Raw genomic sequence first — 288358 nt, forward strand, 5'->3', positions numbered from 1 at the left:
TTGTCTCCAATAATCCTAAAATGACCAGACAAAGTTTGGTGTCATGCACTCTATTAGGTGATCATGGATGCATGAACCACCTACTTCCCCCAGCTAAATGATTTGTCTAACCTAAGAATTTGGGTTTTATCTTCATGTCTTCCATGATCCTTCCCTGAAACAGGGTTGAGATGCAGATGTACCTAAAAAAGTTAGATTAAACAATCATACACCAAGATTATGATAAGACAAGGTTTGGTGTTTTGCATTTTTATTATGGACAAGGGTGCTTGTGTATGTGTAACACTATACATCAATAGCTAAATGACTCATATAAACCTATCATTATCTATATATATATATATTTATATATATACATATATATATACATATATATATACATATATATATACATATATATATATACATATATATATATACATGTATATATATATATATACATGTATATATATATGTATGTATATGTATATATATATATATATGTATATGTATATATATATATATGTATATATATATATATGTATATATGTATGTATATATATATATATATATATGTATATATATATATATGTATATGTATATATATATGTATATATATATATATGTATATGTATATATATATGTATATATATATATACATATATATATGTATATGTATATATATATATGTATATGTATATATATATATATATGTATATATATATGTATGTATATATATGTATATATGTATACATACATACATATATACATACATATATATATATATACATACATACATATATATATATACATACATACCTACATACATACATATATACATATATATATATACATACATATATATATATATACATACATATATATACATATATATATGTATATATATACATATATATACATATATATATATATATATTTATATATATATGTATGTATGTATGTATGTATGTATGTATGTATAATATATTTGAACAAATGTATGCACATATTTCTTATGTTTTAGTGGCACGGACTTGGTCTTATATGCTCAACATACTTTTTAGGATTTTGGAGCATCAAAATGACTTTGTTAGAAAATAAAATGTGAGAATTGAAGGGAAAAGAAAGGTGTGAAAAACCCACTTGGTCATTTTCTATTATAGCATGTGAATTGATCCTTGATAGATTGCCTATATGCTATTTTGTGTATAATTGAAGTAGTTTATAACGCCAAGTACAGAAGGGAATTTAGATTCCTTCTTCTGTGGATGTGGGCAATGTGGAGTAATCCTCTCTACTCCTGAAAAGCAAGAATACACCCAAAAATTTGTGTTAGAATACGTTCTTTGCAACAAAAAAAAAAGAAACAAAAGGGAAATTAAATATACAATTCAGCAGGGACAGGCAAAATTGAAACATGATGATGTAAGAGGATAAAGAAAAAGCATGTCATGGAGATCATTACATGGGATTTTATGCTTCAGTTGCATTTATTTTAGACATTCACATCACTAGCTAATCGTTGAAAAGATTGGAAAGAAAAGAGACTTGATTCCACCAGTGGAAGACACTCCCAGATAGAACAGCCAACTGAGATGTTACTTGTCATTAAATAATGATCTTAGATTATATTAATTTTGTTCTGATAAGGATAAGGATAGAACAGCCAAATGATGCTTTTGCCATTTTTGCAAGCTGGTTTCTTTTAATTTCTTTTCTAAGACTTGATGCTTAGTTATTAAATCCTCAACTTGTTGAAACCCATCTTGATGTATTTCCATCCTGATAAAGTTAACCAAGAGACTAAATGTTACCTTTCATTAAGAGAAGTTCTTAGCAGGTTAATAAAGAAAAGACTAAACATAGGTAGCAAAGAAAGAAAATTTTGTTGCATATAAAAGGAAAAGTTAGCTGGGTATTGATCATTTCTTCTGGCAGGAGGCCACCAAAAAAAAAAGAAATTCATGACCTTATTTGACTCCATATAAATATTCCAATTTACTCCACACAAATAATCAACTGGTAATAAGAAAGAGTGTCCAAATCTTTTGGGTACTTTGTTTGCGTGGGAGGCAATGATAGCGTGGTTGTCTTAAGTGTGGTTGCATAATAGTGAGGTGCTGTAGGTTGTGTCCTCTTCTATATTGGAATAAGTGATAGAACCCTGCTATGTATTCTAATTCTACTTGCAAAATATGGCAAGATAGATCTCTGGAACATTATGAAAAAAAATTAAAAGAAAAAAATGGATCCACTTGATCGTGGATAAGCTTTTCGTCCTTTCACAGATCACATCAAAGATGGTATTAGAAAATGCATTGAAAATGGCGTGAACATGATTTTTTTATAAGAGCCTTAGCTACACAAATTTTCTGTAAGTAAATGACTTACTTTGATTAATATGGTAGAAAGGTCACTGCTCTTTGTTTTATTCTTTTCATCCTAGTTTATTTGATAAGTTTTTTAAGTAACTATATTTCTCAAAACCTCAATGATAATATTTAGATTTCGCGTCTTCGAATTAATATCATGTGGATTTTATTAAAAATAAAATGCAATACCCTTGATGTCATAAACACATTTGGTTGACTTTATAAGCCTTTTTTTTATAATGATCTTTTGCTTTGAGTTAGTGATGTTGTTTATGAAAATATTAAAAATATTAAATATTTCACACCATCATGCCTGCGATTATTGCTTTTCTTGTGGGGCTATATTACTCTCCAAATAATTTAAGATGGATTAGGATAAAAAAATGTTAGAAATCAATGAAGCCAACTTGTGTTTCTAAATCGTTATAATAGAAACACAATAAAAACTGATGCGGAAACAAAATAGCGTACCTCCAGCCATTGTCGTCAAGAATTTCTGCAGAGGTTTCTTCTTGAACTTTGGTACTTCTCGGCTCAGAACTCTCGCTTTAGATGGTGTAGGAAAGCCTTTCGCTTCAAAAAGATGATTGAGCCCAGGGACTAAAATCCTCATATATATAGATGTTCTCCCATCAAGAACATTTATTATCACCAAATCATAACGTTCAAGAATTAATTCAGATTTATAACGTTTGGACCATAATGAAGAACTTTAATGATATTAAATATTTAATTTAATAATAACGGTTTCATGTTTAAAGAATAAAAAACTGAAATCATTTAAACCATAATTAATGAAGAAATTCATGATAATGAATTATGAATCTTAATGATAACAGTTATATTATTATTAAATTAAATATTTAATAATAACGATTACATTCTCCCACTTGGTCCATACGTTTATCTTAATAATTTGAATTAATCTTTCTCGAACAATTTTCTTAAGAAATAAATACACGAATCATAGCGATAAGTCCTCTAAAAGCGAGTATTATCATCCATGTATCACGATGTATTTAGTTTCTTAATCTTAATATGGTAATATTACTTAATGAATAAACCTAATGTTTATTCTTGGTCCAGTAACAATATATTTTCTCAAAATAATGTGCACATGAATGAGAAAATTGCATAATATATAAGAGTTTCAATATCATTACAAAGTGGAACCAAGTCCCATTTTCTCTACATGATCCTTGAATTTCAGAGATGGCATGCCTTTAGTCAAAGGATCAGCAATCATTAATTCAAGGCTAATATGCTCAATGACCACTTTCTTTTCCTTAACACGTTCTCTTATGGATAGATACTTAATGTCGATATGTTTACTTCGACTTCCAATTTTATTGTTTTTAGCCATAAAGACAGTAGCTGAATTGTCATAGAAAATTCTTAATGGCTTAGAAATAGAATCTATGATTCTAAGCCCAGAAATAAAACTCTTAAGCCATACACCATGTGAAGTAGCCTCAAAACAGGAGACAAACTCAGCTTCCATGATAGAAGTAGCAGTCAAGGTTTGCTTAGCGCTTCTCCAAGAAATAGCTCCATCGGCCATCATAAAAATATATCCTAATGTTGATTTACGAGAATCAACACAACCGGCAAAGTCTGAATTTGAGTAACCAATCACATCCAGATTGTCTGTATATCTATATATAAGCATGTAATCTTTGGTTCCTTGTAGATACCTCATCACTTTCTTTGCAGCTCTTCAGTGGTCCATACCTGGATTACTCTGATATCGACCTAGCATCCCCACAATAAATGTAATATCAGGTCTTGTACAGACCTGAGCATACATAAGGCTTCCTACGATAGAAGCATATGGGATGTTTTTCATTGATTCCCTTTCAAAGTTGTTCTTTGGGCATTGGTTCAAATTAAACCTATCACCTTTCACAATGGGAGCAACACTTGGTGAACAATCCTTCATCCGAAATCTTTCTAAAAGTTTATCAATATAGGTTTCTTGTGATAGACCTAAAATGCCTCGAGGTCTATCTCTATGGATCTTAATGCCAATGACATAAGATGCTTCACCCATATCCTTCATGTCAAAATTTTTAGAAAGGAATTGTTTCACCTCATGCAGCAAACCCTTATCGTTGGTTGCAAGCAAAATATCATCTACGTATAAAACAAGGAAACATAGTTTACTCCTACTAACCTTTTGGTATATGCATTGATCCATGAGATTTTCAACAAATCCGAATGAAGAAATCACTTCATGAAATTTAAAATACCATTGGCGGGAGGCTTGTTTTAAGCTGTATATAGACTTCCTAAACTTGCAAACCAAGTGTTCACCAACACTGTTGGGAAATCATGGGGGGCGACATCATATGCGCAGCGGAAGAACAAGAAAACAAAAATCCCCGATTCCCAAAAAGATGTTCGTCGTCGTGCGAAGATTGGTGCGCAAAATCCGCAAAACACAAAACTGCGTATAGAGATTGTGTTACCTAGGGAGATCGTATATCCCTGTTTCCTTGCAGATCCTCAGGAGAGGGTGAAGGAGGTCAAGCGTCCTCCTCTCTAGCGGTGATCCACACAGCAGGGTTGCGACGACGCTCCTCAAAACTCCAGGCCTACTCTGAGGTGGAGAGGGAGAGGAGAATAGGAAGGGCAAGCAAAGACTCTAGCCTATGAGGCTGTGAATCCCTCCTATTTATAGAGATCCCGTGTCAAAACCCTAATGGGTCCTTTCCCTAGTGGGTATTGGATCTGCATCCAATAAGACAAGGGCTCCGTCGGATATCTCATATCCGAACCTCTACTCATCGCAATGCCTACCATATGTGTGTGACCCTCTAGGCCCAATATCGAGCTGGCCGTGAGTCATACCTGTCAGAACTCCTTCTAACTAAGTGAATTATTATCTCTGTAATAATTCACTCGACTCATCGACTACGGAAGTACTAGGCCACTACGCCGTAGTCCCTAGACGATACAGGGGAATCCAATCCATTGGACCTGTCTGTCCTCAGTTACCATGTACCTATAGTCCCTCATCCATCTAATATCCCAGAGACCATATATCGAGCATGGTGCTGTCAGACCCATACGGTTTCTACTTGAGTCTCGCTCTAATCGGATTCTCCCGGAGAACTCTTTCTCTCTCAACCCGAATGACCCTGGCCAGGGATTTGTCTGAGCAAGAACACATGGGATATTCCTCTCATGATACCGAGAGTGGATGATCCTCTATCGACACTCAATAGCCCTCGTAAGGTCGACTACCACTCCCAATGACCAGCTGTACTAGATCTGGGAACAGCCAAACCTATAAGTCTGGTATCAAAGAGTGGAGCACTCATACAGGACATCCTTGGTGTCTCAAGTCTAAGAACCAGATACACCACTAGGACTACGGAATCGTTGTCTGACAATAAGGCATCATCAACCATCCAGCATTCCGTAAGCGGATCAATCAGTGAACTCATTCTCCAATGAGCACCTGTACTGTATCCCTAGTGTCCCTACACGAGCAGCTATGAGACCAGCTGCATCCATCATATGGACGGGTATACAGCACACCAGTCTATCCGGTTATCACGATGTCCCTCTCGAGTAACCTATGACCGGGATTATTTAGGATATGTGTTTAAAGGTGAATCGATCTCATTATCGTGATCTCATCACGATCCGATTCCCATTGCACAAATCCAAGGACATCACAATACATATGCATTTATGCAATAGTTATAAAGTGATATACGCCAAAAATATAATAAGCAAAAAGATTCTGTATCAAGTCACACGTGCCATCACTCACGTGATTGGCTTGCTGGGCACTTATGACTAGCAATCTCCCACTTGACCTAAAGCCAATCACCTATGTGTCTGATCCCCATCAGACCCCTGTGACGCTCAAAGACAATCTGAGACAATGGCTTTGTTAGTGGATCTGCAATGTTATCTTCGGATGGAACTCTTTCCACTGCTACATCTCCTCGGGTCACGATCTCTCTGATAAGGTGGAACCTCCTCAGAACATGCTTAGATTTCTGATGAGACCTAGGTTCCTTCGCTTGAGCAATTGCCCCGTTGTTGTCGCAATATAGGGAAATCGGCTCCTCACTATCCGGCACGACTCCCAAATCTGTGATGAACTTCTTCAACCAGACTCCCTCCTTTGCTGCATCTGATGCAGCAATGTACTCCGCCTTGTGGTCGAGTCAGCAGTGGTATCTTGCTTGGAACTCTTCCAGCACACTGCTCCTCCATTCAAGGTGTACACATACCCTGAATTCGACTTGCTATCATCGACATCAGACTGAAAACTTGAGTCAGTGAAGCCTTCAACCTTAAGGCTATTACCTCCATATACTAGCAAAAGATCCTTAGTCCTTCTCAAGTACATAAGGATACACTTTACTACTTTCCAGTGCTCCTAGCCTGGATCCGCCTGATACATGCTCGTGACACTTAGAGCATACGCTATATCAGGCCTAGTACATAGCATGACATACACGATAGACCCTATTGCTAAGGCATAAGGTATCATATCCATGTTCGCCCTTTCTTCTGGAGTCTTTGGGGACATACTCGTAGAAAGCGATATCCCATGTCTCATCGGTATGAGACCTCTTTTGGAATTTTCCATGCCAAACCTTTTGACAATAGTTTCTATGTACCTGGACTGGGACAAGCCAAGCATCCTTTTGGATCTATCTCTATAGATTCTAATCCCCAAGATATAAGATGCTTCTCCTAAGTCCTTCATGGAGAAGTGTCTAGATAACCAAGCCTTTATTGTGGATAACATTCCTATGTCATTCCCAATGATGAGGATGTCATCCACATATAACACCAAAAAGCTAATAGCGCTCCCACTTACCTTTCTGTATACACAAGGCTCATCTTCGTTCTTAACGAAGTCATAAGATCTGATTGCCTCATCAAATCTTATGTTCCAACTTCGGGAAGCTTGCTTTAGTCCATAAATGGATCTAAGCAACCTACACACCTTATCTGGGCAGTTCTTGGACACGAATCCCTCAGGTTGCATCATATACACCTCCTCCTCCAAGTTCCCGTTGAGGAATGCGGTTTTCACATCCATCTGCCAGATCTCATAATCATAGTGTGCTGCAATAGCCAATAGAATTCTGATGGATTTTAGCATTGCTACGGGTGAGAAAGTTTCGTCGTAGTCAACACCTTGCCTTTGACGATACCCCTTAGCCACTAGCCTTGCTTTATAGGTCTCTACCTTTCCATCTACTCCGATCTTTTTCTTAAAGATCCACTTGCAACCGATGGGTACAATACCTTCGGGTGCATCAACTAGGTTCCAAACCTTATTGGAGTACATAGAATCCATCTCAGAATTCATGGCTTCTTTCCACTTCCCGGAGTCTATACTCATAATAGCCTCCTCGTAGGTCTGAGGATCAATATCCTCTACATCCTCTGCTCTAATATGTCCCACATATCTCTCAGGAGGATGGGATACTCTATCAGACCTGCGTAAAGTTGAAACTTGTGTATTAGATACCTGAACAGACTCGGGCTGTAGAGTGGTGCTTGAGCTTGGTTCTCCAACCTCGCTCAATTCTATCATTCTCCCACTGTCTCCGTCAAGAATGTGTTCCTTCTCAAGGAACACTGCTCTCTTAGCTACAAAGACCTTTTGGTCCTCGAGATGATAGAAGTAATACCCACAAGTTTCCTTGGGGTATCCCACAAATTTACATCGCCCTGTCCTTGATTCTAACTTATCGGGGTTGTGTCTTTTAACATGGGCAGAGCAGCCCCAAATCTTAACTACTTTAAGATCAGGCTTCTTCCCTTTCCATATCTCATATGGTGTAGACACTACCGACTTAGTTGGAACTCTGTTCAGAAGGTAAGCTGCGGTTTCTAAGGCATATCCCCAGAATGAGATGGGTAGGTCAGTGAAACTCATCATGGACCGTACCATATCTAATAACGTACGATTTCTCCTTTCAGAGACACCATTGAGCTGAGGTGTGTAAGGAGGTGTCCATTGGGATAATATTCCATGGTCCTTGAGGAACTGAGTAAACTCTGTACTTAAGTACTCACCTCCTCGATCTGATCGAAGAGTTTTGATACTCTTTCCAGTCTGGTTCTCCACCTCATTCTTATACTCTCTGAATTTCTCAAAGGCCTCGGACTTGTACTTCATTAAGTACACATATCCATACCTTGAGAAATCATCAGTAAATGTAATGAAGTAGGAGTAACCTCCAATGGCATGAGTTGACATGGGTCCACATACATCACTATGTATGAGTTCCAACAACTCAGTGGCTCTCTCTCCAGTTTCACTAAATGGAGAGTTGGTCAGTTTTCCACGAATGCAAGGCTCACAAGTTGCATATGACACATAGTCGAATGGATCTAGATATCCATCATTTAGCAACTTTTGAATCCTTCTTTCATGGATGTGACCTAGCCTACAATGCCACAGGTATGCACTGTTCAACTCATCTCGTTTCCTTTTGGACATATTTATATTCATGATATGTGGAGTGGTGTCTAACATAAATAAACCATTATGCAATGTTCCTTTCGTGATGATCTTATCATCTAATAATATCGAACAACCATTGTTCTCAAAAACAAATTTATATCCACTAACTGTTAAACATGAAATGGAGATAATGTTTTTGATAATAGAAGGAACAAAATAACATGCATCTAATGCAATAAAAGCTCCACTAGGCAGATGTAGGGCGACCTCGCCAACAGCTAATACAGCAACTTTTGCTCCATTACCCATCTTGAGGTCCATCTCGCCTCTCTCTAGTCTCTTAGGCCTTGCCAGAACCTGCAACGAATTGCATATATGATAAGCACTACCGGTATCTAATACCCATGTGTTATCATAAGAGTCTGACAAATGGAGACCGATCATGAATGTACCTGAAGCTTCATCAAGCTTTTGTTTCGCCCTTTCTGCAAGGTACTCTTTGCAGTTTCTCTTCCAGTGCCCATCTTTACCACAGTGGAAGCACTGGCCTTTGTCCTTTGTTGGGTCTTTCTTAGCAACCTTTGCTTTACCTTGTTTGCCCTTGCCCTTTCCCTTCTTAAGGGACCTTTCTGCTTTCCTTTTCTTTCTGGTCTCACCAGTGTAGAGAACTGGCTTCTCTTTCTTAATAGTACTCTCTGCCTCCCTCAACATATTGAGGAGCTCTGGGAGAGTCACCTCAAGCTTGTTCATATTAAAGTTCATTATGAACTGTGAAAAGGAATCTGGTAGGGACTGAAGCACAATGTCCACACACAAGTTATCCTCTAGGACCATTCCTAGACCTGTGAGTTTCTCTATCCACTCAATCATCTTTAGGACATGGTTCTGAACCGGTGTCCCCTCAGTCATCCTAGCGCGGAAAAGGCTCTTGGATATCTCATATCGTTGAGTCCTTCCCTGTTCCTCAAACAATTTACGGACATGTAGGAGAATGGATCTGGCATCCATCTTTTCATGTTGTCTCTGTAACTCTGGAGTCATAGAGCCCAACATATAGCACTGAGCAAGAGTGGAGTCATCAATGTACTTCACGTAGCGAGCGATCTCATCCTCGCTTGCCCCTTCTTCGGGCGTAGGCATCACTGTATCAAGGACGTACACGATTTTCTCCGCTGTGAGAACAATTCTCAAGTTACGGAGCCAGTCCATATAATTTGGACCAGTGAGGCGGTTGACATCAAGTATGCCACGTAAGGGATTTGAAAGCGACATTTTCTGAAAATAAAGATGTAGCAAAAATGAATAACATGCAGATTTTGCAAGAAATAAACAATCAAGATATGGACTTCTATCTTAATATGCTCCCACTATTTTACTAACGAGTCACGCGACACCCTCAGCACGTGAAACGGAAGTCTCCGGCAGACTTCTAGTGGGGATCAGGATCCAATCAGCGTCTTAGTGTAACCTCGAGGGACTCGACCAATCACACTAAGCCTAAAAGGTAGACAACTCTTGCCGATCACAACTCCTTGTGATTCCCGTCCTGTTCGGCCTCCGAATCACCATGGCCTCGAGGGACTCGACCAACCATGATGCTCGGTTAAGTCAACACCTTCGTTACAAGATGAGTCTGATTTAATGATATACCCTCGAGGGACTCGACCAAGCATATCATGCCCTCAGGTCACCGGTGACATCTCTATGTCGTAAGCAAGATAGCGAATCGCGATATAGGTGAGTCTCGAGGGACTCGACCAACTCAACCTACACCGGGATTCGGTTCCTACTCATAACGATGGAAGGCCACGTGGGTCAATCTAATTGCCTCACGTTTACCGACTTAATATTATCGAGAGATGTTTCTATGATTTGGTCTCCTATTATGACATGTCACACATGTATATATTTAATATATATCTACATCGCATGCAAATATATATACATATCTAGTATGTGTATAAGCAATCACACCAGATGATCATGGACCACAACCTAATATGATTAGGCCCGAGCCAGTAGGCCTAATCACTCACATCAAGATCTATGTGTGCAACGGTGCATCTCCATGCCTTGTGATCGTCCATCTCGTCCTCGTTGGTTCCGTCGATATCTTGATGCATCTTCATGCATCACGATCGTCCGTCTCGTGGTTCCCGCTATGGCTTCCACGCTCCCGCTGCGCCTCCTCATGTGATTACAACTTAATCATAGGCACGCAGGCCCGACAATAAACGAGAAATATAATGGAGGTTCGCAGACCTCAATAATAATAATCACAAGTACACACATCACACGGTCCATGATCATCCGTCCACTCATCATACATCACATGTATAAATAATCGTCATTATGTAGGACTACTAGATAATAAAAATAATAATCAACTAAACCTTTTAATTAATTAATATTTTCTGAAATCAGGGATATATAGGGAATTTCTCAATTCCTAAGGGTATTTTCGTAATTTGGACAAAAGACAGAAACTGGAATTTCTCAAATTCCGAGGGGCAAAACTGTCTTTTGCGCAGAAAACCCTAATACCCTTTCCCCTTTTCGCTGCTGCGCCGTCGCCGCCGCCACCCTGCTGGCGGCGGCCTGTGCGGCGAGGGCGAGGGCACTGCCCTCGCCTGCAGGTGGCACGCCCGCTGGGGTCGCTGCCGCTGCAGGTGGGCGCCCCCGCGGGCGCCGCCGCCTTCGCGGGCGGTTCTGCCCGCGAGTCAGCGCCCGCAGGTGGTGCTGTCTCGCTGGCGGCCGCCCCTGCGGGGTTTTTGCCCGTGGGAGCAGTGGCCACAGGCGCCGCTGCCCTGCGGTGCCTCAGCCCGCGCTGCTGCCCCGCGGCGCCTCTGCCCGCGGGCTCAGTGGCCGCAGGCGCTTCTACCGAGCGGGCTCCCAGCCCCGCCGGCCGCAAGCCTGCTGCAAGCAGATCGCCGGCCGGCTACTGCAGGCACAGCGCTTGCGCATGCGCCGGCGCTGTGCTGCCTGGCTGCGGCTGGCTGCAGGCATGCAGATCGAGGGCAGCAACTGTTGCTGCCCTTCCTTGCTTTTGCGTCAACGATTTTGACGTCAATATTCTTCCTAAACACAACACACGCAGTTCAAAAACCAATCATTCGCACGAACAACCTGGCTCTGATACCACTGTTGGGAAATCATGGGGGGCGACATCATATGCGCAGCGGAAGAACAAGAAAACAAAAATCCCCGATTCCCAAAAAGATGTTCGTCGTCGTGCGAAGATTGGTGCGCAAAATCCGCAAAACACAAAACTGCGTATAGAGATTGTGTTACCTAGGGAGATCGTATATCCCTGTTTCCTTGCAGATCCTCAAGAGAGGGTGAAGGAGGTCAAGCGTCCTCCTCTCTAGCGGTGATCCACACAGCAGGGTTGCGACGACGCTCCTCAAAACTCCAGGCCTACTCTGAGGTGGAGAGGGAGAGGAGAATAGGAAGGGCAAGCAAAGACTCTAGCCTTTGAGGCTGTGAATCCCTCCTATTTATAGAGATCCCGTGTCAAAACCCTAATGGGTCCTTTCCCTAGTGGGTATTGGATCTGCATCCAATAAGACAAGGGCTCCGTCGGATATCTCATATCCGAACCTCTACTCATCGCAATGCCTACCATATGTGTGTGACCCTCTAGGCCCAATATCGAGCTGGCCGTGAGTCATACCTGTCAGAACTCCTTCTAACTAAGTGAATTATTATCTCTGTAATAATTCACTCGACTCATCGACTACGGAAGTACTAGGCCACTACGCCGTAGTCCCCAGACGATACAGGGGAATCCAATCCATTGGACCTGTCTGTCCTCAGTTACCATGTACCTATAGTCCCTCATCCATCTAATATCCCAGAGACCGTATATCGAGCATGGTGCTGTCAGACCCATACGGTTTCTACTTGAGTCTCGCTCTAATCGGATTCTCCCGGAGAACTCTTTCTCTCTCAACCCGAATGACCCTGGCCAGGGATTTGTCTGAGCAAGAACACATGGGATATTCCTCTCATGATACCGAGAGTGGATGATCCTCTATCGACACTCAATAGCCCTCGTAAGGTCGACTACCACTCCCAATGACCAGCTGTACTAGATCTGGGAACAGCCAAACCTATAAGTCTGGTATCAAAGAGTGGAGCACTCATACAGGACATCCTTGGTGTCTCAAGTCTAAGAACCAGATACACCACTAGGACTACGGAATCGTTGTCTGACAATAAGGCATCATCAACCATCCAGCATTCCGTAAGCGGATCAATCAGTGAACTCATTCTCCAATGAGCACCTGTACTGTATCCCTAGTGTCCCTACACGAGCAGCTATGAGACCAGCTGCATCCATCATATGGACGGGTATACAGCACACCAGTCTATCCGGTTATCACGATGTCCCTCTCGAGTAACCTATGACCGGGATTATTTAGGATATGTGTTTAAAGGTGAATCGATCTCATTATCGTGATCTCATCACGATCCGATTCCCATTGCACAAATCCAAGGACATCACAATACATATGCATTTATGCAATAGTTATAAAGTGATATACGCCAAAAATATAATAAGCAAAAAGATTCTGTATCAAGTCACACGTGCCATCACTCACGTGATTGGCTTGCTGGGCACTTATGACTAGCAAACACTAGAGGAGAAACCTTCAGGTTGTTTCATATAAACCTCTTCCTCTAGATCTCCATTTAGAAATGTCGTTTTCACATCCATTTGTTACAATTCAAGGTCAAAATGAGCAACTAATGCCAAAATTATACGTAGAGAATCTTTCTTAGATACGGGAGAAAACATCTCCGTATAATTGATTCCCTCTTTTTGAGTAAATCCCTTTGCAACAAGTCTTGCCTTGTATCTCTCAATGTTGCCTAACGAATCTTTCTTTGTTTTAAAGACCCATTTGCAACCAATAGCCTTTGCTTCATTAGGCAACTCTACAAGATCCCAAACTCCATTGCTCATCATGGAATTCATCTCTTCTTTCATGGCATCATGCCACAAATTTGACTCTTTGCAACTCATGGCTTATGAAAATGTTTCAAGATCATTTTTGGCTCCAATATTATAATCAGATTCTTATAGATATACAACATAATCACTAGGAATTACTGATCTTTTATTTCTAGTAGATCTTCTTAATGTTGTACCAATGGTTCCTTGAGGAACTTATGGTTCAACTAGTTGTTCAGGAGCTTGTTGTAATTCCTGAACTGCTTGATCTATTATAATACTATCAACAACTTGTGGAATTTCAATGATTGGTTGTTCAGCACTAGTTTGTACTTGAGGGGTGCTATGAACTATAACCAATCTATCATTTGATGTGGAAGGTTGAGATTCTATATGATCATGTACGGAAACTATGTTCCTGAAATGATCGCTCCCACTTATCACATCATCCTCAAGAAATTTAGCGTTTCTTGATTCCACAATCCTAGTTGTGTGAGATAGACAATAGAACCTGTAACCTTTGGACTTTTCGGCATATCCAATGAAATACCCACTAACAGTCCTCGGGTCCAGTTTCTTCTCTTGTGGATTATATATCCTGACTTCAAACGGACATCCCTAAATGCGCATATGTCGCAAACTCGGTTTCCAACCTTTCCATAATTCAAATGGTGTCTTTTGGACAGCCTTGGTTGGAACTCGGTTTAATATATACACAACCGTCTTTAGTGCTTCAGTCCACAAGAACTTAGGAAGATTGGAGTTGCTAAGCATACTCCGCACCATGTCTAACAATGTTCGGTTTCTTCTTTCTACAACACCATTCTGGTCTGGAGAACCAGGCATAGTGTATTGGGCAATAATCCCATGTTCTTGAAGAAACTTAGCAAAAGGACCACGTGCTTGTCCATTTTCAGTATATCTACCATAATATTCTCCATCCCTATCTGATCGCATAATTTTAATTTGCTTACCACATTGGTTCTCAACTTCAGCCTTAAAGACTTTGAAGACATCCAATGCTTCATTTTTATTATAAAGCAAATATATATACATATATCGTGAGTAATCATCTATAAAGGAGATGAAATATTTCTGACCATGTATGTCCATGTCTGGACAACATATATCAGTATGAATTATCTCTAATAAGTCTGAACTCCTATTAGCACCCTTTTTGGACTTATTGGTCTGCTTTCCCTTAATACAGTCCACACAAGTCTTAAAATTAGTAAAATCAAGAGTACTAAGTACCTCATCTTTAACTAATCTTTTAATTCTCTCTATGGAGATATGTCCTAATCTCCGATGCCATAATATAGAGGAGTCCTCATTAATATTACACCTCTTAATGCCAGCGTGAACATGCATTGAACTTTGAGTATTATCATTTTGTAATAAAATACGGTAAAGACCATCAGACAAAATACCATTCCCAACACAATCAGATTTATGTAATAAACGAAATGATGTGTCTTTAAAATTAAAGGAATACCCAAATGGTACGAGTCTAGAAACAGAAATTAAGTTTCGTGAGAAACTTGGTACATAAAAGGTTCTTTCTAATTTTAAAACAAAACCACTACTTAAAGTTAAAATGCATGTTCCAATTGCTTCCACATGTGAGCCCATCTTATTTCCTGATAAGATGCTTTGCTCACTTCCCACTGGCTTCCTTAGGTTTTGCATACCCTGCAAAGAGTTTGCAATATGGATTGTTGATCCAGAGTCAATCCACTAGGTGTTAATATTAACATTAACCATATTAGATTCATAACATACATATGAGGTTGGTTTACCTTTCTTTTCAAGACATTATTGGAATTTCGTATATTCCTTCTTCATGTGTCCCTTTCTTTTACAAAAGAAACACCTTGCTTCTTTCTTGATATCAGCTTAGGGTGGTATTTTACCTTTTCCCTACTGATGAGCTTTCTGATTGGCTTGATGTTTGTCAATTTTGATTTTCCCTCGAGTGGTTACTACTAATGCACTCTCACCCAATTCCATCATTAGCCTCTCTTCTTCTTGAATACACATGGTCATTAATTCATTGATTAACCATTTGTCCTTATGTGTATTGTATGAAATTTTAAAAGAGCTATATTGAGGTGGAAGGGTGTTCAGAATATAGTGCACCAAGAAGGATTCTGACATATTAACCTCAAGTTTCTTAAGTTGAGCCGTAATATTTCGCATTTGCATTATGTGCTCACGCACACCCTTTATGTTGGTGAGTCTAAGAGATGAAAATTTCATAATAATGGTACTTGCTAGTGCCTTATCCGAAGTGACGAATTGTTCATCAATAGCTTTTAGCAAGTCTCGGACATTTTCATGCTGGTCAACAGAACCACGTATGCCAGCAGTCATCTTAGTTTTGATAAACATCACGCTGAGCCGATTGGATTGCTCCCATCGCTCATATAACGTGATCTCAGTTGGAGTACTGGTATTAGTGACTATAGGTGGTTCATCTTTCCTGATAGCATAATCAATATCCATCCACCCTAAATGGAGGAGAACCCTCTCCTTCCATATCTTATAGTTATCACCATTAAGTTCAGGAATATCACATCGAATATCAGAGAAATTAACAGTTTGAGAAACTGCATAAAATCAAACATGCTTATGTCAAAATTTGAAGCTTAATAGACTAAATTACATGTTTTACCAATGTGAAACATGCCAAAAATATGAATCTCATGACATAAAAATTGCTTGTGGGCTAAATTCTTAATTCAAATAGATTCATATGGTCTTTATGATAAAACTATCAAATTATATTCTAATTCATAATCCCTATGGGTAAATTATGAAAATAATCTGATATTTTATCATGATTAATTATATTAAATATAATAAAAGATTCTGTGGGATAATAATTATTATACGAAATATAATCAATCACAATATGATGTCTAATTACTTATGTGATCCTTATTTTAACTTTATATATAATTTTAATTAATTAAGGATGTTGTGGCTAATTCTTAATTAATTAAGATTATATGGATCACCAGACATTTTAAACATAAAAAATTTGCTCATAAGTATAATTTAATATAACTAAATATGCATACATAATATGAGCATTTTATCAACTAAAATGTTAAAAATGATATTTCCTTATGATTTTCAATAAAATATATCAAGAAGTTTCCAAGAAGAAACCAAAATCAAATCATTTTCATGGCATAAAAAATGAAAACTCTTTCGTATCAAGGTAGAGGTCAAAAGGCTCTGATACCAAATATTAGAAATCAATGAAGCCAACTTGTGTTTCTAAATCGTTATAATAGAAACACAATAAAAACTGATGCGAAAACAAAATAGCGTACCTCCAGCCATTGTCGCCAAGAATTTCTACAGAGGTTTCTTCTTGAACTTTGGTACTTCTCGGCTCAGAACTCTCGCTTTAGATGGTGTAGGAAAGCCTTTCGCTTCAAAGAGATAATTGAGCCCAAGGACCAAAATCCTCATATATATAGATGTTCTCCAATCAAGAACATTTATTATCACCAAATCATAACGTTCAAGAATTAATTCAGATTTGTAACGTTTGGATCATAACGAAGAACTTTAATGATATTGAATATTTAATTTAATAATAACGGTTTCATGTTTAAAGAATAAAAAACTGAAATCATTTAAACCATAATTAATGAAGAAATTCATGATAATGAATTATGAATCTTAATGATAACAGTTATATTATTATTAAATTAGATATTTAATAATAACTATTACAAAAAATTGATAAAGATATAAAATCTAAATATTTTAGATGAATGTCTAATTCTTTCTCGTATGATTTTCTCATACATAATTTTAATTATACAGATATGAGATACAGATCATTAGATTATAATGAAGCAACGATTGAACCTAAAAGATGTTATGCTATAACAGAAACATCAAATCAATCCACTTCAAATAGAATGTTTAATCATGATAAATGGACTTGAGATGGATATGTAATTCTTTCTTGCATAGTTTTCTCATATATAATTATAATTATATAGGCTTAAGATATACAGATCATACGATTACAATGGAGTAATCATTAGAACCAATAATTGTTATGCTATAAGAGAGGCATGAAATCAATCCTTCAAATAGAATATTCGATCATAAGAAATAGACTTAAAATAGATGCCTAATTCTTTCTCATACATAACTCTAATTATACAGAGTTGAGATATACAGATTGTAGGATTGTAATCTAGTAATTATTAGAACCAATAGTTGTTATGCTACAAGAGAAGCGTGAAGTCAATCCACTCTAAATGGAATGTTTGACCATGATAATTCGACATGAGATCGATGTCTAATTCTTTCGCATATGATTCTCTAGTACATAACTCTAATTATATAGGCTTGAGATTGATATTTATTTTTTTCTCGTATGATTCTCTCGTAAGTAGCTCTAATTATATAGAATTGAACCAATAGCTGATATGCTATAGGAGAAGCATGAAGTTAATCCACTTCATAAATTGAAGCATACAAAACAAAAAAAAATGTTTTAACTTTCGAACTCGTCGTGATATATTTAGTCAGAGATAATCATTAAATTGAAACAAGAATTGATTTCAAGATGATTAGAATGATTGTTATTTAATCATGAAGATGTATGTCAATGACAGTTACGATTCAACCATTTATGCTGACGTCGAGAGGTTGCTGCAATCATCCGAGGCCGAGCGAGGTTCGTATCGAGTTGGATGATCATTCGATAACATATGGGACTAACCAGATAGGATAACGTGTCAACAACTCGTCCATCCGTCCAAACCCACTTTCGAACCCACAAATTTAAATCAATTGATTTGTTTCTGTTTTCAGAGATGTTTTCTATTAATAAAACCCTCACAGATGTTGCAACTCCCTCCTGCTTTCCGAACCAAACATCTCACCGCCCAGCGCGACACCCCAACTTAAGAAAAAGGATGTCGTCTCCTCTCCCCCGTGGCGGTCAACTTTAACTCCAGTTACGCAAAGTGACCGCCCCACGTGCACTTATCATTGAGATGGGTAGACCTCATCACAGCCGTCGAAACCCTGATGACAACGATCGTCATTTGTTGAGGGCAAATCCGTCCGAGGGAGCCTTGTACTGGGGCCCTTCGCCGCTGATTTGACCTTCGAGACGATAATAGCGGGTTAAATTAGATAGCCCCAAAAGCCTTAAATCGGTGGGACGCGAGGGCAAAATGGTCAATATGGAAGGGGGGGAACAGAGAGTTGCGAGAAGGCATGCCTCAGCGGATTAAATATGGAAGCTGACGCTTGTCATGGTAAGGGATATATTACCACTGCTTCCTTCCTCTTTAAGAGATCCTTGGCTTTCCTCTCCGAAACAACCCATTCCCTTCGATCGAGTACCGACCGCTCCAAAATCTCTCTTGGATCGAATTTGGCGAGGTAAGAACACAGATGCGATCTCGTAATCTCGATTATTTCTTTTCCTGTTCGTCTTCATCTCGATCTCGGAACCATTTGGCGATGGTATCGGGCTTTTTTTGACTGATTCGATCGCTTTCGTAGCAGGCGATTTGGAGTGGTTGGAGATCGAGGTGGTTTGTGAGATTTGTGATGGCGATTTCGAACGCGGAGCGGGAAACCGCCGCCGCTAAGGAGGGAGGAGGGGAGAGGAAGCGGAAGCGCGGGGCGGAGAAGCCGCTGGCCAAGTGGAGGACGCAGGGCGAGCAGAAGACCTATTCCTCCAAGCTCGTCGAGGCCCTCCGCCGCGTCCGCCGGTCCTCCCCGGCGGCGTCGACGGATCACTCGCGCAGCCGCGCCGTCCGGGCGGCAGCGGACCGGGCTCTGGCGCTGGCGGCACGAGGTCAGACGCGCTGGAGCCGCGCGATCCTCTCCGGCCGGACGCTCAAGCTCAGGGTTCGGGCGCTGGCGCGGGCTGGCGGGCCGAAGTCCCTCGGCGGCGTCGCCACCGTCTTCGCCTCCCGTCCGGCGGAAAAGACGAAGCCGCAGGCGCTGGAGCAGAAGGCGAGGGTTCTGGGCCGGCTGGTTCCCGGCTGCCGGAAGCTGCCTTTGGCGACGATCCTGGAGGAGGCGTCGGACTACATCGCCGCGCTCGAGATGCAGGTGCGGGCCATGAGCACCATTGCCAACATCCTCTCCGCCGCAGGTTCGCAGCTGATGTGAGGTGGACATGATCGTCGGAGATCGTCGTCTTCTTTTTCCTACTCGTTTTTTTTTTTTTCTTTTTATTGCTTAGAATTGGCAATGTAATTTATTGTACATTTTTTTCGCCTACTCCTCGTTATTTCTGGTCTGGTTTTCCATGCGCTGTGAGAACCTTTGATTCGCTGTCGCTGGTTGCTCGATGGCGTTATGGTAAATAGATGAGGTCCTCCCTCTTTTCTACGCTCTTCGGAATGTGCTCCATGAGTCTATTATCATTTCCCACACATGCCATCCACAAGCACCTTTTCATTTCATCAGACTCGGTGAGACCCATTCCCTGTACAAATGAGGATAATGAAAAATATCCATTTGCAGATGGAAAGAGAAGACCCGCAGGGTGATACTTAGGAGAAAGGAGAGTCTTCTCTTGTCTCCATCGTTTTAAGTTGTGTGTAGTTGCTGGTCTTCGGAGTTCTCTCTTTCATGCTTTGATTTGAGTGACATGAGGACATGTTGTAGTTGATAGATTTATTATTAAAATGTATGTTTTTTCTTTTTTTTGCAAGAATCTCTTTACTACAATAAAGGGAAAAGAACATTGGATGGTTGGAAAAAAAAAAGAAAATTCGATATAGCGGAGATGAGAATATTAAAATAGATATATTATAGAAATATTTTATTAACAAAATATACTCTTGTTTAATTACACAATGAAAGTAGAAGATACTGTTTTGTTTTTAGAAATAATAGAAAATTTTCTGAACATTTAGTATTACTATAGATCCTGTTTTTCCTAAAAAAATTCAGATAATCAGAACATGATGATTTTTTTTTTGTTTTTTGGGTGAAGTCTAAAGAAACAAAAAAAAAAAAAGTGTGAATACCAGAGATAACATTAAGTGTGTCAACTGCATGGCACATGAGAGTAAAGTTAAGATCAGAACAAAGTGATCCAAAGTGTTATCATGGCTTCCTGGGGCACACGGTGTCCTTTCTCTGACTGTGGCTGCTGCCCGTGTTCAGGGCGTGAATCCATGAGGTGAACGTTGGAACAAGTTTTGCTGGCATAATTATAACAGACTTCACAAACCTTCAGGGAAGTGACGAGAATATGAGCTGTCACTTTAATGTTGTGGATGCGCTCCCCCAAGAAGAGAGGAGAGAGAGAGAGAGAGAGAGGAAAGATGGAGAAGAGAGAAGGGACAATGGAAAGTCGCAGGTGATCTGATGGTTGTGTCAGACTACAGCCCTCTTCGCAGTACCACGACCCACCCTACGTACCAGTGGATGTGATGCCACCATCGTTGATCTCCTTGGTGGGCTCTCTCACCCATACGTCGTTGATCTCCTTGGTGGGCTCCCTCCCACCCAAATAAGTATGACCTCCATCAATGTGGCCAATAATAAAAAAGCATGGTGTGATGGAATAGAACAGAAGTTGGGGGCCCTTTGTGTAGGGTTCTTTAGTACACATTTGGGATTCTTTTGCTCTGATTGCCAACAAGCTGACCCTGTGGGGGTGGGGACCATTGGAGCAGTGCTGGCCTGGCCCGACCATCGCCCATTTAAAGTGTGACTTCTTTTGGACACTCGTGTCTCTGATGTGGCAGCCTAGTTTCTAGCTCATTCTCAGTGAAGGTGGGTGCTCCTCTTTTGGAATATTGCTTCTGAAAGCAAAGCTGATCGACTAAAATGGTGACAGCCTCACATGGATGCATTGCCAGCTATTTGTTTGTAGTAGTAGCATATACCGTCTGTTCTACCCCTACTCTCCTTTCATTCTCTGGTAGCAACGCCTTGGTTAATTGGATGCTTCAAAGTGGCAACTGATGCATGCAAGAATGACCGATAAGCATGTTGCAAGTCATCATGACATGGTTCCTATTCTTGGCACCATTACTTTGTAAGAGCTGCTGCACCTTCGGTTCACATGGAAAGTTTGGCTCGTTCACTGGATACTCCTCTTTGCTAGATAAGATTCAGAGTGTCTGCAAATTGTGAACCTCATCATCCTTTCGCTACCCCTACAAATCTGTAACATCACAAAAATCACTCCTCTTACACCTTCAGAAATCACAGAGATAATTCTTTTATAATCGTTTAAATTTACTATTATTTATTTTTTAATCGGTAATCTTTTTTTATCTTTTAATCCTGTGCCATTGCAAAATTCTTCTTTTCTTTGCAGAATAAAATTCTTCTCTTCTGCTCTCTGTGTAGGAATTTGATTCAAATGGAATTGGCATGGGGCCTCATGAGCGAAGCAATAGGCTCCCCAGATGCCTACTCAGGCGTCACCAGCGGCACCTCAATGCATCCTTGTGTCATTTTTTATATGTGCATCCTCATTATTAACCACTTAACTAAATTGTGATTGATTTGATTTGATAGACGTGCGCACCTTTTGCTGATTGACTTACCTGAGATGAGGCGTCTTAAGAAATTTGGACTGCCTTCTACTAGTGATGTTTAGAGATGATAATCTTCGTAGGGAACATTTCTATACCACCTGATGGTTGCCAGTTATCTCATAATCAACATGACATCTCAGAATCGACGTGGTGTATATGGATAGTATGACCTCAAAACAACGTAGCAGACTCATAGCGACATAGTGGACTTGAGAACGATGCGCAATCGTGCTTGAGATCGTACAAAGCAGCCTCATGTGGTGCGGAATTGGAACAGTTGGTTCGTACTGTCCAGGGCAAACAAATCGATCGCTTGGAGTGTCGACAGTCATTAACAACCTACATGCGACCTACTCTCAGGGAAAGATATAAAGGCTGCCCTCTTGACCAACGCTAAGGGGACAAATCTTGAACACTCAACGTTACCACAAAAAAGTGACTTAAGCTTTAGAGGAATCGAGCTAGAAATATGTAGGAAAATCTAGGGGTGACATCAAATGCGTAGCGAAAGAACATAAAACAAAATTCGCATATTTCCCAAAAAGGTGTTCGTCGTCGTGTAAAAATTGATACACAAAATCCGAAAAATCAAAAACTATGTATATGAAATATTGTGTTTTACTTAGGGAGATCGTATATCCATGAATCCCTGTAAATCTATATGAGAGGATGAAGGAGGTCAAGCGTCCTCCTTTCTAGCGGTGATCCACACAATATGACAACGACGACACTCGTTAAATCACCACCCAAATCTTCACACCTGCTATCTGAGGAGGAGAAGGAGAGAGGAGAATATGAGGTGGAAACCAATAAACCTCTAGCCTATGGGTGTTTGGTTCCCTTATATTTATAGAGGCCCCCTATCAACTTAACCTTGATGAATCCTGCCCTATTGGGTATTGGGACTCTATCCAATTACCAAAATCTTTTAGATTAGTGTATCACTATCCAATAATATCTCATTAGCTCTTATTGAATCTCATCCAAATGATTCAATAATTCAGGAGCTTATTGGATATCCAATAAGATATAGACTCCAACGAATATCTCATATCCAAGCCTCTAGGCCCAATATCGAGCTAGTCGTGAGTCATTCCTGTCAGAACTCCTTTTGGCTCAATGAATTATTATCTTCATAATAATTCACTTGATTCATCGATTGCAAACGTAATAGGCCACAACCCCTAGACGATACAGGGGAATCCAATCCATTAGACCTTTTTGTCCTTAGTTATCGTGTACTTATAGTTCATTATCGATCTAATTTTCTTAGAGACCGTATACCGGATATGGTACTATCAAACCTATATAGTGTTTACTCGAGTCTCGCTCTAATTGGATTCTTCCGGAGAACTCTTTCTCTCTCAATCTGAATGACCCTGGCTAGGGATTTGTCTGAGCAAGATCAAATGAGATATTCCTCTCATGACACCGAGAGTGGATGATCCTCTATCGACACTCAGTAGTCTTTGTAAGGTTGGCTACCACTCCCGATAACCAACTGTGCTAGATCTAGAACTTCCTAGTCTATAAGTCCGGTATCAAAGAATGGAGTACTTATACATAACATATTTGGTATCTCAAGTCTAAGGACTAAGTATACTATCGGGATAACGGAATCATTATTTGATAATGAGGTATCATTAACCATCCAATATTTCATGAGTGGATCAATCAGTGAACTCATTCTCCAATGAGCACTTGCAGTATAGCCCTAGTGTCCCCACACAAGTAGCTATGAGATCAGCTGCCTCCATCATATGGACAGATATACAGCACACCAGTCTGTCCGGTTATCTCGATGTTTCTCTTGAGTAACATATGACTAGGATTATTTAGAGTTTATGTTTAAAGGTGAATCGGTCTCACTATTGTGATCTGATCACGATCCGATTCCCATTGCACAAATCCATAAACATCATTATATGTATATATATACATGTATATATATATATATGTATATATATATAAATATATATATATGTATACATGTATACATGTATATATGTATACATGTATACATGTATATATGTATACATATATACATATATACATATATACATATATATATATATACATATATATATATATATACATATATATATATATATACATATATATATATGTAACAATAGAATGAGTTTCATCCGAAGATAACATTGCAGATCCATTGACAAAGCCATTGTCTCATATTATTTTTTAGCATCACATGGATCTAAATATATATATGTGACATGATACGCATTCTTTTTACTTATTATATTTTAGTATTTTATTACTTTATATTGTTTATATATATATGTATACATATATATTATATATAAATATATATATGTATATATATATATATATGTATGTATACATATGTATATATATATAAATACATATGTATACATATGTATATATATATAAATACATATGTATACATATATATATATATATACATATATATATATATATATATATACATATATTTATATATATAATATATGTATACATATATATAAAAGTAATATAAAGTAATAAAATGCTAAAATATAATAAGTAAAAAGAATGCGTATCATGTCACACGTACCATCACTCACGTGATTGGCTTATAGGGTACCTATGACTAGCAATCTTCCATTTGACCTAAAGCCAATCACCTATGTGTCTGATCCCTATTAGATCCCTGTGATGCTAAAAAATAATATGAGACAATGGCTTTGTCAATGGATCTGCAATGTTATTTTCGGATGAAACTCATTCTATTGCTACATCTTCTTGGGCTACAATCTCTTTATTAAGTTAGAACCTCCTCAAAATACTTATGATGAGATCTGAGTTCCCTCGTTTGAGCAATCGCCCCGTTATTATCGCAATATAAAGGAATCAGCTCCTCGTTGCCCAGCACGACTCCTAGATTCGTGATGAACTTCTTCATACAGTCTTCTTCCTTTATTGCCTCTACTGCAACAATGTACTTTGCTTCTATGGTCGAGTCGGCAGTAGTATTTTGCTTGGAACTCTTTCAACATACAGCTCATTCATTCAGGGCGAACACATACCCCAAATTAAACTTGCTATCATTGACATCAGACTAGAAACTTGACTCCGTGTAGCCTTCAACTCTAAGGCTACTACTTTCATATACTAGTAAAAGATCCTTAGTCCTTCTCAAGTACTTAAGGATACACTTTACTGCTCTCTAGTGCTCCAAGCTTGGATTCGCCTAATACCTAACACTTAGAGCATGCACTATATCAGGCCTGGTATATACCATGACATACATGACAAACTCTATCGTTGAGGCATAGGGTTGTTAGGATCGAGAGCACTAAGAGGGGGGGGGGGGGGTGAATTAGTGCAGCGGAAATCTTTCAGCGATTAAAAATGAAAGCTGCGCTCGTTCGATAAAAACTATTTTGATGCAAAAGCCGATTCTAAGATTACTTATAATTAAGTGCAGTTTACGTCTAAACACAGTTTGCGTCTAAGCGTAGTTTACGCAGTTTGCGTCTAAATGCGGTTTGCGTCTAAATGTAGTTTGCGTCTAAATGCAGATTGCGTCTAAGCGCAGTTTGCATCTAAGCGCAGTTTGCGTCTAAGCTCAGATTGCGTCTAAGCGCAGTTTGCGTCTAAGCGCAGTTTGCGTCTAAGCGCATATTACGTCTAAGCGCAGTTTACGTCTAAGTTCAGATTCGGAAAGATCTGAACTTAGACACTCGTTCGTAAAAGCGCAGAAGGCAGTTTGCAGTTATAAATGGAATCAAAACGTAAACGTAAACTGCAAAGAAACTCGTTCGTAAAAGCGCAGAAGACAGTTTGCAGTTATAAATAGAATCAAAACGTAAATGTAAACTGCAATGTAAAGATCGTACGAAAACACCGATTTACGTCTGAATGCAGATTCGGAATGATCAGAACTTAGAAACTTGTTCGTAAAAGCACAGAGAGCAGTAGCTATGTAGGAGGTCTGCAGTAATGATAAAGTGCTCAAAATAAAAGCAAACCAGAGATTTAGAGTGGTTCGGTCAGTCTTGACCTACTCCACTTTTGGCTTCCTCCACCGACGAGGTCACCGATGTCAACTAGAGGCCTTCCTTCAATAGGCGAAGGCCAACCACCCTCTTACAGATTCACTCCTTTTGATGGGCTTAGGAGACAACCCTTATAGAAGTTTTCTCTCCTCTCTTTACAACTCAAACTTGAAGAATAGAAAGAGGAGAACTAGCAGTTTTGAGCTCTAAGAAACACAGAAAGATAGCAAGATTTCGAGTGTATGTTCTGTGCTTTTAGTGCTGAATGGGTGGGGTATTTATAGGCCCCAACCCAGTTCAAATTTGGAGCTCAAAACGATCAAATCCCGGAATTCCGGGATCAGGCGGTTGCACCTCCTGACTGGGGCGGTTGCACCGCCTGGCAGAGCTCAAAGACTGAGCCTCTGGGCGGTGCCACCTCTGTTAGGGGCGGTTGCACCTCTCTGCCAGAGCTCGAAGACCGAGCTCAGGTGGTTGCACCGCCTGACTGGAGAGGTTGCACCGCCTGGCAGAGCTCGAAACTTGAGCTCTGGCGGTGCTACCTCTTGACAGAGGAGGTTGCACCGCCCAGCCTCGCTCGGAGACTAAGCCCTGGGCGGTTGCACCTCTTGGCTGGGGTGGTTGCACCTCCCAGTCTCGCTGGGAGACATAGCCTGGGCGGTGCTACCTCCCTGCCTGGACGGTTGCACCTCCCACAGCCTGGGTCCGAATGGGTTGAACCATTCGACCCAATTTGAGTTCTTTAGGGGCCCAATTGCCCCAGGATTAAGCTAATGGGATCACCTCCCATTTCTAACTTAATCAAAGTGCTAACTACGATTATTTCCTAAGACATATTCTGCAGCTTGCTTCGGTGCGTCACTCGCTTCTTCCGGCGAGTTTCCGGTGAACTTCCGTCGATCATCCGATGAACCCTCGGTGATGCTCCTGCGGACTTCTGGCAAACTCCTGGACTGCGACGATCCACTTGGCAAGTTCCGACGAGCTCCTTTGGCAAGCTTCTGGACTTCTCAGATTTGTTCCCGTAGAACCTCCGACGACTGTCCGAACTTCCGTCGAGCTCTCGAACTCCCAACGTGATCATTGTCATGACTCCGGCGCAACTCCTGCTGCATGTCTTACTTTCATCGTAGTTAATCCTACACATGTAAACAAAACTTCGATCGAGACAATTAATCCTAAGCAATTAACCAAGTTGTCCGGCATGTCATTGGTCCCTCGACGCTTCGTCCGATTCTTCGGCGTATCGTCCTTTCCTGCGGCCTATTGCCCAATCGGCCAGTTGGCTCCGCAACTCTGATATCCTTGGCACAATACCCGCTCTTCTTGGCCCGATGCCCGAGTCCACGACCCGAAGCCTTCTGTCGATACGTCGACCGATCCACCGGCCCTACGTCCAATCTTCTGACATGTTCCTCCGGCACAACATGATTTTCCTACTTTAATTGTCTCATCCAGATCGAAGCATCCTGCATCACTCAAAACGTAGATTAAGTCATAAACATATATCAAGTAGTTTCATCATCAAAATACGAGATTCAACAAGGGTATCTTATCCATGTTCGCCCTTTCTTCAGGAGTCTTTGAGGATATACTCATAGAAAGCAATATCTTATGTCTCATCGGTATAAGACATCTCTTGAAATTTTCTACACCAAACCTTTTGACAATAGTGTCTATATACTTGGACTGGGATAAGCCAAGCATCCTCTTGGATCTATCTCCATAGATCCGAATCTCTAAGATATATGATGCTTTCCCTAAGTCCTTCATGGAGAAGTGTCTAGATAACCAAGCTTTTACTATAGATAACATTTCTACATCATTCCCAATTATTATGATGTCATCCACATATAACACCAAGAAGTTGATAGCGCTCCCACTTACCTTCCTGAACATACAAGGCTCATCTTCGTTCTTAACGAAGTCATAAGATTTGATCGCCTTATCAAATCTTATGTTTCAACTTCAAGAAACTTACTTCAGTCCATAAATAGGCCTAAGCAACTTACACACTTTATCTGGACTATCCATGGACATGAATCCCTCAAGTTGTATCATATACACCACCTTCTTGAGGTTTCCATTGAGGAACATAGTTTTCACGTTCATCTTCTAGATCTCATAATCATAGTATACTGCAATAGCCAATAGAATTCGAATGGATTTTAGTATGACTATGGGTGAGAAGGTTTCATCATAGTTAACACCTTTGCCTTTGACAATACTCCTTAGCCACTAACCTTGCTTTATAGGTCTCTACCTTTCCATCTACTCTAATCTTTTTCTTGAAGACCCACTTGCAACCAATAGGTAAAATACCCTCGTGTGTATCAAATAGGTTCCAAATCTTATTGGAGTACATGGAATCCATCTAAGAATTCATGACTTCTTGTCACTTCCTGGAGTCTATAATCGTAATAGCTTCATCGTAGGTCTAAGGATCAATATCCTCAACATCATCTCCTCTAATATATCCCACGTATCTCTTAGGAGGATGGGATACTCTGTTGGACCTACATAATGTTGGAACTTGTGTGGTAGGTACCTGAAAAGACTCAGGCTGTGGAGTAGTGCTTGAGCTAGATTCTTCAACCTCACCGTAATAATTGTCTAGATTGAAGTAGGTTTTAAGCGTAATTAGGTTGGAATTGGACCAACTCAATTAGGGACTAGTTGGGCCTAAGTTTAGGTTGTGTTAGACTAAGTGAAAGGTCCAAACAGTGACCTAATAGGTGGAATCATCGGTGACACAGTCTCCAAGACTATGTCAGGCGGTGGTACCACCCAAACTCAATATATGAGATTGTCAGGCGGTGGTACCACCCAAACACAATCTCCTAGACGATGGTACCGCCAAACTGTGTGGTGGTACCGCCCAGCACATGCGGTGATACCACTGGTACCCTAAAAATCAGGGATGTAACACTTTTAGACTTCATGTTTGAATCCACTTGAAGCCTATAAATACCCCTCTCATCCCTGGTTAACACACATAAGAATTGAGAGCAAAAAAGGAAGAAAACATTGTTGTAATCTTGTGTGAACTCCTCTCAAACTCTAAGAATTTTGAAAGAGGAGGTTGTGGGGGTATAAAGGTTCTCTCCTGAGCCAATCAAAAGGAGAATAGAGTTGTAAGAAGGAGGTTAGTCTTTGCCTATTGAAGGAAGACCATTAGTGGATGTTGATGGCCTAGACGGAAGAGGAATCGGGAGTGGATGTAGGTCACGACGACCGAACCACTATAAAACTCGGTTTGCATTTCTATTTGTGTAATTTACCTTTACTGCAAACTGAATCCTTACTTACACTATGCTTCTCTACTCATTCTTGAAAAAACGTAATAGTTTTCATCAAAATCGAATTTTAACTTATGAAGATTTTCGACTCAACATAATTTTACCATTGCACTAATTCACCCCCCTCTTAGTGCCAACTTGATCCTAATAGTTGGTGTCAAAGCTACGTTTTTTCTTGTTTGGTTTAACAACCAAGAGAAATGACTCTTTTCAGATTTCAAGAGGGACTTTCTATCATTCGTATTCCTATATTTAATGGGACAGACTACACATATTGAAAAACTCGAATGAGAGTTTTCTTGCTTTCTTTGGATTTGAATTTATGGAATATTGTTGAAAGTGGATTTTAAAAGTTTTCTATTCCAATGAATGAATGGAATGATTTGGAGAAGAAAACTTTTCTTTGAATGCTCTATTTTGTGCTTTAAGCAAAAATAAGTTTAATCATTTTTTTTATATGAAACTGCACATGAGATTTGACACACACTAGAAGTAACTCATGAAGGCATGAATAGAGTAAAAGAGTCTAGAATAAATCTTTTGACACATGATTTTGAATTATTTCGAATATAACCAAGTGAAATTATTGTTGATATGTACACTTATTTTACGGATGTCGTCATTAGTTTAAAAGTACTTCATAAATTTTTTTCTAATCATGAACTTATAAACAAGATTCTAAAATCTCTTTCTAAAAATTAGGATCCGAAAGTAACCACAATACAAGAAGTAAAGGATTTGAACTATTTATTACTTGATGAACTTATTGGATCTTTAATGACATATGAAATGACTTATGTGGCATATGACGTACTTGAGAACAACTTTTCAAAGAATAAGAAGGATTTGACACTTAGAACTCAGAAAGACCACTCGAGCAAAAGCTCAAGTGATGATGACATAGAACTCCTCACAAGTAAATTCATAAAATTTATAAAACATAAAACTAAAAATAAAAATAAACTTAAAAAGAAAAAGTTTTCAAAGAACAAAAAAGTACTCAATGTGACTTGGGACGAAACGAGTGCATTCGAAGACGAGGAGCAAACCGATGAAGATGAAGTGGCAAACTTCACTTTTGTGACTCTCGACAATGAGGTAAACAACTCAAACGAAACTCCTTTACTTTATTTTGAAATTACTTGATGCATTTCATAAGTCATTTTTAAATTACTTTAGAAAAATTATATATAAATTATAAAAAAAATAAAAAAATTGAGACCATGCTTATCTTTCTAGTGATTTTGAAAATGATCATGAAAATTGTATGTTTTATGATTAAAGGAACAAAATATTAGATCTAATGCTTGTACATCTAATAAGATTAATCTTATGTATATTTCTAAGAAGCAATAATATGTATCTTAATGATTTCCGTATTGCTTTTCGATTTTGTTTAAAAATATTTTATGTTTAATAAAATCATACTTGATGATTTAACAATGCATAATGATTTGAAATCTTATTTTTTGGAATTATGTGTTACACTTTTGATCTTATATCTTTCATCTTTCATGACATGATTTCTTTGTATTTATGATTTGTATATCTCATGATACGATTGAATTATTGATGCAAAGAAGGAAAATATATTACTACAACAAACAAAATAATTTTGATTAAAAACGCTTTATCAAATTATTCTTGATGAAATAATGTGATGATGATTTAAAATCATGCTTAATAAGTTTATATTTCGAAATTATGTATGACAATCTTTGTGATGAACTTTGCTTTTAAACGATGATACATATTTTTGTTTGACATAAAAGACAAAGGCATGCTTATATGAAATCAAATCACTTAAATTGAAACAAAAAAGAGAGCATACATGTTTCTTGAAAAAATCTCTATCGTATCGAGTTATCATCTTAAAGATCCTTGGTGATGAATCTATTTATATTTTGAATCTCTTGAACTATTAAAGTGATTTTGATTAGAATGAGTTTTATCAAATCATGATTTTGATGATTGAAGATTTTATATGCATGAATTGAGATCTTGTTCTCCTACTATTCTTTTTGTTATTCACTAAAAAGGAAACTTATTTTAGTAAACCATGATATGCTACTTGACATCTTGATAATTTATCACTTGAGTTTTGTTATGTATTATTCTCCTCTTCTTCTTTCTTATTTACAATGACTAAAGGGAGAAAGGAAACCACTAGTATTTCAAGAGATCGATAAATATCTTTATTTTATTTTGAATCTCTTGAAAGTGACTTTGTTAATTTAACAAATTGAATGAGTTGAAAATACTGATGAATGTTTTGAAAATAAATGTTTGTTTCATGTTTGATAATTTTATGCATGATGAGTTGAAATGATGATGGTAAAAAAAATATTTATTCAAATGCATGAATTGATAATTTTTTTGTCAAATGAATCATGATTTTTTTTTTTTGTGAATTCTTGGAATTACAACATGAGATTTTTTTTGAATCAAAATCATTTACTATGATTCTTCTTTTTGCTATTTGGTTTACAACTTGTATTTATGAAGTATATCTCATCACTAAATTTTTCTTGATATCTTTCATGTGATGATTTGAAAAATGATGCAATGGGAAAAGTTTTGCACTATTGTAACCATCTCTTCTTTTTTACAAAGATAAAGGGGAAGAAAATATGCTAGGAAGCAAAAGTGCTATCTTGCACATCTCAAGAGAGGCAATACTCATGATGCATAAACATCTAAAAAATTTGCTAGCTTGAATATTGGAAAATGATGTAAAACTTGCCAAAGTTGCTAGCTTGCATGAAGTAAAATTTTGCTAGCTTGTGCATTGCAAAGGAAGCAAAAAATTACACTTCTCAGAAGAGAAAGAAAATTACTAGCTTGCATGATGATAAAACTTGAGATTATGTTACAATAATTTGAAATTATATCTCAAAAAATTGGTTAGATGCACTTCTCCTTTTTGTTGATGACAAAGGGAGAGAAGATATGATGATATAAGAATTATACATGGTAGGATGTAATATACTTTGATATTTGGATACTATGATGATTTGAATGATGCATGCAATGTAATTATTGAATCTCGGATTTTGATGATGAAACCAATTGATAATGTTTATCTTATCTAAGTTTTGAGTGATGCAGGAAGCTTCGATCAGGGAGAGACAATTAAAAGCAGGAAGAATCATGTTGGGCCGAAATGGAATATGTCATAAGATTAGACGTCGAGTCAGAGAATCGATCGACGTATTGGCAGAAGGCTTCAAGCAATGAGTTCAGGCATTGGGCCAAGAAGAGCAGAAATTGCGCTAAGAAAATCGAAGTTGTAGAGGTCAATTGACCGATTGGGCAATAGGCTGTAAGAGAGGATGATGCGCCAAAGAATCGGATGAAGCATCGATGAACCAATGACATGCCTGACAACATGATTCGAGCTTTATAATAATTGTCTAGATAGAAGTAGGTTTTATTTGTTTAGGATTAACTACGATAGTGATCAAGGCATATAGCAAAATGAAGTCCTGGAGTCAAGAATGAGACTTCGTTGGGAGTTCAAGAGTTCGTTAGAAGTTCTATCAAAATTGACCGAGAAGTCCAGGAGCTTGCCGAAGAAGCTCATCAGAACTCGCCAAGAAGATCATCGTGAAGTCTTGGAGCTTACCGGGAGTCCACTGGAACATTATCGAGAGATTATCAGAATTTCGCCGGAAGATTGCTAGAAGAAACTGAGACTAACCAGACTAGATTTGCTTAGTATATGCCTTAAATTTAGTAGTTAGCACATCATTGAGATTGGAATTTGGCCAACCCAATTAGGAGCCAGTTGGGCGCATGTATGGACTGTGTTGGACTAAGTGAAAGACATAAAAAGTGACCTAACAGGTGGCACCATCGTGGCATAGTCTCCGAGACTGTGTCAGGCGGTGGTATCGTCGGTCTGGACAATGGTACCACCCAGACTCAGTCTCCAAGATTGTCAGGTGATGGTACCGCCAGTCTAGGGGGTGATACCGCCTAGACACAATCTCCCAAGCGATGGTATCGCCAGATGGGGCAGTGGTACCACCTAGTATCAATGTTGTAGGCGATGGTACCGCCCAACATAGGCAGTGGTACTGCCATGACTTGGGAAACCCGAGATGAGATCTTTTTAGGCTCTAAGTTTGAATCCACTTGAGGCTTATAAATACCCCTTTCATCCCTGATTAACATACACAATAATTAAGAGTGAAAAAGGAAGAAAGCGATGTTGTAATCTTGTGTGAACTCCTCTCAAACTCTAAGTGTTAGAGAAACTTAAGAGATGAGGTTGTGAGGGTTGGAAAGGTTCTCTTCTAAACCTATCAAAAGGAGAATTGAGTTGTAAGGATAGTTGATCTTCGTTCATTAAAGAAAGATCATTAGTGGATGTCAGTAGCCTCGACAGAAGAGGAATCGACGGAGTGGATATAGGTCATGATGATCGAACCACTATAAAACTCGGTTTGCATTTTGTTTTGAGCAATTTACCTTTACTACAAACTGCTTTACCTTATAACTTCGTTCACTATGCTCCCATACTCTTTCAAGTTAATATCTTTACGAAATGATTTTTGTCGGAATCAAATTTTTATCGTACGAAGATTTTCAAACCGACATACATTTTTCGCTACACTAATTCACCCTCTTTTAGTATTGACTCATTCCTAATAGTTGGTATCAGAGCCACATTATTTCTCATTTGGTTTAACACTCAAGAGAAATGACTCTTTTCGGCTTTCAAGAGGGCTTTTCTATCGTTCATCCTCCCTTGTTTAATGGGACGAACTACACTTATTGGAAAACTCAAATAAGAGTTTTCTTACTTTCAATGGATTGGAATTTATGGAATATCGTCAAAAGCGATTTTCAAAGGTCTTCTCTTCCAATGAACGATTGGAATAATTTGGAGAAGAAGACTTTTTCTTTAAATGATAGAGCTATGAATGCTCTATTTTGTGCCTTAGATAAAAATGAATTCAATCGGGTTTCTACTTACGAAACGACTTTTGATATTTGGCACACTCTTGAAATCACATACAAAGGCACAAGTAGGGTTATAGATTCTAAAGTTAATATTTTGATGTATGATTTTGAGTTATTTCAAATGGAACCAAGTGAGACTATTGGAGACATGTACACCCGTTTTACAGATGTCGTCAATAGTCTAAAAGCACTTGGCAAATGTTTTTTGAATTTTGAACTCGTTAATAAAATATTTAGATCCTTTCCAAAGATTTGGGACCCTAAAGTAACGATCATTCAAGAGGCCAAGGATTTGAATAATTTTCCTTTTGAAGAACTTATCTGGTCATTAATGACCTATGAGATGGCTTACAATGCTCATGAAGAGCTTGAGAATAACCTTCCAAAGAACAGAAAGGATTTGACACTTAGAACAAATGAAGACCACTCGAGCGAAAGCTTAAGTGATGATGAACTTGAACTTCTCACTATAAAACTTAAAAAGTTCATTAAATAAGAATTAAAGAATAAAAATAAACTTAAAAATAAGTTATCAAAGAAGAAGAGAGCACTCAAAGTGACTTGGAATGAAACGAGTGCATCTGAAGACGAAGAGCAAACTAACAAGGGCAAGGTGGCGAACTATGCTTTGACGGCTTTCGTCAACAAGGTAAGCGACTCAATAGAATATCCTTTTCCTTACCATGAAATTACTTAGTGCCTTTCATTATTGGTTATATATATATATATATATATATATATATATATATATATATATATATATATATATATATATATATATATCATGATGATTGCATTTTTTGTAATAATACTTGCACATTAATTCCTTGTATGTAAAAAGAAACAATTATGTGTATCTTGATGATTTTGTATTGCTTTTTGGTTTTAAACATGATGGATGATTTTTTTTATGAAAAACTTGGGCATACGTATATGAAATCAATCACATAAAATAAAATACATAAAAAGAAAAATGCTTTCCTAGAACAAACAAGATAATTTTGATTAAAAATAAGTCATGTTTAATTAAATCATGCTTGATGACTTAATGACAAAATGATGTAAGACGTAATGAAAATGTTAAAAATTTTGTATCATACTTGATGATTTTATTGTCTTGATGTAAAACTTCCGTCGAACTCTCGAACTCCCAATGTAATCATTGTCTTGACTCTGGCGTAACTCCTGCTGCATGTCTCACTTTCATCGTAGTTAATCCTGCACACTTATCTCTGTTGAATCTCGTATTTTGATGATGAAACTAATTGATATATGTTTATGATTTAATCTACGTTTTGAGTGACGCAGGATGTTTTGATCAGGATGAGACAATTAAAGCAGGAAAATCATGTTGTGCCGGAGGAACATGTCAGAAGATTGGACGTCGGGCCGGTGGATCGGTCGACGTATCGACAGAAGGCTTCGGGCCGTGGACTCGGGCATCGGGCCAAGAAGAGCGGGTATTGTGCCAAGGATATCGGAGTTGCGGAGCCAACTGGCCGATTGGGCAATAGGCCGTAGGAAAGGACGATGCGTCGAAGAATCGGACGAAGCGTCGAGGGACCAATGACATGCCGGACAACTTGGTTAATCGCTTAGGATTAATTGTCTCGATCGAAGTTTTGTTTTGAGTGTGTAGGATTAACTACGATGAAAGTTAGAAAAGCAGCAGGAGTTGCGCCGGAGTCAAGTTCATGATCATTTTGGGAGTTCGAGAGTTCGACGGAAGTTCGGACGGTCGTCAGAGGTTCTGCGAGAACAGATCCGAGAAGTCCAGAAGCTTGCCAAGCGAAGCTCGTCGGAACTCGCCAAGTGGATCGTCGCAAAGTCCAGGAGTTTGCCGGAAGTCCGCAGGAGCATCACCGAGGGTTCATCGGATGATCGACGGAAGTTCGCCGGAAACTTGCCGGAAGAAGCGATTGACGCACCGAAGCAAAGCTGCAGAAATTGTCTTAGATCTAATCGTAGTTAGCACATTGATTAAGTTGGAAAATGGGAGGTGATCCCATTAGCTTAATCTTGGGGCAATTGGGCCCCTGAAAGACTGAAATTGGGCCGAATGGAGCTAACCATTCGGACCCTGATTGCACTAGGAGGTGCAACCGCCTAGGCCAGGAGGTGGCACCGCCTGGGCTAAGCCTCCCAGCGAGACTGGGCGGTGCAACCTCCCCAGCCAGGAGGTGGCACCGCTTGAGCTCAGTCTTCGAGCAAGATTGGGCGGTGCAACCTCCCTGATAGAGAGGTGGCACCGCCTGAGCTCGGTCTTCGAGCTCAGGCAGAGAGGTGCAACCTCCCCAGCCAGGAGGTGGCACCGCCTGAGCTCAGTCTTCGAGCAAGACTAGGCGGTGCAACCTCCCTGACAGAAGGTGGAACCGCCTAAGCTCGGTCTTCGAGCTCTGGCAGAGAGGTGCAACCGCCTCAGTCAAGAGGTGGCACCGCCTGGGCTCAGTCTTCGAGCTCTGTCAGGCGGTGCAACCTCTCCAGTCAGGAGGTACAACCGCCTGATCCCGGAATTCCGGGATTTGATCGTTTTGAGCTCCAAATTTGAACTGGGTTGGGGCCTATAAATACCCCACCCATTCAGCACTAAAAGCACAGAACACACACTCGAAATCTTGCTATCTTTCTGTGTTTCTTAGAGCTCAAAACTGCTAGTTCTCCTCTTTCTATTCTTCAAGTTTGAGTTGTAAAGAGAGGAGAGAAAACTTCTGTAAGGGTTGTCTCCTAAGCCCGTCAAAAGGAGTGAATCTGTAAGAGGGTAGTTGGCCTTCGCCTATTGAAGAAAGGCCTCTAGTTGACGTCGATGACCTCATCGGTGGAGGAAGCCAAAAGTGGAGTAGGTCAAGACTGACCGAACCACTCTAAATCTCTGGTTTGCATTTATTTTAACCACTTTATCATTACTGCAAACCTCCTACATAGCTACTGCTCTCTGCGCCTTTACGAACAAGTTTCTAAGTTCTGTTCTTTTCAAATCTGCATTCAGACGTAAATCGGTGTTTTCGTACGATCTCTACATTGCGGTTTACACTTATGTTTTGATTCTATTTATAACTGTAAACTGTCTTCTGCGCTTTTACGAACGAGTTTCTTTGCAGTTTACGTTTACGTCTTGATTCTGTTTATAACTGTAAACTGATTTCTGCGAACAAGTTTCTTTGCAGTTTACGTTTACGTCTTGATTCTGTTTAGACGTAAAACTGTGTTTTAGACGTAAACTACTTTTAAACGTAAAATTATGTTTAGACGTAAAACTACGTTTAGACGCAAACTGCGTTTAGACGTAAAACTACGTTTAGACGAAAACTGCGTTTAGACGCAAACTGCGTTTAGACGTAAAACTACGTTTAGAAGTAAAACTGTGTTTAGACGTAAAATTACGTTTAGACGCAAACTGCACTGCGCTCAGACGCAATCTGATCTTAGACATAAACTGCGCTTAGACGCAAACTGCGCTTAAACGCAATCTGCGCTTAGACGCAAACTGCGCTTAGACGCAAACTGCGCTTAGACGCAATATGAGTTTAGACGTAAACTGCGTTTAGACGCAAACTGCAAACTGCATAAATTGCACTTAGACGCAAACTGTGTTTAGACATAAACTGCACTAAATCATAAGTAGTCTTAGAATTGGCTTTTGCATCAAAATAGTTTTTATCGAACGAACGCAGCTTTAGTTTTTAATCGCTGAAAGATTTCCGCTGCACTAATTCACACCCCCCCTCTTAGTGCTCTCGATCCTAACAATTGGTATCAGAGCGGGGTATTTCTCATTTCGGATTTACACCCGAGAGAAATGGCTCTTCAAGAGGGCTTTTCGGTCTTTCGTCCACCGTTCTTTAACGGATTGGACTATACTTATTGGAAAACTCGAATGAGAGTTTTCTTGATTTCTCTAAATCTGGATTTATGGAATATCATTGAAAACAGTTTTCAACTTCCCTCTAAACCGACGAACGAATGGTCGGATTTAGAGAAGAAGTATTTTTCTTTAAATGCAAAGGCTATGAATGCCTTATTTTACGCTTTGGACAAAAATGAGTTCAATCGGGTTTCTTTGTGCGAAACGGCTTTCGATATTTGGTGCACTCTTGAAATCACGCACGAGGGAACTAGTAGAGTCAAAGACTCGAAAGTTAATATTTTACTGCATGATTTCGAGCTTTTTCATATGAAACCAAGCGAAACCGTTGTTGACATGTACACCCGTTTTACGGATGTCGTCAATGGTTTAAAATCACTTGGTAAAAGCTTTTCGGATTTTGAACTCGTTAACAAAGTTTTGCGCTCACTTTCTAAAACTTGGGATTCAAAAGTAACTGCAATATAAGAAGCTAAAAACCTAAACAACTTACCACTTGAAGAATTAATTGGTTCATTGATGACTTATGAAATGGTGCACAATGCACATGATGAACATGTTGAACACAATCACCTTCCAAAGAACAGGAAGGATTTGGAACTCTGGACAAATGAATGCCACTTGAGCGATGACTCAAGTGATGAGGACAATGATGAACAAAACAACCTTCCAAAGAACAGGAAGGATTTGGGACATAGAACATTTGAAGACCACTCGAGCATAAGCTCAAGTGATGGTGAACTTAAACTACAAATGAAACAAAAATTAAAAAGCAAAAAGAATCAAACTACTTGCTTTAAACGCAAGAAGAAGAACAAAAATTGGGATGAATCGAGCTCCTCCGAAGAAGAGAAAGTCAACAAAAGCAAGGCGGCAAACTACGCCTTAACAGCCTACAATGATGAGATAATCGAAATCCCCCTAATTTATTTTGAAATTACTTGATGCTTTCATGATGTATTTTTCTCTTTTAGTTTAGAATTAATTTTCTTAAAAATTACATGTTAAAAAAAAAAATTATTATGATCATACTAAGTAATTTTGAAAATGATAATATTGCATATTTTATGATAAACAAATAAAATGATCTTGATTGAAAATATGAAATCATGGTTAAAAAGTAATAATGTGTATTACGTTGATTTCCATTGTTATTTCTCGATTTTGATTAAAGATCATGTTTGATTTGAAGAAATGCATAATGATGAAATTAAATATTTTGATTAACAATTTTATGCATGATATTTTAAGCCGATGATAAGCATGTGTTATTCTCATGAGTATATTTGAAAAACTATGGCAAAAATGTGCTCGAATGCATGAACGTGTTAAGATTATTTTTCGGACATTCTTGATTCAATGTTCAAAACACTTAATTGCCATGATGATTTTATACTATAACATGTTGGAAATTATATGTTTTGGATACATAAATTTTTATGATCATGAGCATGTTTTATCTTCATAATTGAACTTGAAAATCTATAGCAAAATCTTATCCGAATGCATGAAAGTACTAATTTCATTTTCGGATTCACATAACAATTGGTATCCTAACAATCGGATTTTCTCATACACTTATGAAAAATATTTTTCTAAAATGGATTTGATGAAATGATTCCTGCTTATAAATTCTATCTTGAAATATGAATGATAGTGTCTTTGCTTGCAAAGATTTGTGTCACATACATATCTCCTATGATTCATGTGCAGAAAAAGAATTTATAAATCATAATATAATGAGATTTCTTATGCAAAAATAAAGTGCTTTTATGATTCTTTGCTAAAGAGAATAATTATTAAAATCTTGATCTTGATAATTATAACATGAAACTCTTTATAAATCAAGATCGTTCATTATGCTCCCTACATTTATCAAAAAGGAGTTCTTCAAATGAAATGCAACTTGTCTTTTGATTTCATGATATTTTATGAATTTCAAAATTAATTTTAATGACTTGATTATGAGTTTCAAGTTGACGATTTGATTTGAATAAGTTATGTCTAAATCATAATCATGATCTTGCAAAATTGAAATCACAAATAATATCTTTTGGTATTCATGAATTGATACTCACAATATGAAAGTATTGGTATTCATGACTTGATTTTGATTGAAACATTACATGCTTAAATTAATCATTCTTCTATGTTTCAAAAATTCTTTAAATGCCTTATGTGATGACTGAAAATTAATTTGCTTTATGATGAATCACGAATCATGACTTGATCTATGATATTGAAATATTTTAATCATGATTCTTGGTTATATAATTCATTTGCCCTATTAAAAGGATTTGTTGAATGGATCATGTCCTTCTTGAACTTTCTTGATATCATGACAAGATTTAGTAATATGGCCTGTATAATAATTAAAAATTTTTGGCCATTGATTTCTCCCTTCTTTTCGACAAAAACAAAGGGGAGAAAGCTTTTGCTAGTTAGAACATGCAAAGAAAAGCAAGTGCAATCTTGCACATGAAGCAAGTGTTGAATTGCCATGATTGAACCTAAGAATCTTGCTATGCTTTTGTGCTTATATGTTGTGATGAAATGCTACGATTTGTTGCTAAAATGATGCATGCAATACTTATGCTTTCAACGTAATGTATTGCATATGATATGAACCTTGATTAAAATTGCCTTGATTTGAATTCAAGGTTTATCTCAATTATGGAATTTTGAAATAAAAATGATTACTCACCTTTGTCATGATTTAGAAATTGACAGAAAGGGTTTTCCCTTCTTTTTGACAATGACTAAGGAGGAGATAACTTGCATGCACAATTCAAGAAGAAAGCAAATTTTCACTTCTCAAAAGAGAAGAAATTGCTATCTTGAACATCTTAAGAAACAAAAAGAACAAAGGTGCTATCTTGCCTATCTCAAGAAGCAAAACATGCTAACTTGCACATCTAGCAAAGTGAACAAAATTTTCATATTTCAAGAAACAAGAGTTGCCTTCTTGAACATCTCTAAATTGCTAGCTTGCATGATGTAGAACTTGCTATATTTTCCAGCAAAACTACATGATGATAAAACTTGATATTATGTTTTTCATGCAATAAGTTGAACCAATATCACAAACACTTGATTGTGGTACTTCTCCTTTTTGTTGATGACAAAGGGGGAGAAGTATTTGATGACATGACATGCATAAGTTTATGCATAAGATCATGATAACGTGTTGCAAGTATTCATGATGAATATTGCAATGACTTGAATTCAGTTTGAATTCAAGGTTCTATCAATATGGCATATTGATAGGGGGAGTTTGTTTAAACTCTGGGAGTTAAGGTTAACTCCGTTTATGATGACATGTTGCTTAGATTTTTGAATCTAAGAGTTTCTATCAATATGGCATATTGATAGGGGGAGTTTGTTTAAACTCCGGGAGTTAGGTTTAACTCCGTCATCAAGTGGTTGTCATCATCAAAAAGGGGGAGATTGTTGAATCTCGTATTTTGATGATGAAACTACTAGATATATGTTTATGATTTAATCTGCGTTTTGAGTGACGCAGGATGCTTTGATCAGGATGAGACAATTAAAGCAGGAAAATCATGTTGTGCCGTAGGAACATGTCAGAAGATTGGACGTCGGGCCGGTGGATCGGTCGACGTATCGACAGAAGGCTTCGGGCCGTGGACTCGGGCATCGGGCCAAGAAGAGCGGGTATTGTGCTAAGGATATCGGAGTTGCGGAGCCAACTGGCCGATTGGGCAATAGGCCGCAGGAAAGGACGATGCGCCGAAGAATCGGACGAAGCGTCGAGGGGCCAATGACATGCCGGACAACTTGGTTAATCGCTTAGGATTAATTGTCTCGATCGAAGTTTTGTTTTGAGTGTGCAGGATTAACTACGATGAAAGTTAGACAAGCAGCAGGAGTTGCGCCGGAGTCAAGTTCATGATCACGTTGGGAGTTCGAGAGTTCGACGGAAGTTCGGACGGTCGTCGGAGGTTCTGCGAGAACAAATCCGAGAAGTCCAGAAGCTTGCCAAGCGAAGCTCGTCGGAACTCGCCAAGTGGATCGTCGCAAAGTCCAGGAGTTTGCCGGAAGTCCGCAGGAGCATCACCGAGGGTTCATCGGATGATCGACGGAAGTTCGCCGGAAACTTGCCGGAATAAGCGATTGACGCACCGAAGCAAAGCTGCAGAAATTGTCTTAGATCTAATCATAGTTAGCACATCGATTAAGTTGGAAAATGGGAGGTGATCCCATTAGCTTAATCTTGGGGCAATTGGGCCCCTGAAAGATTGAAATTGGGCCGAATGGAGCTAACCATTCGGACCCTGATTGCACCAGGAGGTGCAACCGCCTAGGCCAGGAGGTGGCACCGCCTGGGCTAAGCCTCCCAGCGAGACTGGGTGGTGCAACCTCCCCAGCCAGGAGGTGGCACCGCCTGAGCTCAGTCTTCGAGCAAGACTGGGCGGTGCAACCTCCCTGATAGAGAGGTGGCACTGCCTGAGCTCGGTCTTCGAGCTCAGGCAGAGAGGTGCAACCTCCCCAGCCAGGAGGTGGCACCGCCTGAGCTCAGTCTTCGAGCAAGACTAGGCGGTGCAACCTCCCTGACAGAAGGTGGCACCGCCTGAGCTCGGTCTTCGAGCTCTGGCAGAGAGGTGCAACCGCCTCAGTCAAGAGGTGGCACCGCCTGGGCTCAGTCTTCGAGCTCTGTCAGGCGGTGCAACCTCTCCAGTCAGGAGGTACAACCGCCTGATCCTGGAATTCCGGGATTTGATCATTTTGAGCTCCAAATTTGAACTGGGTTGGGGCCTATAAATACCCCACCCATTCAGCACTAAAAGCACAGAACACACACTCGAAATCTTGCTATCTTTCTGTGTTTCTTAGAGCTCAAAACTGCTAGTTCTCCTCTTTCTATTCTTCAAGTTTGAGTTGTAAAGAGAGGAGAGAAAACTTCTGTAAGGGTTGTCTCCTAAGCCCGTCAAAAGGAGTGAATCTGTAAGAGGGTAGTTGGCCTTCGCCTATTGAAGGAAGGCCTCTAGTTGACGTCGATGACCTCATCGGTGGAGGAAGCCAAAAGTGGAGTAGGTCAAGACTGACCGAACCACTCTAAATCTCTGGTTTGCATTTATTTTGACCACTTTATCATTACTGCAAACCTCCTACATAGCTACTGCTCTCTATGCCTTTACGAACAAGTTTCTAAGTTCTGTTCTTTTCAAATCTGCATTCAGACGTAAATCGGTGTTTTCGTACGATCTCTACATTGCGGTTTACACTTACGTTTTGATTCTATTTATAACTGTAAACTGTCTTCTGCGCTTTTACGAACGAGTTTCTTTGCAGTTTACGTTTACGTCTTGATTCTGTTTATAACTGCAAACTGATTTCTGCGAACAAGTTTCTTTGCAGTTTACGTTTACGTCTTGATTCTGTTTAGACGTAAAACTGTGTTTTAGACGTAAACTACTTTTAAACGTAAAATTACGTTTAGACGTAAAACTACGTTTAGACGCAAACTGCATTTAGACGTAAAACTACGTTTAGACGAAAACTGCGTTTAGACGCAAACTGCGTTTAGACGTAAAACTACGTTTAGAAGTAAAACTGTGTTTAGACGTAAAACTGCGTTTAGACGCAAACTGCATTGCACTCAGACGCAATCTGATCTTAGACATAAACTGTGCTTAGACGCAAACTGCGCTTAAACGCAATCTGCGCTTAGACGCAAACTGCGCTTAGACGCAAACTGCGCTTAGACGCAATCTGAGTTTAGACGTAAACTGCGTTTAGACGCAAACTGCAAACTGCATAAATTGCACTTAGACGCAAACTGTGTTTAGACATAAACTGCACTTATTCATAAGTAGTCTTAGAATTGGCTTTTGCATCAAAATAGTTTTTATCGAACGAACGCAGCTTTAGTTTTTAATCGCTGAAAGATTTCCGCTGCACTAATTCACCCCCCCCCCCTCTTAGTGCTCTCGATCCTAACAATTGGTATCAGAGCGGGGTATTTCTCATTTCGGATTTACACCCGAGAGAAATGGCTCTTCAAGAGGGCTTTTCGGTCTTTCGTCCACCGTTCTTTAACGGATTGGACTATACTTATTGGAAAACTCGAATGAGAGTTTTCTTGATTTCTCTAAATCTGGATTTATGGAATATCGTTGAAAACAATTTTCAACTTCCCTCTAAACCGACGAACGAATGGTTGGATTTAGAGAAGAAGTATTTTTCTTTAAACGCAAAGGCTATGATTGCCTTATTTTGCGCTTTGGATAAAAATGAGTTCAATCGGGTTTCTTTGTGCGAAACGGCTTTCGATATTTGGTGCACTCTTGAAATCATGCACGAGGGAACTAGTAGAGTCAAAGACTCGAAAGTTAATATTTTACTGCATGATTTCGAGCTTTTTCATATGAAACCAAGCGAAACCGTTGTTGACATGTACACCCGTTTTACGGATGTCGTCAATGGTTTAAAATCACTTGGTAAAAGCTTTTCGGATTTTGAACTCGTTAACAAAGTTTTGCGCTCACTTTCTAAAACTTGGGATTCAAAAGTAACTGCAATACAAGAAGCTAAAAACCTAAACAACTTACCACTTGAAGAATTAATTGGTTCATTGATGACTTATGAAATAGTGCACAATGCACATGATGAACATGTTGAACACAATCACCTTCCAAAGAACAGGAAGGATTTGGAACTCTGGACAAATGAATGCCACTTGAGCGATGACTCAAGTGATGAGGACAATGATGAACAAAACAACCTTCCAAAGAACAGGAAGGATTTGGGACATAGAACATTTGAAGACCACTCGAGCATAAGCTCAAGTGATGGTGAACTTAAACTACAAATGAAACAAAAAATAAAAAGCAAAAAGAATCAAACTACTTGCTTTAAACGCAAGAAGAAGAACAAAAATTGGGATGAATCGAGCTCCTCCGAAAAAGAGAAAGTCAACAAAAGCAAGGCGGCAAACTACGCCTTAACAGCCTACAATGATGAGGTAATTGAGATCCCCCTAATTTATTTTGAAATTACTTGATGCTTTCATGATGTATTTTTCTCTTTTAGTTTAGAATTAATTTTCTTAAAAATTACATGTTAAAAAAAAAAATTATTATGATCATACTAAGTAATTTCGAAAATGATAATATTGCATATTTAATGATAAACAAATAAAATGATCTTGATTGAAAATATGAAATCATGGTTAAAAAGTAATAATGTGTATTACGTTGATTTCCATTGTTATTTCTCGATTTTGATTAAAGATCATGTTTGATTTGAAGAAATGCATAACGATGAAATTAAATATTTTGATTAACAATTTTATGCATGATATTTTAAGCCGATGATAAGCATGTATTATTCTCATGAGTATATTTGAAAAACTATGGCAAAAATGTGCTCGAATGCATGAACGTGTTAAGATTATTTTTCAGACATTCTTGATTCAATGTTCAAAACACTTAATTGCCATGATGATTTTACACTATAACATGTTGGAAATTATATGTTTTGGATACATAAATTTTTATGATCATGAGCATGTTTTATCTTCATAATTGAACTTGAAAATCTATAGCAAAATCTTATCCGAATGCATGAAAGTACTAATTTCATTTTCGGATTCACTTAACAATTGGTATCCTAACAATCGGATTTTCTCATACACATATGAAAAATATTTTTCTAAAATGGATTTGATGAAATGATTCCTGCTTATAAATTCTATCTTGAAATATGAATGATAGTGTCTTTGCTTGCAAAGATTTGTGTCACATACATATCTCCTATGATTCATGTGCAGAAAAAGAATTTATAAATCATAATACAATGTGATTTCTTATGCAAAAATAAAGTGCTTTTATGATTCTTTGCTAAAGAGAATAATTATTAAAATCTTGATCTTGATAATTATAACATGAAACTCTTTATAAATCAAGATCGTTCATTATGCTCCCTACATTTATCAAAAAGGAGTTCTTCAAATGAAATGCAACTTGTCTTTTGATTTCATGATATTTTATGAATTTCAAAATTAATTTTAATGACTTGATTATGAGTTTCAAGTTGACGATTTGATTTGAATAAGTTATGTCTAAATCATAATCATGATCTTGCAAAATTGAAATCACAAATAATATCTTTTGGTATTCATGAATTGATACTCACAATATGAAAGTATTGGTATTCATGACTTGATTTTGATTGAAACATTACATGCTTAAATTAATCATTCTTCTATGTTTCAAAAATTCTTTAAATGCCTTATGTGATGACTGAAAATTAATTTGCTTTATGATGAATCACGAATCATGACTTGATCTATGATATTGAAATATTTTAATCATGATTCTTAGTTATATAATTCCTTTGCCCTATTAAAAGGATTTGTTGAATTGATCATGTCCTTCTTGAACTTTCTTGATATCATGACAAGATTTAGTAATATGGCCTGTATAATAATGAAAAATTTTTGGCCATTGATTTCTCCCTTCTTTTCGACAAAAACAAAGGGGAGAAAGCTTTTGCTAGTTAGAACATGCAAAGAAAAGCAAGTGCAATCTTGCACATGAAGCAAGTGTTGAATTGCCATGATTGAACCTAAGAATCTTGCTATGCTTTTGTGCTTATATGTTGTGATGAAATGCTACGATTTGTTGCTAAAATGATGCATGCAATACTTATGCTTTCTACGTAATGTATTGCATATGATATGAACCTTGATTAAAATTGCCTTGATTTGAATTCAAGGTTTATCTCAATTATGGAATTTTGAAATAAAAATGATTACTCACCTTTGTCATGATTTAGAAATTGACAGAAAGGGTTTTCCCTTCTTTTTGACAATGACTAAGGAGGAGATAACTTGCATGCACAATTCAAGAAGAAAGCAAATTTTCACTTCTCAAAAGAGAAGAAATTGCTATCTTGAACATCTTAAGAAACAAAAAGAACAAAGGTGCTATCTTGCCTATCTCAAGAAGCAAAACATGCTAACTTGCGCATCTAGCAAAGTGGACAAAATTTTCATATTTCAAGAAGCAAGAGTTGCCTTCTTGAACATCTCTAAATTGCTAGCTTGCATGATGTAGAACTTGCTATATTTTCCAGCAAAACTGCATGATGATAAAACTTGATATTATGTTTTTCATGCAATAAGTTGAACCAATATCACAAACACTTGATTGTGGTACTTCTCCTTTTTGTTGATGACAAAGGGGGAGAAGTATTTGATGACATGACATGCATAAGTTTATACATAAGATCATGATAATGTGTTGCAAGTATTCATGATGAATATTGCAATGACTTGAATTCAGTTTGAATTCAAGGTTCTATCAATATGGCATATTGATAGGGGGAGTTTGTTTAAACTCTAGGAGTTAAGGTTAACTCCGTTTATGATGACATGTTGCTTAGATTTTTGAATCTAAGAGTTTCTATCAATATGGCATATTGATAGGGGGAGTTTGTTTAAACTCCGGGAGTTAGGTTTAACTCCGTCATCAAGTGGTTGTCATCATCAAAAAGGGGGAGATTGTTGAATCTCGTATTTTGATGATGAAACTACTTGATATATGTTTATGATTTAATCTGCGTTTTGAGTGACGCAGGATGCTTTGATCAGGATGAGACAATTAAAGTAGGAAAATCATGTTGTGCCGGAGGAACATGTCAGAAGATTGGACGTCGGGCCGGTGGATCGGTCGACGTATCGACAGAAGGCTTCGGGCCATGGACTCGGGCATCGGGCCAAGAAGAGCGGGTATTGTGCCAAGGATATCGGAGTTGCGGAGCCAACTGGCCGATTGGGCAATAGGCCGCAGGAAAGGACGATGCGCCGAAGAATCGGACGAAGCGTCGAGGGACCAATGACATGCCGGACAACTTGGTTAATCGCTTAGGATTAATTGTCTCGATCGAAGTTTTGTTTTGAGTGTGCAGGATTAACTACGATGAAAGTTAGACAAGCAGCAGTAGTTGCGCCGGAGTCAAGTTCATGATCACGTTGGGAGTTCGAGAGTTCGACGGAAGTTCGGACGGTCGTCGGAGGTTCTGCGAGAATAGATCCGAGAAGTCCAGAAGCTTGCCAAGCGAAGCTTGTCAGAACTCGCCAAGTGGATCGTCGCAAAGTCCAGGAGTTTGCCGGAAGTCCGCAGGAGCATCACCGAGGGTTCATCGGATGATCGACGGAAGTTCGCCGGAAACTCGCCGGAAGAAGCGATTGACGCACCGAAGCAAAGTTGCAGAAATTGTCTTAGATCTAATCGTAGTTAGCACGTTGATTAAGTTGGAAAATGGGAGGTGATCCCATTAGCTTAATCTTGGGGCAATTGGGCCCCTGAAAGACTGAAATTGGGCCGAATGGAGCTAACCATTCGGACCCTGATTGCACCAGGAGGTGCAACCGTCTAGGCCAGGAGGTGGCACCGCCTGGGCTAAGCCTCCCAGCGAGACTGGTCGGTGCAACCTCCCCAGCCAGGAGGTGGCACCGCCTGAGCTCAGTCTTCGAGCAAGACTGGGCGGTGCAACCTCCCTAACAGAGAGGTGGCACCGCCTGAGCTCGGTCTTCGAGCTCTGGCAGAGAGGTGCAACCGCCTCAGTCAAGAGGTGGCACCGCCTGGGCTCAGTCTTCGAGCTCTGCCAGGCGGTGCAACCTCTCCAGTCAGGAGGTACAACTGCCTGATCCCGGAATTCCGGGATTTGATCGTTTTGAGCTCCAAATTTGAACTGAGTTGGGGCCTATAAATACCCCACCCATTCAGCACTAAAAGCACAGAACACACACCCGAAATCTTGCTATCTTTCTGTGTTTCTTAGAGCTCAAAACTGCTAGTTCTCCTCTTTCTATTCTTCAAGTTTGAGTTGTAAAGAGAGGAGAGAAAACTTCTGTAAGGGTTGTCTCCTAAGCCCGTCAAAAGGAGTGAATCTGTAAGAGGGTAGTTGGCCTTCACCTATTGAAGGAAGGCCTCTAGTTGACGTCGGTGACCTCGTCGGTGGAGGAAGCCAAAAGTGGAGTAGGTCATGACTGACCGAACCACTCTAAATCTCTGGTTTGCGTTTATTTTGACCACTTTATCATTACTGCAAACCTCCTACATAGCTACTGCTCTCTGCGCCTTTACGAACAAGTTTCTAAGTTCTGTTCTTTTCAAATCTGCATTCAGACGTAAATCGGTGTTTTCGTACGATCTCTACATTGCGGTTTACACTTACGTTTTGATTCTATTTATAACTGTAAACTGTCTTCTGTGCTTTTACGAACGAGTTTCTTTGCAGTTTACGTTTACGTCTTGATTCTGTTTATAACTGCAAACTGATTTCTGCGAACAAGTTTCTTTGCAGTTTACGTTTACGTCTTGATTCTGTTTAGACGTAAAATTGTGTTTTAGACGTAAACCACTTTTAAACGTAAAACTACGTTTAGACGTAAAACTACGTTTAGATGCAAACTGCGTTTAGACGTAAAACTACGTTTAGACGTCAAACTACGTTTAGACGCAAACTGCGTTTAGACGTAAAACTACGTTTAGACGTAAAACTGTGTTTAGACGTAAAACTGCGTTTAGACGCAAACTGCACTGCGCTCAGACGCAATTTGATCTTAGACGTAAACTGCGCTTAGACGCAAACTGCGCTTAAACACAATCTGCGCTTAGACGCAAACTGCGCTTAGACGCAAACTGCGCTTAGACGCAATCTGAGTTTAGACGTAAACTGCGTTTAGACGCAAACTGCAAACTGCATAAATTGCACTTAGACACAAACTGTGTTTAGACATAAATTGCACTTAATCATAAGTAATCTTAGAATTAGCTTTTGCATCAAAATAGTTTTTATCGAACGAACGCAACTTTAGTTTTTAATCGCTGAAAGATTTCCGCTGCACTAATTCACCCCCCCCCCTCTTAGTGCTCTCGATCCTAACAGTATTACATCATGCTTAGAACATTCAAGCTATCATGTTTTAGATATGCAAGTTTTACAGCATACAAGATAGCACTTTTGGTAATGTTCAAGATAGCAAGTTCTAGCAATATTATAACATTTTAGAACATGCAAGCTAGCAGTTTTGAGATGTTCAAGAAAGCAACTCTTGCTTCTTGAAATATGCAAGTTGCAAGCAAGCAAATTTTTGCTTCCTTTGCAATGTTTGAGCTAGCAATTTTGCTTCCATTGCAAAGTGCAAGTTAGCATGTTTTGCATCTTGAGATAGACAAGATTGCATTTTTGGTATGCAAATTTATAGTATACAAGCTATCAACTTTTGCACATAAAAAGTTAGCAAAATTTTACATTTTTTTTGAGGTGTGCAAGATGGACTATTTTGCCTCTTTTTGAAATGTGTAACTTGGCAACCATTGCTTCTCTTGAGATTTGCAAGATAGGACTTCTCGCTTCCTTTTTGAGATTAGCAAGCTAGCAAGTTTGCCTCTTTTCGAATTGTGCAAGCTAGCGAATTTACTATCTAGCAAGTTTTGCTCCCCCTTTGTTATTGTCAAATAGAAGGGAATAACAATACAATCATGTAATTCATTTCTCTTTACTATAATCTTCAAATCATGTTAAGGGTAAATAATAAAGATGAAAAATGAATGTCAAAAGACATATATCATTTTTGACAAATTTCTTCTTTTGTAGATAGAAAGCATGATAGGAAACAATCTTAATTCAAAAAGAAAACTCAAGTTATAAATTATCAAGATGTCATGTGGCATATCATACATGATACTCAAACATTAAAATTTTTTAAGCATTTATCAACACGTTGATCATGATACCAATCATTCATCATTTAAAGCATTTATGATACACATCATATGCAATAAATACATTATGTACATCATTATCATAAGTATTACATACATCATTTTAACTTTATGAATATTTCATCATTGCATGCATCATGCCAAAAACATTTCAAGCCAAGCAAGCCATAAATACAAAGAAATCATATCTTAAAGGAATTCAATATGAAAATTCAGCAAGAATCACATGATACAATCGCAAAGCATGATATCATTGTGTGATATATAATGAAATGATAATTTTTCATATCAATGAAAGATATCAATCGTGAAACATGAAATGCTAATAGTCTCAAAATTTTCAATTTGTGATACATGTGATACATTGCGATACACTAAAAAATTTAATGCGATGCTTCTAAGGATATCAACCTATTTTCGATACAAAGCATGGCTAGAGCAATTATATTGTTAGGCAAGATCTTTCTTCTCTTTTTGAGAAGTGCAAGCTTGCAAGTTTTACTTAGCATGCTAGGAAGTTTACTTTCATTTTCAATGCACAAGCTAGCAAAACCTACTCCCCCTTTATCAAAGTAAAAAAGAAAGGGAGAACTCAATGGCTAAATATTTCAACCGTTCGACAAGCCAAATATATAAAGAATTCATGAAAGATATCAATAAGGATCAATTCATGAATACCAAAGATATGATTCACGATTCATTAAAATTGTTCTTAAGAAGTTCATGATTCGGTTGAAACAAAGTTTCATTCAAGTTAATTCATTAACTCAAAAAAAATCATAATCAAATTATCATTTTTGAGATTCATAACATGAATAACGTTATTACCATTTCATCAAAATCAATTTCGAGATTCACACAATATCATGAAATCATTAATCTCGCTAAGATGGGAAAAACATTTTCTTTTTAAGTGATTCTTTAACACATCATCAAAATCTCATTCATAATTCAAGTGATTTACAAGATATCATAAATGAATTTATCACTTGTATTTCATCAAAAATCGAGAACTTTAGAGATAGAAAAAGATTGAAGCATGATTCATATTTAAAATGTATCTAATGTCGTAAATATGAATCAAGCATTTGTCAAATTTGAAATCATCCTCAAAATTACATTCAATAAATTTATATATGACAAGCATAGATTTATTGAAAAATCAATAACATAGAGGATTGTATTTCATTTTTATAAATTTCTATTCATGTGTTTTGCTTCTTATAAGCATGCCTTTGCTTTAAAAAGAAATTTCAACATTCAAGATAGAAAGGCAAATTTTGTCATAAAGATTTATTAAGTTGAATCGCATTAAGCATGTGGCATTTTCCAAAAGATTTGATTCAAGATATTCACATAATTCATGAAATGAGTTCATTAATTTCAATAGGATAGAGAATCCATTTTCATGTCATGCAATTGATTTCATATGAGCATATTTAAAATTTTCATGTAAAAACTATGCATCATGTTGAGAGCAAAATCATCGTTATGTTTGCTTCTATCTATTAATCACATTTGGTGGGTAAGCATTATCATAAAACAAGCCATTATCATGATGTTTAATTTGTAGCAAACAATACATCTTGTTTTGAAACTAAAATCAACATGAATTTATCACGATCATACATATATATTTATTTTTTGTTTGTGTTTCATTTTGGATTGAGTAAAAGAAAATGTTTATGAAAGTGTTGAGCATCATGTTTAGAACCGAAAGTATCATCACCAACAAGGCATCATTCCAAAACAAAGGGTATCATCATTTTAAATTCTCATGCATAATATCAAAATACACAATCATAGATTAATCCTATTAAACATAATCATGCAAATTAATTTGTATGTCAAAACCATACATCAAAATCCAATACGAAAATCATAAATCAAATTAAGCAATCATCATTCATAATTTTTAATTTTTCAAAAATACTAGAAAGAAAAGCATAAAAAAAAATCCTACTAACTAAGTTAAGCACTCATGTAATTTCAAAATAATTCAAGAGAGTTGAGTTACTTACCTTGTAGTCGAAGCTCATCAATGCCCAATTCGCCGTTTCACCTTTGGAAGTTTTTGATTCATCCTTGGTTGCCTTCCTCTTCTTTGGCCTCTTCCTCCGTTCAAGTTCATTGTTTGTTTTAGATTTTTGTTTAATGAACTTATTAAGAGTTAATGTTCGAAGTTCAAGTTCATCATTGTCCTCATCACTTGAGTCATCGCTCGAGTGGTATTTATTTGTCCGGAGTTCCAAATCCTTCCTGTTCTTTGGAAGGTGGTCCAAGTGTTCATTGTGTTCATCATGTGCATTGCGCACCATTTCATATGTCATCAATGAGCCGATAAGTTCTTCAAGTGGAAAAATATTTAAATCTTTTGTTTCTTGTATTGCCATTACTTTTGATTCCCAAGCTTTAGAAAGTGATCGTAAAACTTTACTAACAAGTTCAAAATTCGAGAAACATTTGCCAAGAGCTTGTAAACCATTGACGACATCCGTAAAACGGGTGTACATGTCAACAATGGTTTCGCTCGGCTTCATTTGAAAAAGCTCGAAATCATGCATTAAAATGTTAACTTTCGAGTCTTTGACTCTACTAGTTCCCTCGTGCGTGATTTCAAGTGTTCACCAAATATCAAAAGCCGTTTCGCAAATAGAAATCCGATTGAATTCATTTTTGTCCAAAGCGCAAAATAAGGCATTCATAGCCTTTGCGTTTAAAGAAAAATACTTCTCCAAATCCGACCATTCGGTCATCGGTTTAGAGGGAAGTTGAAAACCATTTTCAACGATATTCCATAAATCCAAATTCATAGAAATCAAGAAAACTCTCATTTGAGTTTTCCAATAAGTGTAGTCCAATCCGTTAAATAACGGTGGACGAAAAACCGATAAGCCCTCTTGAAAGCCATAAAGAGCAATTTCTCTCGGGTATAAATCCGAAATGAGAAATACCGGGCTCTGATACCAATTGTTAGGATCGGAGCGGCACTAAGAGGGGGGGGGTGAATAAGTGCAGCGGTGAAGTGCGATAAACTTTTGACGATTTAAATACTTTTCGGAAACTTCGTACGATAAAAGCAACGTTTTCGTTTAAAACTATTTCGATTTCGTTTTAACTTGAAGAGATAAGTGAGTCGGAGACAAAGCAGTATAGCGTTAAAGTGCAAATGGTTTGCAGTAATATAAATGACAATAAGTAATTGCAAACCAGAGATTACGCCGATTTTATAGTGGTTCGGTCAAATGACCTACATCCACTTGCGAGGCCCCTCTTCGATGAGGCTCCCACCTTCCACTAGCAAGTCTCTTGAAATGGAAGGGTAAATACCCCTCTTACAACTCTTTACAAGCGGTTCACACTCTTACAGATTTTCGAGAAGGAATGAGGTGAACACTAGCAAATTGAAAACAAGACCTTCTAAGACTTTTCTAAGACCTTTCTCTCAGTCAATTGCTGCTCAAAAAGTTGTAATCTCAGCTGAGATTTGAGGGGTATTTATAGGCCTAAGAAGATTCAAATTTGGGCTCCAAATTTGAATTCTCGTGGAGTTCCCGATGCTGGCGGTGCCACCGCTTGTCAGTGTCAATCGCTGACAGTGCTGGGCGGTGCCACCGCCCAGCCCAAGCGGTGCTACCGCCCAGCTCTCGGGCACTGGGCGTTGCCACCGCCCAGCTCAGGCAGTGCTACTGCCCAGTGTTGAATCTCGGATTTTGATGATGAAACTAATTGATTGTGTTTAAATGTTTGACTACATTTTGAGTGATACAGGTCTACTCGATCAGGATTAGACAATTAACGCAGGAGGAATTGACGTTGCGTCGGAGGAGATCGCGTCAGGATATTGGATGGCAGAAGGCTTCGGGCGTCGGGCATCGGGCCAAGGAGAGCGAAATTGTGCCAAGGATATCGGGGTTGCGGAGGTCAACCGCCGATTGGGCAACAAGCTGCAAGAGAGGACGATGCACCGAAGAATCGGATGAAGCGCCAACCAATGACGTGCCGGGCAACAGAATGTCAATTTGCGTTATAATAATTGTCTAGATCGGAGTAGAGTGTTTGCTTGTGTGTGCAGGATTAACTACGATAACCAAAAAACACAAAGCGAGAATACCGGAGTCAAGTTCGATGGACGTTTAAGAGTCCGAAGAATCGTCGGAGATGCTGCCAAAACCAACCGAGAAGAAATCGGGAACCTGTCAGAATTTTCGGAAGTTCGCCGAAGAGATCGTCGGAGGTTCACGGAGATCACCAAGAAGGCTCAGCTACACATTAAAGTCATCACAAGTTCGGGAGCTTGCTAGAAGCCCGTCAGCAGAAAGTTCATCGGAAAGCTCGCCAGAACAAGACTCGACGTTCGCGGTTGAAAATTTGCTTAGGATGTGTTTTGGTTATGTAGTCCACTTGTAATTAGGATTAGGATTAAGAGATAATCCTATATCCTGGTTAGGGGCCAACTGGGCCCAAAGTCAGAGTTGGTTTAGGCTAAAAATTAAGCTAAACCAGCGAACTAAAGAGCCAAGATTGAAGCCCAACTAGTGGCTGAAAACACTGTAGGCGGTGGCACCGCCCAGCACCCGAGCCCTAGGCGGTGGCACCGCTTGGCTGGGCGGTGGCACCTCCAACAGCGGGAACCCAAAGAGAATTCAAATTTTGAAGCCCAAATTTGAATCCTCTTGAGGCCTATAAATACCCCTCAAATCTCAGCTGAGAGAACAACTTTTTGAGCAGCAAGTGTTTGAGAGAAAAGCCTTAGAAAAGTGTTAGCTTGTCTTGTTTTCAATTTGCTAGTGTTCACCTCCTTCTTTCTTGTTGAAAATCTGTAAGAGAGTGAACCGCTTGTAAAAGTTGTAAGAGGGGTATTCACCCTTCACTTTAAAGAGATTTGCTAGTGGAAGGTGGAAGCCTCATCGAAGAGGGGCCTCGCAAGTGGATGTAGGTCACTTGACCGAACCACTTTAAAAACGGCGTAATCTCTGGTTTGCATTTCTTATTGTCATTTACATTACTGCAAATCTTCTTACTTGCTTTGTTTCATCATTACCTTTGCTGCGCAACTTTAAGAATATGCTTTCAAGTTAAGCTTTTCAAGTTCCGTTCTTATCGTACGAAAAATTTGTCGAAATCAACGTTTTAATCCGCTGCACTAATTCACCCCCCCCTCTTAGTGCCACTCCGATCCTAACAATTGGTATCAGAGCCACGGTTTTCTACTTTGGTTTAACACCCAAATAGAAATGACTCCTTATGGCTTTCAAGAGGGTCACTCTCTCATTCGTCCTCCCTTTTTCAATGGGACGGACTACACTTGTTGGAAAACTCGAATGAGAGTTTTCTTACTTTCTTTGGATTTGAATTTATGGGACATAGTCGAAAATGGATTTGAAATGTCTTCTCTCCCAATGAACCATTGGAATAATTTGGAGAAGTAGATGTTTTCTTTAAATGCAAAGGCTATGAATGCCTTATATTGTGCACTTGACAAAAGTGAATTTAATCGCGTTTCGATGTGTGACTCGGCTTTTGATATTTGGAGAACTCTAGAGGTCACTCATGAAGGCACTAGCCGAGTGAAAGAGTCCAAAATCAATATTCTTGTGCATTCTTACGAACTTTTCCGGATGAAACCAAGTGAGTCCATCGGAGACATGTACACCCGGTTCACGGATGTCATCAATGGACTCAAAGCTCTTGGTAAAAGTTTTTCTAATTTTGAACTAGTCACTAAAATCTTAAGATCCCTTCCAAAAAGTTGGGATCCAAAAGTTACGGCCATTCAAGAGGCCAAGGACCTTAAAACATTCCCTCTCGAAGAACTTATTGGGTCTCTAATGACCTACGAAATGAACAATGTGACAAAAAAGAAACTCGAGAACAACCTTCCAAATGATAGGAAGGATTTGGGACATAGAACACATGAAGACCACTCGAGCATAAGCTCAAGTGATGGTGAACTTAAACTACTAATGAAACAAAAATTAAAAAGCAAAAAGAATGGAACTACTTGCTTTGAACGCAAGAAGAACAAAAGTTGGGATGAATTGAGCTCTTCCGAAGACGAGGAGAAAATCAAGAAAGGCGAGGTGGCAAACTATGCCTCACCCTCTTTCAACAATGAGGTAATCAAAATCCCACTAATTTATTTCGATATTACATAATACTTTCTTGAGTTATTTTTAATTTAGTTTAGGATTAATTTTCTTGAAAATTGCATGTGTTATGTTAATGCAGTAAAATGTTAAATATAAATCTAATGCTTATACACCTAGTAAGATTAATTTTATATATGTGCTTGAGAAGCCAGAATTTGTATTTTGACGATTTCCATATTGATTTTCAATGACGATGCATGACTTTTGAATGGAAGGCTTGATGATTTTTTTATGAACCTTATATTTGGTTTTCAAACATGATGTATAGTTTTGACATAAGAACAAAAATTTGAAGCATGCTAATATAAAGTCAATCATATAAAGTAAAACTAAAGAAATTTTAAATATCTATAAGAATCATTCAAAATTATGTTCAATAAGACCTTACTTGATGTTGTAATGAAACCATTGAAAGTTTTGATGCTATGATTTGATGATTTTATGCATGAGATTGTAAAGTTATACATGATGATTTTTATGATTTATTGGTCTTGATGGTTTTTATGATAAAATTCATTTTTCGATCCTAAATGTTGATGCACATTTTTATCTAGCATAAATGACATGAATTTAAATAACTAAAAAGAGAAAAGCATTGTTCTTGAAAATTATTTTTCTCTATCTTGTTGATTTATATGAATCCCTTGAAAATGATTTTGGTTTGATGATTTGAATTAGAAATGAGTTATATCAAAATCATGATATTGATTTGACAAAATTGAATGAGTTGAAAACAAATAATGATTTTTCTCTTGAATACAACTTGTAATATTTTTACATATATATTTTCATCTTGATTTCTCGATATTCGATACATGAAATTTTTCCATGAATCAAAATTCTTTCATGATGTGATTCTTCTTGGTATTCACTAAAAATGATACATTCAAATTAACCTACTCTACTTGACATCTTGATAATTTATGACTTGAATATCATGTATAATATGCTCATAATGATGATTGAGTTATGTATGAAAAATGGAAGATATAGTTTTGAAATTTTGCATGTTCGAATTTGAAAATATTTGATATGCATGAAAATATTAAACATTTTGAAACCATGTTTTAGTGTTATGCTTAATGATCATGCTTAATAAATTTCGAAATTATGGATGATGAATCTTTTACGATTTATGGATCATTGATTTTTACCATAATGAAAGTACCTTATTGATTTTTGTTGTAATAAATCTTACTCTTTCGGTTTTAAACATGATAAATGTTTTTATTTGGTATAAATGAAACAAAATCATATGTTTTGAAATAATCGAAAAGAGGATAACATTCTTGAAAATTATTTTGCTCAATCTTATTGATTTTGATGAATCCATTTGTATCATTTTTGTGAATCTCATGGATTTTGATAATGATTTTGATGATTTAAATTTGAATAATTTTTTATTGAAATCATGATCTTGATCTCTTGAAATTCATAACATGAAATCCTTTATGAATCAACATTTTCTTTTCTATTTAAAAGAAGATTTGTCGAAATGTTTCATAATCTTTTAGTATTCATAATCTTGACAATTATGTATTGAAACTTTATGTAAACCAAGAATGTTCATCATGATTCTCTCTTTGAATATTTAAAGAGGAGAATTTTCTAGATGGTTCATGATTTTGATGATTGAATATTTGATATGCATGAATTGAGACCTTGCTCTCCTACCACTCTTTTTGCTATTCACCAAAAGGAAGACTAATTCTAATAAACCATGATATGCTATATGAATTTTATTGTATTCATGAAGTAAGATCTCATCACTAATTTTTGTTTATATTCCTTCATGTGATGATATGAATGTATGAAACACTTATGATATGATTTGTTATACAATTCCATGTATTCGTGAAATATTAATCTCATCACCCAATTAATTCCTCTTGATACTCCTAATGTGATGAAGTGAAATTATGCATGAAATACAAATGGGGATAAGTTTTTTGGTAGTATATAATTTGACAAATTGATACCATCATGATATGAAACATTGATGATTTGCAATGATATATGCAATACTTGTGCTTTCTAATTATGATGTGATGTATTACATATGATGTAAATCATGATTTAAAATACTATGAGTTGTCGCTAAAATTATGTATTATAAATATTGATTTAATGTTTTGTATCATGAATACTCTAAATGATGAATATTTGGTATCATGATCAAAATGTTGACAAATAGTTAAAAATTTTAGTATCATGTATGATATCCTTATAATGTTGATCGATTTATTCAATATCATGCATGAATGAATATAAGGTTTTTGAAAATGTGCATATTCTAATTTGAAAATATGATGATGCACAATTAAGATTGATACTTACCTTTGTCATAATTGATGTAATGGGTCTTCCCTTCTTTTTGACAATGACAAAGGGGGAGATAGCTTGCTTGCACAAGTCAAGAAGATGCAAACACTTGATTGCTTGCTTGCCTATCTTAAGAAGCAAAGATTGCTAACTTGCTTATTTCAAGAAGCAAAAGTTGTCTTCTTGAACATCATTATCTTGCCCATCTCAAGAAGCAAGACTTGCAACCTGCACATTGCAATAGGAAGTAAGAATCGATAGCTTACACACTTCAACAAGAAAGCTATCTTGTATTTGCTTTTGAAATTTTTACTAGCTTGTATGTTACAAAACTTGCTCACTTTTTCAAATACTTTGCTAGCTTGCACTTTGTAAAGGAAGCAAAAACAACACTTCTCAAAAGAGAAGAAAAACTTACTGTCTTGAACATCTTTAATATGCTAGCTAGCATGATGTACAATTTGCTATTTTGAATATTACAAAGAAATACTATCATGCACATTGCAAAGAAAAGCAAAGTGCAATCATGCACAAGAAGCAAGTGTTGAATTGCCATGATTGAACTTAAGAATCTTGCTATACTTTTGTGCTTATATGTTGTGATGAAAATCTCGCTTTATGTTGCAAAAACTTGCATATCTTTTAAAATAGCTAGAGCTACTTCTCCTTTTTGTTGATGACATAGGGGGAGAAGTATATTGATGACTTCATGCATTGAATTAAATATTTTATATTTGCATGATAGTTTAAATGTTTTTCATAACATGTGATGAATGTTACGTGGATTTGGGATAATCCAAGTGTTCTATCAATGGCATATTGATAGGGGGAGTTTAGTTAAACTCCGGGGAGTTAAGGTTAACTCCGTTAGTCATCAATTAGTTATCATCATCAAAAAGGGGGAGATTGTTGAATCTCAGATTTTGATGATGAAACTAATTGATTGTGTTTAAATGTTTGACTACATTTTGAGTGATACAGGTCTACTCGATCAGGATTAGACAATTAACGCAGGAGGAATTGACGTTGCATCGGAGGAGATCATGTCAGGATATTGGATGGCAGAAGGCTTCGGGCGTCGGGCATCGGGCCAAGGAGAGCGAAATTGCGCCAAGGATATCGGGGTTGCGGAGGTCAACCGCCGATTGGGCAACAAGCCGCAAGAGAGGACGATGCACCGAAGAATCGGATGAAGCGCCAACCAATGACGTGCCGGGCAACAGAATGTCAATTTGCGTTATAATAATTGTCTAGATCGGAGTAGAGTGTTTGCTTGTGTGTGCAGGATTAACTACGATAACCAGAAAACACAAAGCGAGAATACCGGAGTCAAGTTCGATGGACGTTTAAGAGTCCGAAGAATCGTCGGAGATGCTGCCAAAACCAACCGAGAAGAAATCGGGAACCTGTCGGAATTTTCGGAAGTTCGCCGAAGAGATCGTCGGAGGTTCACGGAGATCACCGAGAAGGCTCGGCTACTCATTAAAGTCATCACAAGTTCGGGAGCTTGCTAGAAGCCCGTCAGCAGAAAGTTCATCGGAAAGCTCGCCAGAACAAGACTCGACGTTCGCGGTTGAAAATTTGCTTAGGATGTGTTTTGGTTATGTAGTCCACTTGTAATTAGGATTAGGATTAAAAAATAATCCTATATCCTGGTTAGGGGCCAACTGGGCCCAAAGTCAGAGTTGGTTTAGGCTAAAAATTAAGCTAAACCAGCGAACTAGAGAGCCAAGATTAAAGCCCAACTAGTGGCTAAAAACACTGTAGTCGGGCTGAAAACACTGTAGGCGGTGGCACCGCCCAGCACCCGAGCCCTGGGCGGTGGCACTGCTTGGCTGGGCGGTGGCACCTCCAACAGCGGGAACCCAAAGAGAATTCAAATTTTGAAGCCCAAATTTGAATCCTCTTGAGGCCTATAAATACCCCTCAAATCTCAGCTGAGAGAACAACTTTTTGAGCAGCAAGTGTTTGAGAGAAAAGCCTTAGAAAAGTGTTAGCTTGTCTTGTTTTCAATTTGCTAGTGTTCACCTCCTTCTTTCTTGTTGAAAATCTGTAAGAGAGTGAACCGCTTGTAAAAGTTGTAAGAGGGGTATTCACCCTTCACTTTCAAGAGATTTGCTAGTGGAAGGTGGAAGCTTCATCGAAGAGGGGCCTCGCAAGTGGATGTAGGTCACTTGACCGAACCACTTTAAAAACAGCGTAATCTCTGGTTTGCATTTCTTATTGTCATTTACATTACTACAAATTTTCTTACTTGCTTTGTTTCATCATTACCTTTGCTGCGCAACTTTAAGAATACGCTTTCAAGTTAAGCTTTTCAAGTTCCGTTCTTATCGTACGAAAAATTTGTCGAAATCAACGTTTTAATCCGCTGCACTAATTCACCCCCCCCCCTCTTAGTGCCACTCCGATCCTAACACCCAGCTCTCGGGCACTAGGCGGTGCCACCGCCTACAGTGTTTTCAGCCCACTAGTTGGGCTTCAATCTTGCCCCAAACTAGTCCGAACTTGGGCCCAATTGGCCCCTACTTGGGTTATAGGATTAATACCTAATCCTAACCCTAATTAACATGCTAACTATGAATTTAAAGACATTTTCTAAGCTATTACAAAGTCCGTAAGTCAAGACTTCTTCCGGCGAGCTTCTGGCGAACTTCCGACAGTCTTCCGATAAACTCTCGGAAACCATTCTGCGGACTCCCGGCAAGCTCCTAGACTTCACGATTTGATCTTGGCGAGTTCCAACGAGCTTCTTTGGTAAGCTCCAATCTTTCTCGGTGAGCTCCGCGAACTTCCAACGAACCTTCCGGTGAGCTTCCGAAAAACCCTTCGGCAAGCTCCCTACTCATTCTCGGCTAGTTCCGGCAGCATTCCCGACGAACCTTCGGACTTCCGTCGAACTCTCGAACTCCCAATGAATCCTTCGCGCTTGACTCCGCACTTTGTTTCACTTTATGTCTTTCTCATTATCATAGTTATTCCTGCACACACAAACTAAAACTCTACTCCGATCTAGACAATTATTACAACGCGAATCGACATTCCGTTGCCCGGCACGTCATTGGTTTGCGCTTCGTCCGATTCTTCAGTGCATCATCCTCTCTTGCGGATTGTTGCCCAATCGGCGGTTGACCTCCGCAACCCCGATATCCTTGGCGCAATTCCGCTCTCCTTGGCCCGATGCCCGACGTCCGAAGCCTTCTGCCGTCCAATATCCTGACGTGATCTCCTCCGGCGCAACGTCAATTCCTCCTGTGTTAATTGTCTAATCCTGATCAAGTAGACCTGCATCACTCAAAATGCAATTTAAATCATAAACACATATCAAGTAGTTTCATCATCAAAATACGAGATTCAACAATCTCCCCCTTTTTGATGATGACAACCACTTGATGACGGAGTTAACCTTAACTCTCGGAGTTTAAACAAACTCCCCCTATCAATATGCCATATTGATAGAACCTTGAATTCAAACTAAATTCAAGTCATTGCAATATTCATCATGAATACTTGCAACACATCATCATGAACATATGCATAAACTTATGCATATCATGTCATCAACATACTTCTCCCCCTTTGTCATCAACAAAAAGGAGAAGTACAATTATCAAGTGTTTGTTATATGGGTTCAACTCATTGCATGAAAAACATAATATCAAGTTTTATCATCATGCAGTTTTGATGCTAGAAAACTTTAGCTAGTATTACATCATGCTTAGAACATTCAAGCTATCAAGTTTTAGATATGCAAGTTTTACAACATACAAGATAGCACTTTTGGTAATGTTCAAGATAGCAAGTTCTAGCAATATTATAACATTTTAGAACATGCAAGCTAGCAGTTTTGAGATGTTCAAGAAAGCAACTCTTGCTTCTTGAAATATGCAAGTTGCAAGCAAGCAAATTTTTGCTTCCTTTGCAATGTTTGAGCTAGCAATTTTGCTTCCTTTGCAAAGTGCAAGTTAGCATGTTTTGCATCTTGAGATAGACAAGATTGCATTTTTGGTATGCAAATTTATAGTATACAAGCTATCAACTTTTGCACATAAAAAGTTAGCAAAATTTTACATTTTTTTTTAGGTGTGCAAGATGGACTATTTTGCCTCTTTTTGAAATGTGTAACTTGGCAACCATTGCTTCTCTTGAGATTTGCAAGATAGGACTTCTCGCTTCCTTTTTGAGATTAGCAAGCTAACAAGTTTGCCTCTTTTCGAATTGTGCAAGCTAGCAAATTTACTATCTAGCAAGTTTTGCTCCCCCTTTGTTATTGTCAAATAGAAGGGAATAACAATACAATCATGTAATTCATTTCTCTTTACTATAATCTTCAAATCATGATAAGGGTAAATAATAAAGATGAAAAATGAATGTCAAAAGACATATATCGTTTTTGACAAATTTCTTCTTTTGTAGATAGAAAGCATGATAGGAAACAATCTTAATTCAAAAAGAAAACTCAAGTTATAAATTATCAATATGTCATGTGGCATATCATACATGATACTCAAACATTAAAATTTTTTAAGCATTTATCAACACGTTGATCATGATACCAATCATTCATCATTTAAAGCATTTATGATACACATCATATGCAATAAATACATCATGTACATCATTATCATAAGTATTACATACATCATTTTAACTTTATGAATATTTCATCATTGCATGCATCATGCCAAAAACATTTCAAGCCAAGCAAGCCATAAATACAAAGAAATCATATCTTAAAGGAATTCAATATGAAAATTCAGCAAGAATCACATGATACAATCGCAAAGCATGATATCATTGTGTGATATATAATGAAATGATAATTTTTCATATCAATGAAAGATATCAATCGTGAAACATGAAATGATAATAGTCTCAAAATTTTCAATTTGCGATACATGTGATACATTGCGATACACTAAAAAATTTAATGCGATGCTTCTAAGGATATCAACCTATTTTCGATACAAAGCATGGCTAGAGCAATTATATTGTTAGGCAAGATCTTTCTTCTCTTTTTGAGAAGTGCAAGCTTGCAAGTTTTACTTAGCATGCTAGGAAGTTTACTTTCATTTTCAATGCACAAGCTAGCAAAACCTACTTCCCCTTTATCAAAGTAAAAAAGAAAGGGAGGACTCAATGGCTAAATATTTCAACCGTTCGACAAGCCAAATATATAAAGAATTCATGAAAGATATCAATAATGATCAATTCATGAATACCAAAGATATGATTCACGATTCATTAAAATTGTTCTTAAGAAGTTCATGATTCGGTTGAAACAAAGTTTCATTCAAGTTAATTCATTACCTCAAAAAAATCATAATCAAATTATCATTTTTGAGATTCATAACATGAATAACGTTATTACCATTTCATCAAAATCAATTTCGAGATTCACACATTATCATGAAATCATTAATCTCGCTAAGATGGGAAAAACATTTTCTTTTTAAGTGATTCTTTAACACATCATCAAAATCTCATTCATAATTATAATTCAAGTGATTTACAAGATATCATAAATGAATTTATCACTTGTATTTCATCAAAAATCGAGAACTTTAGAGATAGAAAATGATTGAAGCATTTAACAAGATTGAGGCATGATTCATATTTTAAATGTATCTAATGTCGTAAATACGAATCAAGCATTTGTCAAATTTGAAATCATCCTCAAAATTACATTCAATAAATTTATATATGACAAGCATAAATTTATTGAAAAATCAATAATATAGAGGATTGTATTTCATTTTTATAAATTTCTATTCATGTGTTTTGCTTCTTATAAGCATGCCTTTGCTTTAAAAAGAAATGTCAACATTCAAGATAGAAAGGCAAATTTTGTCATAAAGATTTATTAAGTTTAATCGCATTAAGCATGTGGCATTTTCCAAAAGATTTGATTCAAGATATTCACATAATTCATGAAATGAGTTCATTAATTTCAATAGGATAGAGAATCCATTTTCATGTCATGCAATTGATTTCATATGAGCATATTTAAAATTTTCATGTAAAAACTATGCATCATGTTGAGAGCAAAATCATCGTTATGTTTGCTTCTATCTATTAATCACATTTGGTGTGTAAGCATTATCATAAAACATGCCATTATCATGATGTTTAATTTGTAGCAAACAATGCATCTTGTTTTGAAACTAAAATCAACATGAGTTTATCACGATCATACATATATATTTATTTTTTGTTTGTCTTTCATTTTGGATTGAGTAAAAGAAAATGTTTATGAAAGTGTTGAGCATCATGTTTAGAACCGAAAGTATCATCACCATCAAGGCATCATTCCAAAACATAGGGTATCATCATTTTAAATTCTCATGCATAATATCAAAATACACAATCATAGATTAATCCTATTAAACATAATCATGCAAATTAATTTTTATGTCAAAACCATACATCAAAATCCAATACGAAAATCATAAACATTCAAATTAAGCAATCATCATTCATAATTTTTAATTTTTCAAAAATACTAGAAAGAAAAGCATAAAAAAAAAATCCTACTAACTAAGTTAAGCACTCATGTAATTTCAAAATAATTCAAGAAAGTTGAGTTACTTACCTTGTAGTCGAAGCTCGTCAAAGCCCAATTCGTCGTTTCACCTTTAGAAGTTTTTGATTCATCCTTGGTTGCCTTCCTCTTCTTTGGCCTCTTCCTCCATTCAAGTTTATTGTTTGTTTTAGATTTTTGTTTAATGAACTTATTAAGAGTTAATGTTCGAAGTTCAAGTTCATCATTGTCCTCATCACTTGAGTCATCGCTCGAGTGGTATTTATTTGTCCGGAGTTCCAAATCCTTCCTGTTCTTTGGAAGGTGGTCCAAGTGTTCATTGTGTTCATCATGTGCATTGCGCACAATTTCATATGTCATCAATGAGCCGATAAGTTCTTCAAGTGGAAAAATATTTAAATCTTTTGTTTCTTATATTGCCATTACTTTTGATTCCCAAGCTTTAGAAAGTGATCGTAAAACTTTACTAATAAGTTCAAAATTCGAGAAACATTTGCCAAGAGCTTGTAAACCATTGACGACATCCGTAAAACGGGTGTACATGTCAATAATGGTTTCGCTCGGCTTCATTTGAAAAAGCTCGAAATCATGCATTAAAATGTTAACTTTCTTGTCTTTGACTCTACTAGTTCCCTCGTGCGTGATTTCAAGTGGTCGCCAAATATCAAAAGCCGTTTCGCACATAGAAATCCGATTGAATTCATTTTTGTCCAAAGCGCAAAATAAGGCATTCATAGCCTTTGCGTTTAAAGAAAAATACTTCTTCTCCAAATCCGACCATTCGTTCATCGGTTTAGAGGGAAGTTGAAAACCATTTTCAACGATATTCCATAAAATCAAATTCATAGAAATTAAGAAAACTCTCATTTGAGTTTTCCAATAAGTGTAGTCCAATCCGTTAAATAACGATGGACGAAAAACCGATAAGCCCTCGTGAAAGCCATAAAGAGCCATTTCTCTCGGGTATAAATCCGAAATGAGAAATACCGGGCTCTGATACCAATTGTTAGGATTGGAGCGGCACTAAGAGGGGGGGGTGAATTAGTGCAGTGGTGAAGTGTGATAAACTTTTGACGATTTAAATACTTTTCGGAAACTTCGTACGATAAAAGCAACGTTTTCGTTTAAAACCGTTTCGATTTCGTTTTAACTTGAGGAGATAAGTGAGACGGAGACAAAGCAGTATAGCATTAAAGTGCAAATGGTTTGCAGTAATATAAATGACAATAAGTAAATGCAAACCAGAGATTACGCCGATTTTATAGTGGTTCGGTCAAATGGCCTACATCCACTTATGAGGCCCCTCTTCGATGAGGCTCCCACCTTCCACTAGCAAGTCTCTTAAAATGGAAGGGTAAATACCTCTCTTACAACTCTTTACAAGCGGTTCACACTCTTACAGATTTTCGAGAAGGAATGATGTGAACACTAGCAAATTGAAACAAGACCTTCTAAGACTTTTCTAAGACCTTTTTCTCAGTCAATTGCTGCTCAAAAAGTTGTAATCTCAGCTGAGATTTGAGGGGTATTTATAGGCCTCAAGAGGATTCAAATTTGGGCTCCAAATTTGAATTCATGTGGAGTTCCCGATGCTGGCGGTGCCACCGCCTGTCAATGGCGGTGCCACCGCTTGTCAGTGTCAATCGCTGACAGTGCTGGGCGGTGCCACCGCCCAGCCCAAGCGGTGCTACCGCCCAGCTCTCGGGCACTAGGCAGTGCCACCGCCCAGCTCAGGCGGTGCTACCGCCCAGCTCTCGGGCACTGGGTGGTGCCACCACCCAACCCAGGCGGTGCCACCGCCTATAGTGTTTTCAGCCCACTAGTTGGGCTTCAATCTTGCCCCAAACTAGTCCGAACTTGGGCCCAATTGGCCCCTACTTGGGTTATAGGATTAACACCTAATCCTAACCCTAATTAACGTGCTAACTATGAATTTAAAGACATTTTCTAAGCTATTACAAAGTCCGTAAGTCAAGACTTCTTTCGGCGAGCTTCTTGCGAACTTCCGACAGTCTTCCGATAAACTCTCGGAAACCATTCTGCGGACTCCCGGCAAGCTCCTAGACTTCACGATTTGATCTTGGCGAGTTCCAACGAGCTTCTTCGGTAAGCTCCGATCTTTCTCGGTGAGCTCCGCGAACTTCCAACGAACCTTCCGGCGAGCTTCCGAAAAACCCTTCAGCAAGCTCCCTACTCATTCTCGGCTAGTTCCGGCAGCATTCCCGACGAACCTTCAGACTTCCGTCGAACTCTCGAACTCCCAATGAATCTTTCGCGCTTGACTCCGCACTTTGTTTTGCTTTATGTCTTTCTCATTATCATAGTTATTCCTGCACACACAAACTAAAACTCTACTCCGATCTAGACAATTATTACAACGCGAATCGACATTCCGTTGCCCGGCACGTCATTGGTTTGCGCTTCGTCCGATTCTTCAGTGCATCGTCCTCTCTTGCGGCTTGTTGCCCAATCGGCGGTTGACCTCTGTAACCCCGATATCCTTGGCGCAATTCCGCTCTCCTTGGCCCGATGCCCGACGTCCGAAGCTTTCTGCCGTCCAATATCCTGACATGATCTCCTCCGGCGCAACGTCAATTCCTCCTGTGTTAATTGTCTAATCCTGATCGAGTAGACCTGCATCACTCAAAATGCAATTTAAATCATAAACACATATCAAGTGGTTTCATCATCAAAATACGAGATTCAACAGTATCGACAGATGGCTTTGGGACATGGTATCTGGCATCGGGCTAAGAAGATCGAAAATTGTGCTAATGAAATCGGACTTGTAGAGGTCAACTAGCCGATTTAGCAATAAGCCGCAAGAGATGACGATGCGCTAAAGAATCAGACGAAGCGTCGATAAACCAATGACATGCCGGACAACATTTGATTCAAGCTTTGTAATAATTGTCTAGATTAAAGTAGGTTTTAAGCATAATTGGGTTGGAATTGGGCCAACTCAATTAAGGGGCCAGTTGGGTCCAAGTTTAGGCTATGTTGGGCTAAGTGAAAGGCTCAAACAGTGACCCAACAAGTGGAATCATCAATGACACAATCTTCGAGACTATGTCAAACGATGGTACCACCAGTCTAGGTGGTGGAACCGCCCAGACTCAGTCTTTGAGACTATCAGGTGGTGGTTCCGTCAAACTAGGTAGTGGTACCGCCCAATGTCAGTGCTGCAAGCGATGGTACCACCTAGCATAGGCGGTGGTACCACTAGTACCCCGAAAATCAGGGATGAGATACTTTTAGGCTCCAAGTTTGAATCCACTTAAGGCCTATAAATACCCCTCTCATCCCTAGTTAACATATACAATAATTGAGAGCAAAAAAGGAAGAAAACACCATTATAATCTTATGTGAACTCCTCTCAAACTCTAACTGTTAGTGAAGCCTAAAAGAGAAGGTTATGGGGGTGTAAAGGTTCTCTCTTGAGCTTATCAAAAGGAGAATAGAGTTGTATGAAGGAGGTTGGTCTTCACCTATTGAAGAAAGACCGTTAGTGGATACCTGTGGCCTCAATGGAAGAGGAATCGAGAGTGGATATAGGTCACGACGATCGAACCATTATAAAACTCAGTTTGTATTTCTATTTATGCAATTTACCTTTGCTACAAACTGAATCCTTACTTAAACTATGCTTCTCTACTCATTCTTGAAAAAACGAAATGGTTTTCGTCAAAATCGAATTTTATCGTACGAAGATTTTTGACTTAACGTAATTTTATGCCGCACTAATTCAACCCCCCCGCTCTTAGTGCTGACTCGATCCTAACATATCACGCTCCCGCTATCTCCACAAAGAATGTGTTCCTTCTCGAGGAACACCACTCTCTTGGCTACAAAGATCTTTTGGTCCTCGGGATGATAGAAATAATACCCACAAGTTTCCGTGGGGTATCCCATAAACTTGCACCATTCTGTCCTAGATTCCAACTTATCGGGGTTGTGTCTTTTAACATGGGTAAGGCAACCCCAAATCTTAACAACCTTAAGATCAGACTTCTTTCCTTTCCATATCTCATATAGTGTACACACTACTGACTTAGTTAAAATTTTATTCAAAAGGTAAGATGTGGTCTCTAGGGCGTATCCCTAGAATGAGATGGGTAGGTCAGCGAAGCTCATCATGGACCACACCATGTCTAACAGTGTACGATTCCTCATTTCAAATACACCATTGAGCTGAGGTGTATAAGGAGGTGTCCATTGTGATAGAATCTCATGGTTCTTAAGGAACTAGGTGAACTCTGTACTCAAGTACTCACTTCCTCAATCTAATCGAAGAGTCTTGATACTCTTTCCAATTTGGTTCTCCACTTCATTCTTATACTCTCTGAATTTCTCAAAGTCCTTAAACTTATACTTCATCAAGTACATATGTCCATACCTTAAGAAATCATTAATAAAAGTAATAAAGTAGGAGTAACCACATATGACAGGAGTTGACATGGGTCCACATACATCACTATGTATGAGTTCTAGTAGCTCAGTGGCTCTTTCTCTAGTTCTACTAAAAGGAGAGTTGATCAATTTTCCACGAAGGCAAGGCTTGCAAGTTGCATATAACTCATAGTCGAATGGATCCAGATATTCATCCTTTAGAAATTTTTGAATCCTTCCCTCATGGATGTGACGTAGCCTACAATGCCACAAGTATATACCATTCACCTCATCTCATTTCCTCTTTAACACATTTATATTTATGATATGTGGAGTAGTGTCTAGCATAAATAAACCATTATGTAATGTTTCTCTTATTATGATCCCATTATCTAATAATATTGAATAACCATTGTTCTCAAAAACTAATTTATATCCACTAACTATCAAACATGAAATAAAAATAATATTTTTGATAATAGAAGGAACAAAATAATATGCATCTAATACAATAATACCTCCACCAAGTAGATGTAGGGTGACCTCGCTAACAACTACTATAGCAACTTTTGCTCCATTACCCATCTTGAGGTTCATTTCGCCTCTCGCCAATCTACGAAGTCTTGCTAGAACCTATGTCCACTCCTGATTGCTCCTCCATTGAGGCCATCGGCGTCCACTAACAGTTTTCTTTCAATGGGTAAAAATCAACTATCCTCTTACAACCCTTTTCTCCTTTTTAAAATTTTAGGAGATACCATTTCAACCACTCAACCCTCCTTTAAACAGAAATTACACTCTTAGAGGAGGGGAACTCTCAAGATTACCAATTTATGTTCTCATTTTATGTGTTCACTAAGCAGAGATGAATGAGTTTTTATAAGCCCCAAATGGATTCAAATTTGGAGCCAAAATGATCTCATCCCAAGTTTTCGAGATATTAGTGGTACCACCGCCAAATATACTAACAACTAATGGTACCATCGCTTGTTAGTCTAACACTCGGTGGTACCACCGCCTAATCTGACACTAACAATGAGTCGTACCACTGCCTAGTCTAGCGGTACTACTGCCTAAACAACCTAGGAGGCCGAGTCCCAAGCAGTTCCACCACCAACCCTAGTGCTGCCACCACTTGGGCCTGTTGAGGGTTACTTCATGGGCATCACTTGGCCCAAAATAGCCCCAACTTAGGCTCAACGGGTCCCTAATTAAGTTGACATTATTTCATCCTAATATCGACTCAGTTAGACCTAAACTAACTCGATCTAGATAAATTATTACAAAACATGAATCATATATTGTCCGGCATGTCATTAGTTCTCTCAGCGCTTCGTCCAATCCTTTAGCGCATCGTCCTCTCCTTCGGCATATTGCCCAATCAACATGTTGACTCCCGCAACTTTCAATCTCCTTGGCACAATGCCCGATCCTTTAGCCCGATGCCTGAACTCATGGCACGAAGTCCTTCTGCCGGCATGTCGACCGATCCTCCGGTCTGACATCCAATCTCCTGACATATTCAATTCCGACCCAACATCCAATTTCTCCTACTTTAATCAATTTGCCTCTCTTTGATCAAAGCTAGTCCTGCATCACTCAAAATACAGATTAGACCACAAACTCATCAATTGATTTCATCATCAAAAATCAAGATTCAATAATGTCCCCCTATTGATGATGACAATCAATTGATGATGAAGTTTAAACTAAACTCCCCCTATCAATATGTCATATTGATAGAAACTTTGAATTCAGAAAATCAAGACTATTTCATCATTGCATGCATCATGAATATTGGAAGAACCAATTAATCACATCATTGCATGTATTTTAAAATCATGAGTATTTCATAACATATTCAAAGTACACCATGCATGATTATCATCATAACTTCTCCCTCTTTGTCATCAACAAAAAGGAGAAGAGTGCAACTAGTAATTTTTCGAAGTATGCAAGCTAGTATGGTAGCTTGTTTTGAATATACAAGCTGTTAGGGTCTGAGCGGCACTAAGAGAGGGGGTGAATTAGTGCAGCGGATTAAAACTTCGGTTTTGAAAAAATCTTTCGTACGATAAAAAACAAACTCGGAAGTGCTTAACTTGAAAGCGCATTTATAAAGGTGTGCAGCAAAAGTAATGAGGAAGTAAAGCACGTATGAAGGTTTGCAGTAAGGTAAATAGTAATAAGTAAATGCAAACCAGAGAACACACCAATTTAAAGTGGTTCAGTCAAAATGACCTTCATCCCCTTGCGAAGCCTTCTTCGAAGAGGCTCCTAACTTCCACTAGCAAATCACTTTAAAGGGAAAGGACAAATACCCCTCTTACAACCTTTTACAAGTGGTTCACACTCTTACAAATTTTCAAAGAGAAAGAGGGAGGTGAACACTCAAGCTATTGAAAACAAAAACTTACTAAAGGCTTTGCTAAGACTTTTATCTCAATCTCTTGCTTCTCAAAAGTTGTTCTCTCAGTTGAGAATTGAGGGGTATTTATAGGCCTCAAGAGGATTCAAATTTGGGCTCCAAAATTTGAATTCTCTTTGGTTCCCGATGCTGGCGGTGCCATCGCCTATCAGTGTCTGACACTGACAGAGTACTGGCGGTGCCACCGCTTGGTTCTAGGGTTCTAGGCGGTGCCACCGCCTACACTATTTCAGCTCACTGGTTGGGCTCCAAACTTGGCCCAAACCAGTCCGAACTCAGGCCCAATTGGCCCCTACTTGAGTTATAGGATTAACACCTAATCTTAACCCTAATTAATGTGCTAATTATGAATTTAAAGACATTTTCTAAGCTATTACAAAGTCTGCAAGTCAAGACTTTTTCCGGCAAACTTCCGGCGGTCTTCCGACGAACTCTCGGAAACCATTCTACGAACTCTCGGCAAGCTCCTAGACTTCACGATTTGATCTTGGCGAGTTCCAATGAGCTTCTTCGGCAAGCTCCGATCTTTCTCGGCGAGCTCTGTGAACTTCCAACGAACCTTCCGGCGAGCTTACGAAAAACCCTTCGGCAAGCTCCCTACTCATTCTCGGCTAGTTCCGGCAGCATTCCCGACGAACCTTCGGACTTTTGTCGAACTCTCGAACTCACAACAAATCCTTCGCGCTTGACTCCGACACTTTGTTTCGCTTTATGTCTTCGTCATTATCATAGTTAATCCTGCACACACAAACCAAAACTCTACTCCGATCTAGACAATTATTACAAAGCGAATTGACAGTCTGTTGCCCGGCACGTCATTGATTGGTGCTTCATCCGATTTTACGGTGCATCGTCCTCTCTTGCGGCTTGTTGCCCAATCGGCGGTTGACCTCCGCAACCCCGATATCCTTGGCGCAATTCCGCTCTTGGCCTGATGCTCGACGTTCAAAGCCTTCTACCATCCAATATCCTAACGTGATCTCCTCCGGCGCAACGTCAATTCCTCCTGCGTTAACTGTCTAATCCTGATCGAGTAGACCTGCATCACTCAAAATGTAGTTAAACATCTAAACACAATCAATTAGTTTCATCATCAAAATCCGAGATTCAACACAAGCTAGCAAGTTTTTCACAAATGAAAGTTAGCAAAATTATTGCTTCTTTTGAGATGTGCAAGATAGCATATTTTTGCATCTTTTTGAAATGTGCAAACTAGCAAATTTTGCTTCTCTTTTGAGATTAGCAAGCTAGAAAGTTTTTTTTTCTTTCTTTGCATTCTAGGAATTTTTGCAAGTTTACAAGTTTTTGTTTCTTCTTGAATTGTGCAAGCTAGCAAATCTTTCTCCCCCTTTGTCAATGTCAAAAAGAAGGGAAGAATACAATGTTGTAATTCTTTTCCCTTTATATCAATTTTTAAATCATGATAAAAAGATAAATTTACATCAATATTTTAATCATAAAAAATGAAAGATCAAGTCAAGAATACCAAAAGACCATGTATCATTTTTGATAAATCTCTTCTTTTGTAAATATAAGGAATGATAGGAAATGATCTTGATTCAAAAAGAAAACTCAAGTCATAAAAATTGAGAAATCAAAATCAAAATCCAAAAAATGTATAAGAAGAGTTTATGTATTTGGAAGATTTAACATTCAAGCTAGTACTTTTGTTTGCCTAAATTTAACATTCAAGCTAGTACTTTTGGTTCTCTTGAGATGCTAGCAATTTTCTTTCTCCCTTTGTCGTTATAAGAAAGAAGAAGAGGGGAATAATATGCTAGAGGGAGAGCCCGACATTGCAAGAGTGTCCACCAGCAAGCAACCTCAGCGAATGCCCTATCGAGGAGGCACTTGCTTCCCACTTCGCTTTCTACCTTGGAGTTCAACTACTTGTTCTCCCATAGATGGACGAGAATGCCTCAACTCAAACCCTAGGGTACTACTAGTGCTTATTCAATGACCCCAGACTCTCACCTCTCGGGGCCGACATGGGATAGCTGGTGGTGACCATCGAAGCATTCCTTAGCCTCATCCATCAGATGCAAGCACTAGCAAGAATGATGCAGACCATTACGCCCCTCATCCCCCAACTAGCCCAACAAGCGACTCCTCTTGCACAACCATCGCTTATGGCTTAGCCCACCTTCATCCCTGTAGTGCACGATGCCACTCTAGTCGGCCAGTCACCTCTAGCTCTTAAATAATCCCGGTCATAAATTACTGGAGAGGGATATCGAGATAACCAAACAGATTGGTGTACTATATACCCATCCATATGATGGAGGCGACTAGTCTCATAGCTGCTCGTATGAGGACACTAGGGATATATTGCAAGTACTTATTGGAGTATGAGTTCATTGATTGATCCGCTCACGGAATGCTGAATGGTTGATGATACCTCATTATCAGGCAACGATTTCATCATCCCAGTAGTATATCTGATTCTTAGACTTCAGACACCAAGAATGTCCTGTATGAGTACTCCACTCTTTGATACTAGACTTATAGGTCTGAAAGTTTCAGATCTAGTATAACCGGTTATTGGGAGTAACAGCCAACCTTATAATCACCGATAATTTCTCCCTTAATATAAATTAATTACTATAAATGATGTATTTCTTTATTATTAACTTCTATTTTTGTATACTATAGTTAAGGAAATGATTAAATTTGGTTTCCTTAATCATGTGGATAAGTTAGGAATTCTACTAATTAATTAAATTATTAATCGATTTATTTCATAATGTGTGATTTGATTTTTAGGAAGTAAATATTTTACATTCCATTTTCGTTTGTGAACTATAAGAAATGAATATTATATTTCTCTCTTTGTGTGTGAAAGGAAAATAAAAATAAATAAAAAATAAGAATTAAATTATTACTTACCTTCTGAGGAGATCTCATCTTCTCTTATATAAAGGAGACTACTCCTCCCTCATTCCTCACCGAGTCTAACAATGGGAAGATTGAGGAGAGGACTTCCCGAAAAGATGATATCGAGGAAAGGATAGCCGAGAAGAGGTATGATCCTTTCTTTTTAATTATCTTTGATTTATGTTTTGAAATCTTGATGTTGAGATTGTTATAATTTTATAATGCATAATGATATTTTAATTTCGAAATTTCATGATTAGTAAATAATAATAATTGATTTGTGATGTTAGAATGATTATTTGATTTATATTGATCTCTTAAGCTTAAGTGAATTTTAATACTGATTTATTTATTGAAATTCTTATTTTTGAATTAGCATAATAGTTCTAATTTATTTAATTAGATATATCTATGTTTTAAGAATTATGTGTGAAATTCTATAATATAATTAGTTTTAAATTTAAGATCATGAATTTAATTTTTTAATTAATGGATTTAAGTTATGCTTTAATTTTTAAATATTAAAATTTAATTTGATAAGAAGAGTCTAATTGGGGTTTGACTTGAGTTAGGTTGATCTGTCAGATCGGATCGACTCAGCCCATGTTGTCATGTACGACCTAGCTCATGTAGCCAAGTACAACCGAGCCCGTGTGACTAGGCATAACCCAGCCCATGTGGCAAGGTACGACTCAATCACATGGCCAGGCATGAGCCAGCTTATGCGGCTAGGTACAACCCAATCCATGTTGTCAGATACAACCCCAACTCATGTGTCTAGGTACGACTAACTTGCGAGCCAAACATGACCTAGTTTAGTGATAAGGCTCAACCCAACTTATAAGTGAGGCTTAGCCTAGTCCATGAAGTTAAGCTTGCCTAACTATACGATTGGCATTGGACACATCGTTGCTCATCTATCTAGCCTGTTGTACCTCAACTCAACCTATTACTTGGAATAAGCATGTGCAGTGCATGTGACCCATCCAAGACTTAAGTGGGCTGGTTCGGTCTGGGCTAGCACTATACGACATAGTCTAATTTCTTTTCCCTTTATTAGTTTGAGCTCGTTAATTGACTAAATCATATAGGTTTGATCGGTTAAAGTCCTTTTAGGGTGATTACAAACTAACTTTACTAGTTCAAACCTACTTCACTTAATCAAGATTAATCAAATCTAAATTAGACCAGTCTAGGGTGATTCCAGATTGGTTCTATAAGGATTTGAGATTGATTTTGTTAGGTCATAATCAAATTGAGTTTGGTTTAAGTCAATTAAGATATTTCAATTAGAGTTTTGGTTGATTGAGGACTATTGAGAGATTGATGTTTTATGCCTTTATGATTTAATGAATTTAAAGGTTTTATCTGAAGATGTCATTTGAAAATGATTATTGGTTTTCTATTTTCTTATGTTTATGATATTGATATGATTAGTATCATATAGTAGATGTGACTAGACTAGTAATTCATATTGGGAGTGCAACCTGTGAACGGAGCTACGGGTCCATCATAGTGTAAAGCCACCAATGAACATAGTTTAGCATATTTACATCAAGTATGATTTCTCATAATATTTAATCATATTGATTTCTTATATCCCTACCAAGGGCAAGTATAGTGATTCCCTTCGGGGATTAGCAAGCCATCAGACGTGATGGTTAGACGGTTCCTCCATCCGCTATTGGGAGGAATCCATCCCGTGGAATATACCTCTCCATCCGTTGTTGGGAGAGTGCACCATCGGGTGATGTATGCTTTTGTTATTATGTATGTGTTGCAAGTGGCTGATACATAATTTTGTTTATTATGTAAGAAATTATCATCATTTTTATGATGCATAAGTTTTATAATGAATCGATATATTATTATTTCTTATTTAATTATTGATATTTAATTTTATTTCATGAATATTAAAGATTATTTTGAGGTTCCTACTAGCATGTGTAGTCTCTGATATATTTTTATCTTATATTTATTTTCATAATAATCTACTACTTTGTAATAGATCTGAAGCAAAAGACTTATGACCCTACTCAGAAGATATGGTCATTTTTCTAATTAATAGAATATTTACTATTGTAAAGACAAGGATTTGAATTCAAGGAAAAATAAAGAAAAAAAGGGAGTTTATTATATAAATTATGAATAATAAATTACTAATTTATTATTCTTTTTATAATTTCGGAATGTGACAAACCTTATAAGGGCTATTGAGTATCGATACAAGATCATCCACTCTCGGTGTCATGAGAGGAATATCTCATATGTTCTTGCTCAGACAAATCCCTGGCCACGGTCATTCAGATTGAGAGAGAAAGTGTTCTCCGGGAGAATCCGATTAAAGCGAGACTCGAGTAGAAATTGTATGAGTTTGATAGTACCATGCCTAGTATACAGTCTCTGGGATATTAGATGGATGATGGACTATAGGTATATAGTAACTGAGGATAGATGGGTTCAATAGATTGGATTCTCCTGTATTGTTTGGGGACTACGACGTAGTGGCATAGTAAGTCCATAGTCGATGAGTCGAGTGAATTATTATGAAGATAATAATTTGCTGAGCCAGAAGGAGTTCTAACAGGTATGACTCAACCATCTCAATATTGGGCTTAGAGGGTTACATACATATGGTAGGTGTTGCGATGAGTAGAGGTTCAAATATGAGATATCCGTTGGAGCCCCTATCTTATTGGATATCCAATAAGCCCTAAATTATTGGATCCTATAGATAAGATCCAATAAAAGCTAATAAGAGATTATTAGGTAGAGACCCACTAATCTAAGAGGCTTGGGTAGTTGAATGGAGATCCAATGCCCAATAGGGTAGGATCCATTTGGGTTAAGTTGATAGGAGACCTCTATAAATAGGAGAGAATCAAAGGACCATACATAGGCTAGGCCTTTTTTTATTGTCAACTCCTATTCTCCTCTCCTCTTTTCCTCATCAACGAGTAGCCCTTATTTGGGGTGTGTGGAGATTTAGGTAGCGATATGAGGAGTATTTTTGCAGCCCTTGCCATGTGGATCACCACTAAAGAGGAGAACAGTTGACCTCCTTCATCCTCTCCCATATATTTGTAGGATTTCAGGGATATATGATCTCCCTAAGTAACATAACCATCTCACATGTGGTTTTTAGTTTTGTGGGCTTTTACGCATCAATTTTCGAACGACGATGAAACCTTTTTGTGAAAATCTAGGATTTTTATTTCTATTCTTCCGCTATGTATATGATGTTGCCCCTAGATTTCTTTACAGATCCTCTGACCGAGGAATAACCAGGAGACTCGAGACAAACAATAGAACGTAGTGCCCCTACATCCTAACATGCCACCCTGACCTTTCCAAAAGTGGACAACTTACCATTCGACTTGGTAGACAACTAGTTGCGGGCCCAATTATGACTGGTAAATCAATGCTTAGACAAAGTCCAAATAGAATTCCACAAGTCCAAGGAGGAGCACAGGGAAAGCACTCCGATAAGGTTCCCCTTTATCCAGGAAATTCAAGACAAGCCCATCCCACTCAACTTCCGCCTCTTGACACTAGAGGCCTATGACGGTAGCTTCGATCTAGTGTAGCACATCACCGCCTTCCAGGTTCAGATGGCCCTGTATGACACATCCGATGCCCTTATGTGTCAAATGTTTCCAATCACCCTTTAAGGCCCATCTCGGGTGTGGTATAGCTAGCTAAAGCCATCCTTAGTCTCCTCTTTCAGCCAATTCATCAAGGAGCTCCAGTTCTTGGCCTATGTACGACCCAAGCCATCCATGGCAATGCTCCTTGGGTTAAGGCAGAAGAAGGACGAGTCCCTTGTTGAATCTCATATTTTGATGATGAAACCAATTGATACTATTTATGATTTGATATGTGTTTTGAGTGATGCAGGAAGCTTTGATCAGGAAGAGACAATTAAAAGCAGAAAGAATCATATTGAGCCAGAGTGGAACATGTCAGAAGATTGAACATCGAGCCGGAGGATCGGTCGACGTCAAGAAGAGCTTCGAGCCATAGGTTCGGGCAACGGGCCAAGAAGAGCATAAATTACGCCAAGGAAATTGGAGTTGCAGAGGTCAAGTAGCCAATTGGGCAATAGGTCGCAAGAGAGGATGATGCGTCGAAGAATCAAACAAAGCATCGATAAACCAATGACATATCAAATAACATTTAATTCAAGCTTTGTAATAATTGTAACAAGAATCAAAATATACAAATGAACTTAAAAAGAAGAAGCTGCCAAAGAAGAAGAAAGTCTTCAAGGCAGCTTGGGATGAATTAAACTCATGTAAAGACGAGAAGCAAACCAATAAAGACAAGGTGGCGAATTACGCCTTAATGACTTTCGACGACGAGGTAACCAAAACCCCTTTACTTTATTTTGAAATTTCTTGATGCATTTCATGAGTCATTTTTGAATTAGTTTAGAAAAGTTATATATAAATTATTAATATATATATATATATTTGAGACCATGCTTATCTTTCTAGTGATTTTGAAAATGATCATGAAAATTGTATGTTTTATGATAAAGGAATAAAATGTTCGATCTAATGCTTATACATCTAATAAGATTAATCTTATGTATGTTTTTAAGAAGCAATAAAGTGTATCTTAATCATTACTGTATTACTTTTTGATTTTTTTTAAAAAGGTTTTTTGCTTAATGAAATCATACTTGATGATTTAATGATGCATAATGATTTGAAATCTTATGTTTGGAATTATGTTTTATACTTTTGATCATATATCTTTCATGATATGATTCCTTTGTATTTATGATTTGTATATCTCATAATATGATTGAATCATTGATGCAAAGAAGGAAAATGCATTACTACAACAAACAAAATGATTTTGATTAAAAACACTTTATGGAATCATGCTTGATGAAATAATGTAATGATGATTTGAAATTATGCTTAATGAGTTTATATTTCGAAATTATGCATGATGGTCTTTGTGATTATGAACTTTACTTTTAAACGATGATATATATTTTTGTTTAGCATAAAAGATAAATGTATTGAATCTCGAATTTTGATAATGAAGTCAATTGTAATTTGTTTGATCTAATATGTATGTTGAGAAAAGCGTGCAGGATTAACTACGATGGCAGTAACACTCGAAGCAGTTGTTGTGCCGGAGTCAAGATCGAGATCACGTTAGGAGTTCGAGAGTTCGTCGAAAGTTCAGACGTTCATCGGAAGTTCTGCGGGAACCAACCGAGAAGTCCAGAAGCTAGCCATAGAAGCTCGTCAGAACTCGCCAAGAAGATTGTCACAAAGTCCAGGAGCTTCGTTCGTCAGAAGTTCTGCGGGAACCAACACAAAAGTCTAGAAGCTTTCCACAAAAGCTCGTTAGAACTCGCCAAGAAGATCGTCGCAAAGTCTAGGAGCTTGCCGGGAGTCCGCTAGAGCATTGCCGAGAGTTCGTCGGTTGTTCGCCAGAAGTATGCCAGAAGTGCGATTAACGTACCGGAACATAAATTACAGTAATCATGTCTTAGTTGTCATAGTTAGAGTGTAAATTAAGTTAGGATTGGGAGGTAATCCCACTAACTTAATTAGGGGCCAATTGGGCCCTAAGATGGGCTGGATTGGGCTGGATTAAAGGCCCAACCAGGACTTAGAATTTTTGGCCAACAGTGGCACCGCTTGGGAGACTCGGTCTCCCATGAATTCTGGGCGATGGTACCGCCCTTGTCAGGTAGTGGCACCACTAGCAGTTATTGCTACCAGCGGTGGTACCACCCCTGTAAGGCGGTGGTACCACCCCTGTAAGGCGGTGGTACCGCTAGAGCTCGGTCTCCAAGCTCTATCAAGCGGTGGTACCGTCCAGTGTCAGATGTCAGGCAGTAGTACCACCTAGTAATGGCGGTGGTACCGCTAGGACTCCGGAAATTCGGGATGAGACACTTCTTGGCTCCATTTTTGAAAGCCATTGGGGTCTATAAATACCCCACCCTTTTCTGCATGAAAGGGCACCGAAATCTTGATATATTCTTTAGTCTTTGAAGTGTTAAAGAGTTGTAAAAGTACTAGAGTTCTCCTCCTCCCTCTCTAAGTATTGAGATCATTCAAGAGAGGAGTGAAACTTGTAAGGGTTGTCTCCTAAACCTAGCAAAAGGAGAAAAGCTGTAAAAGGTGGTTGGCCTTCGCCTATTGAAGGAAGGCCTCTAGTGGACGCCGGTGACCTCATCGGAGGAGAAAGCCGAAAGTGGATATAGGTCACGTTGATTGAACTACTCTAAAACTCGGTTTGCATTTACTTTGAGTAACTTTATTTTATAGCAAACTACCTCTCCTCCTTACTATGCTTTAATTACGTCTACATACGCTTTCATGTAAACATCTTCCAAGATCAGCTTTAATCATACGAAGACTTTACGAAACCGACGCTTTTCATTTATGTAATTTATATTGTTGCAAATCACCTTAGTCTTCTCTTGCACTTTCACGAAAGGTTTCGAGTTTAAATTTCTTCCGAAACGGATTGAATTGAAACCATTCTCGTTGGAATCGGTTTCAATCGAAATAAGTTTTTTGAAATAGTAAAAGTTTTCTACTGCACTAATTCAGCCCTACCTCTTAGTGCACTCTTGATCCTAACAAAAGGCATGCTTATATGAAATCAAATAATTTAAATTGAAACAAAAAAGGGAGAATGCATGTTTCTTGAAAAAAATCTCTATCTTATCGAGTTTTCATCTTATAGATCCTTAGTGATGAATCTATTTATATTTTGAATCTCTTGAACTATTAAAGTGATTTAGATAATTTTGATTTGAATGAGTTTGTTCCAAATCATGATTTTGATTATTGAAGATTTTATATGCATGAATTGAGATCTTGTTCTCCTACGATTCTTTTTACTATTCACTAAAAAGGAAACTTATTCTAGTAAACCATGATATGCTACTTGACATCTTGATAATTTATGACTTGAGTTTTGTTATGTATTACTCCCCTCTTCCTCTTTCTTATTTACAATGACAAAGGGGAGAAAGAAAATCACTAGCATTTCAAGAGATCGATAAATCTCTTCATTTCATTTTGATTATCTTGAAAGGGACTTTTTTGATTTGACAAATTGAATGAGTTGAAAATAATGATGAATGTTTTGAAAATAAATGTTTGTATCATGTTTGATGATTTTACATTTTGAAATTATGTATGATAAGTTGAAATGATGTTGGTTTAAAAATATTTATTCAAATGCATAAATCGACAATCTTTTTGTCAAATGAATCATGAGTTTTCTTGTGAATTCTTGGAATTATAACTTGAGTCTTCTTTTTGAATCAAGATTATTTCCTATTATGCTTTCTATTTACAAAAAAAGAAACTTGTCAAAAATGATATATGGTCTTTTGACATTCATGACTTGATTTTTCATCTTTGTTGTTTACCTTTGTCATGATTTGGAAATTGATATAAAGGGAAAAAAATTGTAACGTTGTATTCTTTCCTTCTTTTTGACAGTGACAAAGGGGGAGAAAAACTTGCTAGGAAGCAAAAGTACTATCTTGCACATCTCAAGAGAGGCAATACTCATGATGCATAAACATCTCAAAAATTTGCTAGCTTGTATATTGGAAAATGATGTAAAACTTGCCAAAGTTGCTAGCTTGTATGAAGTAAAATTTTGCTAGCTTGCGCTTTGTAAAGGAAGCAAAAATTTACACTTCTCAAAAGAGAGGAAAGAAAATTACTAGCTTGCATTATAATAAAACTTGAGATTATGTTGTAATGATTTGAAATTTTATCTCATTAAATTGGCTAGATGCACTTCTCCTTTTTGTTGATGATAAAGGGGGAGAAGATATGATGATATGAGAATCATATATGGTAGGATGTAATATACTTTGATATTTTGATACCATGATGATTTCAATGATGCATGTAATGTAATGATATGCATATAATGTGTTACAAATATTTATGATGAAATATTACTTTGACTTGAATTCAAGGTTCTATCAATATGACATATTGATAGGGAGAGTTAAGGTTAACTCCATCATCAATTGGTTCTCATCATAAAAAATGGGGAGATTGTTGAATCTCAGATTTTGATGATGAAACCAATTGATACTATTTATGATTTGATCTGTGTTTTGAGTGATGCAGGAAGCTTCGATCAGGGAGAGAATTAAAATCAGGAAGAATCATGTTGGGCCGGAGTGGAACATGTTAGAAGATTGGACGTCGAGTCGGAGGATCGGTCAACATATCGACAGAAGGCTTCGGGCCATGGGTTCAGACATCGAGCCAAGAAGAGCGAAAATTACGCCAAGGAAATTAGAGTTACAAAGGTCAACTAGCCGATTAGGCAATATGCCGCAAAAGGGGACAATGTGCCATAGAATCGGACGAAGCGTCGATGAACCAATGACACTCCAGACAACATTTAATTCAAGCTTTGTAATAATTGTCTAGATCGAAATAGGTTTTAGGCGTAATTGGGTTAGAATTGGGCCAACTCAATTAAGGGCCGGTTGGGCCTAAGTTTGGGCTATATTGGGCCAAGTGAAAGGCCCAAACATTGACCCAACAGATGGAACCATCGGTGGCACAATCTTCAAAATTATGTCAGGCGGTGGTACTGCCAGTCTCGGTGGTACCACTGCCTAGATTCAGTCTTCGAGATTGTCAAGTGGTGGTACCACCTAGACACAATCTCCTAGGCAGTGGTACCACCCAGTGTCAGTGCTGCAGGTAGTGGTACCGCTCAGCACAGGTGGTGGTACTGCCAGTACCCCAAAAATCAGGGATGAGACACTTTTAGACTCTAAGTTTGAATCCATTTGGGGCCTATAAATACCCCCTCATCCTTGGTTAAAAAACACAAGAATTGAAAGCAAAAAAGGAAGAAAATGCTATTGTAATCTTGTGAGAACTCCTCTCAAACTCTAAGTGTTAGTAAAGTTTAAGAGAGGAGGTAGCGGGGGTGTAAAGGTTCTCTCTTGAGCTTGTTAAAAGGAGAATAGAGTTGTAAGAAGGTGGTTGGTCTTCGTCTATTAAAGAAAGACCACTAGTGGATGCTGATGGCCTCAACAAAAGAGGAATCGAGAGTGGATGTAGGTCACGATAACTAAACCACTATAAAAATCTTGTTTGCATTTATTTCTTGCTATTTACCTTTATTGCAAACTGAATTCTTACTTTCACTACGCTTCCACATGCTTTCATTTTAAGAGTTTTCGGATATCGATTTTTATCACATAAAGATTTTCGACCAAATATAATTTTATCAAATGTACTAATTCAATCCCCCCCCCCCCCCCCCTCTTAGTGCCGACTTGATCCTAACATCCCTCTTCCCCTTCATCACACACTTCTCCACAGAAATCCGAGGGGTGCTTGATGCTAACCCCTCATTAGTTATCCAAGCATTCATGATGGGCCTACAACCCACAAGGTTCTTTTGGTCTCTAGTCGTGTCACGCCCCCTCAAATAATATCAATGATTTTATAATTTTTAATCACAAATCCATCCAGGATCCAAACACACATTTGAGGACACTGAAAAACATTCTATCAAATTCACATCTATAAAACCTGTACAGTTTATAATCATATATCACATCACTCGATAATTTACATTTATGACAACCCAAGCCAACTTGACAAACATGAACAACATTTATAAATCCACAAGCTAAATAAATATAAATTATATAATCAGAACTCCAACTATTCACCACAAGTTCATATCATCATAAATTAGACTTAACATTCCGAAATTATAAATAAGAGAGATCTTCTAACACTTTTACAAGATATATCCATTTCGATTCATCGACAACATTTCATTAGATACAAAATATGCTTATACAATAATAACATAATAACCAATAAGACTTGCCCATAATTCTGAATAGCTCTCCACTGCCTCAGCCCAATTCAAACATCTCAAAGAGTGACAAGCTGACCTGAAAGATTTTATATAACGGATTGAGCAAAAACCAGCTCAACAAGTGACAAAGCATATTTAGAACAAAAGGAATGATTTCAAACAAGGTATGATAATGCAAGGCAAAATACTAGAATTATCAAGATACCATATCATTAGATACAAAATCATATGTGTCATGTCATTCAAAACCTATTTGGTTCATAACAAATGGAGCATAGAGTAATTGGAGCATATCAATAGCGTATGAAACGTTTCGGAGCATATCAACAACATAAGGAACATTTCGAAGCATAACAATAGCAAATAAAACATTTCGGAGCATATCAAAGGCGTATGAAATGTTTCGGAGCTTATCAATAACAAATGAGACATTTCGAAACATATCAATGGCATATGGACCATTTCGAAGCATATCAAAGAACGAATACAAAATAGAAGCTCAAACGTCGAATTGACATTGCATTCATTTCATTCTTATCCAAAGCATGTATAGAAACAAATAACCAAAGCTCTGGATATCATATCAAACATACAGAAGGTGAAGTGGGACCATAACATAATATGGTACATCCATTTCTGAATGACCACCAAACATAAGTCTCCTACGTCTAGGAGCTCCATCCACACACGTTTGAGTGAAGTCATAGGGGCCGGCAGAGCATCTCAGGCTCTATGCATAACTCCCTTCACCATTTCTGGCAAATGTTCATAATATCCCACAAACACTAGAGTATAAAAGGATAGTATGAACAATGAATAGCACATATCAGAAGCACATGCGGAACAATAAAACGTACATGTGCCTTTATGAGTCAATACGAAGTAAGCAATAATCTTTCACAATTGTATTCAGATTTGAAAGGAAATGAAAGCAAGAGCATTCAAGGATTCCAAGCAATCACATATAACTCAATTCAAATAAGAAGGTTAGATGAATTCAATGTCCAAAGGAATGAAACTGGAATAGGCACATATCAAAATCAAATGCGGAACAATGGGATATACATGTGTCTATATGAGTCAATACGATATAGCATAAACGTTACACAATAGTTTTCAAGAATGCAAATAATTTTAAGGACAAGAGCATACAAGAATTCAAAGTAGTAATATAAAGTTCAATTGAATAAGAAAGCTAAAGGATATCAATTTTCAAAGGAATGAAACCAAAATATGAGAAATCGACCAAAGCTCGATTTCTGGCAGAATACATGAGGCACATTGAACAAATGAATCAAACTATCAATCGTGCTCCAATATACTCAAGAAAGCTATTGTGGAAAGATATTTCAATCTAGTTTTTGATGAAATAAGCTTCATATGAATTGAACTGTCCAATAGAGAGAGTTACAAATAATTTGGTAAACATGGGTCGCAGAACAAAATCTCTGTTTGGCAGAATTCATAAGGTTAGATTCAACAGATAACTGGGCAAGCAAACTTACTCCGAATTCCTAAAATAAGCTATCAAAAGAAATGTTTATGAGTCTTTATTCTAATCAAATAAGTTTTGTCTAAATCAGAGATCAATACATGAAGTTATAACCATAACAAGGTAGAAAGGTCAGAATCTCAGAAGTTATACAGATTTGAATCGTTACGTCTAAACAGGAGATATATCAAATGCAAGGCTAGACCAATTTAAAGTTCCTCATATTCAAAGCAAAAGTAGAGATAAAATTACAGTCAGGAAAGATCAGGACACTTGCAATAGGAAAGAATTGAAAGCTTGCAATAGGAAGGATCGGAACACTTGCAAGAGAAAAGATTAGAAAGCTTGCCATAGAAAGGATCAGAACACTTGCAATAGAAAATATAACACTTGCAGGAGAAAAGATCGAATCAATTGCATAATTATAGGAGAAACGATCGGGAAACTTGCAATAGAAAGGATCGAAACGCTTGCAAGAGAAAAGATTAGAAAGCTTGCAATAGAAAGGATCAGAACACTTGCAAGAGAAAATATTAGAAAGCTTACCATAGGAAGGATCGGAACACTTGCAAAAGGAAATGCAATAGGAAAGATAAGAACACTTGCACAAGGAAGATCATAATACTTGCAATAAGAAAAATTAGAACAATTACAGGAGAACGATCGGGAAACTTGCAATAGAAAGGATCGAAACATTTGCAATAGAAAGGATCGAAACATTTGCAAGAGAAAAGATTAGAAAGCTTTCAATAGGAAGGATCAGAACACTTGTAATAGAAAATATTAGAAAGCTTGCAATAGAACGGATCGGAACACTTGCATGAGGAAGATCATAATACTTGCAATAAGAAAAATTAGAACAATTTCAGGAGAAACGATCGGGAAACTTGCCTTTCAAAGATTTTGATCCGAAGATCCAAAGAAGGTGTCAGCCTAAATCATTCTACTTTTCTTCTGTGTCCTCTCCCTGTTTTGTTTTGTGCACTTGTTTTCTTTCTTTCTTCGCAACTACACCACGTGCCGAATATCGAGGCACAGTCACCTGCTCTCTCTTACTCTCATTCCTTCTTTTTCTTTCCCAAACGCAGCTGCCACAACCACCGCCACTGCTGCTGCCACAATCGCAGGCCCTTCCACCTCATTGCCTTCTTCCTCGCCATCTTTCGCAGACACAGCTGTTGCATACGCAGTCGCTGCCGCTGCTGTAATATCCCCCATTTTTGAAAATTTAGTAAATGCTTATTTGTAAATATGTGGATTATTGGACATGTGTCATTAGCTAACCTAATGGTGCCACCTAAGTTTGCTCTAAGGATGACATCTAGCACTTTTCATGCATGCTTGCCACCTTGAAACTTTGCAACTCTTGTGTCAACCAAAAGTAATTAAATAAGAGATTAAAGGAGAAACTAAATGTAACCTTCAGATGCTGCATCCAACGTGAGTCTAAGAAGAGAAGAGAAGGGAAGAAGAAGAAGAAGAGGAATTGAAGAAAAGATTTGATTGAGGTTTTGCATCAACTCCCCCCCATTTGGGAATCAAATTTGTTTAAGGCAAGTGTCCTAACCTCTTCCTACAGAATTCCTAATCTCTGTTTTCCTTTTAATTCTTCATAATTCAAAAGATTTCAGCTTAGTACCAAACCGTTCTTTCCTTTTGATATAAAGCCATGAATCTGAAAATTTTTCGGTAATCTGACTTCTATACATTGTTTTGGATCTAACTTTTAGCACTAAACTCTGATTTAGGCAAAACCTAATCCATTTGAAAGTAGACTCAAATATCTATATTTTGACACTAAGATTGAATGATTTGGAGTTTAAATGCCTACTAAGACTTCTGTTTCAATTAACCCTACAGATTCTACAAAATAGGGACTAAAATATCGGACCTTCTGTTACTAAATTGCTCATAACTCTCTAGCGAAAATTCTGAATTATACAAAGCTTGCTTATTTTGAAACTAGATTCGCATATATTTCTTTTGACATATAATTTAGTAATTTTGAAGTACGTTTGCCTTCTGAAACATCTGTTTAAATTGACTCTATCAATTCTGCAAAACAGAGATGATCAATTCTGACCTTCCTTTACTCTATTTGTTGTAACTTCCTGTTAAGAACTCAAAAAATTATAAATCTGAGTTCATCCGAAAATAGATTGATACAGATTTCCAATGACATCTATTTTTAGTGATTTGGAGCATGCTTGGTCACTCAAACAATTCAGGAAATGTATCATTCAAATTCTATCAGAATTGAAAACTTTGTTGGGTTTTGCCTATTTAATTTTCATCCTATTGGAAATATGATTTCTGCTAAATTCTTCTTCAATTGAGCTTTATATTAGTCCTTTGATGTTCTTGTATTGTTCATCCTGAAATTATTGTATAACTGAAATTTATTATGTAATCTTTGTTTGCATTTCCTTTTTTGATAAAGGCACATGCATATCTTCGTTGTTTCGCATGCGCTTCTGATATGTGTTAATGTTATTATTCATACTACCCTTTTGTACTCTAGTGTCTTATGGGATATTGTGAACCTTTGCCAGAAATGATAAAGGGAGTTATGCTTAGAGCCCGCGATTGCTCTGTCGGCCCCATTGACTTCACTCAGACGTGGGTGGGTGGAGCTCCTAGACGTGGGAGACTTATGCTTGGTGGTCATCCAGAAATGGATGAATCACATTATGTATGTGGTCCTACAGCGCCCTCTATGTTTATTGATATGATATCCAAAGCTTTGTTTATGAGTTCATATTATGCTTTGGATAAAAATGGAATGCATGCTACATCAAAAATGACATACAGCTTGTGTTTATTATTCGGTTCACTTATTATACTTTGAAGTGTTTCGTTTGTCATTATTATGCCCCCAAACACTCTTATGCCTTTGATGTGCGCCTAAATGCTTCATGTGCCATTTGATACATGCCTAAATACTTCTTTTGCCAATGAAATGCTCCAATTTCCTTTCTCCTATTGTTATGTCTAATACCTATTTTTGAACGAGGTAAACCTTTGTGATTTTATATCAAATGAGATGACTTCAAATGAACACTTGTATTTCTACTTTTGTAACTTGATACTAAGCCTGCTTGAACTTCTCCTATCGCCATGGATATGTTAGATGCTTGCTGAGCTCTTTATGCTCACCCCGTTGCTATATAAATTTTTTCAGGGTAGCTTGTCACGCACTGAAAAGCTAGAATTGGGTTAAAGCAGTGAAAGGCTAGAAGATTTTTGAGCTAATTTTGTTGGATGAGGGTTTTTGTTGTATAGTATACTTTCTTCTGATATAATGTTAAGGAATCTATTGATACTTATGTGTTGTAAAAGTTTAAAGGACCGCTCATATGTATGGAATAATAAGTTTAAGTTGTATAAGGATAAGAACTCATGGTAAATAATTATCTTTTTGTGATTGTATATACTTCTACGACTATGGATTTGTGTTGTGGTTGATGTTTAGCTGAGTTGCCTTTAGATTTTGTGAATCTTTGAGTGAAGTGAATTATGATTTATTTAATGTACAGGTTTATGAATTGTGAATGTTGATTTTGAATGATTCTTAGTATCCTCAAATTGTTAGATTAGATCCTGGATTGAATTGATGATGAAATTATAATATTATTGATTTTAGACAGGGTCACACCTCCTGAATGTGATAATTCGGGTGGGGCGTGACATAGTTGGTATCAGAGCATGGTTTGAGGATTTCTAAGAATTTTGATATGCTAGATGTGTAATAAATTTTGAGGTTTAGTGATTTCTATTTAGAGACTGATCAAAAGTCTTCTTTTGTTATTTTTAGGAAGCAAGGATGACGAGGTCATCTGGTTCTCCTATTGCATCTACTTCTGATCAATTGAGTGGAATTATGAAAACTCTAGAGGCGATGACACAAGTATTGCAACAACAAGTCCGACAAGGAAGAAATGATGAAGGTGGGAATTCAAACCAGACTGGGTTGGGAATTGAACAGTTTAAGAAGCTTAGTCCTCCCAGTTTTGGTGGTGAGCCTGATCCAATGGTAGCAGAACAATGGATGATGCGGATGGAGAAAATATTTGATGTTTTAAATTGCCCAGATGATAAGAAGGTTTCTCTTGCTACTTTTATGCTAGAAGGAGAGGCTGAGCACTAGTGGCGAACCATGAAGAGGATTTCTGAAGCTCGACAGGAGCCAATCACTTGGAAGGTATTTACAGAAAAGTTCAATGATAAATATTTTCCAGATTGTATCAGAGAGCAGAAAGAATTGGAATTCCTGAATCTCATCCAGGGAAATTTGACAGTAGCCAAATATGAGTCTAAATTCACCGAGCTCTCTAGATTTGCCACACATATGATTGATGATGAATATAGGAAAGCAAGAAGATTTGAAAGAGGATTAAGGCCAGCAATAAGAAGCCGGATATCAGTTTTAAAACTCCAAGTATACACTGATGTAGTAGAAAGAGCTTTCATACTTGAAAAAGACTTGGAGGAGATCCAAGAAATCAGGGACAAGAATAGCAAGGATAACTTTGTTGGTAAAAGTAAGAGAGGAAATGAAGCAGAAAGAAGTAACGAGAAGGTAAACGTACCTAGATTTGAGAAAGGAACTCCATCACAAAGAACTCTATCGTGTACAAAATGTGGACGTAATCATGAAATAAGTGAGTGTTTTCGGGTGACTAGAGCCTGTTTTGCTTGTGGAAAGTTAGATCATAAAGTCAGAGACTGCCCACTAAACAAGAAGAAAGAGCTACTACTCCCTAAGCCGACAGCCCATGCTAGAGTATATGCTATCACAGAACAAGATTCCAAAGCCTCTAAATCAGTGGTTGAAGGTATTCTACATGTTTCTAATAGAAATGCAAAAGTTTTGTTTAATCCTGGCTCCAACTTATCTTTTGTTTCACAATATTTTGCTTGTCACTTGGGTATTCAACCTAAACCACCGGATTATTTGCTACACGTAACTACTGCTGTTGGGGATTCCTTGACTACAAATCTGGTTTATCCATCTTGTTTGATTTCTATTGGAGAACATGAACTCCTTGCCGATTTGATACTCCTAGAAATCCAAGGTTTTGATATTATACTTGGCATGGATTGGCTATCTTCCTATCATGCTAGTATTGATTGCTATACAAAAATAATTACTTTCTGCATACCAGATCAGCCTATATTTTACTTTGAGGGTATTAGGCATGATTTGTCTCCTTGCTTGATATCAACACTTCAAGCTTATCGTCTTATGCAGAAGGGTTGTTTTTGTTATATTGTATGTGTAAAGGAGCATTCAAATCAAGAAACTCACCTAAATGAAATTACAGTGGTCAAAGAGTTCCCTGATGTATTTCCAAATGAATTGCCTGGTTTACCTCCAGATAGAGAGGGAGAATTTGCTATTGATTTGGTCTCTGGGACAGCCCCAATATCTAAGCCTCCCTACAGAATGGCACCACTCGAGCTCGAGGAATTGAAGAAGCAAATACAAGAGTTGTTAGATAAGGGTTTCATTCGACCCAGCGTCTCACCGTGGGGTGCTCCAGTGCTATTAGTTAAGAAGAAGGATGGGACGTTGAGGCTTTGTATTGATTATAGACAATTGAATCAAGTGACCATAAAAAATAAGTATCCCCTACCCAGGATTGATGACTTGTTTGATCAATTGCAGGGTGCACAAGTATTCTCCAAGATTGATCTAAGATCAGGTTACTATCAGTTGAAGGTCAAGAAGGAGGATATTCCAAAAACAGCCTTTAGGACTCGATATGGTCACTATGAATTTTTAGTTATGCCTTTTGGCTTGACTAATGCTCCTGCAGCTTTTATGGAACTGATGAATAGAATATTTCAGCCACTCTTAGATGATTGTGTAATTGTATTCATTGATGACATATTAGTATATTCAAGAAGTAATCAAGAGCATGATAAACACTTGAGAGATATATTATCTATACTAAGAGAAAAGAAGCTGTATGCAAAGTTCAGCAAATGTGAATTTTGGTTGAAGGAAATTGCTTTCTTAGGCCACGTGATTTCAGGAAGGGGCATATCTGTTGATCCAAAGAAGGTGGAAGCAGTAGTTAATTGGGAAGTGCCAACAAATGTAACAGAAATTAGAAGTTTCTTGGGCATGGCAGGTTATTACAGGAGATTTGTGAAGGGATTTTCTCAAATTGCTCATCCCCTTACCAAACTAACTCAAAAGAATGCAAAATTTGAATGGAGTAGTGATTGTGAGCAAAGTTTCCAAGAATTAAAAAGAAGATTAACTAGTGCCCCTATTCTCACTATTCCAAGTGGTAATGAAGGATTTGTAGTTTATACTGATGCTTCAAGAAAGAGCCTTGGATGTGTTTTGATGCAAGAAGGGAAAGTAATTGCTTATGCTTCAAGGCAGCTAAAGAATTATGAATTGAATTATCCGACTCATGATTTGGAATTGGCAGCAATCATCTTTGCTCTAAAGATTTGGAGACATTACTTGTATGGGCGGACATTTGATATATTTACTGATCACAAGAGTTTAAAGTATATTTTTACACAAAAGGAGTTAAATATGAGGCAACTAAGATGGATAGAACTTCTGAAGGATTATGATTGTACCATCTGTTATCACCCAGGTAAAGCAAATGTTGTAGCTGATGCACTTAGTAGAAAATCTACAAGTTTTATGGCTAGTCTGGTTGTGAAGCAATGGAAGTTATTAGAAAGAAATTATGATTCAAATGTAATAAGGAAAGGGCAAGACTCAATAATGTTGATGGCCTCTATCCAGGTGCAAACTAATCTCATTCAACAAATTAAAGAAGGACAACTACGAGATCCACATTTAATATACTTGAGGAATGAAGTTGAAAAGGGATTGAAGTTGAATTTTCAAATTTCAGATGATGGCCTATTGAGATTTGGGGATAGAATATGTATTCCAAATGACTCAGATATCAAGAACCAAATCTTGAACGAAGGCCACAATTCAAAGTACACTATGCATCCTGGTAGCACAAAAATGTACAGAGATCTACAAAGTCATTATTGGTGGAAAGGCATGAAGAAGAAGATTGCAATATATGTTTCAAGGTGTTTGACTTGTCAGCAAATCAAAGCAGAACACCAGAGACCTGGAGGTTTGTTACAGCCCTTAGATATTCCTGAATGGAAATGGGAATGCATTACTATGGACTTTGTTTTAGGACTACCCAGAACCTCTAGAAAGCACGATGCTATTTGGGTCATTGTTGATAGGTTAACCAAATCTGCACATTTCTTACCAATCAATATGACTTATTCTCTTGGTAAGCTTGCAGAGTTGTATGTTGATGAAATAGTAAGACTTCATGGTGTCTCGAAGGAGATTATCTCAGATAGAGACTCCAGATTTCTTTCTAGATTGCGGAGGAGATTACAAGATTCTATGGGCACCAAAGTAAAGTTTAGCACTGCCTATCACCCTCAGACCGATGGTCAATCTGAAAGAACAATTCAAGTACTTGAGGATTTGCTTAGAGCCTATGTTATGGATTGGAGAGGTGAATGGGACAAAGATATTTCTCTTATTGAGTTCACTTATAATAATAGTTACCATTCAAAAATTCAGATGGCTCCTTATGAGGCATTATATGGGCGAAAATGCAGAACGCCTATATGTTGGGAGGAAGTTGGTGATAGAAAGTTGTTAGCACCAGATAAAGTACAAGAGACTACTAAAAAGATTCAGGTTATCATAAAAAGGCTAAAGGCTGCTCAGAGTCGGCAAAAGAGCTATGCTGATAACAGAAGACGAGATATCGAGTTCCAAGTAGGAGATTTTGTATTCCTAAAGGTCTCCCCTTCCAAAGGCGTTGCAAGATTTGGAAAGAAAGGAAAGTTAAACCCAAGGTTCATTGGACCTTTTGAGATCCTTGAAAGAATTGGCTCTGTCGCTTATAAGATTGCCTTACCACCATCGATGTGTCATATTCATGATATATTTCATGTGTCAATGCTTAGAAAGTATATACTTGATCCCTCTCATGTCATTGAGTATGAGCCGATTGTGATTGAGAAAGACTTATTTTACAAGGAAGAGCCCATTCAGATTATTGATAAAAAAAGAGAAGATCTTAAGAAATAGAATCATTACTCTGGTTAAAGTAATTTGGAAGCATCATTCTACAAATGAGACAACTTGGGAGCTAGAGGAAGAAATGAAGAAAGTTTATCCTCATCTTTTCGCTGAATGAGGTATAATGAATTTAGAGGACTAAATTTTCTTTTAAGGAGGGGAGAGTGTAATATCCCCCATTTTTGAAAATTTAGTAAATGCTTATTTGTAAATATGAGGATTATTTAATAATTTTTTTATATTAAATAATATTATAATAGAAGTTTGATATGATTTATGAAAGTTTTAGATTTAAGTTAAAAAAAAAAAAAATTAGTGGACATGTGTCATTAGCTAACCTAATGGTGCCACCTAAGTTTGCTCTAAGGATGACATCTAGCACTTTTCATGCATGCTTGCCACCTTGAAACTTTGCAACTCTTGTGTTAACCAAAAGTAATTAAATAAGAGATTAAAGGAGAAACTAAATGTAACCTTCAGATGCTGCATCCAACGTGAGTCTAAGAAGAGAAGAGAAGGGAAGAAGAAGAAGAAGAGGAATTGAAGAAGAAGATTTGATTGAGGTTTTGCATTAACTCCCCCCCATTTGGGAATCAAATTTGTTTAAGGCAAGTGTCCTAACCTCTTCCTACAAAATTCCTAATCTCTGTTTTCCTTTTAATTCTTCATAATTCAAAATATTTCAGCCTAGTACCAAACCGTTCTTTCCTTTTGATACAAAGCCATGAATCTGAAAATTTTTCGGTAATCTGACTTCTATACATTGTTTTGGATCTAACTTTTAGCAATAAACTCTGATTTAGGCAAAACTAATCCATTTGAAAGTAGACTCAAATATCTTTATTTTGACACTAAGATTGAATGATTTGGAGTTTAAATGCCTACTAAGACTTCTGTTTCAATTAACCCTACAGATTCTACAAAATAGGGACTGAAATATCTGACCTTCTGTTACTAAATTGCTCGTAACTCTCTAGCGAAAATTCTGAATTATACAAAGCTTGGTTCTTTTGAAACTAAATTCGTATATCTTTCTTTTGACATATAATTTAGTAATTTTGAAGTACGTTTGCCTTCTGAAACATCTGTTTAAATTGACTCTATCAATTCTGCAAAACAGAGATGATCAATTCTGACCTTCTTTTACTCTATTTGTTGTAACTTCCTGTTAAGAACTCAAAAACTTATAAATCTGAGTTCATCCGAAAATAGATTGATACAACTTTCCAATGACATCTATTTTTAGTGATTTGGAGCATGCTTGGTCACTCAAACAATTCAGGAAATGTACCATTCAAATTCTATCAGAATTGAAAACTTTGTTGGGTTTTGCCTATTTAATTTTCATCCTATTGGAAATATGATTTCTGCTAAATTCTTCTTCAATTGAGCTTTATATTAGTCCTTTGATGTTCTTGTATTGTTCATCCTAAAATTATTGTATAACTGAAATTTATTATGTAATGCTTTGTTTGCATTTCCTTGTTTGATAAAGGCACATGCATATCTTCGTTGTTCCGCATGCGCTTCTGATATGTGTCAATGTTATTGTTCATACTACCCTTTTGTACTCTAGTGTCTTGTGGGATATTGTGAACCTTTGCCAGAAATGGTAAAGGGAGTTATGCTTAGAGCCCGCGATTGCTCTGTCGGCCCCATTGACTTCACTCAGACGTGGGTGGATGGAGCTCCCAAACGTGGGAGACTTATGCTTGGTGGTCATCCAGAAATGGATGAATCACATTATGTATGTGGTCCCACAGCGCCTTCTATGTTTATTGATATGATATCCAAAGCTTTGTTTATGAGTTCATATTATGCTTTGGATAAAAATGGAATGCATGCTACATCAAAAATGACATACAGCTTGTGTTTATTATTCGGTTCACTTGTTATACTTTGAAGTGTTTCGTTTGTCATTATTATGCCCCCAAACACTCTTATGCCTTTGATGTGCGCCTAAATGCTTCATGTGCCATTTGATACATGCCTAAATGCTTCTTTTGCCAATGAAATGCTCCAATTTCCTTTCTCCTATTGTTATGTCTAATACCTATTTTTGAACGAGGTAAACCTTTGTGATTTTATATCAAATGAGATGACTTCAAATGAACACTTGTATTTCTACTTTTGTAACTTGATACTAAGCCTGCTTGAACTTCTCCTATCGCCATGGATATGTTAGATGCTTGCTGAGCTCTTTATGCTCACCCCGTTGCTATATAAATTTTTTCAGGGTAGCTTGTCACGCACTGAAAAGCTAGAATTGGGTTAAAGCAGTGAAAGGCTAGAAGATTTTTGAGCTAATTTTGTTGGATGAGGGTTTTTGTTGTATAGTATACTTTCTTCTGATGTAATGTTAAGGAATCTATTGATACTTATGTGTTGTAAAAGTTTAAAGGACCGCTCATGTGTATGGAATGATAAGTTTAAGTTGTATAAGGATAAGAACTCATGGTAAATAATTATCTTTTTGTGATTGTATATACTTCTACGACTATGGATTTGTTTTGTGGTTGATGTTTAGCTGAGTTGCCTTTAGATTTTGTGAATCTTTGAGTGAAGTGAATTATGATTTATGTAACGTACAGGTTTATGAATTGTGAATGTTGATTTTGAATGATTCTTAGTATCCTCAAATTGTTAGATTGGATCCTGGATTGAATTGATGATGAAATTATAATATTATTGATTTTAGACAGGGTCACACCTCCTGAATGTGATAATTCGGGTGGGCCGTGACAACCGCGACTGCAATCCCATCTGCAGTCTCTTTTTCCCCCTTTCCTTTCTTTTCTTTCCCAGCTGCAACTATCGCAGACGCAGTCGCAGCCATGGCCGCAGCCAGCACAACGACAGCCTCTTCTTCCGCCCCTGCTCTATTTCCTCTCCTTCTCTTCCAGCTGCAGCTGCCACTGCCGCAGCTGCCACCACCGCAACCGCAACCTCTTCTTCTTTCCCTTTCCTTTCTTTCTCTTTCCCAAAAGCAACTGCTGCAGCCACCACCGCTGCTGCAGCTACCACAGCCAACGTCGCAACCGTAGCTGCAGTCGCAGCCACGGCTGCAGCCACCACAGCCATAGCCTCTTCTTCCTCCCCTGCTCTGTTTCCTCTCCTTCTCTTCCGGCTACAACTGCCACTACCGCAGCTGACGGGGACATAAAGAGGAATAACCTTTGTATATGAACAAATACTAGAAGACCATAATACGCAGCGGAATTAAATAGAAGCACCATCAAACCGAACACCAAGATATACGTGGAGAACCCCTTCAATGTGAAGGGTAAAAACCACGGGGCAAACTAGAGATAATCCACTATGAGAATAATGAATATACAAATCTCAATCTCTTGCCCTAAATCCTAGCAACTATTAGGATCAAGAGCACTAAGAGGGGGGGGTGAATTAGTGCAGCGGAAATTTTTCAGCGATTAAAACGAAAGCTGCGTTCGTTCGATAAAAAACGATTTACGTCTAAGTGCAGATTTAGAAAGTTCTGAACTTAGAAACTTGTTTGTAAGATCGCAGAAGGTAGTGAGCAGTTATGATTGAAATCAAAACGTAAACGTAAACTGAAATATGATGATCGTACGAGAAAAGCCGATTTACGTCTAAAAGCATATTCAAAAAATTCTGAACTTAGAAACTTATTCGTAAGATTGCAGAAGGCAGTAAACAGTTATGATTGAAATCAAAATGTAAACGTAAACTGAGATATGATGATTATACGAGGAAAGCTGATTTACGTCTAAACGCAGTTTTACGTCTAAATGCAGATTTACGTCTAAACCTTGAAACTCGTTCGTAAAATCGCAGAGGGCAGTAAGCTATTGAGAAGTTTGTAGTGAAGGTAAAATACTCAAAGGAAATGCAAACCGAGATTTAGAGTGGTTCGGTCAATCTTGACCTACTCCACTTTTGGCTTCCTCCACCGACGAGGTCACCGACGTCAACTAGAGGCCTTCCTTCAATAGGCGAAGGCCAACCACCCTCTTACATATTCACTTCTTTTGACAGGCTTAGGAGAAAACCCTTACAGAAGTTTTCTCTCCTCTCTTTACAACTCAAACTTGAAGAATAGAAAGAGGAGAACTAGCAATTTTGAGCTCTAAGAAACACAGAAAGATAGCAAGATTTCGAGTGTGTGTTCTGTGCTTTCAGTGCTGAATGGGTGGGGTATATATAGGCCCCAACCCAGTTCAAATTTGGAGCTCAAATCTGTCAATTCCCGGAATTCCGGGATCAGGCGGTTGCACCTCCTGATTGGGGCGGTTGCACCGCCTGGCAGAGCTCGAAGACTGAGCCTCTGGGCGGTGCCACCTCTGTCAGGGGCGGTTGCACCTCTTTGCCAGAGCTCGAAGACCGAGCTCAGGCGGTTGCACCGCCTGACTGGAGAGGTTGCACCACCTGGCAGAGCTCGAAACTTGAGCTCTGGCGGTGCTACCTCTTGACAGAAGAGGTTGCACGGCCCAGTCTCGTTCGGAGACTGAGCCCGGGGCGGTGCCACCTCTTGGCTGGAGCGGTTGCACCTCCCAGTCTCGTTGGGAGACATAGCCTGGGTGGTGCTACCTCCCTGCCTGGGCGGTTGCACCTCCCACAGCAACCTGGGTCCGAATGGGTTGATCTATTCGACCCAATTTGAGTTCTTCAGGGGCCCAATTGCCCCAAGATTAAGCTAATGGGATCACCTCCCATTTCTAACTTAATCAATGTGCTAACTACGATTATTTCCTAAGACAAATTCTACAGCTTGCTCCGGTGCATCACTCGCTTCTTCCGACGAGTTTCCGGCGACTTCTGTTGATCATCCGACGAACCCTCGGTGATACTCCTGCGGACTTCCGGCAAACTCCTGGACTTGCGACGATCCACTTGGCAAGTTCCGATGAGCTCCTTTGGCAAGCTTCTGGACTTCTCGGATTTGTTCCCGCAAAACCTCCGACGACTGTCCGAACTTCCGTCGAGCTCTCGAACTCCCAACGCGATCATTGTCATGACTCCGGCGCAACACCTGCTGCATATCTTACTTTCATCGTAGTCAATCCTGCACACTTATCTCAACACATACATTAGACAACAAATGACAATTGACTTCATCATCAAAATCCGAGATTCAACAGCAACAACCACAAGAGAATAACTGGGATACAAGGATCATGTCACTGCCCACAATATCTAAAACCTCCCCAAGTAATCACAGCAAGAGTCTACTATAGATTTGATCTAACCTGATATGAGAACACTGCTAGATGATTGAGAACAGTCTCTCTACGTTGTCCTTGTCTTCTTCCCTTTCTTTCTCTTCATTTTTTGCCTTGTTCTCCTTCTTCTCTTTGGAATCCCGTGGCCCTTAAGATCTGCCTCGTTGCTGCCTTTTTATAGCCTTTTTTTGCTTCTAAAACGCAGCCACCACACCCCCCTAATCTTAATTAGGGTTAGGTTAAGAGGGGGTGTGGGCTGTGGGTTGCCCTAGCCCACATGGGCTGAATATGGGCTATCAGCCCAACAACCTCCCCCTTCAGCCCATAAGGGAGGCTGTCCCATGACTCCTCAATGTGAAGCCATGCCGACCAGCTGTCGGCATATCTCCTGTCTTTCTTTTGGTAAGGTCTTCGTCAACATGTCTGCTCCGTTGTCATCTGTATGAATTTTCTGAAGCTGCAACTGCTTCTCTTCAAATACATTTCGAATCCAATGGTATCTGACATCTATATGCTTTGATTTGGAATGAAACATTGGGTTCTTGCACAAATGGATGGCACTCTGACTATCATAATGCACCATATAATTTTCGTGTTTCAGCCCCAATTCTTGTAAGAATTCTTTCATCCATAACATTTCTTTGCATACCTCTGTAGCAGCAATATATTTTGCTTCTGTGGTAAAGAGAGCAATACACCTTTGCAACCTGGATTGCCATGACACAGCTCCCCTTGCAAAAGTAAGTACATAACCTAAAGTAGACTTTCTTGTATCTATATTTCTTGCCATATCTGCATCTGTGTAACCTATCAACACATGTGGTCCACCTCCAAAGCTTAAACAAACCTTAGAGCTCCCTTTGAGATATCTAAAAATCCACTTCACTACTGCCCAGTGCTCTTTGCCTGGATTTGCAAGAAATCTGCTAGTAACACCCACTGCATATGCGATGTCCGGCCTCGTACATACCATTGCATACATTAAACTTCCAACTGCTGAAGCATAAGGAACCTTTTGCATTTTCTCCTTCTCCTCATCACTTGACGGACTCTGTTTTGAGCACAACTTGAAGTGACCTGCAAGAGGAGAACCAACTGGTTTTGCGTTACTCATACCGAATCTTTCCAATACCTTCTCGATGTATTTCTCCTGTGACAACCAAATCTTCTTGTTTTTCCTATCACGGGAAATCTGCATGCCTAGTATTTGCTTTGCTGGCCCCATGTCGTTCATTGCAAAAGACTCACTCAATTCCTTCTTCAACTTGTCAATTTTAGACATATCTTTCCCAAGAATAAGCATGTCATCAACATAAAGTAAGAGAATAATAAAATCCTCATTAAACCATTTGATGTACACACAATGATCTGAAGCCGTTCTTTTGTATCTATTTTCTATCATAAATGAATCAAACTTTCTGTACCACTGTCTTGGAGTTTGCTTTAGCCCATACAAGCTCTTCTTCAACTTGTAGACAAAATTATCTTTACCTTTGACTTTGAAGCCTTTTGGTTGCTCCATATAAATTTCCTCCTCCAAATCACCATGAAGGAAAGCTGTCTTCACATCTAACTGCTCAACCTCCAAGTCCTAGCTAGCAGCAATACCAAGAGCAACACGAATAGAAGACATTTTAACAACAGGAGAGAAAATCTCTTCAAAGTCAATACTTTTCTTTTGACCAAAGCCTTTCACAACCAATCTAGCTTTGTACTTTGGTTGAGAACAATATTCTTGAGTCTTCAACCTAAAAACCCACTTATTTTTCAAGGCCTTCATTCCATTTGGTAGCAGCACCAAATTATAAGTGTGGTTCTTTTGAAGAGCATCCATCTCTTCTTGCATAGCAACTAACCACTTCTCTTTCTGCTCACTTTCAACTGCTTTCTGGTAACTCTCTGGTTCACCTGCATCAGTAAGCATCACATACTCATCTATAGAGTATCTTCTGGAAGGTTGACGTTGTTTGGAAGATCTTCTCAACTGAGGTTCTGTTGGAACTTGCTCTCCTACTTCTTCTTGCTCAACATGTCCTGTAGGTAGATCAACATCAGGCTCTACACTATCTTCCTGCACATCTCCCCCATCACCATGATATACTGGAGGAATAACTGGGTCACAATCTGCTAATCCTTCTACAGAAGTCTTGGCCTGTGTCTTCTTCTTCAAATCTTCAAAGGTTTGATCCTCAAAGAAGACTACATCTCTGCTTTTGAATACCTTTTGTTTTTCTGGATCCCAAAGCATGTAACCAAAATGATCATGTGAGTAACCAAGAAAAATACATTCTTTAGACTTACCATCCAGCTTAGACCTCTCATTGTCTGGAATATGTGCAAATGCGCGACAACCAAATACTCTCAAATGCCTGTAGGAAACATCTTTCTCTGACCATACATGCTCTGCAACATCACCATCTAGGGCTGTACATGGTGATAAGTTGATCACATCAACTGCAGTCCTCAAAGCCTCATCCCAAAACCTTTTGGGTAGCTTGGCCTGTGAAAGCATACATCTAATTTTTTCCATGATGGTGCGGTTCATCCTCTCTGCAATTGCATTATGCTGAGGTGTACCAGGAATTGTCATCTTATGTTGGATCCCATGTGACCTGCAATAGTCATTAAACAATCCTATATACTCACCACCATTATCTGATCTTATGCATTTCAATTTCCTTTCTGTCTCCCTTTCAACCCTAGCATGAAACTCTTTGAAGACATTAATAACCTGATCTTTGGTCTTCAAAGCATAGGCCCAAACTTTCCTGGAAAAATCATCTATAAAAGTGACAAAATAAAGTGCACCACTTATACCAAGAACATCAACAGATCCACCAAGAGTTTTTGTCCTCAAAGGACCACATACATCTGTGTAAACACGGTCTAAGGCATGCATTTTTCTAGACAAAGTAGCACTAGCAAATGAAACTCTATGTTGTTTACCAGCCAAACAATCAATACAAGGGTTCAGATGTATACCTTTGAGATCTGGCAATACCTCTCTCTTGGAAAGAGCTTGCAGCCCCTTCTCGCTCATGTGTCCCAATCGCCTATGCCACAACTCCATACTGAAGTCTTTCTCTGTAGCATTTAACTGCTCACCATAAGCTTTAGCCTGCAACCTATACAAGTATGACATTTCTTTCCACTAGCTATAACAAGAGAACCCTTACTGAGCTTCCATTGCCCTCTGTGAAATCTGCTTTCATAGTCTTCATCATCTAGTCTTCCAACTGAAATTAAATTCAGCCTCAAGTCAATCACATGCCTCACATCCTTAAGCACCAACTTGCAGCCAAGGTTGGTCTTTAAATGGATATCACCCATGCCAATGATGTCTGCTGCGCCATAGTTGCCCATCTTGACAACACCAAAGTTTCCAGACCTGTATGTAGCAAAAAACTCCCTCCGTGGTGTAGCATGATAAGAAGCACCTGTGTCAATCACCCACTCAAGATCCTGACACACACAAGAAAAAATATCATCAGAAGGAGACAAAATCAAATAATCACCACCCTACACTATAGCTGTAGTATTATCCTTTGACTTTGTAGACTCCACTTCTTTTCCCTTTTTCTTATTCTTCTTAGGTTGCTTACATTGGTTCTTGTAATGTTCTTTCTCACCACAGTTATAGTAAACAATATCTTTTCTTGATCTTGACTTGCTCCTACCCATACGTGAACTACTTCTAGACTTTGACCTTCCTCTGTTCTCTGAGATAAGTGCTTGTGAATCATTCTGAGATGTTGCTGAACTCTTTCTTCTCAACTCCTCATTCAACAAACTGTTTGTTACTTGACTCATAGTGACAATACCATCTGGTGCAGAATTACTAAGGGAAACCACTAGTGTCTCCAAATTTTCTGGTAATGAACTGAGAAGTAACAATGCCTGCAACTCATTATCAAGAGACATTTTCATAGAGGATAACTGGTTAGTAATACTCTGCATTTCATTTAAATACTCAGCAATAGAAGCACCCTCTCTATATTTTAGGTTCACAAGTTTTCTGATCAAAAAAGCTTTGTTGCCAGCTGTTTTTCTTTCATAGAGACTTTCCAATTTTTTCCAAAGAGAATATGCAGAAATTTCAGTAGAAACATGGTGAAAGACACTATCATCAAGCCACTGTCTAATAAACCCAATTGTTTTTCGATCTAACCTCTTCCACTCATCATCTGTCATAGTTGTAGGTTTTGCACTAACCCCCTGCAAAGGTCCATACAAATATTTGCAATGCAAGAGATCTTCCATTCTTGGTTTCCATATCATCGAATTATTTCCATTCAAACTAATCATGCGAGAAATATTACTGGCCTCCATGTTCAAATACAAAAATTAAATCACCAAAACCCCGCTCTGATACTAGTTGATGGGGATATGAAGAGGAATAACTTTTGTATATGAACAAATACTAGAAGACCATAATACACAGCGGAATTAAATAGAAGCATAATCAAACAGAACACCAAGATATACGTGGAAAACCCCTTCAATGTGAAGGGTAAAAACCACGGGGCAAACTAGAGATAATCCACTATGAGAATAATGAATATACAAATCTCAATCTCTTGCCCTAAACCCTCGCAACAACCACAAGAGAATAACTAGGATACAAGGATCACGTCATTGCCCACAATATCTAAAACCTCTCCAAGTAATCACAGCAAGAGTCTACTGTAGATTTGATCTAACCTGAGATGAGAATACTGCTAGATGATTGAGAACAGTCTCTCTGCATTGTCCTTGTCTTCTTCCCTTTCTTTCTCTTCCTTTTCTGCCTTGTTCTCCTTCTTCTCTTTGGAATCCCGTGGCCCTTAAGATCTGCCTCGTTGCTGCCTTTTTATAACCTTTTTTTTCTTTCTAAAACGCAGCCACCACACCCTCCTAATCTTAATTAAGGTTAGGTTAAGAGGGGGTGTGGGCTGCCCTAGCCCACATGGGCTGAATATGGGCTATCAGCCCAACAGCAGTTGCCTCCCCTTCTCCTCTTCCTCTCTTCTTCCCTTTTCATTTCTCTTCTTCTTCCTTTCCTTCTCTTCATTCCCAGCTGCACTGCTGCAATCGCAGCCTCAGCCACGGCCGCAGCCTCTTCTTCCTCCCCTGCTCATCTTCCTCTCCTTCTTCTCTTCCAACTGCAGCTGCCATCGCCGCAGCCGCAGCCCCTTCTTCCCCTTCGCTTCTTTCTCTCCTTCCCTTCTTCCTTCCTCTTCCTCTTTCCCTGCCACAGCTGTAGCTGCCACAGCCGCAACTACTTCTTTCCCTTCTCCTCTTCCTTCTCCTTCCTTTCTTCTTCTTCTCTTCTTCTCCTTCCTCCCCTTCTTCTCCCCGATGAACAGCACCTCCTCTCCTCTGTTTCCTCCTGCTGGAAACAGAGGTGTCGCCTCTTCACCCGCTTCTACTTCTTCTCTTCCTCTTCTTCTTCTTCTCCTTCTTCTCCTTCTTCTTCTCCTCTTCTTCCCTTCTCCTACCCGACACCCCACACCTTCTCACTGCAGCCCATGCCACAGCCATCCTTCTTTCTTTCTCTTTTTCTCTTCTTCTTTTTCCTCTTCTTCTTCTTCTCGTCCCCAACGCCCCACACCTCGTCTCCTCTGTTTCCACCTACAGGAAACAAAGGTGCTGCAGCCCTAGCTGCTGCCACCTCTCGCTCCTCTCCCACTTCCCTCTCTTTTTATTCTTCTTTAATTCTTCTCTTCTCCCTCTTCTTCCTCCTCTCTTCTTTTCCCTCTTCTTCTTTTCTTCTTCTCCTCTTCTTTCTTTCTCCTCCCCAATGCCCCACAGCTCCTCACTGCAGCCCTTGCCGCAGCCACCAACCTCTTTTCTTCTTCTTCTTCTTCTTCTTCTTCTTCTTCTTCTTCTTCTTCTTCTTCTTCTTCTGCTTCTCTTCTTCTCCTCTTCTTCCCTTCTCCTCCCCGACGCCCCACACATGAACTCCTCTGTTTCCTCCTACACGAAACAGAGGTGCTGCAGCCCTAGCTGCTGTAGCTATCTCTCTTTCCTCTCCCTCTTCCCTCTCTTCTTCTTCTTCTTTTCTTCTTTTCTCCCTCTTCTTCCTATCTTCTTTTCCCTCTTCTTATTTTCTTCTCTTCTCCCTCTACTTCTCTTCTTCTTCTCCCCACGCCCCATAGCTCCTCTCTCTGTTTCGGGAATAGAGAGCGTGGGAGACGGTGGGATAAAATCGAAATTTTCGGTTTTCTTTTTTTTTTTCTTTTTGTAACTTAACAATTTAGTCCTTGAAATTTTTATATTTACATATAGGTCATCCAATTTACATATAAATCCTTATTAATAAATTTTCAAAAGTGAGGGATATTACACTCTCCCCCCCTTAAAAGAAAATTTAGTCCTCTAAATTGGTCATAGCTTAATCGATGAAAAGATGAGGATTATGATTTCTTTATTTCCTCCTCCTGCCCTCAAATAGTTTCATCAATACAATACAATTATCCAAGAGTGACCGAACTATTCTCCTCTTTGATCATCAATAGATGGTAACCCGACCTTCAATCAATCTTTGAAAATACTTATGCTCCCTGCAGTTAATCAAACAAGTTGTCACTTTATAGAATACTCATTTTTGATGGTCACCTAATTCAACTGTCTATAATCAATACAAAGCCTCAATGTTCCCTCCAGTTTTTTAACAAATACCGGAGCACCCCATGATGAAATATTAAGCCAAATAAAATCCTTATTTAATAGTCCTTGTAGTTGCTTTTTCAATTCCACTTACTCAAATGATATCATTCTGTAGAGAGACTTAGATATTGGGATTGTCCCAAGGACCAAATCAAAAGCAAAGTCACGTTTGGAGGTAATCTAAGCAAGTCATCCTGGGATACATTAGGCAAGGAGATAAATCATGTCCAATACTCTCAAAATAAAAGATCGACCGATCAAATATGCAAAAAGTGATCATTTGTTATATACCAATCCATACTGGTATGATAGGAAGATAGCCAATCCATACCAAGTATAATATCAAAACTCCAAATCTCTAGGAGAACTAAATCAGCAAAAGTTTAATTTCTCCAATAAAATCAGACAAGAGGACCAGATTCAAGTTCGTTATCAAAGAATCTCCAATGATCATATTTACATATAGCACATAATGCAGTGGTCTAGGTTGAATGCTCAAGTGATAAGCAAAAAATTATGAATCAAATCATAGATGGGACCCATGGTCAAACAAATATTTGCATTTATTCATAAACATGAATAATACCTTCGACCACTAATTCAGAAGTTTTAGAATCATATTCAGTGATAGCATACACTCTGACATGGGCTGATGATTTATGAGGTAGTGACTCTTTTTTCTTGTTCAAGGGGCAGTCTTTTATTTTATGATCCAACTTTCCACAAGCAAAATAGACTCTAGTCATCCGAAAACACAAACTTGTTTCATAATTTAACTTGCAATTCACACATGATTGAGTCTTTTGTGGTGACTTCCCTTTTCAAATCCAAATGTCTTGACCCTCTTGTTATCACTTTTTAATTCATTTCCAATCATATTTTTATTGGTAAACTTGTCCTTATCATTCTTGCCACTAATCTTCAAAAATTCTTTTCATTGTTCCCATTAATGATCAGCCTCTACATCCAATATAAGGTGGCAAAAGAAATCTTTCGATCATCAAAACAATTTTGTACATCAAATATCTTCTCTATTTGCATCATCCGTTTTTCTACCACCAATGAAATTAGGTTCACCATGCTTTCATTGCGCTACTCTGATTTGGTATCCTCGATCAACCCTTTCATCACACTTAATTAATCAAAAGTAGATGAAGTAGGAGGACTAAATGTCCTCGTCATCCTAGATTCCTACAATGCATCAAAGAAAATTTTCACCGATTATTATAGTTTACTAGACCTCAATATATTTTACACGTCAATATATCAAATATTTCAATGATCCTCAAACCATGCTCTGATACCACCTCTATCACACCCCCTCAAATAATATCGATGATTTTATAATTTTTAATCACAAATCCATCTAGGATCCAAACACACATTTGAGGACATTGAAAAACATTCTATCAAATTCACATCTATAAAACATGTACAGTTTATAATCATATATCACATCACTCGATAATTCACATTTATGGCAACCCAAGCCAACTTGACAAACATGAACAACATTTATAAATCCACAAGCTAAATAAATTATACAATCAGAACTCTAACTATTCACCACAAGTTCATATCATCATAAATTAGACTTAACATTCCGAAATTCCAAATAAGAGAGATCATCTAACACTTTTACAAGATATATCTATTTCGATTCATCGACAACATTTCATTAGATACAAAATATGCTTATACAACAATAACATAATAACCAACAAGACTTGCCCATAATTCTGAATAGCTCTCCATTGCCTCAGCCCAATTCAAACATCTCAAAGAGTGACAAGCTGACCTTAAAGATTTTATATAACGGAGTGAGCTAAAAACAGCTCAGTAAGTGACAAAGTATATTCAGAACAAAAGGAATGATTTCAAACAAGGTATCATAATGCAAGGAAAAATACCAGAATTATCAAGATACCATATCATTAGATACAAAATCATATGTGTCATGTCATTCAAAACCTATTTGGTTCATAACAAATGGAGCATAGAGTAATTGGAGCATATCAATAGCGTATGAAATGTTCCGGAGCATATCAACAACATATGGAACATTTCGAAGCATAACAATAGCAAATGAAACATTTTGGAGCATATCAAAGGCATATGAAATGTTTCGGAGCTTATCAATAACAAATGGGACATTTTGAAACATATCAAAGGCATATGGACCATTTCGGAGTATATCAAAGAACAAATACAAAATAGAAGCTCAAACGTCGAATTGATGTTGCATTCATCTCATTCTTATCCAAAGCATGTATAGAAACACATAACTAAAGCTCTGGATATCATATCAAATATACAGAAGGTGAAGTGGGACCATAACATAATATGGTACATCCATTTCTGAATGACCACCAAATATAAGTCTCCCACGTCTGGGAGCTCCATCCACCCACGTCTGAGTAAAGTCATAGGGGCCGGCAGAGCATCTCAGGCTCTATGCATAACTCCCTTCACCATTTCTGGCAAAGGTTCACAATATCCCACAAACACTAGAGTATAAAAGGATAGTATGAACAATGAATAGCACATGCGGAACAATAAAACATACATGTGCCTTTACAAGTCAATACGAAGCAAGCAATAATCTTTCACAATTGTATTCAGATTTGAAAGTAAATGAAAGCAAGAGCATTCAAGGATTCCAAGCAATCACATATAACTCAATTCAAATAAGAAGGTTAGATGAATTCAATGTCCAAAGGAATGAAATTGGAATAGGCACATATCAAAAGCAAATGCGGAACAATGGGATATACATGTGCCTATATGAGTCAATACGATATAGCATAAACGTTACACAATAGTTTTCAAGAATGCAAATAATTTTAATGACAAGAGCATACAAGAATTCAAAGCAGTAATATAAAGCTCAATTGAATAAGAAAGCTAAAGGATATCAATTTTCAAAGGAATGAAACCAGAATATGAGAAATCGACCAAAGCTCGATTTCTGGTAGAATACATGAGGCACATTGAAAAAATGAATCAAACTATCAATCGTGCTTCAATATACTCAAGAAAGCTATTGTGGAAAGATATTTCAATCTAGTTTCTAATGAAACAAGTTTCATATGAATTGAACTGTCCAATAGAGAGAGTTACAAATAATTTGGTAAACATGGGTCGTAGAACAAAATCTCTATTTGGCAGAATTCATAAGGTCATATTCAACAGATAACTAGGCAGGCAAACTTACTCCGAATTCCTAAAATAAGCTATCAAAAGAAAGGTTTATGAGTCTATATTCTGATCAAATAAGTTTTGTCTAAATCAGAGTTCAATACATGAAGTTATAACCATAACAAGGTAGAAAGGTCAGAATCTCAGAAGTTATACAGATTCGAATCGTTACGTCTAAACAGGAGATATATCAAATGCAAGGCTAAACCAATTCAAAGTTCCTCAAATTCAAAGCAAAAGTAGAGATAAAATTACAATAAGGAAAGATCAGGATACTTGCAATAGGAAAGAATTGAAAGCTTGCAATAGGAAGGATCAGAACACTAGCAAGAGAAAAGATTAGAAAGCTTGCCATAGAAAGGATCAGAACACTTGCAATAGAAAATATAACACTTGCAGGAGAAAAGATCGAATTAATTGCATAATTACAGGAGAAACGATCGGGAAACTTGCAATAGAAAGGATCGAAACGCTTGCAAGAGAAAAGATTAGAAAGCTTGCAATAGAAAGGATCAGAACACTTGCAAGAGAAAAGATTAGAAAGCTTACCATAGGAAGGATCGGAACACTTGCAAAAGGAAATGCAATAGGAAAGATAAGAACACTTGCACGAGGAAGATCATAATACTTGCAATAAGAAAAATTAGAACAATTACAGGAGAACGATCGGGAAACTTGAAATAGAAAGGATCGAAACATTTGCAATAGAAAGGATCGAAACATTTGCAATAGAAAGGATCGAAACATTTGCAAGAGAAAAGATTAGAAAGCTTGCAATAGGAAGGATCAGAACACTTGCAATAGAAAATATTAGAAAGCTTGCAATAGAACGGATCGGAACACTTGCATGAGGAAGATCATAATACTTGCAATAAGAAAAATTAGAATAATTTCAGGAGAAACGATCGGGAAACTTGCCTTTCAAAGATTTTGATCCGAAGATCTAAAGAAGGTGTCAGCCCAAATCATTCTACTTTTCTTCCGTGTCCTCTCCCTGTTTTGTTTTGTGCACTCGTTTTCTTCATTTCTTCGCAACTACACCACGTGCCGAATATTGAGGCACAGTCACCTGCTCTCTCTTACTCTCATTCCTTCTTTTTCTTTCCCAAACGTAGCTGCCACAACCACCGCCGCTGCCGCTGCCACAGTCGCAGGCCCTTCCACCTCATTGCCTTCTTCCTCACCTTCTTTCATAGACACAGTTGCTGCATACGCAGTCGCTGTCGCCGCGGCCGCAATCCCATTCGCAGCCTCTTTTTCCCCTTTTCCTTTCTTTTCTTTCCCAGCTGCAACTATCGCAGACGCAGTCGCAGCCATGGCCGCAGCCAGCACAACGGCAGCCTCTTCTTCCGCCCCTACTCTATTTCCTCTCCTTCTCTTCCAGCTGCAGCTGCCACTGCCGCAGCTGCCACCACCGCAACCGCAACCTCTTCTTCTTTCCCTTTCCTTTCTTTCTCTTTCCCAAAAGCAACTGCTGCAGCCACCACCGCTGCTGCAGCTACCACAGCCAACGTCGCAACCGCAGCTGCAGTCGCAGCCACGGCCGCAGCCACCACAACCGTAGCCTCCTCTTCCTCCCCTACTCTGTTTCCTTTCCTTCTCTTCCAGCTACAGCTACCACTACCGTAGCTGCCTCCCCTTCTCCTCTTCCTCTCTTCTTCCCTTTTCATTTCTCTTCTTCTTCCTTTCCTTCTCTTCTTTCCCAGCTGCACTGCTGCAGTCGCAGCCTCAGCCACGGCCGTAGCCTCTTCTTCCTCCCCTGCTCATCTTCCTCTCCTTCTTCTCTTCCAGTTGCAGCTGCCATCGCCGCAGCCACAGCCCCTTCTTCCCCTTCGCTTCTTTCTCTCCTTCCCTTCTTCCTTCCTCTTCCTCTTTCCCTGCCACAGCTGTAGCTGCCACAGTCGCAGCCGCAACTACATCTTTCCCTTCTCCTCTTCCTTCTCCTTCCTTTCTTCTTCTTCTCTTCTTCTCCTTCCTCCCCTTCTTCTCCCCGACGAACAGCACCTCCTCTCCTCTATTTCCTCCTGCTGGAAACAGAGGTGTCACCTCTTCATCCACTTCTACTTCTTCTCTTCCTCTTCTTCTTCTTCTCCTTATTCTCCTTCTTCTTCTCCTCTTCTTCCCTTCTCCTACCCGACACCCCACACCTTCTCACTGCAGCCCATGCTGCAGCCATCCTTCTTTTTTTCTCTTTTCTCTTCTTCTTTTTCCTCTTCTTCTTCTTCTCGTCCCCAATGCCCCACACCTTGTCTCCTCTATTTCCGCCTACAGGAAACAGAGGTGCTGCAGCCCTAGCTGCTACCACCTCTCGCTCCTCTCCCACTTCCCTCTCTTTTTCTTCTTCTTTTATTCTCCTCTTCTCCCTCTTCTTCCTCCTCTCTTCTTTTCCCTCTTGTTCTTCTTTTCTTCTTCTCCTCCTTTCTTTCTCCTCCCCAACGCCCCATAGCTTCTCGCTACAGCCCTTGTCACAGCCACCTCCTCTTTTCTTCTTCTTCTTCTTCTTCTTCTTCTTCTTCTTCTCTTCTTCTCCTCTTCTTCCCTTCTCCTCCCCGACGCCCCACACATGAACTCCTCAGTTTCCTCCTACACGAAACAGAGGTGCTGCAGCCCTAGCTGCTGCAACTATCTCTCTTTCCTCTCCCTCTTCCCTCTCTTCTTCTTCTTCTTTTCTTCTCTTCTCCCTCTTCTTCCTATCTTCTTTTCCCTCTTCTTCTTCTTTTCTTCTCTTCTCCCTCTACTTCTCTTCTTCTTTTCCTCACGCCCCACAGCTCCTCTCTCTGTTTCGGAAATAGAGAGCGTGGGAGGCGGTGGGATAAAATCGAAATTTTCGATTTTCTTTATTTTTTTCTTTTTGTAACTTAACAGTTTAGTCCTTGAAATTTCTATATTTACATATAGGTCCTCCAATTTACATATAAATCCTTATTAATAAATTTTTAAAAGTGAGGGATATTACAAGTCGAGAGGTCACTAGTGACCATCCCTGAGATGCTCCAGCAAGGCGCTAGTGGCAAGGAGCACTAAGGAGTCGAACAAAAGGTCCTGCATGGAACAACCCCGAGGCTCACCCTCAGGACCACCGACAAGGAGGCTTGACAACCCCGAGCCACCGCTCTTGAGGCCCCCTCTACCACCACTCAACTCATCTAGAATGGATATTATCCCTCGCCTTGAGACAATAAAGGTTCCTTATGCTAGTCATAGGTGCCCTGTAAGCCAATCACGTGAGTGATGGCACGTGTGACTTGACACGTAGTCTGTTTATTTATTATTTTTATTTCATATTTTATCACTTTAATTTTCTGATGCATGATTATATTGTGATGTCCATAGATCTATGCAATGGGAATCGGATTATGATGAGATCATGATAATGAGACAGATTTACCTTTGAACACAGATCGTAAATAATCCCAGTCATAGGTTACTTGAGAGGGACATCGAGATAACCGAATAGACTAGTGTGCTGTATATCCATCTATATGATGGATGCAGTTGGTCACATAGTTGCTCGTGTGGGGACACTAGGGATATAGTGCAGGTTCTTATTGGAGAATGAGTTCACTAATTGATCTACTCACGAAATATTGGATGGTTGATGATGACTTATTATCAGACATCAATTTCATCATCCCAGTGATATATTTGGTCCTTAAACTTGAGACACTAAGGATGTCCTATATGAGTACTCTACTCTTTGATATCAAACTTATAGGTTTGGAGGATATCAAACTTATAGGTTTGGAGGTTCCAGATGTAGCACAACCGATCATCGGGAGTAGTAGCCAACCTTATGAGGGCTATTGAGTGTCAATAGAGGATCATCCATTCTCAGTGTCATGAAGGAATATCCCATGTGTTCTTGCTCAAACAAATCCCTAGCTAGGGTCATTTGGATTGAGAGAGAAAAAGTTCTTTGGGAGAATATGATTAGAGTGAGACTTGTGTGGAAACTATATAGGCTTAATGTTGAATCTCAAATTTTGTTAATGAAATCAATTGGTAAATTATTTGATCAAATATATATATTGAGAAAACTGTGCAAGATTAACTATGATGGCAATCAAGGCATAAAGCAAAAGGAAGTACCGGAGTCAAGATCGAGATTTCGTTGGGAGTTCGAGAGTTCGTTGGAAGTCCGGACGTTTGTTAGAAGTTCTATTGGAATTGATCGAGAAGTCTAGGAGCTTGCCAAAGAAGCTCGTCAGAACTCACCAAGATCATCATGAAATCTAGTAGCTTGCCGGGAGTCCATTGGAACATTGCCGAGAGATCGTCGGAAGTTGGCCGAAAGATCGCTGGAAGCTCGTCGAAAGAAACCTTAACCAACCGGACTTGATTTGCTTAATATATGCCTTAAGAATTGTAGTTAGCATATAATTAGGATTAGATTTGGGAGGTAATCCCACTAACTCTATTAGGGACCAACTGGGCCCGTAATTGGACTAGTGTGGGCCGGATTCAAGGCCCAACCAGGTTGTTGGATCTTGTCTAGCGGTGGCATCGCCAGACTAGGGTGGTGGAACTGCCCAGGGAATGGTCTCCCAAGTGGTCTAGGTGGTGGTACCACCAATAGTTATTACCTACCGGGCGGTGGTACTACTGATAGTTATTACTTGCTAAGCGGTGGTACCACCCTGTCAAGCGGTGGTACTGCTAGAGCTTAGTATCCAAGACTCTATCAGGCGATGGTACCATCGGACTAAGCGGTAGTACCACCCAGTGTTAGAGTGTCAAGCGGTGGTACCACCCAGTACTGGTGGTGGTACTGCTAGTACCCCGAAAATCCTAGATGAGACTTTTTAGCTCCAATTTTAAAGTCATTGGGGCCTATAAATACCCCACCCTTTTCTACACGAAAGTATAACAAAGTGCAATCAAAGTGTGAAAAAAACTCTTAAGTGTTGGGGTGTTAAAAGTGTTGTAAAAGTGAGAAGTGTCCTCACCCTCCATCTCTTTATCTTTGTAATAATCCAAGAAGAGGTGTGAGGCTTGTAAGGGTTATCTCCTAAACCCGTGAAAAGGAGAAAGTGTTATAAAGAGGTGGTTGGTCTTTGCCTATTGAAGGAAGATCATTAGTGGATGCCGGTGATCTCAATAGAGGAAGAATCGGAAGTGGATGTAGAACACAATGATCGAACCACTATAAATTCCGGTGTGTTCATTCCTTACTACTTAATCTCTTTATGTTGAATCTCGTATTTTGATGATGAAACCACTTGATATATGTTTATGATTTAATCTGCATTTTGAGTGACGCAGGATGCTTCGATCAGGATGAGATAATTAAAGCAGGAAAATCATGTTGTGCCGGAGGAATATGTCAGAAGATTGGACGTCGGGTCGGTGGATTGGTCGACGTATCGACATAAGGCTTCGGGCCGTGGACTCGGGCATCGGGCTAAGAAGAGCGGGTATTATGCCAAGGATATTGGAGTTGCGGAGTCAACTGGTCGATTGGGCAATAGGCTGCAGGAGAGAACGATGCGCCGAAGAATCGGACGAAGCATCGAGAGACCAATGACATGCTGGACAACTTGGTTAATTGCTTAGGATTAATTGTCTCAATCGAAGTTTTGTTTTAAGTGTGCAGGATTAACTACGATGGAAGAAAGACATACAGTAGGAGTTACGCCGGAGTCAAGACAATGATCACGTTAAGAGTTTGAGAGTTCGACGGAAGTTCGGACAGTCGTCGGAGGTTATGCGGGAACAAATCCGAGAAGTCCATGAGCTTGCCAAAGAAGCTCATCAGAACTCGCCAAGTGGATCGTCGCAAGTCCAAGAGTTTGCCAGAAGTCCACAAGAGCATCACCGAGGGTTCATCGGATGATCGACGGAAGTTCACCGGAAGCTCGCCGGAAGAAGCGACTGACGCACAGGAGCAAGTTGCAGTAAATGTCTTAGGAAAAATCATAGTTAGCACAATGATTAAGTTGGAAATGGGAGGTGATCTCATTAACTTAATCTTGGGGCAATTGGGCCCCTGAAAAACCCAAATTGGGCTGAATGGATCAACCCATTCGGACCCTGATTTCTGGCGAGAGGTGCAACCGCCCAAGCCAGGAGGTAGGACCGCCTGGGCTATGTCTCCGAGCGAGACTGGGCGGTGCAACCGCCCCTAATAGGAGGTGGCACCGCCCAGAGGCTCAGTCTTCGAGCTCTGCCAAGCGGTGCAACCGCTCCAATCAGGAGGTGCAACTGCCTGATCCCGGAATTCCGAGAATTGACAGTTTTGAGCTCCAAATTAGAACTAGGTTGGGGCCTATAAATACCCCACCCATTTAGCACTGAAACAACAAGAACTAACACCGAAATCCTGATCTTGTTCTATGATTTTTAGAGCTCAAAATTGTTGTAAAGGCCAAAAGTTCTTCTCCCTCTTTTCTTCCAAGTTTTAAGCTGTAAAGAGAGGAGAGAAAATTCTGTAAGGGTTGTCTCCTAAGCCCGTCAAAAGGAGTGAAACTGTAAAAGGGTGGTTGGCCTTCGCCTATTGAAGGAAGGCCTCTAGTTGACGTCGTTGACCTCGTCAGTGGAGGAAGCCAAATGTGGAGTAGGTCAAGATTGACCGAACCACTCTAAATCTCGGTTTGCATTTACTTTGAGCATATTATCTTTACTACAAACCTCCTCTAAAGCTTACTGCTTTCTGCGCATATATGATCGGGTTTCAAGCTTTGCACTTTCCGAATCAGCGTTTAGACGTAAATCTGTTTTTTCATACGATCATCATATTTCAGTTTGCGTTTACGTTTTGATTTCTATCATAACTGCAAACTGCCTTTATATCCTGGCTTAAACTGCATCTTGCCTAATAAAGTGATTTACGAATCAGCATTTAGATGTAAATCAGTTTCTTCATACGAACGTCGTATTTCAGTTTGCGCTTATATTCTGGTTTTCATAATAACTGCAAACCGCCTTCATAGATTGACTTTTATCGTTGAAAAGATTTCCGCTGCACTATTTCACCCCCCCCCCCCCCCCTCTTAGTGCTATTGATCCTAACAATTGGTATCAGAGCCCGGTATTTCTCATTTCAGATTTACACCCGAGATAAATGACTCTTCGTGGCTTTCAAGAGGGCTTATCGGTTGTTCGTCCACCGTTGTTTAACGGATTGGACTACACTTATTGGAAAACTCGAATATGAGTTTTCTTGATTTCTATGAATTTGGATTTATGGAATATCGTTGAAAACGGTTTTCAACTTCCCTCCAAACCGATGAACGAATGGTCGAATTTGGAGAAGAAGTATTTTTCTTTAAACGCAAAGGCTATGAATACCTTATTTTGCGCTTTGGACAAAAATGAGTTCAATCGGATTTCTATGTGCGAAACGGCTTTTGACATTTGGCGAACACTTGAAATCACGCACGAGGGAACTAGTAGAGTCAAAGACTCGAAAGTTAATATTTTGTTGCATGATTTTGAGCTTTTTCGAATACAACCAAGCGAGACTATAGGCGATATGTACACCCGTTTCACGGATGTCATCAATAGTTTAAGAGCTCTTGGAAAATATTTTTTGGATTTTGAACTCGTAAACAAGATTTTGCGTTCTCTTTCTAAGAAGTGGGATTCAAAAGTAACTGCAATACAAGAAGCTAAAAACCTAAACAACCTACCACTTGAAGAACTAATTGGTTCATTGATGACATATGAAATGGTGCATAATGCACATGATGAACATGATGAACAAAATCACGTTCCAAAGAACAGGAAGGATTTGGAACTCCGGACAAATGAATACCACTTGAGCGATGACTCACGTGATGAGGACAATGATGAACTTGAACTTCGAACACTAAATCTTAATAAGTTTATTAAACAAAAATCTAAAATAAACAATAAACTTGAACGAAGGAAGAGGCCAAAGAAGAAGAATACAAAGTGGGATGAATCGAGCTCCTCTGAAGACGAGGAGAAAATCAAGAAAGGCGAGGTGGCAAACTACGCCTTAACCACTTTCAATGATGAGGTAATCGAAATCCCCCTAATATATTTTGAAATTACTTGATGCTTTCATGATGTATTTACTTTTTTAGTTTAGAATTAATGTTTAAAAAAATATTATGATCATGCTAGTAATTTCGAAAATGATAATATTGCATATTTTATGATAAACAAACAAAATGATTTTGATTGAAAATATGAAATCATGGTTAAGAAGTAATAATGTGTATCATGTTGATGTCCATTGTTATTTCTCGATTTTGAGTATATTAAATCATGTTTAATTTGAAGTTATGATTAATGAGTATATATTTTTGAAATTATGTATGATGATTCTTGATAATTATGGATTATGGATTTTCATGATAATAACAATGGCTTTAAAAATTGATGCATGTTTTGATTTGACATAAATGAAAAGGCATGCTAACATGAAATCGATCACTTAAGATGAAACACTTAAAAAGGGGGGAAAAATATACTATCAATGAAATCATGAATCTATTTATGTTATAAATATTGTGAGCCATAAAAATGATTTTGATGATTTAAATTTGAAATGAGTTTTATCAAAATCATGATCATGATTTGTCAAATTGAATGAATTGAAAATGAATGATGATTTTTCTCTTGAATGATTGTGACCTGTATTCCTTGTATTCATGATATGATTTTTATGCAATTCTTTGTATTCATGAAAGGTTTATCTCATCACCCAATTATTTTCTTCTTGATATTCCTTATGTGATGATATGAATACATGAAATATTCATTAATTTATTTTGATGTATACAAATGAAAAGTTATGATCATGCATGGTAGGATATAATTTGACAAAATTGATACCATCATGATATGAAGCATTTATGATTTGCAATGATGCATGCAATACTTAAGCTTTTTAATTATGATGTGATGTATTGCATATGATGTAAATCATGATTTAAAATGCTATGAGTTGTTACTAAAATGATGTATTATAAATGTTGATTTAATGTCATGAATACTCTAAATGATGAATGTTTGGTATCATGATCAAAATATTGATAAATAGTTAAAAATTTAAGTATCATGTATAATATGCTCATAATATTGATTGATTTATTCAGTATCATGCATAAATAAAATATAAGGTTTTTGAAATTGTGCATATTCGAATTTGAAAATATAATGATGCACAAATAAGATTGAAACCTACCTTTGTCATGATTTAGAAATTAATGTAAAGGGTCTTCCCTTCTTTTTGCAAATGACATAGGGGGAGAAAGAGTTGCTAATGTGCATATCTCAAAGAGAAAATTGCTAGCTTGCGTGTCTTAAAATGTTAAAATTTTTTTGCTAGCTTGTATATTGTAAACTTGCTATCGTACTACCATGATGATGAGCATGTCTTATCTTCATGATTGTATTTAAAAAACTATGGCAAAAATATGCCTGAATGATTAAACTTGTTAAAATTAATTTTCGAACTTTCTTGATTGAATGATACAATCACTCGATTGCCATGATGATTTTACACAATTACATGCCCTAATAACAGGTTGGAAATTATGTGCTTTGGATACAAAAATTTTCATGATAATAAGCATGTTTTGTCCTCATGATTGTATTTGAAAATCAATAACACAGCCTTGTCCGAATGCATGAAAGTGTTAATTTCATTTTCGGATTCTCTTAACAATTGGATTTTCGAATTATCCTCTTCCAGACTTAATAAGCATATGTCATATCAAGTTTAATTCATATCATTGATTTTTGACATATGGAATCAACTAGCAAATACATCTCTCATACACTTTTTATGTGAACAATATTTTGTTTTGAGAAATGGATTTGATGAAATGATTCCTGCTTATAAATTCCTCCTTGAAAAAGGAAGTCATTTTTATGTACAAGGATTTGATTCACATACATATCTTGATACTTGTAAAAATGAAACGTGCTTTAATATCTTATCAATTTTAACTTCATTCGAGTAAGCTCACAAATAGCTTTCCTCCTTCATGTAAAAAAAAAATAACAAATAAAATGGAAGAAGTTTTCAAAGCTATCTCCATGTCATGTTTTCCTTGAGATGTTTGAATATTTGGTATCTTATCACTCTTTGTTGAAAAATGACATGAACCTGCTTATGGCATCGCACTTATATTTAAAATTTGCTTATATCGTTCTCCTTTTTGTTGACAACAAAGGGGGAGAAATATATGAATTGATGCTATGATTGCCATATTTGCTCTATGCCATGGTTGCATTATAATAATATATCAAGAACTAGCATCGCAACTTTACTTATTGATATCTTGCCATGTGATGAAATGCTACAATTGATAAACACTTGAAATGTTTACGTTACGATATCAAAAGCGTACATTGCAATCTTACATGTTGATATCATACCATTTGATACTAGCAAACTTGTATGATGGTAAAAATGGATATTATGTTTTTCATGCAATGAGTTGAACCAATATCACAAACACTTGATTGTGGTACTTCTCTTTTTGTTGATGACAAAGGGGGAGAAGTATGTTGATGATATGACATATTATGCATAAGTTTATGCATAAGTTCATGATGACGTGTTGCAAGTATTCATGATGAATATTGCAATGACTTGAATTCAGTTTGAATTCAAGATTCTATCAATATGGCATATTGATAGGGAGAGTTTGTTTAAACTCCGGGAGTTAAGGTTAACTCCGTCATCAAGTAGTTGTCATCATCAAAAAGAGGGAGATTGTTAAATCTTGTATTTTGATGATGAAACCACTTGATATATGTTTATGATTTAATCTGCGTTTTGAGTGATGCAGGATGCTTCGATCAGGATGAGACAATTAAAGCAGGAAAATCATGTTGTGCCGGAGGAACATGTCAGAAGATTGGATGTCGGGCCGATGGATCGGTCGACGTATCGACAGAAGGCTTCGGGCCGTGGACTCGGGCATTGGGCTAAGAAGAGAGGGTATTGTGCCAAGGATATCGAAGTTACAGAGTCAACTGGCCGATTGGGCAATAGGCTGCAAGAGAGGACGATGCGCCGAAGAATCGGACAAAGCGTCGAGAGACCAACGACATGCCGGACAACTTGGTTAATTGCTTAGGATTAATTGTCTCAATCGAAGTTTTGTTTTAAGTGTGCAGGATTAACTACGATGGAAGAAAGACATGTAGTAGGAGTTGCGCCGGAGTCAAGACAATGATCACGTTGAGAGTTCGAGAGTTCGACGGAAGTTCGGACAGTCGTCGAAGGTTCTGCGGGAACAAATCCGAGAAGTCCATGAGCTTGCCAAAGAAGCTCGTTGGAACTTGCCAAGTGGATCGTCGCAAGTCCAGGAGTTTTCTGGAAGTCCGTAGGAGCATCACCGAGGGTTCATCGGATGATCAACGGAAGTTCGCTGGAAGCTCACCGGAAGAAGCAATTGACGCACCGGAGCAAGTTGCAGTAAATGTCTTAGGAAAAATTGTAGTTAGCACAATGATTAAGTTGGAAATGGGAGGTGATCCCATTAACTTAATCTTGGGGCAATTGGGCCCCTGAAAAACCCAAATTAGGCCGAATGGATCAACCCATTCGGACCTTGATTTCTGGCGGGAGGTGCAACCGCCCAAGCCAGGAGGTAGCACCGCCTAGGCTCAGTCTCCGAGCGAGACTGGGTGGTGCAACCACCCCAGCCAGGAGGTAGCACCGCCTAGGCTCAGTCTCCGAGTGAGACTGGGCGGTGCAACCTCCCCTTATAGGAGGTGGCACCGCTTGGGCTCGGTCTCCGAGCACTGGCTGAGCGGTGCAACCGCCTTAGTCAGGAGGTTGCACTGCCTGAGCTCGGTCTTCGAGCTCTGGCAGGAGGTGCAACCGCCCTTGACAGGAGGTGGCACCGCCCAGAGGCTTAGTCTTCGAGCTCTACTAGGCGGTGTAACCGCTCCAGTCAGGAGGTGCAACCGCCTGATCCCGGAATTCCAGGAATTGACCGTTTTGAGCTCCAAATTTAAACTAGGTTAGGGCCTATAAATACCCCACCCATTCAGCACTGAAACAACAAGAACTAACACCGAAATCCTGATCTTGTTCTGTGATTTTTAGAGCTCAAAATTGTTGTAAAGGCCAAAAGTTCTTCTCCCTCTTTTCTTCCAAGTTCTAAGCTGTAAAGAGAGGAGAGAAAATTCTGTAAGGGTTGTCTCCTAAGCCCGTCAAAAGGAGTGAAACTATAAAAGGGTGGTTGGCCTTCGCCTATTGAAGGCAGGCCTCTAGTTGACGTCGGTAACCTCATCGGTGGAGGAAGCCAAAAGTGGAGTAGGTCAAGATTGACCGAACCACTCTAAATCTCGGTTTGCATTTACTTTGAGCATATTATCTTTACTGCAAACCTCCTCTAAAGCTTACTGCTTTCTGCGCATATACGATCGGGTTTCAAGCTTTGCACTTTCCGAATCAGCGTTTAGACGTAAATCTATTTTTTCGTACGATCATCATATTTCAGTTTGCATTTACGTTTTGATTTCTATCATAACTGCAAACTGCCTTAATATCCTGGCTTAAACTGCATCTCGCCTAATCAAGTGATTTACGAATTAGCATTTAGACATAAATCAGTTTCTTCGTACGAACGTCGTATTTCAGTTTGCGCTTATATTCTGGTTTTCATCATAACTGTAAACTGCCTTCATTGATTGACTTTAACGTCATCTCGCTTGATCTTAAGTTAAAGTAAATTTAGAATCGGCTTTCACACCAAAATCGTTTTTATCGTTCGAACATTTTTGTATTGTGGAAAAGATTTTCGCTGCACTAATTCACCCCCCCCCTCTTAGTGCTCTTGATCCTAACACTTTAATGCATTCAACTTTACTTCATTACATTATCCAATCCCCTCTTCTTTCCTCATTCAAGAAAAATGAAATGGTTTTCATTGGAATCGAATTTTATCGTACGAAGACTTTCAAATCGATGCAATTTTTTCGCTACACTAATTCCCACCCACCCCACCCACCTCTCCCCCCCCCCCCCCGCTTGTTAGGATCAATGCGACACTAAGAGGGGGGGGTGAACTAGTGCAGTGGAAAACTTTCATGATTTCAAAAGACTTGTTTCGATTAAAATAGATTTCGACAAAAATGGTTTCGATTTAATCTGTTTCAGAGAGAATTTGAACTTAAAAGCTTTCATATAAGTGCAAGAGAAGATTAAGGAGATTTGTAGTAATGTAAATTGCACAAATGAAAAGCACTGGTTTCGTAAAGTCTTTGTACGATTAAAGCCGATCTCGGAAGGTGTTTACTTGAAAGCATATATAGGCGTAGTAAAAGCACAGTAAGGAGGAGAGGCAGCTTGCTATAAAAGTAAATTGCTCAAGGTAAATACAAATCAAGTTTTAGAGTCGTTCGGTCAATGTGACCTACATCCACTTTCGGATTCCTTCTCCGACGAGGTCACTGGTGTCCACTAAAGGCCTTCCTTCAATAATGAAGACCGAACACCTCTTTACAGCGCTTTCTCCTTTTCCCGGGTTTAGGAGATAACCCGTACAAGTCTCACTCCTCTTTCTTGATTGGTTACAAGGCTAAGAGATGAAGGAGGAGAACTTTAACTTTTACAACACTTTTATAACTCAAGACTTCAAGATTAAGCCAATACTTTCATTCCCTTTCATGCAGAAAAGGGTAGGGTTTTTATAGGCCCCAATGGCTTCAAAATTGGAGCCAAAAAGTGTCACATCCCTGGAATATGGGGTACTAGCAGTACCACCACTGTTATTGGGTGGTACTACCATCGCTGATTTGACTCTGGGTGGTACCACTGTCGAATAAGGGTGGTACCACCATTGGTATCATTGTTGCCGGCGGTACCACCACCCAGAAATCCAGGGGCACTACCTTCCTAGCGGTGCCACCACCGGTCATATTTTCAGGGGCTGAATTGAGTGCTCAATTCGGCCCAACTCAACCCTGTTAAGGGCCCAGTTGCCCCTAACTACGATTACTAAGACATAATTACAGTGCTGCTTGTTCCGATGCATCAATTGCTCTTCCAACGAGCTTCCGGCGTACTTCCGACGTGTTAGGATTGGAGCGGCACTAAGAGGGAGGGGGTGAATTAGTGCAGCGGTAAAGTGTGATAAACTTTTGATGATTCAAACACTTTCGGAAACTTCGTACGATAAAAGTAACGTTTTCGTTTGAAACCGTTTCGATTGCGTTTTAACTTGAAGAGATAAGTAAGACAGAGACCAAGAAGTAGAGCATTAAAGTACAAATGGTTTGCAGTAATATAAATGACAATAAGTAAATGCAAACCAGAGATCACGCCGATTTTACAGTGGTTCGGTCAAATGACCTACATCCACTTGCGAGGCCCATATTCGATAAGGCTCCCACCTTCCACTAGCAAATCTCTTGAAATGGAAGGGCAAATACCCCTCTTACAACTTTTTACAAGCGGTTCACTCTCTTACAGATTTTCAGCAAGAAAGAAGGAGGTGAACACTAGCAAATTGAAAACAAGACTAGCAAAGACTTTTCTAAGACCTTTCTCTCAAACAATTGCTGCTCAAAAAGTTGTATTCTCAGCGGAGACTTGAGGGGTATTTATAGGCCTCAAGAGGATTCAAATTTGGGCTCCAAAATTTGAATTCTCTTATATTCCCGATGCTGGCGGTGCCACCGCCCAGCCTAGGAGGTGCCACCGCCCAGCTCTCGGGTACTGGGCGGTGCCACCGCCTAGCCTAGGCGGTGCCACCGCCTAGGCCAATTCAGCTCACTGGTTGGGCTCCAAACTTGGCCCAAACCAGTCCGAACTCGGGCCCAATTGGCCCCTACTTGGGTTATAGGATTAACACCTAATCCTAACCCTAATTAACGTGCTAACTATGAATTTAAAGACATTTTCTAAGCTATTACAAAGTCCGTAAGTCAAGACTTCTTCCGGTGAGCTTCCGGCGAACTTCCGATGATCTTCCGATAAACTCTCGGAAACCATTCTGCAGATTCCCAGCAAGCTCCTAGACTTCACGATTTGATCTTGGCGAGTTCCAACGAGCTTCTTCGGTAAGCTCCGATCTTTCTCGGTAAGCTCCGCGAACTTCCAACGAACCTTCCGGCGAGCTTCCGAAACACCCTTCGGCAAGCTCCCTACTCATTCTCGGCTAGTTCCGGCAGCATTCCCGACGAACCTTCGGACTTCCGTCGAACTCTCGAACTCCCAACGAATCCTTCGCGCTTGACTCCAGCACTTTGTTTCGCTTTATGTCTTCATCGTTATCGTAGTTAATCCTGCACACACAAACCAAAACTCAACTCCGATCCATACAATAATTACAATGCGAATTGACATTCTGTTGCCCGGCACGTCATTGGTTGGCGCTTCGTCCGATTCATCGGTGCATTGTCCTCTCTTGCGGCTTGTTGCCCAATCGGCGGTTGACCTCTGCAACCCCGATATACTTGGCGCAATTTAGCTCTCCTTGGCCCGATGCCCGACATCCGAAGCATTCAGCCATCCAATATCCTGTTAGGATCGGAGCGGCACTAAGAGGGGGGGGTGAATTAGTGCAGCGGATTAAAACGTTGGTTTTCGACAAATCTTTCATACGATAAGAACGGAACTTGAAAAGCTTAACTTGAAAGCGTATTCTTAAAGTTGCGTAGCAAAGGTAATAAGGAACTAAAGCATGTAAGAAGGTTTGCAGTAATGTAAATAGCAATAATGAAATGCAAACCAAAGATCACACCGATTTTAGAGTGGTTCGGTCAAATGACCTACTTCCACTTGCGAGGCCCTTCTTCGATGAGGCTCCCACCTTCCACTAGCAAATCTCTTGAAATGGAAGGGCAAATACCCCTCTTACAACCTTTTACAAGCAGTTCAACCTCTTACAAATTTTCAGCAAGAAAGAAGGAGGAGAACTCTCTAGCAAATTGAAAACAAGAAAGGCAAAGACTCTTCTAAGACTTTTTTCTCAATCACTTGCTGCTCAAAGAGTTGTGTTCTCAGCTGAGACTTGAGGGGTATTTATAGGCCTCAAGAGGATTCAAATTTGGGCTCCAAAAATTTGAATTCTCTTATGTTCCCGATGTTGGCAGTGCCACCGCCTAGCCAAGCGGTGCCACCGCCCAGCGCTCGGGTGCCGGGCGGTGCAACCGCCCAACCCAGGAGGTGTCACTGCCCAGCTCTCGGGTGCTGGGCGGTGCCACTGCCCAGCCTAGGCAGTGCCACCGCCTAGGCCAATTCAGCTCACTGGTTGGGCTCCAAACTTGGCCCAAACCAGTCCGAACTCGGGCCCAATTGGCCCCCTACTTGGGTTATAAGATTAACACCTAATCCTAACCCTAATTAACATACTAACTATGAATTTAAAGATATTTTCTAAGCTATTACAAAGTCCGTAAGTCAAGACTTCTTCCGGCGAGCTTCCGGCGAACTTCCGGCGGTCTTTCGATAAACTCTCGGAAACCATTCTACGGACTCCCGGCAAGCTCCTAGACTTCACGATTTGATCTTGGCGAGTTTCGATGAGCTTCTTCGGCAAACTCCGATCTTTCTCGGCGAGCTCCGCGAACTTCCAACAAACCTTCCGGTAAGCTTCCGAAAAACCCTTCGACAAGCTCCCTACTCATTCTTGGCTAGTTCCGGCAGCATTCCCGATGAACCTTCGGACTTCCGTCGAACTCTCGAACTCGCAATGAATCCTTCGTGCTTGACTCCGACACTTTGTTTTGCTTTATGTCTTCATCGTTATCGTAGTTAATCCTGCACACACAAGCAAAAACTCTACTCCGATCTAGACAATTATTATAAAGCGAATTGACATTCTGTTGCCCGGCACGTCATTGGTTGGCACTTCGTCCGATTCTTCGGCTCATCGTCCTCTCTTGCGGCTTGTTACCCAATCAGCGGTTTACCTCCGTAATGCCGATATCCTTGGCGCAATTCCGCTCTTGGCCCGATGCCCGACGTCCGAAGCCTTCGGCAATCCAATATCCTAATGTGATCTCCTCCAGCACAACGTCAATTCCTCCTACCTTAATTGTCTAATCCTGATCGAGTAGACCTGCATAACTCAAAATGCAGTTTAAATTATAAACACATATCAAGTGGTTTCATCATCAAAATACGAGATTCAACAATCTCCCCCTTTTTGATGATGACAACCACTTGATGACGGAGTTAACCATAACTCCCGGAGTTTAAACAAACTCCCCCTATCAATATGCCATATTGATAGAACCGTGAATTCAAACTAAATTCAAGTCATTGCAATATTCATCATGAATACTTACAACACATCATCATGAACATATGCATAAAATTTATGCATCACATGTCATGTCATCAACATACTTCTCCCCCTTTGTCATCAACAAAAAGGAGAAGTACCACAATCAAGTGTTTGTTATATGGGTTCAACTTATTGCATGAAAAACATAATATCAAGTTTTATCATCATGCAATCTAACGATTAAAGATGTGTAAGTTTAGCATGTTTGGTTTTCTTGAGATAGCTATTGATTGCTTGTCTTTAGACTACTAGCTAGCAGTTTTCACGATATGCAAGTTGCAAGCTAGCAAATTTTTGCTTCCTTTGCAATGTTTGAGCCAGCAAATTTTCTTCTGTAGTAAGTTAGCATATTTTGCATTTTGAGATAGCAACTATTTACTTCTCTTTAGACTATAAGCTAGCAATTTTTACGATATGCAAGTTTTACTACATACAAGCTAGCAAAAAATTATGAAAGCAAATACAAGATAGCTTTCTTGTGTAAGCTCATGATTCTTGCTTCCTATTGCAATGTGCAAGTTGCAAGTTTTGCTTTTTTTGCAATGTGCAAGTTTTCAAATTTTGCATCTTGAGTGAACAATATTTCTCCCCCTTTGTCATTGTCAAAAAGAAAAGAAGAATACAATTTTGTAGTTCTTTTTCCTTTTACAACGATTTCAAAATCCTGACAAAGAATGAATAATCAAGTTATGAATGTCAAGACAATTTTTCATCATGAATATTTTATCATTGCATGCATCATTATCATAAGTTGAAGTATTACATGCATAATATCAGATCATCATTCATAATTACATTAATGTTTCAATATAGCAATTTCTTCTCAGAATGTGTAACTTAGCACTCATTGCTTCTCTTGATATTTGCGAGCTAGCTAGCAAAATTTGCTCCCCCTATGTCATTATCAAATAGAAGGGAATAACAATACAATAGTGTAATTCACTTCCCTTTACTATAATCTTCAAATCATGACAAGGGTTAAGTGTCAATCTTATTTGTGCATCATTATATTTTCAAATTAAAATATGCATATTTTCAAAAACCTTATATTTCATTCATGCATGATATTGAATAAATCGATTGACATTATGAGGATATCATACATGATACTAAAATTTTTAACTATTTATCAATATTTTGATCATGGTACCAAACAATTATCATTTAGAGCATTCATGATACAAAACATTAAATCAACATTTATCATTTTAGCAACAACTCATAGCATTTTAAATCATGATTTACATCATATGCAATACATCACATCATAATTAGAAAGCACAAGTATTGCATGCATCATTGCAAATCATAAATGTTTCATGATGGTATAAATTTTGTCAAATTATATCCTACCATGCATGATCAAAACTTCTCCCCATTTTATCATTGAAAACAAGAAAGAAGTAGGGAAGAGCATAAAAGTGTAAAATATTTCAATCATTTCAAGGCATTTATATCATACATATAAAGAAATCATATCATCAAAGATAAGACCATTTGAATACTAAAAGACATGATTCATTTTATCAAATCTCTTCCTTTTATAAATAACAAAAATTGTAGGTGTACAAAGAAGAGATTGTGATTAAAAAAGAATCTCAAGTAGTAAATCCAAGAAATCAAGATCATAATTTAAATACAAACTCATTCAAATTCAAATTGTCAAATTCATCAAAATCTCAACATTACTTTCAAGAGATTCAAAATGGTATACATAGATTTATCATAATAATCATCAAGATCAATAAGATAGAGAAAAATAAATTTTCAAGGAAAAAATATTTTTCTCTTTTTAGTTGTTTCAATTCATATGATTTTATTTCATTTATGCCAAATAAAAACATGTATCATGTTTAAAACCGAAAGTGTAAGATTTATTACAACAAAGATCAATAAGGCACTTCCATTATAGTAAAAATCAATAATCCGTAAATCGCAAGATTCATCATGCATAATTTTAAAATTTATTAAGCATGATCATTATGCATGACACTAAAACATGGTTTCAAAATGTTTAATATTTTCATTACACAATTTCATCATTATGCATCATCATATTTTCAAATTCGAACATGCACAATTTTAAAACTATATCTTTTATTTTTCATGCATGATACAAATAACTCAATCATCAATATCGGCATATCATACATGATATTCAAGCATTCATGATAAATCATTTTGGTAACATGACAATAGCTATTCAAATGATAGTATCTAAATGTCAAAATTCATTACATCCTATCATGCATGATCATTAACTTCTTATTTGAATTTCATGCATTATTTCGTTTCATCACATAAGGAATATCAAGAAGAGGTATTGGGTGATGAGATAAATATTTCATGAGTACAAGGAATTGCATAAAAATCATATCATGAAAAGATAATAATAGAAGACACGTTTTGTTTTGAAAAATCTCCTCTTAAATAATCAAGGAAAAATCTTAGGAGATCATGATATCGATAAAATTCATTCAATCTTAGAATAAGATATTAATTCAAGCATATAAAATTTCTCAATTCATTATGAATCATAAAAAGAATTGTGGTTCCAAAATATCACGATTCATTTAGGAAAATTTTCTCTTTAGTGCATAATAAGAAGAAATATAGTAATGATACCAATCATAATTCATTTGGATAATAGATGCTAAAAAGGAACATTGAGGATACAAGATCTTGATTTTTATAGAGTAAATCTCATTCAAATTCAAATCATCAAATCAAAATCATTTTCAAGATATTCATAAAAAGATGATAAAATAGATTCATCAAACCAAGAATTTTCAAGAAAAATACTTTTATCTATTTAGTTGTTTCATATAAGTATGCCTTTGTCCTTTTTGTGCCAAAAAATATATATATATCATCAATCATTTAGGATCAAAAAATAAATTTCTTCATAACAACCATCAAGATCATTATGTATAACTTTTAAAATCTCATGCATAAAATGGTATTAAAACATTTAATATTTTCATTCCATCATTTTGCATTTTTATTTAACATAATTTTGAATGATTCATATAGATAACTAAAACTTTTTTAGTTTTAATTTTTATGATTGACTTTACCTTAGCATGCTCAAATTTTGTTCATATGTCAAAACCATACATCATGTTTGAAAACCAAAGACAAGGTTCATAAAAAAAAATCATCAAGCCTTCCTTTCAAAAGTCATGCATCATCATTGAAAATCAATATAGAAATCGTCAAAATACACATTCTTGCTTCTCAAGCACATACATAAGATTAATCTTACTAGGTGTATAAGCATTAGATTTATATCTAACATTTTATTGCATTAACATAACACATGTAATTTTCAAGAAAATTAATCCTAAACTAAATTAAAAATAACTCATGAAAGTATTATGTAATTTCGAAATAAATTAGGGGGATTTCGATTACCTCATTGTTGAAAGTGGTTGAGGCGTAGTTTGCCACCTCGCCTTTCTTGATTTTCTCCTCATCTTCGGAAGAGCTCAATTCATCCCAATTTTTATTCTTCTTGCGTTCAAAGCAAGTAGTTCCATTCTTTTTTTCTTTTTAATTTTTGTTTCATTTGTAGTTTAAGTTCATCATCACTTGAGCTTATGCTCGAGTGGTCTTCATGTGTTCTATATCCGAAATCCTTCCTGTCCTTTGGAAGATGGTTCAAGTGTTCATTGTGTTCATCATGTGCATTGCGCACCATTTCATATGTCATCAATGAGCCGAGAAGTTCTTCAAGTGGAAAAATATTTAAATCTTTTGTTTCTTGTATTACCGTTACTTTTGAATCCCAAGCTTTAGAAAGTGATCGTAAAACTTTATTAACAAGTTCAAAATTCGAGAAACATTTGCCAAGAGCTTGTAAACCATTGACGACATCCGTAAAACGGGTGTACATGTCAACAATAGTTTCGCTCGGCTTCATTTGAAAAAGCTCGAAATCATGCATTAAAATGTTAACTTTTGAGTCTTTGACTCTACTAGCTCCCTCGTGCGTGATTTCAAGTGTTCGCCAAATATCAAAAGCCGTTTCGCACATGGAAATCCGATTGAACTCATTTTTGTCCAAAGCGCAAAATAAGGCATTCATAGCCTTTGCGTTTAAAGAAAAATACTTCTTCTCCAAATCCGACCATTCGTTCTTCGGTTTAGAGGGAAGTTGAAAACTGTTTTCAACAATATTCCATAAATCCAAATTCATAGAAATCAAGAAAACTCTCATTCGAGTTTTCCAATAAGTGTAGTCCAATCCGTTAAACAATGGTGGACGAACAACCGAAAAGCCCTCTTGAAAGCCATGAAGAGCCATTTCTCTCGAGTGTAAATCCGATATGAGAAATACCGGGCTCTGATACCAATTGTTAGGATCGGAGCGGCACTAAGAGGGGGGGGGGGTGAATTAGTGCAGCGGATTAAAACGTTGGTTTTCGACAAATCTTTCGTACGATAAGAACGGAACTTGAAAAGCTTAACTTGAAAGCGTATTCTTAAAGTTGCGCAGCAAAGGTAATAAGGAACTAAAGCATGTAAGAAGGTTTGTAGTAATGTAAATAGCAATAATAAAATGCAAACCGGAGATCACGCCGATTTTAGAGTGGTTCGGTCAAATGACCTACATCCACTTGCGAGGCCCCTCTTCGATGAGGCTCCCACCTTCCATTAGCAAATCTCTTGAAATGGAAGGGCAAATACCCCTCTTACAAACTTTTACAAGCAGTTCAACCTCATACAAATTTTCAGTAAGAAAGAAGGAGGAGAACTCTCTAGCAAATTGAAAACAAGAAAGGCAAAGACTCTTATAAGACTTTTTTCTCAATCACTTGCTGCTCAAAGAGTTGTGTTCTCAGCTGAGACTTGAGGGGTATTTATAGGCCTCAAGAGGATTCAAATTTGAGCTCCAAAAATTTGAATTCTCTTATGTTCCCGATGTTGGCGGTGCCACCGCCCAGCCAAGCGGTGCCACCACCCAGCGCTCGGGTGCTGGGCGGTGCAACCGCCCAGCCCAGGAGGTGTCACCGCCCAGCTCTCGGGTGCTGGGCGGTGCCACCGCCTAGGCTAATTCAGCTCACTGGTTGGGCTCCAAACTTGGCCCAAACCAGTCCGAACTCGGGCCCAATTGGCCCCCTACTTGGGTTATAAGATTAACACCTAATCCTAACCCTAATTAACATACTAACTATGAATTTAAAGATATTTTCTAAGCTATTACAAAGTCCGTAAGTCAAGACTTCTTCCGGCGAGCTTCCGACGAACTTCCGGCAGTCTTCCGATAAACTCTCGAAACCATTCTACGGACTCCCGGCAAGCTCCTAGACTTCACGATTTGATCTTGGCGAGTTTCAATGAGCTTCTTCGGCAAGCTCCGATCTTTCTCGGCGAGCTCCGCGAACTTCCAACAAACCTTCCGGCGAGCTTCCGAAAAACCCTTCGACAAGCTCCCTACTCATTCTTGGCTAGTTCCGGCAGCATTCCCGATGAACCTTCGGACTTCCGTCGAACTCTCGAACTCGCAATGAATCCTTCGTGCTTGACTCCGACACTTTGTTTTGCTTTATGTCTTCGTCGTTATTATAGTTAATCCTGCACACACAAGCAAAAACTCTACTCCGATCTAGACAATTATTATAAAGCGAATTGACATTCTGTTGCCCGGCACGTCATTGGTTGGCGCTTCGTCCGATTCTTCGGCGCATCGTCCTCTCTTGCGGCTTGTTGCCCAATCAGCAGTTGACCTCTGCAATGCCGATATCCTTGGCGCAATTCCGCTCTTGGCCCGATGCCCGACGTCCGAAGCCTTCGGCAATCCAATATCCTAACGTGATCTCCTCCGGCACAACGTCAATTCCTCCTGCCTTAATTGTCTAATCCTGATCGAGTAGACCTGCATAACTCAAAATGTAGTTTAAATTATAAACACATATCAAGTGGTTTCATCATCAAAATACGAGATTCAACATATCCTGACGTGATCTCTTCCGGCGCAATGTCAATTCCTCCTGCGTCAACTGTCAAAACCTGATCGAGTAGACCTGCATCGCTCAAAATGCAGTTTAAATCATAAACACATATCAAGTGGTTTCATCATCAAAATACGAGATTCAACAATCTCCACCTTTTTGATGATGACAACCACTTGATGACGGAGTTAACCTTAACTCCCGGAGTTTAAACAAACTCCCCCTATCAATATGCCATATTGATAGAACCTTGAATTCAAACTGAATTCAAGTCATTGCATTATTCATCATGAATACTTGCAACACATCATCATGAACATATGCATAAAGTTATGCATATCATGTCATCAACATACTTCTCCCCCTTTGTCATCAACAAAAAGGAGAAGTACAACTATTCTTTGTGTTTGTAATATAAGTTCAACTCATTGCATGAAAAACATAATATTAAGTTTTATCATCATGCAGTTTTGAAGCTAGAAAATTTAGCAAGTAATGCATCATGCTTAGGACATTCAAGCTATTAAGTTTTAGATATGCAAGTTTTACAGCATACAAGATAGCACTTTTGGTAATGTTCAAGATAGTAAGTTCTACATCATGCAAGCTAGCAATATTGAGATGTTCAAGAAAGCAACTCTTGCTTCTTGAAATATGCAAATTTGTCAAGTTTTGCTAGATGTGCAAGTTAGCATTTTTGCCTCTTAAGATAGGAAAGATAGCACATTTGCTTCTTTTGAGATAGCAACTTTTTGTTTCTCTTTAGACTACAAGCTAGCAATTTTTACGATATGTAAGTTTCACAATATACAAGCTAGCAAAAATTTCGAAAGCAAATGCAAGATAGCTTTCTTATGTAAGCTCATAATTCTTGCTTCCTATTGCAATGTGCAAGTTGCAAGTTTTGCTTCTTGAGATAGGCAAGATAGCACTTTTGCAATTTTTGTTTCTTAAGATAGGCAAGCTTGTGATGTTCAAAATAACAAGCTCTTTCTTCTAGAAGTGCCATTTTTGCTTTCTTTGCAAAGTGTAAGCTAGCAAAAATGTTTGAAAAAGTTGATCAAGTTTTGCAATATACAAGCTAGCAAAAATGCCAAACTAGCAAGAGATAATGTTTTACATGAGGCAAGCAAACAATTTGGCAAATGTTACATTTGCATCTTCTCTTTTGAGAAGTGCAATTTTTGCTTTCATCTTGAATTGTGCAAGCTAGTTAGTTTGCCTCTTTTCATGATGTCCACGCTAGAAATTCTTGCTCCCCCTTTGTCATTGTCAAAAAGAAGGGAAGACCCTTATATCAATTTTCATATTATGACAAAGGTAAGTATCATTCTTATTTGTGCATCATTATATATTCAAATTAAAACATACACAATTTCAATAACCTTATTTTTCATGCACGAGACCGAAAAATAAATCAATCATCATTAATAAGCATATCATACATGATACTCAAACATTAAAATTTTTAAGCATTTATCAACATGTTGATCATGATACCAAACATTCATCATTTAAAGCATTCATGATACACATCATATGCAATAAATACATCATGTACATCATTATCATAAGTATTGCATACATCATTTTAACTTTATGAATATTCCATCATTGCATGCATCATACCAAAACATTTCAAGCCATGCAAGCTATAAATACAAAGAAATCATGTCATGAAGGATAAAATCATTTGAATACCAAAAGACATGATTCATATAGTAAATATCTTCTTTAAATAAAATATCAAGAAAAATCATAGGAGTACAAAGAAGAGATCTTGTTTTAAAAGAAAAATCAAGTAATAACTCCAAGAACTCACAAGGAAAAATCATGATTCATTTAGAAAATCTCCTCTTAAGAGAATACCAAGTAAAATCGTAGAAGATCGATTAATGAGAAATTTTGATTTATAATAAAATCTCATGTATCGAATGTCGAAAAATCAAAATGATGATTTATATAAAAAAATATCATAAGTTATATTCAAGAGAAAAATCATCATTCATTTTCAACTTATTCAATTTGTCACATCAATATTTCTTAGATATGCATGATACCAAAATATGGTTTTAAATCTTTAACATATAATATGCATAAATTGAAAGGAGAAGGGAAGAATTCAAACGTATAAAGATTTCAACCATCTCATAAACAAATGTAAGACCAAGTCATGAATCCAAAATTCCATGAATCAAAATGATCATCAAAGGTAATCTCATGTTATTCCAAGAAATCAATATCATGATTTTGATAAAACTCATTTCAAATTTAAATCATCAAAATCATCAAAATATCAACATTACTTTCAAGAGATTCAAAATGGTATACATAGATTTATCATAATAAACATCAAGATCAATAGGATAGAGAAAAATAAATTTTCAAGGAAAAAATATTTTCCTCTTTTTAGTTGTTTCAATTCATATGATTTTATTTCACTTATACCAAATAAAAACATATAATATTTAAAACCGAAAGTGTAAGATTTATTACAACAAAGATTAATAAGGCACTTTCATTATGGTAAAAATCAATAATCCATAAATCACAAGATTCATATGCATAATTTCGAAATTTATTAAGCATGATCATTATGCATGACACTAATACATGGTTTTAAAATGTTTAATATTTTCATTACATCATTATGCAATGGTTTCACTGAACATAATTTTGAATGATTCTTATAGATAACTAAAACTTCTTTAGTTTTAATTTATGTGATTGACTTTATATTAGCATGCTCAAGTTTTGTTCTTATGTCAAAAACATACATCATGTTTGAAAACCAAAGACAAGGTTTAAAAAAAATCATCAAGCCTTCCATATAAAAACCATGCATCATCATTGAAGGTTAATATGGAAATCATCAAAATACACATTCTTGCTTCTCAAGCACATATATATGATTATTTAAATCTAACATTTTATTCTATTAACATAAAACATACAATTTTTAAGAAAAATAATTATTCAAAAGAAAAGAGAAAATGCATCATGGAAAACATCAAGTAATTTCAAATTAATTCAAGAGAGTTGAGTTACTTACCTTGTAGTCGAAGCCCGTCAAAGCCCAATTCGTTGTTTCACCTTTGGAAGTTCTTGATTCATCCTTGGTTGCCTTCCTCTTCTTTGGCCTCTTCCTCCGTTCAAGTTCATTGTTTATTTTAGATTTTTGTTTAATAAACTTATTAAGATTTAGTGTTTGAAATTCAAGTTCATCATTGTCCTCATCACTTGAGTCATTGCTCAAGTGGTATCCATTTGTCCGGAGTTCCAAATCCTTCCTGTTCTTTGGAAGGTGGTTCAAGTGTTCATTGTGTTCATCATGTGCATTGTGCACCATTTCATATGTCATCAATGAGCCGATAAGTTCTTCAAGTGGAAAAATATTTAAATATTTTATTTCTTGTATTGCCATTACTTTTGATTCCCAAGCTTTAGAAAGTGATCGTAAAACTTTACTACCAAGTTCAAAATTCGAGAAACATTTGCCAAGAGCTTGTAAACCATTGACGACATCCGTAAAACGGGTGTACATGTCAACAATGGTTTCGCTCGGCTTCATTCGAAAAAGCTCGAAATCATGTATTAAAATGTTAACTTTCGAGTCTTTGACTCTACTAGTTCCCTCGTGCGTGATTTCAAGTGTTCGCCAAATATCAAAAGCCGTTTCGCACGTTGAAATCCGATTGAACTTATTTTTGTCCAAAGCACAACATAAGGCATTCATAGCCTTTGCGTTTAAAGAAAACATCTTCTTCTCCAAATCATTCCAATGGTTCATTGGAAGAGAAGACATTTCAAATCCATTTTCGACTATGTGCCATAAATTCAAATCCAAAGAAAGTAAGAAAACTCTCATTCGAGTTTTCCAATAAGTGTAGTCTGTCCCATTGAAAAAGGGAGGACAAATGAGAGAGTGACCCTCTTGAAAGCCGTAAAGAGCCATTTCTATTTGGGTGTTAAACCAAGGTAGAAAAACGTGGCTCTGATACCAATTGTTAGGATCGGAGCGACACTAAGAGGGGGGGGTGAATTAGTGCAGCGGTAAAGTGTGATAAATTTTTGACGATTTAAACACTTTCGGAAACTTCGTACGATAAACGTAACGTTTTCGTTTGAAACCGTTTCGATTGCATTTTAACTTGAAGAGATAAGTAAGATGGAGACCAAGAAGTAGAGCATTAAAGTACAAATGGTTTGCAGTAATGTAAATGATAATAAGTAAATGCAAACCAGAGATCACGCCGATTTTACAGTGGTTCGGTCAAATGACCTACATCCACTTGCGATGCCCCTCTTCGATGAGGCTCCCACCTTTCACTAGCAAATCTCTTGAAATGGAAGGGCAAATACCCCTCTTACAACTTTTTACAAGCGGTTCACTCTCTTACAGATTTTCAGCAAGAAAGAAGGAGGTGAACACTAGCAAATTGAAAACAAGACTAGCAAAGACTTTTCTAAGACTTTTCTCTCAAACAATTGCTGCTCAAAAAGTTGTATTCTCAACTGAGACTTGAGGGGTATTTATAGGCCTCAAGAGGATTCAAATTTGGGCTCCAAAAATTTGAATTCTCTTATATTCCCGATGCTGGCGGTGCCACCGCCCAACCAAGCGGTGCCACCGCCTAGGCCAATTCAGCTCACTGGTTGGGCTCCAAACTTGGCCCAAACCAGTCCGAACTCGGGCCCAATTGGCCCCTACTTGGGTTATAGGATTAACACCTAATCCTAACCCTAATTAACATACTAACTACGAATTTAAAGATATTTTCTAAGCTATTACAAAGTCCGTAAGTCAAGACTTCTTCCGGCGAACTTCCGACGATCTTCCGATAAACTCTCGGAAACCATTCTGCGGACTCTCGGCAAGCTCCTAGACTTCACGATTCGATCTTGGTGAGTTCCAACAAGCTTCTTCGGTAAGCTCCAATCTTTCTCAGTGAGCTCCGCGAACTTCCAACGAACCTTCCGGCGAGCTTCCGAAAAACCCTTCGGCAAGCTCCCTACTCATTCTCGGCTAGTTCCGGCAGCATTCCCGACGAACCTTCGGACTTCCGTCGAACTCTCGAACTCCCAACGAATCCTTCTCGCTTGACTCCAGCACTTTGTTTCGCTTTATGTCTTCATCGTTATCATAGTTAATCCTGCACACACAAACCAAAACTCAACTCCGATCTAGACAATTATTACAACGCGAATTGACATTCTGTTGCCCGGCACGTCATTGGTTGACGCTTCGTCCGATTCTTTGGTGCATCGTCCTCTCTTGTGGCTTGTTGCCCAATCGGCGGTTGACCTCCGCAACCCCGATATCCTTGGCGCAATTTCGCTCTCCTTGGCCCGATGCCCGACATCCGAAGCATTCAGCCATCCAATATCCTGACGTGATCTCTTCCGGCGCAATGTCAATTCCTCTTGCGTCAACTGTCTAAACCTGATCGAGTAGACCTACATCGCTTAAAATGCAGTTTAAATCATAAACACATATCAAGTGGTTTCATCATCAAAATACGAGATTCAACACGACGAACATCCGACGAACTCTCGGCAATGTTCCGGTGGATTCTCGATAAGCTCCTAGACTTTACAATGATCTTCTTGGCGAGTTCTGATGAGCTTCTTTGGTAAGCTCCTAGACTTCTCGGTTGGTTCCGGCAGAACTTCCGACAAACGTCCGGACTTCCGTTGAACTCTCGAACTCACAATGAGATCTCGATCTTAACTCCAGCACAAACCTTGCTTTATGTCTTACTGCTATTGTAGTTAATCATGCACACTTTTCTCAATATATAGATTAGATCAAACAATTTACAATTGACTTATTATCCAAATCCGAGATTCAACAATCTCCCACTTTTTGATGATGACAATCAATTGATGACAGAGTTAACCTTAACTCCCCCTATCTATATGCCACACTTGAGAAAAGGCATTCTTGAATTCAAGGCCTTTGAATTCAAGAAACAAACTTATAAGATAAGTTCATTAAACTTATCAATATGCATATCATGATTCCTATCATGATCTATCATTCTCAAAATACGATACCAAGTATTTATCAAAATGATGTCAAGGCATGACATCCATTTTCAAGTATGATATTTCAAATATGAAAGATGACAAAGATAGCAATTCATCATTCTATGGCAAGGTATCAATTACAAAATAGCAAGTTAAGCTCTAGATATCTTATTATAATTAAAGAAATTTATCAAGCAAACATTTCAATTATATATGATGAAATACATTGCATACATTTGTCATCAATTTACCACATTTTGGTATTATTTCTCCCCCTTTGTCATCAACAAAAATTAGAATAATTCAACAATGCAAATGTGGTAAAAAAAATCAAGCAAGTTTCACACTCAAAAGTTCTCATCATTAAATGTTATCAACATTAAAATGATAGATTCCAACAAATTCTCCCTCTTTGTCATCACATTTTGCATGAAGAAGAGGAAAGAAGGGAAGGAGGGAATCCATTAAGAACTAAATTTGTGAAATGATTTGAATCAAGTCAAAAATAAGTTTTCATTAAAGCATGCTTTCATTTTGACAAAGAGAAGGGATTCATGAAAAGGATCGAGATATTCATATGAAATTAAATCCCCACAAAAATTATCGCACAAATGCTTTCATTATCACACACGATAATTCATCTTTCAAGGATTAATATATCTATTGGAATTCCTTTAATTTTCATGAGAAGAATTCATGGGATAGGAGTATCACATGAAGGAGAAATTCATGAATAAAACTTCATAGTGAGAAGAGCATTACATCAAATACATTTCTCATTAAAAATTTATAAGAGTGAAATCCGTGAGAGATGCATTTGTCAATTACTTTCATGTATCAAACATCAACATATGTATAAACACTTCATGCATTTATAAAATGTTTTGTCATAGCCTTTCATCACTATTTGCATGAGGTAATATCATTAGTGCTTGTAGCACTTAAAAGTTAAGAATCCGATGTATGATTAAAACTTCTCAATATTCAATAAAGATCATAATTATTATAGAAATTTTCAGCATCAACATAAACACGATATTGCATTATTGTATGATAATATGCTCATCATTTAAAGAGATCACAACATCATAGAAATTTCAGCATCAAAGTAAACACTATATTGTATCATTGTATGATAACATGCTCATCATTTAAAGAGATCACAACATCATAGAAATCAAAGTAAAGAATTCCAACATCAAAGTAAACAACATTTTAAGTCTACAACATCAAGGTAAACAATTTTCAGCATCAAAAGAGGAGAAGATTTAAGTGAGTGATCCAAAGAATCAATAAAGTCCAAAAATGAAATTTGACAAATTCATGCATTCGGACAATTTTAACATTCCTAACTTCGCAAATGATCATCAAATAATGCGTCAAGTTATAAATACCAAAAGTTGAATGTATCAAGAAATTTATTCATTTAAAAGATTTATCAAGTCTAATTCTTGTTAGGATCAGGGGTCGGCACTAAGAGGGGAGGTGAATTAGTGCAGCGGTAAAAACTATGTCGGCTTGACAAACTTCGTATGATAAAAATCGTTTCCAATGAAAAATCGATTTCAGAAACTTAACTTGAAAGCCTACATAATGAATTGAAGGCAGTAAGCACTTAAGGAGGTTTGCAGTAAGGTAATAGTAAGAATAAAATGCAAACCAGAGAACACGGTAGTTTTATGGTGGTTCGGTCGTCGTGACCTACATCCACTCTGTCGATTCCTCTTCCATCGTGGCCATCGGCATCCACTATCAGTCTTCCTTCAATAGGTGAAGACCAATCACCTTTTATACCCCTCTTCTCCTTTTACCAGGTTTAGGAGATAACCCTTACAAGCACTCACTCTCCTCTCTAACTAGAATTCTAACACTTAGACTAGAGGAGGATTCTCACAAGAGATTTCTACAGCAATTCTTCACTTTTTAAACTCTCTGTGCTTACGTGCTTTAACCAGGGATGAGAGGGGTATTTATAGGCTTCAAGTTGATTTAAATTTGGAGCCTAAAACTTCCCCATCCCGGGTTCCCCGGGCACGGGTGGTACCACTGCCTGCGTTGGGCGGTACCACCACCCAGTTTCAGTCTAACATTGACACTGCCCTAGGTGGTACCACCGACCAGGTCTAGTCGTACCACCACCTGGGGGGTAGTGTTGGGTGGTACCACCGCCCAGACTGGTGGTACCACCGCTTGACACGGTCTCGAAGATTGTGCCATGACGGTGAGACTTCTTGGGCACTATTTGGGCCACTCATTGGGCCCAACACAGTCCTTACATGGGCCTAGCTGGCCCCTAATTGGGTTGGCCCAAATCCAAACCCAATTACGTGCTAACTACGAAATCTAACAATAATATAAGCTAAACAAGTCCATAAGTCTATTCTTCCGGCTATCTTACAACGAACTTCCGACGATCTCTCGGTAATATTCCGGCGGACTCTCGGCAAGCTCCTGGACTTCACGACGATCTTCTTGGTGAGTTCCGATGAGTTTCTCTAGCAAGCTCTGAGACTTCTCGGCTGGTTCCACCAGAACTTCCGACGAACATTTGGACTTCCAATGGTGAGACTTCTTGGGGCACTGTTTGGGCCTCTCATTGGACCCAACATAGTCCTTACATGGGCCTAGCTGGTCCCTAATTGGGTTGGCCTAAATCCAAACTTAATTACGTGCTAACTACAAAATCTAAGACATAATATGAGCTAAACAAGTCCGTAAGTCTATTCTTCCGGCGAGCTTCTAGCGATCTTCCAGTGAACTTCCGACGGACTCTTGACAGACTCTTAGCGAGTTCTGATGATCTTTCGGCGGACTCTTGACAAGCTCCTAGACTTCACGATGATCTTCTTAGCGAGTTCTGATGAGCTTCTCTAGCAAGCCCCAATACTTCTCAGCTGGTTTCGTCAGAACTTCCGACGAACGTCCGAACTACCGACGAACTCTCGAACTCCCAACGAAATCGCGTCCTTGACTCCGGGACTTCATTTTGCTTCATGCCTTGCTATCGTAGTTAATCTTGCACATGTAAAACACACTTCAATCTAGATAATTAATACTAAGCATTACTCAAGTTGTCCGATATGTCATTGGTCCCTCGACACTTCATCCGATTCTTTGGCGCATTGTCCTCTTTTGCCGCCTATTGCCCAATTGGCCAATTGACTCTGCAACTCTGATATCTTTGGCACAATATCTGCTGTTCTTGGCTCGATGCCCGAATCCATGACCCGAAGCCTTCTGTCGATACGTCGACAGTTCCTCCGGCTCGACGTCCAATCTTCTGATATGCTTTCCTCTGGCACAACATGATTTTTCCTACTTTAATTGTCTCATCTTGATCGAAGCATCCTGCATCACTCAAAACACAGATTAAAACATAAACACATATCGATTGGTTTCATTATCAAAATCCGAGATTCAACAATCTTTCCCTTTCTGATGATGACAACCAATCGATGACGGAGTTAACCAAACTCCCGGAGTTTAAACAAACTCCCCCTATCAATATGTCATATTGATAGAAACTCTTGGATTCAAAAATCCAAGCAACATGTCATGATCAAATAATGCATGACATCAACATACTTCTCCCCCTTTGTCATCAACAAAAAGGAGAAGTCCAATTATCATGTGTTTGTGATATTAATTTAACTTATTGCATGAAAAACATAATATCAAGTTTTATCATCATACAATTTGAAGCTAGAAAATTTAGCAAGTGTTACATCATGCTTAGAACATTCAAGCTATCAAGTTGTAGATACGCAAGTTTTACAACATATAGGCTAACAAATTTAGAGATGTGCAAATTGACATATTTGCTTCTTGAGATAGGCAAGATAACACTTCTTTGTAATGTTCAATATAGCAAGTTCTACATCATGCAGACTAGCAAATTAGAGATGTTCAAGAAAGCAACTCTTGCTTCTTGAAATATGCAAGTTGCAAGCTAGCAAATTTTTGCTTCCTTTGCAATGTTTGAGCTAGCAATTTTGCTTCCGTTGCAAAGTGCAAATTAGCATGTTTTGCATCTTGAGCTACCAATATTTCTTCCCCTTTGTCATTGTCAAAAAGAAGGGAAAACCCTTTACATCAATTTCTACATCATGACAAAGGTAAGTATCAATCTTATTTGTGCACCATTATATTTTCAAATTAAAACATGCACAATTTCAAAATCATACATTTCATTTTTCATGCATGATAAAATAAATCAATCATTATTATGATCATATCATACATGATACTAAGACATTAAAATTTTTAAGCATTTATCAATATTCTGATCATGATACCAAACATTCATCATTTAAAGTATTCATGATACCAAACATATATCATTTTAGCAACAAATCATAGCATTTTAAATCATGATGGTATCTAAATGTCAAATTATATTGTATTCTATATTTCATGCATATTTTTATTTCATCACGTTCATTTCATCTCATCAAGAAAAATTAATTGGGTGATGAATACAAGGAGTTATACAAAAATAAATTATATCATGAGAAATAAGATCATGCAATTGCCAAAAGACATGAATCATATATTAAATCCCCTCTTAAATGAAATACCATGAAGAATTGTAGGAGAACGATTAATGAAAAATCTTGATTCATAATAAATCTTAATTTGTAAATATCAAGGAATCAAGATCATGATTTGGATAAAAATTTATTCAAATTTAAATCATCAAAATCATTTTCAAAGTCTAAGAGATTTGTAAAAATGATACAAATGGATTCATCAAAATCAATAAGATAGAGAAAAATAATTTTCAAAAAATGTTTTCCTCTTTTTAGTTGTCTCAATTCATATGATTTTATTTCATTTATGCCAAATAAAAATATGTATCATTTTTAAAACTGAAAGTGCAAGATTTATTACGACAAAGATCAATAAGACACTTTCATTATCGTAAAGATCGATAATCCATAAATTGTAAGATTCATCATGAATTATAAAACCATTAAACATGTTTTCAAATCAATATGCTGAAGTTTTTGTATGAAAACATACATCATAGTTTGAAGCTAAAAAGGCCACGTTCATTAACGTAAAAATCGATAATCTATAAATGTCAAAAATCATCATGCATCATTTCAAAAGATAAACTCATTAAACATGATCATTATGCATTAAATTATCAAGCATGATTTCATATTTTCAATCCAAATTATTTTGTTTGTTTATCATAAAATATATATTTTTTATGATTATTTTTAAAACCATTGGAAAGGTAAGCATGATCCAATTTTATTTTTGCATTTTCATTAAACATGTAATTTAAAAAATTAATTTTCTTAAACTAAATTAAAACTAAATTAAAAATAAGTTATGATAAGCATTATGTAATTTCATAATAAACTAAAGGTATTTTGATTACCTCAATGTCGAAAGTCGTTAAGGAGTAGTTTGCCACCTTGCCTTTGTTGATTTTCTCCCCGTATTCGGAGGAGCTCGATTCATCCCAATTTGTATTTTTCTTCTTACGTTCAGAATAAGTAGTTCCGTTCTTTTTGCTTTTTAATTTTTGTTTCATGAACTTTTTAAATTTCATTTGTAATTCAAGTTCACCATCACTTGAGCTTATGCTCGAGTGGTCTTCAATTGTTCTATGTCCCAAATCCTTCCTATTCTTAGGAAGGTGGTTCTCAAGTTCTTCACGTGCATTGCACGTCATTTCATATGTGATCAATGAACCAATTAGTTCTTCAATTGAAAAATGGTTCAAGTCCTTTGATTCTTGTATTGCCGTTATTTTCAAATCCTAATTTTTTGAAAGCGATCGTAAAATCTTGTTAACGAGTTCAAAATTCGAAAAACTTCTACCAAGTGCTTTTAAACCATTGATGACATCCGTAAAACGGGTGTACATGTCTCCAATGGTCGCTTGGTTTCATTCGAAAAAGTTTAAAATCATGCATTAAAAAGTTAATTTTTGAATCTTTTAATCTACTTATGCCTTCGTGAGTGGTTTCAAGAATATGTCAAATGTCGAAAGCCATTTCGTACAAAGAAACCTGATTAAACTCGTTTTTGTCTAAGGCGCAAAATAAGGCATTCATAGCTCTTTGCATTTAGAGAAAACGTCTTCTTCTCCAAATCATTCCAATTGTTCATTGGAAGAGAAGATATTTTAAATCTATTTTCAACTATATGCCATAAATCAAAATTTAATGAAAGCAAGAAAACTCTCATTCGAGTTTTCCAATAAGTGTAGTTTGTCCCATTAAAAAAGGGAGGACGAATGAGAGAGTGACCCTCTTGAAAGCCGAAAATAGCTATTTCTCTTGGGTGTTAATCTAAGTGAGAAATAATGAGGCTCTGATACCAATTGTTAGGATCAAGAGCGCACTAAGAGGGGGGGTGAATTAGTGCAGTAGTAAAAACTACATTGGTTTGAAAAATATCGTATGATAAAACCCGTTTCCAACGAAAAATCAATTTCAGAAACTTAACTTGAAAGAGTACGTAATGAATTGAAGGCAGTAAGGACTTAAGGAGGTTTGCAGTAAGGTAATAGCAAGAATAAAATATAAACCAGAGAATGCGGTAGTTGTATAGTGGTTCAATCGTCGTGACCTACATCCATTTCACCGATTCCTCATCCGTCGAGGCCACCGGCATCCACTATCGGTCTTCCTTCAATAGGTGAAGACCAACCACCTTTTACACCCCTCTTCTCCTTTTACCAGGTTTAGGAGATAACCCTTACAAGCACTCACTCTCCTCTCTAAACAGAATTCTAACACTTAGATTAAAAGAGGATTCTCACAAGAGATTTCTACAGTAATTCTTTACTTTTTAAACTCTCTATGCTTATGTGCTTTAACTAGGGATGAGAGGGGTATTTATAGGCTTCAAATTGATTCAAACTTGGAGCCTAAAACTTTCTCATCTCTGGTTCCCCAAGCACAGGCGATACCACTACCTGGGGGTCATTGCTGGGTGGTACCACCGCCTAGACTGGCAATACCACTGCTAGGCACCCTGCTAGGGGTGGTACAACCACCCAGACTAGCGGTACCACCGTCTGACATAGTCTCGAAGACTATGCCATGAGGGTGAGACTTCTTGGGGCATTGTTTGGGTCTCTCATTGGGCCCAACACAATCCTCACATGGGCCTAGCCGGCCCCTAATAGGGTTGGCCCAAATCCAAACCCAATTACGTGCTAACTATGAAATCTAAGACATAATTTGAGCTAAACAAGTCCGTAAGTCTATTCTTCCGACGAGCTTCCGTCGATCTTCCGGCGAACTTCCAATGATCTCTCGGCAATGTTCTGGTGGACTCTCAGCAAGCTCCTAGACTTCATGATGATCTTCTTGGCGAGTTCTGACGAGCTTCTCTAGCAAGCTCCGAGACTTCTCGGCTGGTTCCGCTAGAACTTCTGACGAACGTCCGGACTTCTGACGAACTCTCGAACTCCCAACAAAATTGCATCTTTTACTCTGGAACTTCATTTTGCTTCATGCCTTGCTATCGTAGTTAATCCTGTTAGGATCGGAGCGGCACTAAGAGGGGGGGGTGAATTAGTGCAGTGGATTAAATCTTCGATTTTAACAAGATCTTTCGTACGATAAGAACGGAACTTGAAAAGTTTAACTTAAAAGCGTATTCTTAAAGTTGCATAGCAAGGGTAATAAGGAACTAAAGCAGTAAGAAGATTTGCAGTAATATAAATGACAATAATAAAATGCAAACCAGAGATTACGCCGATTTTTAGAGTGGTTCGGTCAAATGACCTACTCCACTTGCGAGGCCCTCTTCGATGAGGCTCCCACCTTCCACTAGCAAGTCTCTTGAAATGGAAGGGTAAACACCCCTCTTACAACCTTTTACAAGCAGCTCAACCTCTTACAAATTTTCAATAAGAAAGAAGGAGGAGAACTCTCTAGCAAATTGAAAACAAGACTTGCTAAGACTTTCTAAGACTTTTCTCTCAATCAAAAATGCTTCTCAAAAGTTGTAACCTTAGCTGAGATTTGAAGGGTATTTATAGGCCTCAAGAGGATTCAAATTTTGGGCTCCAAAATTTGAATTCTCTTAGGGTTCCCGGTGCTGGAGGTGCCACCGCCCAGCCAGGCGGTGCCACCGCCCAGCGCTCGGGTGCTGGACGGTGCAACCGCCCAGCCAAGGAGGTGTCACTGCCCAGCACTCAAGTGCTGGGCGGTTTCACCGCCCAGCCAGGCGGTGCCACCGCCTGGCTCTCCAATTCATTTGTTTGGCTTAATTTTAGCCCAAACCAAATCTGACTTTGGGCCCAGTTGGCCCCTAACCAGGATATAGGATTATCTCTTAATCCTAATCCTAATTACAGGTGAACTACATAACACAAAAAAAAACATCCTAAGCAAGTTTTTTAACCGCGAACGTCGAGTCTTGTTCCGGCGAGCTTTCCGATGAACTTCTTCCGACGGACTCCCTGCAAGCTCCCAATCTTTGTGATGACTTTAACGAGTAGCCGAGCCTTCTCGGTGATCTCCGCGAGCCTCCGACGATTTCTTCGGCGAACTTCCGACATGTTCCCGATTTCTTCTCGGTTGGTTCCGGCAGCATCTCCGATGATTCTTCGGTTTCTTAAACGTCCATCGAGCTCGACTCCGGTATCCTTGCTTTATGTTTTCTGGATATCGTAGTTAATCCTGCACACTTAACTCAATAATATGGATTAGATCAATTAACCCACCAATTGATTTTATCATCAAAATCCAAGATTCAACAATCTCCCCCTTTTTGATGATGACAATCAATTGATGACGGAGTTAAACATAACTCCCCCTATCTATATGCCATATTATGAGAAGATAAAAAACACTTGAATTCCATCCCATTGGATTCAAGCATAACCCGATAAGTTCTAATCGTAGAACTTATCGTTATCCTCATTAAACAATAGTAAGTACGAAACTTCGATGAAAATCATAAGTTAAATGATAAGGGACGAATTTTGCTACGACAGAAGATAAAGATTTTCAATATAAATTTCATGATATCAATCTTGTGATATTTTCAAGGATTTGCAAGTCATATAAGACATTCATATCACACAAGTTTTTGTAATTCATATTAGTCATGCTATCGTTCTGGTGTAAGTCATCACTTCTCCCCCTTTGTCATCAACAAAAAGAGACAAGCCAGCTAATTGATGATCATAGAAAAAGGTTTAGCATTTATCAAAGTTCATTATTCAAATTTGCCAGAAATAGTTTATCCAAAAGACATCATCATCTATGCAGATTAAGACAGTAGTTATCTAAAAGGAAAGATCAGTTATCGTTCAATCGATGACAAACTTGAACTTATTGTTAAAAGCAAACAGAATAGAATAAAAAGATACATCAATTTAATCCTTAGGAGGTAATCCACAGTGCTGATATATGATATCTATTTTTTCATTCATCTGTCGTAGTGTCTTCAAAATTTCAACTTGTTGATTCTGAATTTGTTCTTGCTATGATTTGATCTGAGATAGCTCCGCCATAATGATATCTTCAGAGGAGGAAACAGGAGCTGAAGGTGCTGCGCCAAAGGGACTAGGAGAGGAGATTCATTTCCCATAAGAATTGGTGTTTCGGGTTATTCTATTGGTGTAGGAATTGGATCCGTCCTTCTAGGCTGCCTAACCCATATGCCATTGCTAAAAGTGCACCTAAGTATTTTCAGCAGGTTTTTATTTATTATTTTATATCGATCATTTTGAATAGATTCTTCATTGGGTGGAATGCAAATATCATAGGTATGAAGAATTCTAGTGATTAACCTCCCATATAGAAATATAGTATCTTTAGTCATAATATCCTGCATGTGTTGGCGAATTAAGTACCCAAAACAATTATGCTGACCGGTCATAATCCAATACATGGTTCCTATCTCTATTTGACTTATTTCGTCAAGATGAAATTGTTTGGGGAATATGATGCTTGTGATAATGTGATGAAGAATTTTAGAGTTGAAAGGCAGTAAGTGTTCACAGCTCTTGGGTAGGAAGTCAAGGTTTGGATTTGCAAAAATTGTTTTCACGGCTTCAGTATAGGTTGCTCCTATGGTTTTGACGTCCCATTTACCTTTAAAATAGCATCTCCTATCTTTTTCAATTATGCCAATTAGCTCACAAATGGTGCTGTCAAATATTCTAATGGGTGTTCCTAGAATGTAAGTGCTTAGGCTATCATTGTCCTCATATAGGTTGGCATAGAACAATCTCACTAACCGTGGATAGATTGGTTCCTCTATTTGTAGTAGAGGTAGAGCTTCTAGGTGTGCAAACCACCTAATGGGATCTAAGTCCTCTAGTTCATCCAAATCAACGTATTTTCCCTTATGGACACATCGTGTTTCAAATTTTGGAAAGCTAAGGGCTACCTCTTTTGATCTAAAAAAGTCATGGTTATATGAATCTCCTTCAATCCTTATTCCTTTTGATCTCTTAGGAGCCATTTTCTAGACAAGATGATGATGAAATTGTGAAAAATAAGCAAGAGAAAGAGAAAAGAAAAGAGGGATTTCAAGTGTTACCTTGTGGAGATTATGTTGAGAGATGGAAGCTTGGACCACTAAGAATCCTTCTCCAATGTTTCTAAGAGTTAGAATGAGGGTTAGAGGGAATGGGAGAGGGTTTTTGAGAGGTTTTTCTTCGGGTTGGGGGCGGTGTCACTGCCGGCCCTAACCCCTCGGGTTAAAAGGGTTACTCGGTCGGTGTCACCGCCAAACTGGTCGGTGTCACCGCTTGGCGCCCGAGCGCCAGGCGGTGCAACCGCCGGATCTGGCGGTGCCACCGCTGGCATCACGCGGAGGAAAGAAAAAAAATTTTTCTTCCTTCCTTTTGTTTAGCTTCTTCCCTCAAGATCATAAGTTATACTTTAATGGATCATTTTGAATTGAAGAGGAAGGAAGAATTCAAATTCATAAACGAAGGGAAAAGAACGAGTCCTTTTTGTGAAGTTCATTTTAGGGACAATTTAGCATGCCTAATTCCCTTCGGATGAATTCAAATTGGTCTTCATTCAAAGCTTTTGTAAATATATCTGCTAATTGATGCTTTGTGTCAATGAATTCTAGAACAACATCATTGTTAAGGACATGATCGCGTATGAAATGATGCCTAACGTCGATGTGCTTAGTTCTAGAGTGCTGAATTGGATTTTTAGTAAGACATATGGCACTAGTATTATCGCATTTTATGGGAATATTTTCAAAGTGAATTCCAAAGTCTTCTAATGTATTTTTCATCCAAATTACTTGTGCACAACATGCACTTGCAGCAATGTATTCGGCTTCCACCGTAGATAGTGCAACTGAATTTTGTTTCTTGGAAGTCCAAGAAACAAGTGCATGTCCTAAAAATTGACATGTTCCGGATGTACTTTTTTTATCTATCCTGCATCCGCCAAAATCGGCATCTACATAAGCTATTAGATCAAATTTTTCAGATTTTGGATACCACAATCCTAAATTTGGAGTTCCTTTAAGATACCTAAATATTCTTTTAACACTCTTAAGATGAGATAATTTATGATTAGATTGAAACCTAGCGCAAAGTCCTACACTAAACATAATATCCGGTCTAGTCACGGTGAGGTAGAGTAGACTACCTATCATTCCCCTATATGTTTTTTGATCGAAACTTTCACCATTTTCATCCATATCTAACTTAGTCGTAGTACTCATAGGGGTGTTTATTGCTTTTGAATTATCCATGTTAAATCGTTTTAACAATTCTAATGTATATTTAGATTGGTTAAGAAATATACCATCACTAAGTTGTTTGATTTGTAATCCCAAAAAGAAAGTTAATTCACCCATTAAACTCATTTCAAATTTAAAACTCATACATTTGGCAAATGATTCACATAGTGATTCATCCGAAGAGCCAAAAATAATATCATCAACATAAATTTGCACAATAAGAAAATTATTTTCAAAATGTTTAATAAACAATATAGTATCAACCTTGCCTTTAGTAAAATTATTTAAAATAAGAAAGGAACTAAGCCTTTCGTACCAAGCTCTAGGAGCTTGTTTCAAGCCATAGAGGGCCTTGGTCAATTTGAATACATGATTAGGAAGAAGAGAATTTTCAAATCCGGGAGGTTGTTTGACAAATACTTCTTCGGAAATAAAACCATTCAAGAAAGCACTTTTAACATCCATTTGAAATAGTTTAAAATTATTACTACTAGCATAGGCAAGGAGCATCCTTATGGCTTCTAATCGAGCCACGGGAGCGAAGGTTTCTTCGTAATCGATACCTTCTTCTTGGTTGAAACCTTTGGCCACTAATCTAGCCTTGTTTCTAACCACGATACCATTTTCGTCTTGCTTGTTTCTAAAGACCCACTTAGTACCTATGACTAAGTGGTCACTTGGTCTAGGAACAAGCTTCCATACCTCATTCCTCTCAAATTGGTTCAATTCTTCTTGCATTGCAATGACCCAAAAATCATCTTTTAAGGCTTCGTCAATGCATTTAGGTTCAATTTGAGAAAGGAAAGCGGCGTTAGCATAGAAATTTTTGAAAGAAGAACGAGTTTGAATCCCTTTTGATGTATCTCCTATAATTTGCTCTTTTGGATGAGCATCTACATACTTCCATTCTTTTGGTAAAGAAATTTCGGAAGAAGATGCATTCAAATGGCTATTTTGAGGAGAGGGTTCATTTAAATTCAAATTATCAAAACCAAGATCATCATCAAAATCATTTTTCTTTAAATCGAAAATTTCATTAAAAACTACATGAATAGACTCTTCTATTACTAAGGTTCTTTTATTAAAAATCCAAAAAGCCTTAGAAACGGAAGAGTAGCCAAGAAAGATGCCTTCATTGGATTTAGCATCAAATTTACCTAAGGCATCTTTTTCATTTAAAATAAAGCATTTACAACCAAAAACTTTAAAATAAGAAATATTTGGTTTTTTGTTATTCCATAATTCATAGGGAGTTTTTGATAGAGATGGTCTTATTAGAACCCTATTCATGATGTAGCAAGCCGTATTTACGGCTTTGGCCCAAAAATATTTGGGTAAACTATGTTCATTTAACATAGTTCTTGCCATTTCTTGTAGGTTTCTATTTTTTCTTTCCACTACACCATTTTGTTGAGGATTTCTTGGAGTTGAGAAGTTGTGATTGTATCCATTAACTTCGCAAAAATTTTGAAAGTCATGGTTTTGAAATTCACCACCGTGATCACTCCGAATTGATGAAATCATGAAGCCTTTTTCGTTTTGAGTGAGTTTACAAAATTTAGAGAAACACTTGACGCAATCACTTTTGTGAGCTAAGAAATAGGTCCAAGTGTATCTAGAGTAGTCATCCACAATCACAAAAGCATATATGCTTCCACCTAGACTTGTTGTATCAATTGGTCCAAATAAGTCCAAATGGATCAATTGTAATGGTCTAGTGGTGCTAATTTGATTTTTTGGTTTGAAGCTTGTTTTTATTTGTTTGCCTAGTTGACATACATCGCATACTTTGTCCTTAATAAACTTTATATTTGGAATTCCTCGTACTAATTCTTGAGATGAGATCTTAGATATTGTTTTCATGCTTGCATGGCCTAATCTCCTATGCCAAAGCCAAGCATCATCATTTACGGCGGAGAAACACATTTCATTACTTAGTTCATCAAGATTGATGGTATAGACATTATTTTGTTTTAAAGCAATCATAGTCATGTTATGATTTGGTTTTTCAATAATGCACATATTTGATTCAAATCTAACGATGTAACCTTTATCGCATAGTTGACTAATACTCAAGAGATTATGTTTCAATCCATCAACTAGTAAGACATCATCAATGGAAAAATTAAATTTGTTACCAATAGTTCCCTTGCCAATGATTTTGCCCTTGTTGTTGTCTCCGAAGGTAACGTACCCTTCTTCTTTGCTAGTGAGCATAGAGAAATGAGATGGATCTCCAGTCATATGTCTTGAGTATCCACTATCGAGATACCATCTCTTGCTCCTAGCTTGTGGGTTTGTCTACAAAAGAGGATGATTTTTAGGTACCCATTTGATTTTGGGTGCCTCAAAAATTGACCCACTAACTTTGTTATTTATTATTGAATTCTTTATAGTTCTTTTAGAAACCCATATTAATTTTTGTGAACTAATTTTTCTAAATGGGCATTTGTAGGCAATATGTCCGGATTTGCAACAAAAGTTGCATTTCATATAAGAGGAAACATGAAATGTAGGTCCTTTTATGAAAGTGGTAGGATTTTGATGTAATCCTTTTACAAATCCAATTCCATTTCTATTTGCGATGTGACCCTTGTGTGCAAGGATCATATCTAATCCTTTGCTACCAACCTTAAACTTGTTTAAGGTTTCCTTAAGAAGCAAATTTTCATTTTTTAATGCTTCTAAGTGCTCACACTTAGAGCATGGAGGAGTTTGAAGACTATCAAACTTATCTTGTAGCAAAGCATGCTCTTTCTTTAAGATACTTAACTTCTTGCTAACAGTTCTACATTCATTAAATAATTCATGAAAAGCGATAGATAGTTCTTCAAAAGATAAATCTTCATTAAATAAATCACATACCTCTTCTCCTAACGCCATTAGCGCGTAATGAGCAACTTGCTCGGTGTTGGACTCCTCTTCTTCGGATGCGCTTGAATCATCCCACGTTGCCTTGAACGCCTTCTTCTTTGATGTTCTCTTTTTGGCTTGAGGACAATCGTTCTTATAGTGTCCTGGTTTTTTGCATTCATAGCAAATCACTTGGTCCTTCTTTTGTTCAAATTTATTTTTTGTATTATTTTTAAATTTGTTCTTTCTTAAATATTTTTTAAATTTTTGAGTCAAAAGTGCAATGTCATTGTCACTGTCCTCATCACTTGATGTTCCTTTCAAGTGGTCTTCTTGTGATTTGAGTGCCATATCCTTCCTGTTCTTTGGAAGGGGGTTCTCGAGCTCGTCATGAGCTTGACATGTCATTTCGTAGGTCATTAGAGACCCAATTAGTTCTTCAAGAGGGAATGCTTTAAGGTCTTTGGCCTCTTGAATGGCCGTAACTTTTGGATCCCAACTTTTAGGGAGAGATCTTAAGATTTTAGTTACTAGTTCAAAGTTAGTAAAATCTTTACCAAGAGCTTTGAGTCCATTGATGACATCCGTAAACCGGGTGTACATGTCTCCGATGGACTCACTTGGTTTCATTCGGAAAAGTTCGTAAGAGTGCACAAGGATGTTGATTTTGGACTCTTTCACTCGGCTAGTGCCTTCATGAGTGACCTCAAGAGTTCTCCAAATATCAAAAGCCGAATCACACATTGAAACAGGATTAAATTCGTTTTTGTCTAATGCACAAAACAAGGCATTCATAGCCTTTGCATTTAAAGCAAAAACCTTCTTCTCCGATTCATTCCATTCGCTCATCGGAAGAGAAGATTTTTGAAATCCATTCTCAACAATAGACCAAAGCTCAAAGTCCATAGAAATGAGGAAGATCCTTATGCGAGTCTTCCAATATGTGTAATCCGACCCATTAAACAAAGGTGGTCGTGCAATAGAGTGGCCCTCTTGCATGCCGGAGTAAGCCATCTCTCTTGGGTATTAAACCAAATATGAGAGATAACCTTGCTCTGATACCACTTGTTAGGATCGGAGCGGCACTAAGAGGGGGGGGGGGTGAATTAATGAAGCGGATTAAATCTTCGATTTTAACAAGATCTTTCGTACGATAAGAACGGAACTTGAAAAGTTTAACTTGAAAGCGTATTCTTAAAGTTGCGCAGCAAGGGTAATAAGGAACTAAAGCAGTAAGAAGATTTGCAGTAATGTAAATGACAATAATAAAATGCAAACCAGAGATTACGCCGATTTTTAGAGTGGTTCGGTCAAATGACCTACTCCACTTGCGAGGCCCCTCTTCGATGAGGCTCCCACCTTCCACTAGCAAGTCTCTTGAAATGGAAGGGTAAACACCCCTCTTACAACCTTTTACAAGCAGCTCAACCTCTTACAAATTTTCAATAAGAAAGAAGGAGGAGAACTCTCTAGCAAATTGAAAACAAGACTTGCTAAGACTTTCTAAGACTTTTCTCTCAATCAAAAATGCTTCTCAAAAGTTGTAACCTCAGCTGAGATTTGAGGGGTATTTATAGGCCTCAAGAGGATTCAAATTTTGGGCTCCAAAATTTGAATTCTCTTAGGGTTCCCGGTGCTGGAGGTGCCACCGCCCAGCCAGGCGGTGCCACCGCCCAGCCAGGCGGTGCCACCGCCCAGCGCTCGGGTGCTGGACGGTGCAACCGCCCAGCCAAGGAGGTGTCACCGCCCAGCACTCAGGTGCTGGGCGGTTTCACCGCCCAGCCAAGCGGTGCCACCGCCTGGCTCTCCAATTCATTTGTTTGGCTTAATTTTAGCCCAAACCAAATCTGACTTTGGGCCCAGTTGGCCCATAACTAGGATATAGGATTATCTCTTAATCCTAATCCTAATTACAGGTGAACTACATAACACAAAAAAAAACATCCTAAGCAAGTTTTTTAACCGCGAACGTCGAGTCTTGTTCCGACAAGCTTTCCGACAAACTTCTTCCGACGGACTCCCTGCAAGCTCCCAATCTTTGTGATGACTTTAACGAGTAGCCGAGCCTTCTCGGTGATCTCCGCGAGCCTCCGACGATTTCTTTGGCGAACTTCCGACATGTTCCCGATTTCTTCTCGGTTGGTTTCGGCAGCATCTCCGATGATTCTTCGGTCTCTTAAACGTCCATCGAGCTCGACTCCGGTATCCTTGCTTTATGTTTTCTGGTTATCGTAGTTAATCCTGCACACTTAACTCAATAATATGGATTAAATCAATTAACCCACCAATTGATTTTATCATCAAAATCCAAGATTCAACAAATCCTGCACATGTAAAACACACTTCGATCTAGATAATTAATACTAAGCATTAATCAAGTTGTCCGACATGTTATTGGTCCCTCGATGCTTCATCTGATTCTTCTACGCATCGTCCTCTCTTGCGACGTATTGCCCAATTAGTCAGTTGACTCTGCAACTCCGATATCCTTGGTGCAATATCTGCTCTTCTTGGCCCGATGCCCAAATCCATGGTCTGAAGCCTTCTGTCGATATGTCGACCGATCCTCTAGCTCGACGTCCAATCTTCTTACATGTTTTCCTCCGGCCCAACATAATTTTTCTTGCTTTAATTGTCTCATCCTGATCGAAGCATCCTACGTCACTCAAAATGCAGATTAAAACATAAACACTTATCAATTGGTTTCATCATTAAAATACAAGATTCAACTATCTCCCCCTTTTTGTTGATGACAACCAATTGATGACGGAGTTAATTTTAACTCCCGGAGTTTAAACAAACTCCCCCTATCAATATACCGTATTGATAGAGGCTCTTGGATTGAAAAATCCAAGCAAACATGTCATGATAAAATCATGCATAACATCAATACACTTCTCCCCCTTTGTCATCAACAAAAAGGAGAAGTCCAACTATCAAGTGTTTGTGATATTCAAATTTATATCATTGCGTAATAAACATAATTTTCAATTTTATCATTATACAAGCTATCAAATTTTACACATAAAAGTTAGCCAAATTTTACATCTTTTAAGATGTGCAAGACAGACTATTTTGCCTCCTCTTGAAATGTGTAACTTAGCAAATATTGCTTCTCTTGATATTTGCAAGATGGTATTTCTTACTTCTCTTTTAAGATTAGCAAGCTAGCAAGTTTGCCTCTTTTTGTGATGTACATGCTAGAAATTCTTTCTCCCCCTTTGTCATTCGCAAAAACAGAGGAATAACAAAAACAATAGTGCAATTAATCAATTTTCAAATTATGACAAAAATAAAGTGTCATTGTTATTTCAATTTGTCATAATTGAGATAAACCTTGAATTTAAATTTAATTTAAGTCAATGCAATTTTAATCATGATTCTCATACATGATATGCAATACATCAAATATATCATCATAATAAAATCATAAGTATTGCATACATCATTTTTTAATAAGCTAGCAACTTTGCTTCCTAGAAAGTTTTTCTCCTTGCAATTTGTGAGCTAGCAAATTTTACACATGAAAGTTGGCAAGATTTCTGCATCTTTTTTAGATGAGCAAGAATTTTGCTTCTTCTTGAAAGTTGCAAGCTAGCAAGCTAGCAAAATTTGCTCCCCCTATGTCATTGTCAAATAGAAGGGAAGAATACAATGTTGTGATTCTTTTCCCTTTACAACAATTTTGAATCATGACAAGGGTAAAGTATCAATCTTATTTCAATATGTTTGTGCATCATTATAGTTTCAATTTACAACATACATAATTTTAAAACTTTACATTTCATTTTTCATGCACGATACCGAAATATAAAATCATCATTACATGCATAATTCCAAATCATCATTCTAGAGTATTATTTCAAAAAATGATAAATATTGATTTTCAAATTATTTCAAAAAACATAGTATTGCATGCATCATTCCAAAACATTTCAAGCCATACAAGCTATAAATACAAAGAAATCATGTCATGAATGATAAGACCAATTAAATATTAAAAGACATGATTCATATAGTAAATCTCTTCTTTAAATAAAATGTCAAAAAAATTGTAGGTGTATAAAGAAGAGATGTTGAAAAAGAAATCTCATGTAATTCCAAGAAATCAAGATTATGATTTTGATAAAACTCATTCAAATTCAAATCGTCCAAATCATCATAAATATTTTCAAAATCATTTTCAAGAGATTCACAAAAGTGATACAAATAGATTCATTAATCTTCTTTTTGGAAAAATCGATAAAGTAGAGAAATTATTTTTAGGAGAAAGCTTTCCTCTTTTTAGTTTGTTTCATACAAGCATGTCTTTGTCCTTTTTATGCCAAAAAATATATATATCATCAATCATTTAGGATCGAAAAATAATTTTTGTCATAAAAACCATCAAGATCAATAAACCATAAATTACTTAAAAATCTTCATGCATAATTTCAAAATTTATTAAGCATGATCATTATTCATGACATCAAAACATGGTTTCAAAATATTTAATATTTTCATTACATAATTACATCATTATGCATCATCGAAATTGATTTCATAAAGTATTTTTTCTTTTTAGGTGAATCAACTTTTCATGCTTAATTTTCCATACAAAAGCCATGAGAGAGTGACCCTCTTGAAAGCCGAAAAGAGCCATTTCTCTTGGGTGTTAAACCAACTGAAAAATCATGAGGCTTTGATACCAACTGTTAGGATCGAGGTCGGCACTAAGAGGGGGGGTGAATTAGTGCAGCAGTAAAATAACGTCAGTTTAAAAATGTTTCATTTTAATAAAACCAGTTTTGTAAAGATAGCTTGAAAGCGTACTGTCACGACCTTAGCTGGTTTTGCCTAAGGCGTGCGGCACCCTCGCACGTCCGTCCGCAAAGGTCAGCCTCCCCGAAGCCTCCCATTGTCCCTTAGGACCAACAAAAGAGAGAACGGGTTAAAGAGAACGCCTCAATCGGGATCCACAAGCAAACATGTCCGAAAAACACTTCATAGACAATGCAAATTACAAACAGACTTTACAAGCTCTGAATAGTTGCACAACAAAGGGTAAAATGGTCCATTACAGACCGAAAAGCTCTCGCACGTGTCCACATGACACAACCTTTATTTACAAGCCTAAAGAGGCCACCAACCCAACTAACATGGGACTATTTAGCCTTCGGCCGCCCCTCTACCTGCTGTACAAGGCATGAACATGCCAAAAGACAATGGACAGACATAAGCATTACATCCAACATCTTGTTTAGAAGTTTGTCCGTTACATTCTCCCCTACTTATCCCTTCGACGTCCTCGTCGAAGCCTTTGTGAACACTGCAACTCTTCGCCTTTGTTGAGTCTTCAATCTTCCGCTCCAGCTGCAATGCGCCTCCTGGCTCCCAGCTGCTCTCCGCTGCTGTTTTTGAGTAGTCGAACTTTGATCCGCCATGCTGCTTCAACTCACCAATGACTCTGACTCTGGTGTGGGGTTGGCTGAGTTGTGTTGATCCTCGTTGATTCCTGCGGATCCACCAAATGAAGGAAAAGACCTTTCTTACTGCGCCAGTTTCTCAAAATTTCCACATGCTGCTTGAACTGGGTGGATGCTTGTTGGAGCTTTAACGAGCATCGCCTCGCAAACTTCTGAAGTTTTGGGTCCTTCCTCCACAAAATCTGCTCATTGACTCTTCTTTCAGTTAGTTGTCACATCCAAGTAGGTTCGCATCACTTCCGCTTTCGATTGGCATTTCGTTGGGAAATGAAGCGGACAATCTACTCTCAGTAGCACTGATCACCGTTGGTGAGAATTTTGACAACTATTGTCTTCCATTATCTTCGAAGGGTCTTTGAACTTGTGCAGAGCTCCTCTGCTGGATAGATAAGAGAACTGGGGTACTCGGTTTCGCCCATTCTCTTAAGAGTTGAGAAGGCAAAGGTTACTTGACTTCGCCCGCCTCCTCGAGGTTGTACTTCATGCATCGAGCTGGTTACTGGCCTTCGCTTGCTCTTTGCTCACACTTCTGAAGCACTTGAAGTGTTTGCACTCCTTGCGTTGAGTTAGCTACTGTGATTCACCTTCTCAATGCCATTGAACTTCTGGAATGCAGGAAGTTTTCACCCCAACTTGGAGTAATTCTCTGATAGATGAGGTCGCCTCTAGGATTGTACCGTCTTCTCCATCAACCCTGCCGCCTACTCCACTGAGTAGCAAAGGTACAGCACCACGTACTGCCTACTTCGTTCCTTGGTCGTGCACTCTTGCATGACCCGAAGTCCTTCACTTACGGCTATCTTGATGAGAAACTTGTTGACACTGGTCTTACGAAGTTTCTTGGCCTTTGCCCTTCAGCCTTGTCTCGGTACTTGGAGATTGCCTTTGCATGCTCCACCTCCTCGGCCCCTTTCACGACCAAGCGCTCTCCCTCCATGAGAGCAAGGGATCAATGACTTTCACGGAAGTCCCGCCTCTACGGTACCATGGCACTGCCATGCCCATGGCCCTACTATCCGTTGCCTCGCATCTGCATCCCTTTTCTTCACGATCAGTAGATGTGTCTCCGTGGCACTCCTCTGAGTCCACCTCCATTCTAACTGATCCTTGATTTTGGGTAGCTAAGTCCCTCTGGACTCGTCGTCGCTTCCTCGCCCCTTTCGACCCCCTGCTTCAACACCACTGTGTTCTTCCAAGTAGTCCGTTTGGTCGATGGAAAGACAGACTGCAACTCCCATGCATGGCCTCTGCCATCACATTGTAGGGTTTGCCCCGATTCTGTTCTCCTTAGCTTCCTTAGTAGCAACGTTCGCTTACTCGACCTTGTCCTCTGACTTGTCGGGCTCCCTTAAGCGAATATGAGCTCTGGAGAAGTCCAACTCTCCAGCTGTTTCGATCATACCTCTGCATGATCAAGTCCCTCTCATGGGACTCACTGGTACTTGCATTCGAACTTTTCCCTTGGTGGAACCCAGCCCCCATATGCTGATGACCAAGGTTTTCATCCGATGCAAAATTCGGTGCACGCCCGGAAGACCCGCCTCTACGGTACCATGGCCTTCACTCCTTGAATCCATAGCCCTTCTTGCCGTCGTGTTGTTCACCAAAGCGGAGCTCCCAGTAGATCCCGATCATACCTCCATATGATCTAGTCCCTCCCGGGACTATGTCGTGTGTGTCGCATTGCCACGAACTGTTCCACCACGATCCGTTGCACCATGTTGCCTCCTGGTGACATCTCCATTGCATTCTGATCCTTGTGGAATAAACTCGAATTGTGAACCCTCCATGTGTGGCCTCTGCCAATACATCGCAGGGTCTCCTCCACCTTCGATTTTGTTCGCTCCTTTGGCAATCGACCTTCATCCACCCACTCTTGGGTCACACCTAGATGAAGCACCGCTCTAGGACAGTCCGTCACCTAGTAGCTCCCGAAGTCCACCGACTTCACTGTAATTTGTGCACCATTGTCTGGATCCTGGGCCTCTACCCCTACCAGCACAATCTCCGCTGCGCACTGCTTCCTTCATGGCAACTTGAATGGCAACACTGTGGCATATTCTTCAAGAGTACCCGCCTCTGCGTCCTCTTGCCCCGTGCTAAGGCCTTCTGAACTCAACTTCGCCTCCGCAAATTGAGTCGCCTTAGTTCCTCCATCAAATGCTCCTCCGAGATAAGGTGCATGTGCCCCGAAGCTCCCTTTGTCTTTGGCACCATGCAAGATGAGTCCGCTCTGTCAAAATGAAGGACCCATGGAACAGCATGATTCTACTCCTGCCTCTGCAAGAGTTCATGTCCTTGACCTCTGTCTAGGGAAAGCACTGTGCCTCTGCTCCATGTTCCAACTTCTATGCTGGCTCCCTTCATGCGGCTTGGGTACTTCGCCAAGTTATACCCAAGTTGCTCCGCTCCTCGTTTTTGCATTGAGTCGATGGTGGCCCTCGCGCCCACCATTCCACGGGTCAGCCCTCCCTTGAGTCCGATCTCCATATCGACTCCAAGTGTGCCTCCATTTGAGTTGCTTTGGGTCGCTCCCCCACTTGATCTCGCAATGTATCCACCAATGCATTCTCTCAAGCGAGATCATGCGACGACTCCTCGCCGCTTGCTCAGTCCATCGAGCTTCGTGGAGTTGTTGTTTTGTTGAGGTACTCCTCCTCAACATGTGCAGTCTGTCGCACATGATTCTCCCTCTGGAGAGCCGGGACTTATCCCTCCTGGATAACTATCCCATTTGAGCAACATCTCTCTTCGTTTCGGAGACCACCATCCCCATGGACTACTCCGATCTGCTGAACAAACTGTGCATTGTTCTGCCTCCTACAAACGCACTTGCTAGATTGCACCTCCACATCAATATAGCCACCGCTGCACCCCTCAAGGCCTAGCAACATGCTGAACTCGTTGCACACTTCAGCCTCCTCCGGACGTATCCTTCGCATGCCGAAGAGAAAGTTTCAATGCTCCATGGCGCCGAGTCTCGGTCACCTTGGGATGGCCACGAACATTCCATCGTCCGCATACAAGCCCATGCATGAGTACCAAATTCTTCGAGTTAGCAATTCCCCTCACCTCTGTGAGCTTTGCATAACTCTTTTGGTCGTTGAGCAACTAATTCCACCTTGGATGGTCTCTTTCATGCCAAGCGCCTCGCTTGCCTAGAGCACCATCAAGTATAGTTGTCAACGTTGAGCCGTAGCTCAAACTCAGCGATCCCAACCTTTGTGCGCTCCAAATTCTTCCAAGCTTGCCTGTTCTCATGGTGCCTCTTGCGCGAAGGGTTGGCCATTCCTCTGAATGCCAATCTCAGATGCTCGCTCCTCTGAGCGACTCTTTTCCCTACATCTCCATGCCCGTTTTCCCTCAAACGGTCGCGCGTGTGCTGACTGCCCTCAACGCAGCCCCGCTAGGTCCCCCACGTTTGCATGTCAAGTGTTTCTATGAGTGCTTGTCCCGCTCTGATACCATAATGTCACGACCTTAGCTGGTTTTGCCTAAGGCGTGCAGCACCCTCGCGCGTCCGTCCGCAAAGGTCAGCCTCCCCGAAGCCTCCCATTGTCCCTTAGGACCAACAAAAGAGAGAATGGGTTAAAGAGAACGCCTCAATCGGGATCCACAAGCAAACATGTCCGAAAAACACTTCATAGACAATGCAAATTACAAACAAACTTTACAAGCTCTGAATAGTTGCACAACAAAGGGTAAAATGGTCCATTACAGACCGAAAAGCTCTCGCACGTGTCCACATGACACAACCTTTATTTACAAGCCTAAAGAGGCCACCAACCCAACTAACATGGGACTATTAAGCCTTCGGCCGCCCCTCTACCTGCTGTACAAGGCATGAACATGCCAAAAGACAACGGACAGACATAAGCATTACATCCAACATCTTGTTTAGAAGTTTGTCCGTTACAATACGGAAAAGAATTGAAGGCAGTAAGCACTTAAAGAGGTTTGCAGTAAGGTAATAGCAAGAATAAAATGCAAACTAGAGAACATGGCAATTTTAGAATGATTCGGTCAACGTGACCTACATTTACTTTCGGCTTCCTCCACCGACGAGGTCACCGGCATCCACTAGAGGCCTTCCTTAAATAGGCGAAGGCCAATCACCTTTTACACCCTTCTTCTCCTTTTCACGGGTTTAGGAGATAACCCTTACAAACACTCACACTCCTCTAACAGATTTCTAAACTTAGAGTAGAGGAGGGAATTTCTAAAGAGATTGCAGCTGCGTTTTTCTACTTTTGAACTCTTTGTGCTTGAATGTTTTAACTAGGGATGAGATGGGCATTTGTAGGCTTCAAGTTTATTCAAACTTAGAGCCTAAAACTTTCCCATCCCGGGTTCCCCGGGCATGGGCGCTACCACTGCCTAGTGTCAGTCTGATTGGCCTTGCCATGGGCGATACCACCACCCAGGTCTGGCGGTACCACTGCTTGGGGGGCAGTGCTGGGCGGTACCACTGCCCAGACTGGTAGTACCACCGCCTAACATAGTCTCGAAGACTGTGCCATGATGGTGAGACTTCTTGGGGCACTGTTTGGGCCTCTTATTGGGCCCAACACAGTCCTTACATAGGCCTAGCTAGCCCCTAATTGGGTTGACCCAAATCCAAACCCAATTACGTGCTAACTATGAAATCTAAGATATAATCTGAGCTAAACAAGTCCGTAAGTCTATTCTTCCAGCGAGCTTCCAGCGAACTTCCGATGATCTCTTGGCAATGTTCCGGCGGACTCCCGGCAAGCTCCTGGACTTCACGATAATCTTCTTGGCAAGTTCCGATGAGCTTCTCTAGCAAGCTCCGAGACTTCTCAACTGGTTCTGCCAGAACTTTCTACGAACGTCCGGACTTTCAACGAACTCTCGAACTCTCAACGAAGTCGTGTCCTTGACTCTGGGACTTCATTTTGCTTCATGCCTTGCGATCATAGTTAATCCTACATATGTAAAACACACTTTGATCTAGATAATTAATACTAAGCATTAATCATGTTGTTTGGCATGTCATTGGTCTCTCGACACTTTGTCTAATTCTTTGACGCATCATCCTCCCTTGCGGCCTATTGCCCAATCGGCCAGTTGACTCCGCAACTCCGATATCCTTAGCACAATATCCGCTCTTCTTGGCCCGAATCCCGAATCCATGGCCCGAAGCCTTCTGTCGATACGTCGACCAATCCTCCGGCTCGACATCCAATCTTCTAACATGTTTTCCTCCGGCCCAACATGATTTTTCCTGCTTTAATTGTCTCATCTTGATCAAAGCATCCTACGTCACTCAAAACACAGATTAAAACATAAACACTTATCAATTGGTTTCATCATCAAAATATGAGATTCAACAACAAATAGCAGGGTAATCAACATAAGATTATAACATAAAAGTAAGCATAATACAATAGAGAGATTTAATCCTTTGCTCATTCAGGTGGTGGTAAGTTAAAGTATCTAAACAAGGTATTAAACTGTCGGTAAATCTACTACAACTCAGTTAAGATTTGATCTTGGTGTTGTTCAAGTCGATCTTGTCATTGTTCAAAATGATCCATCCGAGTCCCTATGTCGTCGATAGATGAGGGAAGTGCTTGCTCTACTGGAGGTGATTCCTTAAAGGGATAAGTTGGAGGAGATTGATTACCCCTAAAAATTGGTGTTTCAGGTTCTGATTCAGGTTAGAGGGGATTAGTCTTTCTAGGCAGTCTAGTCCATATACCATTTCTAAATGTACATCTCAACCATCGAAGTAGGTTTTTATTTATGATACTAAATCTATTTGGTTTTATAACTTCTTCGTTGGGTGGAATAGCAATATCATAGGCATGGAGTAGTTTTATGATTAAGCCAACATATTGAAGCATCATGTCCCTTTTTTATAGTTCAATCATGTTTCGTTGGATTTGGTAACCAGAACAATTGTTATGTCCCTTTATAATCCAATACATGGTACCTAGTTCCATTTGGGTTACTTCATTATGATGATATTGTTTTAGGAGAATGATACTTATCAGGATGTGATGAAGTATTTTGGTGCTTAAAGGTAGTAAATGTTCGTAGCTTTTTGGAAGAATAGTTAAGTTAGGATTACAAAAAATTGTTCCTAAGGCATCAACGTAAGTAGTCCTAACTGTTTCTTCATCCTATTGTCCTCTAAAATAACACCCTCTTTCTTTTACCAGAATTCCTATGATATTGCAAATAGATCTATCCGTAATGGGTATATGATATCCTAATAGATAGGTAGATATCCTTTCTTCTTCATCTTCATGTAAATTATTGTAAAATAGCCTAACAAGTCTAGGGTAGATAGGTTCAACCATTTGAAGAATTGGGAGAATGTTTAGATTTGCAAACCATTGAATAGGTTCCAAATTACTTAATTCGTCTAAATCAATATATTTACCCTTATGAACATGTCTAGACTCTATGGATGAAAATTTTAAGGCATGTTGATTAGAATCAAAAAATAGGGAGTCATAATTTTCATCTAATCTCCTCTTCCCTTTGTCCCTAGAGGATCTTCTAGAAGCCATGAGACTAAACACATAAATGATGAGAGAACTACACATACGAGGCAAGATCTATCAATAAATTGAGAGAAGAGGTTTGAGAATTACCCTTGCAGTAATCTTCTTGAAAGGTTGAGATTGATCCTTGGATTTGAAGAAGGGGAGGGTTTCCTTGAGTTTCTAGAGGAGGATCAAGGAGAATGAGGGGCGGAGAGGTGTTTAGAGGTGTGAGGAAGGAATGTAGGAGGGCTTGGGGTCGGTTCTACCACCGACCCTAAGTGCCTTTTTATAGGGCAGAGTTATGGGCAGTGCCACCGCCTACAACCAGTGCCCACTGGCGATGCTACTGCCAGTCCGACGGTGCCACCATCGATGCACTATTTTAAACCCTATGGCTTCTCAATAGAAATAGTGCCATTGCCAGGGCACTGTTTTCCTCAACTTATCGCTTTTCTTTTTAAAGAATTATGGCTTCCCAATAGGCAAGAATTCTTGCTTGCTCTTTTAAGCAGCATCATAGTCATTTTGTGATGCGAATGCTTGTTCGCGTGAATCTCGTAAATGGGAGGGAGAACTCTTATTGAAATTATTAATTCATAAAAGATCAATCATATCAATGTTCCATGAATCATATTTGTAATGAGAGATAATAGCAAATGAAGACTCATTTTTCAAATGTCAAGAAATCTAGAAATTGTGAGAAAGGAACTTATGCATAAAAATTCTCAAGTTTCAAATATTGAGAGATTATGATCAAGTGTTTATCACTTAAGATTTCAAATAATAATTGCATCATCAAGTCATCAAACATGATCTTATTTTAATTCTAATGATCTTTTCTTTGTGTGTTTCCTTTTTTTTATTTTTGGCTTAAAGAGCTTTATGAGATATTTTGGATATCTGGTCATAAACCTTGAGCATCCAAAATCAAAGTATCATCTCTTGTCTCTAGCTTGTGATGGTGCATTTTTCTATAAAATGAGATGATTTTTAGGTACCCATTTGACCTTGGGTGCTCAAAAATTGATCTACATAGCTTATCATGTTGCACTGAGTCATTTGAGGTTCTTTTAGGAACCCAAATCAATTTATGTAGACTATATTTTTTGAATGGATATTTGTACACAATATGTCCAAGTTTGCAACAAAACTTGCATTTGGTGTGAGGTGATACATGCAAGGTAGGGCCTTTGATAAAGGTGGTTGGATTTTGGTAAGAGCTACTCACAAATCCGATTCCGCCTTTTTTATAAATGTGACCCTTATTGACAAGGATCATGTTCAAGGACTTGCTACCAACCTCAAATTTCTTTAAGGTTTCTTTGAGTAGCAAGTTTTTCTTTTGAAGTATTTCTAGTTCATGGCATTTTGTGTAGGAAACTAAGCTATTTTCATGCTCAATCTTTATTCTATCAAAGTCGCTAATAAAAGAAGCATATTCCTTTTTCAAAGAGTTGTATTTTTTACTCAAGATTCTACATTCATCAAACAATTCATGAAAAGCACTTGAAAGCTCATCGGAAGTTAAATTTACGTCTAATGAACTTGTTACCTCATCTCCAATAGCCATTAGTGCATAGTGAGCAACTTGCTCGGTGTTGGTTGGCTCCTCTTCTTCGGAAGCACTTAAGTTGTCCCATGTAGCTTTGAGAGCCTTCTTCTTTGGTTGCTTCCACTTTGCTGACGGACATTCACTCTTGAAGTGTCCCGGCTTCTTGCATTCATAACATATCACTTGTTCTTTCTTAGGTTTAAATTTATTTTTAGTATCATTTTTAAATTTATTTCTTTTTATGAATCTTTTGAACTTCTTTGTTAAGAGTGTCATGTCATCATCAAAGTCCTCATCACTTGAGTTTTCTTTCAAGTGGTCTTCTTATGTTCTTAGTGTCATATCCTTCCTATTCTTTAGAAGGGTGTCCTCAAGCTCTTCATGAGCTTTACATGTCATTATATAGGTCATTAGTGACTCAATTAGTTCTTCAAGAGGAAAATTATTTAGATCTTTGGCCTCTTGAATGGCCATTACTTTAGAGTCTCAACTTTTTGGAAGGGATCTTAAAATCTTATTAACAAGTTCAAAATCCGAGAAACTTTTATCAAGTCCTTTTAGACCATTGAAGACATCCATAAATCGAGTGTACATGTCTCCAATGGTCTCACTCGGTTTCATTCGAAACAACTCATAAAAATGCACTAAAAGATTAATTTTTGACTCCTTCACTCTACTAGTACCTCCATGAGTCACTTCGAGTGTATGCCAAATGTCAAAAGCCATTTCACAAATCGATACTCGATTAAACTCGTTTTTATCTAATGCACAAAATAAGGCATTCATAGCCTTTGCGTTTAAAGCGAAAGTCTTCTTCTCCAACTTATTCCAATCGTTCGTTGGAAGAGAAGACTTTTGAAAGCTATTTTCTATAATATTTCATAATTTAAAATCTATTGAAATTAAGAAGATCCTCATTCTAGTCTTTCAATATGTGTAATTCGTCCTATTGAATATGGACGGACGTGTAATTGAATGGCCCTCTAGGTTGTTGGCAAATGCCATCTCTCTTGGGTTTAAAACCAAATGAGAGTGAACCTTGCTCTGATACCAATTGTTAGAATCAAGAGTGGCACTAAGAGGGGGGGTGAATTAGTGCTGCGGAAAACTTTCACGGTTTCAAAAGACTTGTTTTGATTAAAACTGATTCCGACGAAAATGGTTTTGATTCAATCCATTTCGAAGAGAATTTGAACTTGAAAGCTTTCATAAAAGTGTAAAAGAAGATTAAGGAAATTTGCAGTAATGTAAATTATACAAATGAAAAGCGTTGGTTTCGTAAAGTCTTTGTATGATTAAAGCCGATCTCGGAAGGTGTTTACTTGAAAGCGTATGTAGGCATAGTAAAAGCACAATAAGGAGGAGAGGTAGTTTATTATAAAAGTAAATTGCCCAAAGTAAATACAAATCGAGTTTTAGAGTGGTTCGGTCAATGTGACCTACATCCACTTTCGAATTCCTCCTCCGACGAGGTCACCGACATCCACTAAAGGCCTTCCTTCAATAGGTGAAGAACAAACACCTCTTTACAGCGCTTTCTCCTTTTCCCGGGTTTAGGAGATAACCCTTATAAGTCTCACTCCTCTTCCTTGATTGGTTACAAGGCTAAAAGATGAAGGAGGAGAACTCTAACTTTTACAACACTTTTATGACTCAAGACTTCAAGATTAAGCCAATACTTTCGTGTCCTTTCATGTAGAAAAGGGTGAGGTTTTTATTGGCCTCAATGACTTCAAAATTGGAGCTAAAAAGTATCACATCCTTAGAATCCGGGGTACTAGCGGTACCACCATCGTTGATCTGACTCTCGGTAGTACCACCGCTCGAAGCATTGAATCTCGAATTTTGATGATGAAGTCAATTGTAAATTGTTTGATCTAATCTATATATTGAGAAAAGTGTATAGGATTAACTACGATAGTAGTAAGACATAAAGTAGGTATTGTGTCGGAGTCAAGATCGAGAACTTGTCGGAAGTTCAAGAGTTCATTGAAAGTCCGGACGTTCGTCGGAAGTTCTACCGAAACCAACCGAGAAGTCCAAGAGCTTGCCAAAGAAGCTTGTTGGAACTTGCCAAGAAGATCATCGTAAAGTCCAGGATCTTGCCAGGAGTCCGCCGGAGCATTGCCTAGAGTTCGTCGGATGTTCCCCGGAAGTACGCCGGAAGCTCGTCGGAAGAGCAATTGATGCATCGGAACAAGAAGTGTTGTGATCATGTCTTAATTATCATAGTTAGAGTGTCAATTAAGTTAGGATTGGGAGTTAATCCCACTAACTTAATTAGGGGCCAACTAGGCCCTTAACAGGGTTGAATTGAGTTGAATTGAGTAGCCCATTCAGCCCTTGAATTCTTGGATGGTGGTGGCACCGCTTGGAAAGCAGTGCCCTAAAATTTATGGGCGGTGGTACCGCTGGCAGTTATTGCTGCTAGTAGTAGTACCACCCCTATCAAGCAGTGGTACCGCCAGAGCTCAGTCTTCAAGCTCTATCAGGCAGTGGTACCGCCTAGTGTCAGGTGTCAGGCGGTGGTACCGCTTAGTGTTAGGTGTCAAGCAGTGGTACCACCCAGTAATGGCGGTGGTACCACCAGAACTCCAGAAATCCGGGATTAGACACTTTTTGGCTTCATTTTTGAAGCCATTGGGGCCTATAAAAACCTCACCCTTTTCTACATGAAAGGGAACAAAAGTATTGATATAATCTTGAGTTATTGGAGTGTGAAAGTGTTGTAAACAAGTGCTAGAGTCCTCCTCCCTTTCTAAGTTTTGAGATCATTCAAGAGAGGTGTGAGACTTGTAAGGGTTCTCTCCTAAACCCATGAAAAGGAGAAAGCACTATAAAAGGTGATTGGTCTTCAACTATTGAAGGAAGGCCTTTAGTGGAGGAGGAATCTGAAAGTTGATGTAGGTCACATTGACCGAACCACTCTAAATTCTAGTTTACTTTTCATTTGTGCAATTTACATTACTGTAAATCTCCTTAATCCTCTCTTACACTTTTACGAAAGCTTTTAAGTTCATACTCTCTCCGAAATGGATTGAATCGAAACCATTTTTATCGAAATCAGTTTTAATTGACATGAACATTTTTTTTAAATCAGAAAAGTTTTCCGCTGCACTAATTCAGCCCCCCTCTTAGTGCTGCTCTTGATCTTAACAATTGGTATCAGAGCAAGGTTCACTCTCATTTGGTTTTAAACCCAAGAGAGATGGCATTTACCAGCAACCTAGAGGGCCATTCAATTATACGTCCATCCATGTTCAATGAGACGGATTATACATATTGGAAAACTAGAATGAGGATCTTCCTCATTTTAATGGATTTCGAATTATGAAATATTGTAAAAAATGGCTTTCAAAAGTCTTCTTTTCTAATGAATGATTAGAATGAGTTAGAGAAGAAGACTTTCACTTTAAACGCAAAGGCTATGAGTGCCTTGTTTTATGCCTTAGATAAAAACGAGTTTAATCGTATGTCTATTTGTGAATCAGCTTTTGATATTTAGCACATACTCAAAGTGACTCATGAAGGCACTAGTAGAGTGAAGGAGTCAAAAATTAATCTTTTAGTGCATATATGAGTTATTTCAAATGAAATTGAGTAAGACCATTGGAGACATGTACACCCGATTTACGGATATCATCAATGATCTAAAAGGACTTGGTAAAAGTTTATCGAATTTTGAACTTGTTAATAAAATTTTAAAATCTCTTCCAAAGAGTTGGGACCCTAAAGTAACGGTCATTCAAGAGGCCAAAAATCTAAATAATTTTCCTCTCAAAGAACTAATTGTGTCACTAATGACCTATGAAATGACATGTCAAGCTCATGAAGAGCTTGAGGACACCCTTCCAAAGAACAGGAAGGATATGGCACTGAGAACACAAGAAGATCACTTGAAAAAAAAACTCAAGTGATGAGGACCTTGATAAAGATTTGGCACTCTTAACAAGAAAATTCAAAAAATTTATTAAAAAAATAACTTTAAAAATGACACGAAAAATAGATTTGAACCCAAGAAAGATCAAGTAATATACTATGAATATAACAAGTCGGGACATTACAAGAGTGAATGTCCCTTGACCAAGAAGAAGGCTCTCAAAGCTGTTGGGTAATCTTAGGGGCGACATCACATGTGCAGCGGAAGAACAAGAAAACAAAATCTCCGATTCCCAAAGATATATTCGTCATCGTGCGAAGATTGGTGCGCAAAATCTACGAAACATAAAACTGCGTATAGAGTAGATTGTGTTACCTAGGGAGATCGTATATCCCTGTTTCCTTATAGATCTTTAGGAGAGGGTGAAGGAGGTCAAGCGTCCTCCTCTCTAGCAGTGATCCACACAGCAGGGCTGCGACGACGCTCCTCAAAACTCCAAGCCTGCTCTGAGGTGGAGAGGGGAAGGAGAATAGGAGAGGCAAGCAAATGCTTTAGCCTATGAGGCTCTGAATCCCTCCTATTTATAGAGGTCCCCTGTCAAACCCTAATGGGTCCTCCCCTAGTGGGTATTGGATCTGCATCCAATAAGACAAGGGCTTCGTCGGATATCTCATATCCGAACCTCTACTCATCGTAATGCCTACCATATGTGTGTGACCCTCTAGGCCCAATATTGAGTTAGCCGTGAGTCATACCTATCAGAATTCCTTCTAACTTAGTGAATTATTATCTCTGTAATAATTCACTCGACTCATCAACTACGGACGTACTAGGCCACTACGCCATAGTCCCCAGACAATACAGGGGAATCCAATCCATTAGACCTATCTGTCCTCAGTTACCGTGTACCTATAGTCCCTCATCTATCTAATATCCCAGAGACTATATATCGAGCATAGTGCTGTCAGACCCATACGGTTTCTACTCGAGTCTTGCTCTAATCGGATTCTCCTGGAGTCTCAACCCGAATGACCCTAGCCAAGGATTTGTCGGAGTAAGAACATATGGGATATTCCTCTCATGATGCTGAGAGTGGATGATCCTCTATCGACACTCAATAGCCCTCGTAAGGTCGACTACCACTCCCAATGACCAGTTGTACTAGATATGGGACAGCCAAACCTATAAGTCTGATATCAAAGAGTGGAGCACTCATACAAGACATCCTTGGTGTCTCAAGTCTAAGGACCAGATACACCACTAGGACTACAGAATCGCTGTCTAACAATAAGGCATCATTAACTATCCAACATTCTGTAAGCGGATCAATCAGTGAACTCATTCTCCAATGAGCACTTTTACTGTATCCCTAGTGTCCCTACACGAGCAACTATGAGACTAGCTGCATCCATCATGTGGACGGGTATACAGCACACAAGTTTATCCGGTTATCACGATGTCCCTCTCGAGTAACCTGTGACCGGGATTATTTAGGATCTGTGTTTAATGGTGAATCGATCTCATTATCGTGATCTCATCACGATCCGATTCCCATTGCACAAATCCAAGAATATCACAATATATATATGCATATATGCAATAGTTATAAAGTGATATATGCCAAAATATAATAAGCAAAAAAGATTCTTTATCAAGTCACACGTGCCATCACTCACGTGATTGGCGCTGGGCACCTATGACTAGCATTCTCCCACTTGACCTAAAGCCAATCACCTATGTGTCTGATCCCCATCAGACCCCTATGACGCTCAAAAACAATTTGAGACAACGATTTTATTAGTGGATCTGCAATGTTATCTTCGGATGGAACTATTTCCACTACTACATCTCCTTGGGTTACGATCTCTTTGATAAGGTGGAATCTCCTCAGAATATGCTTAGATTTCTGATAAGACCTGGGTTCCTTCACTTAAGCAATCGCCCCGTTGTTGTCACAATATAAGGAGATCGGCTCCTCGCTACTCAGCACGACTCCCAAATCTGTGATGAACTTCTTCACCCAGACTCCCTCCTTTGTTGCATCTGCTGCAGCAATGTACTCCACCTCTATGATCGAGTCAGCAGTAGTATCTTGCTTGGAACTCTTCCAGCACACTACTCCTCCATTCAAGGTGTACACATACCCTGAATTCGACTTGCTATCATCGACATCAGACTGAAAATTTGAGTCTGTGTAGCCTTCAACCTTAAGGCTACTACCTCCATATACTAGTAAAAGATCCTTAGTCCTTCTCAAGTACTTAAGGATACACTTTACTACTTTCTAGTGCCCCAAGCCTAGATCCGCCTGATATTTGCTCGTGACACTCATAGCATGCGCTATATCAGGCCTAGTACATAGCATGACATACATGATAGACCCTATTGTTGAGGCATAAGGTATCATATCCATATTCGCCCTTTCTTCTAGAGTCTTTGGGGATATACTCGTAGAAAGCGATATCCCGTGTCTTATCGGTATGAGACCTCTCTTGGAATTTTCCATGCCAAACCTTTTGACAATGGTTTCTATGTACCTGGACTGGGACAAGCCAAGCATCCTCTTGGATCTATCTCTATAGATTCTAATCCCTAAGATATAGGATGCTTCCCCTAAGTCCTTCATGGAGAAGTGTCTAGATAACCAAGCCTTTACTGTGGATAGCATTCCTACATCGTTCCCAATGATGAGGATGTCATCCACATATAACACCAAAAAGGTGATAGCGCTCCCACTTACCTTCCTGTACACACAAGGCTCATCTTCGTTCTTAACGAAGTCATAAGATCTGATTGCCTCATCAAATCTTATGTTCCAACTTCGGGAAGCTTGCTTTAGTCCATAAATGAATCTAAGCAACCTACACACCTTATCTAGGCGTTTCTTGGACACGAATCCCTCAGGTTGCATCATATACACCTCCTCCTCGAGGTTCCCATTGAGGAATGCGGTTTTCACATCCATCTGCCAGATCTCAAAATCATAGTGTGTTGCAATAGCCAATAGAATTCTGATAGAATTTAGCATTGTTACGGGTGAGAAGGTTTCGTCGTAGTCAACACCTTGCCTTTGACGATACCCCTTAGCCACTAGTCTTGCTTTATAGGTCTCTACCTTCCCATCTACTCTGATCTTTTTCTTAAAGATCCACTTGCAACCGATGGGTACAATACCTTCGGGCACATCAACTAGGTTCCAAACCTTGTTGGAGTACATAGAATCCATCTCAGAATTCATGGCTTTTTGCAACTTCCTAGAGTCTATACTCATAATAGCCTCCTCGTAGGTCTTAGGATCAAAATCCTCAACATCCTCTCCTCTAATATGTCCCACATATCTCTTAGGAGGATGGGATACTCTATCATACTTACGTAAAGTTGAAACTTGTGTATTAGGTACCTGAACAGACTCGGGTTGTAGAGTGGTGCTTGAGCTTGGTTCTCCAACCTCGCTCAACTCTATTATTCTCCCACTATCTCCGCCAAGAATGTGTTCCTTCTCAAGGAACACTGCTCTCTTAGCTACAAAGACCTTTTAGTCCTCGAGATGATAGAAATAATACCTACAAGTTTCCTTGGGGTATCCCACAAATTTGCATCGCTCTGTCCTTGATTCTAACTTATCGAGGTTGTGTCTTTTAACGTAGGTAGGGCAGCCCCAAATCTTAACAACCTTAAAATCAGTCTTCTTCTCTTTCCATATCTCATATGGTGTAGACACTACCGACTTAATTGGAACTCTATTCAAAAGGTAAGCTGCGGTCTCTAGGGCATATCCCTAGAATGAGATGGGTAGGTCAGAGAAACTCATCATGGACCGTACCATGTCTAATAGCGTACGATTTCTCCTTTCAAAGACACCATTGAGCTGAGGTGTATAAGGAGGTGTTGTTAGGACTCTAGCTTGGAGAGTCCTAATTGAGAGGGACATTCATGTAAAAATGTTAGGACTCTAGCTAGGAGAGTCCTAATTGAGAGGGACATTCTGTTAGGACTCTAGCTAGGAGAGTCCTAATTGAGAGGGACATTCTATTAGGACTCTAGCTAGGAGAGTCCTAATTGTGAGGGGCATTCATGTAGGAGGTTTTTTCTTAGAGAAGAATTAGGAGTTGTAAGGGAATAGGAGTCTTGAGTAGGAGTCCTATTAGGAGTTGGTTAGAAGTAAGAGTCTTAAGTAGGAGTCCTATTAGGAGTTAGGGTTTAGAAGCCCTATAAATAGCCATGTATTCCTTCTCTTTTCTTAGGCAATAGATGAATCTTTTCTGCAGCCTTTGAGCAGCAACTTGGAGGGAGGAACCCCTATAGAGTTCTAAGGAGGCCGATCCCCTAAAGAGATCAACCCCAAGTTTAGAATCTGCAAGGGTACTAACACCTGGTATCAGAGCAGCGTTCTTGGCATCTCGCTGCCCTTCCACAGCCATCCATCAACCCTCCACAACCATCCAAAGCAATTCCCACAATTGCGTAAAAGATCGTCATCGAATTCCGCCATCATCTCCACCACCGCGGATCATCCTTTGATCTCCCCGTGAATTGCAACAGATTCTAGTTTCCTACCTTACTACTGCTGCAACTTAGTTATACTTATTCGAAAATCAAAAAAAAAAAAAAATCGTTCTTATATTGCTGCATAAACTTTTCGTCACAAAGTTTTTATCTCTACAACGAAAGATACATTGCAGAATTCCAGCCGCATAGCACCATCTGTTTGATCTTGCTACTGTGCTTTTTCTATCCAAATTTCTACGAAATTTTTATGACATCTTTGACACTTCCTAACAGTGGATTTCCCTTTGGTTTCATCAAAAAATTCTCAATATAAACTACTGATCTTTTATGTCCAATCTGCTACACTTGAATTGCAGAATTCAAGCCGCATAGCACCATCTTTTTGATCTTGCTACTGTGCTTTTTCTATCCAAATTTCTATAAAGTTTTTATGACATCTTTAACACTTCCTAACAGTAGATTTCCCTTTGGTTTTATCGAAAAATTCTCAATATAAATTACTGATCTTTTATGTCCAATCTGCTGCACTTGAAAATCTATGCTGCAGAAAATTTCAGCTGCATATCGTTGCCTTAACCCATCTATTTGCAATCTTTTTTGAAAGAAATTTCTTATAGACTTCATATATCATCTTGGCTTCCATCTAAGATTGATCTATTAAGAAATTCATCTCTAAAAACGATTTTATGTTGCTGCAAATTTTCATCGTATCCCGCTGAAATTTTTCGATGATAATTCTGCAATTGCAACTTGCACCAATTTCTTTCCTGTTATACTGCCGAAATTTTCTTGATTAAATTAGATATTCTTGCTGTCATATAAACTGTGATTTTGCTATCAATTCCCTCCTCAATTCTCTCAAGTTTTTGGTGGAAATTACGTCGAGAAACCGTTGTTTCTTCGACGACAATTCTACTCTTACAAGACAGCACATACTTGCTGCAACTTCCACGGATTTTTGTCAAACCTTTGCTACCATCTACCACAGATCCAAAACTTTCATCCACAGCCCTAAAACTCTACTAAACCACACCCTCAAACTGCACCCAAAACAGCCACAAAACAAGCCTAAACCGCAGCCTACATCCACCAATCCACCAACACTTTCGACCATCACTTCTCTCAACCTATACATGCCTTTAACCCAACAGCAAAAGAGAGATCTTAACATCATTGATTTGGGGCCATATACTATGGCATCTAAGGAGGCAATCAATGCTAAATTTGAAGCCTTGGAGGCGCGAATGGAGGATAAGATTCGGACGCTCTTTACCGAACTCAGATTGGGCCGACCACTAAGCCCGAAGAAATCATATCAAGGAGAGAGCTTTGCCCAATCACACCAAGCCCGAAGAGATGACTTCCAAGGGAGAGTAGGCTCTATGACCAACCCCAACTATCCATGCATGAGAGTGGACTTCCCTAGATGGGAAGAAGGAGACCCGATTGGTTGGATCTCGCGCGCGGAGCGATATTTTCGGTACCACAAAACCGCGGATGTATCTATGGTGAAAATTGCAGCTATACATCTTGAAGGGGATGCTATACAGTGGTTTGACTGGTTTGAACATACTTATGGAGTCCTTTCATGGCGACAATTCAAAGAAGGACTGCTGATTCGCTTCAGACCAACCGATTACGAGAATATTGACGAACAACTAGCAAAGATCCAACAAACCTCCACCATTCAGGAGTACCAAACTAGGTTTGAAAGGTTATCTAATCAAACTCATGATTGGTCTCAAAAATAGCTATTGTGGACCTTCATTGAGGGCTTGAAGCCGGAGATCCAAGGAGAAGTTAAAGCGTGACAACCGTATACGCTTATGGCAGCCATCTCTTTCGCACGACATCAAGAGGAGCAATTGAACCATGAAGCTCGGAGGACTAGGGTCTCTCCTCAACCAGTAATATCGAAGCCCTTAGCCCCCCCTACTGTCGACCAAGTCCCTACACTAAAGAGGTTAACAAGAGAAGAGCTTCGGGAGCGATATGCGAAGGGGTTATGTTGGCATTATGACGAGCCGTGGAGCCGTGAGCATCGTTGTAGTAAAGGGGGACTTCTTATGATTGACCGATAGAAGAAGAGGTCATTGAACATCCAAAAGAGAGCCTTGAACATGAAGAAGAAGAAGCAGAAGAAGAGCCACAACCGACCGAAGTTACGGTACATACACTAGCTAGCTACTCAAACCCGCAAACGATGAAAATTGGAGGCCTTCTCAAACAACCAATCACTGTTCTCATCGACACGGGCAGTACTACTAACTTCCTAAATAGTAAGCTTGCTGTTCGGATATCATTACCTATCGAGAATCGCTGTAAGTTTGATGTTAAGGTCACCGACGGACGGATTTTGAATTGTGATCATAGGCGCTTGCAGGAGAAACTATTGCTGCAAGACCAAGAGATAATTGCAGATTTCTTCCTTCTCCCTCTTAACAATCATGAGGCCATGCTCAGAATTAAATGGTTGATGACATTAGGTGATATTTCTTGGAATTTTATGAAACTAATTATGAAATTTTATAGTAAGGAGAAACAGGTGACATTGCACGGGAAACGTGGGGGCGACATAACAACGATTTGCACACAACAAATGGAGAATGTTTTGCATAAAGCATGCAGCGGCTTTTTGGTACAACTTGAGCAGCAAACTAAAGGAGAGCCAACAGAATTTGAAGATCCAAATCTACTTCCTTTGCTTGCTAAATTTTCAAATATATTTGACGAACCGCGCAACCTACCTCCTACCTGTCGGCATGATCATTGTATAATGATTCTTCCAGGCAAATCTTCAGCAAATGCTCAGCTATATCAGTATCCACATCTCCAGAAGGATGAAATAGAAAGGATTATAAAAGAGATGCTCAAAACTGGAGTTATTCGGCCAAGTTGCAACCTCTACTCTTCGCCAATGCTACTTGTATGCAAGAAGGACGGAACAAGGCGAATATGTGTTAATTACCGAGCCCTCAATGGCATAATCATCAAGGACAAATACTTTATTCCAATAGTAGATGAATTGTTAGATGAAAGGGAGCACAAATCTTTACAAAGCTGGACCTTTGATCCGGGTATCATCAAATACGAGCATGCAAAGAAGACATACGGAAAACCACCTTTTGAACACACAACAACCACGAATTTTTGCTTTCTTCAACAAAAGGTGGAATATCTTGGGCATATCATATCAGAGGAAGGTGTGGCAGTGGACCCCTTCAAAATTGGAGCAATGCAAAACTGGCCGACCTCGAGAAACATAAAATTGCTACATGGCTTTCTGGGTTTAACAGGCTACTACCGCAAGTTCGTGAAAAACTATGGAAAGATCAGTGCACCACTTACTTCCTTACTAGAAAAAGATGTCTTCCAATGGTTGGACAGAGCCTCTGCTGCCTTCAACAAACTTAAGGCAGCCATGACGACGACGCCGGTGCTAACACTACCAGATTTCAACCGACCCTTCATTATTGAGGCCGACACATTTGGAGTCAGAATTGGAATCATTCTCATGCAAGATGGTCGACCACTCGCATACACTAGCAAGGCATTATCTCCCTCCGATCAAAATATGTCAACATATGATAAGGAGATGCTCGCCATTGTGCGCGCAGCAACGAGGTGGAGATTGTACTTGATCAGGCGATACTTTCAAATCAAGACCGACCATAAAAGCCTAAAATATCTCTTGGAGCAGAAGATATCTTCCCCCGAGCAGCAAAAATGGGTAACAAAACTTCTTGGATTTGATTTTGAAACAACTTACAAAAAGGGGAAAGAGAATGTTCTTGCAGATGCGCTTTCGCAACTACCCGAGCAAGTTGAAGTTTCGACCGTTTCACTTCCGACCAATGACTTCCTTGAGGATATTAAGATGGAATGGCAGGAAGATTCAGATACTAGTAAGATTATAAAAAAATTGGAGGAAGCACCAAGCCCCATGGCTCATTACAATTGGGACTCAAAAGAATTACACTATAAGGGACGCATTGTGCTTGTGACAAATTCTACTTGCATCTTCAATAGCAGATTTTGGACAAAGTTATTCTATATGCAGGGTACTAAATTGAAAAGGAGTACGACATATCACCCATAAACCAACAGCCAACCGGAAGTTTTAAACAAGTGCTTGGAGACAGCCCAAAGCCACCCACCAAATATGACTACCCAAAGAGAACTCCAGACCCAGCCAAGTGCCATTATTGATCGACGGATCGTGACTGGACGACGACGACCCACTAATGAAGTGCTAATACAGTGGGCGAACCTACCAAAAGAAGATGCCACTTGGGAGAACTATGACGACTTGAAGATCAAATTCCCAGAATTCATGAATCATCAGCCTCGAGGACAAGGCTGATTGGAAGAGGGCGGGTCTGTTAGGACTCTAGCTTGGAGAGTCCTAATTGAGAGGGACATTCATGTAAAAATGTTAGGACTCTAGCTAGGAGAGTCCTAATTGAGAGGGACATTCTGTTAGGACTCTAGCTAGGAGAGTCCTAATTGTGAGGGGCATTCATGTAGGAGGTTTTTTCTTAGAGAAGAATTAGGAGTTGTAAGGGAATAGGAGTCTTGAGTAGGAGTCCTATTAGGAGTTGGTTAGAAGTAAGAGTCTTAAGTGGGAGTCCTATTAGGAGTTAGGGTTTAGAAGCCCTATAAATAGCCATGTATTCCTTCTCTTTTCTTAGGCAATAGATGAATCTTTTCTGCAGCCTTTGAGCAGCAACTTGGAGGGAGGAACCCCTATAGAGTTCTAAGGAGGCCGATCCCCTAAAGAGATCAACCCCAAGTTTAGAATCTGCAAGGGTACTAACAGGTGTCCATTGGGATAATACCCCATGGTCCTTGAGGAATTGAGTAAACTCTGTACTTAAGTACTCACCTCCTCGATCTGATCGAAGAGTTTTGATACTCTTTCCAGTCTGGTTCTCCACCACATTCTTATACTCTCTAAATTTCTCAAAGGCCTTGGACTTGTACTTCATTAAGTATACATATCCATACCTTGAGAAATCATCGGTAAAGGTAATGAAGTAGGAGTAACCACCAACGACATGAGTTGACATGGGTCCACATATATCACTATGTATGAGTTCCAACAGCTTAGTAGCTCTCTCTCCAGTTCCACTAAATGGAGAGTTGGTCAGTTTTTCACGAAGACAAGGCTCGCAAGTTGCATATGACTCATAGTCGAATGGATCTAGATATCCATCATTTAGCAACTTTTGAATCATTCCCTCATGGATGTGACCTAGCCTACAATGCCATAGGTATGCACTGTTCACCTCATCTCGTTTCCTCTTAGACACATTTATATTCATGATATGTGGAGTAGTGTCTAGCATAAACAAACCTTTATGCAATATTCCTCTCACCAATCTCCCCTCGGCTTTGCTAGAATTTACAATAAATTGTAGATGTGATAAGTAATATCGGTATCCAATATCAATGCACTATCACAAAAATCTGATAATTGGAGATTCATCATGAATGTACCTGAAGCTTCTCCAAGCTTCTATTTCACCCTTTCTGCAAGGTACTCTTTGTAGTTCCTCTTCTAGTGCCCATCTTTACGATAGTGAAAACACTGGCCTTTGTCCTTTGTTGGGTCTTTCTTAGCAACATTTGCTTTACCTGGTCTACCCTTGCCCTTTCCCTTCTTAAGGGACCTTTCTACTTTCCTTTTCTTTCTGGTCTCACCAGTGTAGAGAACTGGCTTCTCTTTCTTAATAGTACTCTCTACCTCCCTCAACATATTGAGGAGCTCTGGGAGAGTCACCTCAAGCTTGTTCATATTAAAATTCATTATGAACTGTGAAAAGGAATCTTGTAGGGACTAAAGCACAATGTCCACACACAAGTTATTCTCTAGGACCATTCCTAGACGTATGAGTTTCTCTATCCACTCAATCATCTTTAGGACATGGTTCTGAACCGGTGCCCCCTCAGTCATCCTAGCGCGGAAGAGGCTCTTGGATATCTCATATCGCCGAGTCCTTCCTTGTTCCTCAAATAATTTACGGACATGTAGGAGAATGGATCTGGCATCTATCTTTTCATGTTGTCTCTGTAACTCAGGAGTCATAGAGCCCAACATATAGTATTGAGCAAGAGTGGAGTCATCAATGTACTTCACGTAGCGAGCGATCTCATCCTCGCTTGCCCCTTCTTCGGGCGTAGGCATCACTGTATCAAGGACATACACGATTTTCTCCGCCGTGAGAACAATTCTCAAGTTATGGAGCCAATCCATATAATTTGGACTAGTGAGACGGTTGACATCAAGTATTTCACGTAAGGGATTTGAAAGCAACATTTTCTGAAAATAAAGATGCAGCAGAAATAAATAGCATGCAAATTTTGTAAGAAATAAACTATCAAGATATGGACTTCTATCTTAATATGCTCCCACTATTTTACTAACGAGTCACGCGACACCCTCAGCACATGAAACGGAAGTCTCCGACAGACTTCTAGTGGGGATCAGGATCCAATCAGCATCTTAGTGTAACCTCGAGGGACTCGACCAATCACACTAAGCCTAAAAGGTAGGCAACTCTTGCCGATCACAACTCCTTGTGATTTCCGTCCTGTTCGGCCTCCGAATCACCATGGTCTCGAGGGACTCGACCAACCATGATGCTCGGTTAAGTCAACACCTTCGTTACAAGATGAGTCTGATTTGATGATATACCCTCGAGGGACTCGACCAAGTATACCATATCCTCAGGTCACCGGTGACATCTCCATGTCATAAGCAAGATAGCGAATCGCGATATAGGTGAGTCTTGAGGGACTCGACCAACTCAACCTACACCGGGAATCGGTTCTTACTTATAACGATGGAAAGCCACGTGAGTAAATCTAATTGCCTAACGTTTACCGACTTAATATTATCGAGAGATGTTTCTATGATTTGGTCTCCTAATATGGCATGTCACACATACACATATTTAATATATATCTACATCGCATGCAAATATATATACATATCTAGTATATGTATAAGCGATCACACTAGATGATCATGGACCACAACCTAATGTGATTAGGCCCGAGCTAGTAAGCCTAATCACTCACATCAAAATCTATGTGTGCAACGGTGCATCTCCATGCCCTGTGATCGTCCATCTCGTCCTCGTCGGTTCCGTCGACATCTCGATGCATCTTCATGCATCGGGATCGTCCGTCTCGTGGGTCCCGCTATCGTATCCACGCTCCCGCTGCGCCTCCTCATGTGATTACAACTTAATCATAGGCACGCAGGCCTGACAATAAACGAGAAATATAATGGAGGCTCGCAGACCCCCAATAATAATTATCATAAGTATACACATCACACGGTCCATGATCATCGGTCAATACTGTTAGGATCGAGAGCACTAAGAGGGGGGGGGGTGAATTAGTGCAGCGGAAATCTTAACAATCATTAAAAACCAAAAGCTGCGTTCGTTCAATAAAAGCTATTATGATGCAAAAGCTAATTCTCAGTTTGTATCTAAGTGCAGTTTGCGTCTAAGCGCAGATTGCGTCTAAGCGCAGTTTGCGTCTAAACACAGTTTGCGTCTAAGCGCAGTTTGCGTCTAAACACAGTTTGCGTCTAAGCGCAGTTTTGCGTCTAAGCGCAGTTTACGTCTAAACTCAGATTTACGTCTAAACGCAGTTTTACGTCTAAACGCAGATTTACGTCTAAACGCAGATTTACGTCTAAACTTTGAAACTCGTTTGTATACTCGTAGAAGGCAGTATGCAGTTGAAATCAAGACGTAAACGTGAACTGAGAACTGATGATTGTGAGAGGAAAGCCGATTTACGTCTAAATGCAGTTTTACGTCTAAATGTTGAAACTCGTTCGTAAAATTGTAGAGGACAGTTTGCAGTTATCAATAGGATCAAAATGTAAGTGTAAACTGCAAAGAAACTCTTTCGTAAAAGCACGGAAGACAGTTCTGCAGAATCAAACGTAAACGTAAACTGTAATGTACGAAAATACGAATTTACGTCTGAATGCAGATTCGGAAGAACAGCACTTAGAACTTGTTCGTGAGAGCGCAGAGAGCAGTAGTAATGGAGGAGGTTTGCAGTAATGATAAAGTGCTCAAAAATAAACGCAAACCAGAGATTTAGAGTGGTTCGGTCAGCCTTGACCTACTCCACTTTTGGCTTCCTCCACCGACGAGGTTGCCGACGTCAACTAGGGGCCTTCCTTCAATAGGCGAAGGCCAAACTTCCCTTTTACAGTTTCTCTCCTTTTAACAGGCTCAGGAGACAACCTTTACAGACCTTTCTCTCCTCACTTTACAACTGAAAACTTGAAGAACAGAAGGAGGAGACTTAAAGGCTTTACAACACTTTTGAGCTCTTAGAATCACAGAAAAGATCAAGATTTCGGTGTAGGTCTGTATCTTTTCAGTGCTGAATGGGTGGGGTATTTATAGGCCCCAACCCAATTCAAATTTCGAGCTCAAAACGATCAAATCTCGGAATTCCGGGATCAGGCGGTTGCACCTCTTGACTGGAGAGGTGGCACCGCCTGGCAGAGCTCGAAGTCTGAGCTCAGGCGGTTGCACCTCTCGACTGGAGAGGTGGCACCGCCTGGCAGAGCTCGAAGACTGAGCTCGGACGGTTCCACCTTCTCTGTCAGGGGTGGTTGCACCTTCCTGCCAGAGCTCGAAGACCGAGCTCAGGCGGTGCATCTCCTGACCAGAGAAGTTTCTCTTCTCTACCAGAGGTGATCGCACCTTTCTGCCAGAGGTGGTTGCACCTCTCTGCCAGAGGTGGTTGCACCTCTCTGCCAGAGCTCGAAGACTGAGCTTAGGCTGTGCATCTCCTGGCCAGAGAGGTCGTACTTCTCTTCCAGAGCTCGAAGACTGAGCTCGGTGATTGCATCACCAGGCAGAGCTCGAAACTTGAGCTCAGGCGATGCTACCGCTTGACAGAGGAGGTTGCACCGCCCAGTCTTGCTTGGAGACTGAGCCCTGGGCGGTTGCACCGCCTGGCTGGAGCGGTTGCACCTCCCAGTCTCGCTGGGAGACTTAGCCTGGGCGGTTGCACCGCCTGGCTGGAGCGGTTGCACCGCCCAGTCTCGCTGGGAGACTTAGCCTGGGCGGTGGCACCTCCCTGCCTGGGCGGTTGCACCTCCCACAGCTTCTTGGGTTCGAATGGGTTGAACCATTCGACCCAACTTGAGTTCTTCAGGGGCCCAATTGCCCCAGGATTAAGCTAATGGGATCACCTCCCATTTCTAACTTAATCACCGTGCTAACTACGATTAAATCTAAGACAATTTCTGCAGCTTTGCTTCGGTACGTCAATTGCTTCTTCCGACGAGTTTCCGGCGAACTTCCGTCGATCATCCGATGAACCCTCGGTGATGCTTCTGCGGACTTCCGGCAAACTCCTGGACTTTGCGACGATCCACTTGGCGAGTTCCGACGAGCTTCGCTTGGCAAGCTTCTGGACTTCTCGGATCTGTTCTCGCAGAACCTCCGACGACCGTCCGTACTTCCGTCGAACTCTCGAACTCCCAATGTGATCATGAACTTGACTCCGGCGCAACTCCTGCTGCTTGTCTATCTTTCATCGTAGTTAATCCTGCACACTTAAAACAAAACTTCGATCGAGACAATTAATCCTAAGCAATTAACCAAGTTGTCCGGCATGTCATTGGTCCCTCGACGCTTCGTCTGATTCTTCGGCGCATCGTCCTCTCCTGCGGCCTATTGCCCAATCGGCCAGTTGACTCCGCAACTCCGATATCCTTGGCACAATACCCGCTCTACTTGGCCCGATGCCCGAGTCCACGGCCCGAAGCCTTCTGTCGATACGTCGACCGATCTACTGGCCCGACGTCCAATCTTCTGACATGTTCCTCCGGCACAACATGATGTTCCTACTTTAATAGTCTCATCCTGATCAAAGCATCCTGCGTCACTCAAAACGCAGATTAAATCATAAACATATATCAAGTAGTTTCATCATCAAAATACGAGATTCAACAATCTCCCCCTTTTTGATGATGACAACCACTTGATGACGGAGTTAAACTTAACTCCCGGAGTTTAAACAAACTCCCCCTATCAATATGCCATATTGATAGAACCTTGAATTCAACCTGAATTCAAGTCATTGCAATATTCATCATGAATACTTGCAACACGTCAACATGAACATATGCATAAACTTATGCATCACATGTCATGTCATCAACATACTTCTCCCCCTTTGTCATCAACAAAAAGGAGAAGTACCACAATCAAGTGTTTGTGATATTGGTTCAATTCATTGCATGAAAAACATAGTATCAAGTTTTATCATAATGCAATCTTTGGAGCTAGAAGATTTAGCAAGTATTTCATCATGCTTAGAACATTCATGCTATCAAGTTTTAGATATGCAAGTTTTATAGCATATAAGATAGCAAGTTCTACATCATGTAAGCTAGCAAATTAGAGATGTTCAAGAAGGCAACTCTTGCTTCTTGAAAATTTTGCTCACTTTGCTAGATGCGCAAGTTAGCATTTTTGCCTCTTTTGAGATAGCAACTTTTTGCTTCTCTTTAGACCAACAAGCTAGCAATTTTTACGATATACAAGTTTCACAATATATAAGCTAGCAAAAATTTCGAAAGCAAATACAAGATAGCTTTCTTGTGTAAGCTCATGATTCTTGCTTCCTATTGCAATGTGCAAATTGCAAGTTTTGCTTCAACTAAGATATTCAAGATAGTGATGTTCAAGAAGACAATTTTTCTTCTTGAAATGAGCAAGTTAGCAATCTTTGCTACTTAAGATAGGCAAGCAAGCAGTCAAGTTTTTGCATCTTCTTGACTTGTACAAGCTAGCTATCTCCCCCTTTGTCATTGTAAAAAAGGAAGAGAGAATACAGTTTTGTACTTCTTTTTTCCTTTTACAACGATTTCAAAATCATGACAAAGGATGAATAATCAAGTTATGAATGTCAAGACAATTTTTCATCATGAATATTTTATCATTGCATGCATCATTATCATAAGTTGAAGTATTACATGCATGATATCATATCACCATTCATAATTACATTAATGTTTCAATATAGCAATTTCTTCTCAAAATGTGTAACTTGGCACTCATAGCATTTTAGATCATGATTTACATCATATGCAATACATCACATCATAATTAGAAAGCAAGTATTGCATGCATAATTGCACATCATAAATGTTTCATATCATGATGGTATCAATTTTGTCAAATTATATCCTACCATGCATGATCAAAACTTCTCCCCATTTTATCATTGAAAACAAGAAGAAAGTAGGGGGTAGAGCATAAAAGTATTAAATATTTTAATCATTTCAAGGCATCATAGATCAAGTTATGATTCGTGATTCATCATAAAGCAAGTTAGTTTTCAATCATCACATAAGGCATTTAAGGAATTTTTGAAACATAGGAGAATGATTAATTTAAGCATACAATGTTTCAATCCAATTCAAGTCATGAATATCAATGCTTTCATATTGTGAGTATCAATTCATGAATACCACAGAATATTATTTGTGACTTCAATTTTGCAAGATCAAGATTATGATTCAAATCAAATCATTAACTTGAAATTCATAATCAAGTCATTAAAATTAATTTCGAGATTCACAAAATATCATGAAATCATTAATCTCGATCAGATGGGAAAAGCATTTTCTTTTTAAGTGATTCTTTTAACGCATCATAAAAAAAAACTCATTCATAATTCAAGTGATTTACAAGATATCATAAATGAATTTATCACTTGTATTTCATCAAAATCGAGAACTCTAGAGATAGAAAATGATTGAAGCATTTAACATGATTGATGCATGATTCATATTTAAAGTGTATCTTATATCGTAAATACGAATCAAGCATTTGTCAAATCTGAAATCATCCTCAAAATTACATTCAATAAATTCATGTATGACAAGCATAGATTTATTGAAAAATCAATAAGATAGAGGATTACATTTCAAGTGTTCATCAATTGTAGCATTTCATCATGTGGTAAGATATCAATGCGTAAAACTGTGAAGCAAGATTTTGTTTGATATCTTGATACAGGGCATATAGCAATGATAGCAATCATATATTTCTTGGTGATGCAAGCATGGGATAATCATAGCATAGTGTTTATAGCATCAATTCATATATTTCTCCCCTTTTTTAAGTGTTTCATCTTAAGTGATCGATTTCATGTTAGCATGCCTTTTCATTTATGTCAAATGAAAACATGCATCAACGTTTAGGATCGTAAAATGAATTTCATCATAAAACCATCAATCACAAAAATCATCATGTATATCTCATGCATGAAATTGTCAATCGAAATATTTAATTTCATCATTATGCATTTCTTCAAATCAAACATGATCTTTAATCAAAATCGAGAAATAACAATGGAAATTAACGTAATGCACATTATTACTTCTTAACCATGATTTCATATTTTCAATCAAGATCATTTTATTTGTTTATCATAAAATATGCAATATTATCATTTTTGAAATTACTTAGTATGATCATAATAATTTTTTTTTTTTTTTAACATGTAATTTTTAAGAAAATTAATTCTAAACTAAAAGAGAAAGATACATCATGAAAGCATCAAGTAATTTCAAAATAAATTAGGGGGATTTCGATTACCTCATCATTGTAGGCTGTTAAGGCGTAGTTTGCCGCCTTGCTTTTGTTGACTTTCTCTTCTTCGGAGGAGCTCGATTCATCCCAGTTTTTGTTCTTCTTCTTGCGTTTAAAGCAAGTAGTTTGATTCTTTTTGCTTTTTAATTTTCGTTTCATTTGTAGTTTAAGTTCACCATCACTTGAGCTTATGCTCGAGTGGTCTTCAAATGTTCTATGTCCCAAATCCTTCCTGTTCTTTGGAAGGTGGTTCTCAAGTTCTTCACGTGCATTGCAAGTCATTTCATATGTGATCAATGAACCAATTAGTTCTTCAAGTGGAAATTGGTTCAAGTTTTTCGATTCTTGAATAGCAGTTACTTTTGAATCCCAAGTTTTAGAAAGTGAGCGCAAAACTTTGTTAACGAGTTCAAAATCCGAAAAGCTTTTACCAAGTGAATTTAAACTATTGACGACATCCGTAAAACGGGTGTACATGTCAACAATGGTTTCGCTTGGTTTCATATGAAAAAGCTCGAAATCATGCAGTAAAATATTAACTTTCGAGTCTTTGACTCTACTAGTTCCCTCATGCGTGATTTCAAGAGTGCGCCAAATATCGAAAGCCGTTTCGCACAAAGAAACCCGATTGAACTCATTTTTGTCCAAAGCGCAAAATAAGGCATTCATAGCCTTTGCGTTTAAAGAAAAATACTTCTTTTCTAAATCCGACCATTCGTTCGTCGGTTTAGAGGGAAGTTGAAAACCATTTTCAACGATATTCCATAAATCCAGATTTAGAGAAATCAAGAAAACTCTCATTCGAGTTTTCCAGTAAGTGTAGTCCAATCCGTTAAAGAACGGTGGACGAAAGACCGAAAAGCCCTCTTGAAGAGCCATTTCTCTCGGGTGTAAATCCGAAATGAGAGATACCCCGCTCTGATACCAATTGTTAGGATCGAGAGCACTAAGAGGGGGGGGGGGTGAATTAGTGCAGCGGAAATCTTAACAATCATTAAAAACCAAAAGCTGCGTTCGTTCAATAAAAGCTATTATGATGCAAAAGCTAATTCTCAGTTTGTATCTAAGTGCAGTTTGCGTCTAAGCGCAGATTGCGTCTAAGCGCAGTTTGCGTCTAAACACAGTTTGCGTCTAAGCGCAGTTTGCGTCTAAACACAGTTTGCGTCTAAGCGCAGTTTTGCGTCTAAGCGCAGTTTACGTCTAAACTCAGATTTACGTCTAAACGCAGTTTTACGTCTAAACGCAGATTTACGTCTAAACGCAGATTTACGTCTAAACTTTAAAACTCGTTTGTATACTCGTAGAAGGCAGTATGCAGTTGAAATCAAGATGTAAACGTGAACTGAGAACTGATGATTGTGAGAGGAAAGCCGATTTACGTCTAAATGCAGTTTTACGTCTAAATGTTGAAACTCGTTCGTAAAATTGTAGAGGACAGTTTGCAGTTATCAATAGGATCAAAATGTAAGTGTAAACTGCAAAGAAACTCTTTCGTAAAAGCACGGAAGACAGTTCTGCAGAATCAAACGTAAACGTAAACTGTAATGTACGAAAATACGAATTTACGTCTGAATGCAGATTCGGAAGAACAGCACTTAGAACTTGTTCGTGAGAGCGCAGAGAGCAGTAGTAATGGAGGAGGTTTGCAGTAATGATAAAGTGCTCAAAAATAAACGCAAACCAGAGATTTAGAGTGGTTCGGTCAGCCTTGACCTACTCCACTTTTGGCTTCCTCCACCGACGAGGTTGCCGACGTCAACTAGGGGCCTTCCTTCAATAGGCGAAGGCCAAACTTCCCTTTTACAGTTTCTCTCCTTTTAACAGGCTCAGGAGACAACCTTTACAGACCTTTCTCTCCTCACTTTACAACTGAAAACTTAAAGAACAGAAGGAGGAGACTTAAAGGCTTTACAACACTTTTGAGCTCTTAGAATCACAGAAAAGATCAAGATTTCGGTGTAGGTCTGTATCTTTTCAGTGCTGAATGGGTGGGGTATTTATAGGCCCCAACCCAATTCAAATTTCGAGCTCAAAACGATCAAATCCCGGAATTCCGGGATCAGGCGGTTGCACCTCTTAACTGGAGAGGTGGCACCGCCTGGTAGTGCTCGAAGTCTGAGCTCAGGCGGTTGCACCTCTCGACTGGAGAGGTGGCACCGCCTGGCAGAGCTCGAAGACTGAGCTCGGACGGTTCCACCTTCTCTGTCAGGGGTGGTTGCACCTTCCTGCCAGAGCTCGAAGACCGAGCTCAGGCGGTGCATCTCCTGACCAGAGAAGTTTCTCTTCTCTGCCAGAGGTGATCGCACCTTTCTGCCAGAGGTGGTTGCACCTCTCTGCCAGAGGTGGTTGCACCTCTCTGCCAGAGCTCGAAGACTGAGCTTAGGCTGTGCATCTCCTGGCCAGAGAGGTCGTACTTCTCTTCCAGAGCTCGAAGACTGAGCTCGGTGATTGCATCACCAGGCAGAGCTCGAAACTTGAGCTCAGGCGGTGCTACCGCTTGACAGAGGAGGTTGCACCGCCCAGTCTTGCTTGGAGACTGAGCCCTGGGCGGTTGCACCGCCTGGCTGGAGCGGTTGCACCTCCCAGTCTCGCTGGGAGACTTAGCCTGGGCGGTTGCACCGCCTGGCTGGAGCGGTTGCACCGCCCAGTCTCGCTGGGAGACTTAGCCTGGGCGGTGGCACCTCCCTGCCTGGGCGGTTGCACCTCCCACAGCTTCTTGGGTTCGAATGGGTTGAACCATTCGACCCAACTTGAGTTCTTCAGGGGCCCAATTGCCCCAGGATTAAGCTAATGGGATCACCTCCCATTTCTAACTTAATCACCGTGCTAACTACGATTAAATCTAAGACAATTTCTGCAGCTTTGCTTCGGTACGTCAATTGCTTCTTCCGGCGAGTTTCCGGCGAACTTCCGTCGATCATCCGATGAACCCTCGGTGATGCTTCTGTGGACTTCCGGCAAACTCCTGGACTTTGCGACGATCCACTTGGCGAGTTCCGACGAGCTTCGCTTGGCAAGCTTCTGGACTTCTCGGATCTGTTCTCGCAGAACCTCCGACGACCGTCCGTACTTCCGTCGAACTCTCGAACTCCCAATGTGATCATGAACTTGACTCCGGCGCAACTCCTGCTGCTTGTCTATCTTTCATCGTAGTTAATCCTGCACACTTAAAACAAAACTTCGATCGAGACAATTAATCCTAAGCAATTAACCAAGTTGTCCGGCATGTCATTGGTCCCTCGACGCTTCGTCTGATTCTTCGGCGCATCGTCCTCTCCTGCGGCCTATTGCCCAATTGGCCAGTTGACTCCGCAACTCCGATATCCTTGGCACAATACCCGCTCTACTTGGCCCGATGCCCGAGTCCACGGCCCGAAGCCTTCTGTCGATACGTCGACCGATCTACTGGCCCGACGTCCAATCTTCTGACATGTTCCTCCGGCACAACATGATGTTCCTGCTTTAATAGTCTCATCCTGATCAAAGCATCCTGCGTCACTCAAAACGTAGATTAAATCATAAACATATATCAAGTAGTTTCATCATCAAAATACGAGATTCAACAAATACATCATACATCATATGTATAATTAATCATCATCATGTAGGACTACTAGATAATGATAAAAATAATAATCAACTAAACCTTTTAATTAATTAGTATTTTATGTAATCAGGGACATATAGGGAATTTCTAAATTCATAGGGGTATTTTCATAATTTAGACAAGAGATAGAAATTGGAATTTCTCAAATTCCGAGGGGAAAAACTGTCTTTTGCCTAGAAAACTCTAATGCCCTACTCCCCTTTGCTGTTGTCGTCGCCAGCACCCTATTGGCGGCGCCCTGTGTGGTAGGGCGGGGGTGCCACCCCTATAGGTGGGCGCCACCATGGGTTGGTGCCCCTGTGGGTGGCGCTACCCACGCGAGCGCTTTGCTCGTGGGTGTAGTGCCCCACCGGGCGGCCACCCGTGCGGGGTGGTTTACTCGCAGGAGCAGTGGTTGCAAGCGTCGTCGCCCTATGGCGCCTCAGCCCGCGGGCGCTGCGGCCGCAAGCGCCTCGCCCTGCGGTGCCTCTGCCCATGGGTCCAGCACCCGCAAGCATCGCCCTTGCGCATGGGCATAGTGCCCCCACTCAGGTGGCCGCCTTGCTTGTAGCCCTGCTTGCCGGCGCCGTGCGGCAACGACCGCGAGTGGGGCACCCGCGGGCTGCCAGCCCCACCGATTGCAAGCAGGCCGCCGGCCGGCTACTGTAGGCGCAGCCTCTATGCTGCCTGCCTTCGACTGCGCTGCATGCACGCAGATCGAGGGTAGCAACTATTGCTGCCCTTCCTAGTTTTTGCGTCAACAATTTGGACGTCAAAATACTTCCTAAACACAACACACGTAGGTCAAAACCAATCATTCGCATGAACAACCTAACTCTGATACCAATATTGGGAAATCTTGGGGCAACTTCAGATGCACAGCGGAAGAGCAAGAAAACAAAATCCCCAATTCCCAAAGAGATGTTCATCGTCGTGTGAAGATTAGTACGCAAAATTCGCGAAATTGAAAAACTACGTATATAGTAGATTGTGTTACCTAGGGAGATCGTATATCCCTGTTTCCTTACAGATCTTTAGGAGAGGGTAAAGGAGATCAAGCGTCCTCCTCTCTAGCGGTGATGTACACAACAGGGCTGCGACGACGCTCCTCAAGACTCCAGGCCTACTCTGAGGTGGAGATGAAGAGGAGAATAGGAAAGGCAAGCAAAGGCTCTAGCCTCTGAGACTCTGAATCCCTCCTATTTATAGAAATCCCCTGTCAAACCCTAATGGGTCCTCCCATAGTGGGTATTGGATCTGCATCCAATAAGACAAGGGCTCCGTCGGATATCTCATATCCGAACCTCTACTCATCACAATACCTACCATATGTGTGTGACCCTCTAGGCCCAATATCGAGTTGGCCGTGAGTCATACCCGTCAGAACTCCTTCTAATTCAATGAATTATTATCTCTATAATAATTCACTTGATTCATCGACTACGGACGTACTAGGCCACTACGCCGTAGTCCCCAAACGATACAGGGGAATCCAATCCATTAGACCTGTCTGTCCTTGTAATATCCCTCACTTTTGAAAATTATTAATAATGATTTATATGTAAATTGGAGGACCTATATGTAAATATAGAAATTTCAAGGACTAAACTACTAAGTTGCAAAATGAAAAGAAAATAAAGAAAACCAAAAATTTTGGTTTTATCCCACCGCCTCCCACGCACTCTCTGTTTCTTTCGAGAAACAGAGAGGAGCGGTGGGGCGTGAGGAGTGAAGAAAAGAAGAAGAAGAGGGAAAAGAAGAGAGGAGGAAGAAGAGAGGAAGAAGAAGAAGAAGAAGAAGAAGAAGAGGAGGTGGCAACAGCGAGGGCTGCAGCGAGGAGCTGTGGGCGTGGGGAGAAGAAGAGAGGAAGAAGAGGGAGAAGAGAAGAAGAAGAAGAAGAAGAAGAAGAAGAAGAAGAGAGGAGGATAGCTGCAGCAAGGCTGCAGCGAGGAGGTGTGTGGCGTTGGGGAGGAAAAGGGAAGAGGAGAAGAAAAGAAGGAGAAGAAGAGGGAAAAGAGAGGGAAGAGGGAGAGGAGCGAGAGGTGGCAGCAGCTAGGGCTGCAGCACCTCTGTTTCCTGCAGGTGGAAATAGAGGAGAGGTGTGGGGCATTCGAAGAGGAGAAGAAGAAGAAGAGGAAGAGGAAGCAGGAAAAGAGGTTGTGATACCTCTGTTTCCTGCAGAGGAAACAGAGGAGAGGGTGTGTGTGACGCCGGGGAGGAGGAGGGAAGAAGAAGAGGAGAAGAAGAAGAGAAGGGAAAGGAGGAGGTGCGGCTGCGGCAGTGGGAGCTACAGCTGGAAGAGAAGGAGGGGAGAGATGGTGAGGAAGAAGAGAAGAAGTAGAAGCGGGTGAAGAGGCAGCACCTCTGTTTCCTGCAGGAGGAAACAGAGGAAAGGAGGTGCTGTTCGTCGGGGAGAAGAAGGGAAGGAAGGAGAAGGAAGAGGAGAAGGGAAAGAAGTGGCTGCGGCTGCGGCTGTGGTAGCTACAGCTATGGCAGGGAAAGAGGAAGAGGAAGGAAGAAAGGAAGGAGAGGTAGAAGAGAAGGGGAAGAAGGGGCTGCGGCTGCGGTGATGGCAGCTGCAGTTCGAAGAGAAGAAGGAGAGGAAGATGAGCAGGGGAGGAAGAAGAGGCTTCGGTCGTGGCTGAGGCTGCGACAGCAGCAGTGCAGCTGGGAAAGAAGAGAAGGAAAGGAAGAAGAAGAGAAAGGGAAGGAGGGGAAGAAGAGAGGAAGAGGAGAAGGGGAAGAAGGGGCTGCGGCTGCGGCGATAGCAGCTGCAGTTGGAAGAGAAGAAGGAAAGGAAGATGAGTAGGGGAGGAAGAAGAGGCTGTGGCTGTGGCTGAGGCTGCGACTGCAGCAGTGCAGCTGGGAAAGAAGAGAAGGAAAGGAAGAAGAAGAGAAAGGAAAAGGGAAGAAGAGAGGAAGAGGAGAAGGGGAGGCAGCTGCGGCAGTGGCAGCTGCAGCTGGAAGAGAAGGAGGAAATAGAGTAGGGGAGGAAGAAGAGGCCGCGGTTGTGCTGCGGCCATGGCTGCGACTGCGACTGCGACTGCGGCAGTTGCAGCTGGGAAAGAAAAGAAAGGTAGTGTGGTGGAAGGGGCTGCGATTGTGACAGCGGCAGCGGTGGCGGTTGTGATAGCTACGTTTGAAAAAAAAAGAAAACGAAGGAATGAGAGTAAGAGAGAGCAGGTGACTATGTCTCTATGTTCTGCATGAGCTGCAGTTGTGGAGGAAAAGTAGAAGGATTTGGGCTGACACCTTCTTTGGATCTTCGGATCAAAATAATTGAAAGGCAAGTTCCCTGATCATTCCTCCTATAATTGCTCTAACTTTTCTTATTGCAAGTTTCCCGATCGTTTCTCCTGTTATTATTCTAACCTTTCCTATTGCAAGTATCCTGATCTTTCCTCACTGTAGTTTTATCTCTACATTTGCTTTGAATATGAGGAACGTTGAATTGTTCTAGCCTTGCATTTGATATATCTCCTGTTTAGACGTAACGATTCGAATCTGTGCAACTTCTGAGATTCTGATCTTTTGATACCGAGCTGCCTATAAGTCTGTTGGAAACTCCGATTTGTTCAAACTTGATTTCATTGGAAACTAGACTCGTAGATCCTTCTTTTGAAATATGGATTGAAAGATCTGGAATCCAAACACCTACCCAGTTATCTGTTGAATCTGACCTTATGAATTCTGCCAAACAGAGATTTTGTTCTGTGACCCTGGTTTACCAAACTATTTGTAACTCTCTCTATTGGACAGTTCAATTCATATGAAGCCTGTCTTATCTGAAAGTATAATCCAATGATTATTTCTGAGTAAATTGGAGCACGATTGATAGTTCGAATCATTTGTTCAATGTGCCTCTTGTATTCTGCCAGAAATCGAGCTTTGGTCGATTTCTCATATTCTGGTTTCATTCCTTTGGAAATTGATATCCTTTAGCTTTCTTATTTGAATTGAGCTAAATATGATTGTTTGGAATCCCTATATACTCTTGCTTTCATTTCATTCCAAATCTGAATACATTTGTGAGAGATTGTTGCTTGCATCATATTTGACTCGTAAAGGCACATGTACGTTTGTTGTTCCGCGTGTGCTTCCGATATATGCTATTTATTGTTTATACTGCCCTTTTGTACTCTGGTGTTTGTGGGACTGTCTGGACCTTTGCCAGAAATGGTAAAGGGTGTTATTCTGGATCTTTGCCAGAAATGGTAAAGGGTATGTGCTTAGAGCCTGCGATGCTCTAGATTATGTCTGGTGGTCATTCAGAAATGGATGTATCACGTTCTATTTGAGGTCCCACTACACCATCTATATGTTTGATATGATATCCAGAGCTTTGGTTATGTGTTTTTGTACATGCTCTGGATAAGAATGATATGATTGCAACGTCAAGGACGACGATCGAGCTTTGGTCGATTTCTCATTCTGGTTTCATTCCTTTGGAAATTGATATCCTTTAGGCTTCTTATTCAATTGAGCTTTATATTACTGCTTTGAATTCTTGTATGCTCTTGTCCTTAAAATTATTTGCATTCTTGAAAACTATTGTGAAACGTTTATGCTATATCGTATTGACTCACATAGGCACATGTGTATCCCATTGTTCCGCATTTGCTTCCGATATGTGCCTATTCCATTTCATTCCAAATCTGAATACATTTGTGAGAGATTTGTTCTTTGTTTCGTATTGTCTCGAAAAGGCACATGTACGTTTTGTTGTTCCGCGTGTGCTTCCGATATATGATACTTATTGTTAAAACTACCTTCTAGTACTCTGGTGGTTGTGGGATTATTTGGACCTTTGCCAGAAATGGTAAAGGGTATGTGCTTATTGCCCGCTCTGTGGGATATTCTGGACCTTTGCTAGAAATGGTAAAGGGTATGTGCTTAGAGCCTGCGATGCTCTGCCGGCCCCCTCTGACTTCACCTAGACGTGGGTGGATGGAGCTCCCAAACGTGGGAGACTTTTGTCAGGTAGTCATTCAGAAATGGATGAATCACATTTTGACTGAGATCCCACTACACCTTCTGTATGCTTGATATGATATCCAGAGCTTTGGTTATGTGTTTCTATACATGCTTTAGATAAGATTGATATGTTTGCAACGTCAAAGACGACGTTTGAGCTTCTGTACGGTATTTGTTATTGATATGCTCTGAAATATTTCATCCACTGTTGATATGTTTCGAAATGTTCCATATGTCGTTGATAGGCTCCGGAACATTTCATACGCCATTGATATGCTCCAATTACTCTGTGCTCCATTTGCTATGAACTGATATGTTCTGAAATGTCCTATCTGTCATTGATATGCTCCAATTACTCTGTGCTCCATTTGCTATGAACTGATATGTTCTTATATGTCCTATCTGCCATTGATATGCTCCAATTACTCTGTGCTCCATTTGCTATGAACTGATATGTTCTGAAATGTCCTATCTGCCATTGATATGCTCCAATTACTCTGTGCTCCATTTGCTATGAACTGATATGTTCTGAAATGTCCTATCTGCCATTGATATGCTCCAATTACTCTATACTCCATTTGTTATGAATCAAATATGTTTTGAATGACATGATACATATGATTTTGTATCTAATGAGATGGTATCCTTGAGAAATTCTGTATTCTGCCTTACATTATGATACCTTACTCGTTTGAAATCGTTCCTTTTGTTCTGAATATGTTTTGTCACTTGTTGAGCCGTTTTTGGCTCACTCCGTTGTTATATAAATCTTTTAGGTCAGCTTGTCACTCTTCGAGATGTTTGATTTGGGCTGTGGTAGTGGATAGCTATTCAGAATTATGGGCAAGTCTTGTTGGTTGTTATGCTATTGTTGTATAAGCATATTTTGTATGTAATGAATTGTTTTGATGATCGAAATGGATATACTGTGTAAAAGTGTTAGAAGATCTCTCTTATTTGGAATTTCGGAATGTTAAGTCTAATTTATGATGATATGAACTTGTGGTGAATAGTTGGAGTTCTGATTGTATAATTTATTTAGCTTGTGGATTTATAAATGTTGTTCAAGTTTGTCAAGTTGGCTTGGGTTGCCATAAATGTGAATTATCGAGTGATGTGATATATGATTTTAAAATGCACAGGTTTTATGGATGTGAATTTGATTGAATGTTTTTCAGTGTCCTCAAACGTTAGTTTGGATCGTGGATTGGTCTATGATGAAAATTTTAAAAATCATGGATATTTTGAGGGGCGTGATATTCCTCAATTACCGTGTACCTATAATCCCTCGTCTATATAATATCCCAAAGACTATATATCGAGCATGGTGTTGTCAGACCCATACGGTTTCTACTCGAGTCTCGCTCTAATCAGATTCTCCCGGAGAACTCTTTCTCTCTCAACCCGAATGACCCTGGCCAGGGATTTGTCTGAGCAAGAACACATGGGATATTCCACTCATGACGTCGAGAGTGGATGATCCTCTATCGACACTCAATAGCCCTCGTAAGATCGACTACCACTCCCAATGACCAGCTGTACTAGATCTGGGACAGCCAAACCTATAAGTCTGGTATCAAAGAGTGGAGCACTCATACAGAACATCCTTAGTGTCTCAAGTCTAAGGACCAGATACACCACTAGGACTACGGAATCGCTGTCTGACAATAAGGTATCATTAACCATCTAGCATTCAGTAAGCGGATCAATCAGTGAACACATTCTCCAATGAGCACCTGTATTGTATCCCTAGTGTCCCTACACAAGCAGCTATGAGACCAACTGCATCCATCATATGGACGGGTATACAGCACACCAGTCTATCCGGTTATCAAGATGTCCCTCTCGAATAACCTATGACCAGGATTATTTAGGATATGTGTTTAAAGGTGAATCAATCTCATTATCGTGATCTCATCAAGATCCGATTCCCATTGCACAAATCCAAGGACATCACAATATATATATGCATTTATGCAATAGTTATAAAGTGATATACGCCAAAATATAATAAGTAAAAAGATTCTGTATCAAGTCACACGTGCCATCACTCACGTGATTAGCTTGCTAGGCACCTATGACTAGCAATCTCCCACTTGACCTAAAGCCAATCACCTATGTGTCTGATCCCCATCAGACCCCTGTGACGCTGAAAGACAAAATGAGACAACGGCTTTGTCAATGGATCTGCAATGTTATCTTCGGATGGAACTATTTCCACTGCTACATCTCCTCGGGTTACGATCTCTCTGATAAGCTGGAACCTCCTCAGAACACTTCTGATGAGACCCGGGTTCCCTTATTTGAGTAATCGCCCCATAGTTGTCGCAATATAAGGAAGTCGGCTCCTCGCTACTCGGCATGACTCCCAAATCTGTGATGAACTTCTTCACCCAGACTCCCTCATTTGCTGCATCTGATATAGCACTGTACTCCGCCTCTATGGTCAAGTCAGTAGTGGTATTTTGCTTGGAACTCTTCCAGCACACTACTCCTCCATTCAAGGTGTACACATACCCTGAATTCGACATTCTATCATCGACATCAGACTGAAAACTTGAGTCAGTGTAGCCTTAAATCTTAAGACTATTACCTCCATATACTAGTAAAAGATCCTTAGTCCTTCTCAAGTACTTAAGGATACACTTTACTGCTTTCCAGTGCTCCAAGCCTGGATCCGCGTGATACCTGCTCGTGACACTCAGAGCATGCACTATATCAGGCCTAGTACATAGCATGGCATACATGATAGACCCTATTGTTGAGGCATAAGGTATCATATTCATGTTTGCCCTTTCTTCTGGAGTCTTTGGGGACATACTCGTAGAAAGCGATATCCCATGTCTCATCGGTATGAGACCTCTCTTGGAATTTTCCATGCCAAACCTTTTGACAATGGTTTCTATGTACCTAGACTGGGACAAGCCAAGCATCCTCTTGGATCTATCTCTATAGATTCTAATCCCCAAGATATAGGATGCTTCCCCTAAGTCCTTCATGGAGAAGTGTCTAGATAACCAAGCCTTTACTGTGGATAGCATTCCTACATCGTTCCCAATGATGAGGATGTCATCCACATATAACACCAAAAAGGTGATATCGCTCCCACTTACCTTCCTGTACACACAAGGCTCATCTTCATTCTTAACGAAGTCATAAGATCTTATTGCCTCATCAAATCTTATGTTCCAACTTTGGGAAGCTTGCTTTAGTCCATAAATGGATATAAGCAACCTACACACCTTATCTGCGCAGTTCTGGGACACGAATCCCTCAGGTTGCATCATTTACACCTCCTCCTCGAGGTTCCCATTGAGGAATGCAGTTTTCACATCCATCTGCCAGATCTCATAATCATAGTGTGCTGCAATAGCCAATAGAATTCTGATGGATTTTAGCATTGCTACGGGTGAGAAGGTTTCGTCGTAATCAACACCTTGCCTTTGACGATACCCCTTAGCCACTAGCCTTGCTTTATAAGTCTCTACTTTTCCATCTACTCCGATTTTTTTCTTTAAAGATCCACTTGCAACCGATGGGTACAATACCTTCGGGCGCATCAACTAGGTTCCAAACCTTATTGGAGAACATAGAATCCATCTCAGAATTCATGGCTTCTTGCCACTTCCCGGAGTCTATACTCATAATAGCCTCCTCGTAGGTCTGAGGATCAATATCCTCAACATCCTCTCCTCTAATATGTCCCACATATCTCTCAAGAGGATGAGATACTCTATCAGACCTACGTAAAGTTGAAAATTATGTATTAGGTACTTGAACAGACTCGGGCTGTAGAGTGGTGCTTGAGCTTGGTTCTCCAACTTCGCTCAACTCTATCATTCTTCCACTGTCTCCGCCAAGAATGTGTTCCTTCTCAAGGAACACTGCTCTCTTAGCTACAAAGACCTTTTAGTCCTCGAGATGATAGAAATAATACCCACAAGTTTCCTTGGGGTATCCCATAAATTTGCATCGCTCTGTCCTTGATTCTAACTTATCGGGGTTGTGTCTTTTAACATGGGCAAGGCAGCCCCAAATCTTAACAACCTTAAGATCAGGCTTCTTCCCTTTCCATATCTCATATGGTGTAGACACTACCGACTTAGTTGGAACTCTGTTTAGAAGGTAAGCTGCGGTCTCTAGGGCATATCCCTAGAATAAGATGGGTAGGTCAGCGAAACTCATCATGGACCATACCATGTCTAATAGCATACGATTCCTCCTTCCAGAGACACCATTGAGCTGAGGTGGGTAAGGAGGTGTCCATTGGGATAATATCCCATAGTCCTTAAGGAACTGAGTAAACTCTGTACTTAAGTACTCACCTCCTCGATCTGATCGAAGAGTTTTGATACTCTTTCTAGTCTGGTTCTCCACCTCATTCTTATACTCTCTGAATTTCACAAAGGCCGCGGACTTGTACTTCATTAAGTACACATATCCATACCTTGAGAAGTCATCAGTAAATGTAATGAAGTAGGAGTAACTACCAATGGCATGAGTTGACATGGGTCCACATACATCACTATATATGAGTTCCCACAACTCAGTGGCTCTCTCTCTAGTTCCACTAAATGGAAAGTTGGTCAGTAAGGCTCGCAAGTTGCATATGACACATAGTCGAATGGATCTAGATATCCATCATTTAGCAACTTTTGAATCATTCCCTCATGGATATGACCTAGCCTACAATGCCATAGGTATGCACTGTTCTCCTCATCTCGTTTCCTCTTAGACACTTACATTCATGATATATGGAGTAGTGTGTTGTATAAACAAACCTTTATGCAATATTCCTCTCCTCAATCTCCCCTCGGCATTGCTAGAATTTACAATAAATTGTAGATGTGATAAGCAATACTAGTATCAAATACCAATGCACTATCACAAAAATCTGACAATTGGAGATTGATCATGAATGTACCTGAAACTTCTCCAAGCTTCTGTTTCGCCCTATCTGCAAGGTACTCTTTGCAGTTTCTCTTCCAGTGCCCATCTTTACCATAGTGGAAGCACTGGCCTTTGTTCTTTGTTGGGTCTTTCTTAGCAACCTTTGCTTTACTTGGTTTGCCCTTGCCCTTTCCCTTCTAAAGGGACCTTTCTGCTTTTCATTTCTTTCTGGTCTCACCAGTGTAGAGAACTAGCTTCTCTTTCTTAATAGTACTCTCTGCCTCCCTCAACATATTGAGGAGCTATAGGAGAGTCACCTCAAGCCTGTTCATATTAAAATTCATTATGAACTGTGAAAAGGAATCTGGTAGGGACTGAAGCACAATGTCCACACACAAGTTATCCTCTAGGACCATTCCTAGACCTGTGAGTTTCTCTATCCACTCAATCATCTTTAGGACCTGGTTCTGAACCGGTGTCCCCTCAGTCATCCTAGCACGGAAGAGGCTCTTGGATATCTCATATCGCTGAGTCCTTCCCTATTCCTCAAACAATTTACGAACATGTAGGATAATGGATCTGGCATCCATCTTTTCATGTTGTCTCTGTAACTCAGGAGTCATAGAGCCCAACATATAGTACTGAGCAAGAGTGGAGTCATCAATGTACTTCACGTAGCGAGCGATCTCATCCTCGTTTGCCCCTTCTTCGGGCGTAGGTATCACTGTATCAAGGACGTACACGATTTTCTCCGCTGTGAGAACAATTCTCAAGTTATGGAGTCAATCCGTATAATTTGGACCAGTGAGGCGGTTGATATCAAGTATGCCACGTAAGGGATTTGAAAGCGACATTTTCTAAAAATAAAGATGCAGCAGAAATGAATAACATGCAGATTTTGCAAGAAATAAACTATCAAGATATGGACTTCTATCTTAATATGCTCCCACTATTTTACTAACGAGTCACGCGACACCCTCAGCACGTGAAACGGAAGTCTCCGGCAGACTTCTAGTGGGGATCAGGTTCCAATCAGGGTCTTAGTGTAACCTCGAGAGACTCGACCAATCACACTAAGCCTAAAAGGTAGGCAACTCTTGCCGATCACAACTCCTAGTGATTCCCGTCCTGTTCGGCCTCCGAATCACAATGGTCTCGAGGGACTCGACCAACCATGATGCTCGGTTAAGTCAACACCTTCGTTACAAGATGAGTCTGATTTGATGATATACCCTCGAGGGACTCGACCAAGTATACCATGCCCTCAGGTCACCGGTGACATCTCTATGTCGTAAGCAAGATAGCGAATCGCGATATAGGTGAGTCTCGAGGGACTCGACCATCTCAACCTACACCGGGAATCGGTTCCTACTCATAACGATGGAAGGCCACGTGAGTCAATCTAATTGCCTCACGTTTACCGACTTAATATTATCGAGAGATGTTTCTATGCTTTGGTCTCCTAATATGACATGTCACACATATACATATTTAATATATATCTACATCACATGCAAATATATATACATATCTAGTATGTGTATAAGCAATCACAGTAGATGATCATGGACCACAACCTAATATTATTAGGCCCGAGCCAGTAGGCCTAATCACTCACATCAAGATCTATGTATACAACGGTGCATCTCCATGCCCTGTGATCGTCAATCTCGTCCTCGTCAGTTCCGTCGATATTATAACATCCCCCATTTTTAAAAATTTAGTAAAAGGTTTGTTTGAAAAAATAAGAATTATTTAATAATTATTTTATATTAAATGATATTATATTAAAGGTTTATGGCTAGGGACCTAAGAGTAAATATTAGAAGTTTGATATAATTTATGAAAGATTCAGATTTAAGTTAGAAAAAAAAAAAATATAGTGGACATGTGTCACTAACTAACATAAGGTTGGTGCCACTTATCTTTGCTCTAAAGATGGCACCTAGCCCCTTTCATGCATGCATGACACCTTGCAACTTTTGTATTAGCCAAAACCTAAATAATTAGATGAAAGGTTAAAGAAAACAAACCTGAAGAGTTGCAGCCAATGTGAGTTTAAGAGAAGAAGAAGAAGAAGAAGAAGAGCTTGAGGTTTTTCATCAATTTTCTCACATTTGGGATTCAAATAATTTGAAGGCAAGTGTTCTAACCCAATCCCACAATAACCTTAAACTTTGTTTCCATTTTTATTCTACAAAATTTGAAAGATTTCAACTGAGAACCAGACCTTCTTTCGTTTTGATATAAAGCTATGAATCTGTAATTTTTCGGTAATCTGACCTCTATGCAATGTTTTGATCATACCATTTTGTAATAAACTCTGATTTAGACAAAACCTATTCCATTTGAAAGTAGACAAGAAAATCTTTATTTTGATATAAAGATCGAATGATTTGGAGTTTAAATTCCTACTAAGACTTCTGTTTAAATTAACCCTATAGATTCTACAAAACAGGGACTGAAATTTCTGACCTCTTGTTGCTTAACTACTTATAACTTTCTGTTGTGAACTCAGATTCATACAAAGTATGTTTTATTCGAAGCTAGACTCAAAATGCTTTCTGTATATATCTGATTTGAAATTGTTGGAGTACAATTGCTAACTGAAACATCTGCTTTCATCGACCCTATGGATTCAGTAAAACAGAGCTAATATTTTCAGACCTTTCGCTACGAAATTATCTGTAACTCCCTGTTGTAAATTCCAAATCTTGTAAAACTTAATTTGCCTAAAACTAGATTGACAAAGATTTCTAATGACACCTATTTTGTATAAATTGGAGCATAATTGGTTATCCAAATAGTTCATAAAATGTTCCTATCAAATTCTGCCAGAATCGAGCTTTGGTCGATTTCGGCTTTCCTTGTTACTTCCCTTTGGAAATCGATTTTGGAAAAAACTCTTACTTCAGTTAAACTTTACATTATTACCTTAAATTCATGTATACTTTTGTCCTTTATTTATTTGTATATCCGTAGCTATCATCTAAAGTTCATGTTTGCATCGTAATGATTCGGCACATGCATCCCATTGTTCCGCATTTTGCTTTCGATATGTGCCTCTTCCAATTTCATTTCTTTGGACATTGAATTTATCTAACTTTCTTATTTCAATTGAGCTATATGTGATTTCTTGAAATCCTTGTATGCCCTTGCTTTTGTTTACTTTCAAATCTAAATACATTTATGAAAGATTATGTTTGTATCGTATTGACTCGAAAGGCATATGTACATTTCGTTGTTCCGCATGTGCTTCCAATATATGCTAATTTCATTATTCATACTGTCCCTTTGTACTTTGGTGTTTGTGGGATAAATGTGAACCTTTACTAGAAATGGTAAAGGTTGTTATGATTAGAGCCCGCGATGCTCTGCCGGCCCCCTATGACTTCACTCAGACGTGGGTGGATGGAGCTCCCAGACGTGGGAGACTTATGTTTGTTGGTCATTCAGAAATGGATGGACCATATTATGTTATGATCCCACTTCACCTTCTATGTGTTTGATATGATATCCAAAGCTTTGGCTATGTCTCTATGCATGCTTCGGATAAGAATGAAATGAATGCATCGTCATGTGACATTTGAGCTTCTATTCATGTTTTGTTCTTTGATATATTTATGAAATGTTATAAGTCTTTGTTATACCTTGAAAACTACCATATGTCATCGATATGCTCCTTATGCCAATGATATGCTCCAATTACCTTTCCTCGATTGTATGAATAAAACGTGCTTCGAACGATATGATATTGAAATTCTGCATTCAAACAAAACATGCTACTGTTTCATCCTGTATCTCTGCTTTATATTTTGATACCTCATTTGTTTGAAAACTGTCCTCTTTGCTATGGATATGTTAGTCATTTGCTGAGCTTTATATGCTCACCCCGTTGCTATATAAATTTTTCAGGATAGCTTATCGCTCACTAAAATGTGTAAATTGGGTTGAGGCAGTGGAAGACTAGAAGATTTTGGGGCAAATATTTTGTACATGATAGGTTGATATTGTATAAGTTCTTTTTGGGTGTAATGAAATATCAATGACAAATCTAGATTGATGTATCTTGTAAATATTTGATAAGTACCTCTTACGTCAGGATTTTTGGAAATGATAAGTCTAAACTGTGTACTGGTATAAACATGTAGTATATGTTGGTTTTGTGATTGCATTAATTACCGCGCTTATGGATTTATGATATAGTTATGGTTTAGTTAAGTTGCTTTTGGATTTTAAGAATCATCTAGTGACATGATGTATGATTATAGACTATACAGGTTTTGTGAATTGTGGATTGTAGAGGTGAATGACTTGAATGTTTTTCTTAGTGACCTCAAAGGTGTGATTGGATCCTGGATTGTTTGTTGAATTAAATTTTATCAATCTTGAATTAGGTTCACACCTCCTAAATGAGAACTAAATTCGGGGGGGGGGGGGGGGCGTGACAGAGTGGTATCAGAGCATGATTTGAGGATCACTAAGGTTATTATTATTTTTATTATTTTGTTATGCTAGATACACAAAAAGAATTTGGTGGTTTAGTGAATTTTATTCAGATATTGATCAAAAAAAAAAAAAATTCTTTTGTTGTTTTAGGAAGCGAGGATGACGAGGACATCTGGTTCTCCTATTGCATCTACTGCTGATCAATTAAGTGGAATTATGAGAACTCTGGAGACTATGACACAAGTGATGCAACAACAAGTCCAACAAGGAGGAAATAATAGAACGGGAGCATCAAACCATACTGGGTTGAGAATTGAACAGTTTAAGAAGCTTAGTCCTCCTAGTTTTAGTGGTGAGCTTGATCCAATGACAGCAGAACGATGGATGATGCAGATAGAAAAAATATTTGACGTCTTAAATTGCCCTGAAGACCAAAAGGTTTCTCTTGCAGCCTTTATGTTGGAAGGAGAGGCCGAGCACTGGTAGAGAATGATTAAAAGGATTTCTGAAATCAAACATGAGCCAATCACATGGAAGGCATTCATAGAAAAGTTTAATGATAAATATTTTCCAGATTGTTTTAGAGAGCAGAAAGAATTGGAGTTCTTGGATCTCATCCAGGGAAATTTGACAGTTGCAAAGTATGAATCCAAATTCACTGAGCTCTCCAGATTTGCCACTCATATAACTGATGATGAAATTAGAAAAGCAAAGAAATTTGAAAGGGGTCTAAGGCTAGCTATAAGAAGTCGAATATCAGCATTAAAACTCCAAGCTTATGCCGATGTGGTCAAAAGGGCTTTGATAATTGAAAGAGACTTGGAGGAAATTCAAGAAATCAAGGACAAGAAAGATAAGAAGTTTATCAGCAAAAGTAAGAGAGGGAATGAATCTGAAACAAGTTATAAGAGGGTCAAGATGTCCAGATTTGAGAAAGAAAAACCACCACAGAGGACTCATTCATGCGCTAAATGTGGATTAAATCATGAAACAAGTCAATGTTTTCGGACGACTGGAGCTTGTTTTGCTTGCGGGAAATTAGATCATCAAGTAAGAGATTGCCCATTGAACAAGAAGAAAGAGCCACTGCCTCCTAAGTCAACAGCCCATGCTAGAGTATATGCTATTACTGAATAAGATTCCAGAGCCTCTAAATTAGTGGTTGAAGGTATTCTTCATGTTTCTAAAAGAAATGCAAAAGTTTTGTTTGATCCTGGTTCCAACTTATCTTTTGTTTCACAACACTTTGCTTGTTACTTGGGCATTGAACCTAGACCCTTGGATTATATGTTATATGTAACTATTGCTATTGGGGATTCCTTGACAACAAACTTGGTTTATCCATCTTGTTTGATTTCTATCGGAGAATGTGAACTTCTTGCTGATTTGATTCTTCTAGAGATCCAGGGTTTTGATATTATACTTGGCATGGATTGGCTATCTTCCTATCATGCTAGTGTTGATTGCTATACAAAAATAATTACTTTCTGCATATCAGATCAGCCTATATTTTACTTTGAGGGTATTAGGCATGATTTGCCTCCTTGCTTGATATCAGCACTTCAAGCTTATCATTTTATGCAGAAGGGTTGTTTTTGTTATATGGTGTGTGTAAAGGAGCATTCAAATCAAGAAACTCACCTAAATGAAATTACAGTGGTCAAAGAGTTCCCTGATGTATTTCCAAATGATTTGCCCGGTTTATCTCCAGATAGAGAGGGTGAATTTACTATTGATTTGGTCCCTGGGACAACCCCAATATCTAAGCCTCCTTATAGAATGATACCACTCGAGCTAGAGGAATTGAAAAAGCAACTACAAGAACTATTAGATAAGGGTTTCATTCGACCCAGTGTTTCACCATGGGGTGCTCCAGTGCTATTAGTTAAGAAGAAGGATAGAACGTTAAGACTTTGTATTGATTATATACAATTGAATCAGGTGACCATCAAAAACAAGTATCCCCTACCCAGAATTGATGATTTGTTTGATCAATTGCAAGGTGCACAAGTATTCTCCAAGATTGATTTAAGGTCAGGTTACTATCAGTTGAAGATCATGAAGGAGGATATTCCAAAAACAGCTTTTAGAACTCGATATGGTCACTATGAATTCTTAGTGATGCCTTTTGGTTTAACTAATGCCCCTGTAGCTTTTATGGAACTGATGAATAGGATATTTTAGCAATTCTTGGACGATTTTGTGATTGTATTCATTGATGACATATTAGTATATTCAAGGAGTAATCAGGAGCATGAGGAACACTTGAGAAATATATTATCCATACTAAGAGAAAAGAAGTTGTATGCAAAGTTCAGCAATTGTGAATTTTGGTTGAATGAAATTGCTTTCTTAAGCCATGTGATTTCAGGGAAGGGTATATCTGTTGATCCAAAGAAAGTGGAAGCTGTTGTTAAGTGGGAAGTACCAACAAACGTGACAGAAGTTAGAAGCTTCTTGGGCATGGCAGGTTATTATAGGAGATTTGTGGAGGAATTTTCTCGAATCGCTCAACCTCTCACCAAACTCACTCAAAAGAATGTGAAATTTGTATGGGGTGATGATTGTGAGCAAAGTTTTCAAGAGTTAAAAAGGAGATTGACTAGTGCCCCTATTCTCACTATTCCAAGTGGTGATGAGGGATTTATGGTTTACACTGATGCCTCAAGAAAGGGCCTTGGATGTGTTTTGATGCAAGAAGGGAAAGTGATTGCTTATGCTTCTAGACAACTAAAGAGTTATGAACTGAATTATCCAACTCATGATTTGGAATTGGCAACAATTGTTTTTGCTCTAAAGATTTGGAGGCATTACTTGTATGGACGAACATTTGAAATCTTTACTGATCATAAGAGTTTAAAGTATATTTTTACTCAAAAAGAGTTAAACATGAGACAATGGAGATGGATAGAACTTCTAAAGGATTATGATTGTACCATTCGTTATCACCCGGGTAAAGCTAATGTTGTAGCAGATGCCCTTAGTAGAAAATCTACAAGTTTTATGGCGACTTTGGTTATGAAGCAATTGAAGTTATTAGAAGAGAATTATGATTCAAATGTTATGAGAAAAGGGCAAGACTCAATGATATTAATGGCCTCCATCCAAGTGCAATCTGATCTCATTCAACAAATTAAAGGAGGACAACTACAAGATCGACGCTTGATCTGCTTAAGGAATGAAGTAAAAAAGGGATTGAAAGTGAATTTTTGAGTTTCAGAGGATGGCCTATTGAGATTGAAGGATAGAATATGTGTTCCAAATGACTCAGATATCAAAGATCAAATCATGAGGGATGGTCATAATTCAAAGTACACCATGCATCCTGGTAGCACTAAGATGTATAGAGATCTCCAAAGTCATTATTGGTGGGAAGGCATGAAGAAGGATATTGCAATATATGTTTCAAAGTGTTTGACTTGTCAGTAAATCAAAGCAGAACACCAAAGACCTGGAGGTTTGTTGCAACCTTTAGATATTCCTGAATGGAAATGGGAATGTATTACCATGGACTTTATTTCAGGACTACCCCGAACTTCTAGAAAGCATGATGCTATTTGGGTTATCATTGATAGGTTAACGAAATCTGCACATTTTCTACCGATCAATATGACTTATTCTCTTGATAGGCTTGCAGATTTATATATAAATGAAATAGTAAGACTTCATGGTGTTCAAAAGGAGATAATCTCTGACAGAGACTCTAGATTTCTATCTAGATTTTGGAGAAGGTTACAGGAATCTATTGGCACTAAAGTCAAGTTTAGCACTGCTTATCACCCTCAAACTGATGGTCAATCAGAAAGAACCATTCAAACACTTGAGGATTTGCTTCGAGCCTATGTTATGGATTGGAAAGGTGAATGGGATAAAGATATCTCTCTTATTGAGTTTACTTACAATAATAGTTATCATTCAAGTATTCAGATGGCTCCTTATGAAGCTTTATATGGGCGCAAGTGCAGGACGCCTATATGTTGGGAAGAAATTGACGATAGAAAGTTATTAGCACCAGAAAAAGTACAAGAGACTACTGAGAAAATTCAACTTATAAGAAAAAGGTTAAAGACTACTCAGAGTCGTCAAAAGAGTTATACTGATAACAGAAGGTGAAATATTGAGTTTCAAATCAGGGATTTTGTATTCCTGAAGGTCTCCCCTTCTAAAGGCATTGTAAGATTTGGGAAGAAAGGAAAGTTAAGCCCAAGATTTATTGGACCTTTTGAGATTCTTGAGAGGGCTGGTTATGTCGCTTACAGGATTGCCTTGTCACCATCATTGTGCCATATCCATGATATATTTCATGTTTCAATAATCAAAAAGTATATACCTGATCCCTCTCATATCATTAAGTATGAGTCGATGGTGATTGATAAAGACTTGTCTTATGTGGAAGAGCCCACTCAGATTGTTGATAAAAAAGAAAAGATCTTGAGGAATCGGGTTATCCCTCTAGTTAAAGTGATCTGGAGATATCATTCTAGAGAGGAAACAACTTGGGAGCTTAAGGAAGAAATGATGAAAGCTTATCCTAATCTTTTCGTCGAATGAGGTATGATAAATTTAGAGGACTAAATTTTTTTTAAGGAGGGGAGAGTGTAACATCCCCCATTTTTAAAAATTTAGTAAAAGGTTTGTTTGTAAAAATAAGGATTATTTAATAATTATTTTATATTAAATGATATTATATTAAAGGTTTATGGCTAGGGACCTAAGAGTAAATATTAGAAGTTTGATATAATTTATGAAAGATTCAGATTTAAGTTAGAAAAAAAAAAAATATAGTGGACATGTGTCACTAACTAACATAAGGTTGGTGCCACTTATCTTTGCTCTAAAGATGACACCTAGCCCCTTTCATACATGCATGACACCTTACAACTTTTGTATTAGCCAAAACCTAAATAATTAGATGAAAGGTTAAAGAAAACAAACCTGAAGAGTTGCAGCCAACGTGAGTTTGAGAGAAGAAGAAGAAGAAGAAGAAGAAGAAAAAGAAGAGCTTGAGGTTTTTCATCAATTTTCTCACATTTGGGATTCAAATAATTTGAAGGCAAGTGTTCTAACCCAATCCCATAGTAACCTTAATCTCTGTTTCCATTTTTATTCTGCAAAATTTGAAAGATTTCAACTGAGAACTAGACCTTCTTTCGTTTTGATATAAAGCTATGAATCTGTAATTTTTCGGTAATCTGACCTCTATGCAATGTTTTGATCATAACATTTTGTAATAAACTCTGATTTAGACAAAACCTATTCCATTTGAAAGTAGACAAGAAAATCTTTATTTTGATATAAATATCGAATGATTTGGAGTTTAAATGCCTACTAAGACTTCTGTTTAAATTAACCCTACAGATTCTATAAAACAGGGACTGAAATTTCTGACCTCTTATTGCTTAACTACTTATAACTTTCTGTTGTGAACTCAGATTCATACAAAGTATGTTTTATTCGAAGCTAGACTCAAAATGCTTTCTGCATATACCTGATTTGAAATTTTTGGAGTACAATTACTAACTGAAACATCTGCTTCCATTTACCCTATGGATTCAGTAAAACAGAGCTAATATTTTCAGACCTTTCGCTATGAAATTATCTGTAACTCCCTGTTGTAAATTCCAAATCTTATAAAACTTAATTTGCCTAAAACTAGATTGACAAAGCTTTCTAATGACACCTATTTTGTATAATTCGAGCATAATTCGTTATCCAAATAGTTCAAAAAATATTCCTATGAAATTCTGCCAGAATCGAGCTTTGGTCGATTTCGGCTTTCCTTGTTACTTCCCTTTGGAAATCGATTTTGGCAAAAACTCTTACTTCAATTAAGCTTTACATTATTACCTTAAATTCATGTATACTTTTGTCCTTTATTTATTTGTATATCCGCAACTATCATCTAAAGTTCTTGTTTGCATCGTAATGATTCGGCACATGTATCCCATTGTTCCGCATTTTGCTTTCGATATGTGCCTCTTCTAATTTCATTTCTTTGGACATTGAATTTATCTAACTTTCTTATTTCAATTGAGCTATATGTGATTTATTGAAATCCTTGTATGCCCTTGCTTTTGTTTCCTTTCAAATCAAAATACATTTATGAAAGATTATGTTTGTATTTATTGACTCGAAAGGCATATGTACATTTCGTTGTTCCGCATGTGCTTCCAATATATGCTAATTTCATTATTCATACTGTCCCTTTGTACTCTGGTGTTTGTGGGATAAATGTGAACCTTTGCCAGAAATGGTAAAGGGAGTTATGATTAGAGCCCGCGATCCTCTGCCGGCCCCCTATGACTTCACTCAGACATGGGTGGATGGAGCTCCCAGACTTGGGAGACTTATGTTTGTTGGTCATTCAGAAATGGATGGACCATATTATGTTATGATCCCACTTCACCTTCTATGTGTTTGATATGATATCCAAAGCTTTGGCTACGTCTCTATGCATGCTTCGGATAAGAATAAAATGAATGCATCGTCATGTGACATTTGAGCTTCTATTCATGTTTTGTTCTTTGATATATTTACGAAATGTTATAAGTCTTTGTTATACCTTGGAAACTACCATATGTCATCGATATGCTCCTTATGCCAATGATATGCTCCAATTACCTTTCCTCGATTGTATGAATAAAACGTGCTTCGAATGATATGATATTGAAATTTTGCATTCAAACAAAACATGCTACTGTTTCATCTTGTATCTCTGCTTTGTAATTTGATACCTCATTTGTTTGAAAACTGTCCTCTTTGCTATGGATATGTTAGTCATTTGCTGAACTTTATATGCTCACCCCGTTGCTATATAAATTTTTCAGGATAGCTTATCGCTCACTAAAATGTGTAAATTGGGTTGAGGCAGTGGAAGACTAGAAGATTTTGGGGCAAATATTTTGTACTTGATAGGTTGATGTTGTATAAGTTCTTTTTGGGTGTAATGAAATATCAATGACAAATCTAGATTGATGTATCTTGTAAATATTTGATAAGTATCTCTGACGTCAGGATTTTTGAAAATGTTAAGTCTAAACTGTGTACTGATATAAACATGTAGTACATGTTGATTTTGTGATTGCATTAATTACCGCGCTTATGGATTTATGATATAGTTATGGTTTAGTTAAGTTGCTTTTGGATTTTAAGAATCATCTAGTGACATTATGTATGATTATAGACTATACAGGTTTTGAATTGTGGATTGTAGAGGTGAATGACTTGAATGTTTTTCTTAGTGACCTCAAAGGTGTGATTGGATCCTAGATTGTTTGTTGAATTAAATTTTATCAATCTTGAATTAGGTTCACACCTCCTAAATGAGAACTAAATTCGGGGTGGGGGGGCGTGACAAATATCTTTATGCATCTTCATGCAACACGATCGTCCGTCTCGTGGGTCCCGCTATCGCATCCACGCTCTCGCTGTGCCTCCTCATGTCATTACAACTTAATCATAGGCACGCAGGCCCGACGATAAACGAGAAATATAATGGAGGCTCGCAGACCTCAATAATAATAATCACAAGTACACACATCACACGGTCCATGATCATCCGTCCACACATCATACATCACATGTATAATTAATCATCATCATGTAGGACTACTAGATAATAATAAAAATAATAATCAACTAAACTTTTTAATTAATTAATATTTTTTGAAATCAGGGACATGTAGGGAATGGCTGGATTTATAGGGGTATTTTTGTAATTTGGACAAAAGACAGAAACTGGAATTTCTCAAATTCCGAGGGGCAAAACTATCTTTTTCCCAGAAAAACCTTATGCCCTTTCCCCCTTTCGCTGCTGTTGCCGCCGCCACCCTGCCGGCCGGTGTGGTAGGGCGAGGGCACTGCCCTCGCTTGCAGGCGGCACGCCCGTTGGCGGCGATGCCGCTGCGGGTGGGCGCCCCCTTCGGGCGCCGCTGCCTCTGCAGGCGGTGCTGTCCCGCCGGGCGACCGCCCCTGTGGGGGGGGTTTCACCCACGGGAGCAGCGGCGGCAGGCGTCGTTGCCCTACGGCGGAAGGCGCCGCTGCCCTGCGGCGGCAGGCGCCGCTGCCCTGCGGCGCCTCTACCCGTGGGCTGCCAGCCCCGCCGGACGCAAGCCTGCTGCAAGCAGGCCGCCGGCCGGCTGCTGCAAACGTAGCCCCTATGCTGCCCGCCTTCGGTTGTGCTGCACGCACGCAGATCGAAGGCAGCAACTGTTGCTGCCCTTCCTTTTTTTTGCGTCAACGATTTTGACGTCAAAATTCTTCCTAAACACAACACACGTAGTTCAAAACCAATCATTCGCATGAACAACCTGGCTCTGATACCACTGTTGGGAAATCATGGGGGCGACATCACATGCGCAGCGGAAGAACAAGAAAACAAAATCCTCGATTCCCAAAAAGATGTTCGTCGTCGTGCGAAGATTGGTGCGCGAAATCCGCGAAACTCAAAACTGCGTATAAAGTAGATTGTGTTACCTAGGGAGATCTATATCCCTATTTCCTTACAGATCCTTAGGAGAGGGTGAAGGAGGTCAAGCGTCCTCCTCTCTAGCGGTGATCCACACAGCAGGGTTACGACGACGCTCCTCAAAACTCCAGGCCTGCTCTGAGGTGGAGAGGGAGAGGAGAATAGAAAAAGGCAAGTAAAGACTCTAGCCTATGAGGCTCTAAATCTCTCCTATTTATAGAGGTCCCCTGTCAAACCCTGATGGGTCCTCCCCTAGTGGGTATTGGATCTGCATCCAATAAGACAAGGACTCCGTCGGATATCTCATATCCGGACCTCTACTCATTGCAATACCTACCATATGTGTGTGACCCTCTAGGCCCAATATCGAGCTGGCCGTGAGTCATACCCGTCAGAACTCCTTCTAACTCAGTGAATTATTATCTCTGTAATAATTCACTTGACTCATCGACTACGGACGTACTAGGCCACTACGCCGTAGTCCCCAAACGATACAAGGGAATCCAATCCATTAGACCTGTCTGTCCTCAGTTACCGTGTACCTATAGTCCCTCATCCATCTAATATCCCAGAGACCGTATATCGAGCATGGTGTTGTCAGACCCATACGGTTTCTACTCGAGTCTCGCTCTAATTGGATTCTCCCGGAGAACTCTTTCTCTCTCAACCCGAATGACCCTGGCCAGGGATTTGTTTGAGCAAGAACACATGGGATATTCCTCTCATGACGCCGAGAGTGGATGATCCTCTATCTATACTCAATAGCCCTCGTAAGGTCGACTACCACTCCCAATGACCGACTGTACTAGATCTGGGACAGCCAAACCTATAAGTCTGGTATCAAAGAGTGGAGCACTCATACAGGATATCCTTAGTGTCTCAAGTCTAAGGACCAGATACACCACTAGGACTACGGAATCGCTGTCTGACAATAAGGCATCATTAACCATCCAGCATTCCGTAAGCGGATCAATCAATGAACTCATTCTCCAATGAGCACCTGTACTGTATCCCTAGTGTCCCTACACAAGCAGCTATGAAACCAACTGCATCCATCATATGGACGGGTATACAGCACACCAGTCTATCCGGTTATCACGATGTCCCTCTCGAATAACCTATGACCGGGATTATTTAGGATATGTGTTTAAAGGTGAATCGATCTCATTATCATGATCTCATCACGATCCGATTCCCATTGCACAAATCCAAGGACATCACAATATATATATGCATTTATGCAATAGTTATAAAGTGATATACGCCAAAATATAATAAGCAAAAAGATTCTGTATCAAGTCACACGTGCCATCACTCACGTGATTGGCTTGCTGGGCACCTATGACTAGCAATCTCCCACTTGACCTAAAGCCAATCACCTATGTGTCTGATCCCCATCAGACCCCTGTGACGCTTAAAGACAAAATGAGACAACGGCTTTGTCAATGGATCTGCAATGTTATCTTCGGATGGAACTATTTCCACCGCTACATCTCCTCGGGTTACGATCTCTCTGATAAGCTGGAACCTCCTCAGAACACTTCTGATGAGACCCGGGTTCCCTTATTTGAGTAATCGCCCCATAGTTGTCGCAATATAAGGAAGTCGGCTCCTCGCTACTTGGCATGACTCCCAAATCTGTGATGAACTTCTTCACCCAGACTCCCTCCTTTGCTGCATCTGATGTAGCACTGTACTCCGCCTCTGTGGTCAAGTCAGCAATGGTATCTTGCTTGGAACTCTTCCAGCACACTACCTCTCCATTCAAGGTGTACACATACCCTGAATTCAACTTGCTATCATCGACATCAGACTGAAAACTTGAGTCAGTGTAGCCTTCAATCTTAAGGCTATTACCTCCATATACTAGTAAAAGATCCTTAGTCCTTCTCAAGTACTTAAGGATACACTTTACTGCTTTCCAGTGCTCCAAGCCTGGATCCGCCTGATACCTGCTCGTGACACTCAAAGCATGCGCTATATCAGGCCTAGTACATAGCATGACATACATGATAGACCATATTGTTGAGACATAAAGTATCAAGTTTACTTCATACCCTTACTCCATCACTTAATGATTTTTGATACACTTAATCACTTCATGGATTTCATTGACAAATGCATCTCTCACGGATTTATCTCTTGTGAATTTGTAATAAGAAATGGATTTAATGTGATGCTCCTCTCATTATGAAGGTTTATTCGTGAAATTTCTTTTATCCTCCATATGATGATTCTTTTGTTAGGATCAAGAGTGGCACTAAGAGGGGGGGGTGAACTAGTGCAGCGGAAAACTTTCACGATTTCAGAAAAATGTTCGTTTCGTTTAAAATCAATTTCGACGAAAATGGTTTCAATTCAATCTGTTTTGGAGAGAAGTTGAACTTAGAAAGCTTTCATAAAAGTACAAGAGAAGATTAAGGAGGTTTGCAGTAAAGTAAATTGCACAAATTAAAAGCAAACTGAAATTTAGAGTGGTTCGGTCAAAATGACCTACATCCACTTTCGGATTCCTCCTCCGACGAGGTCACCGGCATCCACTGAAGGTCTTCCTTCAATAGGTGAAGACCGAACACTACTTTATAGCACCTTCTCCTTTTCCTGGGTTTAGGAGACAACCCTTACAAGTCTCACTCCTCTTTTTTGGATGGTTACAAGGCTAAGAGATGAAGGAGGAGAACTCTAACTTTTACAATACTTTTATGACTCAAGACTTCAAGATTAAGCCAATACTTTCATGCCCTTTCATGCAGAAAAGGGTGGGATTTTTATAGGCCTCAATGGCTTCAAAATTAGAGCCAAAAAATATTACATCCCTAGAATCCGGGGTACTAGCCATACCACCACCATTACTGGTCGGTACTATCGTCGCTGATTTGACTCTGGGTGGTACCACCGCTGGCAGCATTCACTGCTGGTGGTACCACTACCCAACCTGGGCGGTACCACTGCCTAGATTTCCTGGGGTGATGTTTCCCAGGTGGTGCCATCGCCGACCAGGTTTTCAGCACCCTAGTTGGGCCTTAAATCCGGCCCAAACCAGTCTAACTTAGGGCCCAGTTGGCCCCTAATAGAGTTGATGGAATTATCTCCTAATCCCAACTCTAATTATGTGCTAACTATGATTCCTAAGACATTCTAAGCAAGATAAGTCCAGTTTCTTTCGGCAAACTTCTGATGATCTCTCGGCAATGTTCCGGTGGACTCCTGGCAAGCTCTTGGACTTCATAATGATCTTCTTGGTGAGTTCTAATGAGCTTCTTTGGCAAGCTCCAGGACTTCTCGATCAATTTCGGCAGAACTTCCGACGAACGTCCAAACTTCCGACGAACTCTCGAACTCCTAACGAAATCGCGTTCTTGACTCTAGGACTTTATTTTGCTTTTATGCCTTGCTATCATAGTTAATCCTACAAGAAGAATCATGTTGGGCTGGAGCATTACCGAGAGTTCATCGGATATTCACCGGAGCATTGTCGAGAGTTCATCGGATATTCATCGGAAGTACGCCGGAAGCTCGCCGAAAGAGCAATTGACGCACTAGAACAAGAAATGTTATGATCATATCTTAATTACCATAATTAAAGCATAAATTAAGTTGGGATTGGGAGGTAATCCCACTAACTTAATTAGGGGCCAATTGGGCCCTTAACAGGGCTGAATTGGGCTGAATTAAGCAGCTAATTTAGCCCCTAAATTCTTGGCCGACGGTGGCACTACTTGGAAAGTAGTGCCCCAGGATTTCTGGGCGGTGGTACCCCCCAGACTGGGCAGTGGTATCGCCGGCAGTTATTGCTGCTAGCAGTGGTATTGCCCCTATCAACCGGTGGTACCGCCAGAGCTCGGTCTCCGAGCTCTGTCAAGCGGTGGTACCGCCCAGTGTCAGGTGTCAAGCGGTGGTACTGCCAAGACCCTAGAAATCCGGGATTAGACACTTTTTGCCTTCCATTTTTAAGCCATTGGAGCCTATAAAAATCTCACCGTTTTCTGCATGAAAGGGAACGAAAGTATTGAGATAATCTTGAGTTATTAGGGTGTAAATGTGTTATAAACAAGTGCTAGAGTCCTCCTCCACCCTTTCTAAGTTTTGAGTTCATTTAAAAGAAGTGTAAGACTTGTAAGGGTTCTCTCCTAAACTTGTAAAAAGGAAAAAACATTGTAAAAGGTGGTTAGTCTTCATCTATTAAAGGAAGGCCTTTAGTAGACGCCGGAGACCTCATCGAAGGAGAAATCCGAAAGTGGATCTAGGTCGCATTGACCGAACCACTCTAAATTCTGGTTTACTTTTCATTTGTACAATTTACATTACTACAAATCTCCTTAATTTTCTTTTACACTTTTATGAAAGCTTTCAAGTTCATACTCTCTCCGAAATGGATTGAATCGAAACCATTTCATCGAAATCAGTTTTAATTCACACGAACATTTTTCTAAAATCGGGAAACTTTTCTGATGTACTAATTCACCCCCCCCTCTTAGTGTCGCTCTTGATCCTAACAGAGAGATGACATTTGTTAGCAACCAAGAGGGTCACTCAATTACACATCCACCTATGTTAAATGAGATGGATTACACTTATTGGAAGACTAGAATGAGGATTTTTCTCATTTCTATGGATTTGGAGTTATGCAACATCGTGGAAAATGGCTTTTAAAAGTCTTCTTTTCCAATGAATGATTGGAATGAGTTGGAAAAGAAGACTTTCAGTTTAAATGCCAAGGCTATGAATGCCTTGTTTTACGCTTTAGATAAAAATGAGTTCAATCAAGTGTCTATTTGTGAAACAGCTTTTGATATTTGGCATACACTCAAAATTATTCACGAGGGCACTAGTAGAGTAAAGGAGTCCAAAATTAATCTTTTAGTCTATACTTATGAGTTGTTTCGGATAAAACCAAGTGAGACCATTGGAGACATATACACCTGGTTTACGGATGTCATCAATGGTCTAAAAGGACTTAGTAAAAGATTTTCTAATTTTGAACATGTTAACAAAATATTAAGATCCCTCCCAAAGAGTTGGGATCCTAAAATAACGACAATTCAAGAAGCCAAGGACTTGAACAACTTTCCGCTGAAGAACTTATTAGGTCTTTGATGACCTACGAAATGACTTGCAATACTCATGTAGAGCTTGAGAACAACCTTCCAAAGAATAGGAAGGATATGACACTAAAAACTCATGACGACCACTTGAAAGAAAATTCAAGTGATGAGGACTATGATGATGACTTGGCACTCTTGACAAAAAAGTTCAAAAAATTCATAAAAATAAATAAATCTAAAAATAACACAAAATAAAATTTAACCCAAGAAAGAACAAGTTATATGTTATGAATGTAAGAAGCTAGGACATTTCAAATCAAATGTCCCCAAGTAAAGAAGAAGTAACCAAAGAAGAAGAAGACACTCAAAGTAACGTGGGATGACTCAAGCAATTCCAAAGGCGAAGAACAAAGCAATAAGGAGATCACCAACTATACACTAATGGTTATCGGAGATGAGGTAGGTAGTTCATTAGATGCAAATTTATCTTGAAAGATAATTCATGGGTTATCGCAATGCAAGAATAGTTGAACCAACTTGAGAGAAATGAGGTGCGGAAGCTTATTCCGAGACCAAATGACTATTTAGTTATTGGTACTAAATGAGTCCTTAGAAATAAGCAGGATGAATTTGTTAGGAAAAGAGTCGGCACTAAGAGGTGGGGGTGAATTAGTGCAGCGGTAAAACTTACTTCGGTTCAAAACTTTGTTGCGATTAAATATGTTTTCGATGAAAATTCATTTCGTAAAGGTATTAACTTTGAAAGCATATGGAAAAGCATAGTGGATGTAAAGCAAGTAAAGTAAATTGCACAAGAGAAATGTAAACCAGATTTTTATAGTGGTTCGATCGTTGTGACCTACATCCACTTCGCCAATTCTCTTCCGTCGAGGCCACTGGCATCCACTATCGGTATTCTTTCAATGGGCGAAGACCAACTACCCTTTTACACTCCTCTTCTCCTTTTCACAGGTTTAGGAGACAACCTTTTACAATCTTCTTTTGCAAGGTATCCCTCTCATACCTCCCTCTAAGCTTTAGGAGAAGGGAACTCAACTTTCTAAGGTTTACAACTTTAGAATCATAGGGTTTTGCTCAATATTTCTTGCTTATCCATGCAGGAATAGCTGGGGTATTTATAGGCCCCAAATTAATTCAAATTTGGAGCCCAAAATTCAAACCCCCGAAATTTCAGTGTACGGGCGGTCCCATCACCTGTACTGGGTAGTACCACCAGCTGCATTGGGCGGTACCACTGCCTGTAGCCTAACACTAGATGGTACCATCGTCCAGACTAGTGGTACCACCACCTAGATAGTCTCGGAGATTGAGTCTGGGCGGTACCACTACCCAGACTTGTTGAATCTCGGATTTTGATGATGAAGTCAATTGTCATTTGTTATCTAATTCATATGTTGAGATAAGTATGCAGGATTAACTATGATGAAAGTAAGACATGCAGCAGGAGTTGCACCGGAGTCAAGACTATGATCACGTTGGGAGTTCGAGAGTTTGACGGAAGTCCGAACGGTCGTCGAAGGTTCTGCAGGAACAAATCCGAGAAGTCCAGGAGCTTGCCAAAAGAAGCTCGTCGGAACTCGCCAAGTGGATCATCGCAAGTCCAGCAGTTTGCCAGAAGTCCGTCGGAGTATTGCCGGAGGTTCGTCGGATGTTCGCCGGAAGTTCATCGAAAGCTCGCCGAAAGAAGCGATTGACGCACCGAAGCAAGCTGTAGTAAATGTCTTAAGAATTGTCATAGTTAGCATGTAGATTAAGTTAGGAATGAGAGGTGATCCCATCAACTTAATTTGGGGGCCATTGGGGCCATTGGGCCCTTGACGGACCCAAATTGGGCTGAATGGATCAACCCATTCGGACTAGAATTCCTGCTAGGCGGTGGCACCACCACGGTCGGCGGTGGCACCGCCCAAGAGAGGGTCTCCCAGGAAAGCTGGGCGGTGCAACTACCCCAGGCAGGCGGTGGCACCGCTTGGGCTCAGTCTCCAAGCGAGACTGGGTGGTGCAATCGCTCCTAACAAGCGGTGGAACCACTTGAGCTCGGTCTCCGAGCTTTGCTAGGCGGTGCAACCGCCCCAGTCAAGCGGTAGTACTGCCAGGGATCAATCTCCGAGCGAGACTGGGCGGTGCAACCACCACTGTCAGGCGGTGGCACTGCCCAGAGGCTCAGTCTCCGAACTGCTAGGCGGTTGTACCGCCCCAATCAGGCGGTAGTATCGTTAGGACCCCGTAAATCTAGGAGATGACATTTTTGAGCTCCAAATTCAAACCAGTTTGGGGCCTATATATACCCCACCCTTTCTTGCATGAAAGGGCACCGAAAATCAAATCTTACTCTATGATTTTTAGAGCTCAAAAGTATTGTAAAGGCTAGAAGTTCTCCTCCATCTTTTTCCAAGTTTTGATCTTCCAAAAGAGGAGAGAAAAGTTTGTAAGGGTTGTCTCCTAAGCCCGTCAAAAGGAGTGAAACTGTAAAAGGGTGGTTGGCCTTCGCCTATTGAAGGAAGGCCTCTAGTGGACGTCGGTGACCTCGTTGGTGGAGGAAGCCAAAAGTGGATGTAGGTCAAGATTGACTGAACCACTCTAAATCTCAGTTTGCATTTACTTTGAGCATCTTATCTTTACTGCAAACCTCCTTAATAGCTTACTGTCTTCTGCTCATTTATGAACGTGTTTCATAGTTAAGTATTTTCCGAATCGGCGTTAAGACAGAAATCGGTTTTATCGTACGAACATCATATTTCAGTTTGCGCTTACATTCTGATTTCTATCTTAACTCCAAACTGCCTTCCTTACTTTACTTCAAATACGTTTCCATAAGGTTTCAAAGTTATTATCTGCATGAAATGACTTTTACGTCGGAATCAGATTTCAACGTACGAACGCAGTTTTAATCATCGAAAGTTTTCCGCTGCACTAATTCACCCCCCCCCCCCTCTTAGTGCTCTTGATCCTAACAATTAGTATCAGAGCAGGGTTAACTCTCAAATGGATTAAAACCCAAGAGAGATGGCATATGTCGGAAACCAAGAGGGCCACTCTATTACACGTCCACCTATGTTCAATGGGACGGACTACACCTATTGGAAGACCCGAATGAAGATCTTCCTTATTTCAATGGATTTTGAACTTTGGAATCTTATCGAAAATGGATTTTCGAAGTCTTCTCTTCTAATGATCGATTAGAATGAATTGGAGAAGAAGACTTTCGCTCTTAATGCAAAGGCTATGAATGCCTTATTTTGTGTGCTTGATAAAAATGAGTTCAATCGTGTTTCGGTTTGTGAAACCGCGTTTGATATTTGGCATACACTCGAAGTGACTCACAAAGGCACAAGTAGAGTGAAAGAGTCAAAAATCAATATTTTGATACATTCTTTTGAACTTTTCTGAATGAAACCGAGCGAGACTATTAGCGACATGTACACCCATTTTACGGATGTCGTCAATAGTATAAAAGGACTCGGCAAAAGTTTTTCAGATTTTGAGTTCGTAAATAAGATTCTAAGATCGCTTCCTAAGAGTTGGGATCCTAAAGTCACTGCTATTTAAGAGGCTGAAGATTTAAACAACTTCCTTCTTGAAGAACTAAAAGGGTCATTAATGACCTATGAAATGACTTACAAGGCTCATGAAGAGCAAGAAGACATCCTTTCAAAGAATAGGAAGGATATGGCACTTAGAACTTTAGATGACCACTTCAGAGAAAACTAAGTGATGAGGACTATGATGATGACTTGGCACTTCTAACAAGGAAATTCAAAAAATTCATTACGAGAAACAAGTTTAAAAGTGACACAAAAATTAAATTTGAACCCAAAAAAGACCAAGTTATTTGCTACGAATGTAAAAAGCCGGGACACTATAAAAGTGATTGTCCCCAAGCCAAGAAGAGAACATCAAAGAAGAAGGCGCTCAAAGCAACATGGAATGACTCGAGCGCGTCCGAAGAAAAGGAGTCCAATACCGAGCAAGTTGCTCATTACGCCTTAATGGCCATCGGAGAAGAGGTAACAAATTTAATTAATGTAGATTTATCATTTGATGAATTATTAAATGCCTTCCATGACTTATTTGATGAATGCAAAAAAATTAGTAGAAAATATAAATTGCTGCAAAATAAGCATGATAGTCTTGTTAGCAATTTTGATAAATTAAAAACTGAATATCATGATAGTTTAGCTCAATGTAAAAAATGCCATGATCTAGAAACTCTCCAAACGGAAAACTTGCTACTTAAGGACACCTTGAAGAAATTCGAGGTTGGTAGCAAGTCTTTGAACATGATCCTTGCAAACAAGGGTCACGTTCCCAAAAGAAGTGGAATCGGATTTGTGAGAAGTCCTCACCAAAATCCAACCACCTTCATAAAAGGTCCCAACTTACATGTTCGACACCAATGCAAATGCAACTTTTATTGCAAATATGGACACAAAACGCATCAATGTCCATTCATGAAAATTAGTCCGAATAAATTAATTTGGGTTCCTAAAGGAACCATGATAAACTCTATGCAACATGATAAATAATGTAGATCAGTTTTTGAGGCACCCAAAAGTAAATGGGTACCTAAAAATCACCCCTTCTTGTAGAAACATACACCATCAAAAGCTAGGAGCAAGAGATAATATCTTGCTTTTTGGGTACTCGATATTCATGACTCGAGATCCAAAAGAACATGTAATGCTCTCTAGCTTAAATAGTAAAAAGAGGATTAAAAAATTAATATTACAGAGTGATACTAATACAATCCTGTTTAATCCCTCAGATTTTGAAACTTATAATTCTCCCTTCACATACCCTCCGGATTTCTGAACTCATTGAATTAATTTCTTCTTTACCTTCGGATCCAACTATATCATGAACTTACATCTTGCAAGCAAAGTTTGTCATAAACTTATGAAGCTTACCAACTTGGATAATAAGTCATGAACATGTCTAAAATTGTGTATGACATTTAAAGTAGAATATGCGCGTCACAAGATCTATCTTGAACATACGAAATTTCTCATCTTGAAATGGAAACTCTTACGTAATTACAAAAGTAAAGTTGATTGCTCCACAAATGAAAACTCTCCTCAAGTTGAAAACATCCAAATCAGCCCATACAGCCCCCAAACAAGTGCTCACCACCTGTAGGTGGTGGCACCGCCCAGCTAGCGGTAGCACCGCTGGCTGTCATGGGTTGCAAGCGGTTGCACCGCCCCAGCCAACGGTGCAACCACTCGCAATCTTGCCCCCTTTTAAACCGAGCTAGGGCCGGCGGTGGAACCAACCCCAACTCACTCCCTTCCCCTCTTTACACCACCAAAGCTTCTCCACCTCCATTTCTCCCATCTTAGCATCTCAAATACTCCTAATTTCAAAGCAAAAGATCAGTAATCTCTCCTTCTCTTAAGGATCTCACTTAAGGTATTATCTAAGAAGCCTTTAAATTCTGTTTTTGAGTCATTTACTCTTGCTCATTACTATCTTCTTAAATAGCAGTAGTTATGGGCTCTAGAAGATCCTCTAGGGACAAAGGGAAGAGGAGATTAGAAGAAGACTTTTATCTTACCCTTTTCGATTCAAAATATCATACTGAAAAATTTTTTTACTTCGAATTTAGAAGTGTCAATAAGGGAAAACATGTAGATCTAGATGAACTAAGAGACTTAGAGACAATCCAATGGTTTGCAAACTTAGATCTACTCCCAATTTTACAAATTAGTGAACCCATCTATCCAAGACTTGTTAGATTGTTTTACAACAATCTACAAGTAGATAAAGAAGAAAGAGTGTCTACCTATCTCTTAGGATAATACATCTCCATTACGGATAGATTTATTTACGACATGATAGGCATTCCCGTAAAAAATAGAGGTCTTTATTTTAGAGGATCGTGGGATAATGAAACAGTTGGGACAACATATGTTGAAGCCTTAGGAACAATTTTCGGTAATCCCAACTTAGTGATAGTTCCTAAAAGTTGTGAACATCTACTACCACTAAACACTAAAGTACTTCATCATATCATAACTAGCATCATTCTCCCTAAATAATACCATTATGATGAAGCAAGTCAAATGGAATTAGGAACCATGTATTGGATCATGAAAGGACATAACATCTGCTTTGGTTACCTTATCAAACAAAACATGATAGAACTATCTAAGAAAGACATGATGCTTCCATATGGTGGTATAATCACTAGAATACTTAAAGCCTACGATATTCCAATACCACCCGACAAAGAAGTGATAAAAGTAGACAGGTTTAGCATAATAAATAAAAATCTACTTCACCGATTGAGATGTTTTTATAGAAATGGTAAATGAGTTAGAATGCCTAGAAGAACCGATCCCCCTCAACCTGAACCAGACCCTGAAACACCAGTCTTTAGGGGTACTCAATCTCCTTCGATCTGTCCCTTTAAGGAAACACATCCATTGGAGCAAGCTCCTGCATCATCTATCGAAGACATTGGGATTCGAATGGACCAATTTGAACAAAGACAAGATCGGCTTGAACATCGACAAGATCAAATCCTATCCGAGCTGCAGCAAATTCATCGACAATTTTACTATTTATTTAGGCATTTTAATTTTCCACCTCCTGAATAAGCTTGTATATGTGGACACAATCACCTCTTGTTTTAACAATTACGTTGTTGTAAACTCTTTATGTTACTCACCTTGATCACAATGCCTTGATGACTACTAATCTTTGATATGATTACTTGATGTATTAATTCGTGAGAATATGTAGGGTTATGTTGCTTAATCTCGTTACTCATTGTCAGATTTCACGTTGAAATTAAATGTTTCTATAATGCCTACTTTGAAAAGCTTGTGTCTTGGTTTCCATGATAAATATGATTTGAAAAAGTAATATAGCCATGAAACTGATGTATCATTTCCATGATGTTAATGTGTCATGATATTACTATGATGTTGATGTATTGCCATGATGTTAATGTGTCATTATATTGCCATAATACTAAACATCAACTAGTTGATATTTTTATAAACCTCTAAGTGAAGAATAATTTGATTTCATTAGAAAAGAATTAGGAATGTTAATGTATCCGAATGCACAAACTTGCTAAAATCATTTTTTAAACTTTATTGAGTGAATGATCAAATCACTTGATTGCCATTACATGCCTAAAATTACATGTTGGAAATTATGTTTAAAAAAATTTTCATAACAATGAGCATGTTTTGTCTTCATGATTGTATTTGAAAATCTATAGTATAGTCTTGTCCGAATGCATGAAAGTGTTAATTTAATTTTCGAATTCTCTTAACAAATGGTATCCTATCAATCAGATTTTCTCGATACATTATCCTTTTCCGAACTTAATAAGCATATGTTATATCGAGTTTGATTCTCATCATTGATTTTTGACATATGGAATCAACTAGCAAAAACATCTCTCACACACTTATCTTGTGAAAAATATTTTTTTGAGAAATGGATTTGATAAAATGATTCCTGCTTGTAAATTCCTTCTTGAAATATGGATGTTAGTGTTTTTACTTGCAAGGATTTGTTTCACATACATATCTTGATCCTTGTAAAAATGGAGTATGATTTAATCTCTCATCGATTTTAACTTCATTCAAAGTAAACTCACAAATAGCTGGTATCACAAATAGCCTTCCTCCTTTATGCAAAAAGATAATAACAAATGAAAAAGAAGAAGTATTAAAAGCTATCTCCATGTCATGTTTTCCTTGATATGTTTGCATAATTGGTATCCTATCACTCACTCTTGGAAAATGACATGAACCTAGTTATGGCATGAATAAATATCGCACTTATGTTTAAAATTTGTTTATATCGTTCTCCTTTTTGTTGATGACAAAGGGGGAGAGATATATGAATTGATGCTATGATTATGCCATGCTTGCATCATCGAAAATATATGAATTGATGATAACTATGATTGCCATATTTGCATTATGCCATGCTTGCATCATCGAAAATATATGAATTGATGATAACTATGATTTCCATATTTGCATTATGTCATGTTTGCATCATGTTAAGATATCAAGAACTTGCATCGTAATTTTACGTGTTGATATCTTACCATGTGATGAAATACTATGATTGCTAAACACTTGAAATATTTGCTTTACGTTAAGATATCAAAAACTTCAATTGTAAATTTACATGTTGATATCTTATGTTGAACTACTACCATCATTCATATTTGAAATGGAAAACTTGAGAATGGATGTCAAGTCTTGACATCATTTTCAGTAAGATACATCATGATAGGAATCATGATGGGAGTAATTGATAAGGTTAAGAGTTCTTAAATTATCAATAAGTCTATTAAATTCAAAGGCCTTGAATTGAAGAATGACTTATCTCAAGTATGGCATATAGATAGGGGGAGTTAAGGTTAACTCCGTTATCAATCGATTGTCATCATAAAAAAGGGGGAGATTATCGAATCTCGGATTTTGATGATGAAGTCAATTGTCATTTGTTATCTAATTCATATGTTGAGATAAGTGTGCAGGATTAACTATGATGAAAGTAAGACATGCAGTAGGAGTTGCGCCGGAGTCAAGACTATAATCACGTTGGGAGTTCGAGAGTTCGACGGAAGTCCGGACGGTCGTCGGAGGTTCTATAGGAACAAATCCGAGAAGTCTAGGAGCTTGTCAAAAGAAGCTCGTCGGAACTCGCAAAGTGGATCGTCGCAAGTCCAAGAGTTTGCCGGAAGTCCGTCGGAGCATCGCCGGAGGTTCGTCGGATGTTCGCCGGAAGTTCGCCGGAAGCTCGCCGGAAGAAGCGATTGACGCACCGGAGTAAGCTATAGTAAATGTCTTAAGAAATGTCATAGTTAGCATGTAGATTAAGTTAGGAATGGGAGGTGATCCCACAAACTTAATATGGGGGCAATTGGGCCCTTAACAGACCCAAATTGGGTCTAATGGATCAACCCATTCAGACCAGAATTCCTGCTAGGCGGTGGCACCGCTAGGGTTGACGGTGGCACCTCCCAGAGGCTTAGTCTCCGATCTGCCAGGCGGTTGTACCGCCCTAGTTAGGCGGTAGTAACGCCAGGACCCTAGAAATCTGGGAGATGACATTTTTGAGCTCTAAATTCAAACCAGTTTGGGGCCTATATTTACCCCACCCTTTCCTACATGAAAGGGCATCGAAAATCCAATCTTACTCTATGATTTTTAGAGCTCAAAATTGTTGTAAAGGCCAAAAGTTCTTCTCCTTCTGTTCTTCCAAGTTCTGAGTTGTAAAGAGAGGAGAGAAAATTCTGTAAGGGTTGTCTCCTAAGCCCGTCAAAAGGAGTGAAACTGTAAAAGGGTGGTTGGCCTTCGCCTATTGAAGGAAGGCCTCTAGTGGACGTCGGTGACCTCGTTAGTGGAGGAAGCCAAAAGTGGATGTAAGTCAAGATTGACCGAACCACTCTAAATCTCGGTTTGCATTTACTTTGAGCATATTATCTTTACTGCAAACCTCCTCAATAGCTTACTGCCTTCTGCTTATTTACAAACGTGTTTCATAGTTAAGTATTTTTCAAATTGGCGTTAAGGCGGAAATCGGTTTTATCGTACGAACATCATATTTCAGTTTGCACTTACATTCTGATTTCTATCTTAACTGCAAACTGCCTTCCTTACTTTACTTCAAATACGTTTCTGTAAGCTTTCAAAGTTATTATCTGCACGAAACAACTTTTACATCGGAATCGGATTTCAACGTACGAACACAGTTTTAATCGTCGAAAGTTTTTATTAGAAGAGAATTAGGAATGTTAATGTGTCTGAATGCATAAACTTATTTTTTGGACTTTATTAATTGATTGATCAAATCACTTGATTGCCATTACATGCCTAAAATTACATGTTGGAAATTATGTTTACAAAAATTTTCATAACAATGAGCATGTTTTGTCTTCATGATTGTATTTGAAAATCTATAGTCTTGTCCGAATGCATGAAAGTGTTAATTTCATTTTCGGATTCTCTTAACTAGTGGTATCCTAACAATCGGATTTTCTCGATACATTATCCTTTTCCAAACTTAATAAGCATATGTTATATCGAGTTTGATTCTCATCATTGATTTTTGACATATGGAATCAATTAGTAAAAACATCTCTCATACACTTATCATGTGAAAATTAATTTTTTTGAGAAATGGATTTGATAAAATGATTCCTGCTTGTAAATTCCTTCTTGAAATATGGATGTTAGTGTTTTTACTTGCAAGGATTTATTTCACATACATATCTTGATCCTTGTAAAAATGGAGTCTGATTTAATCTCTCATCGATTTTAACTTCATTCAAAGCAAACTCACAAATAGTTGGTATCACAAATAGCCTTCCTCATTCATGCAAAAAGATAATAACAAATGAAAAGGAAGAAGTATTAAAAGCTATCTCCATGTCATGTTTTCCTTGAGATGTTTGCATAATTGGTATCCTATCACTCACTGTTGGAAAATGATATGAACCTAGTTATGGCATAAATAAATACTGCACATATGCTTAAAATTTGCTTATATCATTCTCCTTTTTGTTGATGACAAACGGGAAGAGATATATGAATTGATGCTATGAGTATTGATGCTATGATTATGCCATGCTTGCATCATCGAAAATATATGAATTGATGATAACTATGATTGCCATATTTGTATTATGCCATGCTTGCATCATCGAAAATATATCAATTGATGATAACTATGATTGCCATATTTGCATTATGCCATGTTTGCATCATGTTAAGATATCAAGAACTTGCATCGTAATTTTACGTGTTGATATCTTACCATGTAATGAAATGCTACGATTGCTAAACACTTGAAATGTTTGCTTTACGTTAAGATATCAAAAGCTTTAATTGTAAATTTACATGTTGATATCTTATGTTGAACTGCTACCATCATTCATATTTGAAATGTAAAACTTGAGAATGGATGTCCAGACTTGACATCATTTTCAGTAAATACATCATGATAGGAATCATGATGGGAGTAATTGATAAGGTTACGAGTTCTTAAATTATCAATAAGTCTATTGAATTCAAAGGCCTTGAATTCAAGAATAACTTATCTCAAGTATGGTATATAGATAGGGGGAGTTAAGGTTAACTCCGTTATCAATTGATTGTCATCATCAAAAAGGGGGAGATTGTAGAATCTCGGATTTTGATAATGAAGTCAATTGTCATTTGTTATCTAATTCATATGTTGAGATAAGTGTGCAGAATTAACTACGATGAAAGTAAGACATGCAGTAGGAGTTGCGCTGGAGTCAAGACTATGATCATGTTGGGAGTTCGAGAGTTCGACGGAAGTCCGGACGGTCGTCGGAGGTTCTGCGGAAACAAATCCTAGAAATCCAGTAGCTTGCCAAAAGAAGCTCTTCGGAACTCGCCAAGTGGATCATCGCAAGTCCAGGAGTTTGCCGGAAGTCCGTCGGAGCATCGTCGGAGGTTCGTCGGATGTTCGCTGGAAGTTTGCCGGAAGCTCGCCGAAAGAAGCGATTGACGCACCAAAGGAAGCTGTAGTAAATGTCTTAAGAATGGTCGCAGTTAGCATGTAGATTAAGTTAGGAATGGGTGGTGATCCCATTAAATTAATCTAGGGGCAATTGGGCCCTTGACAGACCTAAATTGGGCCGAATGGATCAACTTATTCGGACCATAATTCCTGCTAGGCGATGGCACCGCTAGGGTCGACAGTGGCACCGCCCAGGAGAGGGTCTCCTAGGAAAGCTGGGTGGTGCAACAGCCCAAGGTAGGCGGTGGCACCGCTTGGGCTCAGTCTCCGAGCAAGACTGGGCGTTGCAACCGCCCTTGACAAGCGGTGGAACCGCCTGAGCTCGGTCTCCGAGCTTTGCCAAGCGGTGCAACCGCCCTAGTCAGGCGGTGGCACCACAAGGGCTCAGTCACCGAGCAAGACTAGGCGGTGCAACCACCCCTGTCAGGCGGTGGCACCTCCCAGAGGCTCAGTCTCTGAGCTGCTAGGCGGTTGTACCGCCCTAGTAAGGCGGTAGTACCGCCAGGACCTCGGAAATCCGGGAGATGACATTTTTAAGCTCCTAATTCAAACCAGTTTGGGGCCTATATATACCCCACCCTTTCCTGTATGAAAGGGCACCGAAAATCCAATCTTACTCTGTGATTTTTAGAGCTCAAAAGTGTTGTAAAGGTTAGAAGTTCTCCTCCCTCTTTTTCCATGTTTTGATCTTTCTAGAGAGGAGAGAAAATTTTGTAAGGGTTGTCTCCTAAGCCCGTCAAAAGGAGTGAAACTGTAAAAGGGTGGTTGGCCTTCGCCTATTGAAGGAAGGCCTCTAGTGGACGTCGGTGACCTCGTTGGTGGAGGAAGCCAAAAGTGGATGTAGGTCAAGATTGACCGAACCACTCTAAATCTCGGTTTGCATTTACTTTGAGCATCTTATCTTTACTGCAAACCTCCTCAATAGCTTACTGCCTTCTGCTCATTTACGAACGTGTTTCATAGTTAAGTATTTTTCGAATCGGCGTTAAGACGGAAATCGGTTTTATCATACGAACATCATATTTCAGTTTGCGCTTACATTCTGATTTCTATCTTAATTGCAAACTGTCTTCCTTACTTTACTTCAAATATGTTTCCGTAAGCTTTCAAAGTTATTATCTGCATGAAATGACTTTTACGTCGGAATCAGATTTCAACGTCCGAACGCAGTTTTAATCGTCGAAAGTTTTCCGCTGCACTAATACCCCCCCCCCCCCGACCCCTTCTTAGTGCTCTTGATCCTAACAAGACTAGCGGTACCACCGCTTGACATAGTCTCGGAGACTATGCCATGACGATTTCACCTGTTTGGTCACTGTTTGGGCCTTTCTCTTGGCCTAACACAGCCCAAACTTGGCCCAACTGTCCCCTAATTGGATTGGCCCAATTATATTCCCTATTATGTGCTAACTATAAACATTTACTAAGCTAAACAAAGTCCATAAGTCTAGGTTTCTTCCGGTGATCTTCCGATGAACTTTCGATGATCTCTTGACAATGTTCCAGCAAACTCCCGGCAAGCTCTTAGACTTCATGATGATCTTCTTGGCAAGTTCCGATAAGCTTCTTTGGAAAGCTTTGGGACTTCTCGATCAATTCTAACAAAACTTTCGATGAACATCCGGACTTTCGACGAACTCTCGAACTCCTAACGAAATCGTGTTCTTGATTCTAGAACTTCATTTTGCTTTATTCCTTGCTATCGTAGTTAATCCTGCACATGTAAAAACACACTTCAATTTAGATAATTATTACTAAGCATGAATCATGTTGTTCGGCATGTCATTGGTCCATCGACGCTTCATCCGATTCTTCGACACATCGTCCTCTCTTGCGGCCTATTGCTCAATCGGCCAATTGACCTTTGCAACTCCGATATCCTAGGTGCAATTTTCGCTCTTCTTAGCCTGATGCCCAAATCCATGGCCCAAAGCATTCTGTCGATACGTCATCTGATCCTCCGGCTAAACGTTCATTCTGACATGTTCCACCGGTCCAACATGATTCTTCCTGCTTTAATTGTCTTATCCTGATCGAAGTATCCTGTATCACTCAAAACACAGATCAATTCATAAACACTTATCAATCGGTTTCATCATCAAAATCCGAGATTTAACAATCTCCCCCTTTTTTATGACGGAGTTTAAACAAACTCCCGAAGTTTAAATAAACTCTCCCTATCAATATGCCATATTGATAGAGACTCTTGGATTCAAAAATCCAAGCAACATGTTATCATAAACTTATGCATAATATTATATTTTTCCCCCTTTGTCATGAACAAAAAGGAGAAGTGCAACTAGTAAGTGTTTTTAGACATCCAAGTTCAAATCATTGCATAATAAATCTCAAGTTTTATCATCTTTGCAAGCTAGCAAAAATTTCTCCCCCTCTGTCATTGTCCAAAAAAAAAAGGGAAGAAAATAATTTTTTAATTCTTTTTCCCTTTACAATAATTTTTAAATCATGACAAAGTTAAATAACAAAGATGAAAAATCAAGTCGTGAATGTCAAAATCATAGTATTGCATGCATTCATATCATCACATGTAGAATATCAAGAAGAACTTGGTGATGAGATATACTTTGTGAATACAAGAAATTTTACATAATAAAATTCAAGTCATAAACCTTAAAAGATGTCAAGTAGTATATCATGGTTTATTAGAATAAGTCTTCTTTTTGGAGAATAGCAAAAAGAATAGTAGGAGAACAAGATCTTAATTCATACATATCAATAGATATAATTCACTTTGATAAATCTCATTTTTAGTAAATAACAAAAAGAATTATTGGAGTTCAAAAACAAGATCTTGATTTATAGAAAAATTTCAAGTATTAATATCGAGAATTCAAGATCATGATATAGATGAAGACATTCTTATAGCAAAAAGATGTCATAAGAAAACAAATAAATGAACTCGATTCATGTATAATATCTCTCAATTCATTATGAATCATAAAAATTATAATTCTGAAAAATCATGATTCATTTAGAAAATCTCCTCTTAAGAAAATACCAAGTAGAATCATAGGAGAATGATTAAAAAAAATCTTGATTCATAATAAATCTTAATTTGTAAATATCAAGGAATCGAGATCATGATTTGGATAAAAACAATTTATTCAAATTTAAATCATCAAAATCACTTTCATATTTCAAGAGATTTAAAATAATATAAATATATATTTCAATCTCTTATTCAAAACTTGATAAGATAGAGATGTTTCATTTTAAGTTGTTAGTTTCATACAAGTATGCCTTTGTCTTTTTATGCCAAATAAGAACATGCATCAATCGTTTAGGATCAAAAAATAAATTTCGTCATAAAAACCATCAAGATCAATAAACCATAAATTACCCAAAAATCATCATTTCTTCAAATCATTATGCATAGATTCACATTAATCATGATATCAAACCTCTTAACATTTTCATTAAGACATCAAGCATGGTTTCAATCAAAATCGGAAATCATCAAGATACACATTATTTATTCTTGAAAAAACATACATAGGATTATCATTACATTTAAATCTAACATTTTATTCACAAAACATGTAATTTTTATGATCATTACTATAAGGATAAGCATGATTCCTAAAATTTTTTATTTTTAGCATTATTCATTACATTATTAAACATGTAATTTTCATAAAAATTAATTTTTCTAAGCTAAATTAAAAATAACTCATGCAAAGCATCTGTTATTTCGAGATAAACTAAAGGGGTTTCGTTTGAGTATTTTACCTCATTGTCAAAAACCGTTAAAGGCGTAGTTTGTCACCTCGCCTTTGTTGGATTGTCCTTCATCTTCGGATAAGCTCGTTTCGTCCAAGATTGCTTCCTTCTTCTTGTGTTCATAGCAAGTAGTTACGTTATTTTTAAGTTTATTTTTGTTCTTCAATTTTTGTTTCATGAACTTTTTAACTTTCATAGTGAGGAGTTCAAGTTCACCATCACTTGAGCTTATGCTCGAGTGGTCTTCGATTGTTCTAAGTCCGAAATCCTTCCTGTTCTTTGGAAGGATGTTCTCAAGTTTGTTTTGTACATTGTGCACCATTTCGTATATCATTAATGAACCAAAAATTCTTCAAGTAAAAAATTATTAAGATATTTTACCTCTTGTATTGCGGTTACTTTTGGATCCCAGTTCTTATTAAGAGAACGTAAATTTTGTTTACAAGTTTAATGTCCGAAATACTTTTACCAAGTGCTTTTAAACCATTGACGACATCCATAAAACAGGTGTACATGTCTCCAATGGTTTTGCTTGGTTTCATATGAAAAAGTGTCTCCAATGGTTTCGCTTGGTTTTATATGAAAAAGTTCAAAATCATGCATCAAAAAGTTGATTTTTGAATCTTTAACTTTGCTAGTGCCTTCATATGTGATTTCAAGAGTATGCTAAATGTCAAAAGTCGTTTCGCAAATAGAAACCCGATTAAATTTGGTTTTATCTATGGCGCAAAATAGAGCATTCATAGCTCTAGCATTTAAAGAAAAAGTCCTCTTCTCCAAATCATTCCAATGGTTCATTGGAAGAGAAGACATTCGAAAACTGTTTTCCATAATACTCTATATATTTAAATCCAAAGAAAGTAAGAAAACTCTCATTCAAGTTTTCCAATATGTGTAGTCCGTCCTATTAAACAAGGGAGAATGAATGAGAGAAAGTCCCTCTTGAAAGCCAAAAAGAGCTATTTCTATTGGGTGTTAAATCAAATGATAAATAACAAGACTCTGATACTAATTGTTAGGAAAAGAATCGGCACTAAGAGGGGAGGGTGAATTAGTGCAGCGGTAAACATTATGTCAGTTCAAATCTTTATTGCGATTAAATCTGTTTCCGACGAAAAATCGTTTCATAAAGGTATTACCTTTGAAAGCGTATGGAAGAGCATAGTGGATGTAAATCAAGTAAAGTGGTTTGTAGTAAAGTAAATTGAATAAGAGAAACACAAACAAGATTTTTATAGTGGTCCAGTCATCGTGACCTACATCCACTTCGTTTATTCCTCTTCCGTCGAGGCCACCATCCACTATCGGTCTTCTTTCAATGGGCAAAAACCAACTATCCTTTTACACCCTCTTCTCCTTTTCACAGGTTTAGGAGACAACCTTTTATAATCCTCTTTTACAAGGTATCCCTCTCACACCTCCCTTAGAACTCTCTCTAAGCTTTAAGAGGAGGGAACTCAACTTTCTAAGGTTTATAACTTTAGAGTCATAGGCTTTTGCTCAATATTTCTTACTTATCTATGCAGGAATAGCTAGAATATTTATAGGCCCCAAATGGATTCAAATTTGGAGCCCAAAATTCAAACCCCTGAAATTTTAAGGTACAAGCGGTACCACCGCCTGTAATCTGACACTAGGCGGTACCATCGCCTGCAACCTGACACTGAGTGGTACCACCACCTAGACTAGTGGTACCACCACCTAGACACTCTCGGAGACTAAGTCTAGGTGGTACCACCACCTAGACTAGCGGTATCATTACCTGACATTGTCTTAGAGACTATGCCATGATGGTTTCACCTATTTGGTCACTGTTTGGGCCTTTCTCTTAGCCCAACACAACCCAAACTTGGCCCAACTGTCCCCTAATTGGGTTGGCCCAATTTTAATCCCTATTATGTGCTAACTATAAATTTTAAGATATTTATTAAGCTAAACAAAGTTCGTAAGTCTAGGTTTTTTCTGGCGAGCTTCCAACGATCTTCCGGTGAACTTCCAACGATCTCTCGGCAATGTTCCAGTGGACTCCCGGCAAGCTCCTGGACTTCATGATGATCTTCTTGGTGAGTTTTGATGAGTTTCTTTGGCAAGCTCTAAGACTTCTCAGTCAATTCCGACTGAACTTTCGACGAACGTCCGGACTTTCGACGAACTCTCGAACTCCTAATGAAATCGCATTCTTGACTCTGGGACTTCATTTTGCTTTATGTCTTGCTATCATAGTTAATCCTATATATGTAAAAACATACTTCGATCTAGACAATTATTACTAATTATGAATCATGTTGTCCGGCATGTCATTAGTCCATCGATGCTTCGTCCGATTCTTCGACGCATAGTCCTCTCTTACGGCCTATTGCCTAATCGGCCAATTGACCTCTGTAACTCCAATATCCCTTGTTGTAATTTCTGATCTTCTTAGCCTGATGCCCAAATCCATGGCCCGAAGCATTCTGTCGATATGTCATCCAATCCTCCGGCTAGACGTCCAATCTTCTGACATGTTCCAACATCCCAATATGATTATTCCTGCTTTAATTGTCTCATCCTGATCGAAGAATCTTGCATCACTCAAAACGTAGATCAATTCATAAACACTTATTAATTGGTTTCATCATTAAAATTCTAGATTCAACAGAATTTAGTATCATGGTTTGAAACAAGGCTAGATTAGTGGCTAAAGGTTTCAACCAAAAAGAATGTATCGATTATGAAGAGACATTCGCTTCTATGGCAAGATTAGAAGCCATAAGGATGCTCCTTGCCTATGCTAGTTATAATAATTTTAAGTTATTTTAAATAGATGTTAAAAGTACTTTTTTAAATGGCTTTATTTCCGAAGAAGTGTATGTTGAACAACCACCCGGATTTGAGAACTCTTTTTTTCCTAATCAATGTATTTAAGTTAACTAAAGCTCTTTATAGATTAAAATAAGTCATGAGGGCTTGGTATGAAATATGTAGCTCCTTTCTTATCCAAAATAATTTCTCTAAAGGTAAGGTTGATACTACATTGTTTATTAAAAATTTTGAAAATGACTTTCTTGTTATTCAAATTTTTGTTGATGATATTTTTTTGGTTCTATGAATGAATCCTTATATGAATCATTTGCTAAGAGTATGAGTCAAGAGTTTGAGATGAGTTTAATGAGTGAACTAACTTTCTTTTTAGGCTTATAAATCAAACAACTTAGTGATGGTATTTTTCTTAGTCAAACTAAATATGCTTTAGAATTGCTAAAATGGTTTAATATAGATGGTTAAAAAGTTATTAATACTCCTATGAGTACCTCCACTTAGTTAGACATGGATAAAAGTGGAGAAAGCTTTGATTAAAAAACTAATAGGGGTATGATAGGTAGTTTACTATACCTCACCACAACTAGACTATACATTATATTTAGCGTAGGACTTTGTGCTAGATTTCAATCTAATCCTAAGCTATCTCATCTTAAAGTAGCTAAAAGAATTCTTAGATATCTAAAGGGAACCCCTAATTTAGGATTATGGTATCCAAAATCTGAAAACTTTGAATTAATTACTTATGTTGATGTGGATTTTGCTGGATGTAGAGAAGATAGAAATAACACATCCGCAACTTGTCAATTCTTAGGTCATGCACTTCTTTTTTGGTCTTCTAAGAAACAAAACTCGGTTGCATTATCTACAACTAAAGCATAGTATATAGCAGCTGGTGCATGTTGTGCACAAGTTGTATGAATGAAAAATACATTAGAAGATTATAAGATTCACCTTAAGAATATTCCCATAAAATGTGATAACACAAGTGTAATATGTTTAACAAAATTTTCTATTCAACACTCTGGAACTAAATATATTGAGATTACGCATCATTTCATAAGAGATCATGTTAATAACCATGTCATATCTTTAGAGTTTATTGATACGAAACATCAATTAGCCGATATCTTTACAAAACCTTTAAATGAAGGATAATTTGATTTTATTAGAAGAGAGTTAGGGATGTTAAATTGTCTGAATGCATGAGTTTGTTGTATATCTTTTCCGGACTTTCTCGATTTTTTAAAGCTTTCATGAAATCCGGAATATCAATTTACTTGGTATCGAATTTATTTCATACTTTTGCTCCATCACTTAATAATTTTTGATACACTTAGTCTCTTCACTCATGGAATTCATTGATAAATACATCTCTCATGGATTTCACTCTTGTAAATTTTTAATGAGAAATAGATTTGATTTATGAAGTTTTATTTGTGGATTTTTTATCCTTCATATGATGCTCCTTTCCCATGAATTTTTCCTTACTCTTCTCATGAAGAAGAATTTTATGAATTTTTAATATGTGATGATCACTTGCAAGAATGGGGATTTGATTTCGTATGGATATCTTGATTCTTTTCATGAATCCCTTCTCCTTGTTGAACTAAAAGCTTGATTCAATGAAACTCATATATTTTCATTTGACTTGGTTCAAATCTTTTCATGAATTTGGTTTTTAATAAATTCCTTCCTTACCCTTCTTCCTCTTCTTCTTATTTTTATAACAAAGGAAGAAAGAAACTAGCACATCTTAAGAAGAATCAAAAAGTTTTTGTGCATCTAAAGTAAAAATGTTAGCTTATCCAAAAGTAATTATCATGTAAAGTTTCTGCTTGACTTCTCATTTTTGCTAACTTGGATAAATTGGTGTTGAACTTACTTGAATTTTTTTTTTTAAACACTTACCTTGTTGAATTAATTCCTTTTTGTTGATAACAAAGGGGGAGAAATGTGGCAAATTGATGACAATGTGAAAAACGAATCGTATCGTAAATGCTTGAATGTATTGCGAATACTTGATATATGACTAGTTTTGTCGACTACATGAAAAATATCAAAATGTATCATTGATTTCTATCGTAATGTGGCATGAATACTTGAAATTATTTATTCTTAAAATCATGCTTGATTTTATGATAAATATCTATCATTATGATGAGGTATCGAATTTATCATGCTATTTACAATTGATATCATGCCTCGGAATAATGAATTATCATCTTTTATCGTGAATTGTAATCTTGCTAAATTTTATATTCCAAAATGATGATTGTCTATCATCATTGGACTTAAAAATGGATGTCATGTCTTGACATCATTTTTATAGATAAATACGTGGTATCGTATGTTGAATTGGTAAATCATGATAAGTATCATGATGTGCATATTGCTAAGTTTAAATGAATATAACTTATCGGTTTGATGCTTGAATTCAAAGACCTTGAATTCAAGAGTGTCTTTTCTTAAGTATTGCATATAGATAGGGGGAGTTAAGGTTTAACTCTATCATCAATTGATTGTCATCATCAAAAAGGGGGAGATTGTTGAATCTCTAATTTTGATGATAAAATCAATTGGTAAATTATTTGATCAAATATAAATATTGAGAAAATTGTGCAGGATTAACTATGATAGCAATCAATGTTGAATCTTGAATTTTGATGATCAAACCAATTGATAGTATTTATCTTATCTATGCTTTAAGTGACGTAGGAAGCTTCGATCAGGGAGAGACAATTAAAAGTAGGAAGAATCATGTTGGGTCAGAGTGGAACATGTCAAAAGATTAGACGTCGAGCCGGAGGATCGGTCGACATATCGACAAAAGGCCTTGAGCCATGGGATCAGGCATCGGGCCAAGAAGTGTTAGGATCGGAGTGGCACTAAGAGGGGGGGGGTGAATTAGTGCAGCGGATTAAAACTTCGATTTTAACAAAATCTTTCGTACGATAAGAACGGAACTTGAAAAGTTTAACTTGAAAGCGTATTCTTAAAGTTGCGCAGCAAGGGTAATAAGGAACTAAAGCAGTAAGAAGATTTACAGTAATGTAAATGACAATAATAAAATGCAAACCAGAGATTACGCCGATTTTTAGAGTGGTTCGGTCAAATGACCTACTCCACTTGCGATGCCCCTCTTCGATGAGGCTCCCACCTTCCACTAGCAAATCTCTTGAAATGGAAGGGTAAATACCCCTCTTACAACCTTTTACAAACAGCTTAACCTCTTACAAATTTTCAATAAGAAAGGAGGAGGAGAACTCTCTAGCAAATTGAAAACAAGACTTGCTAAGACTTTCTAAGACTTTTCTCTCAATCAAAATGCTTCTCAAAAGTTGTAACCTCAGCTGAGATTTGAGGGGTATTTATAGGCCTCAAGAGGATTCAAATTTTGGGCTCCAAAATTTGAATTCTCTTAGGGTTCCCGGTGCTGGAGGTGCCACCGCCCAGCCAAGCGGTGCCACCGCCCAGCCAAGCGGTGCCACCGCCCAGCGCTCGGGTGCTAGACGGGGCAACCGCCCAGCCAAGGAGGTGTCACCGCCCAGCACTCGGGTGCTGGGCGGTTTCACCGCCCAGCCAGGCGGTGCCACCGCTTGGCTCTCCGATTCATTTGTTTGGCTTAATTTTAGCCCAAACCAAATCTAACTTTGGGCCCAGTTGGCCCCTAACCAGGATATAGGATTATCTCTTAATCCTAATCCTAATTACAGGTGAACTACATAACACCAAAAAAAAAATATCCTAAGCAAGTTTTGTAACCGCGAACGTCGAGTCTTGTTCCGGCGAGCTTTCCGACGAACTTCTTCCGACGGACTCCCTGCAAGCTCCCAATCTTTGTGATGACTTTAACGAGTAGCCGAGCCTTCTTGGTGATCTCCGCGAGCCTCCGACGATTTCTTCGGTGAACTTCCGACACGTTCCCGATTTCTTCTCGGTTGGTTCCGGCAGCATCTCCGATGATTCTTCGGTCCCTTAAACGTCCCTCGAGCTCGACTCCGGTATCCTTGCTTTATATTTTCTGGTTATCGTAGTTAATCCTGCACACTTAACTCAATAATATGGATTAAATCAATTAACCCACCAATTGATTATATCATCAAAATCCGAGATTCAACAATCTCCCCCTTTTTGATGATGACAATCAATTGATGACGGAGTTAAACATAACTCCCCCTATCTATATGCCATATTATGAGAAGATAAAAAACACTTGAATTCCATCCCATTGGATTCAAGCATAACCCGATAAGTTCTAATCGTAGAACTTATCGTTATCCTCATTAAACAATAGTAAGTACGAAACTTCGATGAAAATCATAAGTTAAATGATAAGGGACGAATTTTGCTACGATAGAAGATAAAGATTTTCAATATAAATTTCATGATATCAATCTTGTGATATTTTCAAGGATTTGCAAGTCATATAAGACATTCATATCATACAAGTTTTTGTAATTCATATTAGTCATGCTATCGTTCTGGTGTAAGTCATCACTTCTCCCCCTTTGTCATCAACAAAAAGAGACAAGCCAGCTAATTGATGATCATAGAAAAAGGTTTAGCATTTATCAAAGTTCATCATTCAAATTTGCCAGAAATAGTTTATCCAAAAGACATCATCATTTATGCAGATTAAAACAGTAGTTATCTAAAAGGAAAGATCAGTTATCGTTCAATCGATGACAAACTTGAACTTGTTGTTAAAAGCAAACAGAACAGAATAAAAAGATACATCAATTTAATCCTTAGGAGGTAATCCACAGTGCTGATACATGATATCTATTTTTTCATTCATCTGTCGTAGTGTCTTCAAAATTTTAACTTGTTGATTCTGAATTTGTTCTTGCTGTGATTTGATCTGTGATAGCTCCGCCATAATGATATCTTCAGAGGAGGAAACAGGAGCTGAAGGTGCTGCACCAAAGGGACTAGGAGGAGGAGATTCATTTCCCATAAGAATTGGTATTTCGGGTTGTTCTATTGGTGGAGGAATTGGATCCGTCCTTCTAGGCTGCCTAACCCATATGCCATTGCTAAAAGTGCACCTAAGTCTTTTCAGCAGGTTTTTATTTATTATGTTATATCGATCATTTTGAATAGATTCTTCATCGGGTGGAATGCAAATGTCATAGGCATGAAGAATTCTAGTGATTAACCTCCCATATGGCAATATAGTATCTTTAGTCATAATATCCTGCATGTGTTGGCGAATTAAGTACCCAAAACAATTATGCTGACCGTTCATAATCCAATACATGGTTCCTATCTCTATTTGACTTATTTCGTCAAGATGAAATTGTTTGGGGAATATGATACTTGTGATAATGTGATGAAGAATTTTAGAGTTGAAAGGCAGTAAGTGTTCACAGCTCTTGGGTAGGAAGTCAAGGTTTGGATTTGCAAAAATTGTTTTCACGGCTTCGGTATAGGTTGCTCCTATGGTTTTGACGTCCCATTTACCTTTAAAATAGCATCCCCTATCTTTTTCAGTTATGCCAATTAGCTCACAAATGGTGCTGTCAAATATTCTAATGGGTGTTCCTAGAATGTAAGTGCTTAGGCTATCATTGTCCTCATATAGGTTGGCATAGAACAATCTCACTAACCGTGGATAGATTGGTTCCTCTATTTGTAGTAGAGGTAGAGCTTCTAGGTGTGCAAACCACCTAATGGGATCTAAGTCCTCTAGTTCATCCAAATCAACGTATTTTCCCTTATGGACACATCGTGTTTCAAATTTTGGAAAGCTAAGGGCTACCTCTTTTGATCTAAAAAGGTCATGGTTATATGAATCTCCTTCAATCCTTATTCCTTTTGATCTCTTAGGAGCCATTTTCTAGACAAGATGATGATGAAATTATGAAAAAATAAGCAAGAGAAAGAGAAAAGAAAAGAGGGATTTCAAGTGTTACCTTGTGGAGATTATGTTGAGAGATGGAAAGCTTGGACCACCAAGAATCCTTCTCCAATGTTTCTAAGAGTTAGAATGAGGGTTAGAGGGAATAGGAGAGGGTTTTTGAGAGGTTTTTCTTCGGGTTGGGGGCGGTGTCACCGCCGGCCCTAACCCCTCGGGTTAAAAGGGTTACTCGGTCGGTGTCACCGCCAAACTGGTCGGTGTCACCGCCTGGCGCTCGAGCGCCAGGCGATGCAACCGCCGGATCTGGCGGTGCCACCGCTGGCATCACGCGGAGGAAAGAAAAAAAATTTTTCTTCCTTCCTTTTGTTTAGCTTCTTCCCTCAAGATCATAAGTTATACTTTAATGGATCATTTTGAATTGAAGAAGAAGGAAGAATTCAAATTCATAAACGAAGGGAAAAGAACGAGTCCTTTTTGTGAAGTTCATTTTAGGGACAATTTAGCATGCCTAATTCCCTTCGGATGAATTCAAATTGGTCTTCATTCAAAGCTTTTGTAAATATATCTGCTAATTGATGCTTTGTGTCAATGAATTCTAAAACAACATCATTGTTAAGGACATGATCGCGTATGAAATGATGCCTAACGTCGATGTGCTTAGTTCTAGAGTGCTGAATTGGATTTTTAGTAAGGCATATGGCACTAGTATTATCGCATTTTATGGGAATATTTTCAAAGTGAATTCCAAAGTCTTCTAATGTATTTTTCATCCAAATTACTTGTGCACAACATGCACTTGCAGCAATGTATTCGGCTTCCGCCGTAGATAGTGCAACTGAATTTTGTTTCTTAGAAGTCCAAGAAACAAGTGCATGTCCTAAAAATTGGCATGTTCCGGATGTACTTTTTCTATCTATCCTGCATCCGCCAAAATCGGCATATGCATAAGCTATTAGATCGAATTTTTCAGATTTTGGATACCACAATCCTAAATTTGGAGTTCCTTTAAGATACCTAAATATTCTTTTAACACTCTTAAGATGAGATAATTTAGGATTAGATTGAAACCTAGCGCAAAGTCCTACACTAAACATAATATCCGGTCTAGTCGCGGTGAGGTAGAGTAAACTACCTATCATTCCCCTATATGTTTTTTGATCGAAACTTTCACCATTTTCATCCATATCTAACTTAGTCGCAGTACTCATAGGGGTGTTTATTGCTTTTGAATTATCCATGTTAAATCATTTTAACAATTCTAATGTATATTTAGATTGGTTAAGAAATATATCATCACTAAGTTGTTTGATTTGTAATCCCAAAAAGAAAGTTAATTCACCCATTAAACTCATTTCAAATTCAAGACTCATACATTTGGCAAATGATTCACATAGTGATTTATCCGAAGAGCCAAAAATAATATCGTCAACATAAATTTGCACAATAAGAAAATTATTTTTAAAATATTTAATAAACAATGTAGTATCAACCTTGCCTTTAGTAAAATTATTTAAAATAAGAAAGGAACTAAGCCTTTCGTACCAAGCTCTAGGAGCTTGTTTCAAGCCATAGAGGGCCTTGGTCAATTTGAATACATGATTAGGAAGAAGAGAATTTTCAAATCCGGGAGGTTGTTCGACATATACTTCTTCAGAAATACAACCATTCAAGAAAGCACTTTTAACATCCATTTGAAATAGTTTAAAATTATTACTACTAGCATAGGCAAGGAGCATCCTTATGGCTTCTAATCGAGCCACGGGAGCGAAGGTTTCTTCGTAATCGATACCTTCTTCTTGGTTGAAACCTTTGGCCACTAATCTAGCCTTGTTTCTAACCACGATACCATTTTCGTCTTGTTTGTTTCTAGAGACCCACTTAGTACCTATGACTAAGTGGTCACTTGGTCTAGGAACAAGCTTCCATACCTCATTCTTCTCAAATTGGTTCAATTCTTCTTGCATTGCAATGACCCAAAAATCATCTTTTAAGGCTTCGTCAATGCATTTAGGTTCAATTTGAGAAAGGAAAGCGGCGTTAGCACAGAAATTTTTGAAAGAAGAACGAATTTGAACCCCTTTTGATGTATCTCCTATAATTTGCTCTTTTGGATGAGCATCTACATACTTCCATTCTTTTGGTAAAGAAATTTCGGAAGAAGATGCATTCAAATGGCTATTTTGAGGAGAGGGTTCATTTAAATTCAAATTATCAAAACCAAGATCATCATCAAAATCATTTTTCTTTAAATCGGAAATTTCATTAAAAACTACATGAATAGACTCTTCTATTACTAAGGTTCTTTTATTAAAAATCCGAAAAGCCTTAAAAACGGAAGAGTAGCCAAGAAAGATGCCTTCATCGGATTTAGCATCAAATTTACCTAAGGCATCCTTTTCATTTAAAATAAAGCATTTACAACCGAAAACTTTAAACTAAGAAATATTTGATTTTTTGTTATTCCATAATTCATAGGGAGATTTTGATAGAGATGGTCTTATTAGAACCCTATTCATGATGTAGCAAGCCGTATTTACGGCTTCGGCCCAAAAATATTTGGGTAAATTATGTTCATTTAACATAGTTCTTGCCATTTCTTGTAGGTTTCTATTTTTTCTTTTAACTACACCATTTTGTTGAGGATTTCTTGGAGTTGAGAAGTTGTGATTGTATCCATTAACTTCGCAAAAATTTTGAAAGTCATGGTTTTGAAATTCACCACCGTGATCACTCCGAATTGATGAAACCATGAAGCCTTTTTCGTTTTGAGTGAGTTTACAAAATTTAGAGAAACACTTGAAGCAATCACTTTTGTGAGCTAAGAAATAGGTCCAAGTGTATCTAGAGTAGTCATCCACAATCACAAAAGCATATTTGCTTCCACCTAGACTTGTTGTATCAATTGGTCCAAATAAGTCCAAATGGATCAATTGTAATGGTCTAGTGGTGCTAATTTGATTTTTTGGTTTGAAGCTTGTTTTTATTTGTTTGCCTAGTTGACATGCATCGCATACTTTGTCCTTAATAAACTTTACATTTGGAATTCCTCGTACTAATTCTTGAGATGAGATCTTAGATATTGTTTTCATGCTTGCATGGCCTAATCTCCTATGCCAAAACCAAGCATCATCATTTACGGCGGAGAAACACATTTCATTACTTAGTTCATCAAGATTGATGGTATAGACATTATTTTGTTTTAAAGCAATCATAGTCATGTTATGATTTGGTTTTTCAATAATGCACATATTTGATTCAAATCTAACGATGTAACCTTTATCGCATAGTTGACTAATACTCAAGAGATTATGTTTCAATCCATCAACTAGTAAGACATCATCAATGGAAAAATTAAATTTGTTACCAATAGTTCCCTTGCCAATGATTTTGCCCTTGTTGTTGTCTCCGAAGGTAACGTACCCTTCTTCTTTGCTAGTGAGCATAGAGAAATGAGATGGATCTCCAATCATATATCTTAAGCATCCACTATCGAGATACCATCTCTTGCTCCTAGCTTGTGGGTTTGTCTACAAAAGAGGATGATTTTTAGGTACCCATTTGATTTTGGGTGCCTCAAAAATTGACCCACTAACTTTGTTATTTATTATTGAATTCTTTATAGTTCCTTTAGGAACCCATATTAATTTTTGTGAACTAATTTTCCTAAATGGGCATTTGTAGGCAATATGTCCGGATTTGCAACAAAAGTTGCATTTCATATAAGAGGAAACATGTAATGTAGGTCCTTTTATGAAAGTGGTAGGATTTTGATGTAATCCTTTTACAAATCCAATTCCATTTCTATTTGCGATGTGACCCTTGTGTGCAAGGATCATATCTAATCCTTTGCTACCAACCTTAAACTTGTTTAAGGTTTCCTTAAGAAGTAAATTTTCATTTTTTATTGCTTCTAAGTGCTCACACTTAGAGCATGGAGGAGTTTGAAGACTATCAAACTTATCTTGTAGCAAAGCATGCTCTTTCTTTAAGATACTTAACTTCTTGCTAACAGTTCTACATTCATCAAATAATTCATGAAAAGCGATAGATAGTTCTTCAAAAGATAAATCTTCATTAAATAAATCACATACCTCTTCTCCTAACGCCATTAGCGCGTAATGAGCAACTTGCTCGGTGTTGGACTCCTCTTCTTCAGATGCGCTTGAATCATCCCACGTTGCCTTGAACGCCTTCTTCTTTGATGTTCTCTTTTTGGCTTGAGGACAATCGTTCTTATAGTGTCCCGGTTTTTTGCATTCATAGCAAATCACTTGGTCCTTCTTTTGTTCAAATTTATTTTTTGTATTATTTTTAAATTTGTTCTTTCTTAAATATTTTTTAAATTTTTGAGTCAAAAGTGCAATGTCATTATCACTGTCCTCATCACTTGATGTTCCTTTCAAGTGGTCTTCTTGTGATTTGAGTGTCATATCCTTCCTGTTCTTTGGAAGGGGGTTCTCGAGCTCGTCATGAGCTTGACATGTCATTTCGTAGGTCATTAGAGACCCAATGAGTTCTTCAAGAGGGAATGCTTTAAGGTCTTTGGCCTCTTGAATGGCCGTAACTTTTGGATCCCAACTTTTAGGGAGGGATCTTAAGATTTTAGTTACTAGTTCAAAGTTAGTAAAATCTTTACCAAGAGCTTTGAGTCCATTGATGACATCCGTAAACCGGGTGTACATGTCTCCGATGGACTCACTTGGTTTCATTCGGAAAAGTTCGTAAGAGTGCACAAGGATGTTGATTTTGGACTCTTTCACTCGGCTAGTGCCTTCATGAGTGACCTCAAGAGTTCTCCAAATATCAAAAGCCGAATCACACATTGAAACACGATTAAATTCGTTTTTGTCTAGTGCACAAAACAAGGCATTCATAGCCTTTGCATTTAAAGCAAAAACCTTCTTCTCCGATTCATTCCATTCGCTCATCGGAAGAGAAGATTTTTGAAATCCATTCTCAACAATAGACCAAAGCTCAAAGTCCATAGAAATGAGGAAGATCCTCATGCGAGTCTTCCAATATGTATAATCCAACCCATTAAACAAAGGTGGTCGTGCAATAGAGTGGCCCTCTTGCATGCCGGAGTAAGCCATCTCTCTTGGGTATTAAACCAAATATGAGAGATAACCTCGCTCCGATCTCTGATACCACTTGTTAGGATCGGAGCGGCACTAAGAGGGGGGGGTGAATTAGTGCAGCGGATTAAAACTTTGATTTTAACAAAATCTTTCGTACGATAAGAACGGAACTTGAAAAGTTTAACTTGAAAGCTTATTCTTAAAGTTGCGCAGCAAGGGTAATAAGGAACTAAAGCAGTAAGAAGATTTGCAGTAATGTAAATGACAATAATAAAATGCAAACCAGAGATTACGCCGATTTTTAGAGTGGTTCGGTCAAATGACCTACTCCACTTGCGATGCCCCTCTTCGATGAGGCTCCCACCTTCCACTAGCAAATCTCTTGAAATGGAAGGGTAAATACCCCTCTTACAACCTTTTACAAACAGCTCAACCTCTTACAAATTTTCAATAAGAAAGGAGGAGGAGAACTCTCTAGCAAATTGAAAACAAGACTTGCTAAGACTTTCTAAGACTTTTCTCTCAATCAAAATGCTTCTCAAAAGTTGTAACCTCAGCTGAGATTTGAGGGGTATTTATAGGCCTCAAGAGGATTCAAATTTTGGGCTCCAAAATTTGAATTCTCTTAGGGTTCCCGGTGCTGGAGGTGCCACCGCCCAGCCAAGCGGTACCACCGCCCAGTGCTCGGGTGCTGGACGGTGCAACCGCCCAGCAAAGGAGGTGTCACCGCCCAGCACTCGAGTGCTAGGCGATTTCATCGCCCAGCCAGGCGGTGCCACCGCTTGGCTCTCCGATTCATTTGTTTGGCTTAATTTTAGCCCAAACCAAATTTGACTTTGGGCCCAGTTGGCCCCTAACCAGGATATAGGATTATCTCTTAATCCTAATCCTAATTATAGGTGAACTACATAACACAAAAAAAAAAACATCCTAAGCATGTTTTGTAACCGCGAACGTCGAGTCTTGTTCCGGCGAGCTTTCCGACGAACTTCTTCCGACGGACTCCTTGCAAGCTCCCAATCTTTGTGATGACTTTAACGAGTAGCCGAGCCTTCTCGATGATCTCCGCGAGCCTCCGACGATTTCTTCGGCGAACTTCCGACACGTTCCCGATTTCTTCTCGGTTGGTTCCAGCAGCATCTCCGATGATTTTTCGGTCTCTTAAACGTCCATCGAGCTCGACTCTGGTATCCTTGCTTTATGTTTTCTGGTTATCGTAGTTAATCCTGCACACTTAACTCAATAATATGGATTAGATCAATTAACCCACCAATTGATTATATCATCAAAATCCGAGATTCAACAAGAAGAGCAAAAATTATGCTAAAGAAATCAGAGTTGCTGAGGTCAACTGACTGATTGGGTAATAAACCATAAGAGAGGATGATGCACCGAAGAATCAGATGAGGCATCGATGAACCAATGACATGCTAGATAACATTTGATTAGCTTTGTAATAATTGTCTAGATTGAATTAGGTTTTAGGAGTAATTAGGTTAGAATTGGGCCAACTCAATTAGCGGCCAGTTTGGCCCAAGTTTGGGCTTAGTTGGGCCTAAATTTGGGCTATGTTAGGCCAAGTGAAAGGCTCAAACATTGACCCAGCAGATAGAACCGTCGATGGCACAATCTCTGAGAATGTGTCAAGTAGTGGTACCGCTAGTCTGGGCGATGGTACCGCCCAGACTTAGTCTCTGAGATTGTCAAGCGGTGGTACTGTCAGTCTGGGTGGTGGTACCACCTAGACATAGTCTCCAAGGTGGTGGTACCGCCAGATTGGGCGGTGGTACTGCCCAGTGTCAATGAGACGATGGTGGTACCTCCCAGCACAGGCGGTAATACCGCCAGTACCCCAAAAACCCACGATGAGACACTTTTTGACTCCAAGGTTGAATCCACTTGAGGCCTCTAAATACCCCTCTCATCCCTGGTTAACATACACAAGCACAGATAACTTAAAGGTGAAAAAATGCTATAACAATCACTTGAGAAATCCTCTTCTTTAGTCTTAAAGTTTAGAATTCTATTTAGGGAGGAGTGAGGGCTTGTAAAAGGTTGTCTCCTAAACCTGTGAAAAAGAGAAGAGGGGTGTAAAAGGGTAGTTGATCTTCGCTCATTGAAGGAAGATCGGTAGTAGACGCCGGTGGCCTCGAGTGAAGAGGAATCATGAGTGGATGTAGGTCACGACGATCGAACTACTATAAAAATCTGGTTTGGATTTCTATTTTGCTCTTTACTTTAATTGCAAACTGAATTATTACTTTCACTACCTTATGAATACGCTTTCAAGTTAACATCTTTTTGAAATAATTTTTCATTGTATAAAGATTTTCGAACCGATGTGATTTGTATCCGCTGCACTAATTCACCCCTCCCCCCCCCCCTAGTGTCGACTCAATCCTAACAATTGGTATCAGGCCCACATTCTTTTCTCATTTGGTTTAATACCCAAGAGAAATGACTCTTTTCGGATTTCAAGAGGGTCACTCTATCATTCGTCCTCGTATGTTCAATGGGACAGACTATACTTATTGGAAAACTCGAATGAGAGTTTTCTTGCTTTCGTTGAATCTCGATTTATGAAATATTATCGAAAATAGATTTCAAAAGTCTTCTCTTCCAATGAACGACTAGAATGATTTACAGAAGAAGACTTTCTTTTTGAATGTCAAAGCTATTAATGCTTTGTTTTGTGCCTTAGAAAAAAATAAATTTAATTATGTTTCTATTTATGAAACTGTGCATAATATTTGGCACACACGAGGCACTAATAGAGTAAAAGAGTCTAGAATAAATCTTTTGATGCATGATTTTAAATTATTTCGAATGGAACCAAGTGAAACTATTATTGACATGTACACCTATTTTACGGATGTCTTCAATAGTTTAAAAGTACTTAGTAAATCTTTTTATAATCTTTAATTTGTAAATAAGATTCTAATATCTCTTTCTAAAAATTGAGATTCGAAAGTAACTGCAATACAAGAAGCGAAGGGTTTGAACTATTTTTCACTTGATGAACTTATTTAGTCTTTACTGACCTATGAAATGACTTATGTGGCACATGACGAACTTGAGAATAACCTTCCAAAGAATATGAAGAATTCGACACTTCGAATCATAGAATACCACTTGAGTGATAACTCAAATGATGATGATAATGACTTTGAACTTCTCACTATAAAATTTAAAAAGTTCATGAAACAATAATAAAAATTAGAAATAAACTTAAAAAGAAGTGTTAGGATCAAGAGCATTAAGAGGGGGGGTGAATTAGTATAGCAGAAAACTTTCGATGTTTAAAACTGTGTTCGTACGATGAAATTGTTTCCGACGTAAAACTGTTTTCGGAAACTTAACTTGAAAGCGAGTTCATAAAAGAGTGCAACAAAAGTAAAGAGGAAGTAAAGCACATATGGAGGTTTGTAGTAAGGTAAGCAGCAAGAATAAATGCAAACCAGAGAGCACCGTAATTTTAGAGTGGTTCGGTCAATCTTAACCTACATCCACTTTTGGCTTCCTCCTCCAACGAGGTCACTGACATCCACTAGAGGCCTTCCTTTAATAGGCAAAAGCCAACCACTCTTTTACAATTTCACTCCTTTTGACGGGCTTAGGAGACAACCCTTACAGAATTTCTCTCCTCTCTTGAAAGCTCAAAACTTGGAAAAAAAGAGGGAGGAGAACTTCTAGCCTTTACAACACTTTTGAGCTCTAAAAATCACAGAGTAGGATTGGATTTTCGGTGCTTTTGGTTGCCCTTTCATTGCTGAAAGGGTGGGGTATTTATAGGTCCCAAACCAGTTTGAATTCCGAGCTCAAAACTGTCATCTCCCGGAATTTCGGGGTCTGGCGATTGCACCACCTGACTAGGGCGGTTGCACCGCCTGGCAGAGCTCGGAGACTAAGCCTCTGGGTGGTGCCATCTCCTGTCATGGGCGGTTGCACTGCTTGGCAGAGCTCGGAGATAGAGCTCAGGCGGTTCCATCGCCTATCAAGGGCAGTTGCACCGCCCAATCTCGCTCGGAGACTGAGCCCAAGCGGTGCCGTCGCTTGATTGGGGCGGTTGCACCGCTTGGCAGAGCTCAGAGACCAAGCTCAGGCGGTTCCACCGCCTGTCAGGGGCGGTTGCACTGCCCAACCTAGCTCGAAGACTGAGCCCTGGCCAGTGCCACCGTTGGCCAAGAAATCTGGGTCCGAATGGGCTGATCCATTCGGCCCAATTTGGGTCTGTCAAGAGCCCCATTGCCCCAAGATTAAGTTAATGGAATCACCTCCCATTTCTAACTTAATCATCATGCTAACTACGATATTTCTTAAGACATTTACTGCAACTTGCTCCGGTGCGTCAATCGCTTCTTCCAGCGAGCTTCCGACGAACTTCCGTCGATCATCCGATGAACCCTCGGTGATGCTCCTACGGACTTCCGGCAAACTCTTGGACTTGCGACGATCCACTTGGCTATTGAATCTCATATTTTGATGATGAAACCACTGGATATGTGTTTATGTTTTAATCTGTGTTTTGAGTGACGCAGGATGCTTCGATCAAGATGAGATAATTAAAGCAGGAAAAATCATGTTGTGCCGGAGGAACATGTCAGAAGATTGGATGTCGGGCCCGTGGATCGGTCGACGTATCGACAGAAGGCTTCGAGCCATGAACTCAGGCATCGGGCCAAGAAGAGCGGGTATTGCGCAAAGGATATCGGAGTTGCGGAGTCAATTGGCCGATTAGGCAATAGGTCACAGGAGAGGACGATGCGCCGAAGAATCGGACGAAGCGTCGAGGGACTAATGACATGTCGGACAACTTGGTTAATTGCTTAGGATTAATTATCTCGATCGAAGTTTTGTTTTACATGTACAGGATTAACTACGATGGAAGTAAGACATGTAATAGGAGTTGTGCCAGAGTCAAGACTATGATCACGTTGGGAGTTCGAGAGTTCGACGGAAGTCCGAACGGTCGTCGGAGGTTCTGCAGGAACAAATCCGAGAAATCCAAGAGCTTGCCAAAGAAGCTCATTGGAACTCGCCAAGTGGATCGTAGCAAGTCCAGGAGTTTGCCGGAAGTCCGCAGGAGCATCACCGAGGGTTCATCGAATGATCGACGGAAGTTCGCCGGAAGCTCACCGGAAGAAGCGATTGACGCACCGGAGCAAGTTGCAGTGAATGTCTTAAGAAATGTCGTAGTTAGCATGTATATTAAGTTTGGAATGGGAGGTGATCCCATTAACTTAATCTGGGGGCAATTGGACCCTTGACAGACCCAAATTAGGCCGAATGGATCAACCCATTTAGACTAGAATTCCTACTAGGCGGTGGCACCGCTAGGGTCAACGGTGGCACCACCCAGGAGAGGGTCTCCCAGGAAAGCTGGGCGGTGCAACCGCCCCAGGCAGGCGGTACCACTGCTTAGGCTCAGTCTCTGAGCGAGATTAGGGGGTGCAACCACCCCTGACAAGCGGTTGAACTGCCTAAGCTCGGTCTCCGAGCTATGCCAGGTGGTGCAACCGCCCCTGTCAAGTGGTGGCTGTTAGGATCGGAGCGGCACTAAGAAGGGGGGGTGAATTAGTGCAGCGGATTAAAACTTCGGTTTTGGAAAAATCTTTCGTACGATAAAAAATCGAACTTGAAAAGCTTAATAACTTAGAAGCGTATGGAAGCGTAGTGACTAAGTAAAGTAGTTTGCAGTATGTAAATGGCAAGAATAAAATGCAAACCAGAGAAGACGGTAGTTTATAGTGGTTCGGTCAATCGTGACCTACATCCACTCCTCCGATTCCTCTTCCGTCGAGGCCACCGGCATCCACTAATGATTTTCCTTTACTAGGCGAAGATCAACCTCCTTCTTACACCCCTCTTACAACCTCTTACAAGTGGTTCACCCTTTTACAAAGATTTCAATGAAAAGAAAGGAGGTGAACACTCAAGCTATTGAAAACAAGACTTTTCCTAAAGCTTTTCTCAACTTCTAGCTTCTCAAAAGGTTAAGTTATCTGCTGAGAATTGGGGGGTATTTATAGACCCCAAGAGGATTCAAATTTGATCTCCAAAATTTGAATTCCCTTGAGTTCCCGAGGCTGGCGGTGCCACCGCTTGTCGACCGTTGCACTAGCGGTGCCACCGCCCGACTTCTCGGGTGCTGGGCGGTGCCACCGCCCAGTCTGGCGGTGCCACCGCCAGACCCTTGCAGCTTACTAGTTTGGGCTCCAAACTTGGCCCAAACCAGTCCAAACTCGGGCCCAATTGGCCCCTACTTGGGTTATAGGATTAACACCTTATCCTAACCCTAAGTAACGTGCTAACTACGAATTTAAAGATATTTTCTAAGCTATTACAAAGTCTGCAAGTCAAGACTTCTTTCGACGAGCTTCCGGCGAACTTCCGGCGGTCTTCTGACAAACTCTCGGAAACCATTCTGCGGACTCCCGACAAGCTCGTAGACTTCACGATTTGATCTCGGCGAGTTCCAATGAGCTTCTTTGGCAAGCTCCGATCTTTCTCGGTGAGCTCCGTGAACTTCCGATGAACCTTTTGGCGAGCTTCCGAAAACCCTTCGGCAAGCTCCCTACTCATTCTCGGCTAGTTCCGGCAGCATTCCCGAAGAACCTTCGGACTTCCGTCGAACTCTCGAACTCCCAACGAATCCTTCGTGCTTGACTCCGGCACTTTGTTTCGCTTTATGTCTTCATCGTTATCGTAGTTAATCCTGCACACACAAGCCAAAACTCTACTCCGATCTAGACAATTATTACAACGCGAATTGACATTCTGTTGCCCGGCACGTCATTGGTTGGCGCTTCATCCGATTCTTCGGTGCATCGTCCTCTCTTGCGGCTTGTTGCCCAATCAGCGGTTGACCTCCGCAACCCCAATATCCTTGGCGCAATTCCACTCTCCTTGGCCCGACGCCCGACGTCCGAAGCCTTCTGCCGTCCAATACCCTGACATGATCTCCTCCGGCACAACGTCAATTCCTCCTGCGTTAACTGTCTAATCCTGATCGAATAGACCTGCATTACTCAAAATGCAGTTAAACATAAACATAATTATCAATTAGTTTCATCATCAAAATACGAGATTCAACAGTGGCACCGCCCAGAGGCTCAGTCTCTGAGCTACTAGGCGATTGTACCGCCCTAATCAGGAGGTGGTACCGCTAGGACCCCGAAAATCTGGGAGATGATAGTTTGAGCTCCAAATTCAAACTGGTTTGGGGCCTATAAATACTCCTCTCATCCCTGGTTAATTCACACAAGCACAGAGAGCAAAAAAGGAAAGAAACGTTATAGAAATCAGTTGAGAAATCCCTCCTCTAGCTTAAGTGTTAAGATTCTGTTTTAGAGAGGAGAGTGAGTGCTTGTAAGGGTTATCTCCTAAACCTGGTAAAAGGAGAAGAGGGGTGTAAGAAGGAGGTTGATCTTTGCCTAGTAAAGGAAGATCGTTAGTGGATGCCGGTGGCCTCGATGGAAGAGGAATCGGAGGAGTGGATGTAGGTCATGATTGACCGAACCACTATAAACTCCCGTCTTCTCTGGTTTGCATTTTGTTTCATGCTATTACCTTACTGCAAACCCCTTCAATAGCTTACTACCTTCAATACATTTACGTATGCTTTCAAGCTAAGTTTCCAAAATCAGTTTTACGTCGGAAACAGTTTTTATCGTACGAGAGTTTTGACGAAGTTGACGTTTTTATCCGCTGCACTAATTCACCCCCCCCCCACTCTTAGTGCTCTTGATCCTAACAATTGGTATCAGAGCCCGATTTTTCTCATTTCAGATTTATACCCAAGAGAAATGGCTCTTCATGGCTTTCAAGAGGGCTTATCGATTGTTCAACCACCGTTATTTAACGGATTGGACTACACTTATTGGAAAACTCGAATGAGAGTTTTCTTGATTTCTATGAATTTGGATTTATGAAATATTATTGAAAATGGTTTTCAACTTCCCTCTAAACTGATGAACGAATGGTCTGATTTGGAGAAGAAGTATTTTTCTTTAAACGCAAAGGCTATGAATGCCTTATTTTACGCTTTGGACAAAAATGAGTTCAATCGGATTTCTACGTGCGAAACGGCTTTTGATATTTGGCGAACACTTAAAATCACGCACGAGGGAACTAGTAGAGTCAAAGACTCGAAAGGTAACATTTTATTGTATGATTTTGAGCTTTTTCGAATGCAACCAAGCGAGACTATAGGCGACATGTACACCTATTTCACGGATGTCGTCAATAATCTAAGAGTTCTTAGTAAATCTTTTTCGAATTTTGATCTCGTAAGCAAGATCTTAAGATCCCTTCCAAAAAGGTGGGATCTTAAAATAACCGCAATACAAGAAACAAAAGATTTAAATATTTTTCCACTTGAAGAACTAATTGGTTCGTTGATGACATATGAAATGGTGCACAATGCACATGATGAACAAAACAACCTTCCAAAGAACAAGAAGGATTTGGAACTCTGGACAAATGAATACCATTTGAGCGATGAAAGTGATGAGGACAATGATGAACTTGAACTTCAAACACTAAATCTTAATAAGTTTATTAAACAAAAATCTAAAATAAATAATGAACTTGAACGGAGGAAGAGGCCAAAGAAGAAGAACACAAAGTGGGATGAATCGAGTTCCTCCAAAGCCATGGAGAAAATCAAGAAAGGTGAGGTGGCAAACTACGCCTTAACCACTTTCAATGAAGAGGTAATCGAAATCCCCCTAATTTATTTTGAAATTTGATGCTTTCATGATGTATTTTCTTTTTTAGTTTAGAATTAATTTTCTTAAAAATTACATGTTTAAAAATAAAAATACAAAAATTATGATCATGCTAGTAATTTCGAAAATGATAATATTGCATATTTTATGATAAACAAACAAAATGATTTTGATTAAAAATATAAAATCATAGTTAAGAAATAATAATGTTTATCATGTTGATTTCCATTGTTATTTCTTGATTTTTAATGAAATCATGTTTGATTTGAAGTAATGCATAAAGTTGTAATGAAAATATTGAAATTTTGATACCATGATTTGACGATTTTTTGCATGAGATTTTAAAGTTATACATGATGATTTTTGTGGCTTATTGATCTTGATGGTTTTTATGATAAAATTCATTTTTCGATCCTAAACGTTGATGCATGTTTTCATAAATGAAAAAGGCATGCTTCTATGAAATAAATCATGTAAATTGAAATGGCTAAAAAGAGAAAAGCTTGTTTCTTGAAAATTCTTTTTCTCTATCTTATTGACTGTGATAATCTATTTGATCATCTTTTTATGAATTTCTTGAAAATGATTTTGATTTGACGATTTGAATTTGAATGAATTTTTATCTCAATTATGATATTGGTTTATTGGAATTACTTGAGTTCTTCTTTATGAATCAAAATCTTATATCTCCTACGTTTCCTTTTACCATTTCCTAAAGAGGAGATCTATAAAACTAACCATGATCTTGATAATTATGTTTTGAAACTTTATGTAAATCAAGATCGTTCACCATGACTTCTTGCATTTTATTAAAGAAATTATTTAAATGAATCATGTCTTTTGGTATTTACACGATCCTTAAGATTTTATCTTTCATGACATGATATGATTGTATTTATGGCTTGTATGCCTTGAAATGATTAAAATATTTTACACAATTTTGTTCTTCTCCTCTTCTTTCTTGTTTACACTGATAAAATGAGGAGAAATTTTGATCATGCATTGTAGGATATAACTGCTATAATGAGAATTTTACACTATTACATGCCTTAATAACATGTTGGAAATTATGTGTTTTGGATACAAAAATTTCCATAATCATGAGTATGTTTTATCTTCATGATTTTATCTTTCATGACATGATATGATTGTATTTATGGCTTGTATGCCTTGAAATGATTAAAATATTTTACACAATTTTGTTCTTCTCCTCTTCTTTCTTGTTTACACTGATAAAATGAGAAGAAATTTTGATCATGCATTGTAGGATATAACTGCTATAATGAGAATTTTACACTATTACATGCCTTAATAACATGTTGGAAATTATGTGTTTTGGATACAAAAATTTCCATAATCATGAGTATGTTTTATCTTCATGATTGTGTTTGGAAATCTATAGCAAAACCATGTCCGAATGCATGAAAGTGTTAAATTTCATTTTTGAATTTTCTTGATCCTAACAATTCATTTTCTAAAATCTATTGATCTTGATTTGATGATTTAAATGAGCTTTATCTTGATTTTTCGAAATTTATAAATTGAGATTTCTTATGCTTAAATCAAGATTTTATATGCATGAATTAATATCTTATTCTCTTACAAGATTGAATGAACTCTATCTTTTTCATGATCTCCTAAGAATTCTTTATGTTATTTATTTAAGAGGAGATTTGTTAAAATGAATCATGGTTTCTCTTGATTTCTCAAAATTATAACTTGAGTATTCATTTTATAAATCAAGATTGTTTATATGTTCTCTCATGACATCTTTTAAGGCTTATGACTTGAATTTTGTTACGTAAAATTATTTGAATGAATGAAATACATCTCATCACCTAATAATTCTTCTTGATATTCCTTATGTGATGATATAAATACATGAAATATTCATTAATTTGTTTTGATAAGAAGTTTCGATCATGCATGGTAGGATGTAATTTGACAAAATTGGTACCATCATGATGTGAAATAAATGATGATTTGGTATGATGCATGCAATGATGAAATATTCATGAATTTGAAATGATGTATGCAATACTTATGATAATGATGTACATTGTGTATTGCATATGATGTGTATCATGAATGCTTTAAATGATGAATGTTTGATATCATGATTGATAAATGCTTAAAAATTTTAATGCTTGAATATCATGTATGATATGCTCATAATGATGATTGATTTATTTGTATCATGCAAGAAAAATGAAATGTATGATTTTGAAAATGTGCATGTTTTAATTTGAAAATATAATGATGCACAAATAAGATTGATACCAACCTTTGTCATGATTTAGAAATTGACGCAAAGGGTCTTCCCTTCTTTTTGACATTGACAAAGGGGGAGAAATATCGGTAGCTCATCTTGCAAAATTTAGGAACATGCACTTTGCAAAGGAAGCAAAATTGCTAGCTCAAACAAAAGAAGCAAATGTGCTATCTTGCCTATCTCAAGAAGCAAAAATGCTAACTTGCACATCAAGCAAAATATGACAAACTTGCATATTTCAAGAGGCAAGAGTTGCTTTCTTGAACATCTCTAAATTGCTAGCTTGCATGTTCTAAAATGTTGTAACATTGCTAGCTTGCAAGATGTAGAGCTTGCTATCTTGAACATCTTAAGAAACAAAAATTACAAAAGTGCTATCTTGCCTATCTCAAGAAGCAAAACATGCTAACTTGCCCATCTAGCAAAGTTGACAAAATTTACATATTTCAAGAAGCAAGAGTTGCCTTCTTGAACATCTCTAATTTGCTAGCTTGCATGATGTAGAAGTTGCTATCTCAAAAGAAGCAAAAGTGCTATCTTGTATGTTGTAAAACTTGCATATCTAAAACATTATAGCTTGAATGTTCTAAGCATAATGTAACACTTGCTAAATTTTCTAGCTTCAAAACTGCATGATGATAAAACTTGATATTATGTTTTTCATGTAATAAGTTGAACCTATAATCCAAACACAATAATAGTTGGACTTCTCCTTTTTATTGATGACAAAGAGGGAGAAGTATGATGTTATGCATAAGTTTATGCATAAGTTTATGATGACGTGTTGCAAGTATTCATGATGAATCTTGCAATGACTTGAATTCAGTTTGAATTCAAGGTTCTATCAATATGGCATATTGATAGGGGGAGTTTGTTTAAACTCCGGGAGTTAAGGTTAACTCCGTCATCAAGTGGTTGTCATCATCAAAAAGGGGGAGATTGTTGAATCTCGTATTTTGATGATGAAACCACTTGATATGTGTTTATGTTTTAATCTGCGTTTTGAGTGACGCAGGATGCTTCGATCAGGATGAGACAATTAAAGCAAGAAAAATCATGTTGTGCCGGAGGAACATGTCAGAAGATTGGACGTCGGGCCAGTGGATCGGTCATCGTATCGATAGAAGGCTTCGGGCCATGGACTCGGGCATAGGGCCAAGAAGAGCGGGTTTTACGCCAAAGATATCGGAGTTGCAGAGTCAACTGGCCGATTGGGCAATTGGTCGCAGGAGAGGACGATGCGTCGAAGAATCGGACGAAGCGTCGAGGGACCAATGACATGCCGGACAACTTGGTTAATTGCTTAGGATTAATTGTCTCGATCGAAGTTTTGTTTTACATTTGCAGGATTAACTACGATGGAAGTAAGACATGCAGCAGGAGTTACGTCGGAGTCAAGACTATGATCATGTTGGGAGTTCGAGAGTTCGACGGAAGTCCGGATGGTCGTCAGAGGTTCTGCGGGAACAAATCCGAGAAGTCCAGGAGCTTGCCAAAGAAGCTCGTCGGAACTCGCCAAGTGGATCGTCGCAAGTCCAGGAGTTTGCCGGAAGTCCACAGGAGCATCACCGAGGGTTCATCGGATGATCGACGGATGTTCGCCGGAAGCTCACCGGAAGAAGCGATTGACGCACTGGAGCAAGTTGCAGTAAATGTCTTAAGAAATATCATAGTTAGCATGTATATTAAGTTAGGAATGGGAGGTGATCCCATTAACTTAATCTGGGGGCAATTGGGCCCTTGAGAGACCCAAATTGGGCCGAATGGATCAACCTATTCAGACTAGAATTCCTGCTAGGCGGTGGCACCGCTAGGGTCGGCGGTGGCACCGCCCAAGAGAGGGTCTCCTAGGAAAGCTGGGTGATGCAACCACCCCAGGCAGGCGGTGGCACCGCTTGGGCTTAGTCTCCGAGCGAGACTGGGCGGTGCAACCACCCCTGACAGGTAGTGTAACCGCCCCTATCAGGCAGTGGCACCACCCAGAGGCTTAGTCTCCAAGCTGCCTGGCGGTTGTACCGCCCTAGTCAGGAGGTGGTACCACCAGGACCCCGGAAATCCGGAAGATGACAGTTTGAGCTCCAAATTCAAACTGGTTTGGGGCCTATAAATACCCCTCTCATCCTTGGTTAATTCACACAAGCACAGAGAGCAAAAAACGAAAGAAATGCTGTAGAAATCAGTTGAGAAATCCCTCCTCTAGCTTAAGTGTTAAGATTCTATTATAGAGAGGCGAGTGAGTGCTTGTATGGGTTGTCTCCTAAACCCAGTTAAAGAAGAAGAGGGGTGTAAGGAGGTTGATCTTCGCCTAATAAAGGAAGATCGTTAGTGGATGCCGGTGGCCTCGACGGAAGAGGAATTGGAGGAGTGGATGTAGGTCACGATTGACCGAAACACTATAAACTCCCGTCTTCTCTAGTTTGCATATTGTTTCATGCTATTACCTTACTGCAAACCCCTTCAATAGCTTAATGATTTCAATACGGTTTTACGTCGAAAACGGTTTTTATCGTATGAGAGATTTGACGAAGTTGACGTTTTTATCCGCTGCACTAATTCACCCCCCCCCCCTCTTAGTGCTCTTGATCCTAACATTGGCGAGTTCTGATGAGCTTCTTTTGGCAAGCTCCTGGACTTCTCGGATTTGTTCCCGCAGAACCTCCGATGACCGTCCTGCTAGTCATAGGTGCCCAACAAGACAATCACGTGAGTGATGGCACGTGTGACTTGATATAGAAACCTTTTACTTATTTTAGCATATATCACTTTATAACTATTGTATATGTCCTTGGATTTGTGCAATGGGAATCGGATGGTGATGAGATCACGATAATGAGATCGATTCACCTTTAAACATATATCCTAAATAATCCAAGTCATAGGTTACTCGAGAGGGACATCGTGATAACCGGACAGACTGGTGTGCTGTATACCCATCCATATTATGGATGCAGTTGGTCTCATAGTTGCTCGTGTAGGGACACTAGGGATACAGTACAAGTGCTCATTGGAGAATGAGTTTACTGATTGATCCGCTTATGGAATATTGGATGGTTGATGATGCCTTATTGTCAGACAGTGATTCCGTAGTCCTAGTGGTATATCTGGTCCTTAGACTTGAGACACCAAGGATGTCCTGTATCAGTGCTCCACTCTTTGATACCAGACTTGTAGGTTTGGCTATCCCATATCTAGTACAGTTGGTCATTGGGAGTGGTAGTCGACCTTACGAGGGCTATTGAGTGTCGATAGAGGATCATCCACTCTCGGCATCATGAGAGGAATATCCCATGTGTTCTTGCTCAGAAAAATCCCTAGCCTGAGTCATTCGGGTTGAGAGAGAAAGAGTTCTCCGAGAGAATCCGATTAGAGCGAGACTCGAGTAGAAACTGTATGGGTCTGACAGCACCATGCTCGATATACGGTCTTTGGGATATTAGATGAATGAGGGACTCTAGGTACACGGTAACTGAGGACAAACAGGTCCAATGGATTGGATTCCCCTGTATTGTCTGGGGACTACAGCATTGTGGCCTAGTACGTCCATAGTCGATGAGTTGTGATCGACAAGAGTTGCCTACCTTTTAGGCTTAGTGTGATTGGTCGAGTCCCTCGAGGTTACACTAATATGCTGATTGGATCCTGATCCCCACTAGAAGTCTGCCGGAGACTTCCGTTTCACATGTTGACGGTATCGTGTGACTCGTTAGTAAAATAGTGGGAGCATATTAAGATAAAAGTCCATATCTTGATAGTTTATTTCTTGCAAAATCTGCATGTTATTCATTTCTGCTGCATCTTTTTTTTTCAGAAAATGTCGCTTTCAAATCTCTTACATAGCATACTTGATGTCAACCGTCTCACTAGTCCAAATTATATGGATTGGCTCCGTAACTTGAGAATTGTTCTCACGACGAAGAAAATCGTGTATGTCCTTGATACAGTAATGCCTACGACTGAAGAAGGGGCAAGTGAGGATGAGATCGCTCGCTACATGAAGTACATTGATGACTCCACTCTTACTCAGTGCTATATGTTGTGCTCTATGACTACTGAGTTTTAGAGACAACATGAAAAGATGGATGTCGAATCCATTCTCCTACATGTCTGCAAATTGTTTGAGGAACAAGGAAGGACTCAACGATATGAGATATTCAAGAGCCTCTTCCGCGCTAGGATGACTGAGGGGACACCGGTTCAGAACCATGTCCTAAAGATGATTGAGTGGATAGAGAAACTCATAGGTCTAGGAATGGTCCTAGAGGATAACTTGTGTGTGGACATTGTGCTTCAGTCCCTACCAGATTCCTTTTCACAGTTCATAATAAATTTTAATATGAACAAGCTTGAGGTGACTCTCCCAGAGCTCCTCAATATGTTGAGGGAGGCAGAGAGTACTATTAAGAAAGAGAAGCGAGTTCTCTACACTTGTGAGGCCAGAAAGAAAAGGAAAGCAGAAAGGTCCCTTAAGAAGGAAAAGGGCAAGGGCAGACCAGGTAAAGCAAATGTTGCTAAGAAAGACCCAGCAAAGGACAAAGGTCAGTGCTTCCACTATGGCAAAGATTGGCACTGGAAGAGGAACTGCAAAGAGTACTTGCAGAGAGGGCAAAATAGAAGCTTGGAGAAGCTTCAGGTACATTCATGATCAATCTCCAATTGTCAGATTTTTGTGATAGTGCATTGGTATTGGATACCAGTATTGCTTATCACATCTACAATTTATTGTAAATTCTAGCAAAACCTGTGGGAGATTGGCAAGAGGAATATTGCATAAAGGTTTGTTTATGCTAGATACTATTCCACATATCATGAATGTAAGTGTGTCTAAGAGGAAACGAGATGAGGTGAACAGTGCATACCTATGGCATTGTAGGCTAGGTCACATCCATGAGGGAGTGATTCAAAAGTTGCTAAATGATGGATATCTAGATCCATTTGACTATGTGTCATATGCAACTTGCGAGCCTTGCCTTCATGGAAAACTGACCAACTCTCTATTTAGTAGAACTAGAGAGAGAGCCACTGAGCGATTGGAACTCATACATAGTAATGTATGTGGACTCATGTCAACTCATATCATTGGTGGTTACTCCTACTTCATTACCTTTATTGATGATTTCTCAAGGTATGGATATGTGTACTTAATGAAGTACAAGTCCGAGGCCTTTGAGAAATTCAGAGAGTATAAGAATGAGGTGGAGAACCAGACTGGAAAGAGTATCAAAACTCTTCGATCAGATCGAGGAGTTGAGTACTTAAGTACAGAGTTTACTCAGTTCCTCAAGGACCATGGGATATTATCCCAATGGGCACCTCCTTATACACCTCAACTCAATGGTGTCTCTGAAAGGAGAAATTGTACGCTATTAGACATGGTACGGTCCATGATGAGTTTCGTTGACCTACCCATCTCATTTTGGGGATATGCCTTAGAAACCGCAGCTTACCTTCTGAACAGAGTTCCAACTAAGTCGGTAGTGTCTACACCATATGAGATATGGAAAGGGAAGAAGCCTGATCTTAAGACTATTAAGATTTGGGGCTGCCCTGCCCACGTTACGTTAAAAGACACAACCTCGATAAGTTAGAATCAAGGACAGAGCGATGCAAATTTATAGGATACCCCAAGGAAACTTGTGGGTATTATTTCTATCATCTCGAGGACCAAAAGGTCTTTGTAGCTAAGAGAGCAGTGTTCCTTGAGAAGAAACACATTCTTGGTGGAGATAGTGGGAGAATGATAGAGTTGAGCGAGGTTAGAGAACCAAGCTCAAGCACCACTCTACAGCTTGAGTCTGTTCAGGTACCTAATACACAAATTTTAACTTTACGTAGGTCTGATAGAGTATCTCATCCTCCTGAGAGATATGTGGGACATATTAGAGGAGAGGATATTGAGGATATTGATCCTCAGATCTATGAGGAGGCTATTATGAGTATAAACTCCGGGAAGTGGCAAGAAGCCATGAATTCTGAGATGGATTCTATGTACTCCAACAAGGTTTGGAACCTAGTTGATATGCCCGAAGGTATTGTACCCATCGGTTGCAAGTGGATCTTTAAGAAAAAGATCGAAAAAGATGGAAAGGTAGAGACCTATAAAGCAAGGCTGGTGGCTAAGGGGTATCGTCAAAGGTAAGGTGTTGACTACAACGAAACCTTCTCACCCGTAGCAATGTTAAAATCCATCAGAATTCTATTGGCTATTGCAGCACACTATGATTACGAGATCTGGCATATGGATGTGAAAACTGCATTCCTCAATGGGAACCTCGAGGAGGAGGTGTATATGATGCAACCTGAGGGATTCGTGTCCAAGAACTGCCCAGATAAGGTGTGTAGGTTGCTTAGATCCATTTATGGACTAAAGCAAGCTTCCCGAAATTGGAACATAAGATTTGATGAGGCAATCAGATCTTATGACTTCGTTAAGAACGAAGATGAGCCTTGTGTGTACAGGAAGATAAGTGGGATTGCTATCACCTTTTTTGTGTTATATATGGATGACATCCTGATCATTAGGAATGACGTAGGAATGCTATCCATAATAAAGGCTTGGTTATCTAGATACTTCTCCATGAAGGACTTAGGGGAAGCATCCTATATCTTGGAGATTAGAATCTATAGAGATAGATCCAAGAGGATGCTTGGCTTGTCCCAGTCCTGGTACATAGAAACCATTGTCAAAAGGTTTGGCATGGAAAATTCAAAGAGAGATATCATACAGATGAGACACGGGATATCACTTTCTACGAGTATATTCCCAAAGACTCCAAAAGAAAGGGTGAACATGGATATGATACCTTATGCCTCAGCAATAGGGTCTATCATGTATGTCATGTTATGAACTAGGCCTGATATAGTGCAGGCTCTGAGTGTCACGAGCAGGTATCAGGTGGATCCAGGCTTGGAGCACTGAAAAGTAGTAAAGTGTATCCTTAAGTACTTGAGAAGGACCAAGGATCTTTTACTAGTATATAGAGGTAATAGCCTTAAGGTTGAAGGCTACACGGACTCAAGTTTTCAGTCTGATGTCGATGATAGAAAGTCAAATTCAGGGTATGTGTACACCTTGAATGAAGGAGCAGTGTGTTGGAAGATTTCCTTGCAAGATACTACTATTGACTTGACCACAAAGGCGGAGTACATTGCTGCATCAAATGCAGCAAGGGAGGGAGTCTAGGTGAAGAAGTTCATCACAGATTTCGGAGTCGTGCCAAGTAGTGAGGAGTCGATCTCCTTATATTGCGACAACAACGGGGCGATTGCTTAAGCGAAGGAACCCAGGTCTCATCAGAGATCTAAGCATGTTCTGAGGAGGTTCCACCTTATTAGAGAGATCGTAGCTCGAGGAGATGTAGTAGTGAAAAGAGTTCCATCTAAAGATAACATTGCAGATCCACTAACAAAGCCGTTGTCTCATATTGTCTTTGAGCGTCACAGGGGTCTGATGGGGATCAGACACATAGGTGATTGGCTTTAGGTCAAGTAGGAGATTGCTAGTCATAGGTGCCCAGCAAGCCTATCACGTGAGTGATGGCACGTGTGACTTGATACAGAATCCTTTTGTTTATTGGGCCTAGAGGGTCACGGCCAGCTCGATATTGGGCCTAGAGGGTCACACACATATGGTGGGCATTGCGATGAGTAGAGGTTTGGATATGAGATAATCCGACGGAGCCCTTGTCTTATTGGATATCCAATAAGCCCCTGAATTATTGGATCCCATGGACGAGATCCAATAAGAGCCCATGAGAGATTATTGGATAGAGATCCTCTAATCTAAAAGGCTTGGGTTATTGGATACAGATCCAATACCCACTAGGCGAGGATCCATTAGGGTTTGATAGGGAACCTCTATAAATAGGAGGGATTCAGAGCCTCAAAGGCTAGAGCCTTTGCTTGCCTCTCCTATTCTCCTCCCCCTCTCCACCTCAGAGCAGGCCTGGAGTTTTGAGAAGTGTCGTCGTAGCCCTACTGTGTGGATCACCGCTAGAGAGGAGGATGTTTGACCTCCTTCACCCTCTCCTAAAGATCTGCAAGGAAAGAGGGATATACGATCTCCCTATGTAACACAATCTACTCTATACGCAGTTTTAAGTTTCACGGATTTTGGGCACCAATCTTCACACGACGACGAACATCTCTTTGGGAATCGGGGATTTTGTTTTCTTGTTCTTCCGCTGCACATGTGATGTCGCCCCCAAAATTTCCCAACACGTCCGGACTTCCGTCAAACTCTCGAACTCCCAACGTGATCATAGTCTTGACTCCGGCGCAACTCCTGATGCATGTCTTTCTTCCATCGTAGTTAATCCTACACATGTAAAACAAAACTTCGATCGAGACAATTAATCCTAAGCAATTAACCAAGTTGCCCGGCATGTCATTGGTCACTCGACGCTTTGTCTGATTCTTGAGCGCATCGTCCTCTCCTGCGGCCTATTGCCCAATTGACCAATTGACTCCGCAACTCCAATATCCTTGGCACAATACCCGCTCTTCTTGGCCTGATGTCCGAAGCCTTTTGTCGATACGTCGACCGATCCACCGACCCGACGTTCAATCTTCTGACATGTTCCTCCGACACAACATAATTTTTCCTGCTTTAATTGTCTCATTCTGATCGAAGCATCCTACTTCACTCAAAATGTAGATTAAAACATAAACACATATCAAGTGGTTTCATCATCAAAATACGAGATTCAACAGTCTCCCCCTTTTTTATGATGACAACCACTTGATGACGGAGTTAACTTTAACTCCCGAAGTTTAAACAAACTCCCCCTATCAATATGCCATATTGATAGAAACTCTTGGATTCAAAAATCCAAGCAACATGTCATCATAAACTTATGCATAACATGTCATGTCATCAACATACTTCTCCCCCTTTGTTATCAACAAAAAGGAGAAGTACAATTATTCTTGTGTTTGTGATATAAGTTCAACTCATTGCATGAAAAACATAATATCAGGTTTTATCATCATGTAGTTTTGAAACTAGAAAATTTATCAAGTGTTACATCATGCTTAGAACATTCAAGCTATCAAGTTTTAGATATGTAAGTTTTACAACATACAAGATAGCACTTTTGCTTCTTTTGAGATAGCAACTTCTACATCATGCAAGCTAGCAAATTAGAGATGTTCAAGAAGGCAACTCTTGCTTCTTGAAATATGCAAGTTGCAAGCTAGCAAATTTTTGAGCTTGCAATTTTGCTTCCATTGCAAAGTGCAAGTTTAGCATGTTTAGCATCTTGAGATAGGCAAGATAGAACATTTTTGCATTTTCTTGAGATTTCAAGATAGCAAGCTCTACATCTTGCAAGCTAGCAATGTTACAACATTTTAAAACAAGCAAGCTAGCAATTTAGAGATGTTCAAGAAAGCAACTCTTGCCTCTTGAAATATGCAAGTTTGCTAGATATGCACGTTAGCATGTTTTGCTTCTTCTTGAGATTTCAAACTAGCAATTATCGGTAATGTTCAAGATAGCAATTTCTTCTCTTTTGAGAAGTACAATTTTTGCTTTCGTCTTGAATTGTGCAAGCTAGCTAGTTTGCCTCTTTTCTTGATGTCCACGCTAGAAATTCTTGCTCCCCCTTTGTCATTGTCAAAAAGAAGGGAAAACCTTTATATCAATTTTCAGATTATTATGACAAAGGTAAGTATCAATCTTATTTGTGCATCATTATATATTCAAATTAAAACATACACAATTTCAAAAACCTTATTTTTCATGTAGGATACCAAAAAATAAATCAATCATCATTAATGAGCATATCATACATGATACTCAAACATTAAAATTTTTAAGCATTTATCAACATGTTGATCATGATACCAAACATTCATCATTTAAAGCATTCATGATACACATCATATGCAATACAACATGTACATCATTGTCATAAGTATTGCATGCATCATTTCAAATTCATGAATATTTCATCATTGCATGCATCATACCAAATTATAAAATATAAAATCATTATTAATGCATTATTCCAAATCATCATTTATTTCACATCATGATGATACCAATTTTGTAAAATTACATCCTACCATGCATGATCGAAACTTCTTATTTGTATACATCAAAACAAATTAATGAATATTTCATGTATTTATATCATCACATAAGGAATATCAAGAAGAATTATTAGCTGATGAGATGTATTTCATTCATTCAAAGAATTTTACATAACAAAATTCAAGCCATAAGCCTTAAAAGATGTCATGAGAGAACATATAAACAATCTTGATTTATAAAATGAATACTCAAGTTATAATTTCGAGAAATCAAGACAAATCGTGATTCATTTTAACAAATCTCCTCTTAAATAAAGAACATAAAGAATTCTTAGGAGATCATGAAAAAAATAGAGTTCATTCAATCTTATAAGAGAACAAGATATTAATTCATGCATATAAAATCTTGATTTAAGCATAAGAAATCTCAATTTATAAATTTCAAAAAATCAAGATAAAGCTCATTTAAATCATCAAATCAAGATCAATAGATTTTCAAAAATGAATTGTTAGGATCAAGAAAATCTAAAAATGAGATTTAACATTTTCATGTATTCGGACATGGTTTTGCTATAGATTTTCAAATTCAATCATGAAGATAAAACATGCTCATAATCATGGAAATTTTTGTATCCAAAACACATAATTTCCAACATGTTATTAAGGCATGTAATAGTGTAAAATTCTCATTATAGCAATTATATCCTACAATGCATGATCAAAATTTCTCCTCATTTTATCATTATAAACAAGAAATAAGAGGAGAAGAAAAAAATAGTGTAAAATATTTTAATCATTTCAAGGCATACAAGCCATAAATACAATCATATCATGTCATGAAAGATAAAATCTCAAGGATCGTGTAAATACCAAAAGACATGATTCATTTAAATAATTTCTTTAATAAAATGCAAGAAGTCATGGTGAATGATCTTGATTTACATAAAGTTTCAAAACATAATTATCAATATCATGGTTAGTTTTATATATCTCCTCTTTAGGAAATGGTAAAAGGAAACGTAGGAGATATAAGATTTTGATTCATAAAGAATATCTGAAGTAATTCTAATAAACCAAGATCATAATTAGGATAAAAATTCATTCAAATTCAAATCGTCAAATCAAAATTATTTTCAAGAAATTCATAAAAAGATAATCAAATAGATTCATCACGTCAATAAGATAAGAGAAAAAGAATTTTCAAGAAACATGCTTTTCTCTTTTTAGCCATTTCAATTTATATGATTTATTTCATAGAAGCATGCCTTTTTCCTTTATGAAAACTTGCATCAACGTTTAAGATCGAAAAATGAATTTCATCATAAAAACTATCAAGATCAATAAATCACAAAAATCATCATGTATAACTTTAAAATCTCATGCATAAAATCATCAAATCATGGTATCCAAATTTCAATATTTTCATTACAACTTTATGCATTACTTCAAATCAAACATGATTTCATTAAAAATCAAAAAATAATACTAGAAATCAACATGATAAACATTATTACTTCTTAACCATGATTTCATATTTTCAATCAAAATCATTTTGTTTGTTTATCATAAAATATGTAATATTATCATTTTCAAAATTACTAGCATGATCATATTTTTTGTATTTTTATTTTTAAACATATAATTTTTAAGAAAATTAATTCTAAACTAAAAAAGAAAATACATCATGAAAGCATCAAGTAATTTAAAAATAAATTAGGGGGATTTCGATTACCTCATCATTGAAAGCGGTTAAGGCGTAGTTTGCCACCTCGCCTTTCTTGATTTTTCTCCTCGTCTTCAGAGGAGCTCGATTCATCCCACTTTGTGTTATTCTTCTTTGGCCTCTTCCTCCGTTCAAATTCATTGTTTATTTTATATTTTTATTTAATAAACTTATTAGGATTTAGTGTTCGAAGTTCAAGTTCATCATTGTCCTCATCACTTGAGTCATCGCTCAAGTGATTCATTTGTTCGGAGTTCCAAATCCTTCATGTTCTTTGGAAGGTTGTTTTGTTCATCATATGCATTGTGCACCATTTCATATGTCATCAACGAACCAATTAGTTCTTCAAGTGGAAAAATATTTAAATCTTTTGTTTCTTGTATTGCGGTTATTTTAGGATCCCACCTTTTTGGAAGGGATCTTAAGATCTTGCTTACGAGATCAAAATTTGAAAAAGATTTACCAAGAACTCTTAGATTATTGATGACATCCGTGAAACGGGTGTATATGTCGCCTATAGTCTCGCTTGGTTGCATTCGAAAAAGCTCAAAATCATGCAATAAAATGTTAACTTTCGAGTCTTTGACTCTACTAGTTCTCTCGTGTGTGATTTCAAGTGTTCGCCAAATATCAAAAGCTGTTTCACACATAGAAACCTGATTAAACTCGTTTTTATCTAAGGCACAAAATAGAGCATTCATAGCTCTAGCATTTAAAGAAAACGTCTTCTTCTCCAAATCATTCCAATGGTTCATTGGAAGAGAAGACATTTGAAAACCATTCTCGATAATATTCCATAAATTTAAATCTAACGAAAGCAAGAAAACTCTCATTCGAGTTTTCCAATAAATGTAGTCCGTCCCATTGAAGAAGGGAGAACGAATGAGAGAGTGACCCTCTTTGATGCCGAAAAGAGTCATTTCTATATGGGTGTTAAAACAAAATAGAAAACCATGGCTTTGATACCAATTGTTAGGATCAAGAGCACTAAGAGAGGGGGGGTGAATTAGTGCAGTGGAAAACTTTCGATGTTTAAAACTGCGTTCGTACGATGAAATCGTTTCCGACGTAAAATCATTTTCGGAAACTTAACTTGAAAGCGAGTTTGTAAATGAATGCAGCAAAAGTAATGAGGAAGTGAAGCACATATGGAGGTTTGCAGTAAGGTAAACAGTAAGAATAAATGCAAACCAGAGAAGGTGAGAGTTTATAGTGGTTCGATCAATCGTGACCTACATCCACTCCTCCGATTCCTCTTCCGTCGAGGCCACCGGCACCCACTAACGATCTTCCTTTACAGGGTGAAGATCAACCTCCTTCTTATACCCCTCTTCTCCTTTTACCGGGTTTAGGAGACAACCCTTACAAGCACTCACTCTCCTCTCTTAAATAGAATTCTAATACTTAAGCTAGAGGAGGGAAATTCTAGAGATTGCAGTAGTGTTTTCTCTCTTTTAATGTCTATGTGCTTGTGTGTTTTACCTAGGGATGGGAGGGGTATTTATAGGCTCCAAACTGGTTTGAATTTTGAGCTTAAAAATGTCATCTCCTGGATTTTCGGGGTCCTAGCGGTACCACCTCCTGACTGGGGCGGTACAACCGCCTGATAGCTCAGAGATTGAGCCTCTGGGCGGTGCCAACGCCTGACTAGGGCGGTTGCACCGCCTGGCAGAGCTCGGAGACCGAGCTCAGGCGATTCCACCGCCCAGTCTCGCTCGGAGACTAAGCCCAAGCGGTGCCACCGCCTGCTTGGGGCGGTTGCATCGCCAACTTTCCTAGGAGACCCTCTCCTGGGCGGTGCCACTGCCGACGGTCGGCGGTGGCACCGCCTAGTAGGAATTCTGGTCCGAATGGGTTGATCCATTCGGCCCAATTTGGGTCTATCAAGGGCCCAATTGCCCCTAGATTAAGTTAATGGGATCACCTCCCATTCCTAACTTAATCTACATACTAACTATGACATTTCTTAAGACATTTACTGCAACTTGCTCCGGTGCGTCAATCGCTTCTTCCGGCGAACTTCCGTCGATCATCTGATGAACCCTTGGTGATGCTCCTGCATGTTGAATCTCAGATTTTGATGATGAAGTCAATTGTCATTTGTTATCTAATCTAAGTGTTGAGATAAGTGTGCAGGATTAACTACGATAAGAGTAAGACAAGCAGCAGGTGTTGCGCCGGAGTCAAGATCATGATCACGTTGGGAGTTCAAGAGTTCGACGGAAGTTCGGACGGTCGTCGGAGGTTCAGCGAGGACAGATCCGAGAAGTCCAGAAGCTTGCCAAGCGAAGCTCGTCGGAACTCGCCAAGTGGATCGTCGCAAAGTCCAGGAGTATGCCGGATGTCCGCAGAAGGATCACCGAGGGTTATCGGTTGATCGACGGAAGTTGGCCGGAAACTCACCGGAAGAAGCGATTGACGCATCGGAGCAAAGCTGCAGAAGTTGTCTTAGAGTTAATCGTAGTTAGCATGATGATTAAGCATGAAAATGGGAGGTGATCCCATTAGCTTAATCTTGGGGCAATTGGGCCCCTGAAAAGATTCAAAGTGGGCCGAATGGAGTGAACCATTCGGACCCTGATTGCACCAGGAGGTGCAACCGCCCCAGCCAGGAGGTGCAACCGCCTGGGCTGTGGGGGTTGGGAGGTGCAACCGCCCCAGCCAGGAGGTGCAACCGCCAGGGCTGCGAGGCTGGGAGGTGCAACCGCCCCAGCCGAGAGGTGCAACCGCCCAGAGCTCAGTCTTCGAGCTAGTCTGGGCGGTGCAACCTCCTCTGCCAAGAGGTAGCACCGCCAGAGCTCAAGTTTCGAGCTCTGCCAGGCGATGCAACCACCGAGCTCAGTCTTCGAGCTCTGGCAGAGAGGTGCATCAGCCTGAGCTCAGTCTCGAGCCCTGCCAGGTGATGCAATCACCGAGCTCAGTCTTCGAGCTCTGGCAGAGAGGTGCATCAGCCTGAGCTCAGTTTGGAGCTCTGCCAGGTGATGCAACCACCGAGCTCAGTTTCGAGCTCTGCTAGGTGATGCAATCACCAAGCTCAGTCTTCGAGCTCTGCCAGGTGATGCAATCACCGAGCTCAGTCTTCGAGCTCTGGCAGAGAGAAGCAATCGCCTGAGCTCAGTCTTCGAGCTCTGCCAGGCGGTGCCACCTCTCCAGTCAAGAGGTGCAACCGCCTGATCCCAGAATTCTGGGATTTGATCGATTTGATCGTTTTGAGCTCCAAATTTGAACTGGGTTGGGGCCTATAAATACCCCACCCATTCAGCACTGAAAAGATACAGATCCACACCGAATTCTTGATCTTTTCAGTGATTCTAAGAGCTCAAATTTGTGTAAAGTCCTAAAGTTCTCCTCCTTCTGTTCTTCAAGTCTTGAGTTGTAAAGAGAGGAGAGAAAGGATCTGTAAAGGTTGTCTCCTGAGCCTGTCAAAAGGAGAGAAACTGTAAAAGGGCAGTTAGCCTTCGCCCATTGAAGGAAGGCAGCTAGTTGACGTCGGCAACCTCGTCGGTGGAGGAAGCCAAAAGTGGAGTAGGTCAAGGCTGACCGAACCACTCTAAATCTCTGGTTTGCGTTTATTTTTGAGCACTTTATCATTACTGCAAACCTCCTCCATTACTACTGCTCTCTGCGCTTTCACGAACAAGTTCTAAGTGCTGTTCTTTCAGAATCTGCATTCAAACGTAAATCGTGTTTTCGTACGATCTTCACACTGCAGTTTACGCTTACATTCGGACTCCATTTATAACTGCAAATTGCTTTCTACGTAAAACGCTTTTCCAGGTTCAAAACTGCTTTTAAACGCAAAACTACATTTAGACGTAAATCTGAGTTTAGACGTAAATCTGCGTTTAGACGTAAAACTACGTTTAGACGTAAATCTACGTTTAGACGTAAACTGCGCTTAGACGCAAAACTGCGCTTAGACGCAAACTGTGTTCAGACGCAAACTGTGTTCAGACGCAAACTGCGCTTAGACGCAAACTACGCTTAGACGCAATCTGCGCTTAGACGCAAACTGCACTTAGATACAAACTGAGAATTAGCTTTTGCATCATAATAGTTTTTATTGAACGAACGCAGCTTTTGGTTTTTAATCGCTGTAAGATTTCCGCTGCACTAATTCACCCCCCCCCCTCTTAGTGCTCTCGATCCTAACAATTGGTATCAGAGCCCGGTTAACTCTCAAAAGGATTAAAACCCAAGAGAGATGGCTTACGCCGGAAACCAAGAGGGCCATTCTATTACACGTCCACCCATGTTTAATGGGACGGACTACACCTACTGGAAAACCCGAATGAGGATCTTTCTTATTTCTATGGATTTTGAATTATGGAATCTTGTCGAGAATGGTTTTTCAAAGTCTTCTCTTCCAATGATCGATTGGAATGATTTGGAGAAGAAGGCTTTCGCTCTAAATGCAAAGGCTATGAACGCCTTATTTTGTGCACTCGATAAAAACGAGTTTAACCGTGTTTCAACTTGTGAAACTGCATTTGATATTTGGCACACACTCGAAGTGACCCATGAGGGCACAAGTAGAGTAAAAGTGTCAAAAATCAATTTGCTGTTACACTCTTTCGAACTCTTTCGGATGAAACCGAGTGAAACCATTGGCGACATGTTTACCCGTTTCACGGATGTCGTCAACGGTTTAAAAGGACTCGGAAAGAGCTTTTCGGATTTTGAGCTTGTTAATAAGATACTAAGATCCCTTCCTAAGAGTTGGGATCCTAAAGTCACCGCTATTCAAGAGGCAAAAGATCTGCGAAATTTCCCTCTTGAAGAACTAATCGGGTCACTAATGACCTATGAAATGACTTGTAAAGCTCATGAAGAGCAAGAAGACATCCTTCCAAAGAACAGGAAGGATATGGCACTCAAAACGTCAGAATGCCACTTGAGAGAAAACTCAAGTGATGAGGACTGTGATGATGACTTGGCACTACTAACAAGAAAGTTTAAAAAGTTCTTTAAAAGAAACAAATTTAAGAATGATGCAAAAAATAAACTTGAACCCAAAAAGGACCAAGTGATCTGCTATGAATGCAAAAAGCCGGGACACTACAAAAGTGATTGTCCCCAAGTCAAGAAAAGAACAACAAAGAAGAAGGCACTCCAAGCAACATGGGATGATTCGAGCGCATCTGAGGAAGAGGAGTCCAACACCGAGCAAGTTGCTCATTACGCCTTAATGGCCATCGAAGACGAGGTAACAAATTCAATAGATGCTGATTTATCTTTCGATGAATTATTAAATGCTTTCAATGATTTATTTGACGAATGCAAGAGTATAAGTAGAAAATATAAATTGCTGAAAAAGATGCATGATAGTCTTACCTGTGAGTTTGATAAGTTAAAAGTCGAACATCATGATAGTTTAAATTCATGTATCAAATGTCATGATTTAGAAACTATGCAAAAAGAAAACCTGCTACTCAAGGACACCTTGAAGAAATTCGAGGTTGGTAGCAAGTCATTAAACATGATCCTTGCAAACAAGGGTCACATTCCAAACAGGAGCGGGATTGGATTTGTGAGAAATCCTCACCAAAATCCAACCACCTTCATAAAAGGCTCCATCTTACATGTTCAACACCAAACCAAGTGCAACTTTTGTTGCAAATCTGGACACAAGACACATTGTTGTCCATTCAAGAAAATAAGTCCAAACAAATTAATTTGGGTTCCTAAAGGAACCATGATAAACTCTATGCAACATGATAAGAAATGTAGATCTATTTATGAGGCACCCAAAAGCAAATGGGTACCTAAACATCATCCTTTCTTGTAGAAAACTAAACAATCGCAAGCTAGGAGCAAGAAATGGTACCTTGATAGTGGATGCTCAAGGCATATGACCGGAGATCCATCTCAATTCTCTAAGCTCACTAGCATAGACGAAGGATATGTCACCTTCGGAGACAACAACAAGGGTAAAATCATTGGCAAAGGAACCATAGGTAACAAATCCAACCTCTCTATTGAAGATGTTTTACTAGTTGATGGTTTAAAACATAACCTCTTGAGCATTAGTCAATTATGTGATAAAGGATATATTATAAGATTTGAATCTAATGCTTGTATCATTGAAAAACCACACAAAAATATATCTATGATTGCATTAAAACAAAACAACGTATACACTATTGACATCAATGACTTATGTGATGAAATGTGCCTTGCCGTTATGAATGAGGATGCTTAGCTATGGCATAGAAGATTAGGTCATGCTAGCATGAAACTAATCACTCAAGTATCATCTAGAGAACTTGTAAGAGGAATTCCTCATATCAAGTTCATCAAAGATAATGTATGCGATGCTTGCCAATTAGGTAAGCAAATTAAGGGTAGCTTCAAAGCTAAGAATCAAATAAGCACCTCTAGGCCCTTACAATTGATCCATATGGACTTGTTCGGACCAATCTCTACATCGAGTCTAGGAGGTAGCAAATACGCCTTTGTCATTATTGATGACTATAGCAGATATACATGGACCTACTTCTTAAAACAGAAAAATGAATGCTTTAGATATTTTACCAAGTTTTGTAAACTTGTTCAAAATGAAAAAGGATCTATGATTTCGTCAATTAGAAGTGATCATGGTGGAGAATTTCAAAACCATGACTTCCAAGAATTCTGTGAACTCAACGGATATAACCATAATTTCTCTACTCCAAGAAATCCTCAACAAAATGGGGTAGTAGAAAGAAAAAATCGAAATTTACAAGAAATGGCAAGAACAATGTTGAATGAACATAGCCTACCCAAATATTTTTGGGCCGAAGCTGTAAACACTGCATGCTATATTTTAAATAGAGTCCTAGTAAGACCCTTACTCACCAAAACTCCTTATGAGTTATGGAATAACAAAAAACCCAATGTCTCATATTTCAAAGTCTTTGGGTGTAAGTGTTTTATCTTGAATGAAAAGGATAACTTAGGAAAATTCGATGCTAAATCTGATGAAGGAATCTTTCTTGGTTATTCTTCGGTTTCTAAAGCTTTTCGCATCTTCAATAAAAGAACCTTAGTTATTGAAGAATCCATCCATGTTGTTTTCAATGAGATTTCAGAAATTAAGAAAAATGATCTTGATGATGATTTTGATTCCTTGAATTTAAACGAAACCCCATCTCCAATTAGCAACTTGGATGCATCCACTTCCGAAATATCCTTACCCAAGGATTGGAAGTATATAGATGCTCATCCTAAGGAGCTAATCCTAGGAGACACATCAAAGGGGGTTCAAACACGATCTTCTTTTAAAAACTTTTGTGCCAACGCCGCCTTTCTCTCCCAAATTGAACCCAAATGTGTTGATGAAGCCATGAAAGATGATTCATGGATTATCGCAATGCAAGATGAATTAAATCAATTTGAGAGAAATGAGGTGTGGACGCTTGTTCCTAGGCCAAATGACCATTTAGTTATTGGTACTAAATGGGTCTTTAGAAACAAGCAAGATGAAAATGGTATCGTGGTTAGAAACAAGGCTAGATTAGTGGCCAAAGGTTTCAACCAAGAAGAAGGTATCGATTACGAAGAAACCTTCGCACCTGTGGCTCGATTGGAAGCCATAAGGATGCTCCTTGCCTACGCCAGTTGCAATAATTTTAAGTTATTTCAAATGGATGTTAAAAGCGCTTTTCTAAATGGTTTCATTTCCGAAGAAGTTTATGTTGAACAACCCCCTGGATTTGAAAATAATGGCTACCCTAATCATGTGTTTAGACTAACTAAAGCTCTCTATGGTTTAAAACAAGCCCCAAGGGCTTGGTATGAGAGACTTAGTTCTTTTCTCATTGAAAATAATTTCATAAAAGGCAAGGTTGATACTACATTGTTTATCAAAAATTTTGAAAATAATTTTCTCATTGTTCAGATTTATGTTGATGATATCATCTTTGGCTCTACAAATGAATCTCTTTGTGAATCGTTTGGTAAAACTATGAGTCTTGAATTCGAAATGAGCTTAATGGGAGAATTAACATTCTTCTTAGGTTTACAAATCAAACAACTAAGCAATGGCATCTTTATTAGTCAAGCTAAATATGCCATGAATTTATTAAAAAGGTTTAATATGAACAACTCAAAGGCCAGTAACACTCCTATGTGCACCTCCACTAAATTAGAAATTGATGAAAGTGGAGAAAGCTTTGATCAAAAAACTTATAGGGGTATGATAGGAAGTTTACTTTACCTCACTGCAACCAGACCAGACATCATGTTCAGTGTAGGACTTTGTGCTAGATTTCAATCAAACCCTAAGATGTCTCATCTCAAAGCAGTTAAAAGAATATTTAGATATCTTAATGGTACCACAAATCTAGGATTATGGTACCCAAAATCAGAAAATTTTGAGTTAATTGCTTTTGCTGATGCTGACTTTGCTGGGTGTAGATTAGATAGAAAAAGCACATCAGGATCATGTCAATTTTTAGGACATGCCCTTGTTTCCTGGTCATCAAAGAAACAAAACTCAGTTGCACTATCAACAACCGAAGCTGAATATATTGCAGCAAGTGCATGCTGTGCACAAGTTGTATGGATGAAAAATACCTTAGAAGATTATAAAGTTTATCTCAGAAATATTCCAATTAAATGTGATAACACAAGTGCAATATGCTTAACCAAAAATCCTATACAACACTCAAGAACAAAACATATTGATATTAGACATCACTTTATACGAGATCATGTCACCAATCATGACGTAACCATAGAATTCATTGATACTAAACATCAACTAGCTGACATTTTTACAAAACCCCTATGTGAAGAACAATTTGATTACATAAGAAGAGAATTAGGAATGTTGAATTGTCCGAATACTTTAACTAGTTAAAATTATTTTTCGGATGTTATTACTATTACATACCTTGACAAACGCTTGATCAAATAACATGTTGCAAATTATGTGACAAATATTTTTAACCAGATGCATGTAAGAAGTTCATTTTTCGGTTTGTATGCTAAAAATGGGATGTTCTTGTACACTCTTATGAAAACTCTTTGAAAAATGACTTTCCTCCGTCAAGCAAAAATAATAAAAAGATATATGTGTCATGACTTCTTTTATATGCTTGATAATGCTATCATGCTTTTTGTTGATGACAAAGGGGGAGAAACATATGAATTGATAAACACTATGTCATAGCTGAACTGCCATCATCATATCTATGTCATAGTTGCAAATACTTGAGTGATGCTATAAACAATGTTATGCCATCCTTGCATCACCAAGAGATATGTGAACATGTGCTATAGTTTGCATCATATCTTGATTTGATATCCTATTTTGTGAAGTAAATGCAAACTTGCTAGAAAATCTCAAATGTGTGCATCATGTAAAAAGTCCTTCGTAGCTTTATATGTTTACATGATGAACAGTTACAAACACTATAATACAAACGTGATGATGAATGTCAAGCTTTGACATCATCCTTGAAGAGATACATCATGATAGGTATCATGATGGGAGTATTGATAAGTTTAACTGATCTAACTTATCAATACGTCACTTGAATTCTTAGTCTTGAATTCAAGGTTGACTTATCTCAACTATGGCATATAGACAGGGGGAGTTAAGGATAACTCCATTATCAATTGATTGTCATCATCAAAAAGGGGGAGATTGTTGAATCTCAGATTTTGATGATGAAGTCAATTGTCATTTGTTATCTAATCTAAGTGTTGAGATAAGTGTGCAGGATTAACTACGATAAGAGTAAGACAAGCAGTAGGTGTTGCGCCGGAGTCAAGATCATGATCACGTTGGGAGTTCAAGAGTTCGACGGAAGTTCGGACGGTCGTCGGAGGTTCAGCGAGGACAGATCCGAGAAGTCCAGAAGCTTGCCAAGCGAAGCTCGTCGGAACTCGCCAAGTGGATCGTCGCAAAGTCCAGGAGTATGCCGGATGTCCGCAGAAGGATCACCGAGGGTTATCGGTTGATCGACGGAAGTTGGCCGGAAACTCACCGGAAGAAGCGATTGACGCATCGGAGCAAAGCTGCAGAAGTTGTCTTAGAGTTAATCGTAGTTAGCATGATGATTAAGCATGAAAATGGGAGGTGATCCCATTAGCTTAATCTTGGGGCAATTGGGCCCCTGAAAAGATTCAAAGTGGGCCGAATGGAGTGAACCATTCGGACCCTGATTGCACCAGGAGGTGCAACCGCCCCAGCCAGGAGGTGCAACCGCCTGGGCTGTGGGGGTTGGGAGGTGCAACCGCCCCAGCCAGGAGGTGCAACCGCCAGGGCTGCGAGGCTGGGAGGTGCAACCGCCCCAGCCGAGAGGTGCAACCGCCCAGAGCTCAGTCTTCGAGCTAGTCTGGGCGGTGCAACCTCCTCTGCCAAGAGGTAGCACCGCCAGAGCTCAAGTTTCGAGCTCTGCCAGGCGATGCAACCACCGAGCTCAGTCTTCGAGCTCTGGCAGAGAGGTGCATCAGCCTGAGCTCAGTCTCGAGCCCTGCCAGGTGATGCAATCACCGAGCTCAGTCTTCGAGCTCTGGCAGAGAGGTGCATCAGCCTGAGCTCAGTTTGGAGCTCTGCCAGGTGATGCAACCACCGAGCTCAGTTTCGAGCTCTGCCAGGTGATGCAATCACCAAGCTCAGTCTTCGAGCTCTGCCAGGTGATGCAATCACCGAGCTCAGTCTTCGAGCTCTGGCAGAGAGAAGCAATCGCCTGAGCTCAGTCTTCGAGCTCTGCCAGGCGGTGCCACCTCTCCAGTCAAGAGGTGCAACCGCCTGATCCCAGAATTCTGGGATTTGATCGATTTGATCGTTTTGAGCTCCAAATTTGAACTGGGTTGGGGCCTATAAATACCCCACCCATTCAGCACTGAAAAGATACAGATCCACACCGAATTCTTGATCTTTTCAGTGATTCTAAGAGCTCAAATTTGTGTAAAGTCCTAAAGTTCTCCTCCTTCTGTTCTTCAAGTCTTGAGTTGTAAAGAGAGGAGAGAAAGGATCTGTAAAGGTTGTCTCCTGAGCCTGTCAAAAGGAGAGAAACTGTAAAAGGGCAGTTAGCCTTCGCCCATTGAAGGAAGGCAGCTAGTTGACGTCGGCAACCTCGTCGGTGGAGGAAGCCAAAAGTGGAGTAGGTCAAGGCTGACCGAACCACTCTAAATCTCTGGTTTGCGTTTATTTTTTAGCACTTTATCATTACTGCAAACCTCCTCCATTACTACTGCTCTCTGCGCTTTCACGAACAAGTTCTAAGTGCTGTTCTTTCAGAATCTGCATTCAAACGTAAATCGTGTTTTCGTACGATCTTCACACTGCAGTTTACGCTTACATTCGGACTCCATTTATAACTGCAAATTGCTTTCTACGTAAAACGCTTTTCCAGGTTCAAAACTGCTTTTAAACGCAAAACTACATTTAGACATAAATCTGAGTTTAGACGTAAATCTGCGTTTAGACGTAAAACTACGTTTAGACGTAAATCTACGTTTAGACGTAAACTGCGCTTAGACGCAAAACTGCGCTTAGACGCAAACTGTGTTCAGACGCAAACTGTGTTCAGACGCAAACTGCGCTTAGACGCAAACTGTGCTTAGACGCAATCTGCGCTTAGACGCAAACTGCACTTAGATACAAACTGAGAATTAGCTTTTGCATCATAATAGTTTTTATTGAACGAACGCAGCTTTTGGTTTTTAATCGCTGTAAGATTTCCGCTGCACTAATTCACCCCCCCCCCTCTTAGTGCTCTCGATCCTAACACTGCAGACTTCCGGTAAACTCCTGGACTTGTGACGATCCACTTGGCGAGTTCCAACGAGCTTCTTTTGGCAAGCTCCTGGACTTCTCGGATTTGTTCCCACAGAAACTCCGACGACCGTCCGGACTTCCTTCGAACTCTTGAACTCCCAACATTATCATATTCTTGACATCGGCGTAACTCTTGCTACATGTCTTACTCCCATCGTAGTTAATCCTACAAATGTAAAGCAAAACTTCGATCGAGACAATTAATCCTAAGCCATTAACCAAATTGTCCGACATGTCATTGATCCCTCGACACTTCGTCCGATTCTTCGGCGCATCGTCCTCTCCTACGGCCTATTACTCAATCGGCCAATTGACTCTGCAACTCCAATATCCTTGGCGCAATACCCGCTCTTCTTGGCCCGATGCCCGAGTCCACGACCCGAAGCCTTCTGTCGATACATCGACCGATCCACCGGCCCGACGTCTAATCTTCTGACATGTTCCTCCGACACAACATGATTTTTCCTGCTTTTAATTATCTCATCCGGATCGAAGCATCCTGTGTCACTCAAAATGCAGATTAAATCATAAATATATATCAAGTGGTTTTATCATCAAAATACGAGATTCAATAATTTCATCAATTCGAAGTGATCACGGTGGTGAATTTCAAAACCGTGATTACTAAGAATTTTGTGAATCTAATGGAAATAATCACAACTTCTCTACTCCAAGAAATCCCCAACAAAATGGAGTAGTAGAAAGAAAGAATAGAAATTTATAAGAAATGGCAAGAACTATGTTGAATGAACATAGCCTACCCAAATATTTTTGGGTCGATTCTGTAAACACGGCTCGCTATGTCATGAATAGAGTTCTAATAAGACCCTTACTCACCAAAACTCCTTATGAGTTATGGAATAACAAAAAACCCAATGTTTCATATTTTAAAGTTTTTGGGTGTAAGTATTTTATCTTGAATGAAAAGATGCCTTAGGAAAATTTGATGCAAAATCCGATGAAGGAATTTTTCTTGGATATTCTTCGATTTCTAAAGCATTTTGTATCTTCAATAAAAGAATATTAATTATAGAAGAATCCATTCATGTTGTTTTTAATGAGGTTTTTGAAATTAAGAAAAATAATTTTGATGATGATGTTAACTTTGATACCTTGAATTTAAATGAAACCCCTTCTCTAACTAGCAACTTGGATGCATCCACTTCCGAAACATCCTTACCCAAGGATTGGAAGTATGTAAATGCTCATCCAGAGCTAATCATAGGAGACACATCTAAAGCAGTTCAAACATATTCTTCTCTTAAAAATTTTTGTGCCAATGCCACCTTTCTCTCCCAAATTGAACCTAAATATATTGACAAAGCCATGAAAGATGATTCATGGATTATCACAATGCAAGATGAGTTAAATCAATTTGAGAGAAATGAGGTGTAGAAGCTTATTCCTAGGCCAAATGATCATTTAGTTATTGGTACTAAATGGGTCTTTAGAAACAAGCAAGATGAATCTAGTATCGTGAATAGAAAAAAGGCAAGATTAGTGGCCAAAGGTTTCAACCAAGAAGAAGGTATCGATTACGAAGAAATCTATGCTCCTATAGCTCAATTAGAAGCCATAAGGATGCTCCTTGCCTATGCTAGTAGTAATAATTTTAAGTAATTTCAAATGGATGTTAAAAGTACTTTTCTAAATGACTTTATTTCTGAAGAAGTTTATGTCGAACAACCTCCCGGATTTGAGAATAACAATCTCCCTAATCATATATTTAAATTAACTAAAATTCTCTATGGTTTAAAACAAGCCCCAAGGGCTTAGTATGAGAGACTTAGTTCATTTCTTATTGAAAATAATTTCTCTAAAGGCAAGGTCGGTACTGCATTATTTATCAAAAATTTTAAAAATAATTTTCTCATTGTTCAAATTTATGTTGATGATATTATCTTCGGTTCCATGAACGAATCTCTTTGTGAATCTTTTGCTAAAAGTATGAGCCTTGAATTTGAAATGAGTTTGATAGGAGAATTAACCTTTTTTTAGGTTTATAAATCAAACAACTGAGTAATGGCACATTTATTAGTCAAACAAAATACTCTTTAGATTTGCTAAAAAGGTTTAATATGGATAGCTCAAAAGCTATCAACAATCCTATGAACACCTCCACTAAGTTAGAAATTGATGAAAGTGGAGAAAGCTTTGATCAAAAAACTTATAGGGATATGATAGGAAGTTTACTTTACCTCACTGCAACTAGATCGGATATCATATTTAATGTAGGACTTTGTGCTAGGTTTCAATCTAATCCTAGGATATCTTATCTCAAAGCAGTTAAAAAAATACTTAGATATCTTAAAAGAACTACAAATCTAGGATTAGAGTATCCAAAATTTGAGAATTTTGAGTTAATTGTTTATGCTGATGCGGATTTTGCTGGATGTAGACTAGATAGAAAAAGCACATCAGGAACTTGTCAATTTTTAGGACATGCCCTTGTTTCATAGTCATCCAAGAAACAAAACTCGGTTGCACTATCTACAACCGAAGCGGAGTATATTACAGCTAGTACATGCTGTGCACAAGTTGTATTGATGAAAAACTCTTTAGAGGATTATAAGATTCATCTTTAAAATATTCTCATAAAATATGATAACATAAGTGTAATATGTTTAACAAAGAATCTCATTCAACACTCAAGAACAAAACATATTGATATTAGATATCACTTTATACGAGATCATGTCACTAATCATGATGTAATTCTAGAGTTCATTGATACTAAACATCAATTAGCTGATATTTTTATAAAATCTTTAAGTGAAGAATAATTTGATTTTATCAGAAGAGAATTAGGAATGTTGACTTGGCTGAATACATAAATTTGTTAAATTTTATTTTCGGACTTTCTTGATCCTTGATCAACCACTTAGAAACTCAATGCCGAAAATCTTATTTTACATGATTATATGCTTCAATAACATGTTGGAAATTGTGTCTTGATGCCAAAAATTTTCATGATGATAAGCATGTTTTACCTTCATGATTGTAATAAAATATTGTTCGAATGCATGATTTTGTATTTCTCTTCAGGACTTAATGTATTTGTTGAATAGAGCTTTCATGAGCCTTTGTCATATCAAGTTTATTTCATATCAATGCTCCATGATTTTTGACATAAGGAATTAATTAACAAATGCATCTCTCATGGATTTACCTTGTGAAAAATGATTTTTAATTCGAGAAATGGATTTGATGTAATGATTCTTTCACATGAATTCCTTTTTGATGAAGGAAGATTTCTTTTTGAGATGAACACTTGCAAGGATTTAATTTCACATGTATATTTTGATCCTTGTGAAAATGAAGCATGATTTAATCTTTTATCGTTTTTAACTCAACGACTTTCCTCCTTCATGCAAAACGTTAATGACAAATAAAAAGGGAAGAAGTAATGAAAGTTATCTCTTTAGTGGACTTTTGAATGATACGATGTCATGTTTGCTTGAAAAATAATTTGTATGAATGATATCTTATCACTTATTGTTGAAAAAATGACATAAATCTTTTTATGACATGTATCTTTACCACACTTATTGTTAAATCGCTCTCCTTTTTGTTGATGACAAAGGGGGTGAAATATGTGGCAAATTGATGATAGAAAGAATTTCTATGATTGCTCTCCTTTTTGTTGATGACAAAGGGGGAGAAATATGTGGTAAATTGATGATAGAATGAATTGCTATACATATTTGATGATAGAATAAATTGCTATACACTTGAAATATTTGCATTAATGATAAGATATCTAGAGCTTACATTGCAATTTTACAATATTGATATCTTACCATATGATGAATTGCTATGATTGCTATCCTTCACGAAAAGATGTGGTAAATTGATGATAAATTGATTGCCATATTGGTATTATGTTAAGCTATCCTTCACATTTGAAATATGAGACTTGAAAATGGATGTCATGCCATGACATCATTTTCAGAAAGTTACATCATGATAGGAATCATGACGGGTAATGATTTAAATGAACTTAACTTATTAATATGTCTCTTGAATTCAAAGGCTTTGAATTCAAGAATGACTTATCTCAAGTATGGCATATAGATAGGGAGAGTTAAGGTTAACTCCGTCATCAATTGATAATCATCATCAAAAAGGGGGAGATTATTGAATCTCGGAATTTGATGATGAAGTCAATTATCATTTGTTTATCTAATCTATATGTTGAGATAAGTGTGTAGGATTAACTACGATGGCAGTAAGACATGCAGTAGGTATTGAGCCGGAGTCAAGACCCAGATCACGTTGGGGGTTCGAGAGTTCGTCGAAAGTCTAGACGTTCGTCGGAGGTTCTGCGGGAACAATCTGAGATGTCTAGGAGCTTACCAATAAAGCTCATCGAAACTCGCCAAGAGGATCGTCACGAAGTTCATGAGTTTGTCGGGAGTCCGCCGGAGCATCATCGAGGGTTCGTCGGATGCTCACTGGAAGTTCGCCGGATGCTCACCGGAAAAAGCAATTGACGGACCGAAACACGATTTATAATATTGATGTCTTAATTATCATAGTTAGTAGGTATATTAAGTTAGAATTGGGAGGTGATCCCATTAACTTAATCTGGGGCCAATTGGGCCCTTAACAGACCTAA

General features: G+C 38.8%; 1 protein-coding gene across 2 annotated transcripts; it reads left to right on the plus strand.

Annotated features, from left to right (window-relative positions):
- The first annotated feature begins 19060 nt into the window (after positions 1-19060).
- Positions 19061-20146, plus strand: LOC135630844 (transcription factor bHLH149-like). 2 transcript variants are annotated; one of them, XM_065138081.1, is made up of 2 exons: positions 19061-19183; positions 19310-20146. In XM_065138081.1, exon 2 carries the CDS (start codon positions 19355-19357, stop codon positions 19922-19924), a length of 570 nt encoding a protein of 189 aa, XP_064994153.1. In that variant the 5' UTR covers positions 19061-19183; positions 19310-19354; the 3' UTR covers positions 19925-20146. The 2 variants fall into 2 exon arrangements, with proteins under 2 accessions (XP_064994153.1, XP_064994155.1); XM_065138083.1 differs by having other exon boundaries at positions 19066-19183; positions 19307-20146.
- The last annotated feature ends 268212 nt before the right edge of the window (positions 20147-288358 follow it).

Source organism: Musa acuminata, chromosome BXJ3-2 (assembly GCF_036884655.1).
Source record: "Musa acuminata AAA Group cultivar baxijiao chromosome BXJ3-2, Cavendish_Baxijiao_AAA, whole genome shotgun sequence".
Lineage (NCBI taxonomy): Eukaryota > Viridiplantae > Streptophyta > Magnoliopsida > Zingiberales > Musaceae > Musa > Musa acuminata.

What these genes read in the sequence shown, in the direction of transcription:
- LOC135630844 (XM_065138081.1), top strand. Translation starts at nt 19,355, where the DNA reads ATGGCGATTTCGAACGCGGAGCGGGAAACCGCCGCCGCTAAGGAGGGA.